Source organism: Myotis yumanensis, unplaced genomic scaffold, assembly GCF_028538775.1.
Source record: "Myotis yumanensis isolate MYYU_CA2020_CCGP unplaced genomic scaffold, mMyoYum1.0.hap1 SCAF_20, whole genome shotgun sequence".
NCBI lineage: Eukaryota > Metazoa > Chordata > Mammalia > Chiroptera > Vespertilionidae > Myotis > Myotis yumanensis.
Genome location: NW_027223771.1, coordinates 134,348 through 420,476, shown reverse-complemented (window position 1 = coordinate 420,476; position 286,129 = coordinate 134,348). Strand labels below are relative to the sequence as shown.

General features: G+C 47.4%; 7 protein-coding genes across 13 annotated transcripts; 3 read left to right on the top strand and 4 right to left on the bottom strand.

Annotated features, from left to right (window-relative positions):
- Positions 1 to 2,681: 2,681 nt before the first annotated feature.
- On the top strand, positions 2,682 to 4,943 carry LOC138998546 (high affinity cAMP-specific and IBMX-insensitive 3',5'-cyclic phosphodiesterase 8A-like). The gene is given in 4 exon segments (XM_070400700.1): positions 2,682 to 2,792; positions 2,909 to 3,391; positions 3,431 to 3,583; positions 3,585 to 4,943. Coding segments are annotated over 4 exon segments (2,106 nt in total).
- Positions 4,944 to 50,785: 45,842 nt separating this feature from the next.
- Positions 50,786 to 57,486, top strand: RAMAC (RNA guanine-7 methyltransferase activating subunit). Of its 4 annotated transcripts, none has more exons than XM_070400614.1 (3): positions 50,786 to 50,851; positions 55,205 to 55,383; positions 56,318 to 57,486. In XM_070400614.1, exons 2-3 carry the CDS (start codon positions 55,214 to 55,216, stop codon positions 56,502 to 56,504), a joined length of 357 nt encoding a protein of 118 aa, XP_070256715.1. In that variant the 5' UTR covers positions 50,786 to 50,851; positions 55,205 to 55,213; the 3' UTR covers positions 56,505 to 57,486. The 4 variants fall into 4 exon arrangements, with proteins under 4 accessions (XP_070256715.1, XP_070256714.1, XP_070256716.1 ...); XM_070400613.1 differs by having other exon boundaries at positions 50,787 to 50,846; XM_070400615.1 differs by having other exon boundaries at positions 50,794 to 50,855.
- Positions 57,487 to 71,405: 13,919 nt separating this feature from the next.
- Positions 71,406 to 79,100, bottom strand: CUNH15orf40 (chromosome unknown C15orf40 homolog). Its single transcript, XM_070400612.1, has 5 exons — positions 78,974 to 79,100; positions 78,016 to 78,142; positions 74,815 to 74,942; positions 72,442 to 72,539; positions 71,406 to 71,491 (listed from the first exon to the last, which is right to left on the bottom strand). The coding sequence occupies exons 1-4, from the start codon at positions 79,085 to 79,087 to the stop codon at positions 72,444 to 72,446; spliced, it is 465 nt and encodes a 154-aa protein (XP_070256713.1). The 5' UTR covers positions 79,088 to 79,100; the 3' UTR covers positions 71,406 to 71,491; positions 72,442 to 72,443.
- A 4,066-nt stretch (positions 79,101 to 83,166) lies between these two features.
- Positions 83,167 to 113,081, bottom strand: BTBD1 (BTB domain containing 1). 2 transcript variants are annotated; one of them, XM_070400686.1, is made up of 8 exons: positions 112,654 to 113,081; positions 105,972 to 106,128; positions 99,955 to 100,060; positions 98,962 to 99,159; positions 95,273 to 95,465; positions 89,999 to 90,086; positions 85,849 to 85,995; positions 83,167 to 84,918 (listed from the first exon to the last, which is right to left on the bottom strand). In XM_070400686.1, exons 1-8 carry the CDS (start codon positions 113,064 to 113,066, stop codon positions 84,763 to 84,765), a joined length of 1,458 nt encoding a protein of 485 aa, XP_070256787.1. In that variant the 5' UTR covers positions 113,067 to 113,081; the 3' UTR covers positions 83,167 to 84,762. The 2 variants fall into 2 exon arrangements, with proteins under 2 accessions (XP_070256787.1, XP_070256788.1); XM_070400687.1 differs by lacking the exon at positions 98,962 to 99,159.
- An 18,561-nt stretch (positions 113,082 to 131,642) lies between these two features.
- Positions 131,643 to 158,661, top strand: TM6SF1 (transmembrane 6 superfamily member 1). Of its 2 annotated transcripts, XM_070400591.1 has the most exons (10): positions 131,643 to 131,939; positions 138,231 to 138,334; positions 140,352 to 140,449; positions 141,440 to 141,543; positions 143,457 to 143,539; positions 145,472 to 145,593; positions 148,376 to 148,480; positions 151,929 to 152,021; positions 152,196 to 152,315; positions 157,601 to 158,661. In XM_070400591.1, the coding sequence occupies exons 1-10, from the start codon at positions 131,848 to 131,850 to the stop codon at positions 157,790 to 157,792; spliced, it is 1,113 nt and encodes a 370-aa protein (XP_070256692.1). In that variant the 5' UTR covers positions 131,643 to 131,847; the 3' UTR covers positions 157,793 to 158,661. The 2 variants fall into 2 exon arrangements, with proteins under 2 accessions (XP_070256692.1, XP_070256693.1); XM_070400592.1 differs by lacking the exons at positions 131,643 to 131,939; positions 138,231 to 138,334; positions 141,440 to 141,543 and having other exon boundaries at positions 140,365 to 140,449; positions 157,601 to 158,659.
- Positions 158,662 to 159,759: 1,098 nt separating this feature from the next.
- HDGFL3 (HDGF like 3) lies at positions 159,760 to 191,395 on the bottom strand. Its single transcript, XM_070400593.1, has 6 exons — positions 191,044 to 191,395; positions 169,010 to 169,086; positions 166,160 to 166,298; positions 165,674 to 165,832; positions 163,984 to 164,130; positions 159,760 to 160,990 (listed from the first exon to the last, which is right to left on the bottom strand). The coding sequence occupies exons 1-6, from the start codon at positions 191,125 to 191,127 to the stop codon at positions 160,985 to 160,987; spliced, it is 612 nt and encodes a 203-aa protein (XP_070256694.1). The 5' UTR covers positions 191,128 to 191,395; the 3' UTR covers positions 159,760 to 160,984.
- A 13,014-nt stretch (positions 191,396 to 204,409) lies between these two features.
- BNC1 (basonuclin zinc finger protein 1) lies at positions 204,410 to 246,871 on the bottom strand. 2 transcript variants are annotated; one of them, XM_070400420.1, is made up of 5 exons: positions 246,776 to 246,871; positions 227,365 to 227,464; positions 224,741 to 224,976; positions 218,070 to 219,925; positions 204,410 to 209,391 (listed from the first exon to the last, which is right to left on the bottom strand). In XM_070400420.1, the coding sequence occupies exons 1-5, from the start codon at positions 246,782 to 246,784 to the stop codon at positions 208,704 to 208,706; spliced, it is 2,889 nt and encodes a 962-aa protein (XP_070256521.1). In that variant the 5' UTR covers positions 246,785 to 246,871; the 3' UTR covers positions 204,410 to 208,703. The 2 variants fall into 2 exon arrangements, with proteins under 2 accessions (XP_070256521.1, XP_070256522.1); XM_070400421.1 differs by lacking the exon at positions 246,776 to 246,871 and adding an exon at positions 244,741 to 245,292.
- Between the last annotated feature and the right edge of the window lie 39,258 nt (positions 246,872 to 286,129).

The following is a 286,129-nucleotide window of genomic DNA, read 5'->3' as shown; positions in this document are numbered from 1 at the left end:
CGTTCACAGGACCCTGAGGCCAGGTTAAGGATTTGTGATTTATCCAAATGCTCCGGCAGGCTGGGGGATACCATGATCTGGCTTATGTTGTTTTAAAGATCACCGTGGCTCCTAGAAGAAGCCATAAGTAAAATTATGCAGAGTTAAGAGGCTCTAGCTGGAGCCCAGACCAAAGATAAGGGTAGGGCCGAAACCGGTTTGGCTCAGTGGATAGAGCGTCAGCCTGCGGACTGAAGGGTCCCGGGTTCGATTCCGGTCGGGGGCATGTGCCTGGGTTGCGGGCACATCCCCAGTGGGAGATGTGCAGGAGGCAGCTGATTGATGTTTCTCTCTCATCGATGTTTCTAACTCTCTATCTCTCTCCCTTCTTCTCTGTAAAAAATCAATAAAATATATTTAAAAAAAAAAAAAGATAAGGGTAGGGATGGAGGGAAGTGGATTACAGATTAGAGATATATACTGAAGTCTGACTCAGCAGGTCTTGGTGATAGATTGGATGTAGACTATGATAGAAAGTTATATTATGATATAAAGAAAAAGTATTAGGTATGATGTATGTGATATAAAGGAAATAATTCTATGTGATAGCTGTGCTGTGAGTATAATTATGTAAAAACTACTAGCATGTATGGACAAGGCCTGGAAGTACGGGAAATGAAAACTTTGATTTGTTGGAACAAGCAGAAGGAATATAGGATAGAAAACACAATATAGGACAAAAGCACAAACACTGAAGTCAGAACGGGGCTACATCCCAGCTATGCCACTATCTCTGCGACACCGGGCAAGCTCTTCTAACCTCGGTAAACCTCCTTTCTCTAATCTGTAAAATGGGGATCCCGCTTTGGACTGTTAGAAATATTACATGAGATAATACATGTAAAGTGCTTAGCTCTGTGCCTGATACGGTACATTCCCCAAACTGTAAGTATTATTACAATTACTGGCTATAATGGTGGAACTGGGGGGAAACTTCTACTCTTTATGGTGACTGAATTAAGACTGGTATAATGGTATTTATATAGTCAACATTTTAAAATGTAGCAGTGTTGGTTTGAATATTCTGAAACTGTATGCACACATGCTTGCTGCCAGGTAACACTTTGCTCACCTGTGTCCAAAGCTCTCCACAGCTTCAGGGCACCTGAGGGTCAAAGAAACAATGGGCGGTCCCTTTAAGATCACACCAGGTCAATAAGGGATCAGCAGCCCCTTCTGTTTCCAATCCAGCCAAGGCCCTGCTCTTAGAGCAGCGGTTCTCAACCTGTGGGTCGCGACCCCTGAAAATACATCCTGCCTATCAGATATTCACATGACGATTCCTAACAGTAGCAAAATTACAGTTATGAAGTAGCAATGAAAATAATTTTATGGCTGGGGGTCACCACAACATGAGGAAACTGTATTAAAGGGTCGCGGCATTAGGAAGGTTGAGAACCACTGTTAGAGAGACAAACTATAAATAGTCTCCTCTGGTCCCTACCATCAAGGGCTTCCCTAAGCCTATCTGTCCCAGATGCCCTGGGGATTCTGAGCCTTCAGCCGTGCATTCAGCCGGAACTGAGCACCTATTCTGAGCCAGTCTGCCACCTCAAACAACCGAATAATCAAAACGTAATGTAACCAGTGCATGAGATACTTAGAAGAAAAATTCAGGAGATACTGACTCTGCCCGGGGAAGGCTTCAAAAAGGGCAATCTCAGCAGGACCATGAAGGATATAAGGGAATTTCAATTCGGGCAAATAGACCAGGACTCGCTAAGGCCTTAAAGGGCTTGACTCACATGGGGATGACAGGGCACGTCCCCGGGGTTGGCTCAGCAAGGTGTGGTGGGCAGTGGCCAAGCATGAATCAGCGGTAAGCTGGGCCACACGGTGAATGACCCTGAGGGCCTGCAGGGAGTGTGGGCCTGATTCTCTGGGGGCCACAGGGCGCGTGAGAGCTCCCAAGCAGGGGGATCCTGCCTGATACACCTCCACTGGGAGAGCTGCAGAGCCGGCCCAGTTCTGAGGACCCAGGGCGGAGAGAGTGAACATACACGCTCTAACTCAGTCACCCTCCCCTGGAGATTACAATCACCCAGAGTCTTGACAAAATGCCAGTGCCCGGGCCCCGCCTCCCGAGAGAATGATTTCTCGGGACGGGGTGGTGCCCAGGCCTCGGTAATCCTCTGAACTCCCCAGGTGGTTCCAACGTGCAGCTGAGGGTGAGCATCCCGGCTCTGAGCCCACAGGCCTAGACACAAGCAGATGTGCACCCGGAGCCCCAGAGCCCGAGGGTGGGAACTGGCAGGAACAAAAAGGCACACACTCTAGCTCACGGGCTGGGCATTCTTGAGACTTTGGGCTCCAGAGGAGAACTAAGAAACCCCAGGACTGTGTGGGGCCACGGAGGAGCAGTGCCTCCCATGAGCACAGGGCAGGCCCCTCACAGAGGAATTGGAGTTACATGGATCCGCTGCCCCCGACTGGCAGCGGCAGCAGAACCCACCGGCGCCTGTTTGTATGTCTGGAGTCGCTGGGCTGGGACAGAGCGGTCGTGTGAGGACAGACTCCAGAGCCATGTCTGAGGCAGACTCATCAAGACTGAGGATGGGGCGCCCCAGGTGCTGCTCGGGGGGTGGCGCTGCCTCCAAACCCGCGGAGCCCGAGCTGGAGCCCGCAGCTCCCGGGGGCGCGCCATGTCTGCGGTTCTCGACAGTGCGGCCCGGGCCGCCTGGATCCGCACTCACTGCCTCTCAGCGGGCGGCCGCCCGACGACGGGCTCCCCTCAGCCCCAGGCCTTAGGGCGGGCGCGGCGAGGCCACCGGGGCGCTTCTCTCGGGGTCGGAGCCGCGAGGTGTCGGGTGCCCCGGGGCTCCTGGCGGGGAGAGCGCGAAACTCCAGGTACTTTTCGCATATTTCAAAGCCGATCCAGTGTAAAGGATCCCGTAAGGCGTGTGAAAAAGCAGGGTTTAAGTACACGGTGGCCCTGGAGGCCCAGGCTGTCCTGACCTGTTTCCTGGCTGCCAATCACGACATCATCATCATTGACCACAGACACCCCCAGCAGCTGGACGCCCCGGCGCTGTGCAAGTCTATTCGAGCAACAAAAGTTTCAGAAAACACAGTTATTGTTGGTGTAGCACGCAGGCGGGATGGAGAAGAGTCTGTGATGTCCCTCATTAGTGCCGGCCTTACGAGGAGGTACGTGGAGAACCCCAGCCTCCTGGCCTGTTACGCTGAGCTGCTGCAGCTGGAGTTTGGAGAGGTGCGGTCACAGCTGAAACTCAGGGCTTGTAATTCAGTACTCAGTGCACTGGAGAAAAGCCAAGACGCCATTCAAATCACGAGTGAGGACAACTACATACAGGAGTGGCAAGGCGTTTACCATGCCAAAAACGGAGATAATGTACCACAAAATGTGAAGATAATACCTGTCATTGGACAGGGAGGAAAAATTAGACACTATGTGTCCATTATCCGAGTGAACAACGGCAACAGTAAGGCTGAGAAGATCACGGAATCTGTTCATTCTGACACTCCCGCAGTGGCCAGCCAGAGGTGACACTCCTCCATGGCCAGGATCCACTCCATGACCATGGGAGGCGCCCATCACCAAGGTGGTCAATATCATCAATGCTGCCCAGGAGAACAGTTCCATGCCTGTGTCGGAAGCCTTAGACCGCGTCCTGGAAATTCTGAGAACCTCGGAGCTGTATTCCCCACAGTTCGGGGCGAAGGAAGAGGATCCTCACACCAAGGACCTCATTGGGGGCCTGATGTCTGACGGCTTTCGAAGACTATCTGGGAATGAGTATATTCTCTCAACAAAAACCCTGCATCAAGTTTCGGGCAGCTTACTCACCTCCGAGTCCCTTCACGATATCCCACCGCGGATAGCTGAGGCCATGGAAAACGATGACAACTGGGACTTTAATGTCTTTGAGCTGGAGACAGCCACTCAGAAAAGGCCTTTGACTTTTCTTGGCCTCAAAATCTTTGCTCGCTTTGGGGTCTGTGAATTCTTGAAGTGCTCGGAGACGACGCTGCAGCTGTGGCTGCAGACTATTGAAGCCAACTACCACTCCTCCAACCCCTGCCACAACTCCACCCACGCTGCCGACGTGCTGCACGCCACTGCCTACTTCCTCTGCCAGGAGAGGATCAAGCAAGCATTAGACTCAGTGGACAAGGCCGCCGCCCTCATCATAGCCGCCATCCACAATCTGGACCACCTGGGGAGGACCAACCTCTTCCTGTGCAACGCGGATAGCGCGCTGGCCGTGCTGTACAACGACTGTGCCGTGCTGTACAACGACTGTGCCGTGTTGGAGAGCCACCACGCGGCCCTGGCCTTCCAGCTGACTGCCAGGGAGGACAAGAGCAACATCTTCAAGAACACGGAGAGGAATGACTACCGGCCGCTGCTCCAGGCCATCATCGACATGGTCTTGGCCACAGAGATGACCAGGCACTTCGAGCACATCAATAAGTTTGTCAACAGCGTCGTCAAGCCCTTGGCAGAACTGGAGGGAAGCGAGGGGAGTGAGCCAAACCCTCGTGATGTAGACACGATGCTCCGGTCTCCAGAGAACCGGACTCTGATCAAGCGGATGATGATCAAGTGCGCGGACGTGTCCAACCCCTGCCGGCCCTTGGAGCAGTGCATCGAGTGGGCTGCACGCATCTCGGAGGAGTATTTTTCTCAGACGGAAGAAGAAAAGAAGCTGGACTTATCTGTGGTGATGCCAGCTTTTGACCGAAACACCTGCAGCATCCCCAAGTCCCAGATCTCCTTCATCGACTACTTCGTCACAGACATGTACAATGCTTGGGACGACTTTGTAGACCTACAGGAGTTACTGCAGCATCTGGACAACAATTTTAAATACTGGAAAGGGTCCAACCACCTCTGGAACCAAAGTAGAGAAGGCTCCTTCTGTCTGAAACTGGACCTCTGAAACTGCTCTACTCGCCTGATGTACTTTGCCATAGATTCTACAAATTCAAAGAAATTAGGACTGAACACTTTTTCCAAATATTGTCATAGAAACATAGCAAACAGAATATTTACTAAATTGACTTTTAAAAACCAATCTGTTTTTATCTTCACACTTTCAATAAATATAGTACAAAAAAAAAAAAGACTGAGGATGGGCCCTGGCCGGTGTGCTCAATGGGTAGCGCGCCAGTCTGCGGACTGAAGGGTCTCAGGTTCAATTCCCAGTCAGGGCACATGCCCAGGTGGCAGGCTGGATCCCCAGTGTGGGGCATGCAGGAGGCAGCCGATCAATAAGTCTCTATCATCATTGATGTTTCTATTTCTCTCTTTCCCTTCCTCTCTGAAGTCAATAAAAATATGTATTTTTTTAAAAAGCTGAGGTTGAGTTAGAAAGTGGTGAAGTCCCGTGTGGCACTGAGGCTTCCAACCGGAGATGCTGACCAGATGATGACGCTTCTTAAGGATATACGGAACCTCAAGGGAGAGGAACAGCAGCAAATCGGAGGAGAGTGATGAGTGTGAGTGTTGGACATGTTGAGATGCAGGAGTCTGAGGAACAAACGAGAGGAGATGTCCAGTAGGCAGTTGCATGTGGCAGGTAGAGAGCTTAGAAGGGGGACTTGGGAGCCATCAGCCAGACAGTATCTGAGCCCTGGATGCGCATGTGGAAGGAGCAGAGGTGGGGCTGAGGAGGGCACAGAGGGCCTCATGGGGGAGCAGAGGAAGCCTGTGAGGATGAAAGAGTGGTCATTAGCCCCCAGGGGCCATCCAGCTCTAGATGTGAATCAACCCCCTTTTGGCTTATTTAGCTGAGTCATGCATCTTCTTCATCTTTTTTGTTGTTGTTGTTAATCCTCATCCGAGGATATTTTTCTATTGATCTTTTAGAGAGAATGGAAGAGAGAGGGAAAGAGAGAGAAACATCGATGTGAGAGAAACACGTCGATAGGTTGCCTCTTGCACACACCCCAACCAGGGCCCAGGCCAGGGAGGAACCTGCAACCGACGTGCGTGCCCTTGATCGGAATCGAACCCGGACCCTTTGGTCTGCAGGCTGACGCTCTATCCCAGTGGTTCTCAACCTTCTGGCCCTTAAATACAGTTCCTCATGTTGTGACCCAACCATAAAATTATTTTCGTTGCTACTTCATAACTGTAATGTTGCTACTGTTATGAATCGTCATGTAAATATCTGATATGCAGGATGGTCTTAGGCGACCCCTGTGAAAGGGTCATTCGACCGCCAAAGGGGTCTCGACCCACAGGTTGAGAACCGCTGCTCTATCCACTGAGCCAAACCAGCTAGGGCCATACATCTTGTTAAAAAGAAGAAATAGCCCTGACCGGTTTGGCTCAGTGGATAGAGTGTCAGCCTATGGACTCAAGGGTCCCAGGTTTGATTTCGGTCAAGGGCATGTACCTTGGTTGCGGGCACATCCCCAGTAGGGGGTGTGCAGGAGGCAGCTGATCGATGTTTCTAACTTTCTATCCCTTTCCCTTCCTCTCTTTAAAAAAATCAATAAAATATATTTTTTTTTAAAAAAGAAGAAATAACTCTTCACCAGAAAATTAAGAGCAAAACAAACAAACAAAAAGCAAATCACACAAAAGAGAAACAAGCGGGTTTTCAATTCATTTCATTGTGGCAAATATTTACTGAACGCCTACTACGTGCCAGACCAGCCCCAGATGGCTGGGCTGGCATGGTTAGCTCATCAGACACACAGCCCCACTCCTACTCTCTTCCCCAGCCCCATCTGGGAGGCCACAGTGGCTCTGGTTCCCAGCATCTTTGCCTCCAATAAAGCTCAGCTCATACACCAGTTGTTCTGAGTGAAGTCCCCCTTGCAAATCTGGGGTCCTCCTGGCAGGTAACACCTTCTCTGAAAGCCACCTGTCTCACATCAGCTCAAAGCCCTTGCCTACGCTGCGCTAAGACCCACCTCCGGGTCCCTCTCAGCTCCTGCTGAGACAGAGCAGAGATGCAGGACCCGGCAGCTGGCCACCTCTCCTGGCCATTTCTAACCATCTCCAACAGCTCGCTCCTCGGGGGCCTCCAGGACTTGCCTTCTGTAACTTCAGAGTTACAATACCGGAAAATCACTGTGAATCAAGACAGTATTTCTCTACTCACTCAAAGCAAGAGGCCTTACCCACCCAGGGGGACTTCCCCTGTCACCAGTTTCTTTGCAATCCCTCATCTGCATTCCCCCAGCAAACACTTGCTACCCAGTGGTAGTGTGAGGCCTGCCTCTTTAGAAGACTCTTTCCCTTAGAAAATTCGCTTTCTATTGCATATGACCTACTGTTCTCTTCACAGGCGCCATCTCTTTCATTTGAATAACTTTCCAAACTACCAATTCTTTTTTTAATCCTCACCCGAGATATTTTTCCACTGATTTTTTAGAGTGGAAGAAAGAGGGAAAGACAGACAGAAATATCAATGTGAGAGAAGCAAATCGTTTGGTTGTCTCCTGCACGAGCCCTGACCGGGGCCAGGGCTGGGGAGGAGCCTGCAACAGAGGTACGTGCCCTTGACTGGAATCAAACCCGGGACCCTTTGGTCTGAAGGCCAACGCTCTATCCACTGAGCCAAACTGGCCAGAGCCAACCTACCAATTTTTTATATCTAGCACAAAAGCTGTGCAGGTATTTGGCTTACTTTACTCGAGTATCCATGTGCTTCTTAAAATGTGCTGGTTTGTCACTTTGTAAATGTCTTCCTCAGTTGGTTTTTGTGTGTACTGTCTCCTGAACAAGCTGTTTTTCCCCCCTAATTGTGGAAACCTATACATAACACAAAATTTACCATTTTAATCATTTTTACGTGTACAGCTCAGTGGAATGAAGTACGTTCACACTGTTGTACAACCACCACCATCATCCATCTCCAGAACTTCCTTGTTATCTGAAATGTGAACAAGTTATTCATTGCCCCGGAAGTAGGGACATGTTCAGTTTACTTTTCATTCCTTATTCTCACATAAATACCCTTGACCGATTAGAGCAGGGGTTTAACATAAAAGACACCAACCAACGGCCCATCAAACTGCCTCTTCGAAAATTACTTCTAGCCCTAACCGGTTTGGCTCAGTGGATACAACATTGGCCCTCGGACTGAAGAGTCCCGGGTTCGATTCCAGTCAAGGGCACGTACCTCAGTTGTAGGCTCGATCCCTGGCCCTGGTTGGGGCGCATGCGGGAGGCAACCAATTGATGTGTCTGTCTCACATCAATGTTTCTCTCGCTCTGTCTCTCCTCCTCCTTTCCACTCTCTCTTAATTTTCGGGTGAGGATTAACAAAAAAATAAATGAATAAAATTACTTCTAGCTGGGGCCCAACATCTGGCTATGACCTGGCCTTGGCTAGAGGGGCTAGGAGTCCAGAGCCCTGAAGAAGATGAGGACGGGAGAAACCAAGATGGCGGCATAGGTAAACACCGGAAATTGCTGCCTCCAACAACTTCAAAAAATACAACAAAAAGACAAAACAGACATCATCCAGAACTACAAGAAGGCTGGCTGAGTGGAAATTCTACAACTAGAAGGAAAGAGAAAAGCATACCGAGACTCAGAGGAGCTGCAGAAGTAAAGTGCAGAGGTACAGAGGCTCAAGCACGCACGCGGAAAGGGGCTGGCACCTGAGGACACGGCTGTCTTTTTGAATCGGGAGGGAGTAACAAGCTCCCAACTGCTCTGAACTCCAGTTCCGGGAAGTCTCTGGGGACCCAGGACTCATACGGGGAGAAACTGGACTGTCTGGCAGCAGGCAGAACTCAGAACTTGAGGGCGGCTTTCCCTCAGAGGTGCTTGCAGCAATTACCAGAACACTGAGACCCGGGGCCCCTTAGGGCAGGGCTGAGGATCAGCCATAGCTGCTTGCTCCACCCTGTTGATTCCCTGAGACCCTGCCCCACCCAGGCTGTGGCAGAGGCTTTTGCATATGAATGCCCTGGCACTTTGCAATCTGAAAACTACCTAACAAATTGAAGCTGGGCCAGACAGATCCAGAACTTTCAAGAGAAGGCCCAAGGCCCCACAGCAAGTTGCACTGCTTCACAGCTGGACCTCATATGCGCACCTCCAAACCCCAAACAAGGAAGGGGAATCTGCAGATCTCTTCGTAGCTCCTGCTGGGTAGCCTCAGGCAGAGGCTAAATTAGCACCTCCTTAGATCCAAGAGCCAGTGTACCCAGTGGTCAGAGTGGGACCATCCAGATTACAACTCCTCAGATCCATAAGGGACACACTCAGGGGGCAGACTAGTGAGCACCAAAGCCCCACTGAAACAAGTCTTGCCCCAGAAGGGTGTCTTCAGCACAGAAGTCCTCCCACTGAAGACACAGCTGATCCTCACAGCCAATTGGCCTGGAAGTCAATTCCTCCCAGTGATAACTACAACAATCAAGGCTTAACTACAACAAGACTACAACAAGACTGTGCACAAAGCCCACAAAGTGGTGCACCAAGAGTGTCCACCTCAGGTAATTGGGGAGGCTGAGCCACTGGGCCCTATAGTACACCTAGCACACAAAACCACTCTACCAACACAGGGAAGCATAAAAAATGCGGAGACAAAGAAACAGGTCACAAATGACAGAAATGGAGGAAAGCAAACGACTGGATATAGAGTTCAAAACCACGATTATAAGGTTTTTCAAGAATTTTCTGGAAACCGCCAATAAATTTAGTGAGACCCTGGAGGATATGAAAAAAGACCAACTAGAAATTAAGCATACACTGACTGAAATAAAGAATAATATATAGAGATCCAACAGCAGACAAGAGGATCCCAAGAATCAAGTCAAAGATTTGAAATAGGAAGAAACAAAAAATACCCAACCGGAAAAGCAAAATGAAAAAAGAATCCAAAAATATGAAGATAGTGTAAGGAGCCTCTGGGACAGCTTCAAGCGCACCAACATCAGAATTATACGGGTGCCAGAAGAAGAGAGAGCGCAAGATATTGAAAACCTATTTGAAGAAATAATGACAGAAAACTTCCCCTACCTGGTGAAAGAAATAGACTTTCAAGTCCAGGAAGCGCAGAGAATCCCAAACAAAAGGAATCCAAAGAGGACCACACCAAGACACATCATAATTAAAATGCCAAGAGCAAAAGACAAAGAGAGAATTTTAAAAGCAGCAAGAGAAAAAAGGTCAGTTACCTAGAAGGGAGTACCCATACGACTGTCAGCTGATTTCTCAACAGAAACTTTGCAGGCCAGAAGGGAGTGGCAAGAAATATTCAAAGTGATGAATAGCAAGAACCTACAACCAAGATTACTTTATCCAGCAAAGCTATCATTCAGAAGTGAAGGTCAGATAAAGAGCTTCACAGATAAGAAAAAGCTAAAGGAGTTCATCACCACCAAACCAGCATTATATGAAATGCTGAAAGGTATTCTTTAAGAAGAGGAAGAAGAAAAAGTTAAAGATAATAATTATGAACAGCAAATACATATCTATCAACAAGTGAATCTAAAAATCAAGTGAATAAAAAGTCTGATGAACAGAGTGAACTGGTGAATATAATAGAACCAGGGACATGGAAAGGGACTGGATGGACAATTCTTGGGGGGAAAGGGGTGTGGGGGTGCAGGAAGAGACTGGACAAAAATTGTACACCTATGGATGAGGACAGTGGGAGGGGTAAGGGCAGAGGGTGGGGTGGGAACTGGGTGGAGGAGAGCTATGGGGGGGGGGAAGAGGAACAACTGTAATAATCTGAACAATAAAGATTAAAAAAAGAAAAGAAGATGAGGACGAGGCCCTTGCTGTCCCTTCTGAGACAACATGAGACTCTCACAGAGCTCAAGCTGGACCAAAAAAAAAAGCTGATGGGAAACAAAAGCCCTTGTAGGAGTGGACTGAGCCCATTACTGCCGTGTAAGATCCCAGCTCAACTAGAGCAGTGTTTGCCCAAACTTGCCTCACCCTACAGACCACGCAGCGCATTCATTACACAGAAGACTGCCTCAGTCCTTCCAGAGTGGGTATGGGAAGCTGTGTATGCAGTAAGAGCTGGTTGTGATTCTGACCTATGAAAGGCAGGTTTGGCCTGACCGGCGTGGCTCAGTGGTTGAGCGTTGACCTATGATCCAGGAGGTCACGGTTCGATTCCTGGTCAGAGCACATGCCTGGGTTGTGAGCTCGATCCCCCAGTGTGGGATGTGGAGGAGGCAGCCCATCAATGATTCTCTCTCATTATTGGTGTTCCTCCCTCCCTCTCCTTTCCTCTCTGAAATCAGTAAAAATATATTATCGAGAGGAGGGGAGGGAGAGAAGGAAGGAAGGAGGGAGGGAGGGAGGGAGGAGCAAATTTGGGGAAAAGAGAACTAGAGTGTTCCATCAACAGGTGGAGCCAACCCAGCCACCCAGGGCTGCGCAGGTAAAGTCTCCAGCCAGCCTTACTTCACGCTCCCGGGAGCTAGTCACCACTGGTTGGCCTTCCCAAACACAAGCCCCCGGTGGGCCTGCTGCCCCTGCACACGTGGCCCTTCCTCCTCCAACATCCCCCACGCAGGGCTATATACAGCCTCTTACTTTGACCTTTACTGCCGAAGGCCTCGGATGATCCCAAGTTCTGGCAGCCCTGGCCCCTGGCTTGGCTGCCCACAGCTGAGGGATGACAATGAGATGTGGTCCTAATTTAGAACACACGAGCCAGGTGTTCATGGGCCAGGTATTAATTAGGGAATGACTCTAGATAACTGGTGACATCATTTTCTGCCTTTAGACCCAGCTGGGTCATTGTTGGGAGGTAAGCTGGGAAGCGAATACCCACCAAAGCTGAGGTCAGTGTTTACAGAGGGAGACACTGGATACCAACTCTACCCTGGAGCTGAAATTTCACCTTGGGGCCCTGCTGATACCAGCCAGCCCGACGGAGCCCGGAGGCTCTTCCACGTTCAGGTTGCTCCCGTGGGCCCTCACGCCTTCACACAGCCCAACTATAACACGACTGCCCCCCCTTCACAACCACCCCAGCGGACAATGGGGCAGAGAGGGTTACGGCAAAACAGGCTAGACATTCAGTGTCTTCCTTTTTTAAAATTTTTCAAAATATATTTTTATTCATTTCAGAGAAGAAGGGAGAGGGAGGGAGAGATAGAAACATCAGTAACGAGAGAGAATCATTGATTGGCTGCCTCCTGCACGCCCCACACTGGGGATGGAGCCCTCAGCCTGCCACCCAGGCATGTGCCCTGACCGGGAATCAAACCCTGATCTCCTGGTTCATAGGTAGACTTTCAACCGCTGAGCCATGCTGGTCAGGCCAGTGCCTTCCTTTTAATAAAGCCAGTAAGTTTTTGTTTTAATTAAAATGCAACTTCTGAAACAGCTCCAGAGAGTTTACATAAAGCAGTGTTCCCATGGGATGACAACAGGTGTTATGCTGCAGGGAAAGGTTCCCACGCCCCATAGGGCTAAACAAAATGAAACAGGTTTCTTTACTACTTTTCACAGAACCTCTAATGTATCAGTGCAGACTTAAGAAACTCCAGTAAGTGAATTCAATTTACTCCACTTTCTAAATTAAATGAGTCTATTGGCAATGACACCTTGAGTAGTTTTCCAGAGGACACACTTGGGAAATGCTGAAATAAAGGGTGCTCTTACCAGACCCAGCTTACACATGAGGACTAAGGAGCTGAGGCCTGGCCAGTGTGGCTCAGTTGGTTGAGCATCATCCTGTGCACCAAAAAGGTCGCTGGTCCGATTCCCAGTCAGGGCACACACCCAGGTTTCAGGCTCGATCCCCAGTAGGGAGTAGAGCAGTGGTTCTCAACCTTGGTTGCACATTAGAATCACCTGGGAATCTTTTTAAAATCCTGATTTCTGGGCCTCATCCTCCGGAAATTCTGTGTCTTTGTTATGGGGTGGGGCCACAACATTAGTAACAAAGAAATAGAATTTCCAGAGGATGAGGCCCAGAAATCAGGATTTTAAAAAGATTCCCAGGTGATTCTAATGTGCAGCCAAGGTTGAGAACCACTGGAGTAGAGGCAGCCAATCCATATTTCTCTCTCTCTCCCTCTCTCTCTAAAATCAATAAAAACATTTTTTATTATTTTTTTATTTTGTTGTTGTTGTTAATCCTCACCCAAGGATATTTTTCCATTGATTTTTAGAGAGAGTGGAAGAGAGAGGGAAAGACAGAGAGAAACACTGATGTGAGACAACCACTTCCCTGCACGTGCCCAGACCAGAGCCAGGGCCGGGGAGGAGCCTGCAACCAAAGTACATGCCCTTGACCGGAACCGAACCCGGGACCCTTCGGTCCGCAGGCCCATGCTCCTCTATCCACTGAGCCAAACCAGCCAGGGCAAAAAACATTTTTTTTTAAAAAAAGAAATAAGTAGTTGCTACTTTGCTTGCTCTCAGGTGAATATTGCCTCCCCACTATTCTCTGTAGCCACAAAAATCACTTCCTAGGGATAACAGTAGAACACAGCAGTGAGCAGCTGTCTAGAGTATTACCTGGCTCCCCCACTTATTAACCTTAAGGATGTTCTCTACCTGCCCTGTACCTCAACTTACCCCATAGCAAAATGGGCAACACTGGTACCTCTTCTCAAAGGCTAACGTGAGGATTAGATAAAGGTACACATTGAGCCCTAGCCGGTTGGGCTCAGTGGATAGAGCGTCAGCCTGCGGACCAAAGGGTCCCGGGTTCAATTCCAGTCAAGGGCAGTACCTTGGTTGCAGGCTCCTCCCTAGCCCGGGCCCTGGTCAGGGCGTGTGCAGGAGGCAACCAATCGATGTGTTTCTCTCACATCGATGTTTCTCTCTGTCTTTCCCTCTCTCTTCCACTCTCCCTGACAATCAATAGAGAAATATCCTCAGGTGAGGATTAACAACAAAGGAAAAACAAAAAGGCATACATGGAGGCATTATGGAGTGTGAAGCAATCCAGCCATTGTTCTCCAGCCCACTTCTGGGCTCAGACAGACTAGCGGTCACTTTAGAGGGCACAGCACACTTGGCATTGGGAGGACAGTAGAATTGGGGGTGACAGAAAGGAGTAAGAATAAACTGATGAGAGCCATTGTGCTAAAGCTCAGGGCATCTGGGAGGCAATGTGGAGGCCCAGGCCTGGGTGATAGGCCCAGGATGAGGGGAGGGTTCACTGAAATGTAGACAAAAAGGAAAAGGAAATAATCAAGTCAGCCTGTGACAGGTTTTATAGAGATATGTCCTGAGTCAATGAATGCATAATAAATACGAAAAAAGAGGGGAAAGTAGAGGAGAGAAAGAAAGGAGGGAAACCTCACAACTCCTTTAAGACACTGTTAGCTGTAACCATGCTGTTTAGCAGTGAAGTATCCCCCATCACTCCCTGACTCTGACACTCGGCAGGACAATGTAGAAAAGTTAGATTTACTAGGAGTCTCTGGAGGGAGGAGGAGGAGGGCCATCCAGAACTTGTAAACGGAGTTGGTGAAGAGTTAAAAAACTAATAATGCCCTAGCTGGTTTGGCTCAATCGACAGAAACATCTCTGCCATCCCACTGATGTTTCTATTTCTCTCGCCCTCTCCCTTCCTCTCTGACATCAATAAAAATGTATTTCAAAAAACAAACAAAAACCTAATAACCAAGAGTGTGAAGGGAGAGGCTCTTGCTGGTGAGTTCCAGTGCTAAATTAGGGCCTCTCACATTCAGTCATCTCACTGGCATTTCAGGACTGACATCTTCTGCCACACAGCAAGGTGGGCCGTGACAGGCAAAGGATTTCCTCAGAAACAATTTAGAAGACATGTGAGTAGGAATGGAACTTTAATAGCATCTTTTATTATTATTATTATTATTATTATTATTATTATTATTGATTTCAGAGAGGAAGGAAGAGAGAGAGAGAGAAACATCAATGATGACAGAGAATCATTGGTCGGCTGCCTCCTGCACGCCCCACACTGGGGATCGAGACCACAACCCAGGCATGTGCCCTGACTGGGAATCGAACCGTGACTTCCTGGTTCATAGTTAGATGCTCAACCACTGATCCACGCCGGCTGGGCAGTGTGATCTCTTTAAAAGCAACACATTAACTCTCCAAGGGATATTATTATGGTAAAACTCACATAACATAAAATTCACCATTTTAAAGTGTACCCTGCATGTCAATTATATCTCAATAGAAAAACAACTAACGCATACAGCTCAGTGGCATTTTGTACATTCACAAGGTTGTACAGCCATGACCACTACCGAGTTCCAGAACAGTTTTATGACCCCGAAAGGAAACCCCACACCCAACTAAGCTGTCTCTCTCCATTCCTTCTTCCTCCTAGCCCCTGGCTACCACTATTCTGCTTCCTGTCTCTACAGGTTTACCTATTCTGGATATTTCAAATAAATTCAACATATATTTTTACATTTTAAATTTTATTTATTTTTTTATCACTAAAAATTTCTACAGGGTTTAAAATTCAAAAGGCACCAAAGGGTGTGCAGTCCCTCCTACCCCTCTTCCCTGACACACAGTTCCCTTCCCAGAGGCATATGGTTTCCCACACATCCTTCCAGAGATTAAAACTTCCTTTCCCCCTTCTTTACCCAAATGGAAGTATTCTCTGCACACTGTTTAGCAGTTAGCCTTTTTCCCATTTAACATCTTGGGTTTGTTCTATGACGGAACAAAAAGAGCTCCCCCCCTTTTACAGCTCCATAGTATTCCACTGTTTCCTACTGTTTCTTTGGGGTTACAGAAATGAATAAAATATAGGCCTTTACCCAGGCAGCTCAGAACCTAAAAGTACTACTTTCTTTGATAAGTGGGAGTGTGAGGGGGAGATAGACTAGTGGCTTTGGCTTCAAGGCTGATCATAATGCCGACTCTCTTTACAGCCAGGCACTTGGAAGGGAAAGAGACATCTAAACCAAAGGGTCTTGGAAAATCTTTGGGGCTTAGCCAGGTGTCACTGGCAAAAGTCAGAGCAAATTGCTGCTCTCTTCCACCTTCCCTTCTACAAAATAACTGACCGTGTCATTTGTCTCCTCTTACTTCTTTCCTGGTTATTAAAGAAAGGGATTCTCACTGGGGGAAGTGTGGACAGTGTGCAGGGAAGCAGAAGTTATCTATAGCTGTTCGTAAGCATTTTCAACAGCTGCTTAAAACTGCATCGCATTGATACACCACAACTTACTAAATCATCTCTCCTTTCACTTTTGCATTTTAGGAACCAAACTCACAACAGACTTCATTTTCAGGAGACAAGGAAACATCTACGTGCAGACAGGTGAGACAGCTGGAACCAGACGTGTATATTTGAAAATTACCTCTATCACACTATAACAGTATTACTGAATAATCTTAGGGAGGGTGCAGGGATAGGAAAGGAAGAATAATAGCTGACAGCTAAGACTACGGCCTTCCAACAATTGCTAGATAATAAATATAAAAACAATACCCCTGCCAATCAAATAGAGGAACATTCATTTCAATAGAATAGAACCTCTGTATCCTCGGTAACTACACAGAAACTCCTGCCAAACACGTGCAACAGGTGTGTTCTGCATTGAACTGAACAGGCAGCAGGATGAAAAGAGACCTGGGACGTCTGGTGGGGACGGAGGAGGATTCGCACACAGATCACATCGGGGTCTACACCCAGTCAGGGCCCAACGCCGTAACTGAGGGGCAGAGGCTCCGGCACACGGGTGGTAGGAAGTGGAAGCTATACCCACAGATACAATTCGCATGAAGAGCACAAAGAATGCGAGAGGTCCAGGGTAGAGTGCTGGGCACACTGACCACAGGGAGAAGTGTCATGGCAGCCAAGAGTCTGCAGCAAGGCCCTTGAACCTCAGGCCAGAAACACGGCTGAGGCAGGGGGAGAACAGAGCTGACAGCAGGGGGCCTTCAAGAGTGTCTGGATCAGCAGGGGACTTTTTCAACCCATTTTTAAACATATTTTTTATTGCTGGTAGTATTAAAGATATCTCCCATTCCCACCCCCCTTTCCTCCCCGCCTCCCACCCCCGACCCCCATCCCCAAGTCTTCACTACCCTATTGCCTGTGTCATGGGCTGTGCATAGCTATATATATAAAAGCCTAAGCAACCGTTACGACCTAATGACCGGAATGACCAGCAATAGCTATGATGCACACTGACCCAGACCTTGCTGCTGGGGCTCTGACAGCCCTGAATCTGGTTCACCCGCACCCCGGACCCAGACAGGAGGAGGGAGGGAGCCTGATTCCTCGAGAAATCAGCTGTTGGTTAGCTTGCTGCTGGGCCAACCTCCCGCAGTCCCTCCCCCTGGCTGGCCAGTCTCCTATATCGGCCCTGATTGCTGGCCAGGCCAAGGGACCCCACCCGTGTACGAACTCATGCACCAGGCCTCTTAGTAAGTAAATAAGTTCTCTTGTTTCTCTCTTCTCGTCCCCCCAACCCCACATCGAGGTATGTCAGTCTGTCCATGCCTCCTCAACAGGGGATTTGAGGGGACCCATGGGAAGGGGAGGCGTGTTTGGGGCCTGAGAAGCAGTCCCTATTATCAAGAACCTTGTCACCAGGGATCTGACAAATGGACAGGACGCTTCCTTCACTAACAATATAATTTTCCCTGAAAATGGACCTAATCATGCCCCTCACATTACCATCAAGGCTAAATTGGACTCCAATGACTCATAAGTCTTTTTATGTCTTCAGTTCCGATCCTTGCTTCCCATACAATTCGGTAAATGACAGAGCTGTTTGTTGTTCCTTGTACTGAAGAATCTATTTTAGGGAAGGGCAGTGGACAGTCATAGCTGTGTGTGCTATTATTACCTGTGGCATAGTGTGGTCCTTTACAGTGTTCATTTCAAATATAAAGGAAAAGAGAAAACACAAAAACAAAGTAGAGTGATATCTTGCTAGATAAATCCTCTGAGATGAATTTTCTTTATAAATTATGAAGTCAGCTGTGTGTTTGGGGAGGGGGATCAAACAAATGGCCACTTCATAAATCTTGCCACACAGTGTTTGCATGGATCCTGTGAGTTAAAAACAACATGAGCCCAGCCGGCGTGGCTCTGTGATTGAGGGTTGACCTATGAACCAGGAGGTCACGGTTAGATTCCTGGTCAGGGCACATGCCTGGGTTGTAGGCTCAAACCCCAGTATGGGGTGTGCAGGAGGCAGCTAATCGATGACTCTTGTCATTGATGTTTCTCTCTCTCCCTCTCTCCATTCCTCTCTGGAAACAATAAAAATATATTTAAAACAAAACAAAAACAACATTTGACTACGATAATCTGTGGGGTGAAACATCTCCAGCTCCCGTTTGACCAAAGATCTTATCCCTGGCAAAATTCAATTCAGTTTAGCCAATATTTCTCAGGCACCAACTGTGCTCAAGGGGATGCAGAGGTAGAAAGCCGCAGTCCATAACCACTGTAGCATCTGGATACCCAGACACCAGCAAAGAGGCACCTGGATCACTGATGAGAAAGGAAGCTGTATTTTTGGTTGTAGATGAATAAACTGGCATCTGGTTCACTTGGTTACAGACCCAATCCTTAGTAATGAGCAGCTCTTGATTCCTGAGAGTTTTCATAGAGCATGGGCTCTGGGTCATGTCATGGGTGCAGGTAATTAAAATCATTTCGGTAAGGTAAAGGAAGCTCATGCCCCAACTTTCTACAGGCCACTAGGGCATAGATCTTGTTTCTAACACTGGTGACTCCTGACCTTCCTCTCAAGAATTCTGAGGTGGAGAGAGACAGACAGACATACACACACAGATGAGCAGAGGCTGTTGGGAAGGCGGAGCCACTAATGGCATCATTTTTGTACTTTGACAACCTTTTCAAATCCATTTGAGTAACTGTCCTACTGAAGGCTGCTGGCCTGGAGGGCTGGCCAGTCTAACCCTGACATTTTTCCCCCCTTCCCTTCCCCCTCCCCTCTTCCCTTCCCCCTTCCCTTCCTCCTTCCCCATTTCCTTCCCCCTTCCCCATTCCCTTCCATTCTTCCTTCCCTTCGGCCTTCCCTTCCCTTTTCCCTTCCCTTTGGCCTTCCCTTCCCTTTTGCCTTCCCTTCCCTTTTCCCTTCCCTTTGGCCTTCCCTTCCCTTTTCCCTTCCTTTTGCCTTCCCTTCCCTTTTCACTTCCCTTTTCCCTTCCTTTTGCCTTCCCTTCCCTTCCCTCTTCCCTTCCCTTTTCCCTCAACTACCCGCTTCCCATCACTTTTTCGTTTCCTTCCCCATTCCCTTCGCTTTTCCTTCACTCCCCCCTGGCCTTCCCTTTTCCTTTCCCCTTTCCCTTCCGCCTTCCCTTAACTTCCCCCTTCCCTACCCTTTTCCCGTCCCTTCCCCCTTCGCTTCCCTTTTCTCTTCCCCTTTCCCTTTTCCCTGCCCTTTTCCATTCCCTTCCCTTTGCATTCCCGTCCCTTTTCCTTTCCGTTCCACCTTCCCTTCCCCCTTCCCTTCCCTTCCCTTCCCCTTCCCTTCCTTTTTGCTTTCCCTTCCCTTTTGCCTTCCCTTCCCTTCCCTTCCCTTCCCCTTTCCCTTCTGCCTTCCCTTAACTTCCCCCTTACCTACCCTTTTCCTTTCCCTTCCCACTTCCCTTCCCTTCCCCCTTCGCTTCCCTTTTACCTTCACCCCTTCCCTTCCCTTTTGCCTTCTTTCCCTTTTGCTTCCCTTCCCCTTTCCCTTCTGCCTTCGCTTCTGCGTTCCCTTCCCCTTTGCCTTCCCTTCCCTTTTGCCTACCCTTCCCATATCCCTTTCCCCTTCCCTTCCCGTTTCCTTCCCCCCTCCCCTTCCCATTTCCGTTCCCCCTTCCCTTCCCGTTTCCCTTCCCCCTTCCCTTCCCTTTCCCCTTCCACCTTCCCTTCCCATTTCCCTTCCCTTTGCCTTCCCTTCCCTTTTGCCCTCCCTTCCCCTTCCCTTCCCTTTTCTCTTCCCCTTCCCTTTTCCCTTCCCTTCCCCCTTTCCTTCCGTTCCCCCTTCCCTTCCCTTTTCCCTTTCCCTTCCCCCTTCACTTCCCTTCCCCGTTCCCTTCTCCCTTCCCTTTTGCCTTCCCTTCCCTTTTGCCTTCCCCCTTCCCTTCCCTATTCCCTTCCCATTTCCCTACCCCCTTCCCTTCCCCCTTTACTTCCCTTTTCCCTTCCCTTTTGCCTTCCCTTCCCTTTTAGCTTCCCTTCCCTTTTCCCTTCCATTCCCCATTCCCTTCCCTTCCCCCTTCCCTTCATTTTTCCCTTCCCTTTGCCTTCCCTTCCCTTTTCCGTTTCTTCCCTTTGCCTTCCATTTTGCATTCCCTTCCCTTTTCCCTTCCCTTCCCTTCCTTTTGCCTTCTCTTCCACTTGCCTTCCCTTTTCCCTTCCCTTCACTTCCCTCTTGCCTTCCCTTTTCCCTCAACTTCCCCCTTCCCGTCACTTTTTTGCTCCCTTCCCCATTCCCTTCGCTTTTCCTTCACTCCCCCCTGGCCTTCCCTTTTCCCTTCCCTTTTCTCTTCCACCTTCCCTTCCCTTCCCCTTTCCCTTCCCTCCTGCCTTCACTTCTGCGTTCCCTTCCCTTGTGCCTTCCCTTCCCCCTTTCCTTCCCTTTTGCCTTTGCCTTCCCTTCCCTTTTCCCTTTGGTTTTGCCTTCCATTCCTTTTTCCCTCCCCTTCCCTTTTCCCTTTCCTTCGCCCTTCCTTTCCCTTCCCATTTCCCTTTCCCCTTCCCTTCCCTTCCCTTTTCCCTTCCCTTTTGCCTTCCCGTCCCTTTTCCTTTCCGTTCCCCCTTGCCCTTCCCTTCCCCCTTCCCTTCTGCCTTCTCTTCCCTTTTGTCTTCCCTTTTGCCTTCCCTTCCCTTTTATTTTGCCTTCCCTTTGCCATCCTTTCCCTTATCCCTTCCCTTCTGCATTCCCTTCCCTTTTCCCTTCCCTTTCCCCTTTGCCTTCCCTTTTCCTTTCCCTTTTGCCTACCATTCCCTCTTCCCTTCCCTTTGTTTCCCTTCCCCTATCCTTTCCCCCTTCCCTTTCCTATTCCCTTCCCCCTTCCCTTCCCTTTTCCCTTCCTTTTTGCCTTCCCTTCCACCTTTCCCCCCTTTTCCATTCCCTTCCCCTTCCCTTAGCTTCCCCCTTACCTTCCCTTTTCCCTTCCCTTCGCCCTTCTCTTCCTTTTCCCCTTCCCCCTTCCCTTCCCTTCACCTTCCCTCCTGACTTCTCTTCTGCCTTCCCTTCTGCGTTCCCTTCCCTTTTGCCTTCTCTTCCCGTTTGCCTTCCCTTTTCCCTTCCCTTCCTCCTTCCTGTTCCTTTCGCCTTCCCTTCCCGCTTCCCTTCCCTCTTCCCTTCCCTTTTCCCTCACCTTCCCCCTTCCCATCACTTTTTCGTTCCCTTCCCCCTTCCCTTCCCTTCCATTTCCCATTCCCTTCGCTTTTCCCTTCCCTCCCCCCTGGCCTTCCTTTTCCCTTCCTTTTCCCTTCCCTTCCCAATTCGCTTCCCGTTTCCCTTCCCTTTTCCCTTCACCCTTCCCTTCCATTCCCCTTTCCCTTCCCTCCTGCCTTCCCTTCTGCGTTCCCGTCACTTTTCCTTACCCGTTTGCCTTCCCTTCCCATTTCCCTTCCCCCTTCCCTTCCACCTTCCCTTCCCTTTTCCCTGCCCTTTTCCATTCCCTTGCCTTTTGCCTTCCCTTCACTTTTCCTTTCCGTTCCCCCTTCCCTTCCTTTCCCCCTTCCCTTCCCCGTTCCCTTCTCCCTTCCCTTTTGCCTTCCCCCTTCCGTTCCCTTTTCCCTTCCCGTTTCCCTACCCCTTTCCCTTCCCCCTTCCCTTCCCCCTTTACTTCCCTTTTCCCTTCCCCTCCCCCTCCCCTTTTGCCTTACCTTCCCTTTTCCCTTCCCCCTTCCCTTCCCTATTCCCTTCCCGTTTCCCTACCCCTTTCCCTTCCCCCTTCCCTTCCCCCTTTACTTCCCTTTCCCTTCCCTTTTCCCTTCCCCTCCCCCTTCCCTTCCCTTTTAGCTTCCCTTCCACGTTCCCTTCCCCCTTCCCTTCACTTTTCCTTTCCCTTCCCTTTTCCCTTCCATTCCCCATTCCCTTCCCTTCCCCCTTCTCTTATTTTTTCCCTTCCCCCTTCCCTTTGCCTTCCCTTCCCTTTGCCTTCCATTTTGCATTCCCTTTCCTTTTCCCTTCCCTTTTGTCTTCCCTTCCTTTTGCCTTCTCTTCCCATTTGCCTTCCCTTTTCCCTTCCCTTCCTCCTTCCCTTTCCTTTTGCCTTCCCTTCGCTTCCTTCTTCCCTTCCCTTTTCCCTCAACTTCCCCTTCCCGTCACTTTTTCATTCCCTTCCCCTTTCCCTTCCGCCTTCCCTTAACTTCCCCCTTACCTACCCTTTTCCCTTACCTCCCCCCTTCGCTTCCTGTTTCCCTTCACCCTTCCCTTTTCTCTTCCACCTTCCCTTCCCCTTTCCCTTCCCTCCTGCCTTCACTTTTGCCTTCCCTTCCCTTTTCCCTTTCCTTCGCCCTTTCCTTCCCTTTGCCCTTCCCTTCCCTTCCCCCTTCCCTTACACCTTCCCTTCCTTTGCTTTCCCTTCCCCCTTCCCTTTTCTCCCTTTCCTTCCATTCCCCTTTCCCTTCCCTCCCCCTTCCCTCCTGCCTTCCCTTCTGCATTCACTTCCCTTTTCCCTTTCCCCTTTCCCTTCCCCCTTTCCTTCCCTTTTGCCTTTGCCTTCCCTTCCCTTTTCCCTTCTCTTTTGCCTTCCCTTCCCTTCCCCCTTCCCTTCCCTTTTCTCTTTCCTTCGCCCTTCCCTTCCCATTCCCTTCCCTTCCCTTTCCCTGCCCTTTTCCATTCCCTTCCCTTTTGCCTTCCCTTTACCTTCCCGTTCCTTTTCCTTTTCGTTCCCCCTTTCCTTCCCTCCCCCCTTCCTTTCTGCCTTCTCTTCCCTTTGCCTTCCCTTTACCTTCCTGTTCCTTTTCCTTTTCGTTCCCCCTTCCCTTCCCTTTGCCTTCCCTTTCACCTTTCCCTTTTCCATTCCCTTCCCCTTCCCTTCCACCTTCCCTTAGATTCCCCCTTCCCTTCCCTTCCCCTTCGCCCTTCTCTTCCTTTTTCCCTTCCCCCTTCCCTTCCCTTCGCCTTCCCTCCTGACTGCTCTTCTGCCTTCCCTTCTGCATTCCCTTCCCTTCCTCCTTCCCGTTCCTTTTGCCTTCCCTTCCCGCTTCCCTTCCCTCTTCCCTTCCCTTTTCCCTCACCTTCCCCCTTCCCGTCACTTTTTCCTTCCCTTCCCCCTTCCCTTCCCTTCCCCATTCCCTTCGCTTTTCCCTCCCCTCAACCCTGGCCTTCCTTTTCCCTTCCCTTCGCAGTTTGCTTCCCGTTTCCCTTCCCTTTTCCCTTCACCCTTCCCTTCCATTCCCCTTTCCCTTCCCTCCTGCCTTCCCTTCTGCGTTCCCGTCCCTTTTCCCTTTCCATTTCTCTTCCCCCTTCCCTTCCCTTCCCCCTTCCCTTCTGCCTTCTCTTCCCTTTTGCCTTTCCTTTCCTTTTCCCTTCTTTTGCCTTCCCTTTTATTTTGCCTTCCCTTTGCCATCCTTTCCCTTATCCCTTCCCTTCTGCCTTCCCTTTTGCCTTCCCTTCTGCATTCCCTTCCCTTTTGCCTTCCCTTTCCCCATCTCTTTTGCCTTCCCTTCCCCCTTCCATTTCCTTTTGCCTTCCCTTTTCCGTTCCCTTCCCCCTTCCCTTCCCTTCCCTTCCCCATTCCCTTCGCTTTTCCCTTCCCTTCCCCCTGGCCTTCTCTTTTCCCTTCCCCTCCCCCCTTCCCCTCCCTTCCCGCTTCCCTTCCCTCTTCCCTCACCTTCCCCCTTCTGTTCCCTTTTCCATTCCCTTCCCTTTCCGTTCCCTTTGCTTTTCCCTTCCCTTCCCGTTTCCCTTCCCCCTTCCCTTCCCTTTGCCTTCCCTTTTCTCTTCCCCCTTTCCTTCCATTCCTCCTTCCCTTCCCCCTGGCCTTCCCTTTTCCCTTGCTTTTGCCTTCCCTTCCCTTTTCCCTTCCCCTTCCCCCTTCCCTTCCCTTCCTCCTTCCCTTATTTTTTCCCTTCTCCCTTCCTTTCCCTTCCCCCTTCCCTTTGCCTTCCCTTCCCTGTTCCTTTCCCTTCCCCTTTGCCTTCCCTTCCCTCTTGTCTTCCCTTCCCTTTTGCCTTCCCTTCTGTTTTCCCTCACCTTCCCCCTTCTCTTCCCTTTTCCATTCACTTCCCACTTCCCTTCCATTTTGCCTTCCCTTTTGCCTTCTTTCCCTTTTGCCTTCCATTCACTTTTCCGTTCCTTTCCCCCTTCTCTTCCCCCTTCCCTTCCCTTTTCCTTTCTCTTTTGCCTACCCTTCCCTCTTCCCTTCCCCCTTCCCTTCCCTTCCCCCTTCTCTTCCTTTTTCCCTCCTGCCTTCCCTTCTATGTTCACTTCCCTTTTCCCTTCCCTTCCCTTTTCCCTTCTCTTTTGACTTCCCTTCCCCCTTTCCTTCGCTTTTGCCTTCACCTTTACCTTCCCTTCCCTTTTCCCTTCTCTTTTGACTTCCCTTCCCCCTTTCCTTCGCTTTTGCCTTCACCTTTACCTTCCCTTCCCTTTTCCCTTCTCTTTTGCCTTCACTGCTCGTTTTCCTTCCCCCTTCCCATTCCTTTTGCCTTCCCTTCCCTCCTCCCTTCCCTTCCCTTTTCTTTTTCGTTCCCCATTCCCTTCCCTTCCACCTTCCCTTCCCTTTTCCCTCACCTTCACCCCTTCTGTTCGCTTTTCCATTCTCTACCCCTTCCCTTTTCCCTTGCTTTTGCCTTCCCTTCCCCCTTTCCCATCCCTTTTCCCTTCCCTCCCTTCCCTTTTCCTTCCATTCCCCCTTCCCTTTCCTTTTGCCTTCCCTCTTCCCTTCCCTTCTCCATTCCCTTCGCTTTTCCCTTCCTTTCCCCCTGGCCTTCTCATTTGCCTTCCGTTCCTCCTTTCCCTTCCCTTCCCCTTTCCCCTTTCCTTCCCTCTTCCCTCACCTTCCCCCTTCCGTTCCCTTCCCCCTTTCCTTCCCTTTTCCCTTCCCCTTCCCTTCCCCCTTCCCTTATTTTTTCCCTTTTCCCTTCCCTTCCCCGTTCCATTTTCCCTTCCCTTTTGCCTTCCCCCTACCCTTCCCTTCGCCCTTCACTTCCCATTTCCCTTCCGGCTTCCCTTCCCCTTCCCCCTTTACTTCCCTTTTCCCTTCCCTTTTCACTTCCTTTTGCCTTCCCTTCCCCCTTCCCTTTTCCCTTCCGTTCCCCATTCCCTTCCTTTTTCCCTTCCCTTCCACCTTCCCTTCCCTTTTTACTCACCTTCCCCATTCTGTTCCCTTTTCCATTCCCTTTGCTTTTCCCTTCCATTCCCCATGGCCTTCCCTTCCCCCTTCCCATCCCCTTTTCCCTTCCATTCCGCCTTACGGTCCCTTTTCCCATCCCTTCCCCGTTCCCTTCCCCCTTCCCTTCACTTTTTCCTTCCCTTTGCCTTCCCTTCCCTTTTCCGTTTCTTCCCTTTGCCTTCCCTTCTCTTTTCCCTTCCTTTTGCCTTCCCTTTTGCCTTCTCTTCCCATTTGCCTTCCCATTTCCATTCCTCCTTCCCTTTCCTTTTGCCTTCCCTTCACTCTTCCCTTCCCTTTTCCCTCACCTTCCCCCTTCCCGTCACTTTTCCCGTCCCTCCCCCATGGCCTTCCCTTTTCCCTTCCCTCCCCTTCCCCTTTCCCTTCAGCCCTCCCTTAACTTCCCACTTACCTACCCTTTTCCCTTCTCTTTTCGTCTCCCTTCACTTCCCGCTTCCCTTCCCTTTTCCATTCACACTTCCCTTCCCTTTTCCCTTCACTTCCCCTTTCCCTGCCCTCCTGCCTTCCCTTCTGCGTTCCCTTCCCTTTTCCTTTCCCTTTTGCCTTCCCTTCCCTTCCCGCTTCCCTTCCCCGTTCCCTTCCCCCTTCCCTTCCCTTTTCCCTTCACTGTTCCCTGCCCTTTTTCATTCCCTTCCTTTTTGCCTTCCCTTCCCTTTTATCTTCCCGTCCCTTTTCCTTTCTGTTCCCCCTTCCCTCCTCTTCCCTTCCCTTCCCCCTTCTCTTCTGCCTTCTCTTCCTTTTTGCCTTCCCTTTTGCCTTTTTCCCTTTTCCTTTCCTTTTGCCTTCCCTTCCTTTTTCCCTTCCCTTTTATTTTGCCTTCCCTTTGCCATCCTTTCCCTAATCCCTTCCCTTTTGCCTTCTTTTTTCCCTTCTCTTCCCTTTTCCCTTCCCTTTTGCCTTTCCCTAATCCCTTCCCCTTTCCCCTCCCCTTTGCCTTCCCTTCCCTTTTGCCTTCCCTTCCCTTTTATTTTGCCTTCCCTTTGCCATCCTTTCCCTTATCCCTTCCCTTTTCTCTTCCCTTCCCATTTCCTTTTCCCTTTACCTTCCCTTCCTTTTTGCTTTCCCTTCCCTTTTCTCTTCCGTTTGCCTTCCCTTCCCTTTGTCTTCCCTTCCCCCTTCCCATCCCCTTTCCCTTCCCTTCCCTTTTCCCTTCCATTTCCCATTCCCTTCCCTTCCCCCTTACTGTCCCTTTTCCCTTCCCTTCCCCCTTCCTCTTATTTTTTCCCTTCCCCATTCCCTTCCCCTTTCCCTTTCTTTCCTTTTGCCTTCCCTTCCCTTTGCCTTCCCTTCCCTTTTCCCTTCCTTTTGCCTTCCCTTCCCATTTCCCTTCCCTTTTCCCTTCCCCCTTCCTTCCCTTTGCCTTGCCTTCCCTTCCCTTCTGCCTTCCCTTCCCCCTCCCCTTCCCTTCCCCCTTCCCTCCCGTTTTCCTTCACCTTCCCCCTTCGCTTCCCTTTTGCCTTCTTTCCCTTTTGCCTTCCATTCCCTTCCCCCTTCCCCCTTCCCTTCCCATTTTCCTTTCCTTTTCCCTTCCCTTTTCTCTTCCCCCTTCCCCTTTCCCTTCCCCTCCCCATTCCCTCCTGCCTTTCCTTCTGCCTTCCCTTCTGTGTTCCCTTCCCTTTTGCCTTCCCTTCCCTTTTCCTTTCCCTTTTGCCTACCCTTCCCTTTTCCCTTCCCTTCCACCTTCCCTTCCCTTCGCCCTTCCCTTGCCATTTCCCTTCCTCCTTCCTTTTTCCCTTCCCTTTGCCTTCCCTTTTCCCTTCCATTCCCCCTTCCCTTCCCTCCTGCCTTCCCTCCTGCGTTCCACTGTGTTCACTTGCCTTTTCCCTTCCCTTTGCCTTCCCTTTCCTTTTCCCTTCTCTTTTGCCTTCCCTTCCCTCTTCCCTTCCCTTCCCCCTTTCCTTCCCTTTTGCATTCACCTTTCCTTTCCCTTCCCCCTTCCTTTTCCTCCTCCCTTCCCTTCCACCTTTCCCTTCCCTTTTCCCTCACCTTTCTTCTTCTGTTCCCTTTTCTGTTCCCTTCGCTTTTCCCTTCCCTTCCCCCTGGTCTTCCCTTTTCCCTTCCATTCCCCATTCCCTTCCCTTCCCCCTTACCGTCCCTTATTTTTCCCTTCCCCCTTCCCTTCACTTTCCCCCCATTCCCTTTTCCCTTTCTTCCCTTTGCCTTCCCTTTTGCATTCCCTTCCCTTTCCCCTTTCCTTCCCTTCCCTTTTCCCTTCCTTTTGCCTTTCCTTCCCTTTTTCTTCCCATTTGCCTTCCCTTTTCCCTTCCCTTCCTCCTTCCCTTTCCTTTTGCCTTCCCTTCCCCCTTCCCTTCTCTTCCCTCTTCCCTTCCCTTTTCCTCACCTTCCTCCTTCCCATCACTTTTCCGTTCCCTTCCCCATTCCCTTCGCTTTTCCCTTCCCTCCCCCCTGAACTTCCCTTTTCCCTTCCCTTTCCCCCTCCCTTTTCCCTTAGCTTCCCCTTTCCCTTCCGCCTTCCCTTAACTTCTCCCTTACCTATCTTCCCTTCCCTTCACCCTTCCCTTCCTTTCCCCCTCCGCTTCCCATTTCCCTTCACCCTTCTCTTCCCTTTTCTCTTCCCCCTTCCCATTTCCCTTCCCTTCCCCCTTCCCTTCCCTTCCCTTTTCCCTTCCCTTTTCCCTGCTCTTCCCTTCCCTTTTGCCTTCCCTTCTCTTTTACCTTCCTGTCCCTTTTCCTTTCCGTTCCCCCTTGCCCTTCCCTTCTCCCTTCCCTTCCCTTCCCCCTTCCCTTCTGCCTTCTCTTCCCTCTTGCCTTGCCTTTTGCCTTCCATCCATGCTGATGCAAATGGTAAGAGTTCTTTCCTTTTTACAGCAGCATAGTATTCCATCGTGTAGATGTACCACAGTTTTCTAACCCATTCATCTACTGATGGGCACTTAGGCTGTTTCCAGATCTTAGCTATGGTGAACTGTGCTGCTATGAACATAGGGGTGCACATATCCTTTCTGACTGGTGTTTCTGGTTTCTTGGGATATATTCCTAGAAGTGGGATCACAGGGTCAAATGGGAGTTCCATTTTTAGTTTTCTGAGGAAACTCCATACTGTCTTCCATAGTGGCTGCACCAGTCTGCATTCCCACCAGCAGTGCATGAGTGTTCCTTTTTCTCCACATCCTCTCCAGCACTTGTCGTTTGTTGATTTGTTGATGATAGCCATTCTGACAGGTGTGAGATGGTACCTCATTGTTGTTTTGTTTTTCCTCATTGTTGTTTTGATTTGCATCTCTTGGATGATTAGTGACTTTGAGCATGTTTTCATATGTCTCTTGGCTTTCTGAATGTCCTCTTTTGAAAGGTGTCTATTTAGGACCTTTGCCCATTTTTTGATTGGATTGTTTATCTTCCTTTTGTTAAGTTGTATGAGTTCCCTATAAATGTTGAAGATTAAACCCTTATTAGTGATAACATTGGCAAATATGTTCTCCCATGCAGTGGGCTTTCTTGTTGTTTTGTTGATGGTTTCTTTTGCTGTGCAGAAGCTTTTTATTTTGATGTAGTCCCATTTGTTTATTTTCTCTTTAGTTTCCAATGCCCTAGGAGCTGTATCAGTGAAGAAACTGCTTCGGCATATGTCTGAGATTTTGTTGCCTTTGGATTCTTCTAGTATTTTTATGGTTTCCCGTCATATATTTAAGTCCTTTATCCATTTTGAGTTTATTTTTGTGTATGGTGTAAATTGGTGGTCTAGTTTCATTTTCTTGCATGTATCTGTCCAATTTTCCCAACACCATTTATTGAAGAGACAATCTTGACTCCATTGTATGTTCTTGCATCCTTTGTCAAATATTAATTGAGCATATTGGTTTGGGCTGATTTCTGGGCTCTCTATTCTATTCCATTGATCTATATGTCTGTTTTTGTGCCAGTACCAGGCAGTTTTGAGAACAGTGGCTTTGTAATACAGCTTGATATCTGGTATTGAGATCCCACCTACTTTGTTCTTTCTCAGGATCGCTGCAGCTATTCGGGGCCTTTTTTTATTCCAGATGAATTTTTCGAGAGTTCGTTCTAGGTCTGTGAAATATGCCGTTGGTATTTTAATGGGAAGTGCGTTGAATTTATAGATTGCTTTGGGTAGTATGGACATTTTAATGATGTTGATTCTACCAATCCAAGAACATGGTATGTTCTTCCATCTGTTTATGTCTTCCTCTATCTCTTTTTTCAATGTCCTGTAGTTTTCAGCATATAGGTCTTTTACCTCTTTAGTTAAGTTTATTCCTAGGTAGCTTAATTTTTTTGGTGCGATGGTAAATGGGATTGTTTTTTTAGTCTCTCTTTCTGTAAGTTCACTATTGGTGTATAGGAATGCCATAGATTTCTTGGCGTTAATTTTGTCTCCTGCTACATTGCCAAATTCATTTATTAAGTCTAATAGTTTTTTTGATGGAGTCTTTAGGGTTTTGTATGTATATCATTTCATCTGCAAATAAGGACAGTTTTACTTCTTCTTTTCCAATTTTGATGCCTTTTATTTCTTCCTGTCTAATTGCAATGGCTAATACTTCCAGTACTATGTCGAACAGGAGTGGTGAGAGTGGGCATCCCTGTCTTGTTCCTGTTCTTAGGGGAAATGGTGTTAGTGTTTGTCCATTGAGTATGATGTTGGCTGTGTGTTTGTCATATATGGCTTTTATTATGTTGAGGTATGATCCTTCTATTCCCACCTTGCTGAGAGTTTTTATCAAAAATGGGTGTTGAATTTTGTCAAACGATTTTTCTGCATCAATTGATATGACTATGTGGTTTTTTTCTTTCAATTTGTTTATGTGATGTATCACGTTTATTGATTTGCAGATATTGTACCATCCTTGCATCCCTGGGATAAATCCTACTTGGTCATGGTGTATGATCTTTCTGATGTACTGCTGGATCCGATTTGCTAAGATTTTGTTGAGGATTTTGGCATCTATGTTCATGAGAGATATTGGCCTGTAATTCTCTTTCATTGTGTTGTCTTTACCTGGTTTTGGTATTAGGGTGATGCTGGCTTCATAGAATGAGCTTGGAAGTGTTCCTTCCTCTTGAATTTTTTGTAGTAGTCTGAGGAGGGTAGGTTTTAGTTCTTCCTTGAATGTTTGGTAAAACTCCCCTGTGAAGCCGTCTGGAAATGGGCTTTTGTTTGCTGGAAGCTTTCTGATGACTGCTTCAATTTCTTCCATAGTTATTGGCCTATTGAGATTTTTAGATTCTTCCTGATTGAGTTTTGGAATGTTGTATTTTTCTAGGAATTTGTCCATTTCCTCCAGGTTGTCTAGTTTGTTGGAGTAGAGTTGTCCGTAGTATTGTTTAATAATCATTTGTATTTCTGTGGGGTCTGTTGTTATTTCGCCTCTATCATTTCTGATTTTGTTTATTTGGGTCCTCTCTCTTGCTTCTTGGTGAGCCTGGCTAGAGGTTCATCAATCTTGTTTATCCTTTCAAAGAACCAGCTCTTGGTTTCACTGATTTTCTGTATTGTTTTTTTGGTCTCTATGTCATTTATTTCTGCTCTGATCTTTATTATCTCCTTCCTTCTGCTCACTCTGGGCTTTTCTTGTTGCTCTCTTTCTAATTCTTTGCGATGTAGCTTTAGATGATTTACTACCATTTTTTCTTGTTTGTTGAGATAGGCCTGTAGAGCTATAAACTTCCCTCTCAGGACTGCTTTCATTGTGTCCCATGGGTTTTGGATTGTTGTGTTTTCATTGTCATTAGTTTCCAGGATGTTTTTAATTTCTTCTTTGATCTCATTGGTAACAGAATCAATATTTAATAACATGCTATTCAGCTTCCAAATGTTTGAGTATTTTGAGTTGTTTTTATTGTAGTTCATTTCTAATATTATGCCCTTCTGGTCTCAGAAGATGCTTGGTATGATTTCAATCTCCTTGAATTTGGGGAGACTTTGTTTGTGACCCAATATGTGGTCTACTTTTTAATATGTCCCATGAGCACTTGAGAAGAATGTATATTTCGTGGCTTTGGGGTGAAATGTTCTGAAGATGTCAATTAAGTCCATCTGATCTAGTGAGTCATTTAGGACTGCTGTTTCTTTGCTGATTTTTTGTCCAGAGGATTTATCCAGTGATGTCAATGGTGTATTAAAGTCCCCTACTATGATTGTATTGTTGTCAATCTCTCCCTTGATACCTTTGAGTTTTGTTTTTTTTTAATGTGTTTGGGTGCTCTTGCATTGGGTGCATATATGTTTATCAGGGTTATATCCTCTTGTTGTATTGATCCCTTTAGTATTATGAAGTGGCCTCCCTTATCTCTTATTATGGCCTTCACTTTGAGGTCTATTTTGTCCGATATAAGTATTGCTACCCCAGCTTTTTTTTTTCATTTCCATTTGCCTGAAAGATATTTTTCCATCCCTTCACTTTCAGTCTGTGTGAGTCCCTTCTTCTGAGGTGGGTCTCTTGTAGACAGCAAATGTATGGGTCATGTTTTTTTTATCCATTCAGCCACTCGATGTCTTTTGATTGGAGCATTTAGTCCATTTACGTTTAAAGTTATTATTGAAAGGTACTTGTTTGTAGCCATTTCTATTTTTTGTGGCTGTTTTCTTTCTGAGCTTTTTATTTCTTCTTTTCACAACAGTCCCTTTAGCATTTCTTGCATTGCTGGCTTGGTGGTGATAAACTCCCTTAGCCTTTTTTTTGTCTGTGAAGCTTCTTATTTCCCCTTCAATTCTGAATGATAGCCTTGCTGGATAGAGTATTCTTGGATTCAGTCCTTTGCTTTGCATCACTTTGTAAATTTCCATCCATTCTTTACTGGCCTGATTTGTTTCTGTTGAGAAATCATTTGATAATCTAATAGGAGATCCCTTGTATGTAATTTTCCGTCTCTCTCTCTTGTAGCCTTTAAGATTCTCTCTTTGTCCTGAACATTTGCCATGGTAATTATGATGTGTCTTGGTGTGGGTCTTTTCGGGTTCACCTTGTTTGGGACTCTCTGTGCTTGTGTGAATTTTTTCTTCCCCACCTCAGGGAAGTTTTCTGATATTATTTCTTCAAATAGGTTTTCTAAGTCTTGTTCCTCTTTCTGTTGTTCTGGCACCCCTATTATTCGTATGTTGTTTCGTTTCATGTTGTCCCATAGCTCCCTTAGGCTCTCCTCCTGTCTTTTAATTTTTTTCTCCAATTGCAGTTCAGTTTGGGTGTGTTTTATTTCCCTGTCTTCTAATTCGCTAATTCGGTCCTCCGCTTCTCCTAGTCTACTGTTGAAACTTTCAATGGTGTTTTTTATTGCAGCTATATCACTCTTCATTTCTTCTAGGTTCTTACATAATTTATTGATTTTTTCATCTGTTTCTTCTTGCTTCTTGCATAAATTGTTGATTTTTTCCTCCATCCAGTTTATGCATTCTAGGACCCTTAATCTGAATTCTTTTTCTGTCATGCTGCATGCCTTGGTTTCAACTCGCTGCTTTTCTGGCAAGTCCTCCTTTTCTTTCCTTTGGGGGTTTCTTTGTCTACCCATGTTTGATCTCACAGACATATCTAGATGTTGAGTCGTTCCGGGGCTGCTCCTTGGGTGGCAGTGGCTCCTCGGGCTGTGGTTGCTCCTCTGGCGGTTATTGTAGCAGCTGCTCCTCAGTTGGCAGGAGCTCCTGTGTTGGGTGCTGTTCACCGCTGTGGTGGTTCCTCTGGCTGGTGGGGTGAGGCTTCACACACAGCTGCTGTTCCTCAGAGAGAGGATGTGCTGATCACAAGGCTGCTGTTCCTTGTATGGGGTGGGCTACACATGCAGCTGCTGCTACTTGATCTGGGGCGGACTGCTCACATGGCTGCTGATCCTTGAATGGGGGCTGGCTGCACACTGCTGTTGTTCCTCTGATGTGGTGGGCTGCTTGTGCGGCTACTCCTCCTAGGACCGGCTGCTGCTCATCGGACAGGTGCAGGCTGTTGTGGCTCTGCTCCTCGGACCGGTGCGTGCTGCGTAGAGCTGCCACTCCTTGGATGTGGGCGGTCTGCTCGTGTGGTTGCTACTCCTCAGACCAGGGTGGGCTGCCACTGCTCCTCAAATGGGGCCGGGCCACTCGAAGAACTGCTGCTCCTCGGATGGGGGCGGGCTGCTCACACAGCTGCTGTTCCTCGGATTGGGCAGGCTGCTCATGCGGCTGCTGCTGCTTGGGCGAGGGCAAGATGCTTGTGCAGCAGCTGCTCCTTGGACTAGTGCAGGGTGCGGGCTGTGCACAGCTGCTTCTCCTTGGTTGGGGGCGGGCTGCACAGGGCTGCCTCTCTTCAGACGTAGGAAGACTGCTCATGCGGCTGCTGCTCCTCGGACAGGACAGGTCGGACTGCTCACGTGGTTGCTGCTCTTCGGATGGGGAAGCAGGCTGCTCACACAGCTGCTGCTCCTTGGACAGGGGCAGGCCACATGAGGCTGTTGCTCTTAGGCTTTAGGCAGGCTGCTCACGGGGCTGATGCTCCCTGGACAAGAGCGTGCTGCTCACGTGTCTGTTGCTCACGTGGTTGAAAAAATAATGTGAACAGAAGTAGGAAATAAAGGAACAAACAAAAAAAAGGAGAACAAAGAAAGAAGAAAGCAAAAAAAAGGCAACAACAAAAAAAGGGAAAACAAAGAAAAAAGCAAAAAAAAAGCTAACAGCCGAAACCGGTTTGGCTCAGTGGATAGAGCATCAGCCTGCGGACTGAAAGGTCCCAGGTTCGATTCCGGTCAAGGGCATGTACCTTGGTTGCAGGCACATTCCCAGTGGGAGATGTGCAGGAGGCAGCTGATCGATGTTTCGCTCTCATCGATGTTTCTAACTCTCTATCTCTCTCCCTTCCTCTCTGTAAAAAATCAATAAAATATATTTAAAAAAAAAAAAACTAACAAAAAAATAAAAAAATAAAATTGAAATGTCATTCCTTTGTCTGGCTTAAGATCCCAGTTTTCTGGAACATCTGTGATTCTGTTGTTGTTGTTGCTGGGACTCCAAGTTCTGTGCTTTCCTTCCCTTTTCCTTTCCCTTTTGCCTTCCCTTCCCTTTTATTTTGCCTTCCCTTTGCCATCCTTTCCCTTATCCCTTCCCTTTTGTCTTCCCTTCCCTTTTGCCTTCCTTTTTACCTTCCCTTCTTTTTTCCCTTCCCTTCCCTTTTTCCTTCCCTTCCCTTTTCCCTTCCCTTTTCCCTTTTCTTCCCTTTTGCCTTCCCTTCCCTTCCTTTTGCCTTCCCTTTTCCCTTCCTTTTGCCTTTCCTTCCCTTTTCCCTTCCTTTTGCCTTTCCTTCCCTTTTCCCTTCCTTTTGCCTTTCCTTCCCCTTTCCCTTCCCTTTTGCCTTCCCTTCCCTTCCTTTTGCCTTCCCTTTTCCCTTCCTTTTGCCTTTCCTTCCCTTTTCCCTTCCCTTCCCTCTTTCCTTCCCTTGTGCCTCCCTTTTGCCTTCCCTTCCCTTTTTCCTTCCCTTCCTTTTTGCCTTCCCTTTTTCCTTTTTTCATTCCCCTTTGCCTTCCCTTTCCTTTTTCCTTCCCTTTTGATTTCTCTTCCCTTTTGCCTTCCCTTCCCTTTTTCTTCCCTTTTTCCTTCCTTTTTGCCGTCCCTACCCTTTTCCCTTCCCTTTTCTCTTTCCTTCCCTTTTGCCTCCCTTTTGCCTTCCCTTCCCTTTTTCCATCCCTTTTTCCTTCCCTTTCCTTTTCCCTTCCCTTTTGACTTCCCTTCCCCTTTGCCTTCCCTTTTGCCTTCCCTTTTCCCTTCCGTTTTTCCTTCCCTTCCTTTTCCCTTCCCTTCTTCCTTCCCTTCCTTTTTGCCTTCCCTTCCCTTTTACCTCCCTTTTTTCCTTCCCTTCCATTTTTCCTTCCCTTCCCTTTTCCCTTCGTTTTGTCTTCCCTTCCCTTTTCCCTTCCTTTTGGCCTTTGCTTTTGCCTTCCCTTCCCTTTTCCCCTCCCTTTGCCTTCCCTTCCCTTTTCCCTTCCTTTTTGCCTTCACTTTTGCCTTCCCTTCCCTCTTTCCTTCCCTTGTGCCTCCCTTTTTCCTTCCCTTCCCTTTTCCCTTCCCTTCCCTTTTGCCTTCCCTTCCCTTTTGCCTTCCCTTTTTCCTTCTTTTTTTCATTCCCCTTTGCCTTCCCTTCCCTTTTCCCTTCCCTTCCATCTTTCCTTCCCTTGTGCCTCCCTTTTGCCATCCCTTCCCTTTTTCCTTCCCTTCCTTTTGCCTTCCCTTTTCCTTTTTTCATTCCCCTTTGCCTTCCCTTTCCTTTTCCCTCCCCTTTTGCCATCCCTTCCCTTTTCCTTTCCCTTCCCTTTTGCCTCCCTTTTGCCGTCACTTCCCTTTTTCCTTCCCTTTTGACTTTCCTTCCCTTTTCCCTTCCTTTTTGCCTTCCCATCCTTTTTCCCTTCCGTTTTGCCTTCCCTTCCCTTTTTCCTTCCCTTCCTTTTTGTCTTCCCTTCCCTTTTTCCTCCCTTTTTTCCTTCCCTTCCCTTTTTCCTTCCCTTCCTTTTGGCCTTTGCTTTTGCCTTCCCTTCCCTTTTGCCATCCCTTCCCTTTTCCCTTCCCTTCCCTTTTGCCTCCCTTTTGCCGTCACTTCCCTTTTTCCTTCCCTTTTGACTTTCCTTCCCTTTTCCCTTCCTTTTTGCCTTCCCATCCTTTTTCCCTTCCGTTTTGCCTTCCCTTCCCTTTTTCCTTCCCTTCCTTTTTGTCTTCCCTTCCCTTTTTCCTCCCTTTTTTCCTTCCCTTCCCTTTTTCCTTCCCTTCCTTTTGGCCTTTGCTTTTGCCTTCCCTTCCCTTTTGCCTTCCCTTCCCTTTTGCCCTCCCTTTGCCTTCCCTTCCCTTTTCCCTTTGTTTTGTCTTCCCTTCCCCTTTTCCTTCCCTTTGGCCTTCCCTTCCCTTTTTCCTTCCCTTTTGCCTCCCTTTTGCCATCTTCCCTTTTTCCTTCCCTTCCCTTTTTCCTTCTCTTCCTTTTTGCCTTCCCATCCCTTTTGCCTTCCCTTCCGCCTTCCCTTCCCTTTTTCCTACCCTTGTGCCTTCCCTTCCTTTTTGCCTTCCCCTTTTCCTTCTTTTTTTCATTCCCCTTTGCCTTCCCTTCCCTTTTGACTTCCCTTTTGCCTTCCCTTCCTTTCCTTTTCCCCTTCCCTTTTCCTTCCCTTCCCTTTTTCCTTCCCCTCCCTTTTGCCTTCCCTTCACTTTTGTCTTCCCTTTTGCCTTCCCTTTTGCCTTTCCTTCCCTTTTCCCTTCCTTTTGCCTTCTCTTCCCTTTTCCCTTCCCTTTTGTCTTCCTTCCCTTTTGTCTTCCTTTTGCCTTCCCTTCCCTTCCCTTTTCTCCTCCCTTCCCTCTTTCCTTCCCATTTTCCTTCCCTTCCCCTTTTCCTTCCCTTTTGCGTTCTCTTCCCTTTTCCCTTCCCTTCCCTTCTTCCTTCCCTTTTGCCTTCCCTTCCCCTTTGCCTTCCCTTTTTCCTTTTTTTTTTTTTTTTTGTTAATCCTTACCCAAGGATATTTTTCCATTGATTTTTAGAATGAAAGAGAGAGGGAAAGACAGAAACATCAATGTGAGAGAAACACACGGATTGGTTGCCTGCACAAGTCTTGACCAGGGCCCTGGCTGGTGAGGAGCCCGCAACCCGGGCATGTGCCCTTGACCAGAATCGAACCTGGGACCCTTTGGTTCACAGGCCAACGCTCTATACACTGAGCCAAACTGGCTAGGGCTGACATTTTTCTTTAGATGCAACAACTCTTACTATGGAGAATTTATTTCAAAATTCAAATAGATGTTAAAGCAGCGGTTCTCAACCTGTGGTTTGCGACCCCTTTGGCGGTCGAACAACCCTTTCACAGGGGTTGCCTAAGAACATCCTGCATATCAGATATTTATATTACGATTCATAAGAGTAGCAACATTACAGTTATGAAGTCGCAACGAAAATAATTTTATGGTTGGGTCACAACATGAGGAACTGTATTTAAAGGGCCAGAAGGTTGAGAACCACTGTGTTAAAGGATTAATGGGAGCAAGAAACTACGGCTCTTGCTATTAATCTCTGACTCTGTTAACGTCAGTCTAGTTCTGAACCAGCACCTCCAAACCCTCTCTACTGTGGAAGAAGAGAATGGATGCAGGGATAGGAAAACGAGCTGTTTCTGCCCCAGCCATTATTAATATTACTAGAGGCCCAATGCACAAAATTCCTGCACGGGGGTTGGGGGGTCCCTCAGCCAGTCTGCACCCTCTCAGAATTCCAGATTGGGTCTAAACCAGCAGTTGGACATCCCTCACGCAATCCCGGACCCCTTGCTCCTTACCGCCCGCCTGCTCGCTCCTTACCACTTGGCTCGCTGCTCCTTAGTGCTGCCATGGAGGTGGGAGAAGTTCCCACCACTGCCACTGCGCTCGCCAGCGTGAGCCTGGCTACTGGCTGAGTGGCGCTCCTGCGTTTAGCATCTACCCCCTGGTGGTCAGTGTGCATCATAGCAACCGGTCGTTCTGGTCCTTCTGCCATACCAGTTGCTGGGCTTTTATATATATAGATGACTGCCATCTTTCCACGGGGCACATCAGGAGGCAGGCTACTCAACGTTAAATGTTTAGACACTAAGATTTTAATTATTAACTCTTCCCCTTATTGTATGCGGGCCGTTTTTGCTTAATTTTTTGCGTAAATGGCAACATTCAGTAAAATTACGATAAGTTTAGTTTTACATATTTTTTTTCAATGAAACTTTTTGTGATTTACTATAAAATGTATACTGAATTATTTTTCTTAAATTTTAAACAGACAAATACTGGAAAATTGTGTTTACCAGTCAACGTAAAACGTATAAATACGTTTCCCGCATCCAATGTGTTAACATTTTCTAGGCCAAAATCTCTCCCTCTGTGCTCTGTGGCCAGTTACTCTGCAGTTTCACTGCAGTGTTTGCCATATATTCAAGCCGATCCAGACCTTCCTTTCCTTCCTTTCCTTCCCTTCCTTCCTTCCTTCCTTGCCCTGTCATATAATTTACATACATAAAGTCCACCCACTGTAAGTGTATAATTCATTACTTTTAGCAAATTTATGGGGCTGTGCAACCATCACCACAGTCCAGTTACCGACTACCCCCCAAACGCCCTCATGCTCACTTGTAGTCAATCCCTCTCCCACTCCAAACCACAGGCAATCACTGATCTGTTCTGCATCTATTAGAGCTTCTCTTTCACACAAAAATTTGGCTGTAACCATCCATAAACTCTTATTCTGTTTACAACAGAATGCAATGTTTTGTGTCCATAGTAGGCCATGACCAGGCCTGTCCGTGGAAAGCACCAGTGGACACAAATGGAAAATTCCCAGGTCTTGTAGTGTAGGTACAGGGAAAGGGTTAAGTTCTGGAACATACAAGAGGGATTTCAGGGCCCAGGAGGTGGCTGTCAGGCCAGGTGATGTGGCCTTCTCCTGAGTAGCAGAATGATGGCGTATATGGGGGTACAAGCTGTTTCTGGGTGGTAAGCAGTACAGCTGCAGTTCTGTGTGCTTGGGGCCCGGTGGCCCTCTCACTTTGCGTGGACTCCCAGGACGCACCAGACTTTGGGTGCACTTCCATGAGACACGTAAGAGGCAGGGATTGTGGGGCCTCCCTGCCTGATTGTCTCCCGTTTCAGGAATAAACCAAAGTAAAAGTAATTAAGAATGGAGTCTGCTGGCAGGTTGGGTTAATTGTTACAATATAGCTGTGAAGCGCTATATTGTCCCTCCCCCCAGCTGAGAGTGTTTCCTACAATCTCTGTCTGACTCATTTCCTTAGTAAGACAGGGACGCTTGGTCTCAAACATTAAAAAGAATGGAGTCTGATAAGTCACTTGAAGCCTGACAGACTCCAAGTTCTGGCTGGAGCTGTGTCTAACGTGGAAGCCAATGGATCTTGCTTCGGTGCCACAGGATATCTGCATTCTAGTTTCTCCCCAAAGAGGGCGATCTTGACTGGCCTGTCATGAGGATCTATTTCTCACAACTCAGCACAATTACGTGGTTCAGTAGGTTCCTTGGTGTCCCTTCTATAGGAAGAAAGCCAAGTCCAAATCTCATTTCTCCTGCTTCCCTGTGAACCTTGGGGAATTTGCCTGTCACTTCCAAGCTTTGTTTGTAAAAGAGACATAATGCCTATCTAGCTGGGTGACTATGAGGGTAAGAGATGATGCAAATATAAAGCTCTTCCCAGTCCTGGCATGTAGTAAATGCTCAGTGAACAGCAGTGGTTGTGGCATTCACATTCTGACATGCTGTTCTCACAGAACTATTGACAAATGGTGGCATGAGAACGTCTCCCTATTCAAATCAGCCAAGTTAGAGTGTTTTACTTTGGTCTGACACCCAGAGTGGAAGAAGAGGGGGAACTAATATTTGTTAATCCTTATAATCATAATCTAGGAGGTAGAAAGTAATAATCATTATAATCTCACTTCAGAAGTGATGAAAATGAGCTTCTATCTTGGCTAAAGTCCCTCCGGTTAGTCGGCATCTAAAGCCAATGCCCGCCCTAGCCAGTTTGGCTCAGTGGATAGAGCATTGACCTGCGGACTGAAGGGTCCCAGGTTCGATTCCAGTCAAGGGCACATGCCTGGGTTGCGGGCTCAATCCCCAGTAGGGGGCGTGCAGGAGGCAGCCAATCCATGATTCTCTCTCATCATTGATGTTTCTATATCTCTCTCTCCCTCCCTCTCTGAAATCAATAAAAGTATATTTAAAAATAAATAAAACCAATGCCCTTCTCACCTAAAAATGCTGAAGATCTCTGCAGAGCAAAGCTCCCCACTGGTGGGAGCAGGCAGACTCTGACCTGTCACACAGGAAAACAGACACAACCCTCCCCAACGTCTAACAGATATGCTGAAATCCAAAGCGATGTGCATTTCCCCAAGTGAGCTAGTACCTCAACCCATTCCATATGTGAGGGGGCCCTGAGGGACTTGGGAGAGAAGAGGAGGAAAGAGAGCTGTGAGCTGGCCTAAGGGAAACGGAGCAGCCATGGAGTCTTGCTCTGAAGATTATTCAGCAGAAAAATGGCCAGTCTCCATCCTCCATACCCAAAACCCAGATTTCTCACAGGGTCTTACTTCTGGCAATCCAGTGTGCATGCGTGCGTGCCTGTGTGTGTGTGTGTGTGTGCATGTGTGCGTGTGGGTGGTTTGTGTGTCTGTGTGTGTGTGTGTGTGTGTGTGTAGGGGGGTGCAGGTGGGTGTGTATGTGTGTGGGGGGTGGGGGGATAGGTGTATGTGTGGTGTGTATGGGTGTGTGGTTATGTGTGTGTGTGTGTGGGGGGGTGCGGATGGGGATATGGGTGTGTGTGGGGGGGGGTAGGTGTGTGTGGGGGGTGGGGGGATAGGTGTGTGTGTGGTGTGTGGGTATGTGGGTGTGTGTGGGGGGGTGCGGATGGGGATATGGGTGTGTGGGGGGGTAGGTGTGTGTGTGTGTGTCTGTGTAGTGTGTATGTGGGATGTGGGGGGTGTGGGGGGGTATGGTGTGTGTGTGTGTGTGTGTGTGTGTGTGTGTATGTGGGGGTGGGTAGGGGTGTGTGTGTGTGTGTGCGCGCGCATGCACACTCACACATGCACATATATGTGTGTGCTTGCCAGTTGGAGATTCACCACCTTCAGTAATTTTCTCCTGGTTCATGTCACTTGTCTCTGGTTTTCCCCTCACTCTGAAGTCTCTGTAGTTAGGCTATAATCACCTTTTCCCACACTCCACTGGATTACCATGTACTATTTTACATAATATGCTACATCATCACTATCTTCTACTTGACTCTTCCAAGTAGACTTTAAAATATGTGTTCCTTGTTTTTGTTTTTAATTCTCTTTACTCCGCTAACATTAAGCCTAGGAATACACTAGATATTGACAAATACTTGTGGAGTAAAAGAATAAGGTCACAAATCCTAAGAGAGTGGGTAGATGAGGGTTTTCTCTAGAATTCTGTGTGAACAGAAATAAAATATAAATTACTACATTTTGTGTTTAGTTGACAAAAAAAATGAGCAAATTAAAGTGAAAGGCTAATGGGAAAAACAGTAATTTTCACTGCAGAGAAGTAATGTGTTTTCAGCTCATTTCTAGCCAGTTTAGTCATGGGGGTTGTCAGACACCTTCCTGAGAAGCTCTCAGGGCACATGTGCCACCCGAGGGAACATATGGGAGCTGCCATCGGGTGCAGAGGGGGTGCCCGAGATAACTTGGACACACTCACTGCCAATGTGTCCGATCCTGTCGGAGGATTCACCTTCCTCTGACTCACTTTCTTAAATGTTTACCTTCATAGCTGCCAACTGTGTGAGTTGGCTTTCAACTGTTCTGATCATCTACTGTGAGAAAACGTCTAGGTTACGTCACGATTCCTGGAACCTCAGAGCATACAGTTTGGAGTTGGAAGATGGAGACATCAGCAAGTCTGAGTCCTTCATTCATATGTTCACAAATGCTGCTTCACTGCCTGAGGGGTGTGAGCCCCGCACGAGGTGCTGGAGATGCAGGGACATCACATGCGGTCCCTCGACTCCTGGCACAGACATCCCAGCCAGGACGATGAACATGAATACAGACAGATTCAATAAAGTGGCGCCACGATGAAGGGGTGCCCAGGGAACACAGATGCTGTGCACAGGAGGGGAGCTGAGAGTACATGGTTGAGTGTTTACTGAGTGGGAAAAGATTAGTCAAACATAAAACTGGAGAGGAAGGTGGGAGGCAGATCAATAACCATTTACTGAACGCCAGCTATGCATCATGTTGCCAGACTCAATGCTAACTGCCAAAGAAGTAAAAGACACAGCCTAACTCTCAAGGACTTTATCATTCAGCTGGATGTAAACAAATTGCAATTCATTGCAATGAACATGTGACTATACATGTTAAAGATATAAAGGGGGGGAAAAGAGGGGGGAGATATAAAGAAAAAATATTCAACCCTAGCCAGTTTGGCTCAGTGGATAGAGAGTCAGCCTGTGGAATGAAGGATCCTGGGTTCAATTCCGGTCAAGGGCACATGCCATGGTTGCAGGCTCCTCCCTGGCCCCGGCCCTGGTTAGGGCTCATTCATGAGGCAACCAATCGATGTGTTTCTCTCGCATCGATGTTTCTCTCTGTCTTTCCCTCTCTCTTCCACTCCCTCTAAAAATCAATGGAAAAATATCCTCGGGTGAGGATTAAAAATAAATAAATAAATAAATAAAAGCAAAAGGAAAAAATATTCAGTTCTGATTGGAGGTGGGGACAAAGGGGGGGGGTGTGTTATGGAAGGCTGCCTGAAGATCACATGATAGGCTAAGATTTACCAAGTGGCCCAGAGAGGGGAGGACACTGCAAACAGAAGGAACAGCATGAATACAGCACAACAGGGACTCTCCCAGGAACCCGAAACACTTGGATATGGCTGTGCATTTCACTGGGGAGAGTGGCAGGAGATGAGGCTACACAGATAGGACAGAACTAAATCTTAACAGGCTGTAATTCTATACTGAGGAGTTTAGAGTGTATCCTAGAAGCAATTAGGAAGGTGGATAGATCAAGGGATAGATGTCGTCAAGTTTGTGTTTTAGAAAGAACCTACTCCCAGCTGGGTATATACACAAGAACTGGTTATATTTTCAATTCTTTTCTGTGTGTTTTATTTATTTTTTAATCCTCACCGGAGGATATTTTCCCATTGATTTTTAGGGAGAGTGGAAGAGAGAGGGGAAGACAGAGAGAAATATCGATGTGAGAGAAACACGTCGATTGGTTGCCTCCTGCACACGCCCCAACCAGGGCCCAAGCAGGGGAGGAGCCTGCAGGCAAGGTATGTACCCTTGACCGGAATCGAAGCCCGGTACCCTTTGGTCCTCAGGCCAATGCTCTATCCACTGAGCCAAACCGGCTAGAGCTCTGTGTGTTTTATATCAATTTTTAAAAAATATATATTTGCATTGATTTCAGAGAGGAAGGGAGAGGAGAGAGAGAGAGAAACATCATGATGAGAGAGAATCATTAATCGGCCGCCTCCCGCACGCCCCTTACCCGCATGAGCCTGCAACCCGGACATGTGCCCTTGACTGGAATTGAACCTGGGACCTTTCAGTCCGCAGGCTGACACTCTATCCACTGAGCCAAACCAGCTTGGGCTTATAACAATTAAAGAAAAACCCTCAACTAGCAGGACAGAGAGGGTCTGCAGGGGAGCAAAGCTGGCTACAAGGACCCGTTGGAGCCCATGGTCTACAGGAGAAGAGATAAAAGAACTAAGAGTGGTGGGAGGAAATGAGAGGAGTGGCCTCAGAAGGAATGGTCAGGAGCTGAAGTCCACAGGACCTGGGGAGGGGCTGGGTATGAGGGATGAGAAAGAGGGCGGAGTCCAGGATGGCTGCCAGGTTTCTGGGGTGGGTAACAAGAAGGAAGCATTCTTCAAAAATATAGATAGAGATGGATGAATAGGTTAAGGAAGAAAGGTAAACACACATCACATTTACACATGTGCTGGAGAGGCCTGTCGGACATCCGGATGGAAATTTCTAGTAAGCAGGAATATTTATGAGTCTGAAGCTCGGGTATCATGGATGGCTGGAGTCATCAGCACAGAGCTGGAAGCCATAAAAGTGACTGAGTCTGTATAGGTAACGTAAGGAGAATGTAGATGGGACCACGGGGACACCAAAAGTTTAGGAACAAGCAAGGGAATGAGGAGTTGGCCAGAGAGAAAGAGTTAGAGAAGAATTAGTGACCCAGGGCAGAGGTGAATCGTGAGTTAAATAAACTGAAGATTTGAGACAAACGATCGTTGAATTTGGCCCTAGTTCAACTCCGCCCTAGTGAACTTTGCCACAGAGGTTTCAGTGGCCTGTCTGGGGGCAAGAGCAAGGCTGCACTGGACAGGAAGGGGGAGGGGACCCTGTGGTCCTGCAGGTGTAGAGTGCTCTTTGTTAAGAAACTCCTGGTGGGGAGAAAGGAGATCCGAGATACTCGGAGGAGGACACGGGATTGAGGGGAGGGTATCGGTTTTGTTTTGAGCCTGGAGAAACTTGAGCAAACTTACATGGTGGGGGTGGGGGTGGGGGTGGGGGTGGGGTAGGAGGAGCCAGGAAAGAGGGAGAGTTGAAAACAGAGAAGAGAGAAGGAATAACTGCAGGACCAACGCCCAGAAGAATAGTGAGCGCACCGGCCAAAGACACACAGCAGCGGACTGAAAGACAAAAGGTGAAAGGGGTCAGAAAGAGGTCACACTGTAGGGATGGGATTGGGAAACCGGGGGAATTGATGCCAGAGCCTCAATTTTATCTGTGAAATAGGAAACAAAGTGAAAAAAAGAAGGCCCAGAGGGGTGGGTGGTGACTTGCATAACTGTTGGTTTGCAAACTGGCTCCCATACAGTGAGGGGAAGGAAAGACGAAAAAAGAGGCAGATCATACCATATTGGTGGTGGTTTTATTGTGTGTGTGTCTTTTTAATATATTTTTATTGACTTCAGAGTGGAAGGGAGAGGGAGATAGAAACATCAGTGATGAGATAATCATTGATTGGCTGCCTCCTGCACGCCCCACACTGGGGATCGAGCCCGAAACCTGAGCATGTGCCCTTGACCGAAATGGCATCCAACCCAGGACCCTTCAGTCTGCAACAGACGCTCTATCCACTGAGCCAAACCGGCTAGGGCAGTGGTGGTTTTAATAAGCCAGGTAACTTACATACGAGGCTTGTCATGGGCAACTGCAAGATGAGCAGATCTCTGCACCACCCACCTGAATCTTAAAAGTTTATACAGAGGCCTTCACTGGGTTCCGTCCAGATGGTCTCACCAACAGCTCACTCCCTCACAGCTGTGCCCTTGAAAATGGCTCTGGCTGTGGGGGCGGTGGTCAGAACATATGCTCCAAGGACAGGGAAGGAGGTGAGGAGCCTCAGACTGTGGGTCCAGCTCCCGTGTCAACCGCTGGTCACATCTTCTCAGTGATCTCCTCCAGCAACAGCCCACAGGGAGTCAGTCCAGTGTCTGGACTCCTTGCCTGGTGCTCCTTCTATTCCCTCTGCTACACTCACTTACGTTGAAGATACCTTGCATCCCTTGAATGCCTTTTTCTAAATGGGGCTTTTTGTACTTCCCTTTAAAAGACTATAGGCAAAAGGGACGTATGTGACACTTGCAACAATAAAGAATTATTTTTTAAAAATAAATAAGTAGGTAATAAAAATGAAGATTACTAGGCAAGGCTGGCTTCACACACATGTAGAACAGGCCGCCTGTCACCAAGGACAAGAAACTTGCCAAGACCCTGGACTGAGACCCAGAAGACTTTTCCCTCATTGAGTGATGGCAGAAGCTCACTCTCAGATCAGGATTCTGACTTAGTCATGACACTTCAGAGTGCTGAGAGAATGCTTTTTAACACGCAAACTGTGACGATCGCTTCAGTGAAGAAGATTCTGGAAAATTACCTGGAGGAGAGATATTGGCAGTATGGGGGAAGGAGTGGTTGGGAGTAAATTCTGGACAAGTCTCTTGGCCTCTCTGCCCATGTCCAAGGTTCCTTCTCTCTGTAACATATTTGATGAAGAGGTGGGTCGGATCAAGGTACTGAAGGAGATTACTACAGCCAGCCCATGGAGCATACCAAGTGGTCACAAAAAGTGAAGGAAAGACATAAATATTAGTACCATTATTTGCTTTGGATGGGCCCTGCCAAATGAAATAGAAATCGGCAGATATTGTGTAACTCAAGTCCAAATCGCTTCCCCTTAGAAAACATAGTTTGTGTCATTATTGATGTAACAAACATTAGGGAAAGGGAGAGGAAAATACCTCCATACCACAATCACAGATTTTAGAATAGGAAACGACTGGTTCCAACCCATTAAGCCCAATTCATGACTTTTTCTTCCCCAAGATTTTTCATCTTCCCTTCTGTGATTTCTTCAACGACAGTAACTGGCTTCTATGGTAAGCAGTAATACTCAGGCAGCAAAGAAGCTGGTAACCAGCACTGGCTTGCTTCCTGCACTCTCCTGAAAGTAGTCCCTGACACAAAGAACTCCCCATGTGGGAGGATGACACCGAGGTAGAGAACTGGATTAAAATCTTGTAGAATCTGTTCAAAACAAACCCATGTAACCAGAGCCACGGGAGTACAGATGTGAATCCAAACCAACGCCTCACAGCCCTGGCCAGTCTGGCTCAGTGGATAGAGCGTTAGCCTGCGGACCAAAGGGTCCCAGGTTCGATTCCGGTCAAGGGCAGGTACCTTGGTTGCAGGCTCCTCCCCGGCCTGGGCCCTGGTAGGGGCTCGTGCAGGAAGCAACCACTCAGTGTGTATCTCTCACATTGATGTTTCTCTGTCTTTCCCTCTCTCTCCCATTCTCCCTAAAAATCAATGGGGGAAAAAATATCCCTGGGTGAGGATTAATTAAACCAATGCCTCATATAACCTGAAATATTTTCTTAGATACAAGATACAAGAACTTTATGTAAGACACAAGAACTCTATCACGAGCAAGGGATCAGCCATATGACCTGGGTCCTACCTATGAGATATACCTTCAAGAGGGTTTTTCAAAGAGGCGCAATGTGAGGAGACAGGTACCTTGTGGAGTTCACTTCCTGGTGGAGAAGCTGCCGGAACAGAGCCTCTGCCTTCCGGGGGTCCACTCCCACTGTGCAGTCGGAGAGCCTGGGCTATCAGCCGCAGTAATGTCGCTTAGTGTGGCTAAAGATTTGTGGAGTAGGAAACGAAAAGGAGAAAAACAGTGTTTCACCGAGGAAAAAGCAAGGCCTTTGGAAGTATCAGGCTTGATCAAAGTCCTGCTGCTACTTACCAGCTGTGCCCTTGAATAAATCATATGCCCTCCTCAGCCTCAGTTTAACCATCTTTAAAACGGTTATTGTCCAAGGTCCCTCGCTGCCTCTGAAAGCAGGGCTCTTTCCATGCCAGGATTCGCCAGGCCTACTGGTGGTCTACTCCGCCTCCAGATCCCTGGGTCAAAGTGAGGCTTAAAAGTATGGATAAAATTAAGTTAATTTATGAAGTGGCTAGAAGAAAAAACACTGAGATGCAGCGCTAGTAACAGAGACAGCAAAGTCAACTGACAACGGGCAATCTTCTGCATGTGCACCAACAGGCCCAAGGACATTACTCTGCAGCAGAATATCATAACTGGTGATAACAAGGACCTTGAGTTGCCAAGCAAAGATCAATTTATGCCAAAACCAGAGCATTAAAATACTCTGGTTTTGGCATAAAAGTAAGTACTACATTCTATGTATACTTCCATCAAAAGTGGTTCTAGCCCTGGCTGGTGTGGGTCAGTTGGTGGAGCGTTGTCCTGTGCACCAAAAGGTTGCTGGTTCAATTCCCAATCAGGGCCACATGCCCAGGCTGTGGACTCAATCCCCGGTAAGTGGCACGCAGGAGGCAGCTGATCCGTCAATGTTTCTCTTTTTCTCTCCCTCTCCCTTCCTCTCTCTCCAAAAACATAAATAAATTATTTTTTAAAAAATGGTTCCAATGAAAATGTTTTTGATGTTTAAAGGCTAAGAGTCAGTTATCTGGAAAATTTCTATTCGTGGAACAGATTATCTCTCAGAAAATGAGATGGAATAACTGATAAAATACCATAATATGAGAGAACATTATGGATAAAAATAGTTTCATTTGAAAATTGGCTGGAGTACCTAGAATTTTTCACAGAAACTCCCAGAAGCCACCCTCCCAAGTGCCATTTATGAATTAAAAGAAAAGAAATACACACTTTCTGTATAAGTTCCGATTACCTAGAAATAATGCCATCACAAGCTGGCCTTCAGTCACTCTCCTTTTTCCAAATACCTGTCTCCTGATACTAGGCTGGGAAGCATTTTCCTGAGTTTTTCCATTGCTACATTACTACCCACACATTTATTCCAATTTTCTCTTCAAGTTTACATTTCCTATTCCTGCCTCTTAAATATGAACATTTCCTGAGGCGTAGGCCTTGGCCTTCTGCTTTTCTCTATAAATACTTCTCCTGCGGGAAAGATCATAATACACTGATTTCAACCCTTTTGTCTCATGGATGACTCATACATTTACAGCCTTTCTTTCTTCAGCTTCAGTTCTATATTTCTTTTTTTAATATATATTTTTATTGATTTCAGAAAGGGAGAGGGATAGAAACATCAATGATGAGAGAATCATTGATCAGCTGCCTCCTGCATGCCCCCTACTGGGGATGGAGCCCGCAACCTGGGCATGTGCCCTGACCCGGGAATCGAACCATGATTTCCTGGTTCGTAGGTCGATGCTCAACCACTGAGCCATGCCAGCCGGGCCAGTTCTTTATTTCTAACAACCCCCTAAAATTTTTCTTTTGAACAGTTCACTACCATCTCAAATTGTACAAATCTTTTGGAGCTCTGAGCTCATTTTTGCTTTAAAACCAACTTATCCTCAGTCCCAACTTCCCAGCCTTAAGGAATTGGGAATCTTCCCTGATTCCTCCTAATCCTTTTCTCCATGGTCTGCTCTGTCGCAGGGGTCCTCAAACTACGGCCCGCGGGCCACATGCAAATACAAATACTGTATTTGTTCCCGTTTTGTTTTTTTACTTCAAAATAAGATATGTGCAGTGTGCAAAGGAATTTGTTCATAGTTTTTTTTAAAACTATAGCCCGGCCCTCCAACGGTCTGAAGGACAGTGAACTGGCCCCCCGTTTAAAAAGTTTGAGGACCCCTGGATAATAGTATCCAATTATTGTGACCTTGGTCTTCCCGCTCTCCTCTTTACTACCCAGCATCAAGACTATGCTATCTGCCGGTCCTTACGATCCTGTACACTGTTGCTAGGTTAATGTTTCTATAACATTTACTGAGTGCTTCCTTTACACAAAGCAATGTCACACGCTGCAGGATCTAGAAATGAATCAAATAGAAGTCTGTTTCAAGTCTAATGGAGGGAGGGGAAGACTTGTATGCAAATAATTTCAGCTTTTAGAAAGTGGTAAGAACTGAACGGGTGAAGTATCGGTGTTATGGGCAAAGGGAGAATGAAAGGGGAACAGCAGGAAATAAAGTTTTGCCTCCAAGGTAATAACTTTGGCCTTTAATCTACGGACAACAGGGAGCCGGTGATTTTGGATCAGAGCTGTGCTTGATTAAACCACGGCAGCTGCAGGCGAGATGGGCTGGTAGGGCGTGGGCTGGAGGAAGGGCCTCGCTGAGGTGCTGCATTTCCACTGTTCAGGGGATGATGACCGGAACTCTGGTAGCGGTTCTCAACCTGTGGGTCGCGACCCCTTTGGCGGTCGAACGACCCTTTCACAGGGGTCGCCTAAGACCATCCTGCCTATCAGATATTGACATGACGATTCATAACAGTAGCAACATGACAGTTACGAAGTAGCAACAAAAATAATTTTATGGTTGGGTCACAACATGAGGAACTGTATTTAAAGGGCCAGAAGGTTGAGAACCACTGGATTAGGGGGAAGCAGCGGGTAACGTGGGTGGATGTGAGAACTACTGCTGGGGCAGAACCGACAGAATTTAGTCACTGACGGGCGCAAGAAAGGAAATAAATGGCAGCAGGTACTGACATTCCTGTGTCCACGCTGGAAACTGGTGCTAGCATTGACAAAAAGGGTGCACAGTCTGGACAGCCACTCGGGAGGTAAGAGGCCAAGTCATGCTCTTGCTGGTGTGGCTCAGTGGATAAATCGTGGGCCTGCAGACTGAAGGGTCCTGGGTTTCATTCCGGCCAAGGGCACATGTCCGGGTTGCGGGCTCGATCCCCAGTAGGGGGCGTGCAGGAGGCAGCCGTTCAACATTTCTGTCTCTCTCTTCTCCCTCCCTCTCTGAAATCAAAAAAATATATATATTTAATGTACTTTATTGATTTTTTACAGAGAGGAAGGGAGAGGGATAATTAGAAACATTGATGAGAGAGAAACATCTTTCAGCTGCCTCCTGCACACCCCTGATGTGCCCGCAACCAAGGTACATGCCCTTGACCGGAATCGAACCTGGGCCCCTTCAGTCCCCAGGCTGATGCTCTATCCACTGAGCCAAACTGGTTAGGGCTCTCTCTCTATATATATATATATTTTTTTATTTTTTAAAGAAGCCAAATCATGTTTGGGGTATTCAGCGTGTATACATACACCTGCAGAACACTGGAGAATTGGCCAAGCCCCTGCTGGGTCCTGACGAATTAGGCTGAAGAGGGTGGGGGTGGGGATGGGGTGTTTGGGCAAAAACACCTACGAAAGGGACTATGAACTCTTACGGCCGAGGCCCAACCTGGCAGGAGGTGAAGGTACCGCGTCCCTGAAGCCACCGCTCAGCCTGGAGTCCTGCCGGAAGCAGCCTTTCCCTCCCTTCTCTGCAGAGTTCCCAAACTCCGTCCCTACCCGCCACCCGCTCCCAGTCACGGGGACTTAATACCCGGCGACGTCTTTTCCTGCACGGGCGCCAGGCAGGCGCCGAGCGCACGGGGCCCATCATCGCAAGAGAGTCGCGTTCGGCGGTTTGCTCCGCCGACGGTTCAACTGTGAAAGCGCCACACGCCCAGCCCCACCTATCGCGAGACTTGACAGGCGCGCCTGCGCGGAGCTCGCCGGAAGCGGAAGTCAGGGGGCTGTTGGATTCCGTCTGACAGGAGTGGCTCCGCAGCCTCGGAGAGGTGAGGTGGGTGAGTGCGGGGTCGCTCTGACGCGTTGGGGGCCGGAGGTGGGTTTTCTGCGCGTTTCGCCCGCCGAACTCGGCCCGAGCTGAGGCGACACCGCGCTGGGCGGGTGAGTTGCCGGTTTGGGCGCCGGGAAGGAGGGAGGCGGTCGAGCCGCGGTGCCCTCGGTCTGCGGTTCCAGGTCCGGGCGCTTTCGACAGATCGGAAGCCCCTTACCCTTCACGGCCAGTCGTTTCCTCCGCGCTGGACGTCCACGGTGCGCCCTTGGGAGACCGGCTCCGTTGGGCTTTGCGGGGGAGTGACCATCGCGGTGGTTTCCAGTCCTTACCTTCCTCTGCCTCTGTGTTCACCTCCTGGGGCAGCGCAACCCCATTGTGGTGAGTCCTTCCCCAGGTAGCCGCCTGCAGCCAGAAGAGCTCGGTGTGGTTTTATTTGTGGTAAATAAACTAATGTTGGGGCACAGATCTGAAAGGCAGTGCGCTTTTATTTCATGAAGTTGTTGATCGCGCCGGAGCTGGCTTATTGGCGTTGCAGGCCCCGAGGACACGCCTCTGTGTCACCATCTAGCTCTTCGCTGGCACTTGGTTGGTTTTGTTCATTCTCCCCCGAGGATTTGTTCCCGTTGACTTTTAGGGGGTTTGTTCCCGTTGACTTTTAGGGAGAGTGGGAGAGAGAGGAAAAGACAGAGAGAAACATGATGTGAGAGGAACACAGCTATTGGTTGCCTCCTGGTCGCAGGGGAGGAGCCTGCAGCCAAGGTACCTGCCCTTCACTGGAATCGAACCGAACCCGGGACCCTTTGGTCGGCGGGACAGCGCTCTATCCGCTGAGCTAAACCGGCGAGGGCCTCGCTGGCACGTACTCTCGAGTTAGCACTGGGAGACTTGAGAGCACTTTTAACCCAACCCCTCAATTAACTGAAGCCCTTATGGCTCCTACCCACCACCCACCGCTTTTGAGGGTTTTCTTGAGAGTCACGTTTTTAAAAAATATATTTTATTGACTTTTTTTTTTACAGAGAGGAAGGGAGAGGGATAGAGAGTTAGAAGCATCAATGAGAGAGAAACATCGATCAGCTGCCTCCTGCACACCTCCTACAGGGGTTGTGCCTGCAACACATCCGGTACATGCCCTTGACCGGAATTGAACCTGGGACCCTTCACTCCACAGGCCGATGCTCTATCCACTGAGCCACACCGGTCAGGGCGAGAGTCACGTTTTGTTTTGTTTTCCCTCCCACGGATCTAGACAACCTAAACATTAAACAGCACAGCCTCAAATCCCGGGGATAAGTAAAGCTTGGATCAATTGAAATTCTATTTTTTTTTATCTTAATTAAATTTCTTGCGGTAACATTGGTAAATAACATCCTATTTAAATTTCATTCTCATGAGCAATGCTAAATATGTTTACTTGTGGGAGAACATAAAAATAGAACGGCACATTTGCCTTGCCTTAGGATTCTTACTGCCCATCTGGTTAGGTATGGGCCATCTTTCTGATGATTTCTGTGATCCCTAAAGAAACTCAGACATGAATTTTAATTAGCGGAATTTATTCTAAATCATACATTGGATTTGAGATTTTGGCAGCAGTTTGCCAATCCCAGACCCATGGAAAGTCTGGTGTTTAATAGGGATATTCTCTAAGACAGCAGTAGCCTGAAAGGTAAAACATCTCTGTTTCTTGCATCCAAGCAATAATTTCATTCTAATTTTGTTGGGATGAAGGTAGTATTATAAATATTTGCATATTTGGAGGGATTTTGGGGAAAAGACAAACGAATGAAACAGCCATTTTCCAATATCACATCTCTTCGTCAAAGACTGTGTCATATACATTAAAATACAGGAAGAAAAATAAGTTTGGGGGTGTCAGATAAGAGGAAGATTTAGGGTTCAAAGTTTTAGCACGATGTCACAGGTGCCCCGAATCAGACAACAGGTTTTAGGAGCCTTGAGGCAAAGAGCAAAGAGATGGGTTTGGGCTGGGACAGGTAGAGGACGGGAATACTGACTCTGTTTGGTTGAAGAAGACGAGAGGTGAGGCCCACCTACAGAATCCTGCGAGGGTTGGCTGCCAGGATCTGGGTGAAGAGGAAAAGAAATGAACTCTTTGTCCCCTGGTTTTTCAAGAATTAGGCCTGTGCAGCCTAAGCCAGACCTTTTCTTAGATGCAGAGGGCTCTCTGAAAATGTGGGTTTTTGAGTGAATCCATAATTGTCCTGGAAAACCCAGCTGATACAGATTGCAGGGGTTTTTTTTAATGTATTTTTTAAAAATTAATTTCAGAGAGGAAGGGAGAGAGAGAGAGAGAGATAGAAACATCAGTGATGAGAGAATCATTGATCAGCTGCCTCCTGCACGCCCCCTACTGGGGATGGAGCCCACTACCCTGGGCATGTGCCCTTGTCCGGAATCAAAACCAGGACCCTTCAGTTCGCAGGCCTGACGCTCTATCCACAGAGCCAAACCAGTGAGGGCCAGATTGCAGTTTTTATAGCCATTAGATAACATCTGTAGTAGTTATTTTTCATTCGTCAGCGAATCTGGGACTAGAATACATTGGATAGCATCCTAAAATACCTAATCTAGGTTTTGCATTTTAAAAAATTAGCTCTTTCTTTTTCTTCCTTTATATAATCTCGGGTATTTTATCCTGGGAGAAGTAAGAGCTAGTCTTCCAGTAACCCCTTAATGTAACATGGCCTTGTCTTTTATTCCTGTTTTCAGTCAAGCTCCTGAAAGCTTAAGCCTATAATCAGTGTAGATTTCTACTTCCTTACCTTCCAATTACTTCTCAATTACAGTGGGGCCTTGACTTACGAGTTTAATTCGTTCCGTGACGGAGCTCGTAACTCAGATTACTCGTATGTCAAATCAATTGTGAACGAGTGAGACACGTGATGCTGGGCTGATGTTGTGGCGTTCACTGTGACGTTCGCTGCGCCAACTAGCGGTGGGGTATCTGAAGCTGGCTCATAACCCGAATTTTAGCTTGCAACTCAAAGCAAAAAATCGGCCGAGAGACGCTCGTATCTCGAAAAACTCGTTAGTTGGGACACTCGTAAGTCAAGGCCCCACTGTAATTGTAATCCTCCTTCAATTTGTACTTCTCTAAAATAATCACCTCCTAATGGCTAAACCCAATTAATTTTCTCTTCTTGGTTCTGTCACTGCTATTCAACACTGATGACCATTCACTTTTTATCCTCACCTTCTGTGATCTCTTCTGGTTCTTATCTGTGTGTGTCTTTATCAGGGTATGTTCTCCTGTCCCTTCTTTATCTTATACTGTTGATGTTCTCCAGGATTCTGTTCTTTGTATTCTTCTTATTCCTACTCCATTCATTCTCACAGCATTAACCGCCAACAAATTTGCTGTTGCCCCCATATTCATCTTCAAACCAGTTCTCAGTCCCAAATAGTTAACTTTGAACTGACTCTCCAAGTGGATGTATGTACTTTTCTTTTTTTCCCCAGAGAGGAAGGGAGAGGGAGAGCGAGAGAATCATTAATCAGCTGCCTCCTGCAGGCCCCCTACTGGGGATTGAGCCCGCAATTTGAGCATGACCAGAATCTAAACCAGGACCCTTCAGTCCATAGGCCAACACTCTATCCACTGAGCCAAACCAGCTAGGGCGGATGTATGTGCTTTAGCTAACTTCAAACTCAGTGTACATCTTCACCCATCCTTCTTTCTATAGTTCCTATGGCACCATAACCTATCCAATCATTTAGCCAGAAGCATGGGAGTTATCCTTTATTTCCTCTTCTCCTCCCAACATCTAGTCAGTGATTAATGCCTCCTGAAATTCTTCTACAACTACTCTCACAGTCCCTGCCTCAGCTTAAGCCCTCAGCATGTCACCTGCATTATTGCAGTAATCTGCGTTTAGTCTAATCTCGCTAGTCTATCTCTACCCTGTTAGAAAAGTGATCGTCCTAAGTAGTAAATTTGCTCTTGAGACTTCCCTGCTTAAACTACCTATGATTCCCCATTGCTTACCAGAGAAAGTGCAAAGTTGTCTGGAATTCGAAGTTTTTCACAATTTGACCACTGTCTACTTTTCCAATTTCATCTCTTCATATTCACTTCTCCCTTTATATTTACAACGTATCTGTTTCTTCTACTAGACTAAGAGCCCTCTGGGGGGCCGAGTCCATGATATATTGTTCATCTTTGTATCCCACGATTCTGGTTAGCACAGTGCCTGTGTTATAATAATCAAGAAATACTCAATTGAATGTCTAGAATACCCTGTCTGAAATTGTTTACTTCTTCGTTTTTCCACTGATAACATAGTGTTACTTTAAAAAAAAAATTCTAATAGAAACATATTAAAAACTGTACAGAATTTCAGAATGACTGATACTCCTGAAGCTGTTCCAAATTTTGAAGAGATGTTTGCCAGTAGATTCACAAACGATGACAAAGAATACCAGGAGTACTTGAAACGCCCTCCTGCGACCCCTCCAATTGTCGAGGACTGGAATAGCAGAGCTGGTGGGAGCCAAAGAAATAGAGGCAATTGGTATGTACTATTTCGGAAGAATAAATTGCAGATGGCTGATCTGGAAAAGAATAGCTTTAATCTGCTAGTCCAGAAGACCACTGAGGGCAGGGACCAGTGGTGTTTTTTTTAAATATATATACTTTGATTTCAGAGAGGGAGGGAGAGAGAGAGAAATATCAACGATAGAGACAAAATCATTGATTGGCTGCCTCCTGCATGCCCCACACTGGGGATCGAGCCTGCAACTGGGGCGTATGCCCTAACCTGGAATTGAACCGTGACCTCTTGGTTCATAGGTCAACGCTCAACCACTGAACCATGCCGGCTGAGCAGACCAATGTTTTTGTTCAGTATGATGTACCTAGTGCCTGGCACTAATTAAGTGGCTGGTAAATATTTGCTTTAATATTTTATCAGCCCATGTATTTTTTCCTTAGTGTTCAATTGTGTGTCCCTATGTGTGTTATTGTTTTTTAAAACATTCCTTCTGTGGACTAATATTTTATATGCAAATATACTTTAGAAACCTAGAGTCTTATACAAAACTTTGTATACAATTCCATAAAAAGGTAATCTTTCTGGTTTCATTTTAGAAAGTTTATACAGTGGAAGTTACTTCTATTTAATAATTCAAAATAGATAGAAGGAATAAATTACCATACTATGGTTTTTGAACAATTGAATAGTTTTTAGTTTGATTGAAAACTAGCCTATTGTTTGGGGTTTGGGGTTGTAGTTTGCCTGTTTCTCTGCAAAACATGTCCAATGTAACTAGAAGAATGATTTAAATCTTGAGAATGTTTTTAATAACTGGTGCTATAGCATCCTATAGAGAAAAATGTTCTTTCTTCTTTTGTTTATTAAGTATTCGATTGAGAAGTCAAATGCAACAGGACAGATTTGTCATGTGTTTTCTTAAAAGACAAGTATAATTTTGTTGTTGTTGTTGTAGGTTGCAAGATAACAGACAGTTTAGAGGCAGGGACGGCAGACGGGGGTGGCCAAGTGACAATCGATCCAATCAATGGCATGGACGACCCTGGGGTAACAATTACCAGCAGCACAGACAAGAACCTTACCACGCTCACCAGTATGGAAACTACGGTTACAACCAACGGCCTCCCTATGGCTATTACTGAGAGAAATGTCCGCAGCTTTTAGCAAAACTGTTTCCTTTGTTAACAAGACAAACATTTGCGTGTATTTTCTGTTGGTCATCATTTTGCATCTGATTTTAGAAAATAAATTAATTTTTTGGAACTTGAGACATTTTTAAAAAAATAAGATCTTTCTGGAGAGATGTGATAGTTGCTGGGAATAAACACTTCCCTAAAAAAGTTGTGGATTATATGGCTTGACTTCTACCTCAGACTCTTCGTTTCATGACTTAATAGTACTTTGAACTTGGCATATCTTTTCCTTGTTGGACCTTCAGTTCTGTCTTAGTTTTACACAGAAATAAAATAGGAATTTTAAAATAGAAAACGCTTGCTTTTACTTTGTAATATAAGGAAGTATCCATGTACTTGGATGTGCTCATTCCTAAAATTTTGAGAGACTGGTAAAATGAACTAGTGAATGCACAACTATCCTTCGTCGTAATGTGTTGTACGTTAACTTCAGAAGTTGGAAGGTAAAGCAACTGTAGTTGTATTTCTTTTTTGGCTCTTGCTATGTGACTATGGTACTTTCTAATTACTCTGTAGGTATGAGCTCCCCAATCATTTTGGTCTCTTTTTATTTTTAATCTTCACCTGAGGAGTAGTGTCTTGGATCTAATGATCTAGGGTGGGATTAGGGCACAATCATTTTATACAAACTCTAAACCTAGTAGGTAAAAATTTATACATTATATAAAAGTGTGACAAAAACACTGTAATATTCCCCTTCCTCTTCAATCTTGTGTAAAATAAGGTTGTATTATTTGACTTTATTTACTTTGATGGTACTTAATGTAGGTTGATTTTACAATGTTATAATCACTTTCAAATGTGCACCTTTCTGCATTCTCTTCTATAAACACTGTGATGCTGTAATGTCCTTTCAGGGTGATCATTATATTTCAAATAATTGTAATGGCCGTTACATGGTTTTATTTAAATAAAATACTTAGAATATTAATCAATTTCTCTCTGTTTTGGCAGCTAGCCTACTCATGTGGTGAGATGGGTTTTTGTCTTTTTTATTACTCTGTCCTTCACGTCCACTGAAAACAGTTTATTTTGTTTAAAAATAATATTAAAAGTACAAGTTTCATCATAGGTCGAAGGAATTAAAAGGCAACTTCCTAAATCTGCCCTGTCCCTTAGCATTCCGCTCTCGGCCCTTGGGGCCGACTTCTCCAGGTATCGCTTCTCCATGCTCTGGATCCTACTCTCCCCATCTCCCCGGCTCCTGAAGAGCCATCCTCTGAGGCAACTCATTTTTGGGAAAGCTCTAATGAACCACGTATTCACACTCAGGGTTTCCTCTGGCCCTCTCATCACATCTGTAGGCAGCAAGCCAGTGCTGCTCCATGAAGGTAGGTCTTGACATTATACCTATTTAGCCTAGAGCAGTGGTCGGCAAACTCATTTGTCAACAGAGCCAAATATCAACAGTACAACGATTGAAATTTCTTTTGAGAGCCAAATTTTTTAAACTGAAACTATATAGGTAGGTACATTGTTATTAACTTAATTAGGGTACTCCTAAGCTGGCCTTTGCTAAAAACGTCCTCAATCTGCTTGAGGTACGTTCGCTGAGGTCGACCCCTTCCAACTCTCCCATCCACACTCGTCTTGTATACTTGTTTCACATAGTCGAGCGTGGATGGGAGAGTTGGAAGGGGTCGACCTCAGAATGTACCCCCCGCCCGCTGCGCGGCATCTCCCGTCACCCGACCAACTGACACCCCCCACCTCTTCTTTTTTTTTTTTTTAAATATATTTTATTGATTCTCCACAGAGAGGAAGGGAGAGAGACAGAGAGCCAGAAACATCGATGAGAGAGAAACATCGATCAGCTGCCTCCTGCACATCTCCCACTGGGGATGTGGCCGCAACCAAGGTACATGCCCCTGACCGGAATCGAACCTGGGACCTTTCAGTCCTCAGGCCGATGCTCTATCCACTGAGCCAAACCAGTTTCGGCCCCCACTTCTTCTAACGCCACTTCTTCAAAATAGACTCGCCCAAGCCGAAAACTGACTTCTGCACATGGGCCACGAAGTTTCAATCGCACTGTACGTGCGTGCCCGCACGTGGTATTTTGTGGAAGAGCCACACTCAAGGGGCCAAAGAGCCGCATGTGGCTCGCGAGCCACGGTTTGCCAACCACTGGCCTAGAGTTAACAATGGCATGACTATACCCCAGGATGTTCTCTAAAAGCAGATGGGTTATTAAAAACATTTATCAGGCCCTGACCGGTTTGGCTCAGCGGACAGAGTGTTGGCCTGCGGACTCAGGGGTCCCAGGTTCGATTCCGGTCAAGGGCATGTACCTTGGTTGCGGGCACATCCCCAGTGGGGAGTGTGCAGGAGGCAGCTGATCGATGTTCCTCTCTCATCGATGTTTCTAACTCTCTATCCCTCTCCCTTCCTCTGTAGAAGGTCAATAGAATATATTTTTAAAAAAAAAACAAAAAACATTTATCAGCTGATACAGCCCAGACACTCCCAACTGGAACAGCAGCTGAGCACAGCTTTGGAGCAGGATCCTGGAGGCCTCTGCTGTGTCCGCTTTTGACACTAATTAGGGAGATCGAAGGGTGCACAGCAGGGTTGGAGGGAGAGGCGCCTCTCAGGCAGCGCAGAAGAAAGGTGATTTTCCAACAATATTTAAATATTTTAGCACTGATATAGTAGGGTATACATGACCTGACTACCAGCTCTGCTTGAAAATAGAATCTTCCTGATGAGTTATTTCTGCATTCTGCATGAGTTTTCGACGTTATGTGCTGGCGATTTTTTCTTTTTTCTGTTATAAACAGCAGTCACCACTATCAGACTGCCCACTATGTGCTCAAAACCAGGAGAAATAAAAGACATGGTTTCTGCTTCCTGTATAGATACAAAATAACATCAAAAAAATGTAACGATACCTTAAGAGAATTAAAATAGTGTCAAATGGAATTAATCTCAAATAGAGTGTTGTAGCAGCATACAGCATTAAGCATAAGAAGTTCTGGCTTCTAGTCCTGTCCTTTCAAGGTATGTGACCTTGAGGAAATCACTTCAACTCTGAGCTTACTTGCTCACCTGTAAAAATGGGGATAATACCTACCCTGCCACTCTCAGTTATAAAAATAAATGACCGAACACAAGAGCTTGCGAACAGAAACTAGAACTTTGTGATCATTAAACCACCAGGGGCACATAACTGATGCTGCATAAACATTTGCTGAATCAATGAGAGGAAAGTATTTGGTAAAATGTAAAACGTAGTGTTCATATAAAGGATGTAGAATAACTGACAGAGGTAGGCAGACTTAGAGTTGTTTTCCTTACATGAATTAAAATACTAATTAGCATATGAATGAGCTACAGATGCTGTCAGATTACAAAAGTGGAGATGAGCTGTGGATAATACCACTCAGATTTTTTTAAAAATATATTTTATTGATTTTTTACAGAGAGGAAGGGAGAGAGTTGGAAACATCAATAAGAGAGAAACATCAATCAGCTGCCTCCTGCACATCTCCTACTGGGGATGTGCCTGCAACCCAGGTACATGCCGTTGACCGGAATCGAACCTGGGACCTTTCAGTCCGCAGGCCGATGCTCTATCCACTGAGCCAAACCAGTTTTGGCAATACCCCTCAGATTTTAACATTTACAGGATGGTATGGGAGGAGCAGGTTAACAAATCTTCCATCAAAAGTAACGTGACTTGGGGGCAGAAGGGAGGGGGGTAAGAGATCAACCGAAGGACTTGTATGCATGCATATGTGCATAACCAGTGGACATAAGACACTGGGGGGTAGGGGAGGCCAGGGAATTGTCAAGGGCGGGGGGGGGGGGGGGGGGAAGGACACATATGCAATACCCTTTGTAATACTTTAAGCAATAAAAAAAAAAAGGACATCTATAAAAAAAAAGAAAAAAAAAGTACCGTGACTTGGCTGCCCCCTTGCAGGATGAAGTGCAAGCACTTACATAAAGAACCTCTAAGTGGCGCCCCCATAGGTGCCCAATGTTCGCTTTGTGCTTCAGAAGTAGAGTGGGGTCTCTCTGGGCTGACACGGGTGCAAGGGCAGCTCTAAAATCTCCCACCAATGTCTCCATGGGCTGATGGGCTAATCCAGTTGGTGTGCTTGTCCCTGTCCCTAACGGCACCGAGAGCCCAAATGTGTTAATTACCAGTTAGAAGTTCTCTGGGTTTCAGTGACTTCTCCAGCTTCACGGTAGCATATGATGATCTCATGGTGTTCTTTCCCACGGCCAGTGCCTGTAACTCCCCCTAAAGGAGGTCCCCTATCTTCACCTGAATTAAGTAAAGCTGCTCAATTGCTAAAGGCCAAAGCTTTTTCTTTCCTGGGTGTTTTTTCTCATTTTAAAGTCCCTTCTCTACATGCGTTTTGTGTGTATATAAATATTATAAAGTGAAACAATACAAACAGGAATAATCTGCACCCAACCAGTGATTATGGTCTGCTGTGTATGTCTCTCCCCATGCCCACACAATACAGAACCTCAGTTCTCGACTGTTCGAAAACCAAATCATTTTTTCCCATTAGAAACAATGTAAATTGAATTAATCCAGTCCAGTCCCCCAAATGTTTCCCTGTTTTAACCTTTCTTATAAACAGTACATGTCTAATGTACTGCTTAATCTACAAACACTTTATAAACAAGAAGGACATAAAATGAGGTTTGACAGTAAACTGACTCACACTTTCACTCCTTTGTCGCCTGAGAGAGGTGTGATTGATCACACAGCTAATCAGCATGAAAGAGTTGAGAAGCGAATTGTTCAAGATGGGGACATTCGAGAACTGAGGTTTGACTTTATATCTAAATTTGATATACGTAAACATTTTCCTTTTACTAAACTGAGATTATATATAAAAATACACCCACATATATGTACTATTCTTTGTTTACACAACAGAATATAACAAATAGGTCAGTAGTTATAGGTTAAAAACTAGTGCTTTAATTTTAATAACATAACATTTTACAGTATGTGTTCACCATTGACAATGTAATTATCCTCCTATAGGTAGACAGGTTGTTTCCAGTTTTTTGCCCCTACAATGCTACATTGCTTTTGTCCATATATCCTTTGGTGCTTTTATATGTTCTGTGGGGTAGTCTCAAAAGTAAAATTGTTGGGTTAAAAGGACTGGTATTTTTAATTTTAATAAAAACTGCCTTATTTTATAAAGTACTGTAGCAATTTAGTCCTATCGGGAACACGTAAGTATGCATTTGTTTCTCTCCTCTCGCTCCCTAGGACTTCAACATTTTGTGTAGGTGGCCATATGCTTTTTTTAACTAGACGCCCAGTGCACGACATTCGTGCACTCGAGGGGGCGAGGTCCCTCAGCCCAGCCTGCGCCCTTTTGCAGTGCAGGAGCCGTCAGCTGGACATCCGTAGTGCTGCCACAGAGGCAGGAGAGGCTCCCGCCACCAGCCGTGAGCCACGCTTCTGGCTGAGCAGTGCTCCCCCTGTGGGAGTGCACTGACCACCAGGGGGCAGCTCCTGCACTGAGCATCTGCCCCCTGGTGTTCAGTGTGCACCATAGCAACCAGTTGTTCTGCTGTTTGGTCGATTTGCATATTAGCCTTTTATTATATAGGATCAGAGAACTTTACTAGGTTGTGTCTCATTGTTGATCATTCTTTGTCAGTTTTACCTGCGACACTGTGCCTTTCATTCTGTACATTTCTTATTTCTTCAGCATTTTCTTAATATCTTTAAATTTTTGTCTGTCCCATTTCTTTGGTTCTTAAGGACGCCAATAATGATGTGCTGATATTTTACTTCTGTTCCTGTCATTTTCCTTTCTTTGCTCACCTTTCTCTGTCCTGCCCTCTAGATCACATGCCATGTTCAGCATCTTTGTTGTTCCCAACATGGCCTTTATTTTTATACTTTTATTTTTAAATGTGATTAGCCACATTTTGCGTGTTAAACAGCCACATGTGGCTGCCAGCTACAGTACGGGCAGCAAAGCACTAGAAGAAGACAAAAGGCTTGGAGTTTTATTGACTCAACTCACTTCCTTATTCTCCTCAGTGCTAATACCCAAGGCATCACTGGAGAAACCTAAGGCTCCAAGACAGTTAGAAAGTCACTGCAACAGTAAAACCACATCATGGGTGAGATGAGTTTCATGTGGAAATGACCAGAGACTATAACTGGTGCTGCGAAGTGTGGGTATCCCCTGCCCAAGCTCTAACAGCAAGGAGACAAGATGGGCACTGTGGCACACGGCTAGACTCTTTATATATAAAAGCCCAGTGACCTTTACGGCAGAACGACCAGCAAGACCAGTGGCTATGACGCGCACTAAGGCAGCCCACCAGCCTGATCCCAGCCCCTCACCCCCATCCCCCGACTCGCCCCCCCCCCCCCCCCCCGCCCACCAGCACGATCAGCCCCCAACAGGAGGAGGAGCTGAAGCAGGGAGCAGGGTGGGCAGCAGCTTGGCTGGAGTTGCGGCGCCGCAGCATGTACACTGCAGCTTCCCAAGCCCCAAGTCTGGGGGGGGGGGGGGGGGGCGCAGCAGCAGGGAGCGCTGGCCGGTCCAGCCACCACAGCTCCATCGCCCCAGCTGCCGTCACCGAGCCCGGGACCGCCAGTCATGGCCGCACCGCCTGATCCACAAGAGCTGCTGCCACTGGCCGGCCCCATTAGTTTGGGGACCGGGAGGAAGGGGAGGATGAAATGGTGACACTGCAGGCAGGGGATTCTGGCTAGGAACTGGGCACAGGGGCTGGGGAATTGGTGCCCTGGGAAGTGGGCTTGAACCCCACCCAGCCGCTGCCTGTTGTCATGGAAACTGCATCCACAGGTAAAGTGGGCAGGCGCCGCAGCCCGCAAATGACGCCAGGGATCCGGGTCCCCAGACTGCCCCCTCCCTGCAGTGCACCTCTGCACCTTCCTCGAGCTCCCACCTTGAGCACCAATCTGCCCCCAGCCCCCCCACACACACCCACTTCACCACAGGCAACTATAAATGTTAGCGGATCAGTTGAAAACCTGAATTTCATTTTCCCAAAGATTTGGAAGAAAACAAAATACTATTAATTCTTTTATTGAATGACTAGAGGCCCAGTGGGCACAAAACCATGCGCGGTTAGGGTCCCTAGGCCTAGCCTGGCCTCTGCCACTCTGCGACGCTATGTGAAGTTCCCTGCCCCAGGACATTGCGCGATGCTCATGGCCCCTCGACTGCTCCACGAAACTCCCCCTATCCTGCCACTGCTCTGTGAAACTCCTCCCCGCCCTACAACTGCTCCACGAGGCGCCCCACCCCCGGCCCCACAACTGCTCCGCAAGATTCCCCCCACCCCTTGACTACTCTGCAGCTTGCTGCCACCCCGCGAAGCTCACCGCTGGATGCTCGGCAAAACTCCCCCCACCCTGTGACTGCTCTGCTAAGCTCGCTGCTGTCCCAGGAAGCAGCCTGCCGCTACTCAACAGTCCCCAATCCCACCTGCCGTCCCTACCCCCGATGGGGAGCGGCTCAGGGGCTTGGGACTGAGAGGTGCTCCATGCACTTCATGGTGACCGGTCGTCCATTCAGTTTTGATGGCACCTGGCTCTTTATGTATTAGGATCATTATTATTCTGGCTTCAGAGGCAAACTGCAACACCTGGTGCTGGAGTGCCAAGTTTCTTCTTTCTGCCAAGGGTTGGAGCTGTTAAGGGCCTCTTGGCTGGTTGCAATGATTTTAGCGGGCGTGTTTGCGCACAGCGTGCGCATCAGTGACCAGGACACCGACAACAAAGCAATGGGCAGGCCCGCTGCCCCTAACCGGCCCTTACCCATTCCCTCCACAAATCGCCACACCCTACACCCTCACAGTTCCCCACCCCCCATCCTCCATTTCTCCCTCTCTCCACGCAGGGAACAGAAATCCCAGGGTGTGTGTCTCACTCAGGAAGGACAGCGTTGCCGGAGGACTGGGGGTTGCCTGATGCAGGGAACACCGGTTCTTGCAGGGAGCACTGAAACTTGCAACCCCTTCAAGCGGCCGGCCTGGCTGTGGTGTTACAGGACTTGGGTGGTGAGTGGGCGAGGTTCAGCTCACCAGCTGTCTGGACTCCCTGGGTTCAGCTTCCCTTTGCCTGACTCCCCCGCTTTCAAACCAGAGCACTGGGTGCCCAGAGGGGACCAGAGGGTCTGAAGTGTCCTGGCCCAGGATTGCGGGAGGCACGTCCGGGGAGGAGCCGCCCGCCTGGTAGTGCTGTTTTCTAGGGACTGGGGAAGAGGGTGCTGTGTTGTGTGCTCCGAGAAAGCTTTGTTGTGGTGGAATGGGAGCGTGTAGTTTTGGAAATGTAGCTTTCCAAGGCCTGGGGTGGTGGGCGCTTCCAGCGGAGGGGAAAGGCAGCGGGACTGGCCTTCATGCTCTTGGTAGCTGATTTAAGGGAACCCCTTTCTTAAGCCACCGCCTCTTACTGGTCATGTGGCGTGGCCTTAGGCAGCTTTAACTCGGCTCCAGTACAAGATCTGAGTTGAGAGAAAGAGGTTTGAGGAATGCATTGAATAAAGTGGCAACGTTCTGAAGGGAAGAGAAAAAGCAACTATCTCACAAGCAAAAAATGAAAAGACAAGACTTAAATCTGAAAAACCCATCTGTCCTATGTTAATTATTATAGGAGAGGGTGGGGGTTGGGGATGAGGAGAGGATAAGACTAAGATGGCTGCCTGGCCTGTCTTTGAACTTCTTCATCTAAGTAAAGTGAAAACAAAACTCTTTATCACTGCACATTAAGATGGCAAAAGATAACAGGTAAATAAAGGTACCTTTCTTTGTTGGGTTGCCATTACCATTCTCTGATAAGGGCACCTCATGGTTCAGAACCTTTATCCACCGTCATCAAAGTAAATTATTTCTTTATAGACACGGCCTACCTCCCATTAGTGTCACCAAGGTCGGGTGGATTAGGTAAAGGAAGTCAAGTGCCCAGTGTCAGTAATAATATCCACTACAATGAGCTGCTATTTATACAATGTTTATAACTCTGGCTATCACAAAGCAGGCACTTGTAATTTTCAACATTATCATCATTATTGTAGAAATACTGTACTTTGTTAGCTGTCATAGGGGTTTCCTATCCTAGGCAACAAATCTATATCTGCACTAATAAAAGAGAAAGATGCAAATTGACCACCCCTCCGTGATGCCCACCAGCCAATCAGTAGTCAGTGTGCAAATTAACCCAACAAAGATGGTGGGTCACTTTGCATACGTAGGCGCCAAGTGGCCTGGGTCCCGGGGTTGGGTGCCACGCCCGCAGGCTCCCGGGACCATTGTGGCCCTGGGAGGTGAGGGTGGCCACGCCAAGCCAGGCCCGCAGGCTCCTGGGACCTTCGCCAGCTGGGAGGTGAGGGCGGCTGCACAGCTTGATGGCAGACAGCAGGGCCTGCTTGGCTGTCGCCATGAGCAGGCAAGCGCAGCCCGTAGGCAGCTCCCAGCACAGTATGCTTGGCCATCGCTGCGGCAACCCAGGGAACAGGGAAGTGTGGCCTGCTTGGCTGTCGCTGCGGTGACCAGGGAGCAGGCAAGCGGGCCCGCAGGCAGCACCCAGGACAGCCTACTTGGCCATTGCCGCGGAGTGGAGCAGGCAGGCACCGCAGAGAACAGAGAACCACAGGGAGCGGGCCTAAGCCATCAGTAGGACACGCCCTGAGGGCTCCCGGATTGGAGAGGGTGCAGGTCAGGCTGAGGGACACCCCCCGCCCTGTGCACGAATTTCATGCACCAGGCTGCTGGTATATATATAAAAGCCTAATATGCCAAGTGCCTCCTCAGGAGTTCAACCGACCAGGAGTTTGATCGCTCGCTGTGATGTGCGTTGACCACCATGGGGCGGCGCAGAACTAAGGCAGGCCCCAGCCAGCAGCTGGAGAAAGGCCCTGATCAGCCCTGATCGCCAGCCAGGCCTAGAGACCCTACCCGGGCACAAATTTCATGCACCGGGCCTCTAGTCTATCCTAATATATAAAAAGCCAGGGTCCGTAACATCCAAAACAACTGGAGGGACGACCGAACGCCAGGCTGTGCGCACAGCAGGCATGGGTGGGCGGGGACTTGTGGCAGCGGGGATGGGGAAAGGGGAGGTAAGGCCCTGTGGAGGGCAGCCTGTACTCCCCAGATGGCAGTGGCGGCTGTGAGCGCTACTGATGGCCTGCAGACACTGCTTCAGCTCGGCCTACAGGTTCCACTTGGTCCCATTCACAGCCGCCGCCATATGCTGTGGTATAAAACACATTGTGTAAGTTAACAGAAGCGTAGGCACCACCTCCATGCCACACCCCCACTTCCGTCAGTCCCACCAGCCCTGAGGCGCCCTCCCAAAGCTGATTCCGGCAAGGCCAGTGGGAAGATCCCACCCTCAGAGCGCCCACGGAGGCAGTGAGTTCTGGGTCGCTGCAGCGTCCGCAGTGGGAGGGGTCTGTGGGCCCCACAGCGGGAGGGGGCTGAGTCCCGGCCAGCCGGGATGCAGTGGAACTCTGGGTCTCCTGCAATTGGGTGCATGGCAAGCCTTCAAACCAGACCCTGACAGGAGGGAGGAGGGCATGGGAGGGCAGTTGGGGGCGAGATCAGGTGAGCAGAGGAGGGCAGTTAGGGGTGATCAGGCAGGCAGGCAGAGAGGTTAGGGGTGATCAGGCAGGCAGACAGAGGTAGTTAGGGGTGATCAAGCCGGCAGGTGAGCGGTTAGGAGCCAGATTGCAAGAGGGATGTCCCAAGGGGTCCCCAATTGGAGAGGGTGCAGGCTGGGCTGAGGGAACCCCTGCCCCCGTGCACGAATTTCGTGCACCAGGCCTCTAGTGTGTGTGTGTGTGTATATATATATATATATATAGAGAGAGAGAGAGAGAGAGAGGGAGGGAGAGGGAGAAAAGCCTAATATGCTAAGTATCTGACCATTCAACTGGTAGCTATGATGCGCACTGACCTCCAGAGGGCAGACCCTCAATGCAGGAGCTGCTCCCTGGTGGTCAGTGCACTCTTACAGCAGGAGCGCCACTCAGCTGACCGACCTGGCAAGTGCAGCTACGGCAGTGTGAGCCTCTCCCATTCGGACCAGGACTGGGACCGGAATTGGGACTGACCGGATGTGAGCCCGCAGTCACTTCTTGGTCATGGGTGCACCGTTATCGCCCTAGGATGGGTGCACAGAGACTTCAGCAGAGCGGCTGCAAGCTACTGAGTGGCAGCGGTGGCAGATGCAGCAGTACCGGGATGAGCAGGAATGGTGCAGTGCCCGGCCCCAGGCTTGGGCTCCTCCCCGGCTGCCTCTCACTTCGCGCACTACTACATCCCTTGGGGGATGTTGGACTGCCAGTTTCAGCCCGATCCCTGCAGGCCAGGCCGAGGGACCCCACTGGTGCATTTGTGCACCGGGCCTCTAGTTTATATATATAAAAGCCTAAGCAACCGTCTGACCGTTTGCCCGGTAGCTATGACATGCAATGACCACCAGGGGGCAGGCGCTCCGACCAGTAGAGGAGGGCGCCTGATTCCTCATGGAATTGGCAGTGGGTTAGGTTGCTGCTGGGGTACTGTAGGCCCTGAATCTGCTTCACCCGCACCCTGGGCCCATCAGGGGATGTCAGAGGCCTGGCGCACAGATTCATGTACCGGTGGGGTCCCTCAGCCTGGCCTGTGCCCTCTCGCAATCTGGGACCCCTCAGGCAATGTTGGAGAACCGGTTTTGGCCCAATCCCCACAGGCCAGGCCGAAGGACCCCATCAGTGCACGAATCCTTGCACCAGGTCCCTAGTAGGGATTATAAAATGCTGAAAAAAAATCTTACCAACTGAATTATAAGGACGGTCTAGAGAAAGCCTATGTGAACAGAAGTAGGTGGGCTCCTCGAGCCTAGAAAAAGGGAGTTCCTATGCCATAAATCATGAGGGCCCAGCATTGTCCCAGGAGAAGGGTTGATGGGATATAATGGGCCTATTCCTGCGGCAGAAAGGGGATGGTCATAGCTCCCTGACCCAGGCCCATAATGTCCTTGGCTCTGATCCCAAGATCTCTAAGTAGACTCCAAGTAACTGGCTTCCTATGAGATTTCCCAAAGGGACAGAATGTACCCATTAAAGGATGCCAGTATGCAGTCTAATTGGCAGGTGTGTTCCTGAATCAAGTTAATAAATTTGGCATCTGGTTTAAGAAATTAGTTTCTGTCAATTGTCCGGCCCAACTCCATTTTCAAAAATGGCAACTAAAAGGGATTTCTGAAAGCTGCAGAGTGGAGGGAGGCAGTCGGGACCATGCCGACTCCACTATGGCAGTGACCCTGAACTTCTGAATACACAGTTGGCCTGGGTTAACACCACACTCTGGCCTGAGCTAAACTCAAAGATATGAGGAGACCAAGCCTCAGGAGTACCTCTGAGAGGATGAGATAAAAAGGATTACTGGCATCAGGCACTGCAGAAGTGGTTTCCTAATAGTGCAGTTCAGTTCCTTCAAATTATGTGGCTGCTTTTGCATTATGGTGCCACCTCTTGGATGTAAACTGAAAATCTAGATTTTACATTTTGTAGTCTCTAGGCACGTTTTAAAAAATAATCTGGCCCTAGCCTGTTTGGCTAAGTGGATAGAGTGCCGGCCTGTGGACTGAAGGGTCTGAGGTTTGATTCCCGTCAAGAGCACATTCCTGGGTTGCGGGCTCGGTCCCTAGTGGGGGGCATGCAGGAGGCAGCAGATCAATGAGTCTCTCTCATTGATGCTTCTATCTCTCTCTCCCTCTCCTTTCCTTTCTGAAATCAATTTTTAAAAAAAATCTCAAGTGGGAGCCATGGTAGATTCCAAAATGTATATTCTGCATTATAGTTAAAGGAACTACTTAACCCAATCCCTGAATTTGTAAGGGGGAGGGGAGGGGGGGGGGAGACCACAGCCCAGAAAAGAACTGCCTCCAAAGTTGTGAGTTTTTAACTGTCTGGAATTTTGAACGCAAAGGTGTCACTTACACGCTCTGGTTCTCTCTCCAACCCCTCGCTGGCGAAGGAGGAGAGGCCCACAGAATCAGGAGTCCAGGCTTTGCTTTCTCAGGCTCTGTCAATGGAGGCAAAACCACGTACATGCCTTAATTAAAAAGTACGTTACTGCTAAAAAATGCTAACCATCATCCGAGTCTTCAGGGAGTCGTAATCTTTTTGCTGGTGGAGAGTCTTGCTTCAATGTTAATAGCTGCTGACCGACCCGGGTGGCGGCGGCTGAAGGCTGGGGTGGCTGTGGGAATTTCTTAAAATAAGACAATGAACTCTGCCTCATCGACTGACTCTTCCTTTCGTGGATGATTTTTCTGTAGCATGCGATGCTGTTTGATAGCATTCCACCCACAGTATAACTTCTTTCAAAATTGGAGTCGATCCTCTCAAACCCTGCTGCTGCCTCATCCACTAAGTTTATGTAATATTCTAAATCCCTGGTGGTCATTTCAACGATCTTCACATCATCTTCGCCAGGAGCGGACTCCATCTCAAGAAACCACTTCCTCTGCTCATCCATAAGCAGCAGCTCCTCATCCGTTAAAGAGCTGTCATGAGACTGCAGCCATTCGGTCACATCTTCAGGCCCCACTTCTAATTCCAGTTCTCTCGCTATTTCCACCACATCTGCAGTCACTTCCTCCAATGAAACCTTGAACTCCTCAAACTCATCCGTGAGGGTTGGAATCAACTTCTTCCAAACTCCTGTTATGGTTGATGTTTTGACCTCATCCCACGAATCGCGGATGTTCTTAATGGCATCTAGAATGGTGAACCCTTTCCAGAAGGTTTTCAATTTACTTTGCCCCGATCCATCAGAGGAGTCACTATCTGTGGCAGCTATAGCCTTACAAAATATGTTTCTTAAATAATAAGACTTGAAAGTTGAAATTACTCCTTGACCCAGGGGCTGCAGAGTGGACGCTGTGTTAGCAGGTATGAAAATAACATTAATCTCATTGTACAACTCCTTCAGAGCTCTTGGGTGAACAGGTGTATTGTCAATAAGCAGTAATATTTTGAAAGGGATCTTTTTTTCCGAGCAGTAGGTCTCGACAGCGGGCTTAAAATATTCAGTAAACCATGATGTAAACAAATGTGCTGTCATCCAGGCTTTGTTGTTCCATTTATAGAGCACAGGCAGAGTAGCTTTAGCATAATTCTTAAGGGCGGTAGGATTTTCAGAATAATACACGAGCATTGGCTTCAACTTAAAGTCACCAGCTGCATTAGCCCCTAACAAGAGGGTCAGCCTGTCCTTTGAATCTTTGAAGCCAGGCATTGCCTTCTCCTCTCTGGCTATGAAAGTTCTAGATGGCATCTTCTTCCAATATAAGGCTGTTTCCTCTACATTGAAAATCTGTTGTGTGGTGTAGCCACCTTCATTAATTATTTTGGCCAGATCTTCTGGGTCACTTGCTGCAGCTTCCACGTCGGCACCTGCGGCTTCACCTTGCACTTTTATGTCACAGAGTCGGCATCTTTCCTTAAACCTCATGAACCAACCTCTGCTGGCCTCGAACTTTTCTTCTGCAGCTTCCTCACCTCTCTCGGCCTTTATAGAATTGAAAAGCATTAAGGCCTTGGCCTGGATTAGACTCTGGCTTAAGGGAATGTTGTGGCTGGTTTGATCTTTTATCCAGACCACTAACACTTTCTCCATATCAGCAATCAGGCTGTTTTGCTTTCTTATCACTCGTGTGTTCATTGGAGTAGCACTTTTCATTTCCTTCAAGAACTTTTCCTTTGCATTCACAACTTGGCTAACTGTTTGTCGCAAGAGGCCTAGCTTTCGGCCTATCTCAGCTTTTGACATGCCTTCCTCACTAAGTTTAATCATTTCTAGCTTTTGATTTAAAGTGAGAGACGTGCGACTCTTCCTTTCACTTGAACACCTAAAGGCCATTGTAGGGTTATAAATTCGCCTAAATTCACTATTGTTGTATCTCGGAATAGGGAGGCCTGAGGAAAGGGAGAGAGATAAGGGAACAGCTGGTGGGTAGTCAGAACACATACATTTATCAAGTTCACCATCTTATATGAGTGTGGTTTGTGGTGCCACAAAACAATTACAATAATATTATCAAAGATCACTGTTCACAGATCACCATAACAAATATAATAATAATGAAAAAGTTTGAAATATTGAGAGAATTGACAAAATGTGTCACAAAGACACAAAGTGAGCAAATGCTGTTGGAAGAATGGTACGAACAGACTTGCTCAACACAAGAGTGGCCATAAGCCTGCAATTTGTAAAAAACCTTGTATCTGTGAAGTGCAATAAAACGAGGTATGCCTATACAAGTCTTGGTTATTCTTTCTTACTTTTTCATAAAATGCTCAAGGGTTTCAAAAAGATGCAGAAAACATTTTTGCATAAAGATAAGCGTTTTATGATATAGAGCACAAAATATATTGGCAAGCTTTCCTGTCACTTGTAAACTGGGTTAGAAGGCAATCCCTAGAATTCCAGAAGTGTTGCGGAAATATTACCATTTTAATTTACAATCAGGATAGAGTGTATTCAAGTGGGAGTCAAGGGATCTGGGTTCTAGTTGTCATTCTGCACAGTGTGATCCTATCTCTCAACTCCGGGATATCAGAAGCACCATCACAAAATGAAAGGGGCTGAATCAGGCCATCCTGAATAGCCTACCCAGCTCTGTTACTCTGCAATGCCATGAAATCAGAGCAACATGTTCCAAGCCATCTGGGGTCAGGGATCTTAGAACCTATATTCAATATGCAGTACCTTTAAAATTTCTACTTCTTTTTGGAGACCTGTTCTTATTTAAATACATTTATTTTACATGTCCTTCTGTGCATTTAACTGCATTTTCCTATTTAGCAGCCTCGTCATCATTAGCAATAAAAAAAGTTTCTCAAGGACGTATTATTTTCTTTCTTACTTTTATTTTTTTTCAACTTGCTTTTCCAATTTCTCCAAGACCTCCTCTGGAGTTGTGGAGGCCAAAAGCTTCACCACTTTTTCACGAGATTTACTGCCCTGGATTAAAAGGAAAAGACAGTGTGAGGATAACATACTAAACTTTCTAACACTATTAGAAACAGACCTCAGTTGTATGCATTGCGGACATATCCTTGTGGGGTTCTTACAGGTGACCTGCAACTTTCCTGACGGCTTCACTGCCACTTTCTCCTGGCCATTGTGATCTAACCAAAGACTATCTCTTAGATTCCACCTTACTATAAATTTTATAACTCTCCAGGGTTTTTATCTTCATATATCAATTTTTGTAATAATAAAAGCTGGGCATTAAAATTCTTTAATGAATATGGAATCCAGATGTATAATATTCTGGTTTCCAGTAATTCTTTTGTTTAAATTAAAAGTGAAAATCAGCCCTAACTGGTTTGGCTCAGTGGATAGAGCATCGGCCTGCGGACTGAAGGATCCCAGGTTCGATTCCAGTCAAGGGCATGTACCTTGGTTGTGGGCACATCCCCAGTAGGAGGTGTGCAGGAGGCAATTGATCGGTATTTCTCTCTCATCGATTTTTCTAACTCTCTATCCCTCTCCCTTCCTCTCTGTAAAAAAAATCAATAAAATATATATTTTTTTAAAAGAGTGAAAATTATTTTTTAAATTATCAAAACAAATATTGCAATTTCATATGAACTTTGTATAAAAATAATTCCAAGATCAACCAAAGGACTTGTATGCATGCATATAGGCCTAACCAATAGACACAGACACCAGGGGGGTGAGGGCATGAGTGGGGGGATGGGGGGGCCATTGGGAGAGATAAGGACACATATGTAATACCTTAATCAATAAAGAAAAAAATAATAAAAGAATAATTCCAAAATACAGAACAAATTGTTACTCTCTATGCTGTAACACATTTCTGAAAATTAAAAAAAAATATTCACATATTAAGTGCTGTGATTCCATAACCACTTAAGACAACTATTGAAAACCATTGTTTTGAAACACATCCTTTAAAAAAAGGTAAATCAAGGCAGGGATTTATCTAGTTGGGTAGAAGTTCTCAGGTAGAAGAGTGGGGAGTGCCTTACAAGCAAATAGCAGAGCATGCACACTGGCAGAAAACCAGAAATGACCTGCCAACTATTGTGGACAATGAGGGACCTGGTGTGCAATGGATGTTCAGGTGCAGCCTATTAATCAATGACTGAATGCCAGCTGGAACCTGGATGGGAGCTACAGAGTGTAGCACTGGAAAACAAGTTGAGCTTTAAGAGATAAAGACGACAGGGTCGGGTCTCACTACTGCAGATTCTATTTCAGTAATTCTAGGGCAGTGATGGCAAACCTATGACACGCGTGTCAGAGGTGACACGCAAACTCATTTTTTTGGTTGATTTTTCTTTGTTAAATGGCATTTAAATATATAAAATAAATATCAAAAATATAAGTCTTTGTTTTACTATGGTTGCAAAGATCAAAAAATTTCTATATGTGACACGGCACCAGAATTAAGTTAGGGTTTTTCAAAATGCTGACACGCCGAGCTCAAAAGATTCGCCATCACTGTTCTAGGGCAGTGCCCAAGAACCTGAGTTTTAGAAATCATTCCCAGATAGTCGTGATGTCCACCCCTAGTGCAAAGCTGTGGTATGAATGACTTCATAGGAACTTCTCCCCGTGAGCACGGGTGACGTGCAGGACCAGAAATACCTGACGGACTCACTAATGGAGATGCCAACAACACGAACCATTTTAGATTGTTTATTACGGTGACTTGAAGGAAGAGAGGAGCAAAATTAATCTGACAGAAAAGGTACAGGAGACAATGCTGGAAATGGTGGCCACTGAGGAATGTCAGTGGCGTGCACGGACAGTCTTAATGAGGATTGATGCAGCAGAAATGAAGGAGATGAGATAGGAAGAATCCAGATTTTAGATTTTAGGGGTTAAATGAATATGACAATGAAAAACAACTAGTTTTTCAATTACTTGGAAAAGAAAAAAAATCAGTATTTTTTAAATAACTGAAGTGTAATAATCAAAGATATTTAGCCCTGGCCAGGTGGCTCAATTAGTTGGAGCGTCACCCTGTAAACCAAAAGGTTGTGGGTTCTATTCCTGATCAGGGTACATACCTAGGTTGTGGTTTCAATTCTTGGTCAGGATGCTGTATGCAAGGCAACCAATCCATGTTTCTTTCTCTCTCTCTCTCTCTCTCTCTCTCTCTTTCTCTCTCCCCCTTCCTCTCTCTCTCAAAAAATCTATCATAAAACATAACCTCAGGTGAGGATTTTAAAAAAAGATATAAAAGAGAAAAAGAGATACCTACTTTATCTAAAACCACATCACTCTTCCTGAGTTCTAAGACCTTGGAGAGATACCGACAGAGCTCAGCGTTAGCCTCTCCTTCCGACGGAGGTGCTGCAATAGCTACACTCACAGCTTCGGTTGTCAAATCTGGAAGGAAAGCAGTGTGGACTTTATCCTTGAGGAGTTCTTCTTTGGGAAGTGAGAGTATTTTTCTAAAAGAATTTGCATTTGCCTGGCACACAGTAGGTTTTTACTGTTAGATGCAGAAATGAAGAATTAAACTAATCAGATTTAAGGGGAACATAAACATATAAATATGCCTTCACTAATACAGAAAACAAACTCAGAGAAGAAAAACTATGTTTACGCTGACCAGGATGGGCCTAAAGAATCCTGGGCAGCATGGGGCGGTGAGGGCCTGGGGCGGGGGGTGAGAGCAGGCTTGAGGGGGTCAATGAGGGGGAGAAAAGGGGACATATGTAATACTTCCAACAATAAGGATTTATTAAGAAAGAAAAACAAAAAAGCCTGGGCAGTATCCTGGATTTAGGCAACTGGAAAACACGCTTATCTGACAGGAAGTGCTCACGGAGGGAGTCAGGAGCTGGGGTGGAGGCTCAGCAAACGTCACTGAAGAAGGATGAACAGGGCAGCTCCCTGGATTGGACAGGGTGTTCAGCTTCCTCATCAGGACAACGAGAGCACGGGGCCAGAATTGTCTCGTATGTGAAATGCTTCTCTAATGTTTTCAAACCGTAATGTTTAATAAATATTTACATAACACATACACTAATGTTAAGGGCACACGAACATGTTTTAAGGACTTTACAAATATGAACTTGTGTAATCCTCGTAACAACTTTATGAAGGTACGAATACCAATATTATCTCCATTTTACAAATAAAATAGGAATCAAGATGAGTGATGTTGTGAATCAAAAATAAACTTAAACCCATGCTGTGAAATCCAGGGACAAGGAACACTGCTTCGGAACAGACTCCCCATCAATACTGCATTTACAAAGGGCAGCCTGCCCGTTCTTTCTGAGAGAGAGAAGTATTTGCTCAAAGCAGTTTGTAAGTGAGCTTGAGCGGGTCCGACACCCGGGGTCACTCGGGCATTTCCACACACTCACACCTTCCCTGTGTGAACAACCTGGCCACAGGATCCACAAGAATGAGGAAAAGCCCTAGCCCCGTGGTTGGCAAACTGCGGCTCGCGAGCCACATGCAGCTCTTTGTCCCCTTGAGTGTGGCTCTTCCACAAAATACCACGTGCGGGCGCGCACGTACAGTGCGACTGAAACTTCGTGGCCCGTGCGCAGAAGTCAGTATTTTGTGGAAGAGCCACACTCAAGGGGCCAAAGAGCCGCACGTGGCTCGCGAGCCGTGGTTTGCCGAGCCGCAGTTTGCCGACCACTGTGCTGGTTTGGCTCAGTGGCTATAGCGTCGGCCTGCGGACTGAAGGGTCCCAGGTTCAATTCTGGTCAAGGGCACATGCCCAGGTTGAGGGATCGATCCCCAGTAGGGGGCGTGCAGGAGGCAGCCAATCAATGATTCTCTCTCATCACTGATGTTTCTATCTCTCTCTCCCTCTCCCTTCCTCTCTGAAATCAATAAAGAAATATATATTTATATAAAATGAGGTAAAACATCTGTCCTCTCCTGTTACAGATTCTAAGGTGTACATTTTCTCACATTTTAAATAAAGTGTTTGATATAGATTTTGCCTTTCTTACTGGTACTTAAAATACTTGTGTACCTTGCAGTTGATGGCATCTTAGACCTAACGAAACCTGGTATTCCAACAGCAGACAGTGCCCACAGCAATACTTAGAAAACGCTGGCCAAGGAGGGTATGGCCAAGCTGGCACAGTCAATCACACAACCAGGCCTAGCACCCCAATTCTGAGGTCTAATTTTCACAATATTTTTTAAAATTGGAATACAGAGCTGTAGAGGTGAAAAAGACCTTCAAGATAATTCAGATCAATGGTTCTTAAACTTTTTCCCCCGCTCAGAATTTCCTGCCCCCACCCTCAATACATACACACACACACACACACACACACACACACACAGCAATTTCCCCTGAAATCCCATTTAAAACAGACGTAAACAGCTTCTCAGAAACCCGGGCTGTTGGCCTCCCCCTTGCCCACCTTTTAGGCTCCAGGCAATAACTTGAAAGCTTTTAACTTAGTCCAATTATCCCATCAAACAGATGGAAGACCTGGACCCAGAAATGTTTTCCATCATTCTGATTTAAAACAAGTTCACAGGGGAGTTGATGAACGCTGCCTCCTTGGACCAAAGATCCTTAAACTCCACCAAGATGTCTTCTTTCTTTCTCTGGCCAATGTCTCTAGTTCTGGAACAGGACAAGCTACTAATAAGCGACACATGTTTATGTGTCCTTTCTAAAACATCCTAATTAAAAAAAAAGATATGCCCTAACTCAGTGTTTCTCAACCTTCCTAATGCCGCGACCCTTTCATACAGTTCCTCATGTGGTGGTGACCCCCAACCATAAAATTATTTTCGTTGCTACTTCATAACTGTAATTTTGCTACTGTTATGAATCGTAATGTAAATATCTGATATGCAGGATGTATTTTCATGGTTGCAAATTGGACATAATTAAAGCATAGTGATGAATCACAAAAACAATATGTCATTATATATGTGTTTTCCGACGGTCTTAGGCGACCCCTGTGAAAGGGTCGTTCGACCCCCAAAGGGGTCGCGACCCACAGGTTGAGAACCGCTGCCCTAACTGGTGTGGCTCAACGGACAGAGCGTCAGCCTTCGGACTGAAGGGTCCCGGTTCGATTCCGGTCAAGGGCACATGCCCACGAGTTGCGGGGTTGATCCCCAGTGTGGGGGGCCTGCAGGAGGCAGCCGATCGATGATTCTATCTCATCATTAATGTTTCTACCTCTCTCCCCCTCTCCCTTCCTCTCTGAAATCAATAAAAATATATTTTTTAAAAAAAGGAAAGTATACCACGGTGTTTTTTTTTTTTCATCTTTTACACACTGGCTTTACAACTGTACATTAGAATTTAGCATCTGGAAATGAAAAGCCCTCTAACTGTAGATATGGACAACACACCTGCCTGTACAGGATAAAGTCCCAACTAACCAAGGCAGAGGGAGGAGGGAAGAGGGAGGAGGGCGCCCCGGCTCCCAGGGCCGCCCACCCCGGCGCTCAGCGGTACCTGTCACGGCATTGTGCTTAGCGCCCGGCTTGGCGTGGATGGCTATGGTGACACAGCCTTTGGCATCCACTGCCACGGGGCCTAGGGGAGGAAGCGCTTGCTCTGGCTCCTTGCTCTGGCTTTTACCCTAAAACGACAACAACAACCACACTACAACTTCACAGGTTGCAAAACATTTTCCCCACACACGTGGTCCTTCCACCTGTAACCAAGGCAAACCGTCGGCGCCCGGGGAATTCGTGCCACCCCGGCATGGCTGCAGCCTCCTCGTGGCTCCAACCAATGCCGTCCCATCAACCCCACTTTCCTCCGTCCTGATGGCCTGGCTCTGGCTCCGCACCTCGGCGCTGGCTCACGGCCCCCGTCCGCTCGGTGCGTCCCGTCCCGCCGAGGCAGGGACCACGCGTGCGGCACGAGCTAATGAATGAATGTGAACTAAACCCGGAAGCGCCTCTGTCAGTGAATTTGGGGGGAAAGCGGTGACCTTTAAAAGGCCGGCTGTGCAACATCAGTTGTTCTAGGACTTTTCGTCTGGCGCACACGGACTCTGCACCGGGCAGCCTGCAGGCAGAGGCTGTGTGTCAAGGGGAGTAAGGCCCCCTGGGAGCTCGGGCTGCAGGGAGCCACCGCGCGCTGGGCGTCACTCCCGGAGGAGGAGGGCTGTCCGGCCGGGGCACCCCGGCACCTGGCCGCGGGGTCTCGGAGACCGGCCGGAGTCCGCCCTGCAGAGGGGGCGCGGCGAGTCCCCGACAGGAGGGGTGCGGAGGGAGGGCGCAGGCCGAAGGCGCCACCCGACACACACCCGCCTGGCGCGGGGGCCGAGGCCGACGCAGGCAGCAGAAGCGGCCCAGGGAGCCCCCTGGCGGAGGCGGCCGGCGAGCGAGGCGGGAGCCCCCACCCGCGCGGCCCGCTCCTCTCCCGCGCCCACCCCTCCGCGGCCGCGGGACTCGCTACTGGCCTTGCTCGTCGCACCAGCTTTCTTTGGCATCTCGGCGCCCGCAGGGAGCCGGCCGGAGGCCCGAGCACCAGGTCCCGCCCCGAGCCGCCTGAGTGCGCAGCCGAGCCGGAGCATCCTCCCCTGGGAGGCGGCGGGGCGGGCGGCGGCGTTGGAAACGCCCTCTGCGCCTGCGCACACCGCGGGCGGGAGCGGCCTCGGGAGCTTCGCCCTCGGCTCCGGCGCGAGGGCGACACCTGTCGGTCGGCGGGAGCAAGACTTCGGGAGCCTCCAGAGCAGCGGTTCTCAACCTGTGGGTCGCGACCCCTTTGGGAGTCAAACGACCCTTTCACAGGGGACGCCTAAGACCATCGGCAAACACATATATAATTACATATTGTTTTTGTGATTAATCACTATGCTTTAATTATGTTCAATTTGTAACAATGAAATTGGAGGTCACCGCACCATGAGGAACTGTATTAAAGGGTCATGAGGAACTGTATTAAAGGGTCGCGGCATGAGGAAGGTTGAGAACCACTGCTCCAGAGCCTGCGCGGGTCCCTCTTGTCCTGGGATGTGGTCCAGGGAACCCAGAGATGGGAAGCACCCACCTGTGCCAGGAGCTCGGACTCCCACAGTGTAAGGAGCGGAGGCTAACTGCTGTAGGGAATACTTTTTAAAATTTTAATATGTTTTTATTGATTTCAGAGAGAGGAAGGGAGAAAGAATCATCAATGATGAGAATCATCAACTGGCTGCCTCTAGCACGCCCCCTAGTGGGGATGGAGCCCGGGCATGTGCCCTGACTGACCTCCTGGTTCATGGGTGGAGGCTCAACCACTGAGCCACACCGATGGGGCAGGGAGTAATTTGACTTCACTGTGAAGGAGTTAACTGGTATCTGGAGGGGCACATGGCATTGATTTTTTGAAGAAAAAAAACACAAAAAACTGGATGGGAGTTAATAGGATAGGGATATCCTATCAATGTTGATAGGAATGAAGCCAGGAGAGGGAGGGTAAAACAGAGGCAGAGGGTGGGGTTCTGTGCACAATGGGAGAGAATGACCCTTCTACAGGAAGCCGTAGTCAAGACACCTTTTCTTCATAAACGGACAGCCTTGCTGCGCTGCTCACGTAGGTGTGTTTGTAGGTTTGGTGGGAGGAGCTGGAGCTTCTTTCATCAGCTACAGGAGGGGAGGTGTTAGGAGAGTATAACAGATTTAAATACTCAGGGGAATGGCAAAGAGCTGACTACTGAACCCTCCCCTGGCTGCACCAATGATCTAGTTGAACTTGGAGACCATAAAATCATCACTGCCTCAGTGCGTACACTATCATTTTCAACACTTTGGACCCAGCAGCCAGGAAGTTAAAGATAAGGCGGACAATTGAATTCATCCAGGTGGGTGCGAGGGGGTTCGGGGTTGTTGATGAAGTAGTTAAAGTGATCAAAGGTCAAAAGTGGAGAAGGAAAAACGAAGAATCAAAGGTGGAGTCTAACTGGGTAGAAAATGAAGAGGTTTAATAGAACACAGCGAGAAGGGAACGACTCTTAAGGTGCAATAACGTTAGTGGGGTGCGAGGGAGACCTGAAGAGCATCGAGGTTGTGGTCGGAGAGGATGTCTGTACCTTTCAGAGGTCGTGCAATTCCGCACAATAAGGCGCACCGTGTGAACCTGAGAAGTGGCTGGCGTGAAATGGTGAAGGTACTGGAGGAGAGAAAGTGGAAAGCTAGGTTCGGATGGGTTGTCTACCCCACATGGACTCCGAGGCCACTCAGAATGAAGGCTTTGGTAGTAGGAAGTGAATCAGGTGTCAAACCAGAGACATATTTTGTTTGAAATCAGTTAAGAAATGAGGCACACCCTAGCTGGTTTGACTCAGTGGATAGAATGTTGACCTGCAGACTGAAGGGTCCCGGGTTCGATTCCAGTCAAGGGCATGTACCTCGGTTGCAGGCTCCTGGCCCTGGTCGGGGGTGTGCAGGAGGCAACCAATCAATGTGTTTCTCTCACATCAATGTTCCTATCTTTCCCTCTCTCTTCCACTCTCTCTAAAAATCAATGGAAAAATATTTTCGGGTGAGGATTAAAAAAAAACAAAAAAACACACAACAAGAATAGCAACAAAGAAACCAATTAAATTTAATATTCATTATACAAAAACATGAAAATAAAGGCCCAGCCTAACAACGTTAAAAAAGAAAAGAAAAAAGGATCCCTAACCAGTTTGGCTCAGTGGATAGAGCATCAGCCTGCGGACTGAAAGGTCCCAGGTTTGATTCCGGTCAAGGGCATGTACCTTGGTTGCGGGTACATCCCCAGTAGGGTGTGTGCAGGAGGCAGCTGATCGATATTTCTCTCTTATCCATGTTTCTAACTCTCTATCCATCTCCCTTCCTCTCTGTAAAAAATCAATTAAAAAATATATATATTAAAGGAAAGGGGGCACAAAAGCTGAATCTGTATTAAATAAAATTGGTTAAGTCATGACAGCCTCAATTAGAGCTTTGACAGTTATGATGGATATAAAAGGAGCACTTGCAATGGTGAATTATGAATGGTATCTGGCAGTTGTCTAGATGGTAGAGACAGAGGGTGGAGGAGTCCTAGAAAGCACCATTCAGGGGGCTCTTTCCTCCTCCCCACATGGGAGTCTGTGCTGTGAGATTCCTTCCCCTTCACCACGTGGGAGTCTCTGTGTTCTTCAATACATTTCCACCTTTGCTATACAAAAAAATAAAATAAAAGATTCAGCCTTTCCTAAAGGTATCAGCTCCATTTGCCACCTGTTTCCCTGACTTGTTGCTTCTGCCCAAAATTTCGGCCTCTAGAGGGAAAAAGAGTGGGATGGTGCCCAGTGGTGTGGGAAAGGACAGGGACTATAATCCAAATGGCAGGAAACCGATTGTAAATGTTTGTACTGACTCCTTTTTAACTTTTTTCAGTTCTTAGTGAAGTTCCATGTAACAACTCCATCTGGTGTCAATGGATACTATGTAGACCTAAAACAAAGAATACTTAATAATCTCAATTTGTGGGGTAGGTACTGGAATCATCACTCTTTTTAAAAAATAGAAAATACTTTATATTCTGTAGTAAATACAGGTTAGCCAGGTCCTATTGTGAAGTTGGAGAAAATGGCGACATGTTACTTTGGGACCCAGAAGAGTATTGCCCAACTCTGTAGCTTGGGAGATAGACCTGAGCTTAAATTCTGCCTCCCACCAGTTAAGAAATTTTTTTTAAATGAGTTATAACATTTTTATTTAAAAAATTTTTAAATCCTCACTTGAGGATATTTTCCCACTGATTCTTAGAGAGTGGAAGAGAGAGGGAAAGACAGAGAGAAACATCAATGTGAGAGAAACACATCAATTGGTTGCCTCCTGCACAAGCCCTGACCAGGGCCCGGGCCGGGGAGCAGCCTGCAACCGAGGTACATGCCCTTGACTGGAACTGAACCCGGGACCCTTTGGTCTGCAGGCCAATGCTCTATCCACTGAGCCAAACCCACTAGGGCAGTTAATAACCTTCTAAATATGAGGTCCTTTGCCTGTGAGTTGGGTATTGTAATAGCACTTACCTCATAGCGATGTTGTGAGAAACAAGTGAGAATGTGTGTTGAGTACTTAGTGCAGAGGCTGGTGCACAGAAACCACTCCGGTAGCTGTTACTGACACTAACCACAGCGAGACGGCCATCACTGCCAGAGAGGAAGGAACCAGCCGCCTTCACTTCCTACCTCCTGCGATTAGACCGAGGCCACGAAAACCTCATCAAGAAACAGATGACAGCAGATGTCATTGCTGCAGCTCCTATGACTTGCTTTACGGCAGCAGCGAGGCATTCTTAATTTGTGTTGCATTACTTCTGTAAATTAATAAGTTAAACCTGCCCTAAACTGCTTTGGCTCAGTGGATAGAGCATCAGCCCGCTGACTGAAGGGTCCCGGGTTTGACTCCAGCCAAGGGTACATGCCTGGGTTGCAGGCTCGATCCCCAGTAGGGGCATGCAGGAGGCAGCCCATCAATGATTCTGTCATCACTGATGTCTCTCTCTCTCTCTTCTCTCTCTCCCTTCCTCTCTGAAATCAATAAAAATATCTTTAAAAGAAATAAAAAAGTTAAACATCAATTAACTAGAACTCTTGTGCCAAAATGGCATCTTTACACTAAACTTTTAGAAGAAAAAGACAAGTGACAAAAAAAATAAATGGATAATATTTATTTTTTAAAAATTCCAGGGATGCCCCATATCAGTAAACAATCCCGTTTCTTGTGCCTCCGCTATAGCTACCTTCAGTTACAATCACTGTTCAGTGCAACGTACTGGAGGCATTCGAAATGCCTCAAACACTGGAAAACATGGACTTATCGCTAGTACACCATCCTGTTTAAGGCAGAAGTATTTTCCACAGTGGTTGGTGCAGTGTTCGCTGGTTAACCAGAACCACACATCCCACAGGTACTCTAGTTAACGCAGCTTTAGATCCACAAGGTCATGGAACCAGGGAGAGAAAACTTCCCTTTTCTTCAGCAAAGTCAAGGGACCTCTGCCACATGCTACCTCACGACCTTCTTAAAAATATACAATGAAATACAATGAAAGAAATGTTACATCCTCATGACTATTCTTTGAAAAAATGAATCCTATATAAGTTGGTACTTTTTGACTGGTGATTTTTAACCATCTTCCACAACTTACACTTAATTATACATAAGTTTTTATAAGATAATCGTTTTCAAAAGAAAAAAGAATGTTATTTATATAAAAATTTTCCTTTATAAAAAAGTGTACAAATATCATTCTGCCACATCTACTTCCTATCCTTCCTATTACGGCTGTTCCTGTGACATGTGTGAGGTCATGAATATTAAACATGTTTGACTTCTTGGATACAAGTGTGTAGGTGACAAAAGATGGTGTCACTTCGGCAGGAGTGATGTGTTGGATATCTTTAAAATTTCAAAGTAGTTGTTAGCAATGTTAGTATTTCATTCTATTTCGCGCTGTGTAAGCTTGTCACCCCAATGTTGACCTTAAGTGTGTTTACCCACTCACCACCATCACCACCATCTCAGCCTTGGGAACTCTCAGCAGCACCCCCTACAGACAGACAGGTGTAACGGTGTGGTTCAGTGATAAAGAATCTAATCTTAGACTACACCTCAGATCCTTTACCACATTATAGTGAATTTGTACAAATTCCATTTGTAGTTTAAAACTGTACTATGTAGCACATTACTAAACTATTACAAAATATCCTTTTCTGTAAAAGCATTGAAAATTTTTCTTGGGCATTTATTAGGCCTATTTCTAGCAATATTCCAAATGTTAACAAACAGGTATTTCAAAACTCCAAATATAAGGTCAGTTTTCTTAATGTCTGAAATTAGAGGAATAGGAATTCTATAGGAAAACTGACCCATGTCATCTCATGTAACCTTAAAAATAAGTCAAACAAAACAAACCAGCTATATAACAAAAATCTTTCAATTATAAAACTGTTGAAAGACCATGCGTCAGTTGATCTATGAAATTATACAAGATAAAGCTGAAATAGCTGTTTTTTTAAACAAACCCAGTTTTCTTTTCCCCTAATGTTTTAAGAAAATGGAAAATCTGCCTTTAAATTATGCAGAGATTTAAATAAACATTTATCTGTCTCCTCTAAGAAACTAAAATGTTTCTCATCTTAAAATTATAAATATTCATAACACTCAAATTGTTTGTGTGGCCAGATTTTTATGCCGCTGAGATTAGACGGTATGGTACAATTTAGCCAAGATGTATTATAATGCTAAATTAGGTATAAAATATTATTTCTGGTATTTGTCCGTCTTCTATTGAAGTGCCATTATTATTGCCAGGTGAACTAAAAAATAAAAAAGCAGTCTTGCTAGCAGATGTTTCATGCACTACTTTCTTCAATCCTTTTGTGCCATAGTGGGAATCTGGACCCTAAATGAGAACAAAAGGTTCATTAGTCATTGCCCTTTAATATACACTCAATTTAAGGTGGTGTTTTAATTCGATTGATGATCTACTTACTGTTACCTTATAGCTCCTGTATAAAATTTTATGCCAAGTCATTTAATGAAAATGGTATTGTTGCTACAAAGCTAATTAATTATTAAAATTACTGAATAGAGAGCTCAGCTATTAGAGAATAGTGATATTGTTTTAAGAAAATAGTTACGGCCCTAGCCAGTTTGGCTCAGTGGATAGAGCATCAGCCTGCAGACCAAAGGGTCCCAAGTTTGATTCGGGTCAAGGGCATGTACCTCGGTTGCGGGCTCATCCCCCGCCTGGGCCCTGGTCGGGGCTCATGCAGGAAGCAACCAATCCATGTGTTTCTCTCACATCGATGTTTCTCTCTGTCTTTCCCTCTCTCTTCCACTCTCTCTAAGAATCAATGGAAAAATATCCTCGGGTGAGGATTTAAAAAAAAAAGAAAAGAAAATAGTTATGCCCTGGCCGGGTAGCCCAGTTGGTTATAGTGTCGTACTGATACACCAAGGTTGCAGGCTCTATCTCCAGTCAAGGCACATACAAGAAGCAACCAATGAATGCATAAATAAGTGGAACAACAAATCAATGTCTGTCTCTCTCTCTCTCTCTCTCTCCCCCTTCCTCTATCTAAAAAATCAATAAAGTAAAATAAAATATCTTTAAATAGCTGTTTTACTTTATCTCTGCCAAACACTTTTTCTCCTGCTCAAAGAGCTACAACCGATGAAGAACCATTTCTGTCAGAGCAGAGCTGTGCTGAGAGGCACTTCCTTGTCCAGACGCTCTCCCTCTTCCTGAGAGGCTCACTGTCACCAGCTGAGACACGCAGGAGGAAACCGGGGCCCCGGCTTCCCCATCCGGGACACCCCGACGACTCACTTTGAGGGTCGCGCATGCGGTGTAGCACACGTTGGGCAGAATCTCGATGGGCTCTTTGAACATGACCCTGAATGTGCTCGCACTCCCATCACAGCTAAATCCGGTATCATTCTGTCCCAGGGTTTGCTTCTTTTCATATTCAATGATCTGTAATTTCAAAAAGAGAATTTCACTTAAGCTAAACCAACTGAAACAAAGTCTCAAAGAAAAGAATTGTATAAAGCCCTTAGGAACAGCGGAATAGGCCTCTATAGCTGTGTGTTGTCATTTTTCTATAGTCGCCTCTAACCGCCAAAAAGATGGCTTTAAACATGCTGTCAAGAAATGGCTATCACTCATGCAGCCAGGATGGGAGCGTGGCAGCAGGAGAAAGGAGCTTCCATTAAAGATATATGGCTTAGCGACAGGTTTTTTTGAATGTATGTATCTTATTTATTTTTTTTAAATACATTTTTATTGATTTCAGAGAGGAAGGGAGAGGGAGATAGAGACATCAATGATGAGAGAGTATCACTGATTGGCTGCCGCCTGCACACCCTGCTGGGGATCGAGCCCACAACCCAGGCATATGCCCTTGATGGGAATCAAACCGGGGACTCTTCAGTCCACAGGCTGACGCCAAACCACTAAGCCAAAGCGGCTAGGGCTGAATGCATGGATTTGAGGTAGCTGAGGGAAATGAGCTTTTACTCCTTGCTAGCTTAAGTCTCATTCCTAGGAAATTCCCATGGCATTTCCTATATCTAAATGTTATTTTACTGAAATGAAAATGACCTTAAATGCAGTATTCACAATATGGATATTAAAAATGTGAAAACTGCCCAGGCTGGGTGGCTAAGTTGGCTGAAGCATCATCCTATACACCTGTGGGTTCAATTCCTGGTCAGGGCACATACCCAGGTTCGATCCCGGTCAGGGCGCGTATGAGAGGCAACCGATTGATGTTTCTCTCTCACATCTATGTTTCTCTCTCCCTTCCTCTCTCTCTAAAAATCAATAAAAACAGATCCTCAGGTGAGGATAAAAAGATAATAAAAATAAAAATGTGAAAATTTTGTCTTTTTTAGTTCCACAATCTGTGCCAGGCTCTGAGGGACACCCTCAAGGAGCTTCCGATCAGTGCAGACGTTACTATAAACAGTGCCTCAGCACAGGGCCTGCAGGAGGAGGGCGCTCCTAACGAGCTCGGTCTCTGAACGAATTAAACTCGTAAGTCAAGGCCCCACTGTAATAGTAAACCAGACCAGACCACCGTATGCCGTGAGGTCAGGACCGTGGTCACCTCTGCAGGGACAGTGACTGGAAAAGACCACGAGGGGACACCTGGGGACTGTAATGCCTGTTCCTTAATCTGGCTGCTAGCTACACAAGGGTGTTCAGTTTACAAAAAGTGAGTCATATGTATCAAATATAAATATGTGCACTTTTCTGTATGTGTATCACAGTTCAGTACAGAATTTACAGCCCGGTGGGTGTGGCTCATAGTTGAGCATCGACCTGTGAACCAGGAGGTCAAGGTTTAATTCCTGGTCAGGGCATAAGCCCAATCCCCATTGTAGGGCATGCAGGACGCAGCCACTCAATGATTCTCTCTCATCATTGATGTTTCTCTCTCTCTCTCCCTCGCCCTTCCTCTCTGAAAAAATAAAAACAAAAACCAGGCAGGTCTATTGGACAGTGCCTGAGATTAGCCATTGGGGTAAGAAAGTAAAAAGTCCTATTTTTATTCATTTTACTCAGAGTGCTTATATTTAACTAGAGGCCCAGTGCACAAAATTCGTGGACTTGGCGGGGGTGTGTGTGTGTGTGTGTGTGTGTGTGTGTGTGTGTGTCCCTCGGCCCGGCCTGTACCTAAGAGCCCTCAGGGGATGTCGGACTGCTGTGGAGGCGGGAGAGGCTCCTGCCACTGCCGCTGCGCTCACCAGCCATGAGCCCGGCTCAGGGCTTCTGGCTGAGGGGCGCTCCCCCTGTGGGAGCACACTGACCACCAGGGGCCAGCTCCTGCATTGAGTGCCTGCCCCCTGGTGGTCAATGCACGTCATAGCGACCGGTCGTTCTGCTGCTCAGTCAATTTGCATATTAGCCTTTTATTATATAGGACGATTGAACCCTGATGCCCTCCTCAGTTTGTCCACAAGGAGTCTGGTGACTTTGGTAATACATGAGGGACACTGAAAGAAGGGGCTCCACAATCTAAGAGGCTGACTGTGGGGCTCCTTCCCAGGACTGCAAACTATCCAGCCTGCTGAAATGGGTTTGTCGATCCTATTGCACGGAAACTTAATATTTATAAGGAAATAAAGTTAAATGGAGAGTGATCATGAAAATCTTTTATACCCTTCAGAGATTTTCTATGGTTTTTCTGCACTCAAAAAAAAGTGGGAAAAAACTTTAACCTGCTTTAAAAATCTTTTAAATAAACAAGTTCAGTGGGTTTTGAACCTATTTGTTAAAAATGTAACTTTTTAATTGGTTTGTAAGAAAGAAGGACAAATTGAGATGAGTGATATAAATTTATCAAATAAATTTCACTATAAACCATAGCACATAGGATTAAAAATTGAGCAAGAGCCCTGTCAGCATGGCTCAGTGGTTGAGCATTGACCAGGAGGTCACAGTTCAATTCCCGGTCAGGGCACATGCCCGGGTTATGGGCTCGATCCCCAGTAGGGGTTGTACAGAATGCAGCCTATCATGATTCTCTCTCATCATTGATGTTTCTATCTCTTTCTCCCTCTCCCTTCCTCTCTGAAATTAATTAAAAAAATATTTTTTTAAAAATGAGCAAGATTTCACTAGTAGGTAATAATGCAGTTCTCCCATTTGGAGCAAGGGATCTTTGAGGCAGTGAGCCATCTTTTGTCTGCCATTGAAACAGGTCTTTGAATTGCATATTTTGAAACCTAATGATGCAGTCTGATCACAAAGTTCACCATGGTATTTACTATTAAAAATACTATATGCCGAAACCGGTTTGGCTCAGTGGATAGAGCGTCGGCCTGCGGACTCAAAGGTCCCAGGTTCGATTCCGGTCAAGGGCATGTACCTTGGTTGCGCGCACATCCCCGGTGGGGGATGTGCAGGAGGCGGCTGATCAATGTTTCTCTCTCATCGATGTTTCTGACTCTCTATCTCTCTCCCTTCCTCTCTGTAAAAAATCAATAAAATATATATATAAAAAATACTATATAAATAAGATTTTAGAGAGGGCAGTTTTTTCTGCTGATAAACAAAAGCTTGAAACATTAAATTTTTTATTTTTTGTTAATCCTCATCTGAGGATATTTTTCCATTAATTTTTAGAGAGAGTAGAAGAGAGGGGGAGAGACACAGAGAGAGAAACATTGATGTGAGAGAGGCCCATCAATTGGTTGCCTCCAACACAAGCCCTGACCAGGACCAGGGACAGAGCCTGCAACCCAGGTACATGCCCTTGAGTGCAATCGAACCCAGGACCCTTCAGTCTGTGGACTGATATTCTATCCACTGAACCAAACAGGCTAGAGCGAAACATTGTTTACTTTTCTCATTTCTATTTTCTGTGTTTTAATTTATGTGTAATATGTAAATACAGTATTGCATATGTACAGTTTATAAGTAAAAGTACATATTGATGTGTTTCAAAAACAATTAAGTGGGGTGTGCAATAAAAAATGTGGGGAACACCAGCTGATTGGAAGGAAACGGAGAGGTTCTTAACTTTCTTCCGGGTCATATCTATAAGTGAGGGGGGCGGGCCTGAGGAATGGGGCAGGGCACGGTCAGACAATCAGAAACCAGAGGGTGTTCAGAGTAGTTATAAGGAATGAGACCATTTTAAGCCGTACAGTTCAAAGTGCCGTGAGAAAAGCAGGGGGTGTGTTAAGATGGTCAGTGCACAGCAGGAAGGACTGCTGGACGGGCGTCCTGGAGGAAAGAAAGCTCCTTGCACACTGAAGCTGCCATGAAGAACCCCAGGACTCCCATTTTCTGAAACCAGATTTTTTAGATCAATTGTAAAACAGAACTCTCCAGGCTTAAAACGCCACTCAGAGGCTTTCTGATTCCTTTGATAATTATACCGAAATTTGGATTTTGTCAAAACAATATCTTATGGTAAAATTACAGTTGTTATATTTCAAGATGACATATAGTGGGGGGGAAAGTATACCTGTATGTTCACTTGATAATCCGTGGGACCATGAATAGATCCATATAAGCCAAATCCGACTATAGAGATTCTTCTATTAACTGTGAACCTGAGAGAATGAACCAAATATAAAATAACATACATAACTCAGTACAAATTCATATTCTAAAGCAGGGGTGGGGAACATCTGGCCCAAGGGCCACATAAGGCCCGGGATATCATTGGGCCTTACCCAAGGTATTAGGGTGAGTTAATTGAATGTTTGACCAAATATAGCAGGCCAATTTTTAAGTTAATGATTTTACATGGTCTACAAATGATGTTATAAATATCCAAATGGCCTTGGCAGAAAAAAAAGGTTCCCCACCCCTGTTCTAAAGACTTATAAACTTTTTAAAGTGCTACCCAGAATGTATAATTTTGCTCAGAAAAAGGAAAAACTATCACAAATTAGACATCCTTGGAAATACCATCTGTTTACAAAAATAAAAAACAAAAAAACTCTAGAGCAGCAGTTGCCAAACAGTGGTCCGGGGACCACTGGTGGTCCGTGAGGTCCGAAAGGTTGGCGACCGCTGTTCTAGAGTAAATGTTAACTTAATGGAAACTGAAGTAGAACCTGTTTCCTTTCAGTCAAAGGAATTTATTTAACCTAAATACCCACTCTTGTTGTAATAGTGATTTTTGTCCAAATATGTTCGTACATCTTCATGAACAGATATATCGAGCACCAAGCCTGAACCACAGCACTCCGAACTACGACAAGCATTAGCACAATGAATATTATCTGAGGACGTCACATTGACAACCTGGCACTGGGAAATGATGGCCAACAAGGCAGTCTCTACCCCTACACTTACGGCCCAATAAAGGACACTGATAATAAACAAATAAAGGAATAAATCATTATGAATGGTGATAAGAGCTGTGAAGGAAACAAAGGGCTGGGGACAGCACCTAATTAACAGGTGAAGCCGAATGAGATTTCACACTAAAACAGTCAGCAGGTCCAGTTTGGTCCTAATAGTTAAAACCACCAGCTCAGAATACTTCCTGTGCCGGTACCGAGCTTCAGTTCTTCACATGAGTTACTTCCTTTAATCATTATAACAGCTCTATTAACTAAGTAACACGGTATTACTTTTATTATCCGCTGTTTTTATAGCTAAAGAAACGGAAGTTTAGAGAAAGCAACTTGCCTGGATCAGAACCTGTGGCGGAGCTGGGACACAGATCCAGCTAAAGCCCATTTCTTACCACTATGTTAAACTCCCAGGACAGATGAGGACTACCTGGAACAACTCTTAATGTCTTATTTATACATTTTTTTCTTATAAAAAAAAATATAGTCTCTTTTTCAAAAAATAGAAAATGCAGTTAAATAAGCAAGAGGAAAATTTTCAAAGATCCCTGAATCCACCAGAGAGAACCCCCGTTTCCCCTTTGGCACATTCCCTTTTCACTCTTTTTTTAAATAGGAAAGATTCTTTTCTATGAATATATATGTACTAGAGGCCCGATACACAAAATTCGTGCAAGAGTAGGCCTTCCCTCCCCTGGCTGCCAGCACCAGCTTCCCTCTGGCACCTGGGACCTGGGCTTCCCTCCAGCCACCGGCCAGCATCCAGGACCAGCCGGCACCAGGGACTCGGGCTTCCCTCACAGCCCCAGCTTCATCCAGCAGGTCGTCTGGAAGGATGTCCGGTCTAATTAGCATATCATGCTTTTATTATTATAGATTATATTTAAAATCATGTCAGAATATACATATTTTTATATCTTCTTTTCCATATAAAGGTAAAAGATGAGTACCAATTCATCCTATTTAAATAACCCCCTCTTGTTAGATAATCTAGCAGGGTCTGTTATTATGTAACAACTAGAGGCCAGGTGCACGAATTTGTGCATGGGTGGGGTCCGGCCGGCTTGCCCTGATTGGCCGATTGGTGGTTGATAGGCTGGCCCTGCCCCCTGGTCAAACTCCCGAACTCCCGGTCAAGGGGACAATTTGCATATTAGCCTTTTATTATATGGGATGCCATGATGATCATTTTGTAGTCTTAATTATTTCCTGAGGATAAATTCCTGGAAATAGAAACACTGGGGAAAATGAAAGGCATATTCTTAAGGCATTAGCTAAACATTATCAAATTGATTACAACACTCTACATACACAAGAAATTAAAATCATTTCTACCTCACTCTCAACAACCATGAGTATTTCCATTTCTTTTTGGTGTTGAGAAATTGATGATTAACACATTCTATTCATATCGCTTTATTAATGAGTTGCTATATTTGCTCACATGCTTACTGTCTACTGGATTTTCTCTTTATTGAAATACTCATGTTCTTTTCCCATTTTTCTCTGAAAGACTATGTTATATAGTTACTTATGCTTTGTCAGTAATATCCATGACAAAAAGGTTCCCGTTTGTCATTTATCTTTTGACTTTATGGTGGTTTTGGACATAAAAATTTTTAATTCTTTGTAGCCAAATTATGATTTATGCCAAGATTAAAGAGGCCTATCTCTTCTCATAATAAATAAAGTCCCCTGTTCCAGCACTGCATGGCTTTGTATTTGTAATGTTAAAATTTTAATTTATACAATTATTGGTAGATGGAATCAGTAAGGATCTAACTTTATTTTCCCGGTGGTTAATCTTTCCCTCAGATGCTCATTCATGTTAGACGAGTTTCTAAATTCCGTAGTATCTTCCATACAACACTAACGTACTATAGTTTTATGTTTGACTCATACCACTCTTTTTTAAAATGAACCACTTACTCTTCCAGATAACCATTAGGATAATTTTGCCAGGCCAGTCTTCCCCAACAAAAACATGTGACTTCTCATACGCTAGTTAGTTTGGAAAGACACTGTCTGCGTCCAGTCGAAGGCCTCCAGTTCTTTATAAAGGTGCTATATTGTACATTTCTTATAGGATTTAATCCCATTACTTGGTTATATATTACTATTTTTAAAAAATATATTTGTATTGATTTCAGAGAGGAAGGGAGGGGGAGAAAGACAGAAATATCAATGATGAGAGAAAATTATAGATCGGCTGCCTTCTGCACACCCCCTACTGGGGATTGAGCCTGTAACCCGGGCATGTGCCCTGACCAGGAATCGAACCATGATCTCCTGGATCGTAGGTCAACACTCAACCACTAGGCCACACCAGCCGGGCATTTGTTATTATTTTAAGTGGAATCTGTTTTTACTTAATATTGTAACTAAAAATGTAAACATTTTAACATTAAGTACATTCACATTGTTGTGAACCAATTCAACCATCCATAACTGAATTTTGATGACATATAGGAACATCATTGGTTTCTGCATGCGTATTTTGTAAGTGGTCACTATTCTTTTATTGGCTCTAATACATTTTTATTGATGCTGAGGCTGTTCAGATGGACCAGTTGTTCTCCAAAGCCACAAGGAGGCTTTGGCTTTTACAAAAGGGCACTGCTGGCGGGGCCAGGGACACCGGACTTACTTCAGTGCTTAGGACAGTCTCCCCAAACAAGTCCCAATCAGCGTCCAAGTGTCCTGTCAGAATTCATGTGGTGAGACACGTGTTTATAGCCACGAGACTTGAACACTGCTGAAAACAGCAAGGTTAGCAAGCATCCTTTCTTGAGGTTTTAATAGTCTACATCTTAAAGCAGTGTTCTTTGAGACCTAGTATTAATGATTCTATGTGGAACTGAGGTGCAATTTTATCAAAAGTCTTTTTGACAACTACTGAAATCATCAAACTGTTTTTCTTCTTTGATGTGCTACTGTGGTGGGTTATATTAATATATTCCCTAATGTTGAGCCATTCTTTCAATCTATAAATAAACTCTATTTGCTCACACAGTATTACTTTTCCAAGGTACTGTCAGAGTCAATATACTAATATTTTACCCAGAATTTCTTCTTCTATATAAGTGAGATTGATCTACAAATTTTCTGTCTTGTCAGATTCCTCTGTAAGGGTTATAGTTCTTTCAATAATTAACCAATAAGCATTTTCTTCTTTTAATGCTCAAGGAAACAATTTGTTCCTTGAAGTTTTGATAAAACTCACCTGTAAAAACCACCTTGTGAAGGGACAGTTCTTTGATAACTTTTAATTCCTTCCATGGTAATGGGTCTATTCAGGCTTTCTTCTTCAGTCAATTTTGATAAATTATATTTGCCTATAAAATGATCCATTCCATCAAGACTTTCAATTTATTAGCACAGAGTAAACCCAGAATTAAAATTAAAATCTTCTCAGTATCTGATTATATTCCCATTATTTCTAAATGTAAGTTTGTTTTCTTCACTACCTTTGCCAGAGATTTATTTATCTTAGTTGTCTTTTTAAGGAACCAGCTACGGTTTATCAATTCTATTATTTTTAATTCATTAATTTCTGTATCTACCTATCTCCTTTCTCTCTTTTCTTTTTTTGCTATTCATTTTCTAGCTACTTGAGTTGAATGCTTAAATGATTTCTACTATAATTTATTTAGTAAAAGTAGTTTTTATGACTTTATTTTTGTGACACTTTGTCTACTATGTCCTTTATTATGAGTTTCAGATACAGTATTCTCGTTGTGAATGATTGCTAAATAATCCACAAATGCGTTTTTAATTTCCATCTTATTCCAATTATTTACAAGGGTCCTCTCCCCCTGGGAGTCCCATATTTGACAAACTTGTTATGAGTTTCTAGTTTTATATACAAGTGCTAATTCAATAAGTGAAAACCCAAAGGCATGTTTTAGGAAAACTGGTACTTATTCAATTTTGACATTTAACCTAAAGAAACACAATAAAACAAAGATAACTTCCTAACAGGATTATACACCTGAATCTTTTAAGATTATTTTCCCTGTCAAAGCTTTTATAAATGTATACTGAGATATTTTCTTTTTTTTTCTTCTTTTTTGCTACACTGAGATATTTCCCATGCCATGTCTGTACAAAGAAAAAAACTCACACTAAACAGAGTAAGATTAAATGTATTAAATAAATCGTAGCCCTAAGACTGTAAACACAGTGTCTGACCAATTAATGTCTCGACTTCAGCTCACCCGCAGCGGCAAGCCAAACAGAACTCATGTAACAGAAGGCCGGGCCCAACCCCTCCTTACATTACTTGTTTCCTCATAATTCAGTGAGAAGACCATACGCCTCACTGTCTGTGTGATTCTTGTAGTATAAAATAAGATGTTGGCTAATTATCTCCCACAATATGGGGATAAAAGCCGCCCAGCCCACCATGGCGTCCGTGACAGCGTGACAGATACCTGATTCGATCGCTCGTCCCACTGTAGCCCCAACGGCTCTCTACTTGCTGGAACCTATTGATGCAACATTCCTTTCCGCGGAGGCAGCATCTCGGTCGATCAATGTAGTCTACTCGGGGTTTAGGATTGACAGTAAAGTGAAGAAAAAGATTTACCACTTCACGATCTGACAAAATTCCAGACTGAGCAGGACCTGTAGAAATACAAATAAAATCCATTTGAGGTTAACCTAATAAAACGTACGTGTTAAAATCATTAATCAAAGCTTCAATGAAAGCCTGGATTTTTCTATCCATACCCCTCCTCTGAGTACCACAGATTTTCGTTTACCAGAGTCATTCCCTATGGGGGGAAACGCTCACAAGGGTAGCCAGAGCCAATGTCACTTCTCTGTTCCCCACCTAGTACCTGTCTGAGGTTATAATCTGAACAATGGAATATATTTAGAAGTGGAAATAGGATAGTGCTTTCATTCTGGGGTTCAGAAATTAGCAGAGGGCAGGAGCTAAAATGGGAAGAGCTAGGGAAGTCGCATATCATATATCTTATGGTTTCCCCATACAATGTTTCTGAGAACAGAAAAATTCCAAACAGTTTCAACTTATCCAAGAATAAATAAAGGCTACTCCTCATAAAAGAGGCCAGGAGACCCCTCCCAAGGCTGGTTAAAAACAATCTAAATGAGACTACAAAACTAAATTATAAATTTTTAAACTGTAAAAAAAATTTGATAAGCTAGAAATTTGGTTTAGGAAGCCATAAATTCAGATTTTAATGAAAAACCCTGATTTTTAAACATTACTAATGTTTCCAAAGAACAATAATAAATAAGATGTCATAATTCAAGACTATAATAAAATTTCCTTTGTTGAAAAAAAGTCTTCAGATCATGAAAAACATTCTCAGACATGTACCAGATACCTACCTAAAGAAAGTTATCGGAGACACAGGCTAGTTAACAGAGAGTGAGTCAAAATAAACAACTTAAGAAATTTTCTCCTAGAAGAACTGGTGATGAGCACTAAAAGCAAAACCACCTAGAACGATGTCTAATATAGTAATTGCATTGTTGTAGTATAGAGTGAGAGAGAGAGTGGAGGAAAGAGAAAGAGAGAGAGAGAGAGAGAGAGAGAGAGAGAGAATAATCAGGTAACATAAAGTGGTTTGGAAAGGCTGAAAGGAAGAACACACCATCCTAACATTCTTGTTTTAAATAGGGAAGGTCAATAAATATTGTTTTATTATGACATAGAGGCCCGGTGCACGAAATTCATGTGGGGGGGGGGGCCGGGGGGTCCCCTCAGGCCAGCCTGCACCCTCTCTAATCCGGGACCCCTGGGGGATGTCCAACTGCTGGTTTAGGCCCGATCAATTCTACAGGCTTCTTAATATTTTTAGTAGTCAAATAATTCATTTCCCCAAATTATCTCTCTATTTCTAAAAATGTTTTTATGGAGAGTTTCCAGCAGTTGGACATCCCTCTCATAATCTTGGACCACTGGCTCCTAATCGCTCACCTGCCTGCCAGCCTGGTCGCCCCTAACTGCCCCCTCCTGCCAGCTTGATCGCCCTTCACTGCCCCTGTGTGCTGGTCTGATCGCCGCTAACTGCCCTCCTTGCTGGCCTGGTCACCCCCAACTGCCCCTCCCTGCTGGCCTGGTCACTCCTAACTGCCCCCCCCCCCCCCCCCGCCGGCCTGGTTGCCCCCAACTGCCCCCCCACCGGCCTAGTCGCCTCTCACTGCCCCCCTGCCAGCCTAATTGCCCCCAACTGCCCCCCCTGCCGACCTGGTCACCCCTAACTGGCCCCCCCCCCCCCCCCCCCCCGCCTGGTCGCCCCATGCAGCCTGCTTGTTTAGTCATTTGGTCATCCCTCACTAACACCCCTGCTGGCCTGGTCGTAGGCAGCCATCTTTTGAGGGTGTGAAAGTTAATTTGCATATTACCGCTTTATTATATAGGATGGAAAATTAAGAAAATTGAGGGGGGAGGGTAAATGCAAAATGTGTAATTTCCAAATGTCTAGATAGAAAAGAAAGCACACACAATAGCAAAATAGAGAAAATAAAGGAAACTCTCCATAGAAACATTTTTAGAAATAGAGAGATAATTTGGGGAAATTAATTATTTGACTACTAAAAATATTAAGAAGCCTGTAGGATGGAACAGCCTATGCCAGATAACTATGGCTAAAATACATACAATAGCTACTTCAAGTAAACAAAGAACTGAGGCAGTCAGTGCTTGAGAAGGGAAATATACTGAGAAGCTCTGTATCTGTCACCACTTTCTCCCCTTGGGATATTTGCTGATTTGCTTCATGGGGCGTAAATGCCAAGGAGAAACTGGCAACCTAGAAACTATGGCAGTCCTCATTTGACTGAGGAGACAAAAATTGGAATTCAAACCAAATGATTTCATAGAAAGGATCGAATAGAGAGACAAGACCAACATTTTGTGCATAATTTCTGTATTTGCTGATTCCTAAGATATGCACAAACCAGAGGAATCTGAGACAAAGAAACCAAGCAGAAAGAAGCTGCTAAGAGACTAACGAGTTACACAGAGCCCAGCCAGCATACTCAGTGGTTGCACATCAACCACGGTTCGATTCCTGGTCAGGGCACATGCTGAATTGCGGGCTCGATCCCCAGTGTCGGGGGTATGCAGGAGGCAGCCAATAAATGATTCTCTCATCACTAATGTTTCCATCTCCCTCTCCCTCTCCCTTCCTCTCTGAAATAAAAAAATATTTTAAAAATAGTTACACAGAAATTTCAGGTGTTTTATAAGCATTATAACCTTGAGCAAAGTACTTAACCACTCTCAAGATCAGTTGTCTAACCCATAAAACACATAATTTTTAAATATATTATAAATATATGTAAAATTTAAGATATATAGTATCTGTATAATAAAGGACTAAGTGACTGTTACAGCTAACAGAACGACCGGTCGCTATGATGCGCACTAACCACCAGGGGGCAGACGCTCAACGCAGGAGCTGCCCCCTGGTGGTCAGTGCGCTCCCACAGGGGGAGCACCGCTCAGCCAGAAGCTGGGTTCACGGCTGGCGAGCGCCGCGGCAGTGGTGGGAACCTCTCCCGCCTCTACGGCAGCACTAAGGAGCAGCGAGCCGAATGGTAAGGAGCAGCGAGCAGGTGGGCGGTAAGGAGCGAGGGGTCCCAGACTGCGAGAGGCAATCAGACATACCCTGAGGGTTCCCGAACTGCGAGAGGGTGTAGGCCAGGTTGAGGGACGCCCCCTGCCTCGGGCCTCTAGTAACCTATAATATTATCTTAAAGGGCTATTAGGAGAATTACATAAAATTATAAACACAGACACACATACATATATCATGTAACTAGAAGAGTGACCAGTCCTCAGTAATTAATAGCTTATTTTCCTCTCTCACACAGGGAGACTGGCTGACTAACCATTAAAACAGTTTCTAATAGAGTTTGATCACCCTGGCCGGTTTGGCTCAGTGGATAGAGTGCCAGCCTGCAGACTGAAGGGTCCCAGATTCAACTCTGGTGAAGGGCACATGCCAGGGTTGCGAGCTCGATCCCCAGTGGGGGGGGTGTGCAGGAGGCAGCCAATCGATGATTCTCTCTTCCTCTACCTTCCTCTCTGAAATCAGTAAAAATATATTTTGAAAAATTAGACTTTGGTCAAGTTATGCCTTACCCGCTGCAAACTCCTCAATGGTCATCAGTGGGAACCGGATCAAGGACAGTGCTTTTCCTAGAACTTTCTGTTTGTTTTCAAAACTCACAGGCAACTGTTGTCTTTGACATTCTGCTTCTGACCATCGTACAATAGCTCCAAAAAGCCGACTTTCTCTAATACTAAGTGTGTCTCTTTCCAGAACTGCGCAGAGTGTGTCTACAGGTAAAAAAACATAAAAATAAATGGGGAATATCTTGCTCTATAACAAAAAAATACAGACCAACTTGCTTATATTAAGTTGTCAAATCTCAACAAAAATAGGTGATACTTAAAACTATAGACTCTATACTTTCTTTTTTTAAATTATATTCTGCAATGATCTACGCATTCATTGTAGAACCAAGTATTTGTTTAACATAACCTGCCTTGCCTTTCCCTTCCTTTACACATGTCTTCATGTGGTACTTCTTGCCTCTCATGGCCTCCCCTCTTCCTTATACAAACAGTCACTATCAGGACCTCCTCTGTCAAGATTTTCCTAACCTCTTCATGTTTTGAATTTGCACTGTAATTATTTCCTATATATCTAGTTCAGGAAAGGCAAAAAAAAAAAAAAAATCACATTTTGGCCTTTGCCATCTCTTCTATTAATGTCTTAAATCTTAACTTTCACATATTTGTTTCCTTGATTCTCCAACTAGATGATAGTTTTCTTAAGAAAAATTGTATCTTACCTGTCTTTGTAATTCTTATTTCTTTTTATAGGACCCTAGTATAATGCCATGCATATGTGAACAGTCAATGAATATTTATTTGCTTTGACATCTTTTAAAAGGCAATGGGGTAGTTAAGACTTTTAGGAATATCTCACCAAAATAAAGTAAAATTCTTAAAGGGGTAGACATAAATCATTTGGAAAAAAACACCTAATCAAGAAACAGCTCGTCCACCAAGGCTAACTGGTAAGGCATTAAGTACTTACAGGTAAAATTTAATTCCGTGTGAACTTACCTATATCGATATCAGTAAACCCTTCCGCACTTATCGCATCCATCGTGCTTTTGTCTATTGTATCTAGACAAAGACTAGCAAGCTGAGGTTCATCAAATAGTCGCGCCTAAACATATAAAACCACAATTATTCTGTTTCCATAATTTCTTTTTTTTAAAATATATCTTATTGTTTTTTTTACAGAGAGGAAGGGAGAGGGATAGAGAGTTAGAAACATCGATGAGAGAGAAACATCGATCAGCTGCCTCCTGCACACCTCCTACTGGGGATGTGCCTGCAACCAAGGTACATGCCCTTGACCGGAATCGAACCTGGGACCCTTTAGTCCGCAGGCTGACGCTCTATCCACTGAGCCAAACCAATTAGGGCTCCATAATTTCTTTATCTTCAGGCTGTGCATATTCAAAGTTAATACTATAAATAGTTTTAATTGCTGATTATGTAAAAACACCTACTTAAAATATAGTTACAACATCTATATATTCTTAAAACTTTTCATTCCACAATCAGAAATGAAAAGCTAAAAGAACAAGCGTCTTGCTGAGATAACAAATTCACATCACCACTACCAGCCCTGTTATCTGTATTTTCATACGCTTATGTATACACTGCCTACTTTCTTATGCACTACTTATTTTAATCCTTAATGAACGCCCTATGCCACATAAGGGAGACATTTTTATCCCATCTACCGGATGAGGACACAGAGGCTCAGAGGGGTGTTCTGACTTGCCTTATAAATATGAAGCTAGTTATGTTGCAAAGCTAGTATGTAAAGCTACATTTTTAAAAAATATTTTTTATTGATTTCAGAGAAGGAGAAAGAGATAGAAACATCAATGATGAGAGTGAATCATTGATTGCCTGCCTCCTGCATGCCCCCTTCTGGGGATCGAGCCCGCAACCCAGGCATGTGCCCTTGACAGAATTGAACCTGGGACCCTTCAGTCTGCTAGGGCTAAAGCCACATTTTTTATGATCTTTTCACTAAACAATAATATCAACTTTGGTACAGCATACTGGTACAAACAGACCAGATTTTTTTTCCCTTTTCCTGTTTTGATTAGTGGAAGAGAATAAAGTACAAGAATTTTAGAGCATGGAAGCTCTGGGAACCTGAGTGGGGCAAAGGGGGTCAATGGGGAGGGGAATGGGGACACCTGTAATACTTTCAACAATAAAGAAACAACAACAAAAGAGCAAGTAAATAAGTTCACATACTTTAATGATGGAATTTATACAACGAGAATGAAAAGCTACAAATTCTCATAACAATATGACTGAATCCCACAAACTTAATGATAAAAGAAGCCACAATATATATTGAACAAAACAGTAGAGACTGCATGATTCCAGCAAAGCTAATCTAGACTTTAAGAAGTCAGAAATTGCCGAAACCGGTTTGGCTCAGTGGATAGAGCGTCGGCCTGCGGACTGAAAGGTCCCAGGTTCGATTCCGGTCAAGGGCATGTACCTGGGTTGTGGGCACATCTCCAGTAGGAGATGTGCAGGAGGCAGCTGGTCGATGTTTCTCTCTCATCGATGTTTCTAGCTCTCTATCTCTCTCTCCCTTCCTCTCTGTAAAAAATCAATAAAATATATTAAAAAAAAAAAAAAAAAGAAGTCAGAAATTGCCCTAGGTGGCTCAGTGGCTAGAGTGTCGGCCTGCGGACTAAAGGGTCCCGGGTTCAATTCTGGTCAAGGGCACATGCCCGGGGTTGTGGGCGTGATCCCCAGTGGGGGTATGCAGGAGGCAGCCAATGAGTGATTCTCTCTCATCATTGTTGTTTCTTTCTCTCCCTTTCCCTTCCTCTCTGAAATCAATAAAAATATATTTTAAAAAAAGTCAGAAGTCAAGATTATATGTGTTTTATCAGGATGCATATTATACATTTTTTTAAAGTTAAAAAGCTGGAGGGACAGGGAGTGAAATCTAAACTCAAGTGATATTTTTAAAAGCCGTAACACTGAAAAAGGACATGTGATGATCGTATGCCAGTCTTTCATCCTGACCTAGCGTCAGCTGTTTAATTGAACAGCATGGACAAACACCAGATGCTCAGAGGTGCTCATGCTGGATGATGCAGAAACCTGCTGAGAAGACTGCCAATTAGTTAGCCACACCATAAATGACACCATTATTTGGTGTAGCTGATGACTCTTCATTTAATTTTAAAGTAAAATTCATTTTCAAAGGATTCAATAACTCAGATGCTACTGAACAAATGAATCACATCTCTAAGCTAAAAAGTTATCTGTGGTTTAAGGGGCAGAAATGAATACATTAAACACACTGGCTTAAATTTTAAATATATCTCTAATATATGATTCATAATTTTATTTACAGTGGGGCCTTGACTTACGAGTGTCCCGACTAACGAGTTTTTCTGAGATACGAGCCGTCTCTCGGCCGATTTTTTTTTAAAAATATATTTTATTGATTTTTTTACAGAGAGGAAGGGAGAGAGATAGAGAGTTAGAAACATAGATGAGAGAGAAACATAGATCAGCTGCCTCCTGCACGCCCCCCAGTGGGGATGTGCCCGCAACCAAGGTACTTGCCCTTGACCGGAATCGAACCTGGGACCCTTGAGTCCGCAGGCCGACGCTCTATCCACTGAGCCAAACCAGTTCGGCTCAGCCGATTTTTTGCTTTGAGTTGCAAGCTAAAATTCCGGTTATATACGAGCCAGCTTCAGATACCCCACCGCTAGTTGGCGCAGCGAATGTCACAGTGATTTGACATACGAGTAATTTGAGTTACGAGCTCCATCACGGAACGAATTAAACTCATAAGTCAAGGCCCCACTGTATATAAATATAAACATATATTTTTAATCAGAACATTTCTTGAAGTTATAGAATATTCAAATATGTTTATAAATCCTCTTCTTAAGATTATATACCAAGTCTGTTTACATTAATTTGCTTCATCAAAGTTTTAATAAATTTTAGCCCTAAATAGAAATACAAATATGTATAATAAAATAAATTATGTATATGTGTATACATACATGGGATAATAATGTCTATCTTATGTAACCTAGAGGGTTCATTAATGATCAAAATAAGTAATGCATTAGAAAGGAGGCTATGTATATTACATATACGTGTATGTTTATACATAAGGGGGGGGGTGTCTGGTCCATCTATATATATAAAAGCCTAACATGCTAAGTGTCCTACCAATCAGTCGACTGTTTGGTCGACCACTTGAATAGTCGCTATGATGCGCACTGACCACGAGGGGGCAGATGTTCCAACTGGCAGGTAGGTTAGTTTGCTGCTGGGGTCCAGCCAATCGGGACCGGGCAAGTGGGCCGGACGTGCCCTGGAGCCCTCTCTCGGCCCCTATTGGCCTGATCGGGATTGGGCGAGACAGCCCCAAATTTGTGCACTGGGCCTCTAGTTTGATAATAAATTACATGCATCAAAACTCTTACCCTTAAACACATCAGTGTGTATTTCCTAAGAATAAGGATATTCTGTTATTAGTGCTAACTTTGGTAAATAACAATACAATATTTTTATCCTACTACCTGTATTCATTTTTTGTCAACTGACCCAGTGATCTTTTTTTACAACGCTTTTCCTTCTAGTGTAGGATCCTGCCTTAGGATCACAGTTCATGTATTTAAAAATATAAAAAAAAAACAGTACATTTTTAACAATTAAAATTCTAATATGAGCAAATATTTTAAATGGCGAACTCAACTGTGTTTTCAGTGTTCATATAAAAATTCATCTTTCGCTCTAGGAAAAACAAATTTTTGTAAAAATTACTTTAACTAGAGTAGCAATACTTCGGCCACTCAGATTATACAGGCAGCATCAATCTCCTAGGGAATCCATTACTGCTACTTGAGTCTGGCATGATCTCTGGTAAACATCACTGTGATCCTATCACTTCATCATAAGTGTTTTCCCTGTGCAAACCATGCTGGCACAGTACACTGGCCCTTTGTGTTGGAGCGAAGCTGGGTCTTTTCCAGTAAATGAACCGGCTCAGTTCAAATGACTCACTTGGCAGGAACAAGAAGCTCACATGATAGTTCGCTGGCTAATTCACATGACCCCACCAATGAAAAATGTGGGTAACATTGGGCTCTCAGACAAACAAGGCACTGAAAAGTCCCTTTTCTGTCCTGCGGCAATCTTTGTCCGCCCTTGCTGCTCAAAGTGCGGTCCAGAGACACTAGCATCATCCGGAAGCCGTTAGAAACACAGCCTCTCAGGCCCCACCTCTGAGAGTCTGCTGAAAACTTACTTCCTATTGTACTTACTGAACTAGCAAGTCTGTTTTAATTATCAAAGTTTAATTGATTGGTTTCTGAACTTTATGATTGAAGTTTTAAAATAAAGAAGTTAAGTGATCATCTCTACACATAAAAATGCTTGGACCCAACAAAAATTTAGATGTCCAAAAAACTCTCTCACCCACAGCTGGAGCCACGCCGGACCCTAATCCCAACCCCAGTCCTGAAGAGCTACATAACTTTGAGTCACAGCACCCTATACTCATGATAAGGCTTCAGTTTCTTTCTCTTTTTTTAAAAAATGTTTTTATTTTTATTGATTTCAGAGAGGAAGGGAGAGGGAAAGAGAGAGAGAAACATCAATGATAAGAGAATCATTGATTGGCTGCCTCCTGCACACCCCCTACTGGGGGTTGAGCCCACAACCCGGGCATGTGCCCTTGACTGGAATCGAACCCGGGACCCTTCAGTCCACAGGCCAACACTCTATCCACTGAGCCAACCCAGCTAGGGAGCCTTCAGTTTCTTTATCTATATGTTACTGTATTAACTCTAATTGCTTTTCTATTGTGAAATCATATAAATCTGCTATATTTCCCTGAATGGTAATATAAGAACAATTACATATACTTTAAGAGAATGATCTAGAGCCCAGTGGGTGTGGCTCGTGGTTGAGCATCGACCTATGAAACAGGAGGTCAAGGTTTAATTCCTGGTCAGGGCATAAGCCCCATTGTGAGCTCGATCCCCATTGTGGGGTGTGCAGGAGGCAGCCGATCAATGATTCTCTCTCGTTATTGATGTTTCTCTCTCTCCCTCTCTGAAATCAATAAAAATATATTTTAAAAAATAATGATCTAGAACTAATTCATCAGGGAATACTAAATATTCACATACAGTCAAACCTCGTTTTTCAAACCTCTCCCATCTCAAACAATTCAGTTCTCAACCAAGTTGTTCATAGACAAAAATGTCTCAGTTGTCGACCAAAACTTCAGTTTTTAACCTGACAACGCTTTCATGCTGATACCTCAGCAGGACAAAAAGCGTCTAGCAGGCAACAAGCAAAGGAGAGAATGCTTTCGTTGCTGGCGATTAGCACAATCTTAAAACATAAAGAGGCCATCCAGAGTGCTAATGTTGCTAAGGGCGTGAAAATGCTCACAAAACAACAATCACAGGCACTTCAATAGCTAGAAAAACTGTTGTTGATTGGGTAAATGAAAAGCAGTGCATTTCTGAGGCAGTGATCGATGAAAAATTCCTTTAAGGCTGTGGTTGGATAAATTTAAAAAGTGTTTACTTATAAACTAGAGGCCCGATGGGGGTGGTTGGATAAATTTAAAAAGTGTTTACTTATAAACTAGAGGCCCGATGCACGAAATTCATGCAAGGGGCTCAGCCCTTGAAGCCCTGGCTGCCTCGGCCCTCGCAGCCTTGGCTTTGTCTGGAAGGTCATCTGGACGGTCATTCTGCTGTTCGGTCTAATTAGCATATTAGCTCTTTATTATATAGGATTAAACAGTACATAAGACATGTACTGTATATAAGAAAGGTTGAAACAGGGAATCATTTGGGAGCCTGGAATGGATTGATTCAATTTACATCATTTCTAATGGGAAAAAATGATTCTGTTTTTGAACAAATCGCTTCTCAAACAGCCTTCTGAAATGAATTCAGTTCGAGAAACGAGGTTCCACTGTATAATTACACTCAATTTTTCAAGCTCCAATAGTACATCCCTTAGTTACATGGACTTACCTGAGTAAGTAACATAAAGGCATTATCTGCTCTAAGGTGTTTGGTGAGAAATTCCACACAGTGTGCTTCCAAGGCTGGGACTGCGTATTTCTTAGCAGTATACAGAGTGGTCATAACTGTTTCCGGGCCAATTTGAACTTCGTCTGAATACAGAAATCTGGAAAGCAAGGGGAAATTACAGAGCTGATAAGTAAGGTTTTCAATAAGCAATCCAGCAACATTAAACCTCTGAGGAATAGGTTTAAAAGACGATGAGCAAACTGGAAACCTGAAACGTGCATCAGACTTTACAGGGCTACAGGGCCCTTGTACACACATCGTCTCCTTTATTCTTACCCAATCCTGAGAGGCAGGGCGTCTCCCCAAATCCTGAGACAGACCCCTATCTCTAAGCCAGATTTTCAGTTAACACCTCATAGCAGCTTTGGGTGACGTGATTCACTTATTTCTCCTTCATCAAAGTGTGTTCACTAAAGCAAATCTACAGAGAGCGGAAGTTCACATCTCTAAATGTCAAAACATTCGTTTCCACATTGTGGTGTTTTCTTATTCTGGGCATCTTTTAACCTTTCCCTTTTTATCCCAGAGTTAGCATTATGACCAAGACTAGAGTCCTGGGGCTTTGGAGGAATAAACAATTTAATAATATCTTAAATACTGCTAGGTGCTGTGGGATATTTAGATCCAATTTCCTCTCAAAATACAATCAGACCAATACTGCCCTCCTCCCAGTTTGCTGCCTGTAAAGGCTAGGTCACTAAATAAATCAGCTACAGCCCTAGCCGATTTGGCTCAGTGGATAGAACATCGGCCCTCAGATTGAAGGGTCCTGGGGTCAATTCTGGTCAAGGGCACACACCTTGGTTGCAGGCTCGATTCGATCCCTGGCCCTGGTCAGGGCACATGCGGAAGGCAAACAATAGATATGCCTCTCTCACATCGATGTTTCTCTCTCTCCCTTCCAGTCTCTTTAAAAAAAAAACACACAAAAAACAAAAACAAACAAAAGAACAATGGAAAAATATCCTCGGGTATTAAATAAAAAATAAAAAAATAAAGTAAAATCAGCTCTATAGAACTGAGGATAAATGTAAGAGTCTCAGGGAAGGCCTGGTGGTTCTTGCTGAGGCTATTTGAGCTTCTACATTTGAACTTCCGGCCCTCTCTGTGGCTCCTCAGGGAGCCCCGTGCTGACTGTCAGTTCTCAGCTACACTCAGAATAGCTGGGGCTGCTGGGGGAGAATGGCATTCAGAACTAGCATTTCACTGGAGTGATACTAAAGGCTTACAACACTTACTAGACCTGTACTCCCCAGACCCAAGTCATAAAGCATGTGTTTAAGAAACCCATCCTTTCAGAGCAGTCTATTACGGTGAAGGCGTGAGGAAAGTTAAGTTCTGTTTCATGTCCCTGTCCCCTCTACCTTTCAATTACCTCTACTTTTATTCCTGTGGCCGTAATCACCACCCAAGATGAAACCCTCGCCTGGTCCATCCCCTAACTTCTTACCCTAACCAAATGCTGGCATTTCTCTAATAATACCACATCCTTATAACAGAGAGTGGAGGCTGCTCATTCTCATGCTCCCCTATATCTCAAGTTCAAAAGTGAAAGTTGCTGTTTTTCAGGATTCCACTGTTTCCAAAGCCTCCTTGTAGAGACGCAAGTCAGACATCCGTATCACCATCCTAACACTCACCTAACGTCACTGCCACACTCTGGGATGAGGACGGGAATTAAAAACCAAGCAAAGCACAGCCACTCATAGCCAGGGACAAACAGATGGATAAAAAGAGAGGAAATTAGCCCTAATCCATTTGCTCAGTGGATAGAGCGTTAGCCTTCGGACTGAAGGGTCCCAGGTTTGATTCCGGTCAAGGACACATGTACAGGTTGTGGGCTCGATCCCCAGTGGGAGGCATGAAGGAAGAAGCCCAATCAATGATTCTCTCTCATCACTGATGTTTCTATCTCTCTCCCTCTCCCTTCCTCTCTGAAATCAATAAAAATATATATATATATTTAAAATCTATGCAGAATTTGACCGCTTCTCATCAGATCCATCCATCTCTACCACCCTGGTAGGGCCCACCATCATCTCTTGCCCAGACGACTGCAGAAGCCTCTTCATTCAACTCCCTGCTGCCCATCTGACACCTCTCCGGTCTAATTTAATTTCTAAGCAACTGCCAGAGTGAGTTTCTAAAAATGTAAATCAGATCAGAGCACTCCCTCTCTCAAGGCTTTTCACCACACACCAGATGAAACTCAAAGTCCGCGCCCAGGCTCGGCGGCCCCGCAGGTCCTGGCCGGCCCATCTTTTTCACCTCACCTCCCACTTTCCCTGTTGTTCACTCTGCTCAAATCGCACTGCTTCACTCCTTCTGCTCCTCCAACAGGAGACATTTAGGGCTTTCCCTTGCTTGGCAAGCTCCTTCCAGAGTGGCTTGGTCACTTTTTCTTCAAAACACTTATCAGTGGTTGACATATGTCTTTGTTTCTCCCTAGTGGAGTATAAGCTCCACGAGGGAAGGACTTTTGCTTGCTCACTGCTGCATCCCACATCTAAAACAGTGACCGGCCCAGGGCAGGCACACAGTATTTCTCAAATGAACAACTGAAAAACATCACTGACACGGCAGATCAAACTGAGCAGTTTCTTCAAGTGCTTCAAACTCAAGTTTCAAAGCCTTCAACGTTAACTAATTCAAGCTGTAAACACAATAAAAAAGTGTGCTCAAGCTAACCTGCTGGCCAGGGTGAGGGGCCAAGGGCAGTTGGCTGGTCAAACTCCCGGTCGAAGGAACAATTTGCATATTAGGCTTTTATTATATAGGACTAGAGGCCCGGTGCACAAAAATTTGTGCACGGGGGTGGAGGGGAGGAAATCCCTCAGCCCGGCCTATGCCCTCTTGCATTCTGGGACCCCTCAGAGGATGTCCACCTGCTGGCTTAGGCCCGCTCCCTGGGGGATCGGGCCCAAGCTGGGAGTCAGACATCCCTCTGGCAGCCTGGCAGCCCTCGGGGGATGTCCACTTACCAGCAGGGAGCAGACCTAAGCTGCAGTCGGACATCCTTAGTGCTGCTAAGGAGGCATAAGAGGCTCCTGCCACCACCGCTGTGCTGGCAGCCATCAGCCTGGCTTGTGGCTGAGCAGAGCTCCCCCTGTGGGAGCACACTGACCACCAGGGGACAGCTCCTGTATTGAGCATCTGCCCCCTGGTGGTCAGTGTGTATCATAGTGACCAATCATTCCCAGTCGTTCTGCTGTTAGGGTCAATTTGCATATTATCCTTTTATTATATAGGATACTTTACACGTTAATGTTATTACCTAGTCTTCATAAGTATTATATGGTAGCTGCACTAGTTCTGTTAAATGAACCTATTAGCTAAGCATTCCCTCCAGTTGACTACTTCCTCAGTACTCTAAATAATCCTGCTGTAAATATTTCAGTACAGAACATTTTTTTCAGCACTTGAATACTTCCGAGGTGTGGGAGAAGAATCTACAGTGCCAAACTTTTACCACCAGCCTTGTCTGAGAGGGTTCCTCCAATGTTGTATTTTTAAAATTTGGGGGTTTATGGGAGGTTGGGTGAAAAAAGTGACGGGATTAAAAAGTACAGCTGGTTTGGTTCAGTGGATAGAGCGTTGGCTTGTGGAACAAAGGGTCCCGGGTTCAATTCCAGTCAAGGGCGCGTACCTCGGTTTCAGGCTCCTCCCCAGCCGGCCAGGGGCCCTGTTCAGGGCACCCAGGGGCCATGCAGGACGCAACCAATCAATGTGTTTCTCTCACATCAATATTTCTGTCTTCCCCTCTCTCTTCCACTCTCTCTCTAAAAATCGATGGAAAAATATCCTCAGTTGAGGATTAAAAATAAGTTAAAAATAAAAAAGTACAGGTTGGCAGTTACAAAATAATCACAGGATGTAAAGCACAGCACAGGGAAGCCTATGTAATAAAAGTGTAATATGCAAATCGACCTAACGTTGGAACGACCAGTGGTGGGGGGGGGGGCCAGTGAGTAGGCGGTGCCAGGCCAGCCCAGGCACATGCCAGAGGGCAGAGGGAGGGAACGTGATGGGGGGGGCCGGCACCATCCCCTGATCGGCCTGTCCGGTTGCCTCCCTCAGAGGGAGGCCAGGCAGTAGCGGCGGGGTGACGGGAGTGCTGTCCCTTGATCGGCTGGCCTGGTCACCTCCTGCAGAGGGAGGCCAGACTGAGGCTAAACTGTCAGTAGGACATCTCCTGAGGACTCCCGGACGGTGAGAGGGCGCAGACCGGGCTGAGGGACAGCCCCCACAGTGCACGAATTTTTGTGCACCGGGACTCTAGTTCTACATAATAAAAGCCTAATATGCCAAGTGTCTGGTCATCTGTTCAACCAATCAAAGTATAATATGCTAATGATATGCTAAGGCTGCTCAACCGCTTGCTATGACATGCACTGACCACCAGGGGGGAGATGCTCCAACTGGTAGGTTAGCTTGCTGCTGGGGTCTGGCCAATCGAGACTGAGCAAGATGGGCCAGACACACCCTGGAGCCCTCTCATGGTCCCTCCTGAGCTGGCCAACCTCCCACGTCCCTCCCTAGCCCCAATTGTGCACTGGTGGGGTCCCTCGGCCTGGCCTGCGCCCTCTTGCAATCCAGGACCCCTCAGGGGGGCACATTGACTGTCAGGTAGTTCTATCTATATAATCAAAGCCTAAGCAACTGTTACAGCAGAACAACTGGAACAACCAATCACTATGATGCTCACTGACCACCAGGGGGCAGATGCTCAATGCAGGAGCTGCCCCTCACGGTCAGTGCATTCCCACAGGGGGAACACCACTCAGCCAGAAGCTGGGCTCACGGCTGACCAGCGTAGCAGCGGTGGTGGGAGCCTCTCCCGCCTCCACAGCAGCGCTAATGAGCAGCGAGCCGAGCAGTAAGGAGCTACGGGACCAGGACTGTGAGAGGGCGCAGGCCGGGCTGAGGGAACCCCCCCCCCCCCCCCCCGCCTGCTCCCCTCCAGTGCACTAATTTCGTGCACCAGGCCTCTAGTATAGACAATAATATTGTAATAAGTATGTATGGTGCCAGGTGGGTACTAGAGTTATCCTGGGATCATTTCATAAATTATATAATTGTCTAACCACTATGCTGTACACCCGAAACTAAGATAATATTGAATGTCAACTGTAATTGAAAAATAAAGTGTTTGAAAAATTAAAATTTGGGGGGTTTAAGAAGCAAAGTACTTCACTTCTAGTCTGTACTTCTTTATTTACTAACGAAGTTAAGCGTTCTTTGCTAATTAGTTGTGTTGTTTTTCTTCCCCTAAGTCATCTATCCTGTCCTTTACCCACTGACATCGATCTTCCTGATTGGGTTGTGCGCCTTCGGGACTATCCATCTGTCTTGGAACTTTATATGTAATTGAACCTAGTTACAAAAAACGAAGAAAAGAAAACAGAAGGGAATATCACTTCTCGCCACTCCAGCACAACTTTGCCTGGGTACCACGCAAGACTCGGCTGCTTTCATCACAACTCACGGGACTCGGGCAGCCAAAGCCAGCTCGACACCAGGAAACCCACCTGGTCCCAGGCGTGGGCTCGCTCTGCCACCTCGGGCCAGTGACTTGCCTGCGCTGGACCTCCGCCCCCTTTGTAAAACGGTGTCAAAGCAATCCCTATACCTCCCTCCTTGTCAAGAAAAGATCAATACTGCCACACTAGCAGCTCCCTTCCATTACACAGAATTAACCAAAAGTCACTCCAACTAACCTCCAACAAGCCACGAGCAAATAACCGATGCCTTTTCTTTTTTTAAATTTTTACGGAGCAGAAGGTAGAGGGATAGAGAGGGATAGAGAGTCAGAAACATCGATGAGAGAGAAACATCGATCAGCTGCCTCCTGTACACCCCCTACTGGGGATGTGCCCGCAACCAAGGTACATGCCCTTGACCGGAATCGAACCCGGGCCCCTTGAGTCGCAGGCTCGAGGCTCTATTCACTGAGCCAAACCGGTTAGGGCCTCAGTGGTTCTCAACCTTCCTAATGCCGCGACCCTTTAATAGTTCCTCATGCTGTGGTGACCCCCAATTTCATTGTTACAAATTGAACATAATTAAAACATAGCGATTCATCACAAAAACAATATGTAATTATATATGTGTTTTCCGATGGTCTTAGGCGATCCCTCTGAAAGGGTCGTTCGGCCCCCAAAGGGGTCGCGACCCACAGGTTGAGAACCGCTGAGTTAGTGCAAACCGATGCCTTTTCAAGCCAATGTGACCTCGTCTGCAGCAACGCACCTGGGCAGGTGAGCGCCGCGGACTTCCTTGGGCGTTCGCTGTGCGAGGTCCTGACCACGAGCACTTAGCGCTAAGGAGGAAGGGGTCGGGGTTTTTTGTTGGAAAAGAAAAAAAAATGGCCATGTAGTCGGGGATCGAGCAAGCCTTTCAACCAGTCTCCCTACGACCCAGACACGGAACCAGGCACAGGGGCCGTCGGGACAACGCGCGGCTGGAACGCGAGACGAGGGCGCCTTTCAACGGCGGGGCCCCCGCCGACAGGCCCGGCCCCCGGAGGCCCCGATCGCGCCGACGGGCCGGACGGCGCCTTCCCGCGTCGCCGAGCCGGGCGGGGGGCCCGGCCAAGGTCACCCCTGGGCCGCGGGCCGCTCACCTCAGCAGCGCCAGGAAGGCGGCGGGCTCCACGTCGGGCAGCTCGATCTCGGCGGACGTGGTGGCCATGCCGCCGTTGAACATGGCGTCGAAGACGGCGCTGCCGGCCGCCAGCACGAAGCGGTGCGCGGGGATGCGCTGGGGGCCCCCGGCGGCGGCGGCGGCGCCGGCGCGGCCCTTGCCCAGCACGAAGCGCACGTCGCTCAGCAGCTCCGAGTTGAAGAGGAAGGCGAAGCGCTCCTTGAGCGACGCCTTGGTCGCCTGCCAGTTGTACAGCGGCTCCCGCTGCAGGGGGAGCAGGGGCCCCAGCGCCGACGACGCTGGCGGCGGCGGCGGCGGCGGCACCGCGGCGCCCGCCTCCGCCTCGGACCCCGGGCCCTGCTCGCCCGGATCGGCCGGCCCGAGCGAAGCCATCGTCCCGCGGCGCCGCTGCCCCGGCTACGGAGAGCGCTCCCGCCGCCGCCTCCGGACTCCGCGGAGCCGCCCACCGGCCCCGCCCCCAACGCTTCCGGGAAGGCGCTTCCGGGACGCGCGCCCCCGCCGGCTGGGGAGCGCGCACGCGCGGGCCCGGCCCCAGGCGCCGCCGTTCATCTGGGCGCGCGCCGCCCGGCCTCTGCCCGTCCTTGGGCCCGATTCGCCGGCCGCTGTGTCCGCCCGCGTGGACCTCGGCCGGGTCCCCGGGCGGTTCCTCAGGGAGCTGCTCGCCTGGAAGGGGAGGGGTCGGAGGGCGAGGCCAAGGCAGACGCCTCTGCCCGCTCTGCACCTGCCCGCCCACCTCCCCTAACCCAGCGCCTTCCCTTCGCATCTTTCTTGCTCTCTTCTGTTCTGATTTTGAGTGTCCGTGGGGACGTATGGACCCTTTTTTTCCTGTTTGTTTAATGTGTTATAATCCATTTACCAAAAGGTAACCATATGTTAAATCTCAAAGAAACCCCAAATGTAGCAGAACAAGAACAGTGCAGCCCTGCCTGCAGCGTGGCTCAGTGGGTGAGCGTCCACCTAGGAACCGGGAGGTCACGGTTCGATTCCCGCTCAGGGCACATGCCCGGGTTGCGGGCTCCGTCCCCAGTCCGGGGCCCAGCCGATCTATGATTCTCTCTCATCATTGATTTTTCTATCTCTCTCCCGCTCCCTTCCTATCTGACATCAATAAAAATATATATTAAAAAATTGATAAGCCTGTAGCTAGATAGACTAAGGGGGGGAAAAAAAGAGAAGACTCAAATTACTAACATCAGAAAGGAAAGTGTAGACTTTACCGCCTATGCAACAGAAATAAAAGGGTCAGGTTGTAAGAGAGTACTATGAACAACTGTACGCCAAAAAAAATGGGTAACCTAGATGAAACGGACAAATTCCTAGAAACACATCACAGTATAACTATTGAAGACAAGTCAGTACAAGATGTCCACATTGAAACACAGGGAGGAAAAAAAAAAGACAGAAAATACAGAAAGGACTGTATGTCTGTTAATTATATGAGACAAAATTAAAAGGCCTAATGGCCAGCGGTTCTCAACCTGTGGGTCGCGACCCCTTTGGCGGTTGAACGACCCTTTCACAGGGGTCGCCTAAGACCATCCTGCATATCAGATATTTACATGACGATTCATCACAGTAGCAACATGACAGTTATGAAGTGGCCACGAAAATAATTTTATGGTTGGGTCACTACATGAGGAACTGTATTTAAAGGGCCAGAAGGCTGAGAACCACTGGCTCACTAACCCGTGTGTAATGGAGTGCTAGCTAGACAGCGAGGAAGAACAGTTAAGAAAACACTGGCTGGGAATTGCCCACAGCAATTGTCTCAAGAAAACCAGGGGGAGCTGCAAAGCTTTTTGGACCTAGCCTTGGAACTCATGCAAGGTCATAGCCACTGAATTCTATTGGTTACTAATGAGTCACTGAGACCAGACTAGCCCTTGCGTGTTTGGCTCAGTGGATAGAGTGTCGGCCTGTGCACTGAAGGGTCCCAGGTTCGATTCTGGTCCAGGGTACATGCCTGGGTTGTGGGCTCAATCCCCAGTGGGGGGTGTGCAGGAGGCAGCCGATCCATGATTCTCTCTCATCATTGATGTTTCTATCTCTCTCTTTGCCTCTCCCTTCCTCTTGGAAATCAATAAAAATATATTGCTTTTAAAATGTTAAAAAAAACAAAAGACCAGCCCAGATTCAAAGTCCCCCACCTCTTAATGGAGTGGTATCAAAGAATTTGTGAACATGTTTTAAAACGCCACATTACTTAGGCAAAATATACCCATATCCTATGACCCAGCCATTCTACTCCTGGTACACATCCAACGGAAACTAGTACTTACCCACACCAAAGGAAAGTACATGTATGTACATAGCAGCTTTATTGATAATAAATGGCCAAATGGCCCTAGCCAGTTTGGCCCAGTGGATAGAGCATTGGCCTACGGACCAAAGGGTCCCGGGTTCGAGTCCAGTCAAGGGCACCTACCTCGGTTGGAGGTTCCTCTCCAGCCCAGGTCCTGGTCAGGGCTCATGCAGGAGGCAACCAATCAATGTGTTTCTCTCACATCAATATTTCTCTCTGGTTCTAGCTGGTTTGGCTCAGTGGATAGAGCGTCGGCCTGAGGACTGAAGGATCCCAGGTTCAATTCTGGTCAAGGGCACATGCCTGGGTTGCAGGCTCCATCCCCAGTAGGGGGACGTGCAGGAGGCAGCCAATCAATGATTCTCTCTTATCATTGATGTTTCTATCTCTTTCTCCTTCTCCCTTCCTCTATGAAATAAATAAATAAATAAATATTTTAAAATATTTCTCTCTGTCTTTCCCTCTCTCTTCCACTCTCCCTGAAAATCAGTGAAAAAATATCTTTGGGTGAGGATTAAAAATAATAAATAAATAGATGGCCAGAATGGATAAATGGTGGTGTATTCATACAATGGATGAAAAAGAACAAACCCGAATACTGCAACAATATGAATGTTCATAAATTTGCTGAGCAAACGAAGCCAGACACAATGAATACATCATGACTCCATTTACGTGAAACCTCACAATAGGCAAAACTAATGTGCGGTGCGAGATGTCAGCATAGCAGTCATGTTTCCAGGAGTTGTTGACAGGGAGGATACATACAGGATCCTTCGAGTTCGGATAACAGAAATGTCCTGCCCAGCAGGCATGGCTCAGTGGTTGAGCGTTGACCTAGGAACCAGAAGGTCACGGTTTGATTCCAAGTTAGGGCACATGCCTGAGTTGTGGGCTCCATCCCCAGTGTGGGGCCTGCAGGAGGCAGCCGATCAATGGTTCTCATCATGGATGTTTCTATCTCTCTCTCCCTCTCCCTTCCTCTCTGAAATCAATAAAAATATATATATATTTTTTGAAAAATGTTCTATATCGCCCTAGCTGACTTGGCTCAGTGAATAGAGCATCAGCCTGCGGACTGAGGGGTCCCAGGTTCGATTCCAGCCAAGGGCATATGCCTTCTCTCTTCCTCTCTGAAATCAATGAAGAAATATATTTCAAAAAAATAATAATAAATGTTCTATATCGAGAACTAGTGGATGTAATTCTGGTTACTTATTACTGTGTAACAAACCAGCCCAAAACTTAGCGGCTTAAAACAGCCATGATTTGGCTGTAACCGGTTTGGCTCAGTGGATGGAGCGTCGGCCTGCGGACTGAAAGGTCCTGAGTTCGATTCCGGTCAAGGGCATGTACCTTGGTTGCGGGCACATCTCCAGTAGGGAGTGTGCAGGAGGCAGCTGATCAATGTTTCTCTCTCATTGATGTTTCTAACTCTCTATCTCTCTCCCTTCCTCTCTGTAAAAAATCAATAAAATATATTTTTTAAAAAAAACACAGCAATGATTTGTTTTCCTTGTGCAGCTGAACCCTGGGCAGGGTTTGGCAGGGCAGGCTCCTGTCTGTTCCACCCGGAGTCGTCTGAGGTGGCTTGACTGAGGGCTAGCGAATCCACTTCCGAGGAGGCTCCCTCACGTGTCTGGGAACTCAGTCGGAGTTGCGGGCCCAGGACGTTGGTTTCTCTCCATGGGAGCCAGTCCGGGTAACCGGGTTCCTCCCAGCATGGTGGCTCCAAGGGCACATGGCCTGAGAACCAGGGGGCCAGGAAGAGGCCGTATCTCCTTTTGTGACCTAGCCCTGACAGTTACACAGCATATGTCCTCCGCACTTTATTGAGGGGGGAGGGGTCACAAAGGTCTGCCAGATTCAAAAGGAATGGACCTCCCATTTGACCCCGTGATCCCCCTTCTAGGAATATATCCTAGGAAACCCGAAACACCAATCAGAAAGAATGGATGCCCCCCTATGTTCATAGCAGCACAATTCGCAATAGCTACGATCTGGAAACGGCCCAAGTGCCCATCAGTAGATGAGTGGATAAAAAAGCCGTGGTACATTTACACCATGGAATACTACGCAGCAGTGAAAAAGAAGGATCTCTTACCCTCTGAGACAGCATGGAGGGACCTGGAGAGTATCACACTAAGTGAAATAAGTCAGTCAGAGAAAGACAAATATCCCATGATCTCACTCATATGTGGAGTCTAATGAACAAAATACACTGATGAACAGAGTGGATCCAGAGACATAAAAGCATGGAACAGAGGGCAGAATGGCAGAGGGAAAGCGGGGGAGGGTGGGTGGGAGAATGGGTGGGAGGTAAACTTGTATGCATATATGCATAACCCATGGACACAGACAATGGGGTGGTGGAGGCTTGGGGTGGGGGTGGGGGTAGGCTGGAGGGGGCCAATGGGGGGAAAGGAGGGACATATGTAATACTTTCAACAATAAAGATTTTAAAAAATAGACTCTTTTCTTGGATGGGGGAGTGGCAAGTCACATTGTGAGAATTAAGTCATCTTTGGGAAATGCAGTCAGCTATAAGTGTTTACATATGTACCACGTTCATACTAGAGACACGTGTCCTTTACGTAAATTATATGTAACAAAGTAAATGAAATGTGAAAAACCTGTAGAAAAATTATAAAGAGAAATGTAGAACGTGGCCTGGCAATTCTTTTTTTTTTTTTTTTGAAGAGCCAGACTTTATTTCTAAATTCTACAATCGTTTCCTAATTGCTCTCTTCATTCATCTCCCAAACTCACTTCTTTGTATCTGAGGATGGTACCATTCTGCTTTAGTAGCAGGTTCAAAAACTGAAAACAGCCCTAGCAGGTTTAGCTCAGTGGATAGAGCCTCAGCCTGCGGACTGAAGGGTTCCCATTCGATTCTGGTCAAAGGCATATGCCCGGATTGTGGGTTTGATTCCCCACCCCCCCACCAGGGGGTGTGCAGGAGGCAGCCGATCAATGATTCCCATCATTGTTATTTCTCTCTCCCGCTCTCCCTTCTTCTCGGAAATCAATAAAAATATATTTTTAAAAATTGAAAACATTTGCCTCCCCATCCTGAGTGAACTCAAGTTTATTACTCAAGGTAAATAGAAGGTACGCTCCTCTTTACCTCCACCCTACTTGTAGATCTAGCCACTGTTATTGCATATTTGATATGCTGTTATTGAAGCAATAAAACACCGTTATTTAAAGCCTCCGCCATAGTGTAAAGCGAAGGCTTAATTAAAGCATATGTACAGAAGTTGCCCAAGAGTACACAATAGGTAAATAATTAAATCAGGATGTAAACTCAGCGGCTGAGTCCTGAAATCTGTTGCTGGGGAAGCAGTAGTGAGGGCTGGGGCTCTCTTCTCACAGGGAATTCCTCCCACTCCCCACACCCGCGACCCCGAGACCCGCCGCCCCGCCGCCAGCACGGGTATCCCGGGGCGCGGTGCGCAGAGTAAAGGGGCCCGCGGCTGGCCTGGCAATTCTTGCTCTTCTTCCATGTTACAACCACTCTGCTGGAATAACTACGATTATGTTTTGTTGTTTTTTAAAATATATGTATATATATATATATATATATATATATGTATATATATATATATATATATATATATATATATTTTGATTGATTTCAGAGAGCAAGGGAGAGGGAGAAAGAGATAGAAACATCAATGATGAGAGAGAATCATTGATCAGCTGCCTCTGGCACGCCCCCTACCAGAGATTAAGCCCTCAACCCGGGCCTGTGCCCTTGACCGGAATCGAACCCGGGACCCTTCAGTCCATAGGCCGACGATTTAGCCATTGATCCAAACCAGCGAGGGCACAATTATGTTTGATATGTATACCTTTAAACTTTTGCCTGTATAATTAAGAACATTATCTACCTATCTAAGCAAATATAACCCTAAATACAATAAAAAATGTTATCATTTTTTATTGAAACTTTATTTTTTGTGGAAATCCATTCAGGCCAAGCAGTTTGGGAGTGGAATGCTTTCAAATGTTCAAAGAATAGAGATGCTAAATAAACTATTGAGAGTTTTGATGAGGAACTTCCAAATTCACATCATGCAGTTAGCTTAACTCTGATAGCAAAACCTGACCATGAGAGCTCACAGAAAGGAAACTATCAGCCAATCAATCACAGGATGGAACAATAAAGATCTTTTGAAGAAGCTTTATGGAGATGAGAAAGTATCAAAAACACAAGTGAGCCCTAACTGGTTTGGCTCAGTGGATAGAACTTCGGCCTGCGGACTGAAGGGTCCCAGGTTCGATTCTGGTCAAGGGCACACACCCAGGTGGCAGGCTAGATCCCCAGTGTGGGGCGTGTAGGAGGCAGCTGATCAATGATTGTCTCTCATCATTGATACTTCTATCTCTCTCTCCTTCCCTCTCCCTTTCTCTCTGAAATCAATAAAAATATATTTTAAAAAACACGAGTGAAAGAACAGGATACAGAACACAATACATAGCTTACCATTTTGTCTTATGAGCTCAGAGTACCCCGTTTTGCTTTAAATGTTAGTATTATATACATGAAAGACTGAAAGTTTATAACCGCCGTTATTAATTGATATACTGCAGGGTAATGGGATTGTGGATGACTCCTCCCACTTTATATTACTTTTCTCATCTGAGGGTAAGAAAAAGGCTTTTCAGGTGTTTTTTTTTCTTTTCAAGTAAAAATATTGTGAGAGCCCTCGCGGCTTGGCTCAGTGGGTAGAGCATCGGCCTGCGGACTGAAGGGTCTCGGGTTTGATTCCGGTCAAGGGCATATGCCTGGGTTGCGGGCTCGATCCCCAGTGGGGGGTGTGCAGGAGGCAGCTGATCAATGATTCTCTCTCATCATTGATACTTCTATCTCTCTCTCCCTCTCCCTTCCTCTCTGAAATCAATACAAATATATTTTAAAAACATTGTGAGATTTGACTATATGCAAATTTTGAATTGGCTAACTGGTAAGCGATAGCAAGGACACTCGTATACTATCCCATAGAATGCAGTTTATATCTTTGACTTCCTCTGAAATGCTGTTAGGGAGCACTTCTCATTTGACTAAAATGCCATTTAATTCATTTCAGTACTCACCATGCTCTGTGCAAGGCACTAGGCACAGTGATGGCGAACCTATGACACGCGTGTCAGAGGTGACACGCGAACTCATATTTTGGTTGATTTTTCTTTGTTAAATGGCATTTAAATGTATAAAATAAATATCAGAAATATAAATCTTTGTTTTACTATGGTTGCAAATATCAAAAAATTTCTATATGTGACACGGCACCAGAGTTAAGTTAGGGTTTTTCAAAATGATGACACGCCGAGCTCAAAAGGTTCGCCATCACTGCACTAGGGTGAGATTACAAAGATCACTAGAACACATCACTCACCCCAAAGCAGCTCCTAAAAAGGGGGAAACCCATTATGACCTGTGCAGCTAGAAATAAAATTTCTTTTCCGTTTAAAAAAATATGCGGCATCCAAGGCAATGTGCAAAGCCCTACCCTAAATCCAGCTCACTTATGGCGCTCTCCTTGCTTTGCTTGTCACTGCTGTTTGGAATGCCGCCTAGGCAGGCCGTGTATGTCGTCATGGGTGCTAGTTTATAATTAGAACCAAAGTGAGGACTTATAAGAAACAGACCTGTTGGAAAGAAGAAAAAAAAACAAAAAAAAAACCCAACACATTTAGTACAACTCGAGAAAAGGCAGTCAGGAGGAAGGGTGAGGAAGAACCCTGCTTTGGAAATTATTTTAATGCCAAAGAAAGAGGAGACATTTAAAATAGATAAGAGGCCTTTATTAGGTCCTTAGGATTTTTCTATTTCAGCGGCGCATGAAAAGGGAGCTGCTACTGGGTCACCCCCTGCCTGAGAGATGAGTCTTGCAGGTATTAATAGAAGCTCAGGTCAAGAGGCTACAGGCAGAAAAAAGACTCGTGTGTCCAGCCGAGACCGATAAGCAGGTGAAATCGCTCCCTCGCCTCATCGGGCTGTAAGTATATCTCCAGGGCAGAAGGGAAGTTAAAGTCTGGAGGAACCAAGACTTCCCTTCTTGCAAATCCTAAACCAGCCCAACCAAGCCTGGGCCAAACCTCACTGGGAAAACACCAACACTAACAGTCTTATCTCCAAGATCTCTGAGCCCACAGGGTATTCCCCCCCCGCCCCCCCCCCCCCCCCCCCCCCCCCCCCGCACACTTGTCCTGTTTCCAGCTGAGCATTAGCGCTCTTCAGAGAGAGGTGACTGATCTAAGCCCTAAAAACCAACATCGCCCTCTCTCCTTAGGGCCAGCAGTTTCCGAGAAGCGTTTTCTAGGGGCCTGGCTCCAGAAATTAAAAAACAAACAGGTAGAGGGGCACCCCAAGTGTGAAGAAGTTGGAAAACTGCTGGTAACCAGTATCAGTAAGAGCAGGGCTTTGGCCCTACCCCGCTTGGCTCAGCGGATAGAGCGTCGGTCTGCTGACTGAAGCAGTGGTTCTCAACCTGCCTAAGGCCGCGACCCTTTCATACAGTTCCTCACGTTGTGGTGACCCCCAACCATAAAATTATTTTCGTTGCTACTTCATAACTGTCATGTTGCTACTGTTATGAATCGTCATGTAAATATCTGATATGCAGGATGTATTTTCATTGTTACAAATTGGACATAATTAAAGCATAGTGATTCATCACAAAAACAATATGTAATTATATATGTTTTTCCAATGGTCTTAGGCTACCCCTGTGAAAGGGTCTTTTCGATCCCCAAAGGGGTCGCGACCCACAGGTTGAGAACTGCTGGACTGAAGGATCCTGGGTTCTATCCGGGTCAAGGGCACATGCTCAGTCGTGGGCTTGATCCCCAGTAGGCGGTGTGCAAGAGGCAGCCAATCCATGATTCTCTCTCATCATGGATGTTTCTATCTCTCTCTCTCTCTCTCTCTCCCTCTCCCTTCCTATCTAAAATCAATAAAAATATATTAAAAAAAAAAAAAAAAGAAGAACAGGGCTTTGCCCAGCCGGTGTGGCTCAGTGGTTGAGCGTCACCTTTGAACCAAGAGGTTACAGTTCTATTCCTGGTCAGGGCACATGCCCGGGTTTCGGGTTTGATCCCCCCTGTGGGGTGTGCAGGAGGCAGCCAATCAATGATTCTCTCTCATCATTGATGTTTCTATCTCTCTCTCCCTCTCCCTTCCTTTCTGAAGTTGATAAAAATATATTAAAACACACACACACACACAGAGAGAGAGAGAGAGAGAGAGAGAGAGAGAGAGAGCGCATGAGAGAGAGAGAAGATCAGGGCTTTGCAATCTAGTCCAGCTGGTTTTGAATCACAGCTTGGCCACTTACTTTCTCCATGGCCTTGGGCAATTTTCTTTAACCACACTTTGCCCCACTTTGCTTATTTGGAAATGATAATAGTGAAATGAAGATAAGATGGATGCACATTACAGCAGTGCTTGATCTGGAAGAAATGCTCAATAAATGTTCGTAGTTATTCAAAAAACTGAACCAGTGTAATATTCCCTGGCCATTCTGCATTACCGTTTTCCTAATGTCTACCCTGCGTAGACTTAATAATTTGACTTTGCTTTGGATTATTTAATAGATGGTGCCTCATTTTTCTTTTCATTTTTTAAAAATCCTCACCCAAGGATATTTTTTCCATTGATTTTTAGAGAGAGTGGGAGGGAGAGGGAGAGACAGAGAGAAACACTGATGTGAGAAAGACACATCAATTGGTTGCCTCTCACATGCCCCATCCAGGGTCAGGATCCTGCAACCGAAATATATACCCTTGACCGGAATCAAACCCAGGACCCTTCAGTCTGCAGGCTGATGCTCTATCCACTGAGCCAAACCGGCTAGGGCTCATTTTTCAAATTTTACATTTCTGTAATTACTATGGAGGCTAAATAGTTTTCAAATTTTTTTTGTCACAGTTGCCATTTTCCCTTTCTGATCTATTTTAACTGTCCAGTTGAACTTTTATTATTTTTTCTACTTTCTTAAATTTATTGGGGTGACATTGATTAAGAGGGCCATATGGGTTTCAAGTGTACCTTTCTATGATACACGATCTGGGTATTGCATGGTGTGGGCCCACCTCCCAGAGTCACAGCTGTACGTTTCTTACTTGCCCTCTCGCCTACTATTTTGATGCGATCAAGCATGAGATCAATCACTGTAATTCGCCCAGTTTACCACACATTATCAAGGCTGTTGTCGTGTTCACAAAAATCTTCCCAGGGTTCCAAGGTCATTAACGAGCTGGAATGATCTGTCCCGCGTGTTCCAAATCTTTGAAGCCAGCCACGGAGACGGAGCACGGTTGCTGTGATACAAGCATGACCTTCCACGAAAAAACATGCCATGGCCAGGAATGAAATCCAAAGCAGCAGGTCGGGTTTCAGGGCTCACATCGCTGGACCATGCAGCCTCTCTGGTGACGGGGGAAGTAAATATAGACCAGGCGACGATGTGAACACATTGCACTTCATGTGGCCCATCGCTGCTCACTTCCCAGCAACAGAAACTAGACCAACCCAGGTATAAGTAGGTCGGCTTGCTCTTCTCCCAGCCGCCTCTGAAATTTCCCTTCTTCTCAAGGCTAATTTTTTCACCTTTGCTCTTTTTTAAAAAAAGTTTGTGTGTTTATTTATTTATTGTAATATTTTATTGATTTCAGAGAGATGAAGGGAGAGGGAGAGAGAGAGATAGAAACATCAATGATGAGAGAGAATCATTGATTAGGTGCCTCCTGCAGGCCCCACACTGGGGATGGAGCCCGCAACCTGGACATTGACCCTGATAGGGAATCGAATCGTGACTAAATCTCTTGGGAGTCCCACAAACACATCAAACTGGAACCACATCTCCTCCCTGGCGACCTCCTTCAACTCCTTGTGAAATTACTGCTACCTAAAAACAAACCCACTCCTGTTTCCTTTGGGAAAAAATATGGGTCTCAGGTTTAAGTTTCCTCTGTCCTTTCTCCATCACTGTTTTCTATTTTTCCACTATCCCCTGCTGCATAAAAAGCCACCTAAGACTTCAAAACATCAAAAAGTGTCATTGTTCATGATTTTATAGGTAGACCAGGCAGTTTTTTTTTTTAAATTGATTTCAGAGAGGAAGGGAGAGGGAGAGATAGCTAGAAACATCAATGATGAGAGAGAATCATTGATTGGCTGCCTCCTGCATGCCCTCCACTGGGGATTGAGCCCACAATCAGGGCATGTGCCCCGACTGGGAATCAAACCGTTACTTCCTGCCCTAACCGGTTTGGCTCAGTGAATAGAGCGTCGGCCTGCGGACTCAAGGGTCCCAGGTTCGATTCCGGTCAAGGGCATGTACCTTGGTTGCAGGCACATCCCCAGTTGGGGGTGTGCAGGAGGCAGCTGATCGGTGTTTCTCTCTCATTGATGTTTCTAACTCTCTATCCCTCTCCCTTCCTCTCTGTAAAAAATCAATAAAATATATATTTTTTAAAAAACCCACAAAAAACCGTTACTTCCTGGTTCATAGGTCGACGCTTAACCACTGAGCCACGGCGGACAGGCAGACCAGGCAGTTCTTTTGCTTTATGTGTTGTGATGTTGGGATGGCCAGGAGGTCAACTAACCTTCTTCCATGTTGATGCTGGTTCCTGGCTGGGATCTCAACTCAGGCTGTCTGCTGGAGGCCTTGGTTTTGCTCCATGTTGGCCTCTCCTCCACATGGCTGCTTGGGCCTCCTGACAGCATGGCGGCTGGTTTACAAGAAAGAGCAGCATCAGAAGACGAGCTCTAATGTGCCAGCTCTTATAAGCCTCTGTTTACATTATGTGTTCTAACATCCCACTGGCCAAGCCAGCCAAGTCTGGAGTCCCTGTGGTAGGGGCGGTGTGGTTCAGGGCAGCACCATAATAATAGCTACCGCATTTTCTATGTACCCTTCACATTTCAGGTCTACCAGGAGTACCCTTTCTTGTACAAGCACTGTTATCTTTCTTTCCTTTTTTTTTTAAATCTTCACCTGAGGATATTTTTCCATTGATTTTTAGAGAGAGTGGAAGACAGAGGGAAAGACAGAGAGAAATATTGATGTGAAAGAAACACATCGATTGGTTGCCTCCTGCACGAGCCCCGACCAGGGCCCAGGCTGAGGAGGAGCCTGAAACCGAGGTACTTGCCCTTGACCAGAATAGAACCTGGGACCCTTCGGTCTGCAGGCTGACGCTCTGAAGGGACTGAAGGGTCCCAGGTTCAATTCCAGTTAAAGGCACATGCCCAGGTTGCAGGCTTGATCCCCAGTAGTGGGTGTGCAGGAGGCAGCTGGTCAATGATTCTGTCTCATGATTGATGTTTCTATCTCTCTCTCTCCCTTCCTCTCTGAAATCAATAAAAAAATATTTTTTTAAAACATTATTATCTATACAGTATACATAAAAGGCTAATATGCTAAGTGTCTGTCATCTGGGTAATGATGTCATGTAGCAATGCCCGGCTTCCTCTCCCCAGCGGCTAGCCTCCTTGCAGATTCTTCAGCCCAGGAACATGGCTTGCTTTATAGCCAGGTGGAAACATTTCACACTTTAACCAAATGTCTGTGAAGCATTTTCTCGTGTCTCATCTCATTTGATCCTCACAGTAGGTAGATAGGAGACTTAGTGGAATCCTATTTTCTTTTCATTAGCAGGAAAATGGAGATTTAGAAAGCTTAGAAACTTGACCCAACTGAGAAGAAGTAAGAAATGGTGGACCTTGAAAATAACTTAGGGTTTTCTCACTGCGCAGAATATAGTCAAACACTGCTGCAGCTAAATATTTTACCCTTTGTTCTCCCTGTGTGATCTACAATAATCATCTGCTTCATGTTGATATTTACTGCTGTGCTGCTGACAATTACCTAAAAGAGAAGTTGGGGTGCTTCACTGGGCTGGAAAAAGTGTAGCTAAATCAGAAAGCAGGTCTAATTAAGCAAGTTTATTCTAGTTGACGCATGCATGTGCAATACATATAAAGCTCTCACTGGCACCAATCGCATGCATGTGATTCCATCTGACATTGTTGATCGTGAATTTGGTTGGCACTTCTATTATAGAGATAGGGCGAATAGCGATATTAAAATATTTCTTTTAATTAATTTCCTTTCAATGTGCACAAATCCGTGCAAATCCGGGGGCGGTGCGGTACATGGTGGGTGACCAGGGGCGGCAGCAGGGTGCTGAGGGAGTGAGGGAAGGAGGAAGCAGGGAGGTGGGGAGGCGGGGTGACGGGGAACCTGATCGGCCCGGATGGCCGGCCAGCCTAGGGACCCTACTTGTGCATGAATTTCGTGCACCGGGCCTCTAGTATGAAATAATAGTCATAGAACATTGACTGAAGGGTATTCATCAATATGCCTTGATAGGCACGTGAACCTATTGGTGTGTCCTGTGGGGAGGTCTCTGAGCTCATGCCCAATCTCCATGGTGATGTCTGGGCTTGGATGGAAGTGATGGTGTGCTCGCCGAGAAGGTATTTTCCACCTCTCCCCCCAGATACTCTAACATTTATCTCCGGACCAAGCTAAAGCACCAGAAAGATGCTCATTTGTGTGAAATTCTTTTGACTTTGTGGATGCACTGAGGGGCTCTTGGCAATGAGCCAGACACTCGCATTGAGGCTGTGCTGAGAGACAACTGTTCAGAATCAGATTCTATATTTGGAGCAGGAAACGGTGCTGAGGACACGCTATACGACACAGTGTTCCCTTGGAGAGGTCCCCTGGGAGAACTCTTCTGAGCATCTGCTCTGGTTTTACCTTATGGGCACTGTGAACGTGACCACTGATTGTGTTTCTCTCTTGCTTTGGTTGCTAGGAGACCCAGGACAAGGTTGCAGACTTCATGGAGTAACTGCACTGGACCATTGGACAAACATTCACAGCTAACTTTACCGCTGCCGTCACTTTCTTATCACTTTCTTGCAGACTTCCTCCTTCTCTTTCTATTTGCCTCCCCTGATTTTTTTAACCCCACCTTGCTTGCTTCCTCTCTTTTTTTTTTTTTTCTCTTGAGTTAACATCCATTGAGAGCATGTGCTCTATGCCTGGCACTGTGTTCAGTGCTGGGCATACAGCCATCATCACCCCCAAAAGAGCCCCCATTTGTTTGAGCTCAGAGACCTCCCCACAGAACACACCAACAGGGTTCTTCTCACGTGCCTGCTGGACCTACCTGCCAGCTCTGATCAAGGCATAACTGATGAACACCCTGCAGTCAATGCTCTATGAATATTATTTCACATAATAATGTTTTAACCCAAAGGAGGCAAGAGGGAGTTTGCAATTATAGTGACTGGCAAGAGAGAAGAAATATTCTGTGTTGCTGGGGACAGAATATTATGGTGTGACCGGCAAACAAATGGAGGGTATGTTGCTCCAGCTGCTTTGGCTCAGTGGATAGAGCGTCGGCCTGCAGATTAAAGGGTCCTGGGTTCGATTCTGTTCAAGAGCACATGCCCGGGTTTGCGGGCTTGATTCCCAGTAGGCATCGTGCAGGAAGTAGCTGAGCAATGATTCTCTCTCATCATTGATGTTTCTATCTCTCTCTGTTCCTCTCCCTTCCTCTCTGAAATTAAAATTTTTTTTTTCTAAAACACACACACACACACACACACACACACACACACAAATAGCCATATTAAAAGCTGCAGTCCTTGTCAGGGCACTCATGGTTACAGAAGATAAACCTAGCATTCAATGCAACTTAGTGCTTAGATTTGCTTACTGTGTTTTGAGTACACTGGTCACTGTGTGGTCCCTTCTCCGGACAGAATCCTAGTGATCCACCCACCAAGGCACACCATCCTTGCCCTGGTCATTCTCAGGTCACCTGTTCTGTCCCTATACACTCCATAGATCTATCAGTCTGACTGCCCCTTGCATATACATCTAGAGCAGCGGTTCTCAACTTGTGGGTCGCGACCCCTTTGGCGGTCGAACGACCCTTTCACAGGGGTCGCCTAAGACCATCCTGCACATCAGATATTTACATGACGATTCATAACAGCAGCAACATGACAGTTATGAAGTAGCAACGAAAATAATTTTATGGTTGGGTCACAACATGAGGAACTGTATTTTAAAGGGCCAGAAGGTTGAGAACCACTGCTCTAGAGTGTGCAGCCTCTCCTAAGAACACAAACACAACTTTTCTCAGGAGGATTAAAGAATGCGAAACGAGCCCTGGCCGTTTTGGCTCAGTAGATAGAGCCTCGGCCTGCAGACTGAAGGGTCCTGGGTTTGATTCCCATCAAGGGCACATGCCTGGGTTTTGGGCTTGATCCCCAGAAGGGGGCGTGCAGGGGGCAGCCAATCAAGGATTCTCTCTCATCAATCTTTCTATCTCTCTCTCCCTTCCTCTCTGAAATTAACAAAAATATATTAAAAAAAAAAAAAAAGAATGGGAAACAAGCATGTGAGGAGGGGAAGAGGAGAGAGCGAGCCATGGACTGGAGGCTAGAGGGAGAAGTGGGGGCCGACTTCCACTTTATTCTCCTGGAAGAGCCTTACTGGGTGCACTTCCCTGCCCGGCGGCATTCTTTCTTCGTTCCTACTTCCTAGTGACTGTTCCCTCGAGTTCTGCTTTCACTTCCTCTCCACGACAGAAACAGGCATGGTGCAGGGCCCTTCCACCTAATCAGTCAATTATGTTTGAATGGACACAACAAGGAACTGTGTCTTTCTCTTCAGAGAATGGGCAGTGTGCGGCCCCTCTGTGTTTCTATTTTTGCCTCCGGAAGCTTGGAGTCAAAAGTTCACAGCTATACTATCAGCCTTCGTGGCTTGCAAGATTGGGGCTCTTGAAAAAAACCCCACAAAAATCAATCAAACAACTTTATTGCCTGAATGCCTTGCATTTTATTGTTGTTGCTAATTCTCACCGAGGATATTTTTCCATTGATTTTTAGAGAGAGTGGAAGGGAGGGAGGGAGAGACAGAGAGAAACATCGATGTGAGAGAGATACATCGATGGGTTGCCTCCTGCACGTACCCTGACCAGGGCTGGGGAACTTACAACAAGGTGGTGCCCTTGACTGGAATTGAACCCGGGACCTGGGACCCTTCAATCCATGAGCTGATGTTCTATCCATGGAGCCAAACCAGCTAGAGCTAAATGCCTTGTATTTTCAGTCATATTCAACCCTTTTCAAGCGAGTAGGAACTTAGTAATTACTGATCTGTACAGAGCAGAACTCCAGAGAGGCCTCAGCCTCCTGGGCAATGAGTGAGTCACCCGGCCAGCTCTGCAGTGTGTCCACCCACCATTTCTACACTGCCCAACATGGTGCTTTACTGCTGGTTGGCTGTGGCATCCGGGGTAGAGTGACTTAACATCAGAAAACCTGAATTCAAATTCACCCTCTTTCTTTTCTTAGCCCTTTGACATTGGGCAAATGCTCTCATTTCTTTGAGCTCCCATTTCTTCATCCACAGGGAGCTGCTGTGAGGATCAAAGGAGATAATGTCGGTGGAATTACTTTGTTATTTATTTATTTATCCTCACCCGAGGATATTTTTTCATTGATTTTGGTTTGTTTTTTAGAGAGCAGGAGAGAGAGAGAGAGAGAGAGAGAGAGTGAGAGAGAAACATCCATGTGAGAGAAACACATATACAGTGGGGCCTTGACTTAAGAGTGTCCCGACTAACGAGTTTTTCGAGATAAGCCGTCTCTCGGCCTATTTTTTGCTTTGAGTTGTGAGCTAAAATTCGGGTTAAGAGCCAGCTTCAGATACTCCACCGCTAGTTGGCGCAGCGAACGTCACAGTGAACGCCACAACATCAGCCCAGCATCACGTGTCTCACTCGTTCACTTTGTGATTTGACATACGAGTAATTTGAGTTACGAGCTCCGTCACGGAACGAATTAAACTCGTAAGTCAAGGCCCCACTGTATTGTCTGCCTCCTGCACTCCCCCGACCAGGTCCAGGCTGGGAGAAGCCTGCAACCAAGGTACATGCCCTTGATCGGAATCGAAACATGGACCCTTCGGTCCACAGGCCGATGCTCTATCTATCCACTGAGCCAAAACAGCTGGGACTAGAATTCCTTTATAATCTGCCGAGTACTGGACTGTGGCAGAACGTGGTCCTATTCACTGAATTTGTGAGCTCCCCAGAACCCTGGGAGGGCCCATGTCAATCAGTCTTCTCAACTCTAAAGTATGCTGACCACTCGTATTTTCAACAGTTAATAGAAGCTGTTGTCAACAAAATAAGGTAATCTCCCATGTGTGTGCCCCAGTACTTCAGCGCGTTGCTGTGGTCCCTTGCAGCCTCTGAGGGAGCAGCTCTCAGGGGTGGGATGTTGGATGCTTCTGCCACTGAGTTCACAGGCCCATGGGCTGCTCTGCGGGTGGCAATGCTGACCAACCCCTCTCAGGTGGGTGTCCCTTGACCATTCTCTCTGACTCTGCCCTCTTCCTGGGACATTGAATTCGTTTCTTTGACATTGAGCCTCATCTTGAGGCAGATGGTCCCCAAATCTAGATGTGCAGCCAGGGCCTCTCTGGATGCCACAGGGCATGTGCCCTGCCTGGGAATCGAACCGTGACCTCCTGGTTCATAGGTCGAAGCTCAACCACTGAGCTATGCGGCTGGGCAACTCGCACTTGAATCTTTTAAGTCAAAGCATTGCTCCCCTTCAATCACTTTCAACTCCCAAACTGGGAATTGCAGGCGACAGGAGAGTGAGTGGTGCAGGGTAAGTGCTTTGACTCGTGAATCCACAATCACACTGACCTGGGTCATCCCCATTTGACAGAGAAAGGAAAAGACACGGAGACCTGAAGTAACTTGACAGAGGTCAACAGCCAGGGAGTGAGCACCCAGGGTTTAAAACGGGATTGGGCCCTAGATGGTTTGGCTTAGTGGATAGAGCGGCAATCTGCGGGTCCAAAGGTACCAGGTTCGATTCCTGTCAAGGGCACATGCCCAGGTTTTGGGCTCAGTCCCGGGGGGGCGGGATGGGGGGGGCCTACAGGAGGCAGCCAATCAATGATTCTCTCTTATCATAGATGTTTCTATCTTCTCTCTCTCTCCCTTCCTCTGAAATCTTAAAAAAAAAAAAAGCCCTAACCGGTTTGGCTCAGTGGATAGAGCATAGGCCTGCGGACTGAAGGGTCCCAGGTTCGATTCCGGTCAAGGGCATGTACCTTGGTTGCGGGCACATCTCCTGTAGGGAGTGTGTAGGAGGCAGCTGATCGATGTTTCTCTCTCATGGTTGTTTCTAACTCTCTATCCCTCCCCCTTCCTCTCTGTAAAAAATCAATACAATATATTTTAAAAAAATAAAATTAAAATAAAACGGAATTAGGACTCTATGCAGGAGCTGTGCTTGCTGCCCGCGGATGGCTGCTCCGTGGAGAGGTTCCCAGGTTTCGGGATCATCAGTCCCTTCCTGACTCTGGGCGAGGGTTCCCCAAGTGGATGCTCTGTGGGCCCGCCCCGCACGGGCCCCGCCCCAGTTCTGGCCCCGCCCCAGTTCTGGCCCCGCCCCCGGCTGGTGCGCCTCTCAGCAGCCAGACTCCAGGCGGCGCCGCGCCTCCCCGCAGAGCGCACGTGCCCCGCGGGCACCTGTCCCCGGGCAGGACGCTGTCGCCGCCCCTCGGCGGGCCTGGCGCTCTCGTCCGAGCCCCGGTCCCTGGGCTGGAGGACCGCGAGGGCGCCACCTGGGTCTGCGCGTCCGCCCTGCGCACCGAGCGGAGCGGGCGGGCGGAGGGGGCGCTGTGATCGCGGGGCAGGTCGCTGGGCGCTCGGAGGGCTCCCGCCGGAAGCAGGGGCGGAGCGGCCGCGCGAAATGTGGTGAAGGGCGAGCGGCGGGTGGCGGCGATGAGTGCGACTGCGGCCACCGGGGTCTTCGTGCTGTCCCTCTCGGCCATCCCGGTCACCTATGTCTTCAACCACCTGGCGGCCCAGCACCAGTGAGTGGGCGCACGGGGGTGGGGCTGGAGGATGTGCGGCTGGAGCGCGGCAACTTTTCAGATGGGGTCATGGGTCGCTGGCCTCCAGACCTCCAGTCTGGACAGGGAAGGGGAGAGCGAGGAGGGGTGCGGAGGGGAAAGGAGGCGCCCGGGCGATACCGACCAGGGTCCTGGCTCAGGCTGGCATCCTTGCCATTTGGCGCAATCCCGGGCCAAGTGCTGGGGACCCGCGCAGTGCCAGGTCCCCGGGGACAGTGGTCAGGGAGGCAGTGCCCCTGCCCTTGAGGAGCTCAGGGCAGGGGTGGAGGCGGGAGGGCACCAGGCGAAGTGCCCAGCGTGCTAGCTGCGCGCCTGCCTTGCTCGGTGCGCGTTTCCCAGGAATGTTACCATGTATGGACACACACATACTTCTCATGTCTTATTAATTCTAGGAACTGTTCAGAAGGACTAGCAGAGCTAGCCCTGAGCCGAGGGAGAAGACCTGGGTTCCAGGCCCGACTTGGGCACCGAGGGTGTGGCCTGGCCTCAGTGTTCTGGTCTGTCCAATGGACACTTGCATTCTATTGGCAGGTCCCACAGAGACCCGGGTGGGATGGGGAGCAGGGAGGGGGAGGGTAGGGAGGGGCTGTGCCTGGCTGCTAAGGAAATGGGTGGGGCCAAAGGTGGCCCCAGGTGGGTTTGGTTCAGAGATCTGCCCCTTGGTCCTCAGATCCCTGGATAAGTGACCCAGCAGCAGCTGCAGGCCTGCCCGGCAGGCGATGGGAAAGATGCCAGGCTCCGTGCCTGCCGATGTTCCTTGCTTGCGGGTGGAGGAAGTAACCTGTTATGTTGCCGACAGCAGTTGGTGCTAAGGAAATTGCATCAGACTATAGGCTGCAAACCCTCTCCGGTCCTTCAGGCTGCGGAGAAGTGTCTGCCCACAGGGCCGTGACTTCCTCCTCTGTTGCGGCTCAGGCCACCACTTGCTGCCTCCCGTGCCCAGTTGGCACCCATCCATCCGGAGCGGTCCCCAGGCACGGGCAGTGGCTGCCCTTGGGCTGACCCCGTCTCGGGGCACATCTCCTGGAACACGCAACTCTGCGCAGGGAATGTCACGTGTCTGTGACTATAGCTCTTGGGGGACCCTGCACTCCTAAAGTGGCATTTAAAGCAATTCAACAAATACTTATTGAGCATCTACTGTATACTTGGCACCGTTGTAAGTGTTGGGGATATAGCTACGAACAAGCCAGAAACGCCTGGGGAGGTGTGTGTGGAGACAGACAACAAATGAAATGGGGCAACACGAGAGAGTGACCGGGAAGGGAACTGGTAGTCAGGGAAGGCTTCTTGGAGGAGGTGACCCTTGAGCGGCAGGAGGTGGCCACGGGAACATCTGGGGACAGAGCCTTCCAGGTAGGGGAACGGAGCAGTGCAGGGAGAGGGAGGTAGCTGGTGGCGGGGATGTTTTGCAGGGAGAGTCGCTTAGCTTACTGAAGGGTTGTGTGGGGAGGAGAGGATTTGAGGATGACCCTGAGGTTTTGGCCTGAGCCGTTGGGCGGACAGTGATGGCATTTACTGAGAACAGGTATCATTGAGCACACTGCTGAGCCCTGCGGTTGAATAATTGGTTCCATCCATTCTTCCCATCCGCCTGCAGGTTACAATCCCAGTGGCCTTGGACCCCTCCCTCTTCTTCCTCCACTCCCTCCTTCCCTCTGTCCCCTTCCCCGGAAGTCAGGGGTGGGGAACCTTTTTTCTGCCAAGGGCCATTTGGATATTTGTAACATCATTCATGGGCCATACAAAGTTAGCAACTTAAAAATTAGCCTGCTAGCCTTAGCCAGTTTGGCTCAGTGGGTAGAACGTCAGCCTGCGGACCAAAGGGTCCCGGGTTTGATTCTGGTCAATGGCATGTACCTGGGTTGCAGGCTCCTCCCCAGCCCGGACCCTGGACGGGGTGTGTGCAGGGGGCAACCAATCGATGTGTTTCTCTCACATCGATGTTTCTTTCCCTCTCTCTCCCACTCTCTCTGAAATCAATGGAAAAATATCCTCAGGTGAGGATTAAAAAAATTAGCCTGCTATATTTAGTCAAACATTTAATTAACTCACCCCTAATGCCTTGGCAGGACCAGATCAAATGATTTCTTGAGCCTTACATGGCCTGCAGGCCGGACGTCCCCCCCCGCCCCCTCCCCCCCCCCCCCCCCCCCCCGCTCCCCGCCATAAGTCCTGGGGCTGTGCTAGCATCTGTTCCCTCCTTCCCGTTCCCCCTGGGACTGGTCCTCTCTGAACTGGACCACAGCAGAGCCTCCTTTCAGGGCTTCCCTGCCTGAGTGTGCTGCCCCCAGCACAGCCCCTCATGCGAGTGCTGCAGCCACACTGGACTGCTCTGTGACCCTTGGGCATCTCTTAACTGTCCTGCCTCTTTTAAAAAAATATATTTTATTAATTTCAGAGAGGAAGGGAGGAGGAGAGAGAGATATATAGAAACATCAATGATGAGAGAATCATTGATCGGCTGCCTCCTGTGTAACCCTTCCTGGGGATCGAGCCCAAAGCCCGGCATGTGCCCTTGACCGGATACGAACCTGGGACCCTTGAGTCCACAGGCCGATGCTCTATCCACTAGGACTGTCCTGCCTCTTTTCCACGGTGCATGCTGATCTCCCTTCCCCCCTGTCCCTGACTGTTGGAGCCACAGCTGGACTTTTTTCAGTCCCCAGAGTGAAATACCACCTCTTCCTTTTCCTGACACTCCCTCCAAGCCGATGGGATCTTTCCCTCCTCCAAGCCCGCCCCAACCCCCCACCGGATTGCACCTCAGAACTTTCCTGTCCAGCCAGAGATCACCTTCGTATGTTCTGTGTGGCACAGCGCCTTGTGCGTAGTAGGCAGGCAGATAAGTTGGAATTAGTTGAAGCTAATTCCTTCTACCAGACCTTTTTAGAAAATATATATATATTTTATTGATTTTTTACAGAGAGGAAAGGAGAAGGATAGAGAGTTAGAAACATCGATGAGAGAGAAACATCGATCAGCTGCCTCCTGCACACCCCCTACTGGGGATGTGCCCGCAACCAAGGTACATGCCCTTGACTGGAATCGAACCTGGGACCCTTCAGTCTGCAGGCCGACGCTCTATCCACTGAGCCAAACTGGTTAGGGCAGACCTTTTTTTTTTTTTAAAAAAAAGTATATTTTTATTGATTTCAGAGAGGAAGGGGGAGGGAGAGAGAGATAGAAACATCAATGATGAGAGAGAATCATTGATTGGCTGCCTCCCGCATGCCCTCTACTGGGGATCGAGCCTGAAATCCGGGCATGTGTCCTTGACCGGAATTGAACCCGGGACCCTTCGGTCTGCAAGCCGACTCTATCCACTAAGCCAAACCAGCTAGGGCTTCCCACCAGACCTTTTACGAAAACCTGACAAACAGAAAAAGCAGATTAGGCTGAGGAGCCAGAAAAGGGATGGGCTCTCTGTCTGTCTTTGTCTCTGTCTCTGAGACACACACACACACACACACATACACACACACACACACACACACACACTCTGCTCATACTCACGCATACACATCCCCTCTCAGTAGGTGTCTGTTCTCCTGTTCTCAGAAGGATGTCTGTAGCCTCTGCCCACTCCCCACCCCCATCCCAAGACCAAGAACTTTTCCACCCTTGGGTTTGTCAAAGCCCTCCCCCTGCCCCCCACCCTCCAGTTCTTATGGGCCCATCTCTCCCTGTTCTGAGTGGCCCTGCACGTGGCTGTCCCGGGAGTCACAGATGGTGTGCTGCCCCAGTTTCTCTTCCATCTCTGCTCCTCTAGAGGGTGCGGTGCACCAGTTTACACTGCCCTCTGTGCACCCGAAGGTCGCCAACCTGCCAGCTGTGCGACGGTGCCACTGTCAGCTGGGTCCTCGGTAGCAGCAGGGATGGGGGTATCCCCTGGCCACCGCCCGCCTCAGGCTGGGAGTAATATGCCCGTCGGCTTACGTAGTGCACCAAACCATTGCCCTCTTCACGGATGCTTCAGCTCAGCGTCCCGTTCCAGATCTACATCAGCTTCCGGTCCCACAGTCTCCTCCATCGGCAGCTCATTCCCACAGGAGGAGCCTGGAGCATCCGCTGATGTTCACCACTAGAAAGTTCCTATTTCAGTCTCCTACCTGGACACCACAGTCATATTCATTCTTATCATAAATTGTGTCATCCTTCCATCCACCCACCATCCATCCATCATCCATCCATCCATCCATCCATTCATCATCCATTTATCCATTCATCATCTATCCACCATCCATTCATCATCCATCCATCATCCTTTCATCCATCCACCATCCATCCATCCACCCATCATCTATCCTTCCATTCACCCATCCACCCATCCATCCATCCATCTGTTCATCCATCAAACATCTATCCTTCCATTGACCCACCATCTATCCATTCATTCATCACCTACCATCCATCACCCATTATCCATCCATATGTCCATCCCCCATCCCCCATCCATTCTCCATCATCCATCCACCATCCATCTATTCATCCGCATCTCTTTCCTCGCTTCCTGTCCCTCTCATTCCTTCCCTCATCCATTCATCAATTTTTACACCTTAACAGGGGTCCTCAGGCAGACTTTCAGCATCACCCTTATCCAGGTATCTTGAAAAAAATGTGTATATTCCCATGCCCCTCCTCTGAAGCATTCTGCTTCTGCAAGTCTAGGGGATATCTGATACCCAGAGCCCACTCCCTTCCTCTGTGCTGGGGAGATGGCTCCCTGCACCTGTGGCCCATCTCCTTGGGACCCGTCTCCCTGCAGGCTGGATGGGTGGCTTTCCAACCGTGACGTTGGGGGCAGGTTTCTGAGTGGTGCCTGGCTCACATCCCAGGGCAGGTGCATGGAGCGAACCTCAGCAGGAGTTTGTCCCTCAGTTCCTAGGAGGCGTCCGTGGGCTGTGGGGCCTGTGACTGAGAAGGGTACTTCCCAGGGGTCCCAGGGCCATACGGCGAAGTTTATCCAAAGTCTGCACGTTGAGGGGTCTGGAGAGATCTCATCTGAGAAACGGTGCTTTTGTGTTTTTGACTTAAAAAAATATATTTTTATTGGTTTCAGAGAGTTAGAGGGAGAGAGAGAGACAGAAGCATCAATGATGGGAGAGGATCATTGATTGGCTGCCTATTGCACGCCCCCTACTGGGAATGGAGCCCGCAACCCGGGCATGTGCCCTGACCGGGAATCGAACCTGGGACCTCCGGGTTTATAGGTCGACGCTCAACCATTGAGCCACGCCGGCCGGGCAGCAGCGGTGCTTTTGGCTGCCTCTAGGGCTGTTGAGGCTCTGGTGTGGCAGGCACTGGAGTGGGTCAGGCTGTGCTTCTTGTGGAACTGGAAACCCTGCTGGTCCCAGAGGTGTGAGGGGGAGAGTGTCTCGGTGGGACCCTCGGTGACCTCCGGGGTGGGAGGGCTCAGAGTCCATTGAGATGGGTCCCCAGGAAGACAGGGCCTCTCCTGTTCATCCACAGTGCCTGGCACGTAAGGGGTGCAGAATATATATATTTTTCCACCGTATGTCTTTATTTTTATTTGTTAATTTTTTTGTTAGTCCTCACCTGAGGCTATTTTTCCATTGGTTTTTATTTATTTTATTATTATTGTCTTTAAAAGTATATTTTTATTGATTTCAGAGAGGAAGGGAGAGGGATGGAGAGATAGAAACATCGATAATGACTCATTCATCAGCTGCCTCCTGCACGCCCCCTACTGGGGATCAAGCCTGCAACCCGGGCATGTGCCCTGACCGGGAATCGAACCTGGGACCCTTCAGTCTGTAGGGTGAAGCTCTAGCCACTGAGCCACACCGGCCATGGTCCTCTGGTACCTTTGATTATACACATGGCCTGTGGCTCTTCGTCCTTGTCCTCCGGAAGGTGTGCATAACTGTGACTCCACGTGGCTCCTGGGGCGCGGTCCCAGGGTTTCCCGCTGGCCCTGAGAGAGGCAGCCCGTCAGCCACTGAGGGGATAGGGGCTGGAGGAGCAGAGGCAGCAGCTGCTGGGACACATCCCCTGTGCAGAGGGGGTGGCTGACAAGAGAATGAGGAGCTGGTGGCTCTGGTCCCCCTAAGTCTCACGGGGGCGGGGCAAGAGGGGCCACGGAGCTGCAAAGAAACGTCACTCACACCACAGCGCTTGGGCCGCGGGCAGAGGCAGGGCTGGGAGCGGCTGTATTCAACAGCCAGGAAATTCCCAGCACCAGCGTGTTTATTTTGCTAAGTGACCACCTCCCTGTTCTGGTCCTTGCAGCTTCTGGACAATTGTAGGGGTTGCTGCCCTCATCCTGCTCCTGGTGGCCCTGTTGGCTCGAATCCTCGTCAAAAGAAAACCACCCCGGGACCCGCTGTTCTATGGTACGTCTGCCCCCCTCCCCCCCACCCCCCTGCCCCCCGGCAGGGGAGCTGCTGTGTCCACTGAACAGCTCAGCAGGGTGGCCTCCGACACTGTCCCTCCGTGGCTGTGAATACGCTGAACCCGTGGTAAAGTGGCAGGAAGTGGAGGAGTATTTCAGGGTGGCATGGCCTCTCCTCCAAGCTACCCCCCCAGGCTGTGACCCACCCTCTCCCAGCGGGAAGCCCAGCAACCAGCTGGTACCCAGTGCCCATTGGAGGTCAGAGCGCGATGGAGATGAGGGGAAAGGAGAGGAGGGTGTGCTTCCGCCTGGATCCCATCCATGGTGTTGGAAATGGCAGGATTTCCTTCATTTAAAAAAATATATATATTTTATTGATTTTCTACAGAGAGGAAGGGAGAGGGATAGAGACATCGATGAGAGAGAAACATCAATCAGCTGCCTCCTGCACACTCCCTACTGGGGATGTGCCCGCAACCAAGGTACATGCCCTTGACCGGAATCGAATCTGGGACCTTTCAGTCCACAGGCTGACGCTCTATCCACTGAGCCAAACCGGTTAGGGCTTCCTTCATTTATATGGCCAAAGAATATCAGGTGTTTTTTTTTTTTAATGTTTTTTTTTTCTTTTTTAAGCCTCACTTGAGGATATTTTTCCCTTGATTTTTAGAGAGAGTGGAAGAGAGGGAAAGACAGAGAAATATCGATGTGAGAGAAACACATCGATTGGTTACCTCCTGCACAAGCCCTGACCAGGGCCCCGGGCCGGAGAGGAGCCTGCGAATGAGATAGTGCCCTTGGCCGGAATCGAACCCGGGACCCTTTGGTCCACAGGCCGCCGTTCTATCCACTGAGCCAAACCAGCCAGGGCAAGAATATCCGTTTCCAGTATATAATATAAATACACACATGGTCCAGTCCTCTGTTGCCCGACATTTAGGTTGTTTCCTTGCTGTGGCTATAAATGTTTCTTTTCCTTGTTCGTGGGTCTGCAGGTTGGTTGGGTGGCTCTGCTTCAGGCTGTGGGTGGGACTCAGGGCTGTCCCATGGGTCTCCCTGCTCTTGGGCCAGCAGCTCCCCAGGGTGTGCCTTTAAAAAAAAATATATATATATATATATATATATATTATTGATTTCAGAGAGGAAGGGAGAGGGAGAGAGAGATAGAAACATCAATGATGGGAGAGAATCATTCATCGGCTGCTTCCTGCACACCCCACACTTGGGATCGAGCCCGCAACCTGGGCATGTGCCCTGATCGGGAATCGAACCGTGACCTCCTGGTTCATAGGTCGATGCCCAACCACTGAGCCACACCAGGGCACTGCCCTGTCCTCTTAAAGCCACTGTCCCTTGCACATAAGCCACTGTCCATCTCTAGATCTCCAGTGCGGTGTCGGGCAGACACGCTAGCTAGACCCTTGGTCGACAAACCGCGGCTTGCAAGGCACATGCGGCTCTTTGTCCCCTTGAGTGTGGCTCTTCCACTGTACGGGCGCGCATGTACAGTGCAATTGAAACTTCATGGCCCATGCGCAGAAGTCGTTATTTTGTGGAAGAGCCACACTCAAGGGGCCAAAGAGCCACATGTGCCTCTCGAGCCGCTGTTTGCCGAGCCGCAGTTTGCCGACCACTGCGCTAGACACATGGGGAGTTGGCCTGTTTGGTAATTAACTCTTCTAAGTCATTACTTTAAACCTGGCGGTCACCTCTACGCTGTGGCCACGGGTTACAGGGTTTGTCCAGGTGGTGCCGGTGTGGCCTGGGCATCTGCTGGTAGGGAGTGGAGGAGGCGACAGAGTTAGGGGCTGAGTTTGTCATTCTTACCCTCTGGCGGGTGTCCCCTCGGTGAGCGCACGTGGGCAGCGATGTCAGACCCACGACACGGGCGGAGATCCCGCTGCGTGTGCCGGAGGTAAGTCCTGTTGGCCCGTCCTTCTGGAAAACATTAAAACGGTCTGTTGTTGCTGGTGGATCGTCTCCGGGCTGCTCCGTGTACACCGCTGCTCTCTCCCCAGTGTACGCCGTGTTCGGCTTTACCAGCGTGGTGAACCTCATCATAGGCCTGGAGCAGGACGGAGTCATCGACGGGTTCATGACGCACTACCTGCGAGAGGTATGGCCCCGCTTCGTGGTTCTGAGCCTTAAGCCCCAGGGCCAGCCACCCACCCACCCAGCCTCCTTCACTTACATTTAATGGAAAAGACGAACTTTAAATGAATTGAGAATTTGTGTAATACTATTAAAATATCACTACATCTGAAAGCCCAAGTTAGTCTTACCCGTATAAAGTACATCAATGGTGAGAGATAATCATCATCCCATACACCAAGTTCATAGGTCGATGCTTAATCACTGAGCCACGCCAGCCGGGCGACAGTAAGCATTTTAAAAAAATCCTCATCCAAGGATATGGCTTTTTATTATTTATTTACTTATTATTATTATTATTTTAATATATTTTATTGATTTTTTTTTACAGAGAGGAAGGGAGAGGGATAGAGAGTTAGAAACATTGATGAGAGAGAAACATCAATCAGCTGCCTTCTGCACACTCCCTACTGGGATTGTGCCCACAACCAAGGTACATGCCCTTGACCGGAATTGAACCTGGGACCCTTGAGTCTGCAGGCCAATGCTCTATCCACTGAGCCAAACCGGTTCGGGCTACTTACTATTTTTTAATCCTCACCCAAGGATATTTTCCCATTGATTTTTAGGGAGAGTGGAAGAAAGAGGAAAAGACAGACAGAAACATTGATGTGAGAGAAACACATCAATTGGTTACCTATTGGTTGCCTCCTGCATGAGCCCCAACCGGGCCAGGGAGGATCCTGCAAACGAGGTAAACGCCCTTGACTGGAATCGAACCCGGGACCTTTCAGCCCACAGGCCGATGGCCTATCCACTGAGCCAAACCGGCTAAGGCTAAAGTTGTACTTTCCCCTTCCTGCCGATTTCGTAACTTTATGAGATGCAGCGTAGTTTCATTTGAGCAGACTTGCACACATCAGTTCTATTGTGTTTTACGCGAGGTGCAGGCCTGGTGTTCTGCGTGGTGTCTGAGCCCCATGTAAAGCGGACCCCCTCTCCATGCTTCCCTCAGGGTGAACCGTATCTGAACACGGCGTATGGGCACATGGTCTGCTACTGGGACGGCTCCGCCCATTACCTGATGTACCTGGTGATGGTGGCGGCCATCGCATGGGAGTAAGTCACTGCGCCGGGGGGTGTGCCTCTGCCGCCTTAGCGACCGATGCGCGGGTAGGTAAGGGGAACACAGAGGCGAGTGGACGGACAGGTGTCCCCAGGCTGAAGGCTGCTCCTTGGAGATGAGTCAGACCCGGCGTTCTGCGCTCCCCGGCCCTTTGCACCTGGCTCTCTGGGTTACCCCTCGGACCTCCGGCAGACCCTTAACTTCCTGATTGATTTTGTTCTCTTATGAGAACACTGTTTTTCAGGAATTTAAGCCCCAACACATTTTTTTTTTATTGATTTCAGAGAGGAAGGAAGAGGGAGAGAGAGAAACATCAATGATGAGAATCACTGATTGGCTGCCTCCTGCACGTCCTCTACTGGGAATCGAACCTGCAACCTGGGCATGTGCCCTTGACCGGAATCAAACCCAGGACCCTTCAGTCCGCAGGCCGATGCTCTACCCACTGAGCCACATTGGCTAAGGCCATACATTCTTCTCTTGCCTGTACAAGGCTGAAGCTCAACTGGACCATATGCATGCTCTGTGCTCGCGCCCCCCTCCCTTCCCCAAATTGTGAACTGAAGGACAGCTCCAGCTAGTTTCTGGACTTTTCTAGGCACCAGCCTCCCCTTCCCAAGCTCTAGGGAACACGTCCCGTATTTCTGAGGATGCCTGGGCTCTGCGTGGACGCTGTCGGGAGTGCGCCAGAGTTTCTGCAGCTCTGTTAGCGCCCATGGGGGGAGAGGGCTCTTGCCTGTTCTATTGACAGTCCCAGTCACTGAATGGACCTGCCTGGAGGGACCTATGGGTTTGGCTGGTGCGGGGGTGGGTGGGGGTGGGGGCGGGGCAGGAAGCACACAGTTCAGAAGGGAACCCCTCTGTCCCGGGTAAGACTCTCCTTTGCAGTGTCTCGGAGCCCCTTATGGAGGTGGGTTATGGGGATATCAGTTGAAAGATCTGTTTGTCAGCATCGCCTATTAAGAAGATTAGGGGTACATATCACTTTTTAAAAATATATTTTTAATTGATTTTTAGAGAGAGAGGAAGGGTGAGGGATAGAGAGATAGAAATATCGATGAGAGAGGAGCATCATCGATGGGCTGCCTCCTGCACGTATCCCCATGGGAATTGAGCCCACAACCCGGCATGTGCCCTGACCGGGAATCAAACCGGCGACCTCCTGGTTCCTGGGCTGATGCTCCACCACTGAGCTACACCGGCTACTTCTTATCTTTACCTTCAGGGGCTTTGGCCAAAATTCTGTGACACCAGGGAAAGTCCACTTCACACCCATTACTCGTACTTCCAATGGTTTGGAAAGGGGACCCATTTTCCGTCCTTTTTTGAGCCTCCTTTTCCGTTTCGTACCTGAGAGTGAAACGCAGGCCTCTTTTCGCAGTGACGAGGGCGTTGTGGTCTACAGGTTAGGGTAGCAGTGTAGTTCCTATTCAAAAGGACAGAGCCCTGGCCGGTTTGGCTCAGTGGATAGAGTGTCGGCCCTCAGACTGAAGGGTCCCGGGTTCGATTCCAGTCAAGGGCACATACCTTGGTTGCGGGTTACCTGGCCCCGGGCCCTGGTGTGGGTGTGCGCAGGAAGGCAACCAATCGATGTGTCTCTTTCACATCGATGTTTCTTTCTCTCTGTCTCTCCCCTTCCCTTCCACTCTCTCTAAAATCAATGGAAAAATATCCTTGGGTGAGGATTAGCAAAAAAACCCAAAAACAAACAAACCCAAAATGAAGTAAGAAAAAGGTACAGAGAAGGTTCTGTGGTTTGTCACACGAGGAAATGGAGGGTGAGCACCAGGGTTCCCTGTGTCTGGGTTATTACTCTCCAGGAGGTTTCCATCCAGGTACTTTGTTAGTGAGGATGAAGGTAACACTTCGGCAGATGGCATGCTAAGCCAATGTCTTTCCGTTGCAGGGAAAGTTACAGGAACATTGGGCTGTACTGGGTCGGATCGATTATGATGAGCATGATTGTTTTTGTGCCAGGAAACATTGTAGGTAAGAAACTTGATCTTGAAATTCACTTTCCTTTTCTGAAACAACGGGGATTGTTTTTAAAGAGAGATGCTGTTTTGGTTGTCACAGCACCAAGACATTCCGAGCTCACCAAAAAGCTGTTTTGTGGAATTACTCCCCCCCACCCCCGCGCCTTAATCTTACCTTGAAAAATGCTTTTGAGCAGTTTTCAGAAATGTACATTGAACAATGAGGCAATTTAAAAAATATATTTTTATTGATTTCAGAGAGGAAGGGAATGGGAGAGATAGAAACATCAATGATGAGAGAGAATCATTGATTGGCTGCCTCTTGCTCACCCACCCACTAGGGATTGAATCCGAAACCTGGGCATGTGCCCTTTTTTTTTAAAAAAATATATTTTATTGATTTTTTTTTTTTTTTTTTTACATAGAGGAAGGGAGAGGGATAGAGAGTTAGAAACATCGATGAGAGGGAAACATCGATCAGCTGCCTCTTGCATACCCCCTACTGGGGATGTGCCCAAAACCAAGGTACATGCCCTTGACTGGAATTGAACCTGTGACCCTTCAGTCCCCAGGCTGATGCTCTATTCACTGAGCCAAACCGGTCAGGGCTGGGCATGTGCCCTTGACTGGAATTGAGCCCGGGACTCTTCAGTCCCCAGGCCGACACTCTATCCACTGAGCCAAACTGGCTAGGGCAATTTTTAAAAAATATATTTTTTGCCGTAACCGGTTTGGCTCAGTGGATAGAGTGTCGGCCTGTGGACTGAAAGGTCCCAGGTTCGATTCTGGTCAAGGGCATGTACCTTGGTTGTGGGCACATCCCCAGTGGGAGGTGTGCAGGAGGCAGCTGATCGATGTTTCTCTCTCATCGATGTTTCTAACTCTCTATCTCTCTCTCCCTTCCTCTCTGTAAAATCAATAAAATATATTTAAAAAAAATAAAAAAAATATTTTTATTGAGTTCAGAGAGGAAGGGAGAGGGAGAGAGAGAGAAACATCAATAATGAGAGAGAATCATTGATTGGCTGCCTCCTGCACACCCCCTACTGGGAATCGAGCCCACAACCCATGCATGTGCTCTTGACCGGAATCAAAACAGGGACCCTTCAGTCTGCAGGCCAACAGTCAACCCACTGAGCCAAACCAGCTAGGGCACAACAAAGCAATTTACTATCAGTGATGCCTGACTTTGAGAGCGGTCTGGAGGGGTTAAGTATTGTGTTTGTGGCTACATGCAGTGTGCAAATACTTCTTACAACTTTTGCGGTGTGCAGGGTGGGGCAGAAGTAGTTGATAGCTGTGAGTACATGAAACAGAGTCTATTCTTGTATTATTATTTATTAATTATTGTGTTATTTTCCATACAAAAAAAACCCCTGTAAACCTACTTTTCCCCTGCCCTGTATATAACTCTGCCACACTGTGGGAACTCAATAGGTGTCCTTGAAAATGAAATACTCTTTAAGGCTAATGTAAATGAGGTTATTTATGCATGCGAGAAATCAGGATGTTCCACATATACCTTAAAAATACTGTAGGCGGCAGTGGATAGAGCATCAGCCTGCGGACTGAAGAGTCCCAGGTTCAATTCCGGTCAAGGGCACATGCCCGGGTTGTGGGCTCCATCCCCAGTAGGGGGCGTGCAGGAGGCAGCTGATCAATGATTCTCTTTCATCATTGAGTTTCTCTCTCTCTCTCTCTCTCTGTCTCTCCCCTTCCCTTCCTCTCTGAAATTAATAAAAATATTTTACAAAATAAAACTGTAGCTGGGACATAACCTGCTAAACACCTAAGTTTTGAGTTGATCTGGTTTTTCTGGTTAAAAATATTGTCTGGTTTATAGCGAAATTTTAGGTGGCTGGAGATAGGAGGTATCGTAAACGTTACTTGTGTTTCTAGATGCTTTTGGTAACCTTCTGGCTTCCCCTTTCTCTCTTTTCAATAGGGAAGTTCGGAACACGCGTTTGCCCTGCTTTCATCTTAAGCATACCGTACACGTGTCTTCCTGTCTGGGCCGGCTTCAGAATCTATAACCAGCCGACGGAATATTGTCATTACCCGTCCAAGGTGATTTTTATTAAGTCACATGTGACCTGTCTGCACGCTGGCAGGGTGCACCCGCATCCACGGGCCACTGAGCCGTGCGCCTCCGGGGACTGGAGCTTTTGGGGACCGCGATCAATTGGCGTGACTGTGTCGGTTCTGCAGTGTCTGTCACGCCTTAGCTCTGGTGGCCAAGGCTGTCCGACGGCGCCTGCTTCCGGGGCCAGTGGTCCCCTGGGCTGCTCCTCTCACATTCTGGGTGTGTGCTGAGTCGGGTTAGTTCTGGGGCTGTCTGTGGCCTGGAGTCTGAGCACCTGGGCATCTCTTCAGAGGTACCTGTGCCTTTACGGCCCTGAGGGGAGGCTGGAGGGATACTGCGTTCGAGGTAGCACACACAGCCATAGGGTCCAATTACTAAGAGATCCAGGCACATGGATGCCAGCTACAGGACGCCTTCTTTTTCTTTCTTTAATCCTCACTTGAGGATATTTTTCCCTATTGATTGATTTTTAGGGAGAGTGGAAGGGAGAGGGAGAGACAGAGAGAAACACTGATGTGGAAGAGACACATTGATGGGTTGCCTCCCACATGCCCCTGACCAGGGCCAAGAGCCTGCAACCGAGGTGCGTGCCCTTGACCGGAATCGAACCCAGGAGCCTTCAGTATGCAGGCTGACGCTCTATCCACTGAGCCAAACTGGCTAGGGCTACAGGACGCCTTCTGAGACAGCTCCCTTATTCCCAGCCAGGTGTCCAGATGCAACAGTACTCGCCGGGCAGAGACTCTGTTAAGATGTTTATTTCTAAGCTAGTGACATCTCCCTAAATTTCTCTTCCTTTTATAGATCCTTAAGATCCCTTAAGCCAGCGGTTCTCAACCTGTGGGTCGCGAACAATGAAAATACATCCTGCATATCAGATATTTACAGTACGATTCATAGCAGTAGCAAAATGACAGTGATGAAGTAGCAACGAAAATAATTTTATGGTTGGGGGTCACCACAACATGAGGAACTGTATGAAAGGGTCGCGGCGTTAGGAAGGTTGAGAACCACTGCAGGCTTAAGCAAAACTGACATATGAAAAGATGCATCACTAGAGATAATCAGAACATGATTATTCATTTGACAACAAGATTTACAAGGGAATTTATTAAAATGCATTTGAATTTGCAAACATTTCATTTGTTCACATCCAGACACCTGCCATGTAGACTGAGGTTGGCACACGGACAACTGGAACCCCTTACATCCTTTTTAAAAAAATTTTAAAGTTTTTTAAAAATATATTTTTTTTGCCGAAACCGGTTTGGCTCACTGGATAGAGCATCGGCCTGCGGACTGAAAGGTCCCAGGTTCGATTCCGGTCAAGGGCATGTACCTGGGTTGCGGGCACATCCCCAGTAGGGGATGTGCAGGAGGCAGCTGATCGATGTTTCTCTCTCATCGATGTTTCTAACTCTCTATCTCTCTCCCTTCCTCTCTGTGAAAAATCAATAAAATATATTAAAAAATATATATTTTTATTGATTTCAGGGAGAGGGAGAGAGAGAGAGAGAGAGAGATAGAAACATCAGTGATGAGAGAGAATCATTGATCAGCTGCTTGCTGCACACCCCCTACTGGGGATTGACCCAGGCATGTGCCCTGACTGGGCCTCGAACTTGGGGCCCTTCAGTCCGCAGGCCGACGCTCTATCCACTGAGCCAAACTCGCTGGGGCGCCCCTTACATCCTTTTGAGGAATGAGGTGGTTGTTAAAAAAACAGCCCCCACAGCCTTGGTCCTCCCTCTGGTGCATTTGAAGGCTCCGTGCCAATGCGTCAACAGTGATCATAAGATGCATGACTGTTATTATTTAAAAAAAAAAAAAAGTTAAAACACAGAGTCAGCCGGGGAGAAGTAGACATTGTCATGCAGTGCTGACAGGAACATAAATTCAGAACCGCTCTGCAAAGCAGGCTGGCTATGTTCTCAGCCTTAACAAATGGAGCCCTGTAATGCAGTCGCTCTGGCTGCCAAACCCCTGTATTCAAGGAGCTCACCGCCACCTCAGGTGTAACAGTTGACATGCCTCAACGTCCAGCAAGTCAAATACGGTGCTTCCGTGTGACATTAAGTGTTTAAAGGGATTTTACTAACGTGAGAAAGTGCTTACAATTAGGTAGATGTTGAGAGTCAAAAGAACAAATGCGAAATTGTCGATACATGAAGTCCTAATTTTGTGAAAAATAAAGCAACTATTAGTAGTAGCGTGGTGGGTTTATGGTTTATTTTAATTTATTTTTTAAAAAAATATTTTTATTGATTTCAGAGAGGAAGGGAGAGGGAGAGAGAGATAAAAATATCAATGATGAGAGAGAATCATTGACCGGCTGCCTCCTGCACGCCCCACACTGGGGATCGAGCCCGCACATCCAGGTGCTCTTGACTGGAATTGCACCCGGGACTCTTCAGTCTCCAGGCCGACGCTCTAGCTCCTGAGCCAAACCGGCTCGGGCGATTTATGGTTTATTTTAGAAATGAGTATGCCTTATATTTATAATCACACAAAAGAGAGCTATTTCAAGAAAAAATATGGAACCAGAGCTAGAAGGGCCCTCTGAGGTCATGTGGCCCCATTTGCTCATTTCACAGATGAGGAAACTGAGACTTGAAGGGGAATATAATTTTAAAGTTACATGGCTGGGGGTTATGCTATGAATGGGGAATCTCCAGCCTCTCTCGTCACCACCGCCACCCTTGTCTCAGTGGGTCTCCGGTCTCCTCCGGCCCCGGACCAGCTCAGCGGTTACAATCTCTGTTTTAGGTCATTCAAGAAGTCCAAGCGAAGGACCTGCTGAGAAGACCATTTGACTTCCTGTTGGTCATCTGCCTCCTCCTGGCAACTGGATTTAGCCTGTTTAGAGGCTTGGTAAGCAGAACAGATCAAAGTAACATATATACCAGACTTCCTAGCGCACTGACCAGATATTCCTCCCATTAGGTCCTGGAGGGTGGGGCCTGCTTCCTGCCGGGGTCAACCCCAAACCTCCTCTCTCCAGGGGGCGGGCCCATTCTGGGCTGCTTTGTGCCACCTCCTTCTGGTCCTTAGATCAAGCTCTACCCAGAAGTATCTTCCCTCCGCCCTAGTTGGTTTGGCTCAATGGATGGAGTGTCGACCTGCAGACTGAAAGGTCCCAGGTTCGATTCCCGTCAAGGGCACATGCCTGGGTTGTGGGCTCGATTCCCAGTAGGAGGTGTACAGGAGGCAGCCGATCCATGATTCTGATCATTGATGTTTCTATCTCTCCCTTCCTCTCTGAAATCAATAAAAGTATATTTAAAAAAAAGAAATGTCCTTAAAAAAAAGAAGCATTTTCCCTCCCTTATTAAAGGGCACCTGAAAAAGTAGTCTCACTATTTTGGTTCCTTTGATGTTTCTGATTTAAGTATCTTGGGAGCAGGTGGTAACTTAAGACTGCAATAAACACTGTGGCCCAGGGCAGTGGTCGGCAAACTCATTAGTCAACAGAGCCAAATATCAACAGTACAACGATTGAAATTTCTTTTGAGAGCCAAATTTTTTAAACTTAAACTATATAAGTAGGTACATTGTTATTAACTTAATTAGGGTACTCCTAAGGCTTAGGAAGAGCCACACTCAAGGGGCCAAAGAGCCGCATGTGGCTCAAGAGCCGCATGTGGCTCAGGAGCCGCAGTTTGCCGACCACGGGCCTAGAGCATCCAGGTGTTCTGAGGAGTAGGGCAGTGGGATTGAGGAAGGGTTCTCAGAGTAAGGCGTTAGCATCCTTGCCACGTAAGTACATCTGTAGCTGTGGGGCCTTGGAACAAAGGCTTACCCTCTTGGACCCTCGGCGTCTTTATAAAATAACAGGAGCTAGCTGACGGTATTGTTTTGAAGATTTAATAATGAACACCGATACATGTAGAGGGCCTGGTACATAGTAGCTGCTCAATAAAGGTCTATTTATTTATTTTAAAATGTATTTTTATTGATTTCAGAGAGGAAGGGAGAGAAAGAGATAGATAGGAACATCAATGATGAGAGAGAATCATGGATCGGCTGCCTCCTGCACGCCCCCTACTGGGGATCGAGCCGGCAACTCGGGCACATGCTCTTGACTGGAATTGAACCTGGGACCCTTCAGTCCGCAGGCCGATGCTCTATCCACTGAGCCAAACCAGCTAGGGCTGTTTATCGATTAAGGATCCTTCACAATGTCCCAGTTTCATGAGTTCTTAGCAGCCAGAGTTACTCGGTCAGTTATATTCAGCTTCCATGGCGATAGCCTGCTGCCGTTGCACAGCTGCTGGGATGCAGAGCGGCCAGTGTAAGCTGAGGTAGTGGGTTCGTTGTTTTGGGGTCAGCTGGCTGGGTTCAGGGGGAGCAGCTCTCTTAAGATGTGGGTGGTTGCAAACTGCCTAGAGGAGAGCTGGCCACTAGGAGAGACTCAGGGGAGGGAAGAAAAGGAGAAAGCCAGGTCGTGGGCTTTGCTCAGACCACAGAGCCGTGAAACTGCCCTTTGGTTAGTTTGCTGTAATGCCCACAGTTAAAAGGACATCAACAAGCCCTCGCTGGTTTGGCTCAGTGGTTAGAGTGTCGGCCTGCAGACTGAAGGGTCCTGGTTTTGATTCCGGTCAAGGGCACATGCCCGGGTTGTGGGCTGGATCCCCAATAGGGGGCGTGCAGGAGGCAGCTGATCAATGATTCTCTCTCATCGATATTTCTCTCTCCCTCTCTCTTCCTCTCTGAAATAATAATAATAATAAAGGACAGCAACAAAATTAGCGCCGCCTGTCATCTTGCAAAGCTGTACCCACTTCCCTGTGTGTGTGTGTGTGTGCATGTGTGCACACGTTTGGTGGGTGGGCCTGTTAGGTTGGGAGTCCTTTCACTGACTCTGCCCCTGGCCTGGGTTCATGTGTGCTGTCTGGGTGGGACATGACGGATGACAGCTGAGGGAGGTGGGAGGGGACCCAGTAACATGCCAAAGAGACACTTGGTCTCTTCTGTGGCCTCGAGTCCACTGTGTTGGGACTAAACCTGCTCTGTTCTCAGAGGGGACGCTGGAGGGACGCAGGAGGTGGCTTCTGATGAGGACCCTGCTTCCAAATCCTTGTTCTTTTTTTTTTCTTCAGTTTTTGTGTTTTTATTTCAACGGTCCTTTTTTCATTCATTCATTCATTCATTCATCCATTCATTATGTTAATCCTCACCCGAGGATATTTTTCCATTAATTTTTAGAAAGAGGGAAGGGGGAGAGACAGAGAAACATTGATGTGAGAGAGACACATTGATTGGTTGCCTATTGCACGGGGGTTGAGTCTGCAACCGAGATACGTGCCCTTGATGGAATCGAACCCGGGACCTTCAGTCCATGGGCCGATGCTCTATCCACTGATCCTTGTTCTTCACTGGCCCCCGAAGGCCATGCGCTCTGTGAGGCACTGGATAGAGGAGGTTATTTTTGTTGTTGTTAATCCTCACCTGAGGGGATGTTTTTCCATTGATCTTTTAGAGAGAGTGGAAGAGAGAGGCAGAGACAGAGAGAAACATCTATGTGAGAGAAACACGTAGATTGGCTGTCTCCTGCATGAGCCCCGACCAGGGCCTGGGCCGGGGAGGAGCCTGCAACCAAGGTACGCGCCCTTGACCGGAATCGAACCCGGGACCCTTTGGTCCGCAGGCCGACGCTCTATTCATTGAGCCAAACCAACTCGGGCTTAAACCCTGGTTCTTCACTGGCCCCCGAAGGCCATGCACGCTGTGAGGCACTGGACAGAGGCGGCTGTTTCTGAATCTTGCAGAGCATAGTAAGATGAACCTGGTACGGAAAGGCAGCGTCCTTCCTGCAGGGGGCGGAGGCTAGCTCTTCCCTGGAGAAGCGTACTCTGCTGGCGGGACCGGAACTTAACCTGAGTCCTCGAAAGGCAGCCGGGAGCAGAGCGTTAGCTCCAGTTCCTGCTCCCAGTTTGCTCGCCTCGGAGTCCTCTGCTACCAGGGCACCTTCCCCTTTCACTGGGAGCTTCTCTCACGCATAGCTTTTGTTACAGAGCAAAGCTGTTTGTCACTAAAGCTGGCCTCATCAGCCAACAGAAGAGCCAGCTGTGACTGCATCTTTTTTTAAAATACATTTTTATTGATTTCAGAGAGGAAGGGAGCAGGGATAGAGAGAAAAATGAATGATGAGAGAGAATCATTGATCAGCTACCTGGGGATCAAGCCTGCAACCTGGGCATGTGCCCCGACCGGGAATCGAACCTGGGACCTTCAGGCTGCAGGCTGATGCTCTATCCACTGAGCCAAACCAGCGAGGGCTGTGACTGCATCGTGATAACGAATTCATTTCTGTTCCCAGATTGCTCTGGATTGCCCAGCTGATTTCTGCCGGTTTTATACCCAGTTTCAAGAGCCCTACCTGAAGGACCCCGCGGCTTATCCCAAGATCCAGGTCAAGTAGTGACGGAGCCTAAGGTTTTACTATCTTCGCTCTTGGAGGATGGGAGCACGTGGTTCCGCCTGGGAAGCGGGAAATGAACATGCTCGCCTTTGCGAGGGTCTGTGGTCTGTGCTCTTCCTCGGGCCAGGCCGGCCGGTGTGTGATGACGTTTCTCTGTTGGCACAGATGCTGGTGTACCTGTTCTATTCTGTCCCTTACTTCTTGGTGGCGCTTTACGGACTGGTGGTGCCCGGGTGCTCCTGGATGGCTGACGTCACCCTGATTCACGCGGGAGGCCTCGCACAGGTACCTGAGAATGCGCTCCGCTGTGAAAGCTGACTGGGCATGTGGCTGTCCTGGTTGAGGATCCGAATACACCTCTGCTCGGTGTTTTAGGGTAGGAAACACTAGGTGGACATGTCTCCTTTGTTTTTGTGCTTTTTTTAAAAATAGTTTTTTATTGATTTCAGAGAGGGAGAGGGGAGAGATAGAAACATTAATGATGAGAGCATCATTGACTGGCTGCCTCCTGCACGCTCCCTACTGGGGATCGATCCTGCAACCGGGACATGTGCCCTTGACTGGAATCGAACCCAGGACCCTTCAGTCCGCAGGCAGACACTCTATCCCAGCGGTTCTCAACCTGTGGGTGACGACCCCTTTGGCGGTCGAACGACCCTTTCACGGGGGTCGCCTGAGACCATCCTGCATATCGGATATTTACATGACGATTCATAACAGTAGCAACATTACAGGTATGAAGTAGCAACGAAAATAATTTTATGGTTGCGGGTTACAACATGAGGAACTGTATTTAAAGGGCCAGAAGGTTGAGAACCGCTGCTCGATAGAGCCAAACTGAGCCAAACTGGCTAGGGCCCCTTTGTTTTGTGGTTCCTCAGAAGACGTTTTCTGCTGACCTATTTTATTTAAGTCTCGCAGTAACCACCTGGCAGGTGCTCCATCAGTTACACAGACGAGGCCCAGCGAGGTTGTGGGGTTTGTCCACCGCCACCGAGGCAGCAGGTGGCCCCGTTGTTTACAGTACCATGTGCCAGTCTCTCAACACCACAGCCACCAAAGAGCACTGAGAGCTGTTAACTTTAAGATGTCATTCTAAATTTGAGATTTTGGAATTCCACTGTACTATCCTAGACAGAGCCATTTTATTTATTTTTTTAATTGATTTCAGAGAGGAAAGGAGAGGGAGGGAGAGATAGAAACATCAATGATGAGAGAGAATCATTGACTAGCTGCCTCCTGCACACCCGCTACTGGGGATCGACCCCGCAACCTGGACATGTGCCTTTGACCGGGAATCGAACCGTGACCTCCTGGTTCATAGGTCCACGCTCAACCACTGAGCCACGCCGTCAGGGCCAGAGGGGCTCATTTTAAAGGGTCTGCTCCTCCCCCTGCTGTTAGCCCCGCCCCGGGCTCCAGTAGGTGCTCACTGAACTGCGAACAGAACTAGCTGTGGAATGACTTCATCACACAAAGTGCAATTTTACGAAATAACAACCAGCTAAACAACTTGCTCTTATGAGCAAGGAAGAAAATGAAGTCATTGTACCTTTTATTTTCTTACTGTCGGTAAAAGAGCCAAATGAACTTATCTTCTAGAATGATTGTCTTCATCTTGCTCTTTTCAAGCAAGCTTAAGAATGAGGTTCCTCCAGAAACTCTAGGCCAGTGGTTCTCAACCTTCTGGCCCTTTAAATACAGTTCCTCATGTTGTGACCCAACCATAAAATTATTTTCGTGGCTACTTCATAACTGTAATGGCGCTGTTATGAATTGTCATGTAAATATCTGATACGCAGGCTGGTCTTAGGCGGGTTGACCGCCGAAGGGGTCTCGACCCACAGGTTGAGAACCGCTGCTCTAGGCTTAGCCAGTTAACTGGATCACAGCCAAGTCACTATGATGGCAACAAGACTACCAGAATTTACAGGGTTGGAAAGGTGACTTCCCATCTAAGGTTCTTTGTAGGAGCTTAACTCGTGGTATAATTCTTCACACCTCCTGTTCCCTCCCCTTTTACATCTAGCCCATCATTAGGTCTGCTTAGCGCTGTCTCAAGAGTAATTCTCGAACCCAACACCTTTTCTTTTTTTTCCCTAATCCTCATCCGAGGATATTTTTTCATTGATTTTTAGGGAGAGTGGAAGAGAGAGGGAAAGACAGACAGAAACATCGATGTGAAAAATACATCCATTGGTTGCCTCCTGCACAAACCCTGCCCAGGGTCCGGGCGAGGGGTGGGGGTGGGGGTGGGGCTGCAACCGAGGTCCGTGCCCTTGACTGGAATGGAACCCTGGACCCTTCGGCCGGCAGGCTAACGCCCTATCCACTGAGCCAGGCCAGCTAGGGTGCGATTACTGTTTTTATTGTCAGAAGTTCCAGTAAGAGTCTGGAGGGGAAATGCCTTGTGTGACCCAGGAGGTTCATTTACTGATCTGCAGCGGTGCATATTGTGTCTCATTCCCTAAAACTCGTGAACCGGGAGAAAGTTTTCGGACAGCCTCACAATGGGTTTGGCAGGGAGCCCGGCGCGCCATCCATTTAACACACTCAGGGCCACGGGAGCAGGAAGGGATCCAGGCAGCCAGGCAACGCCCTTCCCACCGTGGCCTCGGGACCCCCATTCCCTGGCCAGGCAGGTGCCTCGCGCTTTCTCACCAAAGGGTCTGGAGGCTGCTCTGTGGATAATTTGATTGTAAAGAGTTGACTCTACTGGAGGTGAATTGTAAAGGGTGTCCCAAAATCCACGCAAGAAGTAATTTTGATAGAAAACAGGTTTATAATTAAAAATTGTAAATTTTTTGATTCATAAAGTATACAGTATAGGGTTATGTATGGAGTAGCATATTGGGTAAATGGCCTCCACGGCACAAAAAAATGGATAGCAAGCACCATTAACTCTTATTGCCTGAGCAGCTGCATTTCGGTCGTGGAAAATTTCAACAAAAGAGTGCATATGTGCCAGCAAAGGCATGGAGGCCATTTACCCGATATGCTATTCCATACATAACCCTATATACTGTATACTTTATGAATCAATAAAAAATTTACAATTTTTAATTATAAATCTGTGTTTTCTATCAAAATTACTTCTTGCGTGAATTTTGGGACACCCTTTATAAGCTTTTTCCTTTATGGAAAGCTTTAAGAAACACCTCACAAATGATCAGGTAGATGCTCAGCCTCACATCTCCGCATTTTGGAGAAATGCTTTGTGGAAGCTTTATGGGTTTTGACAGTCGCGAGACCAGGACTGTAGAACGTTTATTGAGCTCTCACAATGCGACCGGTGCCACACGGAACATGAGACACAGGACCTGCCCGGTGGGCTTGCACTCTAAGGACATGACTGTTCCTGCTGCTGTTGGGGACAGTGAGGTATAAACCGCACTGCTGGTGCAGGAGAGCCTACGGCCTCACCGCCTGCGGGTTTCCCTCCGCAGGTGGGCATGACCCCTCGTATTACCCATTCTCTCCACGATGGTTGGCACGTCCTCACATTTGGTGATTTTTATGGCGCATACAGTGCAAGCGTCTATAAAGACAGAGACACCAAACCCACGTTTCAGAAAATCAGGGTTTGAATCTGGCCTCAGGTACAGAAGACAAAGTTTGGTTATGTATTCAGACAGTTACTGAAAATAGGCTCTAGGGAAACACAGTGCCCGGGGGCCGAGCTCTGGTTCCAGGTCCCAGAATGTCCACAGCAGCGGCCCCGCGCATGCCCTGGGCTCTCAGGGTCTCCTGGCTTCAGAGCCCAGAGATGAAACCCAGCTGACCACTTGCTGGGTTCGGCCTGGAGTCTGCCGCTGGGGAGGTGTGTGTGGGGCAGAGCCCTCTCAGGGCCTCATGGGTCACAATGCAGGGGTGTCCTTGACAGAACAAAAGTTGAACCAGAGGCCCCCAGAATGTAGCGGGAATTCGTGAAGACGTCCCTGATACAGACCCATACACACGCTGCTTAGGGAAGCTGGTCCTTTTCTTATGCATAAGGTCCAGGGCTCAGTAACACCTTTAGCTGTTAGCCACTCAGCAGAAGAAACAGATTGCATAGGGAAGGAAAGAGAAGACAACGTATGTGTATTTAAAGCAGGTTCGTTTTTCATTGTTGCTTCCGTGCCTTCTTTCGAGTGTAACGTCTTTTGTCTCTTCACTTTGATCCTGATGAATAACCCACCACTTACTACACTCAGACTCCCAGTTCTTTATCCACGTGCACCTTGAGTTTCAGTGAGACATGAAGCTGAAATGCAGACTCCACGATTGCCTTTTGTAATGATACAAGGATCCTGAGGAAATCTCACAGAAGCCTTTTTCTAACACAGTTTTCCCCCTGTTCTTATGAAAAGCATCAGAGAGACGGCCAGGCACGTTCTGCTGTGTGTTGTGAACAAGCAGAGGTACAAGCGGGAAGTGGCCTTTCCATTCTGTACAGTTGGATTTGAAAAGGTCGCCTGTGCGTACCCTGGCCATTTTATAGAGCACACCCCTACCCCTACCCCACCCCACGCCGGTAACAACCCCAGCTCGCAGAACAAACCTTGGCGTTTTTTAAGTTGCATAAGAAACAAATACACGAATAAATAAACCAGCAAAAAATACATAATCAAGGGCTTTGAGCTTTTGCTCCAGGGAGTAGGTAAAAGACTGATACATGAAACTGAGGTCCCCAGTGCTGCTTTTTAAATAGTTATGTTAAAAATCTTTTTGGGCCGAAACCGGTTTGGCTCAGTGGATAGAGCGTCAGCCTGCGGACTGAAAGGTCCCGGGTTCGATTCCGGTCAAGGGCATGTACCTGGGTTGCGGGCACATCCCCAGTAGGAGGTGTGCAGGAGGCAGCTGATCGATGTTTCTAACTCTCTATCTCTCTCCCTTCCTCTCTGTAAAAAATCAATAAAATATATTTAAAAAAAAATCTTTTTGGTTTCTCAATTCCATACTTTCTTCTTTTTTTTTTTTTTGGTTAATCCTCACTTGAGGGTATTTTCCCATTGAGTTTTAGAGAGAGGGAGAGAAAGAGAGAAACATCAATATGAGAGAGACACATCGATTGGTTGCCTCCTGCACGCACCCCGACCAGGGTGGGGGAACCTGCAACCGAGGTACGTGCCCTTGACCGGAATCGAACCCAGGACTCTTCAGTCCGTGGGCCGACGCTCTATCCACTGAGCCAAACCAGCCAGGGCTGTACTTTCTTCATTTTTATGGGAACACTTTTTGTGAGTCTCATGATAGGATCCTCAGAATGCAAATCAGAAAACAAAAACAAGTCACCGGAGATTTTATTCAGATTTTTCTGTTACACTGACCTACTCATGTTTGTTTGCTATGGGGCCCCGGATGGGTCATAAAACAGCTGGTATGCTAAAGCCACGCTCAAGAAGGTACGCTTTATTTGAACAGTTCTGTCCAGACCGGCCCTACATTCAGTGACATATTCAAGACTACGGACTGGTCAACAGCACTAGTCCTTTAGGGCATAGAGACATGGTCTGAATGAGCCAGAACGTGTCGCGCACCCAGCTGGTCACAAAATTCACGCTTACCCCTTTTCTTTAACGCTACAGGCTCAGTTTTCTCACATCGGTGCTTCTCTTCATGCGAGAACTGCTTACATCCACAGAGTCCCCGAGGAAGCGAAAATCCTCTTTCTGGCGTTCAACATAGCCTACGGAGCCCTTCCTCAGCTCCTGGCCTACCGCTGCATCTACAAGCCCGAGTTCTTCCTCAAAGCAAAGGCGGAGGAAAAGGTTGAATGAAAACAGGACTTCCTGTGGCTCTTGTCGAGATGGCGGGATTTTGATTCCCTGGTCCTGGGGTTTCGTCTCATTCCACTCCCTTCCCCTACACCAACACTGTTCTGCACTGAGTATGTGAGCTATCTATGGGACCGCGTGGGTCAATTTCTTTTTCTTTTTCTTTTTTGAAGGAAAGCTGAAGTTGTTGAGAGAAACAGTTTAAAGAAATTTATTCAAAAATTTATTGTGAGAAAACCTGACCATCTCAATGTTCTGTTTGCGCATAATAAGTATATGTGTGAAAAATGACTATTTAGCTCCTACGACAGTGAGCATGGAAACAAAACTGTTCAAAAGTGAATATGCTTTATGCGTATTAAAGATTCAAAAAGCAAATTGAGATTGGAGAAATATTTTTGCATATAAGATGTCTATGCTTCATTATCAACATCAATATAAAAGGCAAATTACCAGAGTATTTTACAATGTTATTTGAAAAATTTTTTCCCAGGGGAAGTATATTATTTACTGTTGTTTTAAAAACTGCTTTTACTAAAATGTTTTTGTGAGTTTAAACAGCTAAGGAGGGATCGATAACTTTATTATTATCCTTAACGGAATACTTGTTTTACTGGTGAAAGGAGAGATTTCTATTGTATTTCTGTGTATATTTTTAATAAAATTATTTTTGACCTTTTATGACGACAAATCTTATTTAATGTGAAACATTTTTTTCATACGGTTTTGTAGTTTATTTTAAAAATCTGTCATTTATATGTTCCAATTTAAAATGCCACCTACATTCTCCTTATGCTTTAGTGTCAGCAATGAAGAGGTCCTGTGATGAATCAAACTTCATTAATTTTAAATTCAATTAAAATACTCAAAATTAAAAAGACTTTAAAGGAGAAAGAACTGGATTGTCATTTCTACTCTCTTTTTTTTTTTAATCCTCACCGGAGGATATTTTTCCCTTTGATTTTTGGAGAGAGAAACATTGAAATGAGAGAGACACATTGATTGGTTGCCTCCTGCATGCCCTGACCAGGGCTGGGGAGGAGCCTGCAACCAAGGTACGTGCCCTTAACGGGAATCGAACCCGGGACCCTTCAGTCTGCAGGCCAACACCCCTATCCCCTGAGCCAAACCAGCGAGGGCATTTCCTACTATCTTTTAATGAACGTTCACATGTGGAACTGTGAGTGAGAACAGTATGAGAAAGAAAAGTATTTGCTGAATGAGAGAACCCACAGCACAGCTGCCTCCTCGGAGCCCGAGGTGGGCGGCAGGGCTTTCCGAGCCTTGGCTGCCATGGTCACCATCACCATCACCATCATGAATAGCCCTGGGCCAGTGGTTGGCAAACTCATTAGTCAACAGAGCCAAATATCAACAGTACAACGATTGACATTTCTTTTGAGATCCAAATTTTTTAAACTGAAACTATATAGGTAGGTACATTGTTATTAACTTAATTAGGGTACTCCTAAGCTGGCCTTTGCTAAAAACGTCCCCAATCTGAGGGTCGACCTCAGCGAACGTACCCCTACTTCTTCTAACGCCACTTCTTCAAAATAGACTCGCCCAGGCTGAAAACCGACTTCTGCGCATGGGCCACGAAGTTCCAATCGCACTGTACGTGCGCGCCCGCACGTGGTATTTTGTGGAAGAGCCACACTCAAGGGGCCAAAGAGCCGCATGTGACTCTCGAGCCGCGGTTTGCCGACCACTGCCCTGGGCCTTTACAGCTTCTCACATTCTGTCTTCATGTCATTTATTAGCTCTTCGCCAAAATAAGAAAAGTAGAAGAAAACAGGGTCCAGATAAAAACCCGGATGAGGTCAAGTGTCTGAGCTTAGGGTCCAGTGAGCTGGTAAATATCTCAGATGTATAAGCAACCATAGGCCATTCCTTCCCCTCCCCCCAGTGTTTACAAAAAACCCTTACAGCCCGGAGAGAGTAGGAAAATAAGACCTCGCCTGCACTGGTTCTATTGCCAACTTGCTGTCAACAAACTTCGCTTTAATATGTGAATCACATCAATACCTCACATTACATTTATGAAGCCAAGTTACACCAACGTAGTGGTTTACAACCTCAAACCTTACTCCCAGGACACATTCCAATAAATTTATTCTGTAAAAACAATACATTTTTTTTCTTCTTTTTTTTTTTTTACAGTAAACTTTTCAACTACAAACCTCGAGTACGCGAAATATGTTTCAAAGACAAGCATAACAGGATTGAGGAAACCCAAACTGACTAAATGTGTCCTCACAATATAGGCTGGCATAAAAATAAATAAAACTCTCTATGATCACAATAGCAACGAGAATGTACACATAATAATGGTGTGTGGATGGAGAGTAGCTATTCTAATTCTAGTCCTGAAAGAAAACAAGTTCTTTTAAAAAGTCTGTATTTAAAAGTCGATGCTCTGTCTGGTTTCCCATAGGGCTGGCTGCTGCGGATGTCCAGCTTCAAAATGTCAAGCTCCCACCTCGAGCGACCCGCTCGAATGGTCTTGGCAGTGGGGGGAAGAAAGTGTTGCCTCTATTTTGGGGTTAACACAAAAAGACGCACTGACCTCACATACAGAAACTGGGTTTGTGTACCTAACAGCGTGGGTCTGGAGAAGTAGAAGTTGTCAATGGGCTATTTCTAATACGGAATAGATATCTTACAATATGGTTAACCTTTACACCTGGCCTCGAAGATGAAGAACCATTTTCATTTCACCTTCAATATGCCAGCGTTACGTATCTAGGAACTGGCTTCCCGGGTCCTGTCACCCAGAGGAGATACATATCAGGTTGAGTGGTCGTTTTAAAGAAATGCAAATTTATATTGAACTGAGTGTGCGGTGGAGGCGGAGTGAGGCAGGAGGCTTCAGAACGTCACTGCCTTGATAAAAGGATCCTAGACGTGTGTAAGTCTGTGCAAACATCTTGATAGCCCTCAGTGGTTAAGGGCAGCTTCATGCAACCAAGTAACAAGAAATTATATCAGTAACTTTAAAAAAGGCTAAAATGTCTTTTTTTTTCTTTCTTTCTCTAAACACAAACAGAGAGGAATGTGAATCAAGGACATACAAACTGGGTTCAGTCAATGACAACAAGGACTGTGTGGGTTCGTAGCAAATCCGAGAACATGAGACAACCAAGCGCGCAACCTTCCTGTGGTTTCTCAAATACGCAGCGTTCACCACGTTGGTTAGGTCTGTAAGAGAAGAGAGAAGACGAGCCTTTAGGAGACGGAGGACATCAGCAACAGAAGCTTCTGCACCAAGAGAGCATACAGCTGGGCCTGCGGAGGCTCCCACCTGCACCGCGGCACTGACCACACGTAGCAAGCACAGCTCGGGGCTCTGCTTCATACTGGTCAGTGCAAAAAGCCAAAGGAACCACTAGGGTTTTTGTTTTTGTTTTTTTAAAATATATTTGTATTGATTTCAGAGAGGAAGGGAGAGGGAGAGATGGAAACATCAATGATGAGAATCATTGACTGGCTGCCTCCTGCACGCCCCGTACTGGGGATCGAGCCCACAGCCCAGGCACATCGAACCGTGACCTCCTGGTTCATAAGTTGATGCTCAATCACTGAGCCACAAAACATTTTTAAAAAAGGCAAACTGGCCAAAACCGGTTTGGCTCAGTGGATAGAGCGTCGGCCTGCGGACTGAGGGGTCCCAGGTTCGATTCCGGTCAAGGGCATGTACATGGGTTGCGGGCACATCCCCAGTGGGAGATGTGCAGGAGGCAGCTGATCGATGTTTCTCTCTCATCGATGTTTCTAACTCTCTATCTCTCTCCCTTCCTCTCTGTAAAAAATCAATAAAATATATTTAAAAAAAAAATAAAAAGGCAAACTGCTTTAAAATTTATAAAGCATTTGGAGTGTATGCAAATTATTCTGTATAATATTTACAACTTAATTACTTTGACATCGGGCTTGTCGAAAAACTAGAGTTGGCAAAATCAAGGTGGACAGAAAGGAAGCCCCACTTTCAGAATTCAGGTGGCGTGTGTGACAGAGGAAAGTCTCCGTGTGGGGCCCACTTTAAACTGTGCCAGGCCCCACTTCCCCACAGGGATCCTGTCTTTGTTCTCTTCATCATTGACCCAAAAATACCAAAGCCCCTAGTACGCTCTCATGGGACGAGTGAAAGAGGGAACCCAGACCCCAAATATTTCTTCTAAAACAGCCTGCTTCAGGCCTCACTTCACCGAGCAGAGGGATGTGTTTGGAAGCACGCATGGCTCACGCGTGGGAGTGTTTTCACGCACAGACCCAGAATCTACACTGAACTGTACATGACGCCGTACGTGAGTCATGCCAGAGCCTTCAGAGAGGAAGCTGCTAAACCCGGCATCCCCTCGAGCGGCAGGAATACATTTCTCAGCCTCTGTTTCTACCAAATTGGGAAAGCCAATCTTAAAACCAACCAACAAACAAACCCTGTTTAAAATCTGTGATCCAGCCCGGCTGGTGTGGCTAGTGGTTGAGCAGCGACCTAGGAACCAGGAGGTCATGGGTCAATTCCCGGTCAGGGCACATGCCCAGGTTGCGGGCTCCATCCCCAGTGGGGTGTGCAGGAGGCAGCCAATCAATGACTTTCTCATCATTGATGTTTCTATCTTTCTCTCCCTCTCCCTTCCTCTTTCTGAAATCAATAAAAATATATTTTAAAAAATAAAATCAATAAAATCTGTGGCCTGCCCTTGCTGGTTTGGCTCAGTGGACGGAAGGGTCCTGGGTTCAATTCCGGTCAAGGGCACCCACCTAGGTTGCAGGCTCCTCCCCGGCCTGGGCCCTGGTCAGGGCACCAGCAGGAGGCAACTAATCGATGTGTTTCTCTCCCATCGATATATCTGTCTGTCTTTCCCTCTCTTTAAAATCAACAGAAAAATATCCTCAGGTGAGGATTAAATAAATAAATAAATAAAATCTGTGAACTTGCAAAATGCAATGCCCGATGACTCCACACTATTCACAAATAAAAGCCCGAGATACAAGATTATACTCACAGCCTTTGAAGGATTTCCCTCCCTTGTGAAGGAGGAAGACACCCATTTAAACAATAAAAAAAACCCTATTAACCAACCACAGAAGCTTCTTTAGTAATGTCTTTTTAAAAAAATTAATGTGAAAGGCAGTAGTTCCTATGCCCACATTGGTAGGAAATTCACAGCAACAACTAAGCAATCCATATTGAAGAATTGCTCAGAACAGATGGTCCCACGGCAGCCGCAGAGCAGCCTCAATAAATCATTACTGCCCCACACATGCTTTATTTTTTTTGGGGGGGGTGTCTTTAAACAAGGTAGCAGGTGGGACACAAGGAAATCGAATGTGTCAGGTACTCAAGCCTTCATTCAGTGAGGCTACAGGCAAAGGGAACAACAGAGGACTATGTAGGGGAGGGAGGTGTGGAGAATAAAGACAGGCAGGGGCGGAGCGGAGCTGAGGTGGACGAGAGAAATCAGGAACAACTAGAACCCTAACCACGGGAGTAATTGTATTTCAGGGGTTGATGTTTTTAGACCATTTGCCACTGTTCAGCCTTCACCGAGAACAGACTCATGGAAAATGGCCAGGGGCAAAGTTGGCCTTCACTAACACTTTGGCAAAGGTGTTCTTGCCTGTGACTTTGAAGTTAACAAAAGTAAACAAGACTCAAAGTGGACAAGTTTTCCTGTTGGGTCCTTTCAAAATCAGCATTCATATACCTTTTGAATATTTAAATATTTAAAGCCCCCACGGGCACATAAATGACGACTGCTTCTAGGACAGAAGCAGCAGTAGGAAACCCCCCTATTTTGAACATGCCGTTTATTTTATAATGAAAGAAATGCAACTGTCAGATGTGGAGGTGGCATTTCATAATTTCGCTATTTCACGCCTGACTTTAAAAGGCTTTCAAGTTGCTTAAGTTAGTTTAGAAAAGAATAAACTGTTGGTAGAGTTCCAAGCTGACAGGCAGGTGCAGTTCCCACCTGGCCGGCCTGTTCGCAGTCGAACAGCTGCTCTTACTCAGGAGCTGTCAGTGGAGGGGTATACGGACGGACGGACGGACGGACGGACCGACCGACCGGGCTGAGTACTTCCTCATTTACTAAGACAACGTCTAATGCTGAGACACGAGTCCTGATTCTGCAGCCAAGTGTCTTCTAAGTGAATACGAGCTGAGAGACCCGTGTGCGCCTCCTTACCCCTTCGCTGGTTTTCTGCAAGTCTGAAGCCGTGTTTCTCGTGTCATTGCCGGCGTCTCCACCCTCCGAGCTGCTTTTGTTTTCCTCTTCTTTGCAGTCCTTGTCATCGTCATCCCCCGGAGACTTCCGGGACTGTTTAGAGGATTTCTAAATGTTTAGAGAAGTTAAAAATTATAGCCAAGTAGAAACCAAAACGCAAAAGTGTAAGAGGTGCAGAAGGAGCCGACCTACACCTGCTCTTTTTGGCCTGACACAGGACGTAAGTCCACAACACGCAGGATGCCAGGCCGGGCTAGTGACCTTGGGTCAGTCACTTCACCTCTCTGGGCCTCAGTTGAACCAGCTGCAAAAGAAGCAGAGGTAGCCCCACTGGGGTGGCTCAGTGGTTGAGTGTCGACCTATAAACCCAGAGGTCACGGCTCTATTCTGGTCAAGGCATATTCCTGGGTTGGGGGCTTGAACCCCAGCAGGGGGCGTGCAGGAGGCAGCTGATCAATGATTCTCTCTCATCATTGATGTTTCTATCTCTCCATCTCCTTTCCTCTCTGAAATAAAAATATATATTTTTTAAAAAAGAAGTACAAGTGGACTAGTACTTCTTTTAGTCCTGTCCAGAAGCAAGATGTTAAAAGCAGAAAACAGAGATTCACCCACCCAGAACACGGTCAATGAAAAAGTACAGCTGGGCGGACACCACGTGGGGAAGGCTACAGAGCTAGAAGGCACCCTGGAGGATGGGGAAAATTCTGCTTATTTTGTTATTTGCAAACTTTATCCCCATCACAGCAAATATCATGGTTTTCGTTAATTGCATGGGAAATAATATGCATTTATTCAATTTTACCTGTATGCAAGTTGGGTGGATTTTATAGGCCATAAAATAAAATGTTTATAGTCTGATAAACTCTTGGCACTTGATTTTCAGGCGTTTCCTAAGTATATCCAGTCACTAAACACCAGAATCTATGGGAAGTAATTTATCCAAATATTCAATCACGTGACAGACCAACTGGACCAATCTTTGTTCTTCAAAGGTCTGTTTGTCTTGGTTTCAGTTTCTAAAAGGTGAACAGTTTTCACAATCTCATGGTTTTTCTTTCCCTTTTTAAAAAAATATGTTTTTATTTATTTCAGAGAGGAAGAGAGAAGGAGAGAAATATTGATTGGTTGCCTCCCACATAACCTTGACCAGGGCTGGGGATCTAACCTGCAACCGAGGTAACATGCTCTTGACCGGAATTGAACTCGGGACCCTTCATTCCGAAGGCCAATGCTCTATCTACTAAGCTGATCCATGATAAAAAAAAAAGAAAAAAGAAAAAGAATATTGTATCGTTAGCACACTGAGATGGTCCTGCATTGTTCCGATCCTCCTATGTCCCTAAATTCTCCAGCTCTCACCTGGAGGCTATTGTAGGACACACACCTATCCTACGTCTGTGACTGAAGAACAGTCCTCCTCTCGCTGAAGAGGTGGTATTTTCCGGGTCCAACCAGCCCCCTAAGTCTATAGCCAGTTGCCCTCACCTGAGGTTACCTGTCTGATTCCCTTCTGCTCTACTGTCTCTAAGGCAGAGGCCCACAGAGCGAGCACATATCCATGTGTCGGAAGAAGGAAGTAAAAAGAACCTAAAACTTTCAGTGACTATGCACAGAACACGAATAACAACGGGAGCAGCCGCTTAGTAACCTTTGAAGTGTAGGACTTTTTCCGTTTCGAGCCAGCTTTTTCATTCTTCCTTTTGCCTTTTCCATCTTCTTCGACTCTATCCCCTTCTTCCTCGCTGCTCGCATCGGCGGTGTTGCCGCCTTCCCCCTCAGTTTCTGAGGAGCTCTGTTGTTGAATTGCCTGACAAATAAAATATTAGCCAGTGACACTTCTGAAAAACGAGCCAAGAACACAGACGGTGAAAAGAATCGCTCCATTTTAATTTGAAAGGGTTCAGCTTACTCTTAAAGATTTTTAAAATAAAGGGCTGTCAGCCTCGATTTCCCTGACTTGAACCCTCTTGGGTAAGAGAATTATATTTAACCCCAAATGCTACCGAAACCAAAGAATTCTGGCTTCAAATGGAGGGAGGGTAACTTTTAGTACAAAGGCCGTATAAGAAAGATCCAAAAGGGAGTGAAAACCGAAGAGATGAGCTACAGCAAGTGACAAGGAAGCACATCTTACCTGGTACCCAGTGAACTTTACTCCGGGGTTATTTTCTATTTCCCACAATCCTTCATTGAATCCTTTCCGTTTGTTGGACTTTCCGAACTTGTCTTTGTATTCTTTATATGGAAAAAGATCTTTTGGACCAAGAAATGCACTGTAGAGACACATTAGAAATGGAATTGATACTCTGACCTTCAAATGTAAGGCATCTTAAAAAAGATATGTATATATATTTATTGATATCAGAGAGGAATGGAGAGGGAGTGAGGGAGGGGGTAGAGGGGGAAAGAGAGAGAGAGAAAGAGAGAGAGAGAGAGAGAGAGAGAGAAACATCAATTATAACAGAGAATCTTTGATCGGCTGCCTCCCGTACACCTCACACTGGGGATGAAGCCCACAACCCAAGCATGTGCCCTGATCGGGAATTGAACCTTGACCTCCTAGTTCATAGGTTGATGCTCAACCACTGAGCTACACCGGCAGGGCCAAATGTAAAGTATTTTTAATATCAATATCTACTAAGGTGCCAGAGTATATTTTAGTAAACAAATTAAAAATAGCTCAATCCTTAGAGCGTCGTCTTGATATAACAAGGTTGTGGATTTGATCCCTGGTCAGGACATATACAAGAATCAGCCAATGAATGTATAAAATAACTGAACAACAAATTGATATTTCTCTCTCTCTCTCAAATCAATACATAAAAATTTTAAAAAGTATATAAATTAAATAAATGAACAAATAAATCCTCTGAGTTAGGCACCTATCATAGATGTTTTATAGACACGCTTCAAGGCAGAAAAAAACAGATAGCTGGGTATACAAACCAGCAATCCTGAATTGTGCTACTTTCTTCTTCTTTTTTTAAAAATAAAATATATTTGTATTGATTTCAGAGAGGAAAGGAGAGGGAGAGAGAGATAGAAACATCAATGATGAGAGAGAATCATTGATCGGCTGCCTCCTGCACGCCCCCTACTGGGGATGGAGCCCACAACCCGGGCATGTGTCCTTGACCGGAATCGAACCTGGGACCTTTCAGTCTGCAGGCCGATAGATGCTCTATCCACTGAGCCAAACCAGCCAGGGCTGGGTTGTGCTACTTCCCAGCAGTCTCTCTATGAAAGAAAACGTAAGTTGCATAGCCCACAGTGTCTATTAGATAAAAGCAAAACAAAAGAAAGTAACACTAACTTCCTGAGTGAAACCCAACTATTTCTCACGTGAAGACGAGAAAGACGTTTGTCTCCAGGGCCCTCTCCTGGCGAGCTCCCTTTCCAGGCCCGTATGCGGACGAAGCCAGAGTGGCAGGCAGCAGGCTAAGGCACAGCTCATGCCTGCCTCTACTGACACCCAAGTGAACATAAGGGTGACCCTGAATTTGAAGACGTGTAAGATTTCCCAATAGTTTCCAGCTTCCCCCCACATTTGCAATTTCTACTCCATGTGTGCGTAATTAACCATACACATTCTTCGTGTGTCAAGGCTGCCAACTGTCCCCACGTATCCATTACCGTCTTTCCTTTATTAATGGGTTGATTCCTCCTCCCGATTTTCCCCTCCCAGAGCCTATGTTTGCCAGCGGCCCCAACAGCTGGGTGTGGCCACACGACCAACTTCTTGCCACTGGAATGAATGCAAGCGGAAGCGACACCTGCCACTCCCCTGCCATTTCCTTACGAGAAGTTCCTTGTTCTCTTTCTTCCCTCTTCCCTCGACCTGGAAGATGCACAGGTGCTGTTTAGCCAATTTGTTTGTTTTCTAATGAAAACTTTTTTATTTTTAAAGAAATAAGCAGCCCTAGCAGGTTTGGCTCAGAGCTTCAGCCTGCAGACCGAAGGGTCCCAGGTTCAATTCCGGTCAAGGGCACATGCCCAGGTTGTGGGCTCGATCCCCAGTAGGGGGCGTGCAGGAGGCAGCCAATCAATGATTCTCTCATAACTGATGTTTCTATCTCCCTCCCTCTCTGAAATCAATAAAAATATATGGAAAAAGAAATATGCAGACAAGGACAACACACCACAGGAAATGGCAGGACAGAGGAACCTGGGTCCCTAGAACACAGCATTCTACCCACCTCGTTCTATCTGCCTATCTCTGGATTGTTTCAAAAGAAATAAACTTCTGTATCATTTAAAATACCTGTCTTTCAGGTTCTTTTATTCAACAGGTTAGCGCCAGGGGTGGGCAAACTTTTTGACTCGAGGGCCACAATGGGTTCTTAAACTGGACCGGAGGGCCGGAACAAAAGCATGGATGGAGTGTTTGTGTGAACTAATATAAATTCAAAGTAAACATCATTACATAAAAAGGTATGGTCTTTTTTTTTTTTTTTTAGTTTTATTCATTTCAAACGGGCCAAAATGAATAACCCACGGCTGGGTTAGCCTGTACTCTAACCAATATAATTAGAAACCCTTAAAAAATTTGTGGTATGTGTGCTCTGGGGTCCTACAAATTGAGAGAGCCGTAGAGAGCACAATTTTTCTCTGTGATAACTTACATTTATCACAGAGTGTAATATTACAGGAAGTATGAATGGGAAGTCTGTGAAGTATGAATGGGAAGCATTTCTCTGGACAGAAACATGTAAGAGCTACAGAAGCAATGACTGGTGGCAAGAGGATCACCGTAGGACTGTCCCAAAGGGGAATTCTGGGTGATGCTCACATTTGAACAGAAACAAAGAATGACATTTAAAAGGAAACTGTTTGAAAATCTTTACCTTAAGAAAAACACATTAAGGTTTGCAATTTTATATAATTGATTATAATGATTTGCACAACATGTGAAATGTTATAGAACAATGCAGTCTAGCAGAGTCAAATTGGAGCTTTGAAACTTTAGGTCAGTTTGCTGACTTACGTTTCATGGGTGCCAAAAAAGAAGATAGGATACTTGTTTGCTGGAGGTTTCACCGCTCCCTCTGGGAGTTCATCAATCTATTAGAGATAAATGTAAGTTATTAAATAGGCAGTTAAATCATGTAAGATACTATAAACATGATGCAAACACTGAGAATTTATTAACTTCAAAATAAAATTACTCGAACCATAATCCCAATAGTTTTTTTCTTGAACCTTACAAAATGCTTCTATTTTTTCTTAAAAATTTTTTAAAATTTATTTATTTTTGTTTGTTATAAAATGATTCTAAAGGCCAATGCAGCCCAACGCATAGATGAGTGTAACACTGTAAACTAATTATAACCATCATTGGACATACATCATCAGGAACCGCAACTACTCACTTCCTTCTATTCAAGAGAATTACTCCTGGGAACCGATCCTAGTGAGGTAATTAAAACAACAACAACAAAACCTCAAAAGATGCACTTTGGGGGGATAATAGCGAATTTACACACACACACACACACACACACACACACACACCCTAGAAATGGAGCATTGCCAAAAAGAATGATGAAAAATTAACTCTGATTATGCCACCTCCTTGCTTCAAATCCTTCCACAGCAGCTACTGAGCACAGCATTCCTAGCTGTGCCTCTGAAACCCGTGGAGCTAGTAAAAACTAAAAATACTGCAGCCTTTCCCCAGACCTACCAATTCTTCCGTACAGCTGAGGCTGAGAAGCTGGAGGGGATTATGTCCAAACTCCTCAGAATGTTCTATAGTTAGAACGTTCCAGGAAACGGTCCTTGACTCTGAAATCTGCATCCGCGGCCCCAACCTTTCCTGTTTCCAGGCATGAAACCACAAACACCTACAAACCACCCGGAGGCCCTACCAGCAGCTTAACCTGGACAAGAGGCTGCAAACAGGAGGCGAAGCAGGCCCCTGAGTGTGGAGAGCAAGGAAAGGCCTGGCGTTGTCTCTGGAAGGAATCTGCAGCCTCGGGAACTAACAACACGAGACACCGGCCCGAGGCCTCCTCACCACAGTGCGCCTCTGAGCTGATGGGCCATGTGCGCGGCGCAGACGCTCTGGGGAACTGAGCAAAAACGGACGCTGAGTCCACAAATCTGTAGTCGGGTCCTGCTCCTGATCTGAACTGTGGCATCGCAGGCATCACTTCACCTCTCGGGACCTTGACTTTTCCGTCTGTAAAATGCGATGGCTCCACTAGGTGACCTGGAATTCTATGGCTTGCCTAAAACGGAACTAATTTCCTTGGACTGTTTTTGTTTCCTATCTTAATTGTGGGGAGAGATCTCACTGATTTACTCAGCTCTTCCAACCCTCCCCCAAAAGTATTTAAAGAAAGAGAATCATGGAAAACTAAATTCAGATGTTTGCGAAACCAATTCATAAGACTGTGCCAATTTGGGCATCGCTCTTTTTTTATTTTTTAACATATTTTTATCGATTTCAGAGGGAAAGGGAGAGGGAGGGAGTGGGGGGGGGATAGAGAGAGAAACATCAATGATGAGAAAGAATCATTGATCGACTGCCTCCTGCACATCCCCCTATTGGGGATCGAGCCTGCAACCCGGGCATGTGCCCTGACTGGGAATCGAACCATGACCTCCTGGTTCATGGGTTGATGCCCAACCACTGAGCCACACTGGCTGGGCATCACTCTTAATTTTTGGCATCAATTTCTTTGGGTTTTATGTTATCAACGTAAAATGATAAGCAATATCTGCTTTTTTCACCTTAAATTCTATTTTGTCTGATATAAAGTATTGCCATTTCTCTTTTTACTCAACTTTGATAAAGGGGTATTTCCAATTTGGGGGTAATTCTTGTCTTCTATTTTCTGTTAGGTTGGTTTCTTATAAACATTATATTGTTGGTTTTTATTTATCAACCCAAATGGAGACCATTTATGCTTGAATATCATGTCTGGCTTTTTATGCCTGCATTTTTCTCTTTGTGTTTACCTTTATTCTATGAATTATAACTCAAATACCTCATTTTTAATTCTACAAGTTCTTCAAATACTCCAAGAACACTATTTAAACAGTAATATTTACCTAATAATATAAAGACAATATTTATGTATTCTAATCTGAAGCAAAAAGGTACTTAGTCCTTTCCCCTCTCTTCCTTCCTTTCTTATTCATTAATCTTTCCTTCATCTCTCCTCTATTTTGTTTTACTGTTTGGTTTAATAAATTAGTAATCACTTTTCTTGTTATAGTGACTGTATGCAACTACCCAGGGCAGATGTCTCCAAAGGAACAGGAAGAAGGCAAAGAGCAGATGGAACAGGATGTCAACAAGGAACTTCTTGAGAATCAGTTTCAGCTGAAGACCCAAGACAGCAAAGAACACACTCCTAAATGAGGTGGTAACCACGTCAGCCCTGCGAAGAATGCGGTAAAAACCCTTGTAGGCTTAGCTCCACCACCACCACCACAAAATAGGGTGGGAGAGGGCAGGAAGAGTTGGACATTAGGAGAGGATTTTGGGGAAAAGCCTCCTTCCCCAAGTCTGTTGGGAGAGCTTAGATAGGTCTTCCGGGCTTGGGACTCACAGAAGATGGGGGTTTGACTCAAGTCTGAGAAACCTTGAGAAAGGGTCCAGGACTTTCTGGTTCGTTGCTCTGATGGCAGCGTGAACGGGGAGCGACTTGCACTCTGAGTTTCCATGGTAAAGATGCATGTCTTCCATGAACCATTCGCTAGCGAGAGCGTGGGGTTGTCTTAACACCTGTCCAATAGGCCACCTGGAGGTTAAGGGGACCACAGCAGGAAGAAGGGAGAAATGTACTAAGAGATAGTCAGGGAGGGGGCAGTTTTAAGCGACTATTCCAAAAAGAGGCTCATTAGCCTGTATAGAGAAGTGAAAATGAGATAAAGCCAGGAATACTGGTGGTAGGCCGCTTCTAAAGTGGCACCCATGATTCTCATTTCCTGGCATTCTTGGCCTCGTACAATCCCCTCTTCTTGAGTGTGGGCTTGATCTGCTTACTTCTAATGAATGGAATATGGCAAATGTCCGCTCCATCTTGCTGACTTTTGCTTGCTTGCTGAGGAAGCCAGCTGCTGTGTGAGTTGCTCAATGGAGAAGACCATGTGGCTTGGAACCCAGGAAGGGCTCTGACCAACAACCCATGAACAAACAAGGCCTTTACGCCAATAACTCAGGAGGAACCAAACCCTGCCAACAACTGGAGTGCGCTTGGAAGCTAATCCATCCCCTTAAGATGATCTTGTGAGAGACACAGAGGCAGAAGGTCCAGGTAAGCTATTCCCGGGTTCCTAACCCACAGAAACTGTGTGAAATGTATAAACCAACTGAGCATTTTACTTAAAAAATTATACTTTTGGCCCTAACCGGTTTGGCTCAGTGGATAGAGTGTTGGCCAGAGGACTGAAGAAGGGTCCTGGGTTTGATTCTGATCATGGGCATGTACCTTGTTGCGGGCTCGATCCCCAATAGGGGGCGTGTAGGAGGCAGCTGATCGATGTTTCTCTCTCATGGATGTTTCTAACTCTCTATCCCTCTCCCCTCCTCTCTGTAAAAATCAATAAAATTTATTTTAAAAATTATACTTTTGCATTATCATTTTGATGACTACCTTTCATATCATATCTACATCTATATATGTATATGGGCTATATCACAGGCACTTTTATCATGGAGATCCTTTGTCTTTTAAATTGAGGTGTGTGTGTTTATCAAGGGAGTGGGTGAGTGGAGGCTTACCTCCACAACTTCCCTCAGACGTACTTTTATCCCCAGTTAATCATTATTAACTAAGTATGTTTCCTCCATGTTTATATACATACAAATGTTTCATACACAGGGAGAAGTGTTTTGGAGGGAGACTACTGTGTTTTATGCGTACACACACACACAAAATGAATCACATTTTATTAAATTCTCTGCATTATGAAGAGTCCTTAAAATCAAATGGCATAGATCTAACTCATTTATTTACTTTTAAAAAATATATTTTTATTGATTTCAGAGAGGGAGAGGGAGGGAGAGAGAGAGACAGAAACATCAATGATGAGAGAGAATCATTGACTGGCTGCCTCCAGCACACTCTCCCCCTGGGAATCGACCCCGAAAGCAACCGAGGCTGTGCCCTGACCAGGAATCAAACTGTGACCTCCTAGTTCAAAGGTCAATGCTCAACCACTGAGTCATGCTGGTCAGGCTAACTCATTTATTTTTAATGGATGCACAATAGTCCAGTGATTAGATAACCTATAATTTATTTAAGTTTTCTCTACTGGGTGGGTGTTTATCTTATTTTTAGTGTTTTTGCCCTTTAAAAAGGGCTACCGTAAACATATTTAGATTTTTATGTACTGCAGCTTCTATTTCCACAAGATAGATGTACAGGAGTGAGATTGCTGGATCACAGATTAGAGGTATTTTTCATTTTAATGGGTATTGCCAGATTGCTTTCAAAAAAGGCTGTAAAAATTTACATTTCCACCAAGGTATGAAAATGACCTCCCTTCCAATCTCTGACAGCATGAGGCGTTCATGCTCTTTTAGATTTGCATTTCCTTGATTAATGGTGAGATTAAACATCTTTTCATAGGTTTATTGGCCATTAGAATTTGCCCTTCAGGGAACTGACTATTCCTATCATTTTTGCATTTCTGTACAGGGTTCTATCTTTTTACTATTCATTTGTAATATATTAACCTGATATCTATAATTTCCATAGCAAATATCTTTCTCCATTATATAATATGTCCGTTGAAATGTTTTCTTTCTTTTTTTTTTTTTTTATTGAAACATTTTCTTTTCTTGAGTTCCAGAACACTGATACTTTTTCCCCTTCCTCACATAGCTCCACTTTCTCCCTTGGTGATTTCATCCAATTTCAAGATTTTGAATGGCATCTATGTGTCTCATTTTTCTACCCCCGAACTCCAGACCTCCAGTTTGAGCTACAGCCTCACTAGCTGGGTGTCTCTAGGCATTTCAAATAAAAGAGGTCTAAAAACAAACTCTTAGTCTTATGGCCTAACCTGCCTGCCATTTAGTATTCCTGATGTAATTGGCATCACTGCCCAACGAGATGCTCCCATTAGAAATCTATAAGTCCTTTATATATATTTATTAGAGGCCCAGTGCACGAATTCGTGTGTGGGTGGGGTCCGGCTGGCCCGCCCCCGATTGGGATGGGGGGGCTAATTGGGGATGGGGCTGTGGGTGGTTGGTTGCTCCGCCCCCTGGTTGAACTCCTGGTCGAGGGGACAATTTGCATATTAGCCTTTTATTATAGGATATTGGTTGATTTCAGAGAGGAAGGGAGAGAGAGAGGGATAGAAACATCAATGATAAGAATCATTGATGGGCTGCCTCCTGCATGCCCCCTCCTGGGGAATCAAGCCTGCAACCCAGGCATATGCCCTTGACCCTTCAGTCCACAGGCTGATGCTCTATCCACTGAGCCAAACCAGCTAGGGTGAAATACGTAAGTTCTTATTCATTTATTTCCCATAAAGACATATCTATCACTAAGTCCTTCAATTACACCCCCAATACCAACCTAACCAGTTCTTTCTACACCCACTATGCTCCCCTATGGTCGACTCCACCATCACCTAACGCCTCTAATTTTTTTTAAATGTATTTTTATTGATTTCAGAGTGGAAGTGAGAGGGAGAGAGAAACATCAGTGATGAGAGAATCATTGATCAGCTGCCTCCTGCATGCCCCACACTGGGATCAAGCCCGCAACCTGAGCATGTGCCCTTGACCAGAATCGAACCTGGGACCTTTCAGTCCGCAGGCCTATGCTCTATCCACTGAGCCAAACAGGCTAGGACACGCCTCAACTTCTACAAAAGCCTCCTAACTGGGCCCTTTGCATCCACCTCCCTGTCCCCCACCCACACCCCCAACAATCAATTCTTCAGGCCCTCAACACAAGTCAGATCCTATCATCTGCCCAAAACTCTCCAAGGGCTTTCCATCGTTTTAAAAATCCTAAACTCATTCATGTAACTGTGAGACCCGACGTGATAGGCGTTTTGTCTCCCTCCTTTCCTCTCCCCAGTGCTAGCTCGGTCTGATTTAGCCTGTGGGAGAGGAAAAACGCAGCAGAAAGACAGGAGGAGGGGGGAAATGCTCACATTTAGGATCGCAGCAGTGACCCAGAATGCCTCTGCGGAGAGGGACCTCTGCCCTAGACTACTGGGCACAGACAAAAGACAAACTGACCGAATCAAGTACAAGTCTGAGAATGCCTCAACATTTAACTTACAGCAGCATGAATAACATGCTAAGGCTTTCGCCGGGCCATGGATAGAGCATAGGCCTGCGGACTGAAAGGTCCCAGGTTCGATTCTGGTCAAGGGCACATGCTCAGGTTGCGGGCTTGATCCCAGTGTGGGGCATGCAGGAGGCAGCTGATCATTGTACTTTATCTCTTTTTAAGGATAAAGATGTGAAGATAGCTTTGTCTCTCTGCCAAAAGCAACAATCTGAAAATAAAAAAGCAAAGAACAAAACCAAAAACTTGGATGCATACGGGTTTCTGACAGGAATGCTAAATAAATATTTAAAAATAGAAAGTAGACAGGAGGAAGAAAACACCAATATGTGAGAGTTAAAAGAGTAAACAATTGGCAATTATTCTGATTAGGAAACTGATGGTAACTTTCACTGTTTCAATGTCATTGTCAATAAAATAAGAAATAAACAACGCACAATGAGCTAGTTGCAACAGTTCCACACGTAGAGGGCAAGACTTGGTTCCTGGCATAATAAATAGCATCCAGAAAACACAGCACTTAAGAAAAATATTTTTTAATTGATTTCAGAGAGGAAGGAAGAGGGAGGGAGAGATAGAAACATCAATGATGAGAGAGAATCATGGATTGGCTGCCTCCTGCACGCCCCCTACTGGGCATCAAGTCCGCAACCTGGGCATATGCCCTTGACTGGAATTGAACCTGGGACCCTTCAGTCCGCAGGCCGATGCTCCATCCACTGAGCCAAACCAGCTAGGGCAATACAGTGCTTTTTGGATAATTTTCTCAGATTGCTTCCTTCAGCTCGTCTCAGTAGACCATTTGCTGGGGCAGAGAAGATAATAAAAGAATGACCCAGGAAGAGGTTTGTGGGGTGAATGTATCAAAGAGGGAAGGAGATTAGGGTGAGAGTACTTCAAATGATCACATGGGTCTCTTTTTGGGTAAGGAAGGAATGAAGCCAGGAGGGTCTGGTATACCAAGAGAAAATGAGGAGGCAAGAATTTAGTGGGTGGCCCTAGCCCAGCCGTGGGCAAACTACGGCCCGCGGGCCGGATCCTGCCCGTTTGAAATGAATAAAACGAAAAAAAAAAAAAAAAGACCGTACCCTTTTATGTAATGATGTTTACTTTGAATTTATATTAGTTCACACAAACACTCCATCCATGCTTTTGTTCCGGCCCTCCGGTCCAGTTTAAGAACCCATTGTGGCCCTCGAGTAAAAAAGTTTGCCCACCCTTGCCTAGCCGGTTTGGCTCCGTGGATAGTGTCGGCCTCCGGACTGAAGGGTCCCAGGTTCGATTCCGGTCAAGGGCACATGCCTGGGTTTCAGCCTCGATCCCCAGTAGGGGGCGTGCAGGAGACAGCCAATCCATGATTCTCATCATTGATGTTTCTATCTCCCTCTCCCTTCCTCTTTGAAATCAATAAAAAATATACTTGAAAAAAAAGTTTACTGGGTGTTTACAATGATAGCGAATGAGAAGCAATTTAGTGGAGCAAAGGAGGGGTGTTCAATCACCGTCATCTCCATTTCACTTCAACCAGCTTCTCCAACTGTCCGCTCTTGTTAATAAACTGCTGTTTCTGTAGTTTGCTTTTAATGCAATGTCAAAACAAGGGACACATTTGTTCTTGGTTACCTGATCCCTTGTCATTAAATACATCTTTGCCCCAAACAAGGAGCTTATTAAAAATGAGCAATGGAGGCCATCATATTTCCTAACTCTATCAAAGGCTTTGTCCGTTCCCTGCCACCTGCAGAACACAAGACAGGGCCGGGGAAAACAAAAGGCTGAGCTGAACAACCAGAGGTCTTGAATACCTGGCTTTACACTCAGATTAATGTGGTATTACCCCTTTAGTTCCCCTATATTTCAGTTTAGTATAATGGGGTTATGCTCCAAGAGAAGTGTACTTATTTTGTGTGAGTCAATCAGCCAGATGTGAGATATAAAACTGTGCTGATTATAACTTTTCAGAAATGTATATATATATTTTTTAGAAATCGAAGAATCCCTTACTATCATCATCAATATTAGGTTCTCTCTACTCAGACTACTGGATCTAATAATAACAAGGAAATCCCTTTTTGGTTGGATAAAAGTGATTGAAAAGGAAACAGAACCATTAGAAATGTGCTAGGCCCATGACTTTACACCCAGGCAGAGAGTACCACAAGCCCACTCCACCTGTACGTCTTCTGGTTTAAAGGCCCTCATCCTCGCCCAGCTGCTGTGGCTCAGTGGTTGAGCATCGACCTATGAACCAGGTCACGGTTCGATTCCTGGTCAGAGCACATGCCTGGGTTGCAGGCTCAATCCCAAGTAGGGGGCGTGCATGAGGTAGTTGATTAATGATTCTCATCATTGATGTCTCTATCTTTTTCTCCTCTCCCTTCCTCTCTAAAGTCAATTATATATATATAATTTTAAAGCGTGGGCTTTTAAAAAAAATATATTTTATAGATTTTTTACAGAGAGGAAGGGAGAGGGATAGTTAGAAACATTGATGAGAGAGAAACATTGATCAGCTGCCTCCTGCACACTCCCTACTGGGGATGTGCCCAAAACCAAGGTACATGCCCTTGACTAGAATCAAACCTGGGACCCTTCAGTCCACAGGCCGACGCTCTATCCACTGAGCCAAACCGGTTAGGGCAATAATATATATTTAAAAAAAATAAATAACGGGCCCTCATCCTCAATCATACACAGCTTCACAACCCAAGGAAACCCCAGAGCCTCAGTGCTACCAGCCCGGGAACACCAGGTGCTCCGACAGCGCAGTAGTTAGCAAACGTACAGAGCTCATGACCCCTCAGAAGGCATGTACGTGAAACTACAATGACCTTCAAGAGAGCTGTAGATACATTTGCAGTTCAAAGATTAAAAGGAAGAGGAGAGTAGAAAGATTTGCTCTGTATATCCAGCCTTTTGAGACCAAGGGAAATACTGGCCTGGATGGTTAAACGACCTAACATAATATAACTTTCAGTTTTTAAGTTCATATGAGCTTCAGATAAGGCTGTGACTACAGAAGATTTAGCTCAGGACTATTAATTCATCCCCCAAATCCAACTGCTGTTCTACATAGAGATGCATCTCATATAGTAATTTCTCTTTGGCCTAATAGACCAGATCAGTACTTTTCTTTTTCTTTAAAAAGAGAGAGTGAAACATTGATCTGTTGTTCCACTTATTTATGCACTCATTGGTTGCTTCTTGTATGTGTCCTGCCCAGGGATCAAACAGATAACACTGGCATATTGGGATGACACTCTAACCAACTCAGTTACCGGCCAGTGCCACCAGGCCAGTGCTTTCACACTGTCGGTAGTGAAACTGATTTTATACAAGATGCAATATCTTATATAATAAAAGGCTAATATGCAAACTGTCCCCTCAACTGGGAGTTTGACCAGGGGGCAGGGCCAGCTGGCCCCACCCCACTCTGATTGGGGGCAGGGCTGGCCCACTAACCTCGGGTGTGCCTCCCCTGCTAGCCTGATTGGCCCCGATTGGTGCAGGCCGGCAGGACCCCACCCGTGTACGAATTCATGCACCGGGCCTCTAGTAAATATATAAGATTACGTCATTTATGATTTGATGATAAGATTTTTCTGGTTGTGTGTATGAGATTAATATTAATTTCATACTGTGGATTTAAGTAAAAAAAAATCTGAAAGCCACTAAACTAGATTTAACCCCTAGAGTGCCGGGGAGCGCGATCCCGTTCCTTCTGTCTTTCGCCAAAAGTGCCGGGAGCGCTATCTCGCTCCTCCTACAGTGTCACTATTAGATGCTAGTAGTTCACTCTTTATTGACAGATGGCACCTAAGTGCAGATGACTTATGATGCCAAATGTTTGTAGTTCTAAGATTGACCACTGGCATGTATCTGCCTAATTTTTCACAGGTATTACGATTTTATGAAGTTTACTCAGATTTTGTAGCCCTAAAGCTTCGAAATGGCATCCAGTTCTAAGTCTGCTTTTATTAGTGATGATGATATTGCTAAATATGTCAATTCTTGCTGTGAAGATGATGATTTTGTGGAAGATATTGGAGAAGGGTGTCCCTCTATTTTAACATTATCTATTTTGTTCAATTTTTTTTCCTACTAGTATTTTATAATATAATCAGCAAACAATATATGTCAAAGATGAAAACAAATGTAGTAAAGGTTTCCTTAAGTTTTGGAATATGGCCGAAACCGGTTTGGCTCAGTGGATAGAGCATCGGCCTGCGGACTGAAAGGTCCCAGGTTCGATTCCGGTCAAGGGCATGTACCTGGGTTGCGGGCACATCCCCAGTGGGAGATGTGCAGGAGGCAGCTGATCGATGTTTCTCTCCCATTGATGTTTCTGACTATCTATCTCTCTCCCTTCCTCTCTGTGAAAAATCAATAAAATATATTAAAAAAAAAAGTTTTGGAATATGTAACTTCATTTACTTGCGATTCATAATTTTTTCCCTAAACTGCTGTACGATCAGCAAAAATGCCTTGGCAATTTTAGCATAGTTCCTAGGATATTGGTTGGCACTCAAGGGGTTAATCAGAATCCATCAGCAGCAGTGACTCATTTCCAAGGCCTGAATCCTTCTGCACAATTACTGACTTCATCCTCAGGGAGCAGTGCAGTGCTGAAGGTGAGCGGAGGTCTAGAGGGAATCACCTTTCAATCCCTTCAGCACATGCTAACTGTAGAAAAAAAACCCTGAGAATTTATAATACCGTTCCTCTGAATATGCATTACCTCCTAAATTAAAGGTGCCATTAGTACAAAAGCTCTGCTTCAGTGACAAAGGAAAAGGGATCTAGGGCCACAAGTTTCTGACGTTCCTCCCTATAAAGACATTTTGAATCATGAGAAACGTATCTTTATATTTTGCTAACCTTTAGTGAACCTATGACTCATTACTACCCTCATCTTAAACATACAGGGTGAGGCAAAGTAGGTTTATGTTGTTGGGTGGAAAATAATACAATTATTAATACATAATAGCCCTGGCCGGTTTGGTTCAGTGGATAGAGCGTCGGCCTGTGGATTGATGGGTCCTGGGTTTGATTCTGGTCAAGGGCACATTCCTTGGTTGCAGGCTCAATCCCTGCCCTGGTTGGGGCACGTGCTGGAGGGAACCAATCGATGTGTGTGTCTCTCTCTCTGTCTCTTCCCCTCCCTTCCCCTCTCTCTAAAATCAATGGAAAAATATCCTTGGGTGAGGATTAACAAAAATAAACAAACAAGAACAAACTTTTATGCACTCACAACTGTAAACCTACTTTTGCCAACCCTGCATTCTGCCATAGAAACTGAGAAGTTCCTACTGTGCTATCGAGAATTTTCCAGTCCCCATGGAGGGAACCGTGCTGTCAGCACTGGCGCCTACACTTTGGAAACTGGGTCTCTGTACTTGTGGGTGGCCCGAGAGACTCCAGAATCACTTACTAGTACTCATAGATAATCCAGGGACAGAGCCTGGCCTCAGTGATCAGGAGGCAGAGTTCATTCATAGACCCTCCTGTATGGCCCCACGGTCCAGTTTAGTTTGCCGGCAAATCCTGCAGCTATGTGGAAACGCGAGGAATGCCCCGTCACATGCAGGAATCGGAGGGAGGGTAACAGTGGGAAGTCCCCACAATCCCCGGAGTTAAAGCCAGCTCACTATCATAGAGCCACTAGGAAGCGGCTGAAGGACACCAGCCAGACCGCAAATGCAGTCACCGCGACTTTACAAGGTCCTGAGCATTTATAATGAGTCTGGTGTTCCTGGGAGGTAATTATTAGGTACTCAATTAGCAAACACCTCTTTCATGTACATCTTAGAGAAAAAGAAAGAAAAGAAAGGAATGATCACCCTCCCTATGTTACAGAAGTTGTAAACCTAACAATCAAGACTGCAGTGGAGCCCTAGCCGGTTTGGCTCAGTGGATGGAACGTCCACCTGCGGACTGAAGGGTTCAGTTCCGGTCAAGGGCACATGCCCGGGTTGCGGGCTTGATCCCCAGTAGGGGCCTGCAGGAGGCAGCCAATCCATGATTCTCTCTCATCACTGGTGTTTCCATCTCTCTTTCCCTCTCCCTTCCTCTCTGAAAGAAAAAAAAAAAAGATAGCAGTGGGATGGGGTGCTTGTTTTATTTTTAAATTGATTTCAGAGAGGAAGGGATAAAGCGAGACAGAAACATCAATGATGAGAGAGAATCATGGATCGCTGCCTCCTGCACACCTCCCACTGGGCATGGAGCCGCAACCCAGGCATGTGCCCTGACTGGGAATCGAACCATGACCTCCTGGTTTGTAGGTTGACGCTCAACCACTGAGCCACACCGGCCGGGTGTGTGCGTGCGCGCGTGCTTGTTTTTAACTGCTGGTCTAGCCGTCTTTTCCTGCACCTCGGGAAGTCTTGCTTGGAAATCTGGGGAATGTCATTCTGAAGGCTTGATCTCACTAGCCATCAGATAACTTCATTCTTTTTACCTCTGTGGCTCTCTGTGATGACATATCTGATCATCTACCTGACTGCAGCAAGTTCTTACCTAAGTAAGAATAAGATACAACAAAAATTCCACCACTTCTTCTATTTTAGTCAACTAGAAGGAGATTATGTATATGAATGGCACTGAAATAACATAGGAAAATGCTGCTATAGAATGCGGTGAACTGGCAAAAAGCTATCACAGGCTAGTAGGAGTTCTTATGATCTAGCTTCTAGGACAGCGATGGCGAACCTTTTGAGCTCGGCGTGTCAGCATTTTGAAAAACCCTAACTTAACTCTGGTGCCGTGTCACATATAGAAATTTTTTGATATTTGCAACCATAGTAAAACAAAGACTTATATTTTTGATATTGACTTTATATATTTAAATGCCATTTAACAAAGAAAAATCAACCAAAAAAATGAGTTCGCGTGTCACCTCTGAAGGTGCGTGTCATAGGTTCGCCATCACTGTTCTAGGCTCTTCTGAACTAGAACTAGCAAATCTCATAACTACCTACTGGACGTTCAAAGTATATGTTCTCTCAACATAAAGGTTTTGGAACCTATACCTAAACCGACATCATGCTGTTCATTCAGAAAGATCCCTGCTTTCTCTATATGCATAACACTTATTTTTAAACTGCCAGTGTCCAAGGGTGCTCAAAGAGATAGAGACCAGAGAAATAAAATGTCACAATTAAGATGGCGAGATTCACAGTAACTTGTAATGTACACACACACACGCACACTACATACACACACACACGCACACACACTACATACACACCACTGCCAAATGCTTTTTCAGCTCTTTCACTTAATCCAATATCACATTTCTGATGTTTCTGTGGCATTCTTAATAGTCTGGGATTAAGGCACTTATTAAGTGTGACCTTATAGGCGAATTTTTCTTAAACTAAATCTTGGTTTTCTTACAGGGATAGCTATACCTCACAGAAATGTTATCTTACATATCCATTCTAACTTGTAATCAAGACATATAGTAATTCGATATATGTCCTATATCATATATATATATATTCAGCCTAACTTGTAAGCAAAAAAATTTAAATATTTATGTTCATTAAAATGACGTTTTTTAAAAAAATTTGAATCATCTACTTTTAATGAGTATGTGAGAAAACAGATATTCTCTTATTCTGCTAGCAGTGGGTTAAGACAGTCACAAGCTTTCTGAAGGGCACAGTGACAATATAAATCCAAAGCTTCAAACATGCATGCCTCCTGACTCAAGTAGAATTTCCAAAGACTTTTCCTAAGGACATAATTAATGATTTGGCTAAAAGAAATGTTTTTCAGAGTATTATTTTATAGTAAAAACAAATAAACCTGGAAATAACCCACACATCCTATAATAGGAAGTGGTTACTATTTATAATAGGTCTGTATCATAAACTACCGGATGGCTATTACAAATAATGTAGAAATATATTCATTGCCATTGAAAGTCATCTAAGATATAATGTTTAATTTTGGGGGGAAAGGATGCAAAATTGTATATTATTACAGAATTATGTGCCTGCATATATAGGTCATATTCATGATGCTAATAACTAGGTATAGGGATATTAATCTTTCAACAATGACCATGATTATTTGTATAATAAAATTTTTTACAAAGGTGAAATTAATATTTACAACATGAAGGTCATTCCATTCTCTCTTTTAAATAACGATAGTTTAAGTACTTCACAGTAGGAGCAAATTGTTTTATTTTTATTTATTTATTTAAATATATTTTATTGATTTCAGAGAGGAAGGGAGAGAGAGAAACAGCAATGATAAGAGAGAATCATTGATCAGCGGCCTCCTGCATGCCCCCTACTGGGGATTGAGCCTGCAACCCGGGCATGTGCCCTTGACCAGAATCGAACCCTGAACCCTTCATTCCTCAGGCTGACGCTCTATCCACTGAGTCACACCAGCTAGGGCAGCAAACTGTTTTAGATGCAAGGACAACTACTGACCTTTAAGGATCCTTTATAGTCAGTACTTCTCTATCTGTGGTAAAGGACTAGTTTTTATTTTTTTTTTAAATTTCTAATTTGTGACAGGCTGACATTTTTATAAAATATACTGAAGATGAATTAGTAGAAAAATAAAAAGACATACAAAATGTAAGCCTCATTTTTTAAATTACTAGATTTGCAAACACAGTTACGTTGCTAAAAAACCGTCTAAACTCTTACTCTCAATTTCTGTGTCTATTTAGGTAACAGCCCACAAACCATGCTTTTGGTGGCATTGCATGAAACGACGAGGAAGCCTTTTTGCAGTGGCCTAATCACTGTGTCAAATGGACAAGATTCTAATCTAACCTCTGGAGACTTTTCCACAACAGAAGACAACTTTCTCCAACCAATAGTAACATCTGGGTTCTTCCCCTATCATAGTTACTGGATTTATTAGTTTATCATGTTTCCTAATGCATATGGACATGTTCAATAAGGTCTTATGTAATTTTTTTAAACCACCAGTCATTTTCCCAAAAGAATCAAAACACAGTCTCATATGGTAGGAACCTGACGTCAGAGAATTAATAGTATTTTCCAAATCATGGGGAAACGGTAGTCATTCGGGCATTCCAAGGGGGACGTGCCAGAAATCCAGATTCACCTGGTTGAAACGGGAGCAGTGGGAAAGGTACATATTGGTAGTGAGTGCTTAAGTTGCCTATTTGTTCCGGGATTAAAGCAGAAGACAGCCAGACACGTTGCCAGTTCCTTGGCAACAGGGATATAGTCCCCGGGGCAAAGGCTGAGCGGCCTGTCACTCTACCTGAGGAATGAACCAATGATGGACTTTTCTGGACTCAGGCCAAAGTAATGAAGATGATAAACATCTTACTTTACATTAATATTAAAAATAATTCAAGTCCCAAGTGATGCCCTGAAAATATGTAGCCTGATCTCTAGGAATAAGGTCTCGTAGTCCAGGAATTTATTATTGAAAGAAAAAAAAAAAATCAAAGTGCTATGGATCATGAATGGAGGATTTCCAATCAGTATTTATATCAATAAAGGATATGGAAACACTTTGTTTAATTTTAATCATGTCACAGTAGCTGTTCAAGAAAAGATCAGCTCTTCACCCTGGCAAGTTGGCTCAGTGGACAGAGCGTCGGCCTGCTCTAGGTGAATTTTTCTTAAACTAAATCTTGGTTTTCTAGAGGGTCCTAGGTTTGATTCTGGCCAAGGGCACATGTCCAGGTTGCAGGCTCGATCCCCAATGCGGGGCATTCAGGAGGCAGCCAATCAATGATTCTCTCTCATCACTGAAGTTTCTCTCTCTCTCCCTCTCCCTTCCTCTCTGAAATCAATAAAAATATATTTTAAAAAATTATTGTAAAAAGTCCAGCTCTTCAAGCTGTCAGAGAATGGTAAGTTTAATGCTTCATTGTTTTATTGAGTGAGAGGTTGTGAAGCTGGGTCAAAAATATGATGAGCAGCAACCTGGCAAGGACTGAAGCCTTAAAGAAAATGGTTTTCTCATGAAAGCTAAGAATGGTAAACCTTGATATACGCAGCAGCTTGGAGTATTAGAGTCTTCTCTTTCCCCACCTCATAGATAGTGTGTGCTTTTAAATTGAGTTCATACAGGACAGCACACAAGTCTTAGATGTGCAGCTGGATACATTTTTACATATGTGCACACCCATGTAACTACCACCCAGAGCAAGATCCAGAACATTCCCAAGGCCTCCTCCCAGTCAGTACCCCACCCCACCTCCGCCTACCACAACCCGATCATCACTGATGAGTTTGGCCTGTTTTTGAATGTTATGGAATTATACAGAACGTACTGTTTTGTGTCTGGCTTTTTCCCTTCAACCTTGTATTTTTGAGACTCAGCCATATTTTTGTGGGCATCACTAGTCATACCATTTATGACTGAGTGATATGCCAATGCATGAATATACTTCATATTTGTGTATCTGTTCTTGTGTTGATGGACATCTGGGTTGCTGTCAGTCATCTATTATGGATAAAGCTGCCATGTATGAGCATTTTGTACAAGTCTTTGAGTGGGCATAAATACTCATTTCTAGTGGATAAATGACTAGAATAGACTGCTAAGTCTAGACATGGGTTTAACTATAGTAGATCCGGCCAGTTATCTAAAGCGACTGTATCGTTTGAGAGTTCTCATATAAAGTTTTTAAATTTATGAAAGCTCTTCAGCCCTAGCCTGTTAGGCTCAGAGGATAGAGCATTGGCCTGCATACTGAAGGGTCCCAGGTTTGATTCCGGTCTAGGGCAAATGCCCGGGTTGCAGGCTCCATCCTCGGTAGGGGGCATGCAGGAGGCAGCCAATTAATGATTCTCTCTCATCATTGATGTTTCTATCTCTCTCTCCCTTCCTCTCTGAAATCAATAAAAATATATTTGAAAAAATTTCTTCAGTTGAAACACAAGAGCTTTAAGACTGATTTTTCATCTTTTAAAGCAGAGGTAACATAAGCAGAGTGCTCACACCTCAGGGATAACCTGAGAGTTTGGGGGGTTGTTATTCTTTTACCTAGAAAGTAAATGTTACTACTATTTAATACATAAATTGACACGACACTAGAGTCCTTATTCAGATGGTTATATTTATTCACTTTGGACGTACCGTGATTTACTGTCATTTGTGTGTGGCTGGTTGACCAGAATTATGGAATATCTACTTCTACTGAACTCGTACCAAATGAATGAGTGGCTAAAAGGAGTCCTACAAATATAATACTAATAAAGTAAGCACAAGCAAACCAGGAAGGCCAAGCCGACAGTTCTATTGTAAAAAATCTCTTTAGAAAAGAAAAACTGTGACCATGTAGAAAGATCTCACAAGCAGCAAACCAAACATTCCAAAAAGTAACACTTTAAAAAATATGGACTATTATATTAATATTTTGCCAATAAGAATTTTAAAACATAAAATACTGTATCATGTCATCCCTTTTAGCTTCTTCTTTAAAATTAAATATATTTTTTATTGATTTCAGAGAGGAAAGACAAGGGAGAGAGTGATAGAAACATCAATGATGAGAGAGACCCATTGATCGGCTGCCTCCTGCAAGCCCCCTACTGGGGATTGAGCCCGCAACCGGGCATGTGCCCTGGACCAGAATCAAACCTGCGACCCTTCAGTTCCCAGGCTGACGCTCTATCCACTGAGCCAACCCAGCTAGGGCCCTTTTAGTTTCTTTTTGGATTTTATAATGCACATAACAGTACCAAATACAAGTGGATATAATTGTAAATTTACACATATTTGGGTTGCATGCTTGATTTTTTTTTTTTAATCAACAGTGTACACAATCAAGAGGGTTCAGACCCTCCCCTTGTTTTAGCAAAAGTATTTAGCTAGGTAATCCTTATGTATAAATGAACTTCTAATTTTAAAAGTCATATACAATAAAATATACTCTATTCAAAACAGCCAGCTGCTACTGAATGTTAAAGTAAGAATATGTGGCCCTAACTGGTTTGGCTCAGTGGATAGAGGGTCGGCCTACGGACTGAAGGGACCCAGGTTCGATTCCGGTCAAGGGCATGTTCCTCTGTTGCGGGCACATCCCAGTGGGAGGTGTGCAGGAGGCAGCTGATCGATGTTTCTAACTCTCTATGCCTCTCCCTTCCTCTCTGTTAAAAAAATCAATAAAAACTATGTATTTAAAAAAATAAGAATATGTGAACAGAGAGGAGCGCGGGAATCAACTGGGAAGAGGCATGAGGGAACTTCCATGGGCGTTGGTACTGTTCTATATCCCGGTAGGGGCTTGTTCTTATACCTGTGTATACATCTGTCAAGCTCAATGAATGGTGCACTAAGGTGTGTTTCAGCCTATGTAGATCTTACCTTAAAAATATTGACCTCTAGCTAATGATATGCATACTAAAGTGTCTGGGAGTAAATTCTAGTGATGTCTGCAACTTACTTTGAAATGCATTAAAATGGGATGGACTGATGCATGTATAGAGGAACAGATATGTGATAGACAAGTATAGCAAGTGTTAATTATAGAACCTAGGTGGTAGGTATATGAGTGTTCACTGTACAATTCTTGAACTTTTCTGTTTAAAATTTTTCATGATAAGATGTCAGAAAAGATAAATCTACTCAAGAGTTGAAAATTTCAAAAAGTGTAGTGATACAGGAGAAAAGTGAGAAGCTCAAAAGGAAAAAAGTTCGGAACATTAAAGTACCACTGACTGCTATACTAATAAATCTGAGGTAAGAATGGTCCCTATTTTATTTTTTAAAAAATTTTAAAATATATTTTTATTGATTTCAGAGAGGAAGGGAGAGAGAGAGATAGAAACATCAATGATGAGAGAGAATCATTGATGGGCTGCCTCCTGCACGCCCCCTACTGGGGATTGAGCCTGCAACCCAGGCATGTGCCCTTGGGGAATCGAAATGGGGACCCTTCAGTCCGCAGGCCGATACTCTACCCACTGAGCCAAACCAGCCAGGGCTAATGGTCCCTGTTTTAGACTAGTAAACGCAAACTAAGGAAGATTACAAACCAGGCCCGAGGTCTGAGTCTGAAACCCAGTACAAGCTGAATTCAACTTAAGTTTAACAGAATTCTGAATCCTCTTGGCACACATTCCTCACAAGGGGCTGCCCAGGACTGGATGTCTTCCCTCTAGCAGGGAAGTCACTTCTCCATTCCTGCTGTGAGAAAGCTGAAATCTGCCTCCCTCAGGGGTTTCCTCCTAGATTTGATTTCTTGGGGCCATATGGAACCCCCACATGACTGGCCTTCACAAGATGTGATAATTTGCCTTAGCCGGTTTGGCTCAGTGGATAGAGCACCAGCCTGTGGAGTGAAGGATCCTGGGTTCAATTCCGGTCAAGGGCACATGCCAGGGTTGTGGGCTCGATCCCCACAGGGGGTGTGCAGGAGGCAGCTGATCAACGATTCTTCCTCATCATTCATGTTTCTCTCTCTCTCTCTCCCCCTCTCCCTTCCTTTCTGAAATCAATAAAAATATATTAAAAAGAAAAGAAGTGATAATATTCAAAATCTGAATAGGATTTTTTTTCCCATTTAGTACTTTATAATATCATCTACAAACCTATGGCTAGGTTTGTGAAATAGAGAGAAATGTTTCATATGATTGGCATGAAAATAAAAACATATGAAGCACACAGCACTGCAACTAGCAAAGCCTAGAGACTGCAAAATTTTTCTTTTTCTAACCTTTACCTTTCCTTGGCAATTACAACATGTCACTCACTATAAACTAACACACTAAAACACACACTCTCTCTCTCTCTCTCTCTCTCTCTTAGGTCCTTTCCTTGAGGAGCTCAAGTTAAATGTGAAAACAGATTTTTCTTTTCTGTATTTACTGTATCTTATCTAACAACCCAATGGATTTTATTTTTTTATTTTCTTTCCCAGTTTGTCTTGGTTTGGAACACTAACTTCTAGGAATTTTATGTACAACCAGATATACAACTAGGACCACTTCTGTGGCACCTTTTTTGTTTCAAAATTAACTATAGGTGGCCAAGGTAAGAAATGTTAAGACTATTTTCTTTTTGACTCTGAGAATATTTCTCTTAAGATTAAAGAAAGCCATCGTGGCCCTAGCTGGTTTGGCTCAGTGGATAGAGCATCGGCCTGCGGACTGAAGGGTCCCGGGTTCGATTCCGGTCAAGGGCACATGCCTGGGTTGCAGGCTCAATCCCCAGTAGGGGGCGTGCAGGAGGCAGCCAATCGATGATTCTCTCTCATCATTGCTGTTTCTCTCCCTCCTTCTCTGAAATCCATAAAAATGTATTTAAAAAACCCCAGAAAGCCATTGTGTTACATGGAAATGACTAACTGCGGATGACAATCTTTAGTTCACTTTTGACTATGTGTACACTCATGTGCCCTATAGCTGTTTACTTCTTACAGGACAAATACATTCAGGAATCCCCTGAACAACCCCTGACGTCACAAATCTCGCCCCTTGAAGCAGCATGGCACTATACCATGCACATCACCAGCTGTTCTACCAGGAAAACCGCGCCTTATTTAAGGACCACGCACAGTGCAGAGGTGGGGAAACGCTACTGGCACAGCCCAATGCAACCCCAATAGGAACCCTTTTCCCACTTGAAATCTGAGGTTAAGGAATCCTAGAGATGGTAATTCTCTCTTTCAGAAACGGATAGTCAGACCGTTGAAATGAGGCGCCCAGATCAGATACCAGCGTCCCCCCCCCCCCCTTTTAACAATCATTAAGTCCAAAAAAAACCCCTAAAAAACCCAAAACCAACAAAACCCCAAACCCAAACCCAAACAACTTGATTATGTCCACCCACTACTTCAACTTTACTAAACCGCTGTCTGGTCACCCATGATGTCACTTCCTTTTTTGAATGGGTGTATTTTCCCTCTTTCTTTTTTTTTTTTCTTCTTCTATCATCACTTGACCACAAGACAACATTTTGGAGCTCACACTCGCATTGATCCCAATGCCCCCCAGGTCCGGTTCTCTCACTCAAGGACACCAACACGGGTCCCCAAGTTGCCCTGACCCTTCCTCTTCCCTCTTATTTCTTATTTCAAGCAAGAAACTGACAACGATCACAAAAAATGGAAATAAAAGGGGTTTAGGCTGAAAACACAAAGCACCCACGGCCCTCCTGCAAAGGGCCTCCTAAAAAAACGGCGAATGCCACGCATGTAGGAGAGGCCGATGCTTTCTAGGGAGGGCGCCCGGCGACACCCCCGCCGCCGCCGCCGGGGATGGGGAGCTCCGCGCGCCGCAGCGAGGAGGCCGGGGACCCGGTCTGGGAGCCGCGACCTGAAACCAACATGGAGGTGAAGAGGCGCTCGGGGCGCCCTGGCCCCGCCGGCCCGCGCCGGGGGGCGTCGGTCCGCAGGCACGAGGCCAACAGGGAGGCACGGACCCGGGACGAGGATGGGCGCGCTGGGGCCCCGGCATCGCGCTCGGGGGCGGCTCCGCCAGCGCGGATGGCGGAGGATGCTCCGAGCGATGGGTGAGCGGCTGCCAGCGGGCGCCGCTGGCCTCGCCGTGACACCGCCCGGCCTCGCCAGGACGCGCCGCCGCCGCCCCGCGGACGGCCATTTGCCGCGCGCGCGCCCCGACGCCCCCGCCGCGCGCCCCAGGCCGCGGTCCCCTCCGCGCCGGGCTCCCGGGCGGCGGCCTGCAGGCCGGTGAGGCGACGGGAAGGGAACGGCGAAGGGGAAGGGGGCGGCGCGCCATCATGGAGGGAAAATGGAGGGCGGGCGGGCCCCGCGCGGCCTCGTACTCACCCGCGCCGGCCAGTGCGGGTAGCCCTTCATCTTGGCGAACACCAGGTCGCCCGCCTTGTACTCGCGGGGCCGCGGGCGCGCCATCTCGGCCGCTCCCCTTCCCGGACGTCCTTGGTCGCCGCGAAGACGCCGGCAGGCCGCCCCCCCCCGCGGGCCGACGGACTGCGCCGCGCTCCTCGCGGCCTCGGGCGGGCGGGCGGCCGCTCCGACGAGGGGCAACGGCGACCGGCAGCGGGGCGGGCGGGGGGCGCAGCGGCTCGCAAATCACGGTCCGGCCGCCGCGCGCTCACGGCCGCCGCGCCGCCGGCCTCATGCCGCCGCTGCCGGCCTCCCTCCCGGTCCCCTCCCAGGTCCCTCCCGGTTCCGGGCGCGGCGGGCCGGCCTCGCGCCTCCCCCGAGCCCCTCCTCGGGCGGCAGCCGCAGCCGCGATCGGATGATTGTTCTCGCGCGCGCAGCCCCCGCCCCGCCCGCGCCCGCCCGCCGCGCCGAGTCCCTCGGTCCGCGGCCGCTTCCGCCCAGGCACGGAGCGCGCCGGCCGCTGCGCGGGGAACGGGCGGGCGGTGGGCGCGTCCTCCCAGCACCGAGCCCGCGCCGGGCGGGCGGGAGCGCCGACTCCGGGGCCGCCCGCCGCCGCGCTCTTTTGTTCTCGGCCCCGAGCTGCCCGCGCGGCCCAGCCAATCACCACCCGGCCGCCCCTCCGCGTCCGCGCCGCGCGGGGAGCCCCCAGCCCCACGGCCCCCGCCCGGCCCCCCGCGGGCGGGCACGGGGGGCGCGGCCGGCCCGGGGCCCATCGGGCCGCTGGAGAGGCCACTGCTCTGCGCGCGGCGACCTGGCCGGGTCCCCGCCCCGGGTCTGCCCTTGACCGGGCAGTGAGACCCTCCCCGGAGGGCACAGGCGGGATTCGAACTCGGCTCTGCGGGACCCCAGAGCCCACTCGTGGCTGTGTGTCCTCAGGCCCGGGATGCAGAGCCGGGAGTTTTGCGGAAGGGACTGAACTCTGGCGGGTCACTCCTTGCCAACCCTGGCAGCCTTTTGCACGAGGTGCTTTTGCGTGTGGATGAAGGGCACCTCTTGCACCCCAGGCCCATCTCTCAGAGGGGTAACCGACACTGTGGCCTTCGCCTGCTCCTAGGTACAGTGCTCCTTGTTCGGGTCGGTCCTCTCTTCTAGGCTTGCCTGCCCTCCCTCCTTTTTATCGAAGTTTCTTCTATCGTCTGCCTTCTCACTGGCCCTGGAAGACTGTGTGTGTGTGTGTGTGTGTGTGTGTGTGTGTGTGTGTGTGTGTGTACACCCCTGCTCGTGTACCTTCATGCTGGACTCCCAGCGATGGGGCTTGCAAGTCCCTAGACTTCCTGTGGATTGTGTGTGTCCTTAGTAATGCCCATTAATGCGTCTCCTTATGACTCGATCGGGTGATTTTCTTTTTTTTAATATATGTTTTATAGATTTTTTACAGAGAGGAAGGGAGAGGGATAGAAAGTTAGAAACATCGATTCGAGAGAAACATCAATCAGTTGCCTCCTGCACACCTCCTACTGGGGATGTGCCCACAACCCAGGTGCATGACTAAGGTACATGCCCTTGACCAGAATCGAACCTGGGACCTTTCAGTCCCCAGGCCGATGCTCTATCCACTGAGCCAAACCGGCTAGTTGGCTAGGGCTAGCTGGTCTTTCAAGATTGGAGAAATATGAACTTGTAATGAGGAGAAGGAACCAGTAGAGTGGTTGAAGACAGAGGCCAAAAGCCGATAACCGCTGGGGTTTGGTTATTTTGAGAATATGGACATTTCTCGCAGCCTAGGATTTGGCGTAGGTTTTCCGTTGAGCCTGGTTGACTGCTCAGTACACGTCATTTGCCTGCCTCTCCTGCCCTATCCAGTGACACTTAAGAACACTAGCACAGCCCTAGCCGGTTTGGCTCAGTGGATAGAGCATCGGCCCCTTGGACTGTAGGGTCCTGGGTTCAATTCCAGTCAAAGTTAAGTACCTTGGTTGCGGGCTGGATCCCCAGTAGTGGGTGTGCAGGAGGCAGCTGATCGCTGTTTCTCTCTCATGGATGTTTCTATCTCTCTTCCCCTCTCCCATCCTCTCTGTAAAATCAATAAAAACATAAAAAAAAAAAAAAAGAACGCTCGCACATAGGGTCCCCTTATTGGGCTCCCTCTGACTGGTCATCGATCCCTGCAGCCTGGTTGGATGCAGACAGCCTTGTCTACACAGTTTTGCTGGGAATGAAGCCGTGCCCCGTGGCCCTTGGGGCAGACGGAACTTTCAGACTGGTTCCTCCGCTTTTATGCAAAGGGCGTTCCTGGGACTATTCCAGAACAATGCTCTATTCAAATATTTAACAAATAATAAGGAACCCTTTAGAGCAGTGGTTCCCAACCTTTCTTTGGCCATGCTCCACCTAAGCATCTTGAAAATCCTGATGTGTCTCCCCCCCGTAACCCCCCCCATTTAATTCTTATTCTTCAAAAAGTGAACTATTCACGAGGAAGCCTAAAAGGCCATTCACTTGGTCTAAACAAGCTTCCAAAGAACATGGCATCCATGAGAGAGAAAAATGAAAGAACGAAAGGACAGCTGAAGTACTGAGGAAGAAATCACTAAGAAATCATTAAAAAATATGAAGTGATATGAAAAATGGCAAATAAAGTTTCAAAACATAGAATAGAGAACTGAAATGCATAAATATGTCACCATATATATTGATAGACTGTATATGAGGCCCCCTGGAACCATAAGAAATGCAAAAAATTGACTGTTAAGAATTCATTCTCATATTGCCCCCCTTAAAAATCAAGTTGCCCCCCTGTGGGGTGTGTGCCCCACGTTGGGAACCACTGCTTAGAGATACCACTGAGACCACGAAAAGAGCCTGATGTATTTCGTTTTAGTCAATGTGGCCCCAAAAGCTAATCTATTTGTTGTGTTAAAATAGCACACATTAATTTTTAAAAATATATATATTTCTTTATTGATTTCAGAGAGGAAGGGGAGAAGGAGAGAGAGATAGAAACATCAATGATGAGAGAGAATCATTGATCGGCTGCCTCCTGCACGCCCCCTACTGGGGATTGAGCCCGAAACCCAGGCATGTGTCCTTGGCTGGAATCGAACCTGGGACCCTTCAGTCCGCAGGCTGACGCTCTATGCACTGAGCCAAGCCAGCTAGGGCAGCACACGTTAATTTTACTTCTGAAACTTGGAAGGAACTCCATTCACCAATAATGATAATTCCAACTTCTTTGGATCACATTTGCTTTCCACATCCTCAAATCCCTTTAGGTTATTACTTCTTTTTCCCTAGACTCTGGTCTATTTTTTTTTTTTTTTTTTTTTTTTTTGCCAGTCTTCTTCTCACTCACAGACACCCACACATTTTGTTGACTGTCCTGTTTTCACCTTCCCCTTTCATATCTTGACTTAGCTTCTTAATAAAACTCCCACAGTTCCTTCAAATCTTTTTTCACCAATTCACCCATTCCATGATTATTATTTTATTATTATTATTATTATTATTATTGATTTCAGAGAGGAAGGAAGAGAGAAAGAGAGAATGCCCCAATGCTTCAAGTGCCCCAAATCTATTCCTCTACCCAAAATTATGTATGACACATATAAAGCACCTAGAGCCCAGCCAGCATAGCTCAGTGGTTGAGCGTTGACCTATGAAGCACAAGGTCACGGTTCGATTCCCGGTCGGGGCATATGCCTGGATTACAGGCTCGATCCTAGGTATGGGGCGTGCAGGAGGCAGCTCATCAATGATTCTCTCTCATCATTGATGTTTCTATCTCTTTCTCCCTTTCCCTTCCTCTCTGAAATCAATAAAAATATATTTAAAAAAAAAACACAAAAAGCACTTAGAAACAGTGCCTGGCACATAGTAAGTGTTCATTAAATGTCAGTTGATACTGTTATCTTTGTTGGTTTACTGATGTAATGAAAGGAGTTGTGGAAAGGGAGTCAGAAAAATTTGGTGTTAATCACACACACACACACACACACACACACACACACACAGATGTCAAACCCCAACATATCAATGATCACATTAAAGGTAAAAGGAACACATACTCCAGTTCTAACTAAAAGACTGTCTGGATTAAAAAGATAGTCAACCTTATGTTTACAAGCGGCGTATCTCGAGCAAGGGTATTAAAAACTTGCAATGACTGATAGAAAGTGCCTTTACTAATATCAAACAAGAGAGAATTTTTTTAAAACTATGGTAGATGAAAGACATCATTGTGTGTGTGTGTGTGTGTGTGTCTTTAAATCCTCACCCAAGTATATTTTTTTAAAATTGATTTTTAAAGAGAGTGGAAGGGCCCAGCCACTGTGACTCAGTGGTTGAACATCCACCTATGAATCAGGAGGTCACAGTTCGATTCCTGGTCAAGGCACATGCCCAGGTTGTGAGCTCGATTCCCAGTGGGGGCAGTGTAGGAGGAGGAGGCAGCCGATCAATGATTCTCTCTCATCATGGATGGTTCTATCTCTCTTTCTCTCTTCCTTCCTCTCTGAAATCAATAATAATAATAATAATAATAATAATAATAATAAAAGAGTGGAAGGGAGAGGGAGAGACAGAGAGAAACACTGATGTGAGAGAAACGTATCGATTGGTTGCTTCCTGCATGCCCTCCAATCAGGGTCGGGAGCCTGCAAGCGAGGTAAATGCCCTTGACTGGAATCGAACCCAGGACCCTTCAGTCCGCAGGCTGACGCTCGAGCCAAACCAGCTAGGGCAAACAAAAGAGAATTTAAGGCACAAAGCATTCCTATAGAGGAGTGGCTCTCCACCAGGCAGGCTTTTGCCCCCCTGTGGACATTTGGCACTATCTAGAGATACTTTTTCTTTTAAAGTATATTTTTATTGATTTTAGAGAGGAAGGGAGAGAGAGATGGAAACATCAATGAGAGAGAATCATTGATTGGCTGCCTCCTGCACGCCCCCTACTGTGGATCGAGCCTGCAACCTGGGCATGTGCCCTTGACTGGAATCGAACCTGGGACCTTTCAGTCCCTCAGGCTGACACAACCGGCTAGGGCTCTAGAGATACTTTAGAGCAGGGGTCCTCAAACTTTTTAAACAGGGGGCCAGTTCACTGTCCCTCAGACCGTTGGAGGGCCGGACTATAGTTTAAAAAAAAACTATGAACAAATTCCTATGCACACTGCACATATCTTATTTTGAAGTAAAAAAAACAAAACGGGAACAAATACAATATTTTAATTTGCATGTGGCCCGCGGGCCGTAGTTTGAGGACCCCTGCTTTAGAGGGTCATGATTGGGGGTGGGGATGCTATTGCATCTAGTGGGCAGAGAACAAGGATGTTGCTAAACATCCTACCAGGATGTGCACAGGACAGCACTCCGCAGTGCCCAACCCAATAAAAGAAGGATGCCTCCCAGCATGTCAACAGTGCCGCAGATGAGAAATTTGCTATCAAGAGGCATTACATAAAAATAAAGGGGTAACCTAGCCCGTGTAGCTCAGTGGTTGAGCATTGTCTCATGCTCCAGGAGGACACCTCTTCGATTCCCGGTCAAGGGCACATGCCCGGGTTGTAGGCTCGATCCCCAGTAGGAGGCGTGCAGGAAGCAGCCCATCGATGTTCCTCTCTCTCCCCTCTCCCTCTCGCTGAAATCAATAAAAACATTAAGAACAAAATAAAAGAGGCAATTCACCAGAAGGAAATAAAATACTTAACTTGTATCCATGAATCACATTGCCTCAAAATACATAAAGCAAAACATTGGCAGGAATAAAAGAGAAGAGACAAATTCACAATTACAGCAGGAGATTTCAACATAGTTCTCTTAGGAACTGCTAGAACAAATGGACAATTACACCCCAAAAATGAAATCCTGGTTTGGGGACGGCTCTGTTGCTGGTGTGGCTATCCTGAGGGCTGGGAACGTGGGGATCTGAGTGGGAGACAGGGTTAGCGAAGAGAAATGAACAATTAGCTCGTCAAATCCTCTGATAGCTTGCATACAACACATTTTTGTGTAACAAAATATCTTTTCCAGGCAGGACTAATTTTCATATTACAATTCTTGAGTCTGGCATGACTTAGCACAGGGTGGCTGAAGAACATGTCACAATACTAAACATTAAAACAAATCTTACTGTGTATATGTCTATATTTGTCTAGATCAGTGGTTCCCAACATGGGGCACACGCCCCATGGGGGGGGGCAATTTGATTTTTAAGGGGGGCAATTCGAGAATGAATTATTAAGTGATTTTTTGCATTTTTTATGGTTCTAGGGGCCTCACATACAGTATATAAATGTATATTGTGACATTTATGCATTTGAGTTCTCTATTCTGTTTTAAAACTTTATTTGATATTTTTTATATCACTTCATATTATTATTATTTTAACAATTTCTTAGTGATTTCTTCCTCAGTCCTTCAACTGTTCTTTCGTTCTTTTATTTTTCTTTCATGGATGCCATGTTCTTTAGAAGCTTGTTTAGACCAAGTTAATGGCCTTTTAGGCTTCCTCTACATGAATAGGAGTTCACTTTTTGAATAATAAGAATGATAAGTCAAGGGGTGGGGGGAGATCAGGACTTTAGAGATGCCTAGCTGGGGCATGGCCAAAACAAGGTTGGAACCACTGGTCTAGATGTACCATGTACTATATAGTACTAATTATTTCCCTTCGCCTAAAATGGACATTTTATGTTTGAATGGCAAATATATTTTTTTTCATGAAAATGTCTTATAAAGTTTAAAGTTAAAAGTAAAGCATTTTTGTTTTATATAAATAAGGTGTTATATAAGTAAATGAAAAAATTGTCAAGGGCTATTTTTCCCAAGAAGATATGCAAATAGCCAATAGGTATATGAGAAGGTGCTCAATATCATTAATTATCAGGGAATGCAAATAAAAACCACAATGAGATATCATACCTCCAGGAAGCAGGCTTAAGAACACTCGAGAGCTCAGCCGGCATGGCTCAGTGGCTGAGCATCGACCTATGAACCAGGAGGTCAAGGTTCGATTCCCAGTAGGGGGCGTGCAGGAGGCAGCCGATCAATGATTCTCTCTCATCATTGATGTTTCTCTCTCTCTCTCTCTTTCTCTCTCTCTCTCCCTTCCTCTTTGAAATCAATAAAAATATATTAAAAGAAAGAACACTCAAGAAACATGTTTTTTTTCCAGCTAGCCGTGGAGCTGGAGGACATGGATGGTACACAAGGGGAATTTCCACACACATTTCCTAGGTCTGACATGAGTCCAGAGAAATGTACAACGGCAATCGCAATAACCAAGAAATTCCAGCAGAGGGCACCATTCACCAGCAATCTGAAATGCCAATCTGCAAATATGTTTGAGAATCAGTGATTAAGAAAACAGGCGGTTCTTCAAAAAGTCGAACACTACAGTTAACCCACCACCCAGCAATTCCACTCCTAGGTATCTACCCAAGTGAAGTGAAAACATGTCCACACAATAACTTGTACACAAATGTTCATAGCAGCATTATTATTATTTAAAGCTAGAGGCCCGGTGCAATTGCACACCTGTGGGGTCCCTCAGCCTGGCCTGTGGGGATCAGGCCGAAACTGGCCTGGTGCACGGATTCATCCATTTTTTCCTTTAATTATAAAATACCTTATTTATATAAAACAAAAATGCTTTACTTTTAATCCATGAGCACGAATTCATCCGGCTCGTCTCACCCAGTTCCGATCGTGGTCCATTGGGTCCGGCCGGTGGCAGGGGGAGGGACCACGGGAGGGCTCCAGGGAATGTCCAGCCAGTCTTGCCCAGTCCTGATCAGCTGGACCCCAGAAGCAAGCTAACCTACCAGTTGGAGCGTGTGCCCCTGGTGGCCTGTGCATGTCATAGCGATTGGTCGAATGGTCAAATGAACAGTCGGACACTTAGCATATTAGGTTTTTATTATATAGTATTAACAAATATATATTTTTATTGATTTCAGAGAGGAAGGGAGAGGGAGAGAGAGAAACATCAATGATGAGAGAGAATCATTGATTGGTTGACTCCTGCACGCCCCCTATTGGGGATTGAGCCTGCAACCTGGGCATGTGCCCTTAGACTGGAATTGAACCCAGGACCCTTCAGTCCACAGGCCAATGCTCTATCCACTGAGCCAAACCGGCTAGGGCAGCATTATTATTCATAACAGCCAAAGAGTGGAAAACACTCAAATGCCCATCAGCTGATGAATCAAAAAACAAGTTAAAAGGGACATGGTATATCCATACAACACAATATTATTTAGCCATAAGAAGAAATGATATGCCCTGACTGGTTTGGCTCAGTGGTTAGAGCATCGGCCTGTGGACTGAAAGGTCCCAGGTTCGATCCCCGTCGAGGGCAGGTACCTTGGTTGCTGTCACATCCCCAGTAGGAGGTGTGCAGGAGGCAGCTGATCGATGTTTCTCTCTCATCGATGTTTCTAACTCTCTATCTCTCTCCCTTCCTCTCTGTAAAAAAAATCAATAAAATATATTAAAAAAAAAGAAGAAGAAATGATATATGTTACAGGATGGATTAAACTTGAAAACATTATGCTAAGTAAAGGAAACCAGATGCAAAAGGCCACATATTGTATAATTACATTTATATGACGACTAGAGGCCCAGTGCATGAAATCCATGCACAGATCAGGTCGCTAGGCCTGGCTAGCAACCACCCATGTGCTGCCAACGGGAGGTTCCCCCTGCCTCCCCACCTTCCCACCTCCTCGCCTCCTCCTTCCCTTGCTCCCTCAGTGCCCCACCTCCGCTGGTCGCCTGCCACAGTCTGCACTGCCCCCTGGTGGTCAGTGCATGTCATAGTGAGCAATTGAACTTCTGTTCTCCCAATTGAACTCCTGAGGGGACACTTTGCAGATTAGCCTTTTATAATACATACTAGAGGCTCGGTGCACAAAAATTTGTGCACTCGGGGGGGGGGGGGTCCCTCAGCCTGGCCTGTGCCCTCTCGCAGTCTGGGACCCCTTGGGAGATAATGACCTGCTGGCTTAGGCCTGCTCCCGGGTGGCAGAGGGCAGGCCCAATCCCTAGGTGCAGCCCCTGGTCGGGCTCAGAGCAGGGCTGATTGGGGAGTTGGGGCGCCGCCCCGTCACACTCAAGGCAGGGTCGATGGGGAGGTTGTGGCGCCACCCCCTGTCACGCACAGAGCAGGGCCCATCAGGGGTGTTGGGGCTCCGTACCCTGTCACACACAGAGCAGGGCCCATCAGAGGGTTGGGCGCTGCCCCCTGTCACGCACAGAGTAGGGCCGATAGGGGAGTTAGGGCACTGCCCCCTGTCACACACAGAGCAGGGCGGATCAGGGCGTTGGGGCGCCGCCCTCTATTACCCACAGAGCAGGGCCGATCAGGGGGTTGGGGCGCCGCCACTGTCATACTCAGGGTAGGGCCGATGGGGAGGTTATGGCTCTACCCTGTCACACACAGAGCAGGGCCGATCAGGGGGTTGGGACGCCGCACCCTGTCACACACAGAGCCGCAGGGCGATCAGGGGGTTTGGGCGCTGCCCCTGTCGTGCTGATCCAGTGCCAAGAGGCCTCGCGGCTCTGCTGATCCCGGTGCTGGGAGACATATTACCCTTTTACTATATAGGATAAAGGCCTGGGGGCCAGCTGGTTTGCCCTGAAGGGTGTCCTGGATCAGGGTGGGGGTCCCCACTGGGGTGCCTGGCCAGCCTGGATGAGGGGATGATGGCTGTTTGCAGCTGGTCACACACCCTTCAGGGTGGGGATCCCCACTGGGGTGCCTGGCCAGTCTGGGTGAGGGGCTGAGGGCTGCTTTCAGGCTGGCAGTTGTTGACTGAAGCTCCCAACCGCTCCTTTTTTTTCTTTTTCTTTTTCTTTTTTTTTTATTCTGGGCCAGCTTTAGCTCTGGCTCTGCTGAAAGCAGGTATCTGGTTTGTTTGGGTTCTATAATCGAAACAATGTATAACTCCAGCTCTGAGATCCCTGCCGGCTGAAAGCTGGTTTCTGGGGTTTTGTTTAGCTTCTATATTTGTTAGAATGTTTCAAACTGCCAGCTCAGAGGCCGGCAAGTCAGGCGGGGAATGTTGGAGTCCGCAGTCGCTGGAGCAAGCAAGCCTCATGTTTGCTTCCAGCTGCCTGGCTGCCGGCTACCATCTTGGCTGACAGTTAATTTGCATAAGGATATGCTGATTACCCAATGGGAAGGGTAGTGGTCGTACGCTAATTACCATGTTTCTCTTTTATTAGTATAGACTAGAGGCCTGGTGCACAAAAATTTGTGCACTTGCGGGGGGGGGGGAGGGGGTCCCTCAGCCCAGCCTGTGCCCTCTCACAGTCTGGGACCCCTCGAGAGATAACGACCTGCTGGCTTAGGCCTGCTCCCAGGTGGCAGAGGGCAGGCCCAATCCCTAGGTGCAGCCCCTGGTCGGGCTCAGAGCAGGGCCGATTGGGGAGTTGGGGCACCGCTCCCTGTCATGCACAGAGCAGGGCGGATCGGGAGGTTGCGATGCCACCCCTAGTCACGCTCAGGGTAGGGCTGATTGGGGGGTTGGGGCACCGCCCCATCACACTCAAGGCAGGGTCGATAGGGAGGTTACGGCTCCACCCCCTGTCACGCACAGAGCAGGGCCGATCAGGGGGTTGGGGCGCTGCCCCATGTCATGCACAGAGCAGGGCCCATCAGGGGGGTTGGGGCTCCATACCCTGTCACGCACAGAGCAGGGTTGATCAGGGGGTTGGGGAGCTCCCCCCTGTCACACAGAGAGCAGGGCCAATCGGGGGGTTGAGGAGCTCTCCCCTGTCACGCACAGAGCAGGGCCCATCAGGGGGTTAGGGAGCTCCCCCATGTCACGCACAGAGCAGGGCCGATCAGGGGGCTGAGGAGCTCCCCCCTGTCACTCACAGAGTAGGGCCAATAGGGGAGTTGGGGCACTGCCCCCTGTTACACTCAGGGCAGGGCCGATGGGGAGGTTATGGCTCTACCCCATCACACACAGAGCAGGGTCCATGGGGGAGAAGGGGGTTGGGGCGCCGCCCTCTATCACCCACAGAGCAGGGCCAATCAGGGGGTTGGGGCGCTGCACCCTGTCACACACATAGCAGGGCCGATCGGGGGTTGGGGTGCCGCACCCTGTCACACACAGAGCTGCAGGGTGATCAGTGGGTTGGGGCGCCTTCCCTTGTCACGAACAGAGCAGGGTGGATAGGGAGGTTGTGGCCCCGACCCCGTCACACACAGAGCTGCAGGGCGATTTGGGAGCTTGGTCGCTGCCCCCTGTCACGCTGATCCCGGTGCCGGGAGGCATATTACCCTTTTACTATATAGGATAGAGGCCTGGTGCACGGGTGGGGGCCAGCTGGTTTGCCCTGAAGGGTGTCCTGGATCAGTGTGGGGGTTCCCACTGGGGTGCCTGGCCAGCCTGGATGAGGGGATGATGGCTGTTTGCAGCTGGTCACACACCCTTCAGGGTGGGGGTCCCCACTGGGGTGCCTGGCCAGTCTGGGTGAGGAGCTGAGGGCCGTTTTCAGGCTGGTGGGTGACTGAAGCTCCCAACCTGTCCTTTTTTTCTTTTTTTTTTTTTATTCTGGGCCAGCTTTAGCTCTGAGGCTAGGCTCCAGCTATGAGACCTCGGCTGCTGAAAGCAGGTTTCTGGTCTTTGTTTACCTTCTGTATTTGATACAATGTTGCAGTCTGGCTGGCTGAAGCCCAGCTGACTAAAGCAGGTTTCTGGGGCTTTGTTTAGCTTCTATATTTGCAACATAGTTGCTTAGAGTTGCAGCTGAGAGGCTGGCAAGTCAGGCAAGGAACGTTGGAGTCCTCCGTCACTGAAGCAAGCAAGCCTCCTGTTAGCTTTAAGCTGTCTGGCTTCCGGCTGCCATCTTGGCTGGCAGTTAATTTGCATATCGCCCTGATTAGCCAATGGGAAGGGTAGCGGATGTATGGCTAATTACCATGTTTCTCTTTTATTAAATAGGATAAGCAAATCCATGGAGGCAGGAAGTAGATTAGTGGTTGTCCAGGGCCCTTCAGTCCACAGCCTGACGCTCTATTCACTGAGCCAAACTGGCTAGGACTAAAGTAAATAGTTTTTGAGAGCTTGATTAGAGGAGTAGATATTGTCTGATCCTTATGTTTAAGGCCAAAAAGCTAGTTTTCACCTGTCAGTTGAAGGTCTGCAGATTGGAAAGGATGCTCTCAGAATCTGGGAGGCCCATGCTTTTCTGATGTTCTGAGGCTGATGGGGTAAGTGATTGCTGAGATCAGTTTTCTCAAAGTGTGCAGTGGAGGCTCAGGTTAATTTGAATATAAATGAAGATGCCAGCCCTAGCCGGTTCGGCTCAGTGGATAGAGCGTCAGCCTGAGGACTGAAGGGTCCCAGGTTCGATTCCGGTCAAGGGCACATGCCTGGGTTGCGGGCTTGATCCCCAGTAGAGGGCGTGCAGGAGGCAGCCATTCCATGATTCTGATCATTGATGTTTCTGTCTCTCTCTCCCTCTCCTTTCTTCTCTGAAATCAATAAAAATATATTTAAAATAAATGAAGATGCTGCCTCAAGGCTGGAGGCTCAGAGTTGCGTTGATAATTGACAGTTAAGTTGCCTTTCTGTAGCCACACACCTGGGAGGGAGACTCAGAGTGGCCAACCTTGAGGGGGAGAGGTCATGACCCCATGCTCTCAGTCAGATGGGCCTGGCCAGGAGAGATGCTGGCAAGTGGATAATAGAGACCTCTCTTCTGGAAATTCCACATGTATAATTTGTTTATTTGTTTGCTTTTAATATATCTTTATTGACTTCGTAGAGGAAGGGAGAGGGAGAGAGAGATAGAAACATCACGCCCCACACTGGGGATTGAGTCCACAACCCGGGCATGTGCCCTGACCGGGAATTGAACCATGACCTCCTGGTTCATAGGTTGACGCTCACCCACTGAGCCACCGAAGCCGGGCCGTGCATATAATTTATTTTTATTTTTTGGTTTCATATCTGTCTCCTTGGTTGGCCTCTAAATTCCACCAGAGCAGGGACCCTGTATGTTGACCTCACCGCTGTACACTCAGTAGTGCTTGGCACACAGTAGGTGGGTTCTCAGTTCGTGCCTGTCAGTTGAAGCTCTGCAGATTGGAAAGGATTGCGTTAACGTAAAAACATTCAAACCTGTAAAGAATTTTTGTGAGTTTTTTGAGTCAAACTGTCGACAATTGCTGGAAGCAGAATCTCAAAGGATTGGGATAATGCTCCGGAGAATGGTGGTTTTTCACCTTGTTTATTGATTGATTGATTGATTTTTTTTTTGGTCTAAAGTTTTACATATGTCTCCTTCCCCTGCCCCCATTAACCCTTCCCGCCACCACTCCCCCATTGTCTGTGTCCATTGGTTATGCTAATATGTATGCAGACAACTCCTTTGGTTGATCTCTAACCCGCCTCCCACCTTGTCCAGTGGTCCTCCACCTTCCTAATGCCGCGACCCTTTAATACAGTTCCTCATGTTGTGGTGACCCCCCAACCATAAAATTATTTTCGTTGCTACTGCATAACTGTAATTTGGCTACTGTTAGGAATTGCAATGTAAATATCTGATATGCAGGATGTATTTAGGCAACCCCTGTGAAAGGGTCATTCGACCCCCAAAGGGGTCACGACCCACAGGTTGAGAACCACTGAAATTTAGACGTTACAATCAAGAGAGGAGACGTAAGTGTGTTACATGAAGTCCATTGGTGATAGATTAGGGAGGTGGGAGAAAGCAAGGCTGGGAAAACTCTGGGAGTGGATAAAAAATAAAACGATAGACACATACTTCTTTTACTTAGGTGGTGCAGGATAGTTAACATCAATAATTAACGTGATAACAGTAACAGTGAAGGAATTCATGGTCTCTGTCCTGGTGCCCAGGCGCATTTGGTTGTGGAGGGGGAAAGGGAAGTTACAAGTTACTCAGACATTTCATAGGTGTGTTATCTTAGATGCAAAAAGACAATAGGCTCAGTTAAGTAAAAATTGACCTTGTCAGGAAAAATGCCGGCCTAGGACATGACTACCCACCATAACTGCTTTTAGTTAAAGTTTTTTTTTTTTTTTTTGTAAACATTTTTTTCATTGATTTCAGAGAGGAAGGGAGAGGGAAAGAGAGATACAGACATCAACGATGAGAGAGAATCCTGGATCGGCTGCCTCCTGCACACCTCACCCTGGGGATCCCGGGCATATGCCCTGACCAGAATCGAACCCTGACCTCCTGGGTTCATAGGTCGATGCTCAACTACTGAGCCACGCCGGCCGGGCTAGTTCAAGTTTTTTTTTTTTTTTAAATATATTTTATTGATTTTTTACAGAGAGGAAGGGAGAGAGATAGAAAGTTAGAAACATCGATGAGAGAGAAACATCGATCAGCTGCCTCCGCACATCTCCTACTGGGGATGTGTCCGCAACCCAGGTACATGCCCTTGACCGGAATCGAACCTGGGACCCTTCAGTCGGCAGGCCGATGCTCTGTCCACTGAGCCAAATTGGTTTCGGCTAGTTCAAGTTTTAATTTCAGACCATCCTTTGTGGTTACTTTGCAAGACTGCCACTCAGGCCTTCCCTGAGCTTGTCAGGTTAGCCTGTGGCCCCTCTCGTCCATAACTGACAGCCGAGGCCACAAGGAAAGCCCCAGATGAGGGGCGAATGCGGAGGAGGAAGACCCAGAGAAGCTGTTACTTGGCCGAAGCCACCCGGCTAGTAGGCGGAGTAGCTAAGAACAGTGGGACAGGAAGAGCTGGCTCTTAACCAGACCCGGGACGGCCCCGGGTGTTTAGCGTGAGTTGGCCAGGTGGTGGCGCCACCCCTCAATGGGAGGAAGCAGGAGGAGGGAAAGGTGGATTGTCAGGGAAATGACACACTGAATTGGGACAAGTTGAGCTGGAGAAGCTGTTGGTTATTCCGTGATATGCAATAACAGTCCAGAGGGCAGCTCCAAGGATCCTGCTGGTGCAGACAGTCAAGGTCGTGGAGGTGAAGGAGACACCCTAGAGCAGGGATGGCGAACCTTTTGAGCTCGGCGTGCCAGCATTTTGAAAAACCCTAACTTAACTCTGGTGCCGTGTCACATATAGAAATTTTTTGATATTTGCACCCATAGTAAAACAAAGATTTATATTTTTGATATTTATTTTATATATTTAAATGCCATTTAACAAAGAAGAATCAACCAAAAAAATGAGTTCGCATGTCACCTCTGACACGCGTGTCATAGGTTCGCCGTGACTGACCTAGAGAGAGCATGGGTGTGAGGCCTGAGAAAGGCCCAAGAGGGACCAGGGTGCACCACAGAGACACATGTCATTAAAAAATATTATATATATAAATATAAATTATTTTTTAACCTTCACTCAATATTTTTCCATTGATTTTTAAAAAATGTATTTTTTAAATTTATTTCAGAGAGAAAGGGAGAGGGAGAGAGAAATATCAATGATGAGAGAGAATCATGGATTGGCTGCCTCCTGCACGCCCCACACAGGATCGAGCCTGCAACCCGGGCATGTGCCCTGACTGGGAATCGAACCGTGACCTCCTGGTTCATAGGTCGATGCTCAACCACAGAGCCATGCCAGCTGGGCTCCATTGATTTTTATAGAGCGTGGAAGAGAGAGGGAAAGACAGAGAGAAATATCGATGTGAGAGAAACACATCGACTGGTTGCCTCCTGCACGAGCCCCAACCAGGGCCTGGGCTGGGGAGGATCCTGCAACTGAGGTACGTGCCCTTGACCGGAATCAAACCGGGACCCTTCAGTCCGCAGGCCAGCGCTCTAGCCACTGAGCCAAACCGACCAAGGGCACCACTTCCTTTCTTTGGACCTCAGGAATTGCTGCCGTTCCTGTGTTGAGGTGGCAGAAGTTACTGATCTGAGGGCCAGCCCTCCAGCCCCCCTGGGTTTTCAGCTCTGTAAGATTCATGGTGTGTGTGTGAGTGTGTGAGTGTGTGAGAGTGTGAGTGTGTGTGTGTGTGTGTGTGAGTGTGTGTGTGACCACTAGCACCCACACAACAAGCAGCCCATGTAAAACAAAACTGGCTTTACAAAATGTTCGTCTTCTTAAACAAAAAGTATGCCATATATTTTTATTAAATCATAGAAAACTCACTTGTATACACTTTTTTTTTTTTCCATTTTGGGAAACCTGGAATATTGAACAGCTGGGTCACAAAACCGATGAACAATACATCTCCCTTTAAGCACAGACAAGTCTGAAGTTGTCACATTTATTTATTTTTAAACGTTGACATAAATCAGTAACAGCTTGTTGGCTTCTTTCACCTTTAGGCCACGGGAATACCCTCTCTCACCACCCCCAATTCTCTCTAAGGATGTTTTTCATTACTTAAAGCAACCATAACTTTCAAAGACGGTGGACTTGAAGTCTTCATATGAAACTGACTTCTTTTTCCCTACCTCGGGCTTTTAGAGAACTGTAAACGCCGAATTTCACCAGATGGGACCGATCATGCTTCCTGTCTCCAACAGCAAAGGTGTACAACAGCGTGGACTATAGTTCAGAATAAGTTAAATATTAAGACACATAGTATGGCAGTAACATCCTACTTTTCTTTCTACCATGGAACTCCGGAAGTTCCCCCTAATCTTACAGGTCTATAAAGGATGGAGACGGAGGGATCCGGGGATACTGACAATGCACACCCACCCTCCAAACCACACTCTCTAAACGCTTGGGTCAAAAATATATACACAAACGGTCCTGCCGAGTCACGCCTGCGCCCATTCGCAGGGCAGCGCCGGGAGCAGACTCTTAACTTCCCCCCAGTGAAGACAGGCAGTGGGTTTGACTGTTAGGGTCATCACTCCTGCTTCCGATCGAGACGCCCCCTCTCCCCCCCGCCCACCAAATCACACTGTGACATGTCTGCACTCACCCCTTATACTCACATATATAAACACAAATTAAATATCATCAAAATTATCTTAAATTAAATCGAAGACTGCTATTTTTAAGTGCATGGTCTCCCCCGTCCCCAGCTTCTCGAATGCGTGTTACAGAGCGAGAACTAACATCCTCGGTAACATTCCGCTCCCGGGCGTTGGGGGCCAACCGGCCTCCTCTGAGAGCTCCCCCGAGAGTAACACGTGAGACCTTTGTGTGGGGGTGGGGGGAGGCGATTTTCCACTCCAAACGGAGGGACTGTCTCCGAAAGTCCTGCTCCCAAACTGAAATCTGGGTTTCAGACTCATGAAAGCAGGAACTGAAAAAAAAAAAATGGAATCTCTAGGGGGCTGGTTCCTCACCCATGGTGACAGCCGGCTTCCCCCGGGATACTCAATCCACCCGAAATCCAGCCAGCCTCCCTCCAAGCCGCCTCCGGGCCCGGGGCCCCTGACGGCAATCTGCAGGCCCAGAGATCTACCAGGGAACGTGTCAACAGAGCTGGGAAAAACTGCATTTCTGCACGTTTGCATCGTTGTCAGTGAAAAACACCCGGGGCTGAGGACAAATGATAGGAAAGGCTGCCCCACGTCAACACCCCGCTCATCCCGCAGCCGAAGACCAGAAAGTCAGCGCCAATGCTTTTTGGCCTGGCTTGTCCCGAATGGTGGTAAAGCCCGAAACAGACCCTTGTCCTACCTTCTCCCCCAGAAACAATGCCCTTGCGTTTCCCACCTTGCTACTGGAGGGGACTGGGGGAGGAGACCAGGCTTTTGTGCAGGTTGGGATTCTGGCTGTGTCTGTTGCGGCTGCGCACAGACGAGAACATGGTGTTGCAGCCGGGCACCTTGCACTTGTGCAGCTGGCGCAGGTGCACGGTTTTGTAGTGGGCCCGGAAGGTCCCTTTGTTGCTGTACGTCTTTTGGCAGAGGTGACACGTGATGGGCAACCCGGAAGGCAGGCTGGCCAGGCTCTGGTCGGCCTTCTCCATCAGGACGCAGATGGGGTACTCATCCTCCCCGGGGACGAGGCCGGCGCCTTCGCCGTTCCCGTCGCTGTCCTCCATCAGCCCGGCGCCCTCCTCGCTCGCCGCCCCGTCGGAGTCCCAGGAGGAATGGCTGCTGCTCTCCGACTTCATGCTCGAGGTAGCGCTCAGGTCCAGGATGGTGCCTTCGCCCGGCGGGCCGGAGGTGTAGCTCTCCAGGGCGGCGCTGTGCACCTGGGCTATGGGGTAAACCAGGCTGCCCATGCGGCTGGTGCCCTTGAAGATGACAGACGTCTGGGAGGCTTGCTGCGTGAAAGCCACGTCCGGATAGGCCTCCTTAGCCACGTCTTTCAGAAGGTACGCTGCGCGGATATGGTCTTCGCCGCTCTCCAGTGCTTCCTGGGCCAATACTTTTTGGTGGAGGTTTAGGTTTGAACTGTGTCTGCAAGAGTGAAAAGATGGTTAGAAACGAATCGAGCTGTTGTTTGTTTATTTATTAACGAAATTCGTGCAAGGGTCTCAGCCCTCGCAGCTGCCCTCGGCCCTTGCAGCCCTGGCTTCATCCAGGAGGTTGTCTAGAAGGACATCTGGAAAGTCTTTCAGCTGTCCAGTCTAATTAGCATATTATGCTTTTATTATTATAGATTATTTATTTTGCTAATCCTCACCTGAGGATAGTTTTCCATTAATCTTTTAGAGAGAGTGGAAGAGAGAGGGGAAGACAGAGAGAAACATCCATGTGAGAGAAACACATCGACTGGTTGCCTCCTGCACACACTCTGACCAGGGCCTGGGCTGAGGAGGAGCCTGCAACCGAGGTACATGCCCTTGACCGGAATCAAACCCGGGACCCTTTGCTCCACGGGCTGACGCTCTATCCACTGAGCCAAACTGGCTAGGGCTTGAGCTGTTGTTTTAAAAACAGTCCTCATTCTGAGGGGAGACACTAGGCAGATGCCAGAAAAAAACCTGCGGCATGTGAGAAGTGATGACAGGGGCGTGGGATGCAACGGGAGTCTAGTGGACACCGGCCCACTGCTGTTCGCCGCTTGTCAGAAGTTAGCATTCGTGGGAAAGTCAGGGGCCTGGGAACATGTGGTTCCCTTCAGTTTCCACCGTCTGATTGACAGGTAACTTCCTGGACCTGATCTAAAGAGATGGCTAGCCCAGAGGATTTGGCTCAGTGGATAGAGCGTCAGCCTGCGGACTGAAGGGTCCCGGGTTCGATTCTGGTCAAGGGCACATGCCCAGGTTGTGGGCTCGATCCCCAGCAGGGGGCATGAAGGAGGCAGTCAATCAAGATTCTCATCATTTCTCTCTCTCTCTCCCTCCCTCCCTCTCCTTTCCTCCCTGAAATCAGTAAAAATATATTAAAAAAAGAAAGAAAGAATGGCTACACTAATTCAATTAGGCCCATTCGACTGGGACGCTGGGAATAACTGGTCACAAATATGTGGCTACTCACTCACTCATATGTGGCTGCGGAGTGCCGGTGTGGCTGTATCATATAATAAAACCAGAATACTTTGAATGGACTGACGGAAATAAAACACATGATTAAAACTTCACCTGTTTCTTTTTCTTTTTTATTTTTTGGTTAATCTTCACCCAAGAATATTTTTTCCGTTGATTTTTAGGGAGAGTGAAGAGAGAGAGAGAGAAAGACAAAGAGAAACATGGATATGAGAGAGACACATCGATTGGTTGCCTCCTGCACATGCCCCGACCAGGACCAGGGCCCAGGCCGGGGAGAACCTGCAACCAAAGTACATGCCCTTGAATGGAATTGAACCCGGGGCCCGTTGGTCTGCAGGCCGACGCTCTATCCACTGAGCCAAACCCGGTAGGGCCCTTTTTACTCTTTAAAAATGTGGCTACTAGAAAATTTAAAATTTCCCATGTGGCTCACATCAGGATCTAGAACAGCGGTTCTCAACCTTCCTAATGCCGCGACCCCTTAATACAGTTCCTCATGTGCTGGTGACCCCCAACCATAAAATTATTTTCGTTGCTACTTCATAACTGTCATGTTGCTACTGTTAGGAATTGTAATGTAAATATCTGATAGGCAGGATGTATTTTCATTGTTACAAATTGAACATAATTAAAGCATAGTGATTCACCACAAAAACAATATGTAATTATATATGTGTTTTCCGATGGTCTTAGGCGACCCCTGTGAAAAGGTCGTTCGACCCCCAAAGGGGTCGCAACCCACAGGTTGAGAACCGCTGGTCTAGAGCATTGGCAGGCATATCATCCCAGAAGTTCTACAGGTATGAAAATCTGACTGGCTAGAAATAGTAGGGTGTGTGAGTGAGTGAGGGAGAAAGGGAGAGAGAGAGAGAGAGAGAGAAAGAACCTAGTTCAGTTCATATTTGCAACGTTTCACTGTTACCAGACAGGGGTTTTGCAAATGCAGCACTGAGCACACCACCAATCACCAATCTGCTACCTGGTGATTACTCCTGCAGGGCAGATAATGATACCCATTATGACACAGGCCTTGGTCTCATATGATATCATTTGGATGTAACTTGTCAATCAGTGTTGGCCTTGCTCAGAGATTCCGTGCTAACCTGACGAGCAAACACAGCCCTTTCCAAGGGCTACAGTCTTTTTAAAAAATATATTTTTATTGATTTCAGAGAGGAAGGGAGAGGGAGAGAGAGCTGGAAACATCCATGATGAGAGAGAATCAGTGATCGGCCGCCTCCTGCACACCCCACACTGGGGATCGAGCCTGAAACCCAGGCATATGGCCTTACTGGGAACCGAACCCGTGACCTCTGGCTCCTGAACCACTGAGCCACGCCAGCCAGGCAAACAAGGGCTACAGACTTAAAGGAGATAGGAGAATGACGCTAAACAGGGAAAATACTCCCCCAGTACGGCTCAGAATGCATGCCGGGGAAAAAAAACCCAAAATAAATAAGGATTGAATTTTCTAGCCTAAATCTCCAAAGACATATGAGGAGGGGAGGAGGTTTAATCCGACCTCAGATTTACTATTCGGCTTCTCTCCCCTCTCCCCTTACACATCCTTTTTTTCCTGGCCGCCATCAGAATTATATTCCCAGATCACCCACTTTGCAGGCAGCTCTTAACTACAACTCTGACCTGTGATTATGTCAGCATTCTGGGTTGAAGGGGCAGGAACGTGTCAGCAGAAAACCAGACACGGGGTTGACATGCAGGTTCCAGTACATCCAAGGGTTGAAGGGAAACAAAAAAAAAAGCCAGACAAACACATTCAATTGGAACCTTGTATGGCAAGATCCCTGCTGCAAAGGGGCAAGGCTCTGGGCTCCACACTCAACGGCCGAGTGTCCCACAAATGCCAGGAGCCGACCTGTGGCTCCTCTAACCTTCTTTTTTGTTTTTAAATATATTTTTATTGATTTCAGAGAGGACAGGAAAGAGAGAGATAGAAACATCAATGATGAGAGAGAATCATGGATCGGCTGCCTCCTGCACGCCTCCTACTGGGGGTCAAGCCCACCATCCGGGCATGTGCCCCGACTGGGAATCAAACCCGGCACCTTTCAGTCCACAGGCTGATGCTCTAGCCACTGAGCCAAACCGGCTAGGGCTCCTCTAACCTTCTTAAGCCTCAAGGGTTAGATGCATTTCCCGGGGTGCCATGTCCCCTAAAACCAGTGACAACCACAACTGCAAGGACCCTCTGTACCTCGTGGCAGGCTTTCGGCTCCCGGGACTTTGCTGGTGCTGTGCCCGCTGCCCGCGTCTGTGCTTCTCCTTTGCATCCTCGATCCCCCCTGCAACTCTTCCCCACTGGCTGCTGGATTAGTTGAGAACCATGGTTCTCAAAGTGTGGTCTGGGCACCCCTAGTGGTTCCCTGAAGTGGAAACTCCTTTCATCATGATTCTAAGACATCGTTTGCCGTTCTTACTCTCATTCTCTCAGGTGTGTACAGTGCAGTTTTCCAGAGGCTTCATGACACGTGACATGGCGACGTGTTGAAGGCAGAAGCTGCTATGAGAATCCAGCTGTCTCTTACTAAAGCCGGACACTAAAGAGATTTCTGAAAGCCTCAAACAAAGCCACTCTTCTAAGTTTTTGTTTTGGAAAAATGCGTTATGTTTCATGAAAATGTTATTTATGCTAATGTATAATAGGTTTATTATTATTAATTCTTAAAATATATTTTTACTGAGTTCAGAGAGGAAGGGAGAGGGAGAGATAGAAACATCAATGATGAGAGAGAATCATCCATCGGCTGCCTCCTGCATGCCCCCCATTGGAGATCGAGCTCACAACCCAGGCATGTGCCCTTGACTGGAATCAAACCTGGGACCTTTCAGTCCACAGGCCAACGCTCTATCCACTGAGCCAAACCGGGCAGGTTTAGTATTTTAAGCGATATAAAATATATAGTTTTTTTTTTCAGTTTTAAAGAGTCTTGAGGTTTGAAGAATTTATAAAGGGCTCTGGCCAGGTAGCTCAGTTGGCTGGAGCATCGTCCTGATACACCAACATTTTGGGGTCGATCCCCGGTCAGGGCACATACAAGCAACAACCAGTGAATGCAGAAATAAGTGGAACAACAAATCGATGTTTCTCTTTCTATCTCCCTGCCCCCTTCTCTCTCTAAAAGGAAAAGAACTTTTAAATGGATTGTGCGGCCAAAACTTTTGAGAGCAGCTGCTTCCCTCCGACCGCTTCTTCCAGGCAGCCTTCCCTAACTCCTCAGTCTGGTCAGGTGCCCTCCCCTGTGCCCACAGCAGCCTATGCATCTCCCACAAGAGCAGCCACCACATTCAGTGTAAGCGCCTGTTTAACGGGCCTGTCCCGACCCAGGCCTTCGTGGGCAGGGATGTGTCCACAGCACCTAACGCAGACAGTTCTTAAATATCTGTTGACGAGCCCTAGCCGGTTAGACTCAGTGTACAGAGCGTCGGCCTGCAGACTGAAGGGTCCCAGATTCGATTCCGGTCAAGGGCACATATCTCGGTTGTAGGCTCCTCCCCGGCCCAGGCCCTGGTCGAGGTGCGTGCAGGAGGCAACCAATCGATGTACTTCTCTGACATCGATGTTTCTCTCTGTCTTTCCCTCTCTCTTCCACTCTCTCTAAAAATAAATAATAATAAAAAACAATCAAAAGCCTGGCTGGTGTGGCTCAGTGGTTGAGTGCAACCTGTGAACCAGGAGGTCACGGTTTGATTCCCAGTCAGGGCACATGCCCGGGTTGCAGGCTTAATTCCTAGTGTAGGGTGTGCAGGAGGCAGCGGTGGGTGATTCTCTTGTTTCTATCACTCTCTTTCCCTCTCACTTCCTCTGTGAAATCAATAAAAGTATATTTTAAAAAATAAAAATAAATGAATGGAAGAATATCCTCGGGTGAGGATTAACTAAACAAAAAGTCTGTTGGCTACATAAGCGCCGAGGGTGCGGCCCCAGCCCCTTCCGGCCGGGTCCTGGTCACTGCCCCTGGTGGGAGCAGAGTGGCTGGAAGAGGGGAAGACAGTTATCGCCACGGCGACTTGGTCTCGCCTCTTACTCGGAGAAACGGCGGTGGAGCCAGTGGAGCCGGGGCTGCCCACAGAGTCTTAGCTCACCTGGTGCCATTGTAACCCCAGATTCTATGCCAAAGCCCAGGCTACTAGAACTAGTACTTTAACTTCAGAAAGTAAGATGTTTTCCTGTGCTGGGGGAGGAGGCGTGTATGTACAAGTAGGACAGAAAGTAAGAAAATATTAAATAATTAAAAAAAGAAATAGCCCTTAGCCAGTTTGGCTCAGTGGATAGAGCGCCGGCCTGAGGACGGAAGGGTCCCGGGTTCGATTCTGGGCGAGGGCACATGCCCAGGATTGTGGGCTCCATCCCTGGGGCGGGGGGTGGGGGGGGGGGGCGTGTAGAAGGCAGCTGATCAATGATTCTCTCTCATCATGGATATTTTTCTCTCTCTCCCCCTTCCTCTCAGAAATCAATAAAAATATATTTTTAAAAAAAGAAACAGGAAATGAAATCCTATGTGAAATTCAGCATAACTTCTAGTTTAGTAGACGCGGTAGGCCAGAACAGTATCGTCAACATGAAGGACAACCTGACTGACACGCCGCTCTCTTCTTCACAATAACAGCTTGTTTGCGAACAGACCTTCCTCCTGGACGATGGATGGGGAAGGCAGGGCCGCTCAGCAGGGTGTCCTGGTGGTTTGGTTCAACATCGCAGCCGCGGAGACAGGCATTTTAACCACTATCACCTGTGCTCTCTCCTCTGCGTGTGTGTGTGCTTCTGAGTGTGGGGAGGGTCTATGTCAGTGGTTCTCAACCTTGGCTGCACATTAGAATCACCTGGGAATCTTTTTAAAATCCTGATTTCTGGGACTCATCCTCCGGAAATTCTGTTTCTTTGTTACTAATGTTGTGGCCCCACCCCATAACAAAGAAACAGAATTTCTTCTGGTCTATGTTTTCTCCCTGTTTATAAAGTGCCGGGACTGACCAGCAGACCCCGAGTGATAGATGAATGATTATTTTGACATATGTTTTTGTGAAAGAGAGGGCTAAGGGACTGCCTGGTTAAAGGAACCAGACAGTCCCATTTGTCTGTCTTTTAAAGCTTTTATTGTAGTAATAGCTTGAATTAAAATTAATTTTTAGATATTATTAGCAAGGTAAGTATTTTTTTAAAACATATATATTTTTATTGATTTCAGAGAAGAAGGAAGAGGGAGAGAGAGATAGAAACATCCATGATGAGAGAGAATCATGGATCGGTTGCCTCCTGCAAGTCCCCCACTGGGGATCAAGCCCACAACCCGGGCACATGCCCTTGACCGGAATCGAACCTGGGACCTTTCAGTTTGCAGGCCGACGCTCTATCCACTGAGCCAAACTGGCTAGGGTGCAGGGTAAGTATTTTTGAGAAAATATATGTATTGGTAGTGTTTTTTAAACAAGGTCGTGTCTAAAGACTAAATATAGAGATTCCAGTAAAACACCTGGGGGCTCAGACTTGTTTGGAAAAGTCAAGGCAGGGGCTGCCGCCCTCGGCCAGGTCCCCCTCGAGGCCTTCGACCTTTTGGAGAATTTTTTTTCATCGACTTTCCAACCAAGTCTCGAATTTACCCATAACAAAGCAGGCCTTCCAGTTTGGACTAAGACAGTGGTGGCATGGAGCTGTCTCAGGTCACGCTCATTTGAGCAAAATGTGTAACATGTTAATACTCTCAGAACCATGCGTAGCATGAATCATACTGCATTTTGTCAGAGAGCTGGTCCTTCCCTGAAAGCCTGGGGAGCAAGGTGACCTGAAGAGGGGTGACGGGACTCAAGTTCATGAAGAAAAGCACACGCGGGACGGTAGTGCCAGTGCCGGGCCCCGAGTAATGAGACGCCCGGGAAACTCTGCAAACAGTTCGACTCCTATGGGTCAGGCAAACCCAGCACCGACAGACGTCTCGTCTTCCATCCCAACCCCCGAAGTAACCTGTGAAGTGCCTTTCCTCTCTGAAATCTTCATATTTAAAAAAATCTCCCATTAGGCCGTCACCCCTCCTTTCCAACAGAGCTTGGCTAACTAGGGATCAGAGGAAATATTGGAGGAAATATTTCATTCGGTGGACTTCACATTAGACAGTGAAAACCAGACAAGTTTTGGGAAGCCAAAGGGATCATTTTAAAACAGCGGTTCTCAACCTGTGGGTCGCGACCCCTTTGGCGGTCGAACGACCCTTTCACAGGGGTCGCCTAAGACCATCCTGCATATCGGATATTTACATGACGATTCATCACAGTAGCAACATTACAGTTATGAAGTAGCCACGAAAATAATTTTATGGTTGGGTCACAACATGAGGAACTGTATTTAAAGGGCCAGAAGGTTGAGAACCACTGTTTTAAAAGCACCCTCCAGCCCTAGCTGGCTTGGCTCAGTGGACAGAGTGTCGGCCCACAGACTGAAGGGTCCCAGGTTCGATTCTGGTCAAGGGCACGTACCTCGGTTGCAGGCACGACCCCCGGCCCAGGTCGGGGTGTGTGAGGCAGGCAACCAATCGAGGTGTCTCTCTCACATCAATGTTTCTCTCTGTCTCATCCCCTCCCTTCTGCTCGCTCTAAAAATCAATGGAAAAATACCCTCAGGTGAGGATTAACAATAAAATCACCCTCCTCCAGCGGCCTGCCTGACCCAGGGCTGCAGGCCTCCCTGGGAGAGCTAGCTCACAAATTCCTCGTGCCAAAGCCTGGGGGTGGAACGTGTCTCTGAATTCAGAATTTCTCAGACTTCAGAAAAAGCAGAATGACGCACAGACTGTAATATCGTTTTAGGGCCTCCCTAACAAATCCATTACTATTTCTGCGCGAATAGATACAAGAAATTCCACACAAAAGGTGATTTTAAAAAACACTGCAAATAGCCTCACATCATTTCGGTCCCGTCTTGGGCCAAATGAGGCAAGGTTTTGGAAGCAAAAATTCAGGAGAAGGGGGTCTATAGGATAGTGTTTTTTCAAACTGTGGTCCCCGGCCTGGTGATCTCTCCATCACCTGGGCACGTAGAAATGCAAAGTCTTAGGCTCTGCCCAGAGCCCCTGCAGTGGAAGTTCTAGGAGCCAGGTGATTCTGATGCAGGTTAGAGTTTAAGAACTGCCACCTTGCCCTGGCCGGTATGGCTCAGTGGCTAGAGCGTCAGTCTGCGGAATGAAGGGTCCCAGGTTCAATTCCGGTCAAGGGCACATGCCCCGGTTGTGGGCTTGATCCCCAGTGAGGGGCGTGCAGGAGGCAGCTGATCCATGATTCTCTCTCATCATTGATGTTTCTCTCCCTCTCCCTTCCTCTCTGAAATCAATTAAAAAATATCTCTCTATATAAAAGCCTAAGCGACCAAACAACCGGTTGACCGGTTGCTATGACGTGCACTACCCACCAGGGGACAGACGCTCAACACACAGGATTGGGTTCCTTCCTGTCTAGATTGGGCCTGTGGGGACTGGGCCGAAACCAGCTCTCTGACATCCCCTGAAGGGCCCGGATTGTGAGAGGGCGCAGGCCAGGCCGAGGGACCCCGCTGGTGCACGAATCTGGGCCTCTAGTACATATATATCTATAAAGAACTGCCAAGTTAACACAAACAGTTGCCAACAGATGCCTCACCTGTCCCTGCTCCTGCGGGAAGGGAAGGTGGCCTGACAGCCCTCCACCGTGCACACGTGCGTCTCCTTGGCGTGCGTGTTCTTGTGGTGCATCTTCACGCCGCAAGCGTTCTTGAAGGTCTTCTGACAGATGTCACACTGGTGGCGACTCTCTTCCCTCTGCCTCGCCAACGCGTGCGGACCCGCGGGCTCCAGGTCCTTGGAATCTTCGAAACAAGGGAAAGCCATTCCTCGGGTGGACAAGGCGCCCAGGAGGCCCCCGGCCAGCAGGTGCTGCTGCAGCCTGACGTAGTCCGGGAAAGGGATGCAGGGCTCCAGCCCAGGAGGGAGGCGGAGCTCCCGGCCGCCGTCCTCCGCCTCCCCCGGCACCAGGGTCAGCGCTGGCTTCTGCTCCAGCTCCGTCTCCCTCTCCGAGTTGCGCGTGGCCTGCTCGGGGGTCCTGCTGATGACCCCCCTGGGCTCGATCACCGACGAGAGGTGGCAGGCCGGCTGCCCTTCGCGGGGAGGCCTCCCTGGGCATCCTCCCTGCTGCTCCTCCAGCGCCCCGTCCGACCCGGGGCTGCAGGCCTCCTGCAGGGGCCGATCTTCGTCGGAGCTGAGCGCAAGCCTCTTCTCGTCAGCCGTTCCCACGGCCTCCTTCTCGATCTTGATGGGCATGCTGGACTTGCGGGATTTCTTCTTGGGGAGGGCATCGGACGGCATCTCGGCGGAAACCAGCTGTTCCGAGATGGAGGACGACAGCAGGGGGAGAGACGGCAGCATCCCGGGTGTGGTGGCCAGCTCGGCGGGCGTGGCCGGGCTGCGGTAGAAAGGAAGCACCGGCTGGACCGTCCTCAGGTTGGGGAAAAGCACGCCGTTCTGCCCGGCGCCCGGGAAGACCGCTTGGCCCCTGGCATCCTCGCCTGAACCGGGGCAGCCGGGGAGAGGCCTGCGGTCCGGGGACGTCACCTGGAGCCCCGGGCGCCTGTAGCCGTCCGAGGCGGCCAGGCTCAGGCTGCTCCTGAGGTCCTTGTCCCTGTTGTTCCTGTTCATGGGCATGTGCAGCCGGGGGTTGGGGTTGGCGCTGTGGCGGTTGCGGCTCCGCAGGGAGCTGAACACCATATTGCACCCCTCGATGGTGCACTTGTGCTTGATCTTCAGGTGCACGGCGTTGTAGTGGATCTTGAGGGTGCCTTTGTCGTAGAAGGTCTTCTCGCAGGCCGTGCAGAACACCCGGCCCTTCTTGGCGCCCAGGCCGTGCCGCTCTGGCTTCCCCCGGGCCTCGGGGGACAGCTGCGTCCCTTCCAGCTTCGTGGCGAGGCTGTAGGCGCTGGAGTCGCTCACGTGGGCGGCGTCTTCCTGGTGAGGGGCGGCGTCGGGGCAGCTCGGACACGGCTCCTTTTCCAGCTGAAACGGGGTGGAGCTGGAGGCCAGGAAGCTGCTGTCGTCGGGGAAGGGCCTGTGGAGATCCTGCCGGGGGTCCTGGCCCTGACCCGGGTCTGGACCCTGCTCCAGCGCGTACTGCTCGGGCAGCGGCCCCATCAGCGTGGGCGGCACGGGGTTGAAGAACTGGAAGGGCAGCATGAAGGTCATGCTGTTGATGAGGTTCTCAAAGGGGTGCCCGCCGCCGCTGGGGCTCCCCTTGTCCGCGGGCACCGGGAGGCTGGCGCCCCTGTGGCCGCAGCTCTCGATGAAAGCCCTGATGTCCACGTTGGCCACGGAGGGCGGGGCGGTGGCGGCCGGCTCGTCCTTCTCCTGCACGGCCATGAGCTCCACGATGGACTTGGTCTCCCCGAAACGCAGGAACTGCTGCAAGGTGGCCACCTCCTCCTCGCTGGTCATGATGCTCCAGTGGTCCAGCACCTTCCCTGACGCGTCCTACACCCCGACCGGAAACGAAAGGGGCAGTCAGTTTCCTCTAAGAAAGGAGCAGGGTGGTCAGGGCCTCCTCTGGCACCCAGACCAGAGGGCACCTCTGTGCACATTTGAAAATGATACCATCTCAGGGTGAGCCCGGGGCTGGTTCAGCCCCCACTCATGCCACTCTCCTAGGCCAGAAACTGTGCAGAAAATAGACTGTAGCCCTAGCCGGTTTGGCTCACTGGATAGAGTCTCGGCCTGCGGACCGAAGGGTCCCGGGTTCAATTCCGGTCAAGGGCACATGCCTGGGTTGTGGGCTTGAGCCCCAGTAGGTAGGGCGTGCAGGAAGCAGCCGATCAATGATTCTCTCTCATCATTGATTCTATCTCTCCTTCTCTCTTCCTCTCTCAAATCAATAAAAATGTATTTTTTTTTTAAAAGAAAGAAAATATACTGCACAAATGTAAGTGGCAGTCCCAAAGAGACATAAAATAATTGTACTCAAGCCTCAGGGAAATTTGGTGATTAGTTTCCATCTTATTGGTCGTCTTGCATTAGGCATAATAATCTTCACCACAAAAATTAAAATACATATATTTTGCCCTGCCCGGGTGGCTCAGGTGGCTGGAGGGTCGTTCTATACATCAAAGGTTGTGGGTTCCATCCCCAGTTGGGGTGTGTATAAAATGTTTCTCTCTCACATCCATGCTTCTTTCTCCCTCCCTCCCTCTCGCTTTAAAAATCAATAAACATATCCTGACATGAGGATAAAAACCAACAATGTATCTTTTGAAAAACAGTAACTTCTTTTTGTTTGTTCTCACAAGAGGATATTTTTTCCATTGATTTTAAGAACGAGTGGAAGGAAAGGGGGCGGGAAGGGAGAGAGAGAAAGAGAGGAGGGAGATCAATGTGAGAGAGACACATCGATTGGTTGCCTCCCACATGTACCCCGACGGAGGCCGGGGATCAAACCTGCAACCCAACTAGGTGCCCTTGACCGGGAATTGAACTGGCAACCCTCTGGTCTGGGGGCCAATGCTCTAACTCAGTGATGGCGAACCTTTTGAGCTCGGCGTGTCAGCATTTTGAAAAACCCTAACTTAACTCTGGTGCCGTGTCACATAGAGAAATTTTTTGATCTTTGCAACCATAGTGAAACAAAGACTTACATTTTTGATATTTATTTTATATATTTAAATGCCATTTAACAAAGAAAAATCAACCCCAAAAAATGAGTTCGCGTGTCACCTCTGACACGCGTGTCATAGATTCGCCATCACTGCTCTAACTGCTAAGCCACACTGGCCAGGGAAAAAATAGTAACTTCTTTATCTCAAGACTCTAGATGGAGCAACCAGACCTCCATATCGCTCGGGTATTTATTCACTGCATTTTAATAATCTGCCCAAGCAACTACCATCAGAAAACAAATGAACCCGTATTGATCTACGGCCCGTGTTCACAAAGCACAGCTGTAATTACACCAGCGTGTTGGAGATCGTTCAAACTCTAGCAAGGCCTAACTTTTCCCAAAACTGCAATAAATATTTTATCACAGAACATGTACTTGATGGCCTACTGAGATTTTTTTCACAGTGCATGGGAGCGTTCCGAAGATGGCAAGGAATGTAACATCATACATTTTTCATGCACTAGAGGTTCAAGGTAATTGATTCCATATTTTTAATCCCAACACGAGGGAAAGCAAGATTATTAGGATCATTAAATATTGATCTCTGTCATAATGTAAGATGGTAATGCTACTCTGCATAAAAGGTGGTTTCCGACCTGCGGGGGGCCTGCTCTCGAGGTGAACACATGTGCTTCCAGAGGAAGATCATGGCCTTTAGACTCAGAAAAATGGGGGTTCGAATCGGGATCTGCTGCATAGGAGTTGAGTGACTCCCGCAAGATTTAGAAGCCGCTCGGAGCCTCTGGTTTTTTGACGGAAAAAGGGGATATTCTACTTTCTTCATAAGATCCCTGGAAAAGGGTCTTGGTCAGTGATGGCGAACCTATGACACGTGTGTCAGAGGCGACATGCGAACTCATTTTTTTGGTTGATTTTTCATTGTTAAATGGCATTTAAATATATAAAATAAATATCAAAAATATAAGTCTTTGTTTTACTATGGTTGCAAATATCAAAACATTTATATATGTGACACGGCACCAGAGTTAAGTTAGGGTTTTTCAAAATGCTGACACGCCGAGCTCAAAAGGTTCGCCATCACTGGTCTAGGTAGTAAGATTACTGGGAGAGGGTCTAGGTCAGGGGTTCCCAACCTTTTTTGGCCACGCCCCACCTAAGCATCTCTAAAATCCTGGTGCCCGCCATAGCTGGTTTGGCTCAGTGGATAGAGCGTCGGCCTGTGGACTGAAGGGTCCCAGGCTTGATTCTGGTCAAGGGCACATACCCGGGTTGCAGTCTCGATCCCCGGTAGGGGGCCTGCAGGAGGCAGCCGATGGATGATTCTCTCTCATCATTGATGTTTCTATCTCTCTCCCTCTACCTTTCTCTCTGAAATCAATAAAAATATATTTTAAAAAATAAATAAAATCCTAATGCCCCCCCCCCCCCGGGACATACCATTCTTATTATTCAAAAAGTGAGCTCCCTATTCACATGGAGGAAGCCTCAAAGGCCATGAACTTGGTCTAAACAAGCTTCCAAAGAACATGGCATCCATGAGAGAGAGAAATAAAAGAATGAAAGGACAGTGGAAGGACTGAGGGAGAAATCACTAGGAAATTGTCAAAAAGAATAGTAATAACATAAAATGATATGAAAAAATAGCAAATACAGTTTCAAAACATAACAGAGAACTGAAATGCATAAACATGTCACAATGTACATTTCTAGACTGTCTATGAGGGCCCGAGGACCTTAAGAAATGCAAAAAGGCCGAAACCGGTTTGGCTCAGTGGATAGAGCGTCGGCCTGCAGACTGAAGGGTCCCAGGTTCGATTCCGGTCAAGGGCATGTACCTGGGTTGCGGGCACATCCCCAGTAGGAGATGTGCAGGAGGCGGCTGATCGATGTTTCTCTCTCATCGATGTTTCTAACTCTATCTCTCTCCCTTCCTCTCTGTAAAAAAATCAATAAAATATATTAAAAAATAAAAATAAAAAAACAATTCAAAAAGTTCACTGTTAAGAACTCATTCTCAAATCGCCTCCCTGTGGGAACCACTGGTCTAGGTCAGTAACTGGTTATTAGTGTTCATTTTAGTGACACAGTTTTCTCTGAGTAAGACCAACATGGACCTGTGTCTTGGAAATACATTCATACCTCCATTTCACTGAAATTTTTACCAAAGTTGGCTGATACTATTTCCCAGTATAGTGGCAAGAAAAAAAAAATTAGAAAGCTGCATCTGTTTCATAAAAATGATCTCATTTATATCAGGAAATACATCCTTCGCCTCTAGATGTGAAACAGGAAAACTGCCCCCATAGCTTCTTACAGAAAGGGAGGTAAAACCACTTTGTGAAGCCCTGGCCGGGTGATTCGGTTGGTTGGAGCACCAGTCCACACACCAGAAGGTTGAAGGTTCAATTCCCGGTTCAGTTCCAGGTTGCAGGGTTTGATCCTGGGTGGGGGCGAGTACGGGAGGCAACCGATCAATGTTTCTCTCTCTCTCTCTCTCTCTCTCTCTCCTTTCCTCTCTCCCTGAAATTACATATCCTCAGGTGAGGATTAAAACAAACAAAAACTACTCTGCCACATAAAGAGAAGAGAGAAGGCATGCAAGGCACAGAGAACTATGCCTTCCATCTCTCCTTCACGGAGAGACAGAGACAAAATGTGAGGAGGCAGAAAGATAATGGGGGGCGGGTGCAGAGAATAAAAAAGAGCAAGAACACAGAAACCTCACAAGACGACCCATTCTAGGAGGGAACATCAGCAGTGGGGTGCAGACGCTTTAGAGAACAGGGACCGGAATTGTTTGCTTGCGGTTCTGCAAGGCAAGTTCGCTTTCTCACCCCCAAAACCTCAGTAAAATCTCACACGGACAGCATCTATGTCAATAGGTAGTTTGCAGATAATAAAAGAAGTGGAGCCCCAGCCGGTTTGACTCAGTGGATAGAGCATCAGCCTGAGGACCAAAGGGTCCCGGGTTCGGTTCCGGTCAAGGGCACGTACCTCGGTTGTAGGCTCCTCCCTGGCCTGGGCCCTGGTCAGGGCACGTGTAGGAGGCAACCAATCGATGTGTTTCTCTCACATCGATGTTTCTCTCTGTCTTTCCCTCTCTCTTCCACTCTCTCTAAGCATCCTGGGAAAATATGGAAAAATATCCTTGGGTGAGGATTAAAAAAAAAAAAGAAGTGTCCAAGGCGGGGCCAGTGGTTTACTGTGGAAGTGCTGCCCAGTGAAACCCAAGTCAGAGGACCAGGTAACGCTCCCACATCTGAGTTTCACAGGTATCTTTTTTTTAAAAATATATATTTTTATTGATTTCAGAGAGGAAGGGAGAGGGAGAGAGAGATAGAAACATCAATGATGAGAGAGAATCATTGACCGGCTGCCTCCTGAACACCCCCTACTGGGGATCAAGCCTACAACCCAGGCATGTGCCCTTGACCGGAATCGAACCTGGGACCCTTCAGTCCCCAGGCCGAAGCTCTATCCACTGAGCCAAACCAGCCAGGGCTCACAAGTATCTTGAGGAAAGCCCTGGATTCCTCCCAGAAGGTGGGGTAGGGTATTCAGCCGCTAGAAAAAAGACGAAAGGGAAGGATGCCCGCAATGGCTGTAGCGCTGCTTCGGGGACGCGGAAGCGGATGGGAGAAGACCCTGGCGGAGGAGGGTGGCCGTGCTGGCCGCACCTGCAGCACGTATCCCCGGATGTAGTCCTGAAGGGTCCAGTCCAGGGCATGCAGGATCCGCAGGACCTCGTCCTGCTTCAGCACACTGAAGAGCCGGTCCAGGAGGATTTTCAGGCGCACGGGGATGGCCTGGGTGCCGTAGAGCATGAGGCTGCTGATGTCAAACACCACGTTGGACTGGACGATCTCCACCTGGCTCGTGGGGTACATGGGCGGGATCCTCAGCTTGCTGAGCGCTGGGAAACCAAAGGAAGAAACGATTTTTTAAAAACATATTTTTATCGATTTCAGAGAAGAAGGGAGAGGGAGAGAGAGAGAGAGAAACATCAGTGATGAGAGAGAATCATGGATCAGCTGCCTCCTGCACGTCCCCCACTGGGGATGGAGCCCGCCACCCGGGCATGTCCCCTTGACTGGATTCGAACCCAGGACCCTTCAGTCTGCAGGTCGCCGCTCTATCCCCTGAGCCAAACCAGCCAGGGCAGAAATGACGTTTTTAAGGATCCTACTCTCAGGAGAAACATTGCATAGGAAATAGGCTGGTGCCAACTCTCGGCGATCTGTTCCAACAGTGAAAAAAAAAGACTATACAAATAATTAATTATCTTAATAGCTTTCACAGGCACTTACAACGCGGACTGGCCCGAGCCTCTCCTTTTCTCCCTTTCCTGTGGCATCCCTGAGGAGGAAAAGAGCCGCAAGTAGGGGGAGTGCAAAAAGAGGGGTGGTGGTGGTAAAAACAAAGGCCCAGGTGCCTAACCCAGAGGATGGAAATCGGGAAGCACCAGGTGAGAACCTGGGTTTGGGAGTCCAGCAGACCCGGGCCTGACACCCCCTCGTTGACAGACTTGGCAAATAAAACCACCAAAACCCAGCTCTCACTGGTTGGGCTCAGTGGATAGAGTGTCGGCCTGCTGACTGAAGGGTCCCGGGTTGGATTCCGGTCAAGGGCACATGCCTGGGTTGCAGCTCAATTCCCAGGAGGGGGCCTGCAGGAAGCAGCTGATCAATAATTCTCTCTCATCACTAATGTTTCTATCTCTCTCTCCCTCTCCCTTCCTCTCTGAAATCAATAAAAATATATTTTAAAAAATAATTAGCCGAAACTGGTTTGGCTCAGTGGATAGAGCGTCGGCCTGCGGACTGAAAGGTCCCGGGTTCGATTCCAGTCAAGGGCACATGCCTGGGTTGCAGCTCAATTCCCAGGAGGGGGCCTGCAGGAAGCAGCTGATCAATGATTCTCTCTCATCACTAATGTTTCTATCTCTCTCTCCCTCTCCCTTCCTCTTTGAAATCAATAAAAATATATTTTAAAAAATAATAACAAAAAAGAAACCACCGAAACCTATGTTGTCTTATGTGATAGACATCAGCCCCATATGGCTACTTAAATTTAGATTATATTCATTAACATTGGGCTAGCTGGTTTGGCTCAGTGGATAGAATGTCAGCCCACGGACTAAAGGGTCCTAGGTTCGATTCCGGTCAAGGGTACATATGTTGGTTGCAGGCTTGATCCCTGGCCCTGGTCAGAGCATGAGGAAGGCAATCAATTGATGTGTCTCTCTCATATTGATGTTTCTCTTCCCATCTCTTCCCTTCCTTTCCACTCTCTCTAAAAATCAATGGAAAAATATCCTCGGGGGAGGATGAACAAAAACAAAACAAAACAAAAAATAAATTCATTAACAGTTAAGAAAACTGGAAATTCAATTCTGCAGTCACACTTGTCACGTTTCAAGAATTTGGTAGCCACCCATGGCTAGTGTAGGGTCAGGTTCAGCAAATATAAATACAGGATGCCCAGTTAAATCTGAATATAAACACCAAATAAGCAGATATGTCTAGACTAAGAAAAATATTGATTGATTAATCTCAGAGAGAAAGGGAGAGGGAGAGGGAGAGAGAGATAGGACCATCAATAATGAGAATCATCGATCAGCTGCCTCCTGCATGCCCCCAACTGGGGATCAAGCCTGCAACCCAGGCATGTGCCCCGACTGGAAATCCAACCCTGACCTCCTGGTTTATGGGGTCGACGCTCAACCACTCAGCCACACCAGCCAGGCTAGGAAATTATTTTTTGTTTATCTGAAATTCAAATTCAAAGGAACAGTCTGTATTTTATCTGGGCTAGGGCTCCTGCATTAGACGGCACAGACCAGTTCTATCATCTCAAATTGATGGCAGTGAGGCACCCGTGTGCCCGCCTTTAGGACGGGGCTAACGAAACACGTATCATGTGGAGTTGTAATCAAAGAGATGACACATCTAGAGCTCTGAGGCCAGCGGTTCTCAACCTGTGGGTCGCGACCCCTTTGGCGGTCGAACGATCCTTTCACAGGGGTCGCCTAAGACCATCCTGCATATCAGATATTTACATGACGATTCATCACAGCAGCAACATCACAGTTGTGAAGTAGCCACGAAAGTAATTTTATGGTTGGGGGCCACCACAACATGAGGAACTGTATGTAAAGGGCCGGAAGGTCGAGAACCGCTGTGACTCAGGCGGTTGCCCGGCACACAGCAGTAACGTACGCGTGCTCGCTGCCGCTCTGTTCTTAGCTATCTCATCCATTCCTGAAAAACTGTAAGGGTTATTTAGAGGGAAATAAAGTTACCGTGGGCCACCCATCCGTGTCGGCACTGCTCACACTGCCGGTGGTTGATTTTGCCTGGTTTGAAACTTTGGCAGCTGCAATTCAGAGTACAGCCAATAGCCTGCAAAAGAGAACACAGGTGCGCTTAGCATGTTCGGGGTGTGTGGGACACACACGGCATGTACAGAGCAAAACCCCCATCCGGCGGCATTCCTTGAGCACTGCGTGCCCACGCCGTGCCAGGCCCCGGTGTGTATACTGGACCCCGGAAAGAGGACCTGGAGACGGCGCACACCTCACGCAGACATCCTGCAGGAGAGAATAGGCCACAGACATCGGGACTTGTTATAAGAGGAGGGGTTGGAGGAAACATCTGGGTTGTTATTATGAAGGACGTGGAAAGGGTGAAAAGTCACATTTAAAAAAAAATATGTTTTTTTTATTGATTTCAGAGAGGAAGGGATTGGGAGGGAGACATAGAAATATCAGTGACGCCCTAGCCAGTTTGGCTCAGTGGCTAGAGCTTTGGCCTGTAGACTGAAGGGTCCCGGGTTCAATTCTGGTCAAGGGCACATGCCCGGGTTGCGGGCCCAATCCCCAGTCGGGGGCGTGCAGGAGGCAGCCGATCAATGATTCTCTCATCACTGATGTTTCTATCTCTCTCCCTCTCCCCTCCTCTCTGAAATCAAGAAAAAAAAAAAATATATATATATTTTAAAAAGAAACATCAGTGATTGATGAGAGAGAATCATCACTTGGCTGCCTCCTGCACGCCTCCTACTGGGGATCGAGCCCACAACCTGGGCATGTGCCCTTGACTGGAATCAAAGCTGGGACCCTTCAGTCTGCAGGCTGACGCTCTAGCCACTGAGACAAACCAGCTAGTGCTCATTTTTTTTTCTTCTTAATCCTCACCTGAGGCCATTGATTTTTAGAGGGAGGAGAGAGGGAAAGACAGAGAGAAATATCAATGTGAGAGAAACACATCGATTGGTTGCCTCCCGCATGCGCCCCGACCAGGGCCCGGGCCGGGGAGGAGCCTGCAACCGACGTACGCACCCTTGACTGGAATCGAACCCGGGACCCTTCAGTCCGCAGGCCGATCCTCTATCCACTGAGCCAAGCCGGCTAGGACTAAAGAGTCACATTTTCACTGAATCTCTAAGGTGACGGGAGCAGCCATGCTGAAATGTACACGGGGGCTGCCTGGGAACAAGCAAAAGGAATTGATCGGAGTGGAGAGAAACCCACATGTGGAATTTGTTCCCCATCAACATGTGGTAGAGGCTGAATACCAGGCTAGATAAGAGGACATGGACCGGCTGGACGGCTCCCCAGCCCCATCCCTGGACTGTGTGACTGACAGAGACAGACACGGGCTGGACAAGGCCTTCACGGACGCCTGTAGGCTGCATGTTAGAAGTGCCGTGTGTGGTGGGTGGGTGCGGAGTGTGCAAACACATGGCTGACATAAAAAATAGAGACGTACGTGCCAACAGAGTCTGGTGTTAGCAACCGAGCTTCCCATACATTTTTTAAGATGAATTCCTCAAAAGGGGGGTGGAGGCCTGCAGAACGTAATCTATTATTAAAGAGAAAACGCTCTCACAGGGGCTCTGACAGCTAGGTTCCTGGGAAGAGCTGCTGGGTGGAATCCATATGATGCAAGAGAGCCTTGAACCTGGGGAGTGTGTGCGTGTTTGGGAGGCCCCGGGATGTGTGTGTGTGTGAAAGCCCCACATCTGCCCTGGCCTGTTTGGCTCAGTGGACAGAGTGTCGGCCTGTGGACTGAAGGGTCCCAGGTTCGATTCTGGTCAAGGGCACATGCCCGGGTTGCAGGCTCAGTCCCCAGTAAGGGGGTGTGCAGGAGGCAGCCGATCCATGATTCTCTCTCATCACCGATGTTTCTATCTCTCTCTCTCTTCCTCTCTGAAATCAATAAAAATATTTTTGAAAAATCCAGTTGCCGGAGGGCTGGTAAATGGTGCAGGCAGCTTGGAAAACAGTCTGGCAGAGTTTCACAAACACAGAGTTACCACAGGATCCAGCAACTTCACTCCTGGGTATGCGCCCAAGACAACTGAAAACCTCTCTCCCCACAAACCCTTGCTCCCCAAAGTGGAAATAGCCCCCCCATATCCTTCAGTTGATAAATGGATAAACAAAGTGTGGACAGCCATATCATGGATACCATCTCTATATATAAAAGCCTCAGCGACCGAATGACCGAACGACCTTTTGACTGGTCACTATGATGTGCACTGACCACCAGGGGGCAGACGCTCAACGCAGGAGCTGCCCCCTGGTGGTCAGTGCGCTCCCACAGCGGGAGTGCTGCTCAGCTGATTGATGAGCTCCAGAGGCCGGGCTCACGGCTGGCAAGCGCAGCTATGGTGGTCCGAGTCTCTCTTGCCGCCACAGCACTGTGCTACCGAGCGAGCGGCAGTGGCGGCAGGCGCAGCGGGGCCAGGAGCGGAGCGGTGTCTGGCCTGGGCTTGGGCTCCTCCCTGGCTGCCTGCCGCTTCATGAACTACTACATCCCTTGGGCAGTCCGACATCCTCTGAGGGGTCCCAGATTATGAGAGGGCACAGGCCAGGATGAGGGACCCCATTGGTGCACGAAATCCATGCACTAGGCCTCTAGTCTATATATATATATGAAAGCCTAAGCGACCGAGTGACCGGTCGCTATGATGTGCACTGATCACCAGGAAGCAGATACTTAATGCAAGAACTGCCCCCTGGTGGTCAGTGAGCCCCCACAGCCAACCTCCTGCAGCCCCAATTGGCCCCTAGCGCCGGCCAGGCCAAGGGACCCTCCACCTGTGCACAAATTTGTGCACCGGGCCTCTAGTTAGGCAATAAGGAAGAATGAAGTGCTGAGATATGCTACCACATGGATGGATCTTGGAAACATTAAGCTAAAGAAAGAAGTACACAAAAAATGAAGTATAAAAAGTCGGAGGTTGTGCGATTCCATTTATAAGAAATGTCAAGACTAGGCCAATCCAGCCCTAACTGGTTTGGCTCAGTAGATAGGGCATCAGCCTGCAGACTGAAGGGTCCTGGGTTCTATTCTGATCAAGGGCACATGCCTGGGTTGCAGGTTCGATCCCCGTAGGGGGCATGCAGGAGGCAGCTGATCAATGATTCTCTCTCATCATTGATGTTTCTCTCTCCCTCTCCCTCTCCCTTCCTTTCTGAAATCAATAAAGAAATAATAAAAAAGGGAGGGGCAATCCATAGAGGCAGAAAGCAGACGAGTGGCTGCCAGGGATTGTGGGGCGTAGGCGGGATGACGAGTGGGTAGGGAATGCTAATGGGTGGTAGAGAAGGGAGAGTGGTATTCTTTTTGGTTTGTTTTCATCTTTTTTTAAAACCAGCTTTAAATTGAGATGTAATTCACATATACAGCTCACCCCTTTAAAGTACACATGCCACTGATTTTTAGTACATTCACAGGGTAGTGCAACCTTCATCACAATCTGATTTTCATCCTTCCCCGAAGAAACCCTGGTGTAAGTTTATGGTGGACACGTGACTCCATTTCTTTTGGGCACGTTCTTAGGAGTGGAATTGCTGGAACACCTAGTCACTCTCAGTGTAACTGTTTGAGAAACGGTCCAATGGTTGTCCAAAGGGGTGGAACCATTTTACATTCCCACCAGCAATGCATGAGGGTTCCAGTTTCCCCGCTCCTCGCCAACACGCCATGAATAGGCGGACCGAATGACTTTAATATCAGTGAAAATACTCCCAAGTATACAATGATGGATAACACGGCATCCTACAGTTCTCCAAACCTTCAGGACGGGCACCACCAAGAGCGAGATCTAATGTAAACTACAGATGCTGGGTGATTGTGAAGAGTCAATTGGAGGTTCATCGTTGTAACAAATGTGCCCCAGGGTGAGGGGTGTTAATCATGGGGGAGGTGCCTGGCTGGTGTGGCTCAGTGGTTGAGCGGTGGCCTATGAACCAAGAGGTCACCGTTCAATTCCCGGTCAGGGCACATGCTCAGGTTGACGGCTCCGTCCCCAATAGGGGGTGTGCAGGAGGCAGCCCATCAATGATTCTCTCTCATCATTGATGTTTCTCTCTCTCTCTCCTTCTCCCTTCCTCTCTGCAATCAATAAAAATATTTAAAATTATAATAATCATGGGGGAGGCTATGCATAGTGTGGCTTAGTTGGTTGAGTGTTGTCTCAACCGTTACATGAAGTCTAGTAGCCTCCCCAGCTGCTACCCGCCAGGTACCCCAGTAACACCTCCCTCCCCCAGTTGGGGAAACCAAAAATGACTCCAGACATTTCCAAATGCTCCTGGGGGCGAAACTGCCCCCAGACGAGACCCACTGACCTAACCTGACTGTTCAGTTTTAGCAGTTTCTACTGTGGGGACAGAATTTTTTAAGCAGTTTTACCCACAATTCCGACGTATGGATGCTGCTTTATAAGAAACGTTCATGTGGTTTTATATGAACCTATTTGAATGAGGCTTAATAAATTAGACACCTATGGAAATCAATCTCAGAGGAATTATTTGTGAACTAAAAAGGCGAATGCTGGTGTCTTAGAAAACTTCTAATGTAAGGCCCTGGAGTTTTTCCACCCAGCTCAGAATCCCACAATGTAGTAAAATTGTAGCATTGATCCCTAAAGACACATGAAAACTTCTACAATGAGGTCAAACCACACACACACACACACACACACACACACACACAATTGTAATTACAGGACGAAAAGTACTCATGTAAATCAAAATGGAAAACTCTTAAAACTCACATCCTTTCCTTTGGACTCCGGATAGAAGTACCTTTTTTTCGGAAATATACAGCAGATGTTTACAACATTCTGAACTCATCAAGGCACGATTATTGCTTTTCCCGCACTCATTTCAATCAGCCTGTTTCTGAATTGTTATTAGTCGCTTTGATGCGCTACAAACCAACATTCGAAATTCTGGTGTTGTTTTTTTTTTTGATAACTATCCTCTGCTCATTCATTCACCCAGAAATTACTGACGCCCCTCGTATGTGACGGATGATTCAGTTATTTGTAGTCTTGAGATGGAAAGTTATGCCCTCGTTCTTAGGTAGGTCTGAGGGTCCCTCTTCCTCTCCCGGGCACGCCTGCCCTACCTTCAGCGTGGGGAGGTGCTGACTTGAATTCCCAGCGGTGGCCGCCAGAACCACAGTGGGGTAGATACACAACACCCACTGCTGGACAGTGCATGCATTTGATGGGCTCTGCGTTATGGAGCTTGAGGATAAACACTGTCTACTTCAAAGCTGTTTCATCTCTAGCACATGTAAATATTTTCATATCGTGGAAGATAAATTCAGGGGGATATCCTTTTTTATTTTAAAAAATTTTAAACCTAGATTTAAAAATATATATATTTTATTGATTTTTTTACAGAGAGGAAGGGAGAGGGATAGAGAATTAGAAACATTGATGAGAGAGAAACATTGATCAGCTGCCTCCTGCACATCCCCTACTGGGAATGTGCCTGCAACCCAGGTACATGCTCTTAACCAGAATCGAACCTGGGACCCCTCAGTCTGCAGGCCGACTCTCTATCCACTGAGACAAACCAGTTAGTGCTAAACATATATTTTTTATTGATTTCAGAGAGAGGAAGAGATAGAAACATCAATGATGAGAGAGAATCATTGATCCACTGCCTCCTGCATGCCCCCTACTGGGGATCGAGCCGCAACCCGGGCATGTGCCCTTGACTGGACTCGAACCTGGGACCCTTCAGTCCGCAGGCCGACGCTCCACTGAGCACACCGGCTAGGGCCAGGGGGATATTCTTGGGGGACTAGATGCAAGGGGGGCGGAGAAAAATTACAGAGGAATTTTGGGGTTTCCAAATTCATGGCACTGACCCTGTCTGGGGAGTCATTTGTGCTCTGGGTCTGGAACAAAGTCACACTATGCTCAGCCAGGCGCCTCTGTAGCTTCAAGCTACTTCCTCTGCCCTGTCCCACACAGTGGCCCTTAGCTACGTGGGGCTGTTGACATGAAAATTAATTAAAATCAAATCAAATTTAAAATGCGGTTCTTTGGTCACACTAGCCACATGGCCAGTGCTCGGTAGCCACAGGTGGCCGGCGGCCACTATACTGGACAGTGGCGGTGAGAACATGTCTATCATCGCAGAGTCCTGCTGGGCAGTAGTGAGATGAGCTACCCTTCCGGCATCGGCCCTCCCACAGGGCGGCCTATTACTTAGGCCAGCGGTTCTCAACCTGTGGGTCGCGGCCCCTTTGGGGGTCGAACGACCCTTTCACAGAGGTCGCCTAAGACCATCGGAAAACACATATATAATTACATATTGTTTTTGTGATGAATCACTATGCTTTAACTATGTTCCATTTGTAACAATGAAATTGGGGGTCACCACAACACGAGGAACTGTATTAAAGGGTCGCGGCATTAGGAAGGTTGAGAACCACTGACTTAGGCGCTATCTCATTTAGTCCTCAGGACATCGCCGCGAGGAGGGAACTATCCTCAGGAAACTTAAATGTAGGGAAGAGTTGTAATTGCCCAAGGTCACATAGTTGGCAAGCTTTATTGATCATTTATCATGTGTGTAGCAATGCAGTAAAGAGCCAGGAGGTAGGTACTACTATCCCCATTTAAAAAAAAAATTTTTATTGATTTCAGAGAGGAAGGGAGAGGGAGAGAGAGATTAAAACAGCAATGATGAGAGAGAATCATTGATGGGCTGCCTCCTGCACGCTCCCCACTGGGGATCAGGCCACAACCCGGGCATGTGCCCTTGACCGGAATGGAACCCGGGACCCTTCAGTCTGCAGGCTGACGCTCTATCCATTGAGGCAAACCGGCTAGGGCACTATCCCCATTTTATAGACAAGGAAACTGAGGGACTTAGGGACTATCAGGGTGGTCTCAAATTTGGACACTGGGGGTAGATGACTTCTTGAACTATGCATATTTGATGCTAACTGCACTTACATTTTTATGAGTTTATTTGATCCCAATGTCAACTGTGAGAGTTAGGCATTACCATCCAAATATTTACTCAGCATTGATGAGCTAGACATTCTAAACTCTGAGGGTTAAAGTGTTAAACAAGACCAATGAGGTCCCTGCCTTCAAGGAACTTATATCTAGAGCGGAACATCATCAGGTAAACAAATAATACCTTTTCAGAATAAGATAAGTGCTATGAAGGAGCTGAGCAGAAGTCTCAGCTAGCGATTTTACTGGATGGCATGGAGGGGTAGAGGTAGGAGTACACGCCTGTTAGATACGGTTGTCCTCAAAGGCTTTGAGGTGACAATTAAACTGAGTCCCAGCCCTGGCCGGTGTGCTCAGTGGATAGAGCATTAGCCTGTGGACTGAAGGGTCCTGGGTTCGATTCCTGTGAAGAGCATATGCCCGGGTTGTGGGCTTGATCCCCAGTAGGGGGCCTGCAGGAGGCAGCTGATCAATGATTCTCTTTCATCACTGAGGTTTCTCTCTCTCTCTCCCTCTCCCTTCCTCTCTGAAATCAATAAAGATATACAGTAGGTCTTTGGGTTACGTTGGAGATCTGTTCCTATGGCGCGACTTAATGCGATTTTTGCCACAAATCAGAACCCACCTACATAAGCACCTACGTCACTCACAGGGAGCACATACACAGCAGTAATGAAGTGAAACAGTAAAAAAAAAAAAAAATTACAAGAAAGATAACAATTCCTGTCCTTTACTTGTGGTTAATAATAAAAAACATAAAGCACATATGTACATACGTCGAAATGACGGAACTTTTTTTAAATATAAAAATAAATGGGAGATGGCGATGTAACCACGAAACGACGTACGTAGGGTCCGACGTAACCACGAGGACTGTCTGTATTAAAAAATAAAATAAACCGAGTCCCAGAGGATGGCAAGGAGCCAGTGAAGAACTGGAGGCAGCAGGACTGAGTTAGGTAGTGGACTTAGCAAGTGCAAAGGCCCTGGGGCACAAAGGGGTTGGAGTTTTCATGGCACAGAAAAGGGCGCCAGTGTAGCCAGAGTGGAGTTAGTGACGTTAATGGCAGGAAATGGGGGCCAGAGAGGTGACGGAGACCACTCTGCACAGGACTGTGGGGGCAAACCAAGGAGTATGGGTTTGATTCTAAGTCTAAGGGTATAAAATTCATAGGATTTGCCTATTAAAGTGACACCTCCGGAAGCGGAGCTGGGGAGCCTGAGCGACCCCCCCTCCCTACTCTGCCCCCAGCATACTGAACATCCTTCACCGGGAGGCAGTAAAACTTACAACTGGCCTCCGGCGACTTATGTCTTACTTCCTGCTAAGCCCTACAAGCTCCAGCTCCCTGACTGGGAGCCTCTGACCATAAAGTGGGCTGCTTACCTGCGCCTGCCTCCCTCCGAGGCCCATAAGGCACGTTAATGAGAATTTACAGACGGAGAGTTGAAAAGGCCAATTAGCCCAGTAAGACTGCTGTTCCTGCCAGGCCTCCGACAAGCAGGTTCTTAGGTCCGCTGGGCTCAGGGGGTCTGACTCTGCACAGACGGAGCTACCAACAACACTGACGGTAAGCCCTCCAGAAAGGCTGCTTCACCATGAATCATCCCTGCGAGAGGCAACAAAACGAAACTCAAGACCAACACCTAGCCCCGGCTGGTTTGGCTCAGTGGACAGAGCGTCCGCCTGCAGACTGAAGGGTCCCGGGTTCGATTCTAGTCAAGGGCCCAAGCCCGGGTTTCGGTTTCGATTCCCAGTAGGGGGCGTACAGGAGGCAGCCGATCGATGATTCTCTCTCATCATTGATGTTTCTCTCTCTCTCTCTCTCTCTCCCTGTCTCTTCCTCTCTGAAATCAATAAAAATATATTTAAAAACAAACAAACAAAACCCAACACCTAGTCGCTGACCCTGGGCCTGAGGCTTTGTAAACCTTTCACTGGTATTATTCTTATTTTTGTTAATCCTGACCCGAGATATCTTTCCATTGATTTTTTTTTATATTTTATTGATTTTTTACAGAGAAGAAGGGAGAGGGACAGAGAGTTAGAAACATCGATGAGAGAGATCGATCAGCTGCCTCCTGCACGCCCCCCACTGGGGATGTGCCCGCAACCAAGGCACATGCCCTTGACCGGAATCGAACCCGGGACCCCTCAGTCCGCAGGCCGACACTCCATCCACTGAGCCAAACTGGTTCGGCTCCATTGATTTTTAGGGAGAGTGGAAGAGAGAGGGAAAGACAGAGAGAAACATTGATCTGAGAGAAATACATCAGTTGGTTACCACCTGCAACCAGGGCCCTGGCTGGGGCGGAGCCTGCAACCAAGGCACGTGCCCGTGACCGGAATCGAACCTGGGACCCCCACCGCCGAATCGAACCTGGGGACCCCCCTCCCCGCCCCAGTCTGCAGGCCAATGCTCTTTCCACTGAGCCAAACTGGCTAGGGCTCACTGGTATTATTTAAGAGAATAATGAATGGACCAAGGAGAGAGCTGCACCATTTATGCTTACTAATCATAGAGGCCCACTCCATGTCCTTCTGCCCAATCTGCCTGGTAAGGGAACCTCCATTTCCACATCTCCTTTGGCGGCTAGGTGGTTAGGCACTGGGCCAGTGGAATGCAAGTAAAGCCGTGGTGGAGTTCTACAGAAAGCTCCTCGGACACTGGAGGCGGCCCAGCTGAGGGCCTTCTTTGCTTTCCCTCCTGGGAACCCGGATGTGATGGCTGGATGGCGGAGGCCATTTTGCAACCACGAGGCAACCCTGAAGGACGGCCCTGAGGACGGCCGAGCAGAAAGGATGGTGCCTTATTTGGGAGCCCTTTCACTTGCAGCCAAATACATTTCCTAAGTTGCACGCGGATCTTACGGACCACGGAGGGGACTGCATAAAAAGCATGTGAGCCCTGACCAGTTTGGCTCAGTGGCTGGGGCGTCGGCCTGTGGACTGAAGGGTCCCGGGTTCGATTCCGGTCAAGGGCATGTACCTTGGTTGCGGGCACATCCCCAGTAGGGGGTGTGCAGGAGGCAGCTGATCGATGTTTCTCTCTCATCGATGTTTCTAACTCTCTATTCCTCTCCCTCCCTTTCTGTAAGAAATCAATAAAATATATTTTTTTAAAAAAAGCACGTGAAAAATAGCTAACCAGCAAGACCACCAGGACCACGTTCAGAGTGTGCGGTCCTCTGTTCAGTGTGAGATCCTAAGGCTGTGCCCGATTCTCGGGGGTAAGAACCATAAATTTCCCAACCTGAAATCACAGGACCCAGCCTGCTAACTCACATACGGTATCGCTGTTTATAAGTCATCGAGCTTTAGGATGAAAATGCTTCAGGTTTTCCCAAGTTGTATGTCAAACTGCAGCGGGAAGGCCGGGGAGGGTTGGGGGGCAGGAGGAAGGGGGGTAAGAGATCAACCGAAGGACTTGTATGCATGCATATAAGCATAACCAATGGACATAAGACACTGGGGGGTAGGGGAGGCCAGGGGATTGTCAAGGGCAGGGAAAAAGAAGGACACATATGTAATACCCTTTGTAATACTTTAAGCAATAAAAAAATTAAAAATAAAATGTTAAATATAGACCAGGGGTGGGCAACCCCTGGCACGTGTGCCAAACATGGCACGCCAGTAACTTTTGCTGGCACTCGAAATCCTCTCTTATAATCTTCCATTTACAATTTTTTTCTTAATATCGACTTTTTTATTTTTCAGATAAATTCAGTGTAGGTGCATCTTAGATAAATAAATAATTTTACATAACAAGTTATCATAAAGGCCATAGACATGGATGGACGAGAGAGGGGAAGAGCAATTTCTATGCCTCTGCCTTAACTCTCCCTGCCTTCCTAGATCCAGTGTTTTGGTTTCATCCACATACGCTTGTGAATCTTTGTTCTCAGTGATGAATTTTGTTAAGTCTCGCAATAGGAGCAGCCTGACGGATGAAAGTAGTAGCTCGTGCATATCTCTGAAGGTCACGAAATATAAACCTGATGTAAAATCTCTGTCATCAGTGATGCAGCAGCAAAAGTCCCACTGATAATATCAAACGGAGTCATAAAGTTTTCTGTCGGACTATCAGTGTACATGTATACATTAAAAAATAAATGTATTTTTCATCATCATCTACTGTGTTTTTGTCGCTCGAATGAATTTTATCATTTCTTCAAGGTTCTTCACATACGTACACCTTAAGAGATATCAGGTAGGCGTAACATGTTCTCAAAAAATTAGGGTTGGCACGCAGAAGAATTTTGAGTCAGAGATTTTGCTGGTTTTGGCACGCACTCACAAAAAGGTTGCCCACCCCTGATATAGACAATTGCTGTTAATATATTTGAGTCCGGGGGGGGGGGGGGGGGGGGGGGAAACTGCCAATTTATAATACTAGTACAAGGGTAGCTTCCGAAGCAGTTGTCCCACCTTAGCCTGTGGGGAGAGGGCTTGGTTTCTCTTCACCGACACTGAAATGGTCACTCCCACTCTGTGGCTGCAGATCTAGCCTCTCTGGTTCAGGAAACCCTATCGTTCAAGGGCGGGAGGCCTCTGACCAACTGCTCTTTGTGGCTGCTCTGCCTCTCCCACAGTTTGTACTTCTCACGTCTCTTATTAGAACAAGATTTTTTTTGGGGGGGGCTTCCTACCTTCTGCCCTCTAATTTTTCTCTTTTTTTATTTTTTAAGTTTTCTACCATTTTTCTATTTAAATTTTTTTAAAATATATTTTTATTGATTTCAGAGAGGAAGAGAAAGAGAGAGAGAGAGAGAGAGAGAGAGAGAGAGAGAGAGGGAAACATCAATGATGAGAGAGAATCATTGATGGGCTGCCTCCTGCACGCCCCCTACTGGGGATTGAGCCTGCAACCCAGGCATGTGTCCTTGACCAGAATCAAACCTCCAACCTTCAGTCCACAGGCTTACACTTTATCCACTGAGCCAAGCCAACTAGGGCTTTTCTAAATATATTTTTTAAATTGATTTCAGAGAGGAAGGAAGAGGGAGAGAGATTGAAACATCAATGATGAGAGAGAATCATTGATTGGCTGCCTCCTGCATGCCCCCTACTGGGGACCGAGCCTGCAACTAGGCATGTGCCCCTGACCAGAATCTAACCTGGGACCCTTCAGTCCCCAGGCCGGCACTCTGTCCACTGAGCCAAACCATCCAGTGCTCTACTGTTTTTCTTACACATGCAAACCCACAGGGGTACAACAAGGATTCTGGAAACAGCACCACGATTTGCCAGATGTCTCCGGACAACCGGGGTGAAGAGAGAAGAACACCCATGAGGCCCGTCTGTGTGTGAGGCCTGCTCCGACCAGCACGGCCCTGAGACCCACCCAGAGAAACACTCAGACCAGATGTCCATCTCATGCCATCATCTTCCATTAGTCGTTGGACAAAACGATGCCCATTTATTTAACACACTGGGTTTTTGGGTTGTTGTGTTTGCTTGTGCTTAAGGCATCGACCGTGTACTGGTAACCGGGGGTACAAAGATGAGGAACTCCCAGTGTCCGCTCTTGGGGAGCAATAGGGGGAAGACACGTCATACAACCTGATAGGGCAAAGAATAGCTGAGCAGATGATGCGATTTGTCAAAAATCAGTGTGAGTCGTTCACTATCATAGGATCTAGCAATTCAAAAGATACTGAAAATAAACGCAAAACTCGCCGGTCACCTTTACAGATGCTAGGGAACCAACGGATTATTCCCCAAACTGGTATACAGCCCCAGCCGGTGTGGCTCAGTGGATAGAGCATCGGCCTATGGACTGAAGGGTCCCGGGTTCGATTTTGGTCAAGGGCACATGCCGGGGTTGTGGGCTCCATCCTCAGTAGAGGGCGTGCAGGAGGCAGTGGATCAACGATTCTCTCTCATCATGGATGTTTCTATCTCTCTCTCCCTTTCCCTTCCCCTCTGAAATCAATAAAAACATATTTAAAAAACACACACCTGGTAAACAAAGGGAAAGACTCAAGTGTGTATTCCTTTTTTTATATACAAACAGTCCTTCAAGGGCAACCAAATCACTGGTGAGACCAAGATCCTCTTTACAGAAGTATTCCAGTGATAAATAAAGAAAGAATTCGAATGTCAGCATTCCTCCACTCCTAATTAAAAAGATGACAACCAGCTCATTTGCCTTTGGATGGAAGGATATATCCATTACACACGGGGTGTTCTTGCCAAATATGTTGAAATCTGAATTAGCCTAAGCCTCTTGGTCAACTCCTGTGCACAGAAAATACAGGGGATAGAGGAATGTTGAAATGATATCACAAGGAAGTAAACGCAGAGTGGGAGCCATTTGACAGGACAAACAGCTCAGCTTTTTCAACAGATAAATTGCAAGGAAAAAAGTAAAGCGGAAGTCTACAGATTAAGAGAGACAACATACGCCCTGGCTGGTTTGGCTCAGTGGATAGAGCGTCAGCCTGGGGAATGAAGGGTCCTGGGTTCGATTCCCGGTCAGGGCACATGCTTGGGTTTTGGGCTCCATCCCCAGTAGGGGGCATGCAGGAGGCAGCTGATCAATGATTCCCTCTCATCATTGATGTTTCTATCTCCCTCTCCCTCTCCCTTCCTCTCTGAAATCAATAAAAAAAAATGTTTTTAAAAAGAGAGACAACATATGGACCTTATTTGGATCTTGATTTGAACCAACCAACGGCAATATCAAGTTTACAAGCTAATCAAAGAAATCTGAATAGTAGAAATTTAATGACATTAAAGAGTTGTTAATTTTTAGGTGTTATATGGTGATATTGCTTTTGTCTTTTACAAAAGGCTTTTCTTTTAGAGCTATGTATTAGAACATTAGTGAGTGAAATTACATGATTTCACCCTACCCGTTTTGGCTCAGTGGATAGAGAACACTGGCCTGCGGACTGAAGGGTCCCAGGTTCGATTCTGGTCTAGGGCACATGCCCAGCTTGTGGGCTTGATCCCAGTGGGGGACATGCAGGAGGCAGCTGATCAATGGTTCTCTCTCTTCATTGATGTTTCTATCACTTCCTCTCTGAAATCAATAAAAATATGTATTTTAAAAAAAGAAATAATATGATGTCCAGGATTTGCCTCAATGTACTCCAGTGTTGGTAATGGTGGGGGAATGGGTGGGGGAGGATGGATGAATGGGATTGGTCCAAAGTTGATCACTGTTGAATCCCCAAGCACATATCACTAAACTCCGTTAAACTATTCTCATTTTGCTTTAAATTCTCTCTAATAAAAAGTTAAATAAATAAGATAAATAAAAATTCCCCCCTCTCTCCAACATTTTCTTTTCTTTCTTTTTTTCTTTGTTAATCCTCACCGAGGATATTTTTCCATTCATTTTTAGAGAGAGTGGAAGAGAGAGGGAAAGACAGAGAGAAACATCGATGTGAGAGAAACATCTCGATTGGTTGCCTCCTGCACGAGCCCTGACCAGGACCCAGGCTCGGAAGGAGCCTGCAACTGAGGTCTGTGCCCTTGACCAGAATCGAACCCAGGACCCTTTGGTCCGCAGTCTGATGCACTATCCACTGAGCCAAACCGGCTAGGGCTTCTTTTCGAGTGTGATAGCAAACATAGAGGGAGGAAGCAAAGTCCTGTGGAGAGGCGGGAGGAGGCTCCGTCCAGGAGGCAGCAGGCACGCTCCCGGCAGCGTTTGCAGGAAGTACCAGCCCGAGGCACAAAGAAGGCTCACCCTGAGCATGTGCATCAAGCCCAGGAGGCTGGGCCACAGAGCACAGATCTGTCCCAGGCGGCGAGAGCCCACCTAGACAGGCTACCTGGGGAGGGGGTGGGAGTGGGCTGTCCAGATGGGCAGCCGGGAGTCTCTGTGTTGGTTCACGAAGCCATCAGGGCTCTGAACGAGGGGGAGACCCTGTCTTCCAGGAGCACGAGTTGCAAGCTTGGACTGGGGAGGCCTCAGAAACCAGGTAGGCGGCATCTGCAGCACGTGTGAAAGCGACAGGGGAGGAGAACTGACAGGTTTGGGGTCCGCACTCGGAAGACGGGAATGAAAAGAGAGAGACCAGTCAAAGAAGACGGAAGGCGTGGAAAGGGCAGGTGGGGGGGCGGGGGGGAGCTCGGGACAGATGTCGGGCCAAGTCTACCTGCGAGTAGAAAGTGTGCGTGACACACGCCGTGATGTTCTCTTGCTGCTTAGTTCAAAGGAGGGGATGGGGGAACGCTTGTTCTTTGATCTCTATAAATCAAAGTCTAAACGGGGTGCCCAAATAATTTAACAGCTGTGCCTTTTTTTCCCCCTTAAAATGATTAGTTCTAAACACACACAAAAAATAGAAAACGTAGAAAAACAGGCAAATATCATCTTAGAAACCCAACCAAGTCTTTGTTTTTGAAAAACGAACTAACAATAACAAGAACAAAAACTATAGAGAAATAGGGGACACAAGTAACCTACGTTTGGGAGACTTCAGGGGGTAATCTTCAGAAACCTTTGATAACAAAAAACTAACTACACATGTAGCGAATGTCTGAACACAACACTCAGCTTGGGAGGCTGGGGCGGGGGGCGGGGGGGCGGGGCGGGGGGAGAAACAGAAACAAAACAAAAACAAAAAAGACATTTACACTTTAGGATAAATTTTTGTTTTTTACACTTAAGGGTAACTTTAACGGAGGTGGCCAGTTACGCAAGCAATGCAACCGCACTATTGCTGCCGCCGCCAAGTAACCATGAAATCGCGAACATCTCTAAGTACAATTTTGCAAACGTTTCTTTGTGAGGGATTTAATGAGAACTAGATTTAAAAAGCTAAGTGCAAAACAAATAACCAACACCAAACACCACCCTAGATTTTCAAAATAAAAAAGTCTTTAAAAAGGAAAGACCAGACAGTTAATGACACTATCCTGATCACTGCCTTCAAAGCCAGTATGGTGTACCATGAAGTATCAGCATTGCCCGTATAAAAATTCTGCCTTCACAAATGAGTACGACAAGAAAGAATCAGAGGGTTAGAGAAGAAGGCCAATGTTTCTGGAAGCTGGTGGAGAGCTGGGATGTTAGAGTGCAAGGCAAGACCACAGAAATCATCTGAAAGAGGAGACAATTTAATGTAACTGTACGAGGGCGGGATGGGGGCGGGGGGTGTTAGCAGCCTGAACTACAATTTACCTGGGACAACCATTTCCTTCGACAGACGCTGCGTGGACCTGGCCTTCGCAAAGTCTTATTTCTCCATCTCTCCTTTCTCTCACATGAGCTCAGTGGAATGATCATCCCCCCAAGGCAGAGCCCTCCTGCGATACATCATTAGGGCTGGTTTATAGCAATGAGTCCATGTGTGGAAGGCAACAGCAACAGCCCGTGTGCTGCCAACGCTGCCATGTCTGAAAAGGCACCAAATTGGACTCTGGCGAAACAGACCTGCTCTATTTAGACTTCCCCTTTTTGTACTTCACGATGGTATCACACTGCGCCCCCCCCCCCCCCGCCCCCCAGCCAGAGCAACCCCTTTTAGGATAAAATAGGCATATGGCTGGGTAGAGGAATGGGGCCACACTGGAATCTTGGAATTTCCAGAATTAGGAAAAAGGGCTTCAAAGCATGACAAGATAAGAGGAAGCCAGGTTTTCAGGTAGAAACCGATTTAAAAGGCAAAAAAAAAAAAAAAAAAAAAAAAGGACTAAAATCCTTCCAGATGCCCCATTCTGTGCGGAACCCAGTTATCTTGAAATCTCTTAGGCAAGTCATGAAAAATAGAATATCTCAACCAACCAAATTAAAAACCCGTAGTAAACTACCCGGAATAAGGTAATGTAAAAAAAAAAAAAATGTAGTGACTCCCTAAGTGTTGGTGTTAGATATAAAAAAGGATGAGAATTCAGTGCTGAGTTCTCACCTTAGCGAGGGGATTTCTAATTCTTTTTAAACAGGGCTGTTTTTTTTTTTTTTTTTTTTTTGAGGAAAGTAACTCACTCTCAATGACATCTGTGGAGGTGAAAATTCACCCTGCGGTAACGCTCGCTCCTCCTGCAAGTAATTTACCTTGTGGAACCTTCGGGGCAACTCTTTAATGGCCACTGTCAAAATAACTTCTAAAGCACGTACCAAAAGCTGAAAGACACCCGGGCCCCGCACCCCGTACGCTGCGGCTTGGTTTTACTGACAAAACCGAACTTTAAAATCGTTTTCCCATTTATATCTATCCCGAAGCATTCATAAACGAGGAGTGCGTACTTAAAGCACAATTACTACTTATCCCACAGGGAGAATCTATACGGCTTTCCTCGCCCAATAGGTTGGATTCCCTTTCTTTCCACGCTGCTGATTCTGAGGTACAGAATATGGGCCTGGGCTTCGTGGAAAGATGTAAAATAAAAAAATAAAAATAACCCTCTCTGGGATTTAATGAGAACTAGATTTACACTTACATGACAATTAGCCCACGCTGGCTGCCTTGGATGCCTAATGTGAACTCGAACCAGAGCAAACGGGTCATGTTTTCACAGCCAAACTCGCACGTCACACGAACCGCTTTCTCTCTGCCCGAAGGGGCAGCCTGTTGCTGAACCCTTTTCTAGGCTCTGGGTACAGATGATATTCCAAATTAAACGACACAGGTGTCTGGATGTCACTATGAGTTCCCGGAGCAGGAACAGCACTGGTGCTAAGTGAAGATTTCACCACCTCTTTCCGGCGTTCCACTATAACAGGAACGTGTTCAGCTGATAGCTGAGTGGAAACCGTAATACTTTTTTTTTTTTCTGGGTGAAATTAAAGTTGGCGAACTTACTGGACGAGAAATCAAAAGATGACTCACATCTTGTTCTTTGCCCGAAAGGATGAAGTTCTTTATCAAAACCCACACGTAGCCAAAGGGGTGGCCGTGTTTTCACACCTATGTTTAAAGCAAAAATCAAATCCTGGACAATTAATAACGCCCGAAGGAATGCTCTTTAGTGTGGTGTACAGAAACGCGTCATTTTGACACAGCCGATTTTAACGATGTTTAACTAACGTGTATCAACAGATCTGGGAAGGGACCATTGAACAGCCAGTACATTTATCCTTGCACCAGAATTTCAACACCTATTTGCAGGCGAAGGGTCCAAGAAATCTCGTGGAGAGATCCCACGAAATCCAATGGTGACTTAAAACAATAAACAAGGAATAAAACATCACCAGGGGGGGTGGGGGGAAGGATCTGCCAAATGCTGTTTTTTTTGATTCACTTATGGTCAAGCCAGAATCTTGGTCACTTTGATGAGAAGAAATCAATTAAAAAAAAAACAACCCAAAAACTGTTGCTAGATCTGCTCTGAGGACCCAAAGCTGTAGTAACACATGTTTCCCCTACACACACTCACACCCCCTGACAGGGATTCCCAGGACACCAGTGGGGCCTCTTGCAGGCCCCTTAAGTGTTAACAGCAGAGGCCTGGCTGCGACCAGGCGTCTGGCCTGATTTAAACGCCCCGTCCTTCAGAGGCGCGCGGGGAGCGCGCGGCCATAAAACCGGGGGACATTACTGAACCTTAAGAGGGTCTGATCCTCCCCCCCTCCCTCCCTCCCACCCGCCCCCCCCCCCCCAAACACACAGCATTTCACTCCCGCAATTAAGGCTGTTCGCGGGCATTCCATTGCGCTGTCAAAGTCAGGCCGGTGGCAGCCGCGCAGCCACAAAGAGATGCCTTAAATGAGAAGAACATGTTCCTACACCGCGTCGGAGAAAGTTTGGCTCCGAGCTATGCACTGATGAGTATCAGATCTCCTCCTGCCCTCGCCTCTCTGCGATCTTGTCACATCTGGATGACAAATCCCCAGCCTCTCGGGCACGGCCGGGGGGCCGCGGGGACACGCAGCGGCCTCCCCCGCCCGCGCCGCTTGCCCCGCCGGCCGCAGGCACCCGACGCCGCCCGCCGCGTTCCCCAGGGCGCAGCCCGGCCGCCCAGTCCCCGGCGTCCCCGCAGGTGCCCCGTCCCGAGGCCGGGAGACGCGCCCCCGGCTTTTCCCCGCGCGCCCCCCCCGCCCCCTCCGCTGCGTCCCCGGCCCCGCGCTCGGCCGAGGGGACGCTGTGCGCCCCGGCCGCCCCCGCCCCGCCCGCCGGCACCTGGTGCGCACGTTTCCACTGCAGATGCGCCCCCGAGCGCGACGGGACCCGGGTCGCTGCAGCCCGCCGGGCCCCGCGCTCTCCACGGCCCCCGCTCTCCACGGAAAGCCAGCCCAGGTACCAGCGGCCCTTCCGCCCGCGAGCCGAGGGCTGCGGGGACGCCGGGGAGGGCGCGCTCGGTCGGGGCCGCGGCGCCGGCCCGCGCTTCCCACCCGCCGCGCCGTCCTGCGGCCGCGGGGACCCCCCCTCGCGCGGCGCAGGTGGCCTCGGAGGCGGCCAGGGCGCGACCCCGGCGCCGACGGGGCCCGGGTCCGAGCGGCGCCGCGGCCACCCCGCGCGCAGGGCGCCCCGCTTACCTCCGCCATCCTGCGGCCGCCCGGAGCCCGGCTCCCCACGCGCGTCCCGGCCCGCGTCCGCCCCGGCTCGGCGGGCGCCGCCGCAGCCAAGCTCCGGCCGTCGGGGCGACGCGGCGAAGTGGGCGGCTCCCCTCCCCTCCCCGCCCGCCCCCTGCGCCCGGTGGGGGCCTCCTCCCGCGCGGTCCCCTCCCCGCCCCTCCCCCGCGCCGGCCGCCCGTCCCCCGCCCGGGGAGCCCGCCGCCCGCCGGGGCCGCCCGCGGACGCGCTGAGCCCGCGGAGACCTCGCCGGCGGCCGGCGCGGAGGTGTCTGCCCCGCCGGGCTTGAAGGCACTTGTCGGGAGACACAGACGTGTCCGCGTCTGCCTCGCGCTCTGAAGTTCGCTGGCTGCCGTCTCGCTCGGCGGGGCCGCCGCCCGCCTCCCCCGGGGCGCCCTCGGGAGCTGCTTTTTAGAGGCCGCGTGGGTCCTGTCCCCGACGGGGAGCAGGGGCGCCGGAGGCTCTGCCGAGAACCCCAGCGAGCCCCCTGCCCCGCGGTGGCCGCGAGAGGTCACCGCCCCGGCTGCCCCGCGCTCCCAGGGCGAGGGGCTTGCTCCCTGCACCTCGCGTGCTTGGGCTGTAAACCGGGTCAGATTTTCACCCCTCTTATTGGGTGCCGGGGATGAGATGAAATGAAATGTTCAAACGCCAAGCGCCGGCGCTGAGCACATGGCGAGGAGGGCCTGCCCCGAGGAGCCAGCGGCTTCCTTGACCCCCGGGAGCTGACGGAGATGGGCCGCAGCTGCCAGCAGGACCGGGGAGGGCGGGCGGGCGGGGGGGACACAGAACCTCATGGAAACGCAGTTCCCTAGAGGGGTGCTCTCTGAAGGCTGGACTTGGGGGCTCCTGCTGCCTCCTCCCCGATTTTTACCACCCACCCACCCACCTTGCTGCTGGTGAAACAGATCCTTGCCTGGGAAACAAAAAAAGCCTTCTACAAGCTGAGATTGAGGGGGATGGTGGGAGGTGGAAGGAAAAGGGAGTTGCAATCAGACAGACAGTGCCTGGTTCGGGCTAGGAGAGATGCAGGCCTCTGGGAGGAAGAGGAGGAAAAGGAGAGAAAAGGGTGCATGTGGAAGAGTGTGGCTACCTGGGGGTGGGGGTGGGGAGGCGCCTCCGTGAGGTCCAGCGGGGCCCTGCTGCCCTTCCACAGGCAGGACACGTGCAGGACATTGGGGCCAGGTGACTGTCCTGGGTCTGCAGCACCTGTGCCCTCTCTGGCAGGCATGAGGTTGCCTGGCCCCCTGTGAGGGACTCGGCCCTGCCTGACAGGAGTTGGGAAGAGTGATTTTTTTCACGTGGCTAATGTACTTAGGAAGCTTTGCTCTGTGAATTCCAAACCCCAACTGCCTACCTTCCATCTAGCTCGGTGGTTCCCAACGTGGGGCACACGCCCCATAGGGGGGCAAGTCGGGAATGGGTTATTAACAGTGAATTTTTTGCATTTATTATGGTTCTAGGGGCCTCATACTAGTATACAGTATATCTATAATAATAAAAGCATAATATGCTAATTAGACCAGACAGCCAAACGACCTTCCGAATGTCCATCTGGACATCCTTCCGGATGACCTTCTGGACGAAGCCGGGGCTGTGAGGGCTGAGCCCCTTGTACAAATTTCGTGCATTGGACCTCTAGTTCTATAATAATAAAAGCGTAATATGCTAATTAGACCAGACGTCCTTCCGGACCTGTGAGGGAAGCCCGGTTTTGGGTGCCGGAGCAAAGCCGGTGCCCGCAGCCAGGGAATGGAAGGCCTACTCTTGTACGAATTTCGTGCATCGGGCCTCTCATAAGTATATGGTGACATATTTGTGCATTTCAGTTCTCTATCCTATGTTTTGAAACTTTATTTGCTATTTTTCCGTATCACTTCATATTATTATTTTTAAAAACGATTTCTTGGTGATTTCTTCCTCAGAACTTCAACTGTCCTTTCGTTCTTTTATTTTTCTCTTTCATGGATGCCATGTTCTTTGGAAGCTTGTTTAGACCAAATTAATGGCCTTTTAGGCTTCCTCCCCATGAATAGGAGTTCACTTTTTGAATAATAAGAATTATATGTCATGGGGTGGGGGGTGTCAGGATGTTAGAGATGCTTAGGTGGGGCGTGGCCACAGAAAGGTGGGGAACCACTGATCTAGCTGGTGCCAACCCCCCTGTTCCTCTTTTCTCTGCCTGTTGTAACACCACGCATCCTTCCAAGTTTTTCTCGGATGTCACCTCTTCCCTGAAGCCTTCTGGGATACTGCCCACCAGCTCTCCATTTCATGTGCTTTTGCCCTCTTCTGACCCCCAGCACTTGCATCTGCCTCTCTTACGGTGCTGATTGCATTCTCTGGCCTCCTTCTGATGTGCCCTTGTCTTAACGTCTGCAGTCACCGGTTACCTTAGTGGCTTCTGTGCTGTGAGTTGTGGCCGACAAAGCTCAGGTTTGGGAGTTACGAGTGACCTGGGTCTAGCCGGTTCCCAGCAATTGGAAACTAGCTGAGGAAGTCAGCGTTCTTGGCCTTCCTGTCCTCATCATCTTTCAAAGGAGGTGTGCAACTGTCCCCGGGCAGATTGGGCTAAATACTAGTAAGACAGTCTCTGTTCTGCAAACATGGCTGTCCTCCCTTCCTTTCTGCTGCACGTAAAACTGATTTTTTAAAATTAATTTACATTTTTTACCAGAAGATTTCTTGGTCATAGTATTATTGAGTAGCCACAATATGCTTATTATAAATACACCAAGCCCCAGCTGGTTTGGCTCAGTGGATAGAGCGTCAGCCTGCGGACTGAAGGGTCCCAGGTTCAGTTCTGGTCAAGGGAACATGACCGGATTGTGGGCTTGATCCCCAGTAGGGGGCATGCAGGAGGCAACTGATCAATGGTTCTCTCTCATCATTGATGTTTCTATCTCTCTCTCCCTCGCCCTTCCTCTCTGAAATTAAATAAATAAATGAATGAATACACCAAAATATCTATGTCCCAGGCAAGTGCTCACATAAGTATCTTTAATCTGTCCTACTGAAGGTTTTGCTCAGTATCTTTGTGTTTGTTGCAGGTGAACGTACTTGTTTTAGTAAAACTTTCCACTAGCAAAAATATCGGGATCAACCTGCTTAACTCTATTCCCGATTACAAAGGCAGGGAAGATTTTTGGCAATATATAATTTGAAAACATGAAAACAGGCTCCCCCTCCCAACAGAATCTACTGGGATCGACATTTCTTCAAATATGACAGTTTTGATCTACTTAGAACAGCGGTTCTCAACCTGTGGGTCGCGACCCCTTTGGCGGTCGAGCGACCCTTTCACAGGGGTCGCCTAAGACCATCCTGCATGTCAGATATTTACATGACGATTCATCACAGTTATGAAGTAGCAACGGAAATAATTTTATGGTTGGGTCACAACATGAGGAACTGTATTTAAAGGGCCAGAAGGTTGAGAACCACCGACTTAGAGGGAATCAGTAGATGTCGCTGAAAATTACTAGTTAATCTTCTGCAGCTTCGCTTAGATTTCGGTACCTGATATTACTAAAGTCACTCCTTGTGTTTCTCCCCAGATTTGAAAGACTCCTCTGTCACTCCTTGGAAGCACGTAAGCAGAAAACGGGACGGAGAAACCACCCCCGAGTAAAGAAAAGAGCAGCCGCTGTTCTTCTGCTGGTCAGTGGTGGGACCGGGCATGGCTTTTCCTTCCCTGGGCCCCAGCTTCTCCATCTGGCCAATGGGGGCATCCCTGAGTGCCACCCCTCTCTGATGGTCCCCACTTTCTGCTTCTATGTGTCAGCCTGGCTACGTTCCTTTTGTGTCAAGTTCCTCCTTTCAGTGAGCACGAAAATCAGAATGTCTTCTCTAACTTTAATACCAAGGGTTTAAAAAAATCTTTATTAAAAAAAGGGGAAAATTTGAGAAGACACAAAATCAAAAAATCACCGTGACCTGTTCTCATGGAGGCCAGAAGTAGCTCACCTGAGAGGAGCGGCCTGCTCAGACCGCTGTGTTCCTGAGTGAGGCCTTTGCCAGGGTGGGGGTGCGCTGACTGCCCATCCTGAGAACCGAGGCAGATGTGGAAGGGCTGGGCAGGTGGGGGCTGTGTGAACCGAGAGCCGGGGCATTCCAAACCCCGAACCTCGGCAGGCTGTCTGAAGTGGGTAGTTGTTATTCTGCTTGTCATCAGCGGGGAATGTGGGCTCCGTTTCGCCAGATTTCCAGAGTTTTCAAGAGAAGCTGAAAACGTTCTGATACGTAAAAGTTGGCAACTAATTCGGATTTTTGATAAATACGGTGTGAGTCAAACGAAAGATGTTTTGAGGCTGAATCTGGCTGACGTGCTGTTGCTGTACTCCCTTTGTTATATACAGTGATGTCTTTTCGGGGCCTGGGCTTGTGGTATATGGGAGGTGTGCAATAAACATTTGTAGGGTGGATATCACTCCTGATGGAGAACAATTCACAGCCCGCCTGAGCTTTCCCATGAATTTATAGAATAGTCACAGGGATGTAAATGACAGCATAAGGCCGTGGTTCTCAACCTTCTGGCCCTTTAAATACAGTTCCTCATGTTGTAGATGACCCCCAACCATAAAATTATTGTCGTGGCTACTTCATAACTGTAATGTTGCTACTGTGATGAATCGTCATGTAAATATCTGATATGCAGGATGGTCTTAGGCGACCCCTGTGAAAGGGTCGTTCGACCGCCAAAGGGGTCGCGACCCACAGGTTGAGAACCGCTGGCGTAAGGGAATATGGTCCGTAATATTATAATAACTATGTATGGGGCCAGGTGGGTCCTTATAATGTCAGGGGGAGCACTTTCTAAGGTCCATGATTGTCTAACCACTGTGCTGCACACCTGAAACTAATAGAGAATAGTATTGACTGTAACCTGCAATTGAAAAATTTTAAAAGTTAAAAAACAACAACGAATTTTCAAAAGCCACACAGAAATTAGTAACAACCTTCTTGCGTTCGATTCAGAGTCCACTGATGGACTGGTCACCTTTTCCAGTATTTACACCCTGGTAAGGAGACTCCCTGGAGATGTTACTAATTCTGTTAAATGCAGAAGAGCCTCTCCTTGAGAAACGAACCCTCACAAGAAATTTCTGCCCAGTGGGGACAAATGAGCTTGAAATTTATTTTTTTAAATTAAGAAAGGTATTTTTAATCGTGGGCTCATTGTATTAAAAAGAAAAAAAAATAGCCCTAGCCAGTTTGGCTCAGTGGATAGAGCATCAGCCTGCAGACTGAAGGGTCCTGGATTCGATTCCAGTCAAGGGCACATGTCTGGGTTGCAGGCTCAGTCCCCAGTGAGGGGTGTGCAGGAGGCAGCCGATCCATGATTCTCTCTCATCATTGACGTTTCTATTTCTCTCTCCCTCTGCCTTCCTCTCTGAAATCAATAACAATATATTAAAGAAAAAGAAAAAAAAATACTTCTGGCTGTAGAGGTTTGAGCACTAATGATGGATACAGCATATTAAGCAGGGCAGGTGGGTAGGTGCCTCCCACCTGAGCCCGTCAGTGGCCTGGAGGAGCCAGCCCTGGGGCTGTTGGCAGGAAGACTGTGTGAGAGTCGACCCTACCCAGGCAGGACTCTTGACACGACAGGACAGGGTGGGTAGGGAGCTGCCGCTCTGTCACAGGCCCTCTGGGGCGGCCCCGCCTGAGTCCTCCGCATTCCTCTGAGGACGGTGTCTGGAAACACCAGGAGACAAGAGTCACATTTGCTCCGTCACCTCCCGGCCCAGACACAGACACCTGGTGGTGGTGGCAGGTCTGGGCACATCTGCAGCTCAGCTAGGCATTGGAGCCTGACTAAGCAGCATTTGGGCCAAGCTGCAACCCCCGCCCCCCAACGCACACACCTCTGCCTGCTGGGGGGCAGCCGGCCTGCCCCAGGCCTGGCCCAGGTGTCCCAGTTTCTTCCCTCTAGCCCCAGGGCTGTTCCCTGTTGAGAGGAAGGAGGTGAGGCCATTCCTAAGATAGCATAGGGTTGTGGTGACAGACAACTCTCCCTGTGCCTCCACCTCTCACACAAGGCCAGGCGTCGAAGAGACCAAAATGCCTGCAGATCCTGCTACAGGGAACGCAGTACGCCTTGCATGTTGGGTTTTGGCAGCCAGGATGGCCAAAATCAAGGAGGTGATGTCTGAGGAAGAATGATTGTGGATTCCGAACGGAAAACAAACCCTGGCCTGATTCTAAACTTCTCCCCTGAATGCGCCTGCCAGTGATGCAGTGTGTGCGCCCACAGGGGCAGGTACCCTCTGCAATCAGGAAAGAACACCTTTTTTCAAAATGGACAAGTTGAAAGCTTAGGATGGTTCTTTCAAATGTAACGGGTGGAGAGAACATTGCAAATTTGGCTACCACTGTTTTATGTCTGAGGTGTGTGAAGCTAGCTCCTTCTGTAGTCTGTCCTCCACAGCCTTTAAACAATCAACTACAGCAGGCGTGTCAAACTCAAAGGCTAACACGGGCCCAATAAACAAGGTTTAAGTGTATGTGGGCCGCAAAAAAAAAACAAGAGCTTCTATTTTCATAGAAACAGCTTTATTTCGATAGACATGCTGAATGCAAAGGGCTGAAATAAATGAGCCTTCGTTAACATAAAATCATAGAACATTTTAATAAAAATTAATATATTTTCTTGAACATTAACTCACCAGACACTGAATCACTGCACAAATTAATAAGCGTAATGCAAATAAACCTATTTTTCTTGTTCTTCAAAAGCGAAATATTTCCTGTTGTTCACACCAAACAAGTCAGTCCAAGACTAATGACGTGGCCATCGGCTGCTAAAATATTCGCTGCTGGTATTAGTGGGGAGAAATGTTTCTGACATACTGTTATATTGGCTGGGCTGCAAAAATATTCGTTTCTGACATACTGTTATATTGGCGGGCTGCAAGTTTGACATGCTTGAACTACCGTGAGTGTTTGAAGATGGCTCTGTCCTGCCTTCCTAACAGTTCATTCTCTCCTCACCAAGGCAGTGGGAGGAAAATATCACAGGTGGGTGCCTCCCTGGACATTTATTTAGTTCTACACTTACGTCTCTGAACTCAAGGAGCTATATTTCTAATGAAACTGTAGGAGAAATGCTTAGTTGTTGAAAATCTCCCAGACTGGCACTTCACATATTGAGCTGAATTTGGGGTGAGTTTTGTGAGGACAGGACAGGCTCTGCTTTGATACGTTTGGGGAGGCTGGTGAACACGCATCTGAGGAAAACGTTTGGGGGCTCATTATGCGTTGGAATATGGCATCTTCTGCAAATGTAATGATCCATTATCCAAGGTGAAGGAGCAAATATTTGGGTTTCTCTGACTGAGAATTGTAAATTAGATCCTATTGCTTTTGGAAATTGGAAAGAAAGGCTTAGGGAAGATGGGATATAGGATAAATTTTAAATCATTATCAATTAATAATATATCAAACTGTAAGAGCATTTCTTTGGGGAGTGTTTTCAGTATACAGTGGGGCCTTGACTTATGAGTGTCCCGAGTAACGAGTTTTTCGAGATATGAGCCGTCTCTCGGCCGATTTTATGCTTTGAGTTGCGAGCTAAAATTCGGGTTACGAGCCAGCTTCAGATACCCCACCGCTAGTTGGCACAGCGGAACGTCACAGTGAACGCCACAACATCAGCCCAGCATCACGTGTCTCACTCATTCACTTTTTGATTTGACATACGAGTAATTTGAGTTATGAGCTCTATCATGGAACGAATTAAACTCGTAAGTCAAGGCCCCACTGTATTCTGAAGAGAAAAGAGAGCTATGAAAAAAACCAACTTAATGTTACCCATTCACGAAAAAGTGAAATCATCTTTAAATGCCTGGCTTAACAAGTAGATTCCTCTTTACAGAGCTTATCTCTGATATTGAATAAAAATTACTTGGTAATTCAGATTTTATGAATCTAGACGGATTGTAGCAGACACTATGCTGTGATTGACGCCTCAAATTCCAATTCAGTCCTTTTCCAGCATGTCCCAGCCATGTCCTCTGGGTAGATACCCAACCCCAATCCCACAGGCGATTGGCTCAGGTAACCTGTGCGTACACCAATCAGCACCAAAGTGTTTTTATGGCCACAGGGATTGGTTCCAGGGTGGTCCAATCAGCTCAAAGCTCAGGTCTTTTGCTTGATTGTTTGACTTCTCAAAAACAATGGTTAGGAAAGGTTAATTTCTTTTCCCATAGTCATGAAGAAGGAAATATCCTGGTTATGGCTGGCCGCCATGTTGGGAATAATAGAGGAAAATCGGAAAGGTGACAGAACTGATACACGAGGAAGCGCAGAGTGGGGAGAATGGTAGGGAAATTCAGTTGAAGCTCTGAAAACCATAGTGTCTCAAGTGACATAGAAACGTACAATCTGTTTTACTGGAGGCTTGTTCTGAGTTGGAGGAGAAATGAAATAATACCAAGTGTCTTCCGTCATAACGGTTTTTGTCCATTTGTTCACTTTTATTTATTTATTAATATATTTTTATTGATTTCAGAGAGAAAGGGAGAGAGGGAGAGAGAGAGAAACATCAATGATGAGAGAGAATCATTGATTGGCTGCCTCCTGCACACCCCCTACTGGGGATCAAGCCCGCAAACCGGGCATGTGCTCCGACTGGGAATCAAACCGTGACCTCGTGGTTCATAGGTTGACACTCAACCACTGAGCCATGCTAGCTGGGCTCATTCGTTCACTCTTAGATGATGTTGGTGATAGAGGATTAGGAGAGACCCTCCTAACACAGGCCCTCAATCCACAAACCCTGGGTCACGTGCGGAGAATCTTCCAATCAAAGCATGCTGATACTTTAATCATGATTTTCTCCTCGATCTTAAGTAAAATATTGTCCAGAAGCTCACTGGCACATCCCTTAATTTTTGAAAAGACTTTTCTTTATTGGCTTTTGAGATTTTTGAACGGACTGTTGATTCTTCCCGAATTTAGCACAGTGCTCTTCTGCACACAGTAGGTGCTTCATGAACATGGGCTTGACCCATAAATGAATACATGAAGAGATTTAAAAACATGTTCCTGACCTGTAGCTTCTTAAAAGGTACCTTCTTGTAAATGGCATAATTGAAGACTTCTAAAAATGTCTTGCTAACTGTGCTTGAAAATCCATTTTGTCAGACCAAAGCTTCTAACACCTCCGCTTCAACACCAAATCTGTCTTCTTATTTTTTAAAAAATTTTATTGATTGCAGAGAGAAAGGGAGAGGGAGAGAGAGAGATAGAAACATCAACGATGAGAGAGAATCATTGACCGGCTGCCTCCTGCACACCCCCCTACTGGGGATCGAGCCCGCACCCCGGTCACGTCCCCTGGACTGGAATCGAACCCGGGCCCTTCAGTCCGAAGGCCAAATGTTTTGATACCAACGTTTCCCAGAGGTGTGGCTTTTGATCTTCAAATTACAACACAAGTTTTAACAGGCCAGCTTAGTCTGTCACCAGGAGTTTAGTAATTAACCAAATGCCCAGCGCTAATGGCTTGTCAAAGGGCCAGTAAAGCGAGTAAGAGACATTCTACAGGAAACAGACCCCGTGTGCTCACTGAAGGAGCGCCCTGGTGACACGTGATGCTCACATCTAGCCCAGTCACTGAAGTTTAACCCGAGGCTGCGAAAGGGAGGACAAAAGCAAGCCCTGGGCCTGGGGCCTGCATCTTAACAGAAATCCAGTGACTTCCTTCATGTCCATTGTATATAAAGGGTGTCCCAAAGTTCACGCAAGAAGTAATTTTGATAGAAAACACAGGTTTATAATTAAAAATTGTAAATTTTTTATTGATTCATAAAGTATACAGTCTAGGGTTATGGATGGAATAGCACATCGGGTAAATGGCCTCCACGGCTTTGCTGGCACATCCGCAAAGCTGTGGTCTTCATTGGTCTTCATTGTCCCTGCTCCTGGGCCATCATTGGTACTTGGTCATGCTTATCAAATTGAAGGGATTGAAATCACAGGGCAACAGATATTAGAATCTGATTCAATAAACCAAGTAAAATCAGGCTTTTATTTTTTGTTGTTGTTGTTAATGCTCACGCGAAATTCAAATCTTGCGTGAATTTTGGGACACCCTCTAGCATCACACACCTCTGAATCCCTTCCACAGCTGTGGGTGTTCTGCAACAACAGCCTTTGCCACACACGCATTCATAAAAGTTAGTGGGTTTCCGTGGGAGTCTGGAACGGGGCGCATCACAGCCGGTGAGTAACCGGCAAGTCATGCCCGCGGTGACAACTTGGCTTTGTTCTGTGGGAGTGTGAGAAGCCGAGTCAGGACACGGTCGCGCTCTCTGTGAGTGCTGGGAGAGGAAGAAGGCCCGCGCATTCAAAGAGGAGAATGCTCTCTTTATCAGAGGCGGCTGCCAAGTCTTAAATAGTAAAACATGTAGGTGGACTTGAGCAAAGAGAAGGCCCTGACGTTTCAAAGATAACTGGGCCGGAGGAAAGAAAGAAGAGGAACGGACGGGGTTACTTGGCAGGGATGTACGTGTACCCCTGGAAAGGTGACCTGTGTAGGGCCTCCGTGTCCTCAGATCCTGACGGAAGGGTCCCCACACATCCGCACGCTTGCGTTTCTGCCGAGCAAGCTTTCGGCCCCAACCTCCCCTCTCACTTTCTCTGGTCAGGACACCCCCTAATGGGTTGCAGCTGTCCCATCGGGTTAGAAGCACGTTTCAGATACATCTGCCCTTCTTGCTTTTATGCAGAAAACACCTGCAAATCTTTATCCTTGGCTAGATTTACCACACATTCGGAGCTTTGAAATGTTGGTCCAGTGGGAAGGAGGAGCGTGTCACCACCCTCCTTCTTCGGTTGGATTCCATAACGGACAATAGCCTTTGGGGGAGATGTTTTCATTGTTCTTTCGGGGTAATAGCCGGGAACGCTTTAACAGTCTCAGACCTACTCAACCGGAGGCTACTTCATTTCTTTAATCCTATAGAGTCTGGGAAGAAATCTATGGTGGTTGTGGGTGGACAGCTATAGTGTGTGTGTGTGTGTGTGTGTGTGTGTGTGTGTGTGTATGTTGTGTTTCTTCCTGATTTTCTGAGTCTTTAAAAATATATATATGTTTTATTGATTTCAGAGATGAAGGGAAGGGAAAGGGAGAGAGAGCTAGAAACATCTATGATGAGAGAATCACTGATCGGCTGCACGCCCTCTACTGGGGACTGAGCCCTCAACCCCGGTATGTGCCCCTGACAGGAATCGAACCCGGGACCCTTCATTCCGCAGGCTGATGCTCTATCCACTGAGCCAAACCAGTGAGGGCTGATTTCCTGAGTCTTAACAAAGATGAGACCACAGCACCAGGAGAGAAAAGAATGATGAAATGTTGGCAAACTGGTGAGGGCTTGGTTACAGGACCAGCTTCTTTGGATATGCCTTGAAAATACATCTGATGCATTTCCAGTAAGTTGAATAAACCCCTCGAGGCCGCAAGGAAAGATTTTGTAACCACTCCCTTTATGCTTTCAATTTTGGGATGTTCTACCCAGCACCCAAGGAATGACAAACGCCATTGAAATAGTTTTGAGATAATAACATAATGAAGTCATCAGTCACCTCCGACAGGTTCGGGAAGGAAACTCACATTCAGTGGTTTCGTAAGGAGGTAGAAAGCTTTGGCTAGCTGCGTTCTCCCTGTGTAACATTGAGCAATACGTTTCATCTTTTGGGGTTTCCGTTTTCTCCTCTGTAAAGCGAGGAAGATGGAGGGAAGTCATTTGTTTATTCCACAAATAATAATTCTTTTAAATCACTTTTTATTTTAATTTTTTTAAAAAAAATATATTTTTAAATATATTTTATTGATTTTTTACAGAGAGGAAGGGAGAGAGACAGAGAGCCAGAAACATCGATGAGAAAGAAACATCGATCAGCTGCCTCCTGCACACCCCCCACTGGGGATGTGCCTGCAACCCAGGTACATGCCCCTGACCGGAATCGAACCCGGGACCCTTCAGTCCGCAAGCCGACGCTCTATCCACTGAGCCAAACTAGTTTCGGCTTTAAAATATATTTTTATTGATTTCAGGGAGGAAGGGAGAGGGGGAGAGAGATAGAAACATTAATGATGAGAGAGAATCATTGATCGGCTGCCTCCTGCACCCCCCCTACTGGGAAAAGAGGCCGCATCTCCCCCCCCCCCCCCCCCCCCCCCCCCCCCGCCATGTGCCCTGACCGGAATCGAACCCAGTGGCACTGTCACTTCCTGGTCATTTCCTATCATCCACTGCTGGTACTGGAGATTGACTTAATAGCGGTTCTCAACCTGTGGGTCGCGACCCCTTTGGCGGTCGAACGACCCTTTCACAGGGGTCGCCTAAGACCATCCTGCATATCAGATACTTACATTACGATTCATAACAGTAGCAACATTACAGTTATGAAGTAGCAACGAAAATAATTTTATGGTTGGGTCACAACATGAGGAACTGTATTTAAAGGGCCAGAAGGTTGAGAACCACTGGCTTAGAACTTGGCACCCTGCTGAGTCTCCATTCGTTCCTGGATTTAAATGTTCCTGTGGTCTGCCCAACCCTTCACTCCTGGGGCCTCATTGGGCTTCTGCTTCTCTTCCCTTTCTCATGTCTCTGTTCCTGCTTTGATCCTACAGAGACACCCACTTTCCTGACAGAAGAACCCCTTTGTTCCTCAGTCAGCCCTCGCCTGGCCTCCTTTCTTACCGGCGGAGTCAGAAACCCATTTCTGTTGTTCAGATCACCCTCTCCAGTAACCCGTGGTTCCCTGCCACCGCTATCCAACGACCACATTCTAAACCTGGATCAGTGCTGTCACCAGCCTCCTCAGCTTCACCCGGCAGACTGAGTGTGGACAGGGCAGCAAAGCGAGGGCGTGCCCACTCACTCCAGGTCTCTCCTCCAGAGCCACGCGTCTGTGGACACATCTCCTTTCATTTCCTTCAGCCATTTAGCCAGTGTACATGCACACCCAGTTTCAGTCTGTCTTCCTCCAGGCCTGGAAGGCGCCTGGTGAGCCTTCCTTCCCCCACCAAGCAAACCCTTTCGACCCCGTTAGTAAAATCTCTCTTTACGGTATCTTCAAAGTCTTCCTTTCATCTAGTTCTTTTGGGCTCAACCTATAAACTTTTTTTAAAAGAAATATATTTCTTTATTGATTTCAGAGAGGAAGGAAGAGGAAGAGAGAGATAGAAACATCAATGATAAGAGAGAATCATTGATTGGCTGCCTCCTGTACGCCCTGTATTGGGGATTGAGCCCGCAACCCAGGCAAGTGCCCTTAGCCGGAATCGAACCTGGACCCTTCAGTCTGCAGGCCAACACTCTATTCACTGAGCCAAACCAGCTAGGGCAACCTATAAACTTTAAAAAAAATCCTCACCAGAGAGCATGCTAGGAGGGAGGGAGGGAGGAAGGGAGGGAGAGAGAGAGAAAGAGAGAGAGAGAAGAGAGGGGAGAGGAGACAGGAGAGAGAGAGACATCCATGGGAGATAGAAACATCAATTTGTTGCCTTCCGCATGTGCCCTGACTTGGGATTGAACCTGCAACCCAGGTATGTGCCCTGACCGGGAATCAAACTGACAACCTTTCGGTGCACAGGACGATGTTCAACCAACTGAGCCACTGTCTCCTGTATTAAGGGGGAAAACAAACCACCCTTATAGTGGATTGTTATTGAAAAAAAATATTTTTATTGATTTCAGAGAGGAAGGGAGAGGGAGAGAGAGCGATAGAAACATCAGTGATGAGAGAGAATCATGGATCAGCTGCCTCCTGCACGCCCAACACTGAGGATCGAGCCCACAACCGGGCATGTGCCCTGACCGGGAATCCAACCGTGACCTCCTGGCTCGTAGGTCAACGCTCAACCACTGAGCCACGCCGGCTGGGCTGAACTCTTATAGGATAGATTCCCCCTCCCAGGTCTCCCAGGATTCACACCCTTGTGCAGTCCCCACATGGACTCTGGGCTTGACCATGTCATCTGCTGTGTAGCAGGTGCGATGCAGATAGAGGCTGGGGAAGTGCATGCACACTGAATTGACCTCCCTTGGATGATTCCCTTTTGGAGCCTGGTTGCCACGTCCTAAAGAAACCCAGACTGTCCTGCTGGAGAGAATGGCCATGTGGAAGGGGCCCTGGAGCATGAGGGACAATTTTTTGGGGGTTGTTGGGGGGGGTGGGTTGAGGTATTGAGACACATGGAGAAAGAAGCCTCGTGTCCCAGTCAGCGCAGTCGGATGACTCACTCGTTGGATGTAGCCCCAAGAGGGACCAGGGGAGAGACCAGCGGAAGAACCGCTTCATTAATTGAATCCAGAGGAATCATAGATCCTTGTTTTAAAAAGTCCTAAGTTTTAGGGTGGTTTGGTATGCAGCAGCAGATACCCGAAGCAACCCTAAGAACCAAACCCAGAATGAACGTTCCCTTGATCTCACACCGTCTCCACTCTTCTCTGCTTGTCCAAGCTTTTCAGAGGAGGCCAAACCTGTGGTCTTGATATCTCGATTTCTAATGGAATGGGCACTGTCTCCACTAACTACCCCTCTCTGCTGACTTAGCCTCTGTGGGCCGAACTTTTCCCTGGGTTCCATGCCTCGTGCTCCCAGCCCTCCTCATTCCTCTCTCGCCAGATAGGTTCTACGTCAAGCATGTCAAACTCGTGGCTGGTGGGCCGCATGCCTCAAGGCCTGTGAGTTTGACATGCTTGTCTACGTCTTCTACTTGCACTTTTCATGTTCCCCAGGTTTTGTCTGCACCCACTTGCTTTTTGTTATATTTCACAGCCTGCCTCATTTGCTTTAGACCAGGGGTTCTCCATGTGGGGCACACTCCCCACAGGGGGGCAATTTGATTTTCTTTTTTTCTTAATTTTTTTTTTTAAATTTCAGAGAGGAAGGGAGAAAGAGAGAGATAGAATCATCAATGGTGAGAGAGAATCATTGATCGGCAGCCTCCTGTTACGCCCCACACTGCGGATCGAGCCCGCCACCTGGGCATGTGCCCTGACCGGGAATTGAGCGGTGACCTCCTGGTTCCTAGGTCGACATGCTCAGCCACTGAGCCATGCTGGCCGAGCAGCAATTTGATTTTTAAGGGGGGAAATTTGAGAGTGAGCTGCTAACTGAATTTTTTGCATTTCTTATGGTTCAAGGGGCCTCATATACAGTATATAAATATATATTGTGACATTTATGCATTTTAGTTCTCCATTATGTTTTGAAACTTTATTTGCTATTTTTTCATGTCACTTCATATTAGTATTTTTTAACCATTTCTTAGTGATTTCTTCCTCAGTACTTCTTTTAAAAAATATATTTTATTGATTTTTTACAGAGAGGAAGGGAGAGGAATAGAGAGTTAGAAACATCGATGAGAGAGAAACATCGATCAGCTGCCTCCTGCACACTCCCCACTGGGGATGTGTCCGCAACCAAAGTACATGCCCTTGACTGGAATCGAACCTGGGACCCTTCAGTCTGCTGATGCTCTATCCACTGAGCCAAACCGGTTAGGGCTTCCTCAGTACTTTCACTGTCCTTTCGTCCTTTTATTTTTCTCTTTCATGGATGCCATGTTCTTTGGAAGCTTGTTTAGACCAGTTCATGGCCGTTGAGGCTTCCTCCATGTGAATAGGAGCTCACTTCTTGAATAATGAGAATTATATGTCCTGAGGCGGGGGCGGGGGGGGTGGGCATTAGGATTTTAGAGATGCTTAGGTGGGGCGTGGCCAAAGAAGGTCGGGAACCACTGCTTTAGACCAGGGGTCCTCAAACTACGGCCCTCGGGCCACATGCAAATACCAATATCGTATTTGTTCCCGTTTTGTTTTTCTACTTCAAAATAAGATATGTGCAGTGTGCATAGGAATTTGTTCATAGTTTTTTTTTTTAAACTATAGTCCGGCCCTCCAACGGTCTGAGGGACAGTGAACTGGCCTCCCGTTTAAAAAGTTTGAGGACCCCTGCTTTAGACCCTGTGATGCAATGCGAAAAGCAGTGTGCATAGTTCTGGGTTTGTAGACCATTGAGGTGCATGGTAGTTTTGTCTAAGCATGTTGCCTCCGTGCCTCCACTCCCACCTCCTCTGGCGGAATAGCCCCTCCCACTGAGGTGGGCCACTGCTCCCCTCACTTCCCTTCTGGTGAATTCCTATTCTTCCTTTAGACTTAATTCAGTCACACTGTCCTCCAAAACGTCTTTGTTAATCCTAGTAATTCTTTTTTGTTGTTAGTTCTCACCCAAGGATAGTTTTCCATTGAATTTTAGACCGAGTGGGAGAGACAGAGAGAGAGAGAGAGAAAAATATCGATGTAAGAGAGAGAGAGGGACACACACCAATTGGTTGCCTCCCACATGCACCCTGACCAGGGCCAGGGATCAAGCCTGCAATTGAGGTACGTGCCCTTGACCGGAATCGAACCATGACCCTTCAGTCCGCTGGCCAACACTCTATCCACTGAGCCACACTGGCTGGGGCCTTGTAGTAATTTCCTAAAAACATTTTATACATTTTTTTTTTTCTGTGCCGAATCAAAGCTGGTATTGTTTCTTACTCCCTTTTACAGAGAAAAAAAAAATCATGCCCTTCTGAGCTTCCCTCTTCTTTCTCTTCCTTTCCCCATTCTTTTAAAATCTAAAACAGTGACGGCGAACCTTTTGAGCTCGGCGTGTCAGCATTTTGAAAAACCCAAACTTAACTCTGGTGCTGTGTCACAGATAGAAATTTTTTGATATTTGCAACCATAGTAAAACAAAGACATATTTTTGATATTTATTTTATATATTTAAATGCCATTTAACAAAGAAAAATCAACCAAAAGGATGAGTTCGTGTGTCACCTCTGACACGCGTGTCATACGTTCGCCATCACTGATCTAACATATAACCAGATAATAGGTAGATTAGCTACATAGTGCCGTGTAACAAATGACCCTAACATGTAGTGGCTTCAAACAGCAAACAGTATTATCTCACAGGACGTGGCTTAGCGGGGTCCTCGGGCTCAGCATCTCTAATAAGACTGCCATCACGGTATTGGCCGGGGCTGCAGGCACCTCGAGGCGTAACCGAGGGAGAATTTGCTTCCGAGGCAGCTCACCCACGTGGCTGGCTGTGTGCCAGGCTGCAGGGTTCCTTGCCACACCGGACTGTGCAGAGGGCAGCTCACACCCTGGCAGGGCTTTGTTCAGAGCAAGCAGGGGAGAGGGCGAGAGAGCACAGAGGTGGTGAGCAAGATGGAAGCCAGGATCTCTGTAACCTAATCTGGGAGGCGACGTCTCGTCACTTCTGTGGTTTGTTGGAAGAGAGTGGCCAGGTGCAGCTCACACGGCCGGGTAGGCGAGTTCGAAGAGGCCTGAGCCTTCGTGGTTCTTTCACGAAATCTAACCACAGTGATGTGAATGCTTTTGGAGAAAATCTGCATTAGCAGCTCGGAGATTCTTAATGTTTTCCAGTCTCTGCAAATCTTAGCCTATCTTTCCGTTTCCTCTGTAATGAACAGTTCACCTAGAACAAAGATCCTTGTGGGTCACAGCGACACTTCAGGGGGCTGCAGAGTTTCTCCTTTTTTTTTTTTTAACTCAAATTGACTCTTTTATTATTTTATTTTATAATATATTTTTGTTGATTTGAGAGAGGAAGGGAGAAGGAGAGAGAAACATCAATGATGAGAAAGAATCTCAATCGGCTGCCTCCTGCACGCCCCCTACTGGGGATCGAGCCCGCCACCCAGGCTTGTGCCCTTGACCAGAATCAAAGCTGGGACCCTTCAGCCCACAGGCTGACGCACTATCCGCTGAGCCAAACCAGCTAGGGCTTAAATTGACTATTTTAGAAGAGGACTATGAAGCAAGCTTGATTTTAACCCCTTTAAACCTTACCCCAACTGAGTATCAGAATATAATTATATTTTTCCCTGTGGTTTAAGAGTACGTCTTCTAGATTTTCAGTGTCAGTCCCCCCCACCCCCCACCTAATTCTGGGTACTTTAATAATTGATTCTTAACTAGCTGTTTCTTCTTTGTAGGAATGTTTTAGTCAGGGTTTGGCTGTTGGGTGAGCATCCTGTTCTTCGTATCGATTGTCTCCATACTTCATTTAAAATATTTTAGATGGATTTCTTTGGCACTTGGTATATCGTTCTCGAAAGACCTGATTTCCTGATTTATGGGTGTCATTTTGTTCCATTCTCTCTCTTTTGGCCGACCTCTTCATTGAATAACCTGATGAGTTCCTTTATCTCATTGGAAATACAAAGCAGCTATATCGTCAAGGTAACTGGCTCGAGACGGTAGATGTCTCTTGGGATCTTACATCTTCTTTAGTGCTGCAGAATTTTCCCATAGGTCCCATGTCCCTTCTTCCTTTAAGTTTGAGTTCCTCTACAAGTCTTTATACCGTGTTTGTCTGGAACACTTGGGGGACTGGCCCCCCACATCCATCCCATGACTCACTCGAACCCTGGGACCCGTGCCAAAGATTCCATCAAAAGCTTGCCCACGACTCCCTTAGGATCTGAACATGAAGGATAGACCAGGGATAGCGTCGGGTTAGCTAACCTAAATCTTTCTCAAAATTCCTCATTGAATATAAATCAATCGGTAGAAGCAGGTCACTCACTCGTCCCTCCTCGGCTGAATGGCTGGACAAAGACCATCCCGAGCAGATGAAGTTCTTTCCGGTGAAAACCGGTGAATTATCTCTTCGTGTGTGCCCATGTTACAACATTTCCTTTTTGACTTATGCATCTTCAGGTAATGAATGTCTCACCCAAATTTATACTCCACAGTTAGTCTACCAGCATCCTTTTCCCTGTCTGGGGTGCTCTGCGCACTCATGTCATTGCTTTGGGTTTACTTTTCTTCTCCCTGAAGTAAAGCCTTCGGTGGTGCCCTAACCGGTTTGGCTCAGTGGATAGAGCGTTGGCCTGCGGGTCCCAGGTTCGATTCCGGTCAAGGGCATGTGCCTTGGTTGTGGGTACATCTCCGGTGGGGGGTGTGCAGGAGGCAGCTGATCGATGTTTCTCTCTCGTCGGTGTTTCTAACGCTCTATCCCTCTCCCTTCCTCTCTGTAAAAAATCAATGAAAAAATTTTTTAAAAAAAGCCTTCGGCAGTCTTCTCCGTGAGGGTCTGTCAGTGGAAACCCCCCTTGGCATTTGTAAATCTGAGAAAATGTATTTATTTTGCTCTCACTCATGAAGATAGTAAAGCTGTGGGAGGATTCCAAACGGATGTTTGTTTTTTCCTTCAGTACATTGATGTCAATATTCTATTAGAACCCTTCGGCTTTTTTAAAAAAATTCTTTATTGTTTAAAGTATTACATGAGTCTCCTTTTTCCCCTATTAACCTCTCCCTGGCCACTCCCACCCCCCAGTACAGGCCCTCACCCCCCGGCTGTCTGTGTCCATGGGTTATGCTCATATGCATGCATACAAGTCCTTTGGTTGCTCTCTTACCCGCCCCCCCTCCACTCCTGCCTTCCCTCTGAGGTTGGACAGTCTGTTTGATGCTTCTGTGTCTCTGGCTCTGTTTTTGTTCCTCAGTTTATTTTTTAAAAAATATGTTTTATTGATTTTTCACAGAGAGGATGGGAGAGGGATAGAGAGCCAGAAACATTGATGAGAGAGAAACATCGATCAGCTGCCTCCCGCACACCCCCCAATGGGGATGTGCCCGCAACCAAGGTACATGCCTTTGACCGGAATCGAACCTGGGACCCCTCAGTCCGCAGGCCGACGCTCCATCCACTGAGCCAAACCGGTCAGGGCTTGTTCCTCAGTTTATGTTGTTCATTATATTCCACAAATGAGCGAGATCACGGATATTTATCTTTCTTCGACTGGCTTATTTCGCTTAGCATAATGCTCTCCAGGTCCATCCATGCTGTTGCAAATGGTAAGAGTTCCTTTTTTTACAGCAGCATAGTATTCCATTGGGTAGATGTACCACAGTTTTTTTAATCCACTCATCTGCTGATGGGCACTTACGCTGTTTCCAAATCTTAGCTATTGCAAATTGAGCTGCTATGAACATAGGGGTGCATATGTCTTTTCTGATTAGTGTTTCTGATTCCTTGGGATATATTCCTAGGAGTGGGATCACAGGGTCAAATGGGAGTTCCATTTTTAATTTTTTGAGGAAACTCCATACTGTTTTCCACAGTGGCTGCACCAGTCTGCATTCCCACCAGCAGTGCACGAGCGTTCCTTTTTCTCCGCATCCTCTCCAGCACTTGCCGTTTGTTGATTTGTTGATGACAGCCAGTCTGACAGGTGTGAGATGGTACCTCATTGTTGTTTTGATTTGCATCTCTCGGATGATTAGTGACTTTGAGCATGTTTTCATATGTCTCTTGGCTTTCTGAATGTCCTCTTTCGAAAAGTGTCTATTTAGGTTTTTTGCCCCTTTGGCTTTTGATATTATCGGTCCACTGTTTTGTAATTACCACTTTGTAACAGGTAATCTGTCTTTTGCTTTAATTTTTTTGCTCTTTATCTTTGATTTTCTTGGAACAATTTATTCTCAGTTGTCCTGCTCAGGGTTTGGTGCATTCTTTCAGTGTGAACAGAAATTCTCAGCCAACATTTCTTCCACAATTGCTCTCCCTCATTTTCTCTATCCTCTTACTCCAAATTACTATGCTAGCAACTCTCTGTCCATTATCTGGCGTTCTGAACTGTTCTTTTTGATTTGTCTTTACCTTTTATGCTCCATCCTGGGTATATTCCTGGTATTACCTCTCAATTTGCTACTTTTCTTTTTATGTCAAATATAAAGGAGTCTTATTTACATTCATGAACATATTTTTCAATTCTAAATTTTTTATAAGTTCTTTTTCATATTCCCCCATGCTTGTTTCTCACTATTGCCTGTTTTGTTTCATAACTTTGTATTCTTTTATGGACGTTATCCATTCATTTATCTCTTTGAAAATCCTAAAGTCCTCATTTTAAAGTCCTGGGACAGGGCGGGAACCAGGTGGAAGGAGGTAAGAGGGCAGCGGGGAGGAGAAGGGAGGGACACCTGTAAATACTCTCCACAATAAAGATAAAAAGTATAGTGATTAAGAGGCAAAATCAATAAAAAAAATAAAGTCGCCCTGACTGGTTTGGCTCAGTGGATAGAGCATCGGCCTGCGGATTGAAGGGTCCCAGGTTCGATTCCGGTCAAGGGCATATACCTTGGTTGCGGGCACATCCCTAGTAAGGGATGTGCTGGAGGCAGCCTATCATTGTTTCTCATCTATGTTTCTAACTCTCTATCCTTCTCCCTTCCTCTCTGAAAAAAAAAAGTCAATAAAATATATTTTAAAAAAATAAAGTCATTTTCAACAGCTCTTCCATTGTCATTTCATCCGGAATGAGTTTATCTACTCACTATTGATTTTAAACTTCATGCAAGAGCGGGGGCCACGTCTAGGATCATGGTAGCAAACATACACTAAGTTGGCACTCCCCTACTCATTAAAGAAGCCTGAAAAAGAAATGCGAAGGCTGCCACCTGGACCCGCGGCTCTTAGAAAAGCCACCGGTCGACGGGCGTGGGAGGCGCTCCACCCCGTATCCGGGACCTGAGAACGACCCTCTCATTGCTCAGTGTGCGGACCTCGGTTTTGCAATAATGCTGGCTGTGGTTCCCCATCTCTCCTGGGGTGTTAATGAGCCCACCCACTCTGCTTACCGCTCATCAGCTTGTATTGCTGATAGATTTATGGCCCACGAAGGTATTTATTTTTCTCTTTGAGCATGGCTACATGTTGTTAGTGTTCTGTTTTTACATTTTATGTATCAATGTCCTGTGATTAGAGTGGGAGAGGGGCTGAAAGTATGAATTGAACTTGATTTTGACTAAGACGCTCTTTCAAATGTATACATTTGACCCTTGAACAACATGGGGGTACAGGGCACTGATCCCATGCAGTCAACAGTCCACATATAACGTTGACCCCCCCAAACATAGTTGTCCCTCAGGATCCAGGGACACCCAAATCCACAGGTGCCTAAGCCCCCTCTATAAAAGGATGTAGATCAATGCGAGCAGTCGGCCCTCTGCGTGGGCAGACTCCCAACCAGATTGAAAACAGTGCAGGTTGAAAAGATACCCACATAAGTGGCACCTGCGGTCCAAACCTGTGCTGTTCAAGGGTCTATTGTAATTTTTTGTTGGAAGCTCAGTATCAATTTCCTATCTTCAGTGTCTCTACATCTCAATAGCGTGTTCTAACTTCTAAGAACAATTCTTTTAAAAATATATTTTTATTGATTTCAGAGAGCAAGAGAGAGGGAGAAAGAGAGAAACATCCGCGATGAGACAGAATCATTGATCGGCTGCCTCCTGCACGCACCCTGTTGGGGTTCGATCCGACAACCCAGGCATGTGCCCTTGACCAGAACGGGACTCTTCAATTCACAGGCCGACTCTCTATCCACTGAGCCAGACCAGTTAGGGCTCCAGGAACAGTTTTAAGGTTCACTCACAACCAGCGAGTGTTTGATAGGATTCTTTCATTTTGAATGGCTAGTTTATTACGTGTACTGAGAATTGGCATAATCATAACCCCCGTCGTCCTCCCAACCGCACACTTCTATCGTCACGTAAATGCCTTGGGAATCTTTGAACTGTGGATCTCTGTCAAAAGATGTGGCCATGCCCTGGCCGGTTTGGCTCAGTGGATAGAGCGTCAGCCTGTGGACTGAAGGGTCCCAGGTTCGATTCTGGTCAAGGGCATGTACCTTGGTTGTGGACACATACCCAGTAGGGAGTGTGCAGGAGGCAGCTGATCAATGTTTCTCTCTCATCGATGTTTCTAACTCTCTATCCCTCTACTTTCCTCTCTGTAAAAAAACCAATAAAATGTATTAAAAAAAAAAGATGTGGCCATTATATTGGACAACTGTCAGTGCAAGTTAATCCCAGCTCACAGTTTTGTTTGTAGAGGTCTGGTTGATGCTTGTAGGAGAGATGTTTATTGATAACTTTGCTCAGTGCGGTACCGGGACCTGGGGGCAGTCACAAACAGTCGACATCGGTCAGCAGGGGCCCTCTGCACCCAGGGAGGCTCTGGACCCAGTACACGCATTAGACAAACACCTGCGTGATCGGCAGAACACAGTGAAAGCGTGGGGAGACGAGAGATGAAATCCCTGCTGATGCCTGGAGGAATGATTTGAGATTTGAGGTGATGGTTACTTAAACCTCTCCTTTTTGTTGTTGTTTGTTAATCCTCACCTAAGAATATTTTTTTCCATTGATTTTTGGGGAGAGTGGAAGAGAGAGGGAAAGAGAAAAACATCGATGTGAGAGGAACATACCGATTTGTTGCTTCCTGCACATGCCCCAGCCAGGGCCCGTGCCGGGAGGAGCCTGCAACCGAGGTACGAGCCCTTGACTGGAATCAAACCCAGACACTTTAGTCTACAGGCTAATGCTCTATCCACTGAGCCAAACCAATTAGGCTGTATTTTTTTTTTTAAAGTCTGCAAGTGGTCATCAGCAGATGACTGGGTAACTAAAATATGGTCTTACATATCTGTGTTATACATAAAACATGGGCTATTATTGCACCTTTAAAAGGTTAGAACTCTTGTCATGTGCTACCACGTGGATGACCCTTGAGGAAGTTATGCTGAAATGAAATAGCCAATCACAAGAAGACATCTACCATAGGATCCCATTTATTATAAGGTACCTAAGAGTGGTCAACTTTATAGAGACAGAAAGTAGAATAGTAGTTGCCTGCGGTAGGGGGAGGGGGAGATATTGTTCAGTGGGGACAGTTTCAGTTTTGCAAGATGCAAGAATTCTGGAGATGGATGGTGACGATGAGGTTGCACAGAAATGTGAATATACCTAACACTACTGAGCTGTATACTTAGAAATGGTTAAGATGCTGAAATTTACATTATTTCCCACTCCCCCCCAAACCACAATGAGGTGATTATGATAAAGCAAGTGGGCTTCTATGGGAGCATATAGTAAGGGGACCCTGCCTAATCTGGGGTCAGTCAGGGAGGTCTCCCTGGAGGAAGTGGCATTTAAGCCACGACCTAAAAAATGAATGAAATTAACCAAGAAAGGGTGTGGCTAAAGGGGCTAAAGAGGGCTCTAGACTATGAATGGGTTAGGCAGCCACCGCCCAGCCCTTATCAAATCCTGTGTGGGTTCCTGCCATCAACTGGCTTCCTGCTTGCAGTCTCTTTCCACCTACACAGAGACCAGGTTATTTCTCCAGAACACCACCTGGAGCATGTCTCCCTCCCACCTTCCTGTTAATCCTTCCAGAACTTTTCCGGTTTTGCCCGTTGAAGAAGCCCTGGGCCTTGCACTCAAGGCCCCCTGCACCTGGCCCCGCCCGGCTCTGCAGCCTCACTCTTCCGTTCCACCTCCCAGGAGCTCTGCCACCAGCCATACCTCTCCATCGTTGTCGGTGGGCTTATTCGCTCCTTCCTCTGTGCCTTTGCTTCTGGCACTTCTGTCAAGAACACCCTGCCTGTCTGGCCGCCATGGCTCAGTGGTTGATCATCGACCTATGAACCAGGAGGTCAGGGTTCGACTCCTGGTCAGGGCACATGCCGGGATTGCGGGCTTGATCCCCAGTGTGTGTGTGTGTGTGTGTGTGTGTGTGTGCAGGAGGTGGCTGATCAATGACTTCTTCTCATCCTGGATGTTTCTCTCTCTCTCCCTCTCTCTTCCTCTCTGAAATTAATAAAAAATATATTTAAAGAAAAAAAAATAAAAACACCCCTGCCTTTTGATCCCCCTAACCTGGTCCCTTTTGTTCCTTCAAGTGCCCCCTGACTCCTCCCAGCTTTTGAGGGTCACCCCCTTTCTGGATTCTGTCCCAGGTTACATAGTGTTTGCTCTCCTGTCCTTTAACACCACCCCTGCCTTCCCCCACCTCCGCACACATCACCCAGAAATGGAGCCTCTGACTCACGTCCCTAGTGCTTGCTGCCCCGTCCAAGGGGCTAACCACGCTCCGTGATGCTCAAACCGCCCTCCACGCGTCATTAGTCCCTACGGCCAGCAGCTTATCACCCGGCCGGTGGGAGCGGGCAGACCCGAGGCTGATGTGGACCAGGGCAGCCGCCTGTTTTCCCTCAGCCCGGAGCCAGGAGCCCACCTCCAGCGCCATTCCCTCTGCTCCTGACATTCCTGAGCTGAGCATCTCCTGACCAGGCCCTCCAGATGCTTAACAGGATTATCTGCCCCAGCAGCACAGCCCTCCCAGGCGAGTGACTTCACCCGGGGGTGCAAGGGCAGGAAGGAGCCAGAAGGCACATGTTCCGAGACGCCCGCCGGGGGACCCAGGGGCAGGGGCCATGGTGGGGAGGGCAGAGGAATCAGACGGTGGCCTTGCGCTCGCGAGGGGCTTCAGGCGGGTGGTTTAACTCCGGAGCAAAAGCCTTTCTTTCTTTCTCAGAAGGGAGTTTTGCACAGCAACTCCCTGCCTAACTATTCCGTTGGCAAAGGCAGCAGCCAGCCGTGGCCGTCCTGGGCCGGCCGGGGTGGTGTGGGGGCGGAGAGGAGCGCAGGGCTTGGGAAATCCACCTGGATGCCATCAGTCTTGCCAGAGTAAACAGAGCTGACAGGAGAGCTCGCCGGCAGCCTGGTACAGGTTAGGGAGGGTCACGGGAGCGGCCTGGTGACCCGCCCGCCCCAAGGCAGAGACGCTCTGGAATCTGTCACGAAGGACAGAGCTGGAGAGCTCCCTCCTCGCCGGGCGCACGCGTTTCCTGGCGGCCCACACCGCCGGGGGAGTGCGGGCGCTTTGACGGCGTTTGCAGTGTAAACCTGAGCTGGGCTCAGACGCACACGTTTAAAGCAAAACAAACTGTGGAAGATCCCCTCCCCACCCACCCACCCTCAGTGTAGGACTCATATTATAGATGCCACTGGCAATAAAAAAATTGATTAAGGAGCATTTTCTCAGTTCGTTCTCTCTCTCTCTCTCTCTCTCTCTCTCTCTCATTCTTACCTGAGGACATTTTCCCCATTGCCATTTAGAGAGTGGGGTCGGGGGGGGGGCGGTGTTAGGGAGAGAAACATTGATGTGAGAGAGACACATTGATTGGTTGCCTTCCATGGGACCTGGACTGGGGCCGGGGGATCTAACCCGCAACCCAGGAACATGCCCTTGACCGGGAATCGAACCCGAGACCTTTCCGTGGGCAGGCGGGCCAGCGCTCTAACCGCTAAGCTTCACCAGCCAGGGCCGTTTTCTTGAGAGGGTTTAGAAAGAACAGCCGGCTTTCTAAGGATAAGCTGCCGCTTAAATGATCGAGAACGCTGCGACACAGCAGCAGCGGCTAACATGAGCAATGGCCCTTTTATTAAGATCCATTGAATGGAAGGTGGAAGTCTCTCTTCATAAGAACACACACACACTCATACTCACATTCAATTCTTTTTAGAGCAGCGGTTCTCAACCTGTGGGTCGCGACCCCTTTGGCGGTCGAACGACCCTTTCACAGGGGTCGCCTAAGACCATCCTGCATATCAGATATTTACATGACGGTTCATCACAGCAGCAACATGACAGTGATGAAGTAGCAACAAAAATAATTTTATGGTTGGGTCACAACATGAGGAACTGTATTTAAAGGGCCAGGAGGTTGAGAACCACTGTTCTAGAGGGTGCACACGTGTAGGTGGCAGTGGCAGCTGTGAGCACACGTCACAGGACTTTCTTGAGCGACACGAAGTGGGAGAGGGAGGAATTGTGACTAAAAGAGTTTTTGCGGCCCTGGCCGGTGTTGCTCAGTGGATAGAGCATCGGCCTGCGGACCGAAGGGTCCTGGCTTTGAATCTGGCCAAAGGCACATGCCCGGGTTGCGGGCTCGATCCCCAGGAGGGGGCGTGCAGGAGGCAGCTGATCCATGATTCTCTCTCATCATTGATGTTTCTATCTCCCTCTCCTTCCTCTCTAAAAGCAATAAGAAATTATATATATATTTTAAAAGACACGTTGCCGAAACCGGTTTGGCTCAGTGGATAGAGCGTCGGCCTGCGGACTGGGGGGGTCCCAGGTTCGATTCCGGTCAAGGGCATGTACCTGGGTTGCGGGCACATCCCCAGTAGGAGATGTGCAGGAGGCAGCTGGTCGATGTTTCTCTCTCATCGATGTTTCTAACTCTCTATCTCTCTCTCCCTTCCTCTCTGTAAAAAATCAATAACATATATTTAAAAAAAAATAAAAAATAAAAAATAAAAAGACACGCAAATGGTTTCTTGAAGGCAGGAGAAAAACAGTCTCCGCCTAAACCTGCCTGTGCCCTCCCCGATGTCCCGCCGATTCGTCCTGTGACCTTGGGCAAGTCCCTTCACCAGCCCCGTGCCTTGTTTCTCCGCCTATAAAACGAAGACGGTAAAACCCCGGTGCCTTCGGGGTATTCCTGGCGCTAATGAAGGCTCGTAAAGCGCTTTGAGATCCTCAGGATGAAAGTGTCTTCAGAACAGTAAAGCCTGATCACTGTGCTCCGACCATGGCATTCCCATGGAAACCTGGTCAGGCTCTCACCCCAACCGCTCAGTGAAGATTTAATAGCAGAGAGCTGCAATGAGTTCTTCAAGGACGGAGACCTCCATTACCGATACAGAACGCGCGGCAGCAAACTAGTAGATTAAGGGCTATTAGCATGAATAATTAAGGCCAGGTTCTACAGACAGATTAATGAACCCGGTGGATGTTGTGATGGAGTGAATTTTCATTGTGGCTTCCCCCAACTGGCTAGTGTCACGGAATTTATTTATTCTCGGGGGGGCCCTCCCGCTGGCAGGGGCCGGCAGGTTGACGTCCCAAGATGGGCTGGCAAGGCGAATTTCCGAGGGATACTTAGGTATCTGCTGTAAGAAATGAACCCACCGAGAGGACTCTTCTTAGTACCGGGAAAAGGAGGTTCGTGAACAAGAAGGAAGGGCTGAGCTGCACGAGGCCCCTGTGTTTGCAGTGAACCTTGTATACGTCTTCCAGCTTAAAAATAGTGAAGAATATCCAAGTCAGATACACTGCTCTGGGCTTTCTGCGCATCCCTTAGCGCAGTGGTCGGCAAACTCATTAGTCAACAGAGCCAAATATCAACAGTACGACGACTAAAATTTCTCTTGAGAGCCAAATTTTTTAAACTTAAACTATATAGGTAGGTACATTGTTATTAATTTAATTAGGGTAACTCCTTAGCTGGCCTTTGCTATAAACGTCCTCAGTCTGATGGAGGTACGTTCGCTGAGGTTGACCCCTTCCAACTCTCCCATCCACACTCGTCTTGTATACTTGTTTTGTCTATCTCCTTTCCGAAAACCGACTTCTGCACACGGGCCACGAAGTTTCAATCGCACTGTATGTGTGCGCCCGCACGTGGTATTTTGTGGAAGAGCCACACTCAAGGGGCCAAAGAGACGCATGTGGCTCACGAGCCGAGGTTTGCCGACCACTGCCTTAGCAGGATGTCAGGGTGGAGAGGGGAATGCAGGCTCATGCAGACATTTTGGCTGATCTGGGGCGATAATGTGACTTCTGATGGGAGGTGGAACCATAATTAAGTCAAATAAAAAGCCTTTGAGCCCTGACTGGTTTGGCTCAGTGGATAGAGCATCGGCCTGCGGACCGAAAAGGTCCCGGGTTTAATTCCGGTCAAGGGCACATACCTCGGTTGCAGGCTCCTCCTTGGCCCGGGCCCCGGTCAGGGCTCATGTAGGAGGCAACCAATCAATGTGTTTCTCTCTCATCGACGTTTCTCTCTGTCTTGTCCTCTCTCTTCCACTCTTTCTAAAAATCAATGGGAAAATATCCTCGGGTGAGGATAAAAAAAGAAAAAAAAGAAAAGAAAAGCCTTTGTATAACTCACTAAGTGTGAATATTAAAACATCTGTAATTTCTAACTTCAGCATTAACATGATGTCTAGGGAAAGGGGCAAAGTGTGGACTTTAAAAAACATGGCTAAGAGGACATTACAGGCGCTGACGTGTCTGTGTTGGTGAGTGGGACGACTTGGGTTAGAACTGTCCCAAGATGATTTTAAGCCCATTTCCAAAACATTAGTGTTCACGTCATGTGCTCCTTTTTCTGTGATTTCTCTTTTCCTGCGATTAAAAAAAATATATATATATTTATTGATTTCAGAGAGAAAGGGAGAGGGAGAGATAGAAACATCAATGATGAGAGAGAATCATGGATCGGCTGCCTCCTGCACGCCCCCTACTGGGGATCAAGCCCGCATCCTGGGCATGTGCCCTTGACGGGAATCGAACCCAGGACCCTTCAGTCCGCAGGCTGACCCTCTACCCACTGAGCCAAACCGGCTAGGGCGCTATGATTTTTAAATTAATGCTGCCGTTGGAATGAGCCAGTGTGGGGTAGTTGGCAACACCAGGGTGCCTGTGACTGTGTTTCGTGAGAGAGAAGATTGCTTGCTGCTAGAGGCCAAGGTCACTTGCAGATTTCCGGAACCCTCTTTGAAGAGGGGAAGGTGCTGGGGAGCAGAGGAGGGGTGTGGTGCCCACAGTGAGCTCTACCCTTTGCAGCTGGGGGAACTCACTGACCTGCACCTCCCCTCCAGGGGCTAAATACCGAAAAAATAATTAAGGCCATTCAGGACCATTGGGCTTATAGAGAAGCAGGACAAACTTTCTCTCAAGGGAACCTGCAGCTCTGTTCCTGACTGGAAGCCAAGTTTCTCGAACCTGCCGTGCCATGGTGCGCCCCGTGCCTTTGCTCAGCAGGTACCTCCGCCCGCCCACCCCTTCTCTGCCTGGGAAACTCCCACTCGTCCTTCCAGATGCAGGTCTAAACATCTCGTGCGCTGTGGGGCCTTCCTTGGTGTTCCTCGGGGGAGGTAGACGCTGACCTCTGGTTGCTCTCACACACTCAGCTTCCACCCCCTTCTCTTGTGCAAGTGTTTCACCATCTATTCACCCTCCAGGCGTGAGCCTCCTCAGGCTCGGGGACCACATCTTCATCACTGCTGTTGTGGCTCCGGCCATAGAGGTGATATGACCAAGTGCCCGGTGCCTGATACAAGTCCATTGTTTACGGATTACCATGTTAACATGAAAAAAAAAACCCCACATTCAAACCTGAAAGAATTTTTGGGAGTTTATTTGAGACAAACTGTTGACAATTGCCGGGAAACAGTATCTCCACGGATTGGGATAATGCTCTGGAGGATGGCAGGTTCATCCTTTGTTTTTATAAATTACCATCAAGCCCAGCTGGCATGACTCAGTGGTTGAGCGTTGACCTATGAACCAGGAGATTACAGTTCGATTCCCGGTCAGGGCACATTCCTGGATTGCAGGCTCGATCCCCAGTATGGGGTGTGCAGGAGGCAGCCCATCATGATTCCCATCATTGATGTTTCTATCTCATTCTCTCTCTCCCTTCCTCTCTGAAGTCAATAAAAATATATTTTAAAAAATTACCATCAAAAGGGAAGACGTAAGTGGGTTACATGAAATCCATTGGTGATAGATTAGGGAGGTGGGAGAAAGCAAAGGGGGGAGGAACCTCTGGGATTGGATAAAAATTGAAATGATGGACATATGCTTCTTTTACATAGAAGGATACAGGATACCTAACATAGTGAACAGTTGACGATTAACATGATAGCAGTAACAATGAGGGAATGTCCTGGTACCATTTGTTGTGCCCTGTGGGGTCCGGAAAAAGGGAAGTTACAAGTTACCCAGACATTTCACAGGTATGTTATTTTAGATGCAAAAAGACAATAGGCTCAGTAAAGATCGAAGTTGATCTTTGTCAGGGGAAATACTGGCCTAGGACATGACTACCCACTATAAACTGCTTTTAGTTAAATATTTAATTTCAGACCATCCTTTGTGGTTATTTTAGGTCCTTGAGTTTGCACAACCACCATGCAGGCCTTCCCTGAGCTTGTCAGGTTAGCATGTGGCCTCCCCTCACCACCCTCCCCCACATAACACATAACTGTAACACAGGTGCTGACCAATCAGAGCCGATGCTGGCTGTGAACAGTCATTAGGGCTGTTCTGGAATACTAGAGGCCCAATGAATGAAGATTTGTGCAAGACTGGGCCTTCCTTCCCCTGGCTGCTGGCACTGCCTTCGCTCCAGCCCAGAGCCACCTTTCTGCTTTTGCTCAGGCCCGGAGCCACCTTTCTGCCTTCCCACACTGCCCAGAGGCCCGGAGCGGCTGGGGTGGTGTGAAACACCCCCGGCTGCTTGGTGCCGGCTTATGCAAATTAACTGGCCATCATTGTTGGGTTAATTTGCATACTCACTCCTGATTGGCTGGTGGGCGTCGCAAAGGTATAGTCAATTTGCATCTTTCTTTTTTATTAGTGTAGACTAGAGGCCTGGTGCACAAAAATTTGTGCACTGGCGGGGGGGGGGGTGGTGTCCCTCAGCCCCACTTGTGCCCTCTCACAGTCTGGGAGCCCTCGGGAGATAATGACCTGCTGGCTTAGGCCCGCTACTGGGTGGCAGAGGGCAGGCCCAATGCCTAGGTGCAGCCCCTGGTCGGGCTCAGAGCAGGTCCGACTGGGGAGTTGGGGCGCCGCCCCCTGTCATGCACAGAGCAGGGCAGATCAGGAGGTTGCGATGCCACCCCCTGTCACACTCAGGGTAGGGCCGATTGGGGGGTTGGGGTGCCGCCCCCTGTCACACTCAAGGCAGGGTCAATGGGGAGGTTGCGGTGCCACCCCCTGTCACGCACAGAGCAGGGCCGATCAGGGGGGTTGGGGTGCCTTCCCCTGTTACGAACAGAGCAGGGTGGATAGGGAGGTTGTGGCCCCACCCCCGTCACACACAGAGCCGCAGGGCGATCAGGGGGTTTGGGTGCTGCCCCCTGTCACGCTGCTCCAGGGGCCAGGAGGCCTCGCTGCTCCGCTGATCCCAGTGCTGGGAGGCCTCACTGCTCCGCTGATCCTGGTGCTGGGAGGCCTCGCTGCTCCGCTGATCCCAGTGCTGGGAGGCCTTGCTGCTCCGCTGATCCTGGTGCCAGGAGACCTTGCTGATCCGCTGATCCCAGTGCCGGGAGGCCTCACGGCTCTGCTTGACACAGGGGCAGTGAGGCCTTGCTGCTCCGCTGATCCCGGTGCTGGGAGGCCTCGCTGCTCTGCTGATCCTGGTGCTAGGAGGCCTTGCTGCTCTGCTGATCCCAGTGCTGGGAGGCCTCGCTGCTCAGCTGATCCTGGTGCTAGGAGGCCTTGCTGCTCCGCTGATCCTGGTGCCAGGAGGCCTCGCGGCTCCGCTGATCCTGGTGCCAGGAGGCCTCGAGGCTCCGCTGATCCCAGTGCTGGGAGGCATATTACCCTTTTAATATATAGGATAGAGGCCTGGTGCACAGGTGGGGGCCAGTTGGTTTGCCCTGAAGGGTGTCCCGGATCAGGGTGGGGTTCCCACTTGGGTGCCTGGCCAGCCTGGATGAGGGGATGATGGCTGTTTGCAGCTGGTCACACCCCCTTCAGGGTGGGGGTCCCCACTGGGGTGCCTGGCCAGTCTGGGTGAGGGGCTGAGGGCCGTTTTCAGGCTGGCGGGTGACTGAAGCTCCCAACCTCTCCTTTTTTTCTTTTTTCTTTTTATTCTGGGATTTATTTACCTTCTGTGGCTGTCACTGGAGCTGAAAGCCGGCTTTAGCTCTGAGGCTCGGCTCCAGCTCTGAGACCTCAGCTGCTGAAAGCAGGAATCTGGGTTTGTTTGGGTTCTATAATTGCAACATAGTTGCTTAGAGAGCAGCTCTGAGCCCAGCAGCGGCAGGTGGGGAACCTTGGCTTCCTCCTTCACTGGAGCAAGCAAGCCTCCTGTTCGCTTCAGCTGCCTTGCTGCCGGCCGCCATCTTGGTTGGCAGTTAATTTTCATATCGCCCTGATTAGCCAATGGGAAGCATGTCGGAGGTACGGTTAATTACCGTGTTTGTCTATTATTAGATAGGATAGCCATCCACAGGCTGCATCACAGGCACTGAGTGGCCATTGAAATAAATTTAATCGTAGCCTGAGTTACAACAAGGGGCTTTTTACCTGGAGACAGGTGTCACCATTTTCCCACCTGTAAAATGGGAGAGTCAGACCTTCTTCATGCTGTTGTCCTAAATCTAAGCTAAGGAATGGAATGAGAAAGTGCTTTGTGCCCCGTACATACAAGGCCATTGGTCTGAATGTGCCTGTGGCTGAGTCACCAACAATAAAAGCTCTGGAAAAAATGGCCCTCACTCATCATTTCCAAAGGGATCCTGATCTCCCTGGTCGTCTGGGATCCTTTGGGGAGTTTGGCCTGGAGCCCCTTCAGAGAAGGTCAAAGGCCAGGGTCTGGGTGAGGTGCTTCCCCTGAGCAGGTGGCCCAGCCTCAGGTGAAGGGAAACGGTCCATTTGGAGATAAGCAGGGCCTGGTGGGAACCGCCCTGACGTCAGAGCTCTCCAGCCAGCTTGCTTTCTCAAGGGCCGTGGTTCACACATGTTGCTGCCCATTAGAATCATCTGGGAAGGTTTTAAATACTGCCCAGCTCTAGCTGGTGTTGCTCAGTGGATAGAGTGTTGGCTTGCAGAGTGGACAGTCCCGAGTTCGATTCCGGTCAAGGCCATATGCCCGGGTTGTGGGCTCAATGCCCAGTAGGGGGCATGCAGGAGGGTTCTAGAAACCTGCAAGTGACCCTGGCCTCCAGCAGCAAGCAATCTTCTCTCTCACGAAACACAGTCACAGGCACCCTGGTGTTGCCAACTACCCCACACTGGCTCATTCCAACGGCAGCATCAATTTAAAAATCGCAGTGCCCTAGCCGGTTTGGCTCAGTGGGTAGAGGGTTAGCCTGCGGACTGAAGGGTCCTGGGTTCGATTCCTGTCAAGGACACATGCCCAGGTTGTGGACTTGATCCCCAGTACGGGGTGTGCAGAAGGCAGCCGATCAATGATTCTCTCTCATCATTGATGTTTTTCTCTCTCTTTCTCCCTCTCCCTTTCTCTCTGAAATCAATAAGAATATATTTAAAAACAAACCAACAACAAAAAAACTGCGGCCCAGCCTGCACCACAGGAGAGTGAAATCAGAACCTCACCTGGGCACCTTTGAAAGCTCCCTTGACTTAGTCCATCAGGCGACCAAGTTGGAGAATCAGAGACTTAAGGTGTAGGGGTCGCCGACCTAGATACCCACAGGGGCCTGGCAGGTGAGATGGATAAGCCAGTGTGAGACAACGGGGAGGAGTGAGGATTGTGGTACGCTGGGAAGCACATGTCCTCGTTACATATTTCCAGCTTTAAAAAAACGCACACGCCGCTGCAGCCAAATGAAACACAGCTGTGAGCTGGATTCGGCCCGGGGGACGCCGGCCTGCACCCCCGCCTGGGCTGCGATTGCTCGCGGGGCCAGGGAAGGCTCTGGGAACGGGTCAGAGCCGGGCCTCAGGAAGTGCTGCTGCAGCCATCGGCGTGCTTCCCCAGGATTTCCCTGCATTCCACCCCGTTCCCCCCGCAGCCTCTCCCCAGAGGCGACGGCTAATTGGCTTTTATTTATTTTACATGCGTTTCCATCTCAGGTGCCTAGAAAATAGATATTTTTTTTTTTAAATGCCGCTCACGGCACATGCCCGCGAGGGTGGAATTTCATCCTGACGGAGTCGTTTCGCAGTGATTGCTGCTGACACCGCTCTTATTGAAGCGATTATCCAAGTTCTTCTGTTTAAAGGGAAGGAAGTAGATCGGGTCAGCTGCACGCCTTTTTTTTTTGTTTTTTTCTTCCTTCAGTAAAATGGTTAGATGCTCTTCAGGAGAGATCTCCCTCGCAAGACCATCGTTGCCGTGGGAGGCCTGTCTGTCCCGGTGAGAGGATTGCGTTGAGTGTCCCTTGCAGGAGTGGGAGGACGTTCTTATTTTTCAGCCCTAGGTACAGCCTCCGCTGTGTTCCCTTGGCGTTCTCTGGGTTCAGAAGTGGTTGACTAAACTGGGTGTGGCCTGGGCAAGGCTGAACAAGCCCTGTAACATTTTCCTCCCAGCTCATCCGCACCCGTTATTAGTAAGTAATTCCCTGACTGTGCTGAAGTCCTTGTGGCAGGGCGGCCTTGGGTGGGACGCCAGGATACCGTTCCAAACATATCCCCCCCCCCCCACCCCCCAGGGAGAAGAACCCAAACTCTATTTTTTCCTACCATTCCTTCTGCAGTCTCTGTAGTCACCACAAAGTGAATTAACCATAGCACCTGTTATTTCTTTAAAAATATATATTTTTATTGATTTTAGAGAAGAAGGGAGAGGGGGAGAGAGAAACTTCAATGATGAGCGAGAATCATTGACTGGCTGCCTCCTGCACGCCCCCTACTGGGGATCGAGCCTGCAACCCGCGCATGTGCCCTAACCCAGACCCTTCATTCCACAGGCTGACGCTCTAGCCCAGTGATGGCGAACCTTTTGAGCTCCGCGTGTCAGCATTTTGAAAAACCCTAACTTAACTCTGGTGCCGTGTCACATATAGAAATTTTTTGGTATTTGCAACCATAGTAAAACAAAGACTAATATTTTTGATATTTATTTTATATATTTAAATGCCATTTAACAAGGAAAAATCAACCAAAAAAATGAGTTCGCGTGTCACCTCTGACACGCGTGTCATAGGTTCGCCATCACTGCTCTAGCCGCTGAGCCAAACCGGCTAGGGCAGCGCCCGTTTTTTCTAATCCCTAGTGTCTGGATTTCCAGAAATGTACCCATTTTATGCTGAATTGCTGTTCCTCTATCGGCTGTGCGATTTAATATCTTTCAGGAACGGAATGACTTAGATCAATGATACTAAAGAAAAACACCCGCCATAATGATGTAAGAATAAACAGGCATACCTGGGATGAATGAATGAATGAATGAATGACTGTCACCCTAGGCCACACCCATTTCGCAGGGAGGTAGGAAGACAGGGTGTGATTCCGTTTCTGGTTCTTCTGGACGTGTTTGAGCTGCGGCCGTGTGTGCAGGTCGCTACGTCCGACCCAGGGAACAAAGGGAAACAAGTGAGTTCCTGCCCTCGGGGGCTCCCTGGGGAGCGGGCGCTGGAAGAAGCCTCCTGTGCCCGGTGCCCGCACAAAGGGGTGTACAAGTGCTGTGGGAGCTTGAGAAGGAAGTGACTAACCCTGCCTTGGGGCGCGGAACGTGTTAGAGAAGCTGGGACATCAGGGCTGGGTCTGCAAGGCACACCCTTTCCCAGCATGAGCCTGACTGCGCGTTGGGGACAAGGACTGGCCTCGGGGGAGAAGCCCGAGTTGGGCCACCAGCCCGGTTGGTTTCCCAGCTGCTCTTTTCCCGTCACCCTCATGGGCGAGGGGAGGGGCGGGGCGGGCACGGGCTTTAAAGGCCACTTCTCTCCCTCCTCCCAAATACGCCACGCACCCTCCTCATCCATCACTTGGGGTCCCAAGAACCCCACCAGTGAGGAGAGAGAGAGTATTGGAGCTTGATGACCAGACTCACGAAGGAGATGGTGGGATGTAAGAAAAGCTGGGCATGGCCTTCGCCGCTATGGCTCAGTGGATAGAGCGTCGGCCTGCAGACCAAAGAGTCCCGGGTTCGATTCTGGTCAAGGGAACATACCTCGGTTGCAGGCTCCTCCCCAATCCAGGCCCTGGTCTGGGCTCCTGCAGGAGGCTACTAACTCTCTCACATAGATATTTCTGTCTTCCCCTCTCTCTAAAAATCAATGGAAAATATCCTTGGGTGAGGGTTAAAAAAGAAAGAAAGAAAGAAAGAAATGCTAGGCATGGAAGCTGGAAGGCACCAAGGTTTGTAGTCAGGTGCAGGTGGGCGTGGTCCAATGTACAGGTCGGGGTCTTTGATCACGGACATTGCTTAGCATTATTGGCGCATGGAGACACTAAAAAGCAGGTAGACTTTCTGTTCTGATACTGTTTTATCTTTTAAAATGCATTTTCATTGATTTCAGAGAGGAAGGGAGAGGGGTGAGAGAGCTAGAAACATCAATGATGAGAGAGAACCATTGACTGGCTGCCTCCTGCATGTCCCCTACTGGGGATCAAGCCCGCAACCTAGGCGTGTGCCCTTGACCAGAATCAAACCTGGCACCCTTCAGTCCGCAGGCCAATGCACTATCCACTGAGCTAAACCGGCTAGGGCTGTTCCGTTACTGTTTTAAAAATTCTCTGCTGTCCTAGCTGGTTTGGCTCAGTAGACAGAGCGTCGGCCTGTGGACCAAAGGGTCCCGGGTTTGATTCTAGTCAAGGGCAGCACGTACCTCGGTTGCAGGGTCCTCCCCGGCCTGGGCCCTGGCTGGGGTGCGTGCAGGAGGCAACCAATCGATGTGTTTCTCTCGCATCGATATTTCTCTCTGTCATTCCTTCTCTCCCACTCTCTCTAAAAACCAATGGAAAAATATCCTCGGTGACAAAACAAAAATAATAATAAAATAAATTTTCGCTATGGACAATGCACCCCCTTATTCGGTGCACCCCCATTGGACTCCTCCCATGCTCCTGCCTCGCTTGTCACAGAACAAAATAACTTCCTGGAAATTCAGAAAAAGACCGAAACTTCAAGAGCATTCCCCATGTCTTGGGATTTCCCACAGGTTGTGGCTCTCCCTGTGGCCGGCATGGAGCAGCTGGTAGGCGTCACTGGGGACTTGATCTGTAAGCTCTGGATCCCCTGAGGTGCAGTGCTAGAAGGACCTGTCACACCCGAAGCCCCAGGCTGCACACCCCTATCTTGCGCTGCAGATGTGAGCCCACCGGGCAGTGAGATTAGGGGACAGGAAAGGAGACCAGGGGATCCAGGGAACCCCACCTCTAGGGAGCAGGAGCTACCGATATGAGATGACCAAGTTTTCTTTCTTTTATTAAAAAAAATATATTTTTTGCCCTAACGGGTTTGGCTCAGTGGACAGAGCGTCGGCCTGCGGACTGAAGGGTCCCAGGTTCGATTCCGATCAAGGGCATGTACCTTGGTTGCAGGCACATCCCCAGTAGGGGGTGTGCAGGAGGCGGCTGATTGATGTTTCTCTCTCATTGATGTTTCTAGCTCTCTATCCCTCTCCCTTCCTCTCTGTAAAAAAATCAATAAAATATATTAAAAAATATATTTTTATTATTTTATTTTATTTTTTGTTAATTCTCACCTGAGGATATTTTTTCCATTGATTTTTAGGGAGAGTGGAAGGGAGAGGGAGAGACAAGGTGTGAGAGAGACACATCATTTGGCTGCCTCCTGCATGCACCCCGACCAGGGCCAGGGAACCTGAAACCAAGGTACATGCCTTTGATCGGAATTGGACCCTTCAGTTCGAGAGCCGACACTCTATCCACTGAGCCAAACCATCTGAGACTAAAATATATTTTTATTAATTTCACAGAAGATGGGGGGACAGAGAGAGAAACATCAATGATGAGAGAGAATTATTGATTGGCTGCCTCCTGCACGCCCCCTACTGTGGGTTGAGCCCGCAACCTGGACATGTACCCAGACCGGAACTCGAACTGTGACCTCCTGGTTCATAGGTCGATGCTCAACCACTGAGCCACGCTGGCCGGGCAGATGATGAAGTTTTCTAAGACACTCTGACCTTCTCAGGAGTAGTCATAGCCAGGGGAGGAGGTCGAGAAGCTTCCCCAGTGGACAATGGCAGGGGTCCTCAAACTACGGCCCACGGGCCACATGCAAGTACAAATATTGTATTTGTTCCCGTTTTGTTTTTTTTTTTACTTCAAAATAAGATATGTGCAGTGTGCATAGGAATTTGTTCATAGTTTTTTTTAAAACTATAGTCCGGCCCTCCAACGGTCTGAGGGACAGTGAACTGGCCCCCTGTTTAAAAAGTTTGAGGACCCCTGGACAATGGCAAGGCGTGTGTTTCGACCCAGAAGTACAGTGTTGTTAAAGAGACCAGCCCTAGCCTGGTTGCTCAGTGGCTAGAGCCTCGGCCTGCGGACCGAAGGGTCCCGGGTTCGATTCCGCTTAGGGGCACGTACCTTGGTTGCAGGCGCCTCCCCGGCCCAGGCCCTGGTGGGGGCTTGTGTAGGAGACAATCAATTGGCGTGTTTCTCTCACATCGATGTTTCCCCCTGCCTTTCCCTCTCTCTTCCACTCTCTATAAAATTCAGTGGAAAAATATCCTTGAGTGAGGATTAACCAAAACAAACAAACAAACAAAAACAAACAAAAAAGAGCGAGAGCCAGAGACCTGCCACCCTAACAAGACTCTCCAGCCAGAATGCTTAGCTTTGGGGAAGTGCCTCCAGCTCTCTGTGCCTCCACTTCTCGTCCTAAGTCGGGGATAACGAAGTTTCTTAACATTCAGGGCTGGGTGAGGACTCAGTGAATGAATACATGGAAAG

What these genes read in the sequence shown, in the direction of transcription:
- BNC1 (XM_070400420.1), bottom strand. An exon ending in ACACGGATGGGTGGCCCACG is followed by an intron (nt 224,977 to 227,364) that starts GTAACTTTATTT and finishes TTGGTTTCCCAG; the next exon opens with CGCTCAGCAAGCTGAGGATC. An exon ending in TCCCGCAGGAGCAGGGACAG is followed by an intron (nt 209,392 to 218,069) that starts GTGAGGCATCTG and finishes TCACTCTTGCAG; the next exon opens with ACACAGTTCAAACCTAAACC.
- RAMAC (XM_070400614.1), top strand. Translation starts at nt 55,214, where the DNA reads ATGACTGATACTCCTGAAGCTGTTCCAAATTTTGAAGAGATGTTTGCC. An exon ending in CAAAGAAATAGAGGCAATTG is followed by an intron (nt 55,384 to 56,317) that starts GTATGTACTATT and finishes TTGTTGTTGTAG; the next exon opens with GTTGCAAGATAACAGACAGT.
- TM6SF1 (XM_070400591.1), top strand. Translation starts at nt 131,848, where the DNA reads ATGAGTGCGACTGCGGCCACCGGGGTCTTCGTGCTGTCCCTCTCGGCC. An exon ending in TGACGCACTACCTGCGAGAG is followed by an intron (nt 140,450 to 141,439) that starts GTATGGCCCCGC and finishes TGCTTCCCTCAG; the next exon opens with GGTGAACCGTATCTGAACAC. An exon ending in TTAGCCTGTTTAGAGGCTTG is followed by an intron (nt 148,481 to 151,928) that starts GTAAGCAGAACA and finishes TTCTGTTCCCAG; the next exon opens with ATTGCTCTGGATTGCCCAGC.
- CUNH15orf40 (XM_070400612.1), bottom strand. Translation starts at nt 79,087, where the DNA reads ATGCTCCGGCTCGGCTGCGCACTCAGGCGGCTCGGGGCGGGACCTGGT. An exon ending in AAGCTGGTGCGACGAGCAAG is followed by an intron (nt 78,143 to 78,973) that starts GCCAGTAGCGAG and finishes TTGTCGTTTTAG; the next exon opens with GGTAAAAGCCAGAGCAAGGA. An exon ending in TAAGCACAATGCCGTGACAG is followed by an intron (nt 74,943 to 78,015) that starts GTACCGCTGAGC and finishes CTTTCCTTCCAG; the next exon opens with ATTTGACAACCGAAGCTGTG.
- BTBD1 (XM_070400686.1), bottom strand. Translation starts at nt 113,066, where the DNA reads ATGGCTTCGCTCGGGCCGGCCGATCCGGGCGAGCAGGGCCCGGGGTCC. An exon ending in CCTTTATGTTACTTACTCAG is followed by an intron (nt 100,061 to 105,971) that starts GTAAGTCCATGT and finishes TTATATGTTTAG; the next exon opens with GCGCGACTATTTGATGAACC. An exon ending in GGGACGAGCGATCGAATCAG is followed by an intron (nt 90,087 to 95,272) that starts GTATCTGTCACG and finishes TCATTCTCTCAG; the next exon opens with GTTCACAGTTAATAGAAGAA.
- HDGFL3 (XM_070400593.1), bottom strand. Translation starts at nt 191,127, where the DNA reads ATGGCGCGCCCGCGGCCCCGCGAGTACAAGGCGGGCGACCTGGTGTTC. An exon ending in ACCCGCACTGGCCGGCGCGG is followed by an intron (nt 169,087 to 191,043) that starts GTGAGTACGAGG and finishes TATCTCTAATAG; the next exon opens with ATTGATGAACTCCCAGAGGG. An exon ending in TAAAGTTCACTGGGTACCAG is followed by an intron (nt 165,833 to 166,159) that starts GTAAGATGTGCT and finishes TTTATTTGTCAG; the next exon opens with GCAATTCAACAACAGAGCTC.